General features: G+C 41.5%; 19 protein-coding genes, 5 long non-coding RNA genes and 1 other non-coding gene across 75 annotated transcripts in view; 12 read left to right on the top strand and 13 right to left on the bottom strand.

Annotated features, from left to right (window-relative positions):
- The window catches only part of LOC102656585 (CD151 antigen), a 67155-nt gene extending 52283 nt beyond the window's left edge, over positions 1-14872 (top strand). For all 3 annotated transcript variants that reach the window (XM_016918098.2, XM_016918099.2, XM_016918100.2), the window contains 4 exons: positions 1307-1498; positions 12219-12392; positions 13052-13213; positions 13344-14872. In XM_016918098.2, coding sequence (XP_016773587.1) covers positions 1307-1498; positions 12219-12392; positions 13052-13213; positions 13344-13490 — 675 coding nt within the window. In that variant the 3' untranslated portion in view covers positions 13491-14872. The remainder of the gene's footprint in view (positions 1-1306; positions 1499-12218; positions 12393-13051; positions 13214-13343) is intronic.
- LOC107966112 lies at positions 5748-12238 on the bottom strand. Its single transcript, XR_001706548.2, has 2 exons — positions 12118-12238; positions 5748-8831 (listed from the first exon to the last, which is right to left on the bottom strand). It is a non-coding gene; the product is annotated as an uncharacterized LOC107966112 (long non-coding RNA).
- Positions 14873-15716: 844 nt separating the features above from the next.
- On the bottom strand, positions 15717-18373 carry LOC100578170. Of its 2 annotated transcripts, none has more exons than XM_006568879.3 (5): positions 17647-18373; positions 17246-17580; positions 17059-17177; positions 16813-16993; positions 15717-16739 (listed from the first exon to the last, which is right to left on the bottom strand). In XM_006568879.3, the coding sequence occupies exons 1-5, from the start codon at positions 18128-18130 to the stop codon at positions 16560-16562; spliced, it is 1299 nt and encodes a 432-aa protein (XP_006568942.1). In that variant the 5' UTR covers positions 18131-18373; the 3' UTR covers positions 15717-16559. The 2 variants fall into 2 exon arrangements, with proteins under 2 accessions (XP_006568942.1, XP_003251286.1); XM_003251238.4 differs by having other exon boundaries at positions 17653-18371.
- A 136-nt stretch (positions 18374-18509) lies between these two features.
- On the bottom strand, positions 18510-21822 carry LOC410816 (zinc transporter 9). Of its 2 annotated transcripts, XM_394292.7 has the most exons (11): positions 21649-21822; positions 20961-21453; positions 20636-20822; positions 20460-20542; positions 20085-20208; positions 19845-19983; positions 19445-19768; positions 19150-19362; positions 18944-19078; positions 18770-18883; positions 18510-18681 (listed from the first exon to the last, which is right to left on the bottom strand). In XM_394292.7, exons 2-11 carry the CDS (start codon positions 21379-21381, stop codon positions 18637-18639), a joined length of 1785 nt encoding a protein of 594 aa, XP_394292.3. In that variant the 5' UTR covers positions 21382-21453; positions 21649-21822; the 3' UTR covers positions 18510-18636. The 2 variants fall into 2 exon arrangements, with proteins under 2 accessions (XP_394292.3, XP_026295073.1); XM_026439288.1 differs by lacking the exon at positions 21649-21822 and having other exon boundaries at positions 20935-21052.
- A 404-nt stretch (positions 21823-22226) lies between these two features.
- On the top strand, positions 22227-23870 carry LOC725358 (protein YIPF1). The gene is made up of 4 exons (XM_001121218.5): positions 22227-22598; positions 22750-23135; positions 23211-23391; positions 23461-23870. Exons 1-4 carry the CDS (start codon positions 22397-22399, stop codon positions 23631-23633), a joined length of 942 nt encoding a protein of 313 aa, XP_001121218.1. The 5' UTR covers positions 22227-22396; the 3' UTR covers positions 23634-23870.
- A 12879-nt stretch (positions 23871-36749) lies between these two features.
- LOC408664 (homeodomain-interacting protein kinase 2) lies at positions 36750-57479 on the bottom strand. Of its 17 annotated transcripts, none has more exons than XM_006568881.3 (19): positions 57110-57444; positions 50613-50707; positions 49744-50091; positions 47523-47867; positions 47298-47390; positions 46989-47207; positions 46533-46905; positions 46241-46458; positions 45775-46098; positions 45433-45612; positions 45200-45346; positions 44961-45125; positions 44455-44879; positions 43981-44070; positions 43329-43601; positions 43089-43254; positions 42627-42850; positions 41718-42038; positions 36750-40851 (listed from the first exon to the last, which is right to left on the bottom strand). In XM_006568881.3, exons 2-19 carry the CDS (start codon positions 50664-50666, stop codon positions 40653-40655), a joined length of 4164 nt encoding a protein of 1387 aa, XP_006568944.2. In that variant the 5' UTR covers positions 50667-50707; positions 57110-57444; the 3' UTR covers positions 36750-40652. The 17 variants fall into 17 exon arrangements, with proteins under 17 accessions (XP_006568944.2, XP_006568948.2, XP_006568952.2 ...); XM_006568885.3 differs by having other exon boundaries at positions 36750-40821; XM_006568889.3 differs by having other exon boundaries at positions 36750-40821; positions 41751-42038.
- Positions 57282-59076, top strand: LOC107966086. Its single transcript, XM_026439174.1, has 3 exons — positions 57282-57329; positions 57436-57663; positions 57750-59076. The coding sequence occupies exons 1-3, from the start codon at positions 57282-57284 to the stop codon at positions 58158-58160; spliced, it is 687 nt and encodes a 228-aa protein (XP_026294959.1). The 3' UTR covers positions 58161-59076.
- A 12790-nt stretch (positions 59077-71866) lies between these two features.
- Positions 71867-75965, top strand: LOC100578412. Its single transcript, XM_003251239.4, has 14 exons — positions 71867-72116; positions 72211-72377; positions 72446-72650; positions 72765-72944; positions 73033-73178; positions 73277-73481; positions 73563-73742; positions 73845-73963; positions 74047-74230; positions 74311-74478; positions 74599-74816; positions 74901-75135; positions 75226-75393; positions 75498-75965. Exons 1-14 carry the CDS (start codon positions 72065-72067, stop codon positions 75644-75646), a joined length of 2376 nt encoding a protein of 791 aa, XP_003251287.2. The 5' UTR covers positions 71867-72064; the 3' UTR covers positions 75647-75965.
- Positions 75966-83815: 7850 nt separating this feature from the next.
- LOC100578484 lies at positions 83816-88398 on the top strand. Its single transcript, XM_003251240.4, has 2 exons — positions 83816-84493; positions 87082-88398. The coding sequence occupies exons 1-2, from the start codon at positions 84208-84210 to the stop codon at positions 87219-87221; spliced, it is 426 nt and encodes a 141-aa protein (XP_003251288.1). The 5' UTR covers positions 83816-84207; the 3' UTR covers positions 87222-88398.
- A 4325-nt stretch (positions 88399-92723) lies between these two features.
- LOC725144 lies at positions 92724-101689 on the top strand. Of its 7 annotated transcripts, none has more exons than XM_001120073.5 (4): positions 98090-98297; positions 98915-98999; positions 101135-101318; positions 101410-101689. In XM_001120073.5, exons 2-4 carry the CDS (start codon positions 98929-98931, stop codon positions 101635-101637), a joined length of 483 nt encoding a protein of 160 aa, XP_001120073.2. In that variant the 5' UTR covers positions 98090-98297; positions 98915-98928; the 3' UTR covers positions 101638-101689. The 7 variants fall into 7 exon arrangements, with proteins under 7 accessions (XP_006568963.1, XP_026302213.1, XP_001120073.2 ...); XM_006568902.3 differs by lacking the exon at positions 98915-98999 and adding an exon at positions 99321-99602 and having other exon boundaries at positions 98094-98297; XM_006568900.3 differs by lacking the exons at positions 98090-98297; positions 98915-98999 and adding an exon at positions 92724-92828.
- On the bottom strand, positions 92838-105141 carry LOC102653975. Of its 3 annotated transcripts, XR_003306556.1 has the most exons (4): positions 105016-105141; positions 102464-103097; positions 102198-102377; positions 92838-95057 (listed from the first exon to the last, which is right to left on the bottom strand). It is a non-coding gene; the product is annotated as an uncharacterized LOC102653975 (long non-coding RNA). The 3 variants fall into 3 exon arrangements; XR_001702229.2 differs by lacking the exon at positions 105016-105141 and having other exon boundaries at positions 102464-103643; XR_001702228.2 differs by lacking the exons at positions 92838-95057; positions 105016-105141 and having other exon boundaries at positions 101909-102377; positions 102464-103643.
- A 166-nt stretch (positions 105142-105307) lies between these two features.
- On the top strand, positions 105308-113438 carry LOC102653940 (cyclin-dependent kinase inhibitor 1). The gene is made up of 2 exons (XM_006568899.3): positions 105308-107150; positions 110215-113438. The coding sequence occupies exons 1-2, from the start codon at positions 106577-106579 to the stop codon at positions 110313-110315; spliced, it is 675 nt and encodes a 224-aa protein (XP_006568962.1). The 5' UTR covers positions 105308-106576; the 3' UTR covers positions 110316-113438.
- A 112-nt stretch (positions 113439-113550) lies between these two features.
- LOC113219425 lies at positions 113551-118493 on the top strand. The gene is made up of 2 exons (XR_003306555.1): positions 113551-113956; positions 117687-118493. It is a non-coding gene; the product is annotated as an uncharacterized LOC113219425 (long non-coding RNA).
- Positions 115031-115700, bottom strand: LOC102654230. The gene is made up of 2 exons (XR_003306554.1): positions 115380-115700; positions 115031-115241 (listed from the first exon to the last, which is right to left on the bottom strand). It is a non-coding gene; the product is annotated as an uncharacterized LOC102654230 (long non-coding RNA).
- A 15087-nt stretch (positions 118494-133580) lies between the features above and the next one.
- Positions 133581-138390, top strand: LOC100578654. 3 transcript variants are annotated; one of them, XM_026446412.1, is made up of 5 exons: positions 133581-133755; positions 133973-134106; positions 136472-136720; positions 136804-137252; positions 137338-138390. In XM_026446412.1, the coding sequence occupies exons 3-5, from the start codon at positions 136485-136487 to the stop codon at positions 137868-137870; spliced, it is 1218 nt and encodes a 405-aa protein (XP_026302197.1). In that variant the 5' UTR covers positions 133581-133755; positions 133973-134106; positions 136472-136484; the 3' UTR covers positions 137871-138390. The 3 variants fall into 3 exon arrangements, with proteins under 3 accessions (XP_026302197.1, XP_006568967.1, XP_006568970.1); XM_006568904.3 differs by lacking the exon at positions 133973-134106; XM_006568907.3 differs by lacking the exon at positions 133581-133755 and having other exon boundaries at positions 133862-134106; positions 137398-138390.
- LOC408666 lies at positions 134702-141561 on the bottom strand. 2 transcript variants are annotated; one of them, XM_016910900.2, is made up of 6 exons: positions 141008-141561; positions 138495-138600; positions 136095-136300; positions 135897-136007; positions 135493-135674; positions 134702-135048 (listed from the first exon to the last, which is right to left on the bottom strand). In XM_016910900.2, the coding sequence occupies exons 1-6, from the start codon at positions 141200-141202 to the stop codon at positions 134892-134894; spliced, it is 957 nt and encodes a 318-aa protein (XP_016766389.1). In that variant the 5' UTR covers positions 141203-141561; the 3' UTR covers positions 134702-134891. The 2 variants fall into 2 exon arrangements, 1 of the variants encoding a protein (XP_016766389.1); XR_001702230.2 differs by having other exon boundaries at positions 134831-135048; positions 135411-135674.
- Positions 141562-144769: 3208 nt separating this feature from the next.
- Positions 144770-146407, bottom strand: LOC100576949. Its single transcript, XM_006568909.3, has one exon. The coding sequence runs from the start codon at positions 145226-145228 to the stop codon at positions 144956-144958; it is 273 nt and encodes a 90-aa protein (XP_006568972.2). The 5' UTR covers positions 145229-146407; the 3' UTR covers positions 144770-144955.
- An 11064-nt stretch (positions 146408-157471) lies between these two features.
- On the bottom strand, positions 157472-172555 carry Eyg (eyegone). Of its 3 annotated transcripts, NM_001114188.1 has the most exons (7): positions 170482-170962; positions 165401-165577; positions 161047-161187; positions 159646-160038; positions 159375-159559; positions 158984-159105; positions 158446-158896 (listed from the first exon to the last, which is right to left on the bottom strand). In NM_001114188.1, exons 1-7 carry the CDS (start codon positions 170960-170962, stop codon positions 158446-158448), a joined length of 1950 nt encoding a protein of 649 aa, NP_001107660.1. The 3 variants fall into 3 exon arrangements, with proteins under 3 accessions (XP_016773481.1, XP_006568755.1, NP_001107660.1); XM_016917992.2 differs by having other exon boundaries at positions 157472-159105; positions 161047-161202; positions 170482-172555; XM_006568692.3 differs by having other exon boundaries at positions 157472-159105; positions 170482-172548.
- A 14441-nt stretch (positions 172556-186996) lies between these two features.
- Positions 186997-190712, top strand: LOC107964038. Its single transcript, XR_001702095.2, has 3 exons — positions 186997-188332; positions 188605-188791; positions 190462-190712. It is a non-coding gene; the product is annotated as an uncharacterized LOC107964038 (long non-coding RNA).
- A 1106-nt stretch (positions 190713-191818) lies between these two features.
- Positions 191819-221357, bottom strand: LOC410819 (proton channel OtopLc). 12 transcript variants are annotated; one of them, XM_006568914.3, is made up of 10 exons: positions 221056-221357; positions 210393-210628; positions 209935-210077; positions 198943-199273; positions 198464-198572; positions 198238-198398; positions 198018-198174; positions 197448-197944; positions 197043-197379; positions 191819-196949 (listed from the first exon to the last, which is right to left on the bottom strand). In XM_006568914.3, exons 2-10 carry the CDS (start codon positions 210597-210599, stop codon positions 196255-196257), a joined length of 2637 nt encoding a protein of 878 aa, XP_006568977.1. In that variant the 5' UTR covers positions 210600-210628; positions 221056-221357; the 3' UTR covers positions 191819-196254. The 12 variants fall into 12 exon arrangements, with proteins under 12 accessions (XP_006568977.1, XP_006568978.1, XP_006568973.1 ...); XM_006568915.3 differs by lacking the exon at positions 221056-221357 and adding an exon at positions 219084-219386; XM_006568910.3 differs by lacking the exon at positions 221056-221357 and adding an exon at positions 217556-217817.
- Positions 221358-224734: 3377 nt separating this feature from the next.
- LOC410820 (proton channel OtopLc) lies at positions 224735-243639 on the bottom strand. 5 transcript variants are annotated; one of them, XM_016910704.2, is made up of 10 exons: positions 242799-243639; positions 241789-242079; positions 240349-240625; positions 239799-240064; positions 232588-232815; positions 231492-231694; positions 230644-230960; positions 229354-229519; positions 228978-229260; positions 224735-228889 (listed from the first exon to the last, which is right to left on the bottom strand). In XM_016910704.2, the coding sequence occupies exons 3-10, from the start codon at positions 240433-240435 to the stop codon at positions 228184-228186; spliced, it is 2256 nt and encodes a 751-aa protein (XP_016766193.1). In that variant the 5' UTR covers positions 240436-240625; positions 241789-242079; positions 242799-243639; the 3' UTR covers positions 224735-228183. The 5 variants fall into 5 exon arrangements, with proteins under 5 accessions (XP_016766193.1, XP_016766194.1, XP_016766195.1 ...); XM_016910705.2 differs by having other exon boundaries at positions 240349-240596; XM_016910706.2 differs by having other exon boundaries at positions 241789-242021.
- Positions 243640-244168: 529 nt separating this feature from the next.
- Positions 244169-246325, bottom strand: Vamp7 (vesicle-associated membrane protein 7). The gene is made up of 6 exons (NM_001242527.1): positions 246124-246325; positions 245410-245621; positions 245164-245301; positions 244874-245035; positions 244702-244794; positions 244169-244629 (listed from the first exon to the last, which is right to left on the bottom strand). The coding sequence occupies exons 2-6, from the start codon at positions 245611-245613 to the stop codon at positions 244561-244563; spliced, it is 666 nt and encodes a 221-aa protein (NP_001229456.1). The 5' UTR covers positions 245614-245621; positions 246124-246325; the 3' UTR covers positions 244169-244560.
- Positions 246326-246806: 481 nt separating this feature from the next.
- On the top strand, positions 246807-252009 carry LOC724919 (mitochondrial amidoxime reducing component 2). The gene is made up of 5 exons (XM_026438947.1): positions 246807-247220; positions 249034-249335; positions 250032-250310; positions 250393-250670; positions 250782-252009. The coding sequence occupies exons 1-5, from the start codon at positions 247211-247213 to the stop codon at positions 250942-250944; spliced, it is 1032 nt and encodes a 343-aa protein (XP_026294732.1). The 5' UTR covers positions 246807-247210; the 3' UTR covers positions 250945-252009.
- Positions 252010-252348: 339 nt separating this feature from the next.
- Positions 252349-252419, bottom strand: Mir6060 (microRNA 6060). The gene has a single exon (NR_127335.1). It is a non-coding gene; the product is annotated as a microRNA 6060 (primary transcript).
- Positions 252420-272225: 19806 nt separating this feature from the next.
- Positions 272226-283564, top strand: LOC100576986. Of its 3 annotated transcripts, none has more exons than XM_006568923.3 (10): positions 272226-277085; positions 277407-277463; positions 277550-277759; positions 277850-277918; positions 277992-278060; positions 278167-278283; positions 278348-278410; positions 278485-278556; positions 278802-278948; positions 283033-283564. In XM_006568923.3, exons 1-10 carry the CDS (start codon positions 275529-275531, stop codon positions 283039-283041), a joined length of 2370 nt encoding a protein of 789 aa, XP_006568986.2. In that variant the 5' UTR covers positions 272226-275528; the 3' UTR covers positions 283042-283564. The 3 variants fall into 3 exon arrangements, with proteins under 3 accessions (XP_006568986.2, XP_006568987.2, XP_003251314.2); XM_006568924.3 differs by lacking the exon at positions 283033-283564 and adding an exon at positions 279101-279208 and having other exon boundaries at positions 278802-278922; XM_003251266.4 differs by lacking the exon at positions 283033-283564 and adding an exon at positions 279101-280327 and having other exon boundaries at positions 272227-277085.
- Positions 283565-284431: the final 867 nt, after the last annotated feature.

Raw genomic sequence — 284431 nt, 5'->3', positions numbered from 1 at the left:
ACAAAGGGTTTTAGGAGAATTAATTAATTTGTTTTGAGTTGGAAAGGAATTCGAGGCGCGCGGGGTTTATCGCCCTAAATAATTATAACAGCGTTTCAAAACTTTCGAGCGATGTTTTTTTATCTTATCGTTGTCGTTGCGCTGGCCTCGTTGGAACGAGTTCAAATATACGTTGACATACTTTGAAAAACGAAAAAATATATATATATTCGATAGAATTTATTTTAAGAAGGGAATTATATATTTTAAGAGAAATATAAAAAAAGTTTCCTCGTTCATTAAGACCAATTTCGAATATTTCGACCTGAAAAAGTCTCGACAATTTTAACCGAGAGAGAGAGATAACGCTTTGATCTTTCCCTCGAGAGAATTTTTTTTCTACCCTCCCTCTATCGAAAAAAAATAATCGAACGAAAAAGAGCCGTGGCAATTAGTACCGATAACGTACGATATCACGGTCCCGCGTGTGCATCCTTGGGAGGACAGATAATGGAAGCCAGAAGCGTTTAACACGTTCGTCGAACTCGCGACTGCTCTAAAAACCGAATTATACGAAAGGCCACAGTTGCATTCCTCGATACCGTAAATATCGCTTGTCCACCGATATTTACGTGCACGTTGCTCGTATATTTCCCCAACGCTCTCTACTCCCGTGGGAGAGGGGGCATCGCGATGTCGAAAAATTCGAGGGAAATCAAGGCGATAGGAAAAAAAAAAAGAAGAAGAAGGGAAGAAAAATAGAGGCGAAAAAAAGATAAATAGATAAATCGCGTGCGAGGATAACGAAGGACGCGCGGTTATCGACTGTGTCCGTACAGCGCGTGCAGATGTTCGTGGGCGGATATCCAACACGTGGAATTCATCGAGCTTCCATATCGGTTGAATGAAATCTACCGCGTAGACTTTACGATCGTATCGCGTTGAAATGGACAGACTGTGTATTTAGAATGGAACGAATTAATCAGATGTCGCGATATGCGTTCAACTTTGCTGATATTTCGACGAGTATCTCGTGGGAAAGGTCGTAAACTTTTACTAAAATCGTGTAAACGAGTTTGTACAGAGGGCGCGGAAATGGGTTTAACGAGTTGGACGCACGGAGTGAAATACAATTAGGCGTAAAGTCAACCGTGAATCGCTTTATTCGCATTAGGAGGAACGATTAGACGAGAGGGAGGGAGAAAGAATGCGTTTAACGCCAATGTGCTTCGAGCCTTTGTGCTCTGGTTGGAATGCTGGCTGGGCGCATTAATTAGAGAGAGATTAAAAGCGTGCAATGTTTGAGAACGGTTTATTTTTGTTTCAGTTGTCTGGACTGGTGGTGGGCGGGATCGGTATCTGGACGGTGATTTCGAAGCACAGCTACGTGTCCCTGATGACGACCTCCACGTATCCGACGCTAGCCTACGCCTTGATCGTCGCAGGTGTTCTGGCCGTGGTCGGTAGCTGGCTCGGATGCGGCGGTGTAACTTCTGAAAATAGATGCGTACTTCTCATAGTAAGTAAATACTAATAATAGTAATTCCACGAAACATCACGAATAAACTCTACTCCAGATTCGCTCGACTTCTGCTCGCTTGCGCAACTTGAAAAATTAACCAATTAATTGATATACAAGTTCGAAACTCAAATCCTGTACATTTTTTCGATTCGGATTTGGTAAAAAAAAAATTAAAACGATCGAAATTGTAGAATCATCGCGATTACTACTTCTAATGGTTTCGATTAGATTTCTCGTTCGTAAGGAAATGTTGCATTCGAACTTATATACCGATCGATCGGAGCGGAAACACGGCTCGTGCATCATGGAAGAATTCATCGCTTAGCCGTGAACATATATTTACACCGTTGATGGGTAGCACGGTGTCTCTTATCGATCATGCGCTTCCGTGTCGGCCATTTATCAGGGTGCCACTATTGTCTGATTAATTAATTCTCCGCTCGGGCCAAATGCTCTGCGTTGGGGGGAGGAGAGACGGAGGCAAAGATAAAGCCGAGGATATAGGAGGTTGGAAACCAGCCGCACGAGTAACTCGAGCTATCGCTTTCAGAATTGCCTACAGCCTTGGTAGCGGATGCTCTTTCTCTCCTTGCCTAAAGGAGAGCAGGCGATCGTCCGCCAAAGTTTCGTGGATTCCATTCGACTAGGTGACGCGCATAATGGATTCGTTTCACGAATCGGCCAGAAACGTCCCTCTTTTCACCCCCCCAATCTTGCTTCCCAAACTTTTCCACCAAAATTTCCTTCCAAATCATCCCGTGAATTTCCATCAGCGGCGGAAGAAGAAAAAGAGAAAGAAGAAGAGAAGACAATAGTCGCGATGGTAATTAAAATGGCGCGCCAAAACTATCGAGAACAAACTTTCTCTCGTGCGTTTGAAAAAAGATTTCGCCAAGCTCCGTTTCCGGGATATGCTCGCATCCTTCTCGCTTCTTTCTGAACCCCATCTCCCTTTGCATTATTGCATTATTGCATTATTGCAGCGTAAGCTCGTTTACCTTGTTTTCATCGATCGTTTCTTCCAATCGCGGATTCCAGCCGATCGTTGTGCGGATCTCTGCTATTTTTTTTTTTTTTTTATTTCTACCACCTTCAAAGGTGGCTCAAAGCTGTTCTTTTTTTATTTCGCGTAAGATGCGCCTGGTAAGGCGTAATAAATACGCGGTTACAAGGTCGATTTCACCTTAAACATAGTCGATTAGCTCCCACTATTACCAACCCTCGACTCAAGTGGCCTCCCCCTGTTGATCCCCTTGTTGATCCTCGCGACAGGAAAGTCGAACATAAGATAAAGGAAAGGAGAGAAGCTGGTTTTCGAAAAATATACTTCGATTAGATTTTCGTTAAATAAAATTAATAAATTAAGATACATCTTCTAAGATGTACGATTTTATTTTAGAGGGAAAGTAAGAATAATTACAATGATGATGGAATATGATTTTCCTTGCTTCCTCGGTTGAGAGAAACGGACACAGACGCGTATATAATTGAGATATATATCTCTCGATATATAAAAGTCATTGTATTAGACTCGAGTGCTCATCATCTCTGATGTTGCATCGAATGAATAAGCGTTCAATACAACGTTCAATATAACGCGTCCATTATTGCAATATACAAATATACGTTGTTGGCAAATTATTACAAAATTATGTTACGTCGAGCGATGTTATATCAAAGAATATAATAAACGTGTATAATAAGAGATAGAAGCTTTCGTTATTATAATATTATAAGTAAAAAATGGAATGAAACGAATTCGAACGACGTTGATGAGAGAAGGTGATTTAACGCTCTTCAATTCACGAAATGGAATCTTGTCCGCATTTTTTAAGGAAAATTCCTCCTCATAGCTGGATAATGCTACTTTGTAAAACTTTATTCGATAAAAGATGCGATGAATTTTCGGTGGATGCGTCAAGAAGCCAAAGAATTACTTTGTTTCTCTCGAAAGTTTCGCCCTTCGAATCTCTATCTCCAGTTGTTTCCATCCGTCTGAAAACTGTTAGCATCCCCCTCCTCCTCCCTCTTCCTCCTGCTAAGCTATAAATTACGCTTAAACGAGAATTAGCACGAGGACCGGTATCTCGAGCCACCATTTCAGGCTGCAGCGCCACCTTGCTGAACTGGCTCACCCTTAATTCCGCATAAATGATAGTTTAATTCCGCAAACAACCCTTGCTAACCACTAAGATACGGGATTTTCTTTCTCAACATGGATGCATTTCCATTCATCGCCAGGATTTAATTGGACAAGATCAATGCAAAAAAAAAAAAATGAATCTTCTGGTCGCTGTAAATCGTAAAATCGTAGATTATTATTTCCATTCCCCGAAGCTGTTTGGCGGTGGGGAGAAGAGAAGGACAAATCGTCATCGTGGGAGCCGCTATTATCGCGACTATTATCGTGGATCAAATTTATCGGTGTTCGTTCGATGCTTTTACCGTGGCGCAGCAAGCATTTACGAGGTTACGTTTTTCCGTTGGGTAATAGCGGAGCAAACACCTTTCTTACTTTTCTGGAATTTTACTTTCACCCTTGCGATACGAGAGAGAATATTTCTCTATTTATTTCGATCGTATTTTGTTTGAAACACACGAAGTTTGAGTTTTGAAAAGTTCGATTCAACGAACGAGTTAGAAATCGCGTCGAGAATTGATTAGTAAATATTTATATAATTAGTAGATAAATAAAAGTGTATAAAAATAATCAATAACAAAATATCAATATCAAATAGCTAATTCAAAATTTGTATTATGTATATTTGAAAAATGAATTTTTAATATTCGATATAATGAAACTGAAAGAGAAATTGAACCATAAATTCTGTCGTTAAAGCAAAAGAATGAGTTTAGATATTCAATTGTTTGTAAAATAGTAAACTCCTAAAAACTCCTAAATTTTAAATTTATTAGAAATTAAGTAATAATAATCCTGAAGAAACTAAATAAATGAATTTAATAATGGAATTTCTATTGGATTAAAAAATATAATATTTTTTGGTGGTCATATTATATCAATTTCAATATTTGGAGAAATTGGTGAATGAAAAAAAGTTCAAGAAAAAGAAATGAAAATTATTATTCTGAAATAATTCTGAAATAATGAATAGAATTATTTTAAATTTTAAAAAATTAATAATAAAAAAAAGTATGTATTCCTTGAAATGTTCTCGAATAATATCTCGAAATTATAATATTATAATTAATTATTAATACAATTAATAATGTTTAAAATTATAAATAAAGAAATTGATCTATAAATTCAAATTGCTGTTCTAATTAAGAAATTTATTAATCTAAATGATAAGATGATTGGTCAAGGACTATTTGTCACTATGTGGAATGGAAAAATATATATATATACATGTTTCAATTTTCAATTGAAGAATTACATTATTGTAATCCATTCACGATTTTAATGTCTCCTGCCTATTCAATTTAGAAACCGCATTAGAAATCGTCGCATCGATTCAGCCTTGAATCAACCTCATCCACGATAATTTACCGTAATTCCGAACTCCTCCTGTCAAAATTATCGCCAATTACCCGTCGAACAGCTATCATAATCGCGGCGAAACTCGCATTTCGATTGGACGATCATATCGGATTCCACCATATATCCCTAACGATTAAGAATATCGTTATTTCTCCAATAATAAACAAACACTGACAGAAATGTATATATTATGATACAAGATAGGTTAAATTAATCCATAAATATGAAATTAATTTTGATACAATTTTTGCAAATCAAATATGGCGGTAAAAAAAAATAGAAACTTTTTTTCATTCACCAATTTCTCCAAATATTGAAATTGATATATGACTACCAAAAAATATTATATTTTTTAATCCAATAGAAATTCCATTATTAAGTTCTCATTTATTTAGTTTCTTCAGGATTATTATTACTTAATTTCTAATAATTTCTACTTTACTATTCGATTCTTATCGCGTGAAACGATGTGGAGATATATACATATATATATACATATATATACAATAAATTATCGTGTGAATTTCTAATATTGAAATTAATCACTCAACTTCAACTTTAATTTAAAAAAAAAAACAAAAGACTTATCGATAATTTATTACATGATTTAAATTACATGTATATATATTGAAATTCAAATGTTTCTTAAAAAAATTTCACAGAATATTTCTCGAAATGTTGAACGATCGTTTGCCTATATTTTGTTCAACAAACAAACATTTGAAACAATTATTTTTTTATTCACACATTCGAAAATTTTGAATTTTCTCCATTCTTTGATCCACATTGTTGTCGATCCACTCTCTTATCTCCGAGCGTGATATCTTTCTCGCAAGATATCGTGGAGACCGATAATTAGAAAGCGAGCGCTCGGCTTAATTAACGAGGAGCCGTGGCGCTCAATTAGCATCCGAGTGATTCCGATTTCTTTCTTTCGTGAATGACGTGTCGTGACCGGGGGGAGGGGGTGAGATCGGTCGGTCGAGCAGGCCGAGACAGGTCTCGACGCCTGCGGACTGGTTTCGAACCAGTTCCACGCCGATCGGAGCGCGCTCCAGGCGAGACCGCATTGCTTGCCGAGTATCCGGCCGGCCGATCGCGCCACTTACGCTCCAATTTATGCCCGGACCGAGGCCTCGCCAAGAAAATCGCTCTCCTCGAGGGGCGAAGCCGAACCGATCTCCACCCGATTTCCATCCATCTCCACCTCTCTCTCCGCCAGTTCCTATCCTTGCTTCTTCGAATCTTCTTTTGATCCAAGTCTTCTCCCGCGAAATTTTTCCGCCAGTTCCTATCCTTGCTTCTTCGAATCTTCTTTCGATCCAAGTCTTCTTCCGCGAAATTTTTCCATGCCTTTGTTAGTGATATGGAAGGGGCAAAGGGAAAGGGGAGAAGCGACAATGATGGATAGCGGATATGGAAACTACGTTGGAGAGGTTAAAGCGAGTTGATTATCCAGTTTGGAAGCACTGGTTTTTGGAAGGGTAGAGGAAAGAAACAAGGTTTATGAGATTAAGAAATTTAGGAGGGAGATTGGTTAGATCAATGCTTAGATGTTGCTCTCTTCAGAAGCATTTGTAATTACATCTTTCTCGCTTTCTTCTTTCGAGAGGAAGGATAGTGGAATTACATGCTCGAATATTAGATCTTCGTAGAAAAAAGGTTGGAAATCACGCTTCCTTTTTCTTCTTCTTTATAAGAAAGATTGAGTTCGCTAATTTACGATCAATATTGAAATGACGGGAAAAAGTTGGATTCGGAAGAAGGAATAGGAAAGGAGGAGGAGGAGGAGGAGGCTCGTTAAAGTCGTGCGCGGGGCGAACGTAAAAGGAGATTCTCCAAGGATCATCGACGATATCTCCTTGTTAAAACGTGTCCACGTTGCGGGGTAACGAGCCGTCTCCCGTTATCGAATCTAGGGATAGTTGCTCGCTCCATTTACCCTCCCTATATCTTTGATTACGGTATGCACCGTATACGGCTGGAAAATATATGTATATATATATATCGAAGGGGGGCCCTTATTCGGCCCTTTTATATTTGTTCGCATGAAATACGCTCACCAACCGGATAAACGGTTACGCCGGGTTAACCAAGTCCGGCTACGGTGGCAGCGTTAGGAGACAAAGGGTATCCTTTCTTAGAATCGGGATACCTCATTATCGAGACGCGTACCCATTTCTTCCGACCATACCTCGTTTAATAATGTAACGGTGAATGGTTCGAAAGTGGATGAAAAATGATAGATAGAGATACTCTGGAATTCTCAAATTTTCAATCGAAATCTTTAACTTTTTGGGATATTAAGATACTTTCGAGGATATTGTCAAAATTAGGATACGTACTTATTTTTGGGCATGGTGATGGTAAAGTCGAAAATGGAAAAATGTTAAATGTAGTGACAAGATATTCTTTTTTTCTCAGTCGAAATCTATACTTTTTGGAAATATTTCCGAGGATACTATTTGTTAAAATCAGGATATTTATTTTTGATCATAGTTCGTATGTATGGTAAATTATTCGAAAGCTCGATCGAAATTTTTACCTTTTTGGGAATACTTTCGAGGATATTGTCAAAATTAGAATACCTATTTCTGATCATAAAGTCGATGGAAAAATGTTAAATGCATTGACAAGATATTCTTTTTTTCTCAATCGAAATCTATAATTTTTGGAAATATTTCCAAAGATTGCTTATCAAAATCAAGATACCTATTTCTGATCATAGTTCGTAGTTACAATATGTATTGTAAATTGTTTAAATTGTTGTAAATTTGGAAAGCTCAATCGAAATCCTTACTTTTTGGAAATACGAGGATATTGTCAAAATTAGGATAAATTATTTGAAGATCGACAAAAAATTTTAGATACTTCGACAAGATACCCTTTTTTCGAATTTTCAATTGAAATTTTTACTTTTCAAAAATTCATTTCCGGAGGATATTACTTGTTAAAGTCAGGATTCTTCGTTATCGAGATACGTGTCTATTTTTGATCATAGTTCGTATAATAATCGAATTATCTTTTATAATTTTTGAGAATATTTTCGAGAATATTACTTGTAACGGTAAATTGTTCGAAAGTTGATGGAAAAATGTTAAATACACCAATAAGATATTCTTTTTTCGAATTCTCAATCAAAATCTTTACTTTTTGAGAAGATCTTCGAGGATATTACTTGTCAAAATCAGGATACCTCATTATCGAAGCAATTACCATTTCTTCTGATCATAGTTTGTATAATAATGTAATTATTATTTGTAAATTATTCGAAAATCTATGAAAAATTTTAGATACACCAACAAGATATCCTTTTTTTTTTCGAATTCTCAATCTTTACTATTCAAAAACACTTTCGAGGGTATTGAAAATTAGGATACTCGAGGCACGTACTTCTGTTAATCATAAATTGTATAATAATGCAACGGTAGATGATGATAATATCCATTTTTAGAATCATACTTTTAGATCATAATTCATATATGGTTCGACAAATAGTTCGAAACTTGATATTAGACACCAAGAAAAATTTTCAATTCTTTCAGATCTCCTTCTTTCTTTCTTTTTGTCGAATTCTCGAGGATTCGGCCATTTCAAATTTAACCTTGCCTTAATTGCGCGCCGCTCTAGCTGAAGAAGCCATCCGACCGCCGCTCGAAATCTTCTCCAACAACGTACGAGGATTATTTCGTACCTCTCCTGGAGGACACTTGGACACGTTCGGATCTCTGTTTCTACTCGAGGACTTGTAAATCTTCTCGTTAGATCGTGTCCCCGATGGAGGAGATCCTCGAGAGAACCTTGAAAGCAGTGTCTTCCGGGGCAAAACGTCTGAAAAAGAAAAAAAAAAAAAAAAGAAAAACGAACAAAGGAACGGAAACAAAAAGTTCCAATTTCTCGTTTCGCTAGACTGGCGACGAATTCTTCCGTTCGAGTCAAACCATCGTAAAAAAAAGAGAAAAAAAAGTGACGATATCGATGCTCGTTTCCTTTTTCCGGTTCTCATTTCTCGCGAATTATTTCCATGAATTTTTCCATTTTATCGTCCCGTTTTATCATCATTACCTCGCGATATTAACGCGAATCAAAGAGAGAAAGCTGTTACATCAATGGCGCGACTAAAATCGGATCGTCGATTCCGCTCCATTGGAAAAAAAAACCTCGATTTCCGATTCATTCACTCCATTTTTCCTCTCTATTTTCCCTGCTTCGCTTGGATTCGACACAGAGTTTAATCCAATCGCTCAACAAGCGTGGACGTGGTTTTGAATATCACCGGTAATCGAATTTTAGAATATTTTAGAATATTCTTTTTGTTCCTCTCCTTAGAAAATTAGAAAAAAAAAATTACTCTTCCCGAAATTTTTTTTTATTGTTATTCGACGAGAGATTTTCCTCGGAGAAGAGTCGAATCGAGGATCGATCACGCGAAAGGTTGTTTCGGCCAACCTTTTGCCTCTCCTTTCTCTCTCTCTCCCTCCTCCCTTTCACCACCTGCGCGCACGATGCCACGAGCGAATCGTCTCATTAGCCGAGCCCATATACGGCCGGTCAATTAAAATTTTTACCGGCTAGCTAAAATCCCGATAACGAACCGTGTTCTCTCCCTCCCGTATTTTTAAGGAGAGTAGCTGCGAGAAATTAGAAATAATCGAATTTTTATTCCAATCATTAAATTGTAAATTGTTCCTAAAATTATTTACAAAAAGATTGCTTCATCTTTCGATCTCGATCGAAGATGATTTTACTACTTGGTCATTTTTTTTCATTAAAAAGTTGTTAACTTGAAATAACTTTTCTTCAGGTTTCTAAAATTATCGATAGTTAAACATTGTTCACTATTTTTGTTTCAGAAATTGAGATCGAATTAATCGATTAAAAAAATTTAATCCAATTTCCAGTTTCACAATTTATGAATTCGAATTAGTCTCCATAGATAATAATTCCTCCCTTAAACATTTACCCTAAAATAATTGCGAGTGATCGACAGATACGTCTGATTGCGAAATTTTTCCCACCGAATCTCTCTCTCTCGAGAGAGTTTTTTTTTCGACGTTGTTTTCGTTTTCGTCGCTTTCATAGCGCGCGTCACTTTCAAATGGAATCGACGCGAGCACCTTTCCTGCCTCCCCTCCCCCGAGATCGATTTATTTGCATTGTCCCCGGATATCGGCGGTGATTGCCGCGACCGCGGTCACTGTTTCATGATCGACCGCTTCCATCCAATTCTAAACTGTCAATTGCCGTCCCGTGTTCCGATCCCGCGGCCACTGTAACGTACTTACACGTCCCACCCAATGTACATTGAATTTAAATCGAGCCACGTGCGCGTCAACGTGTAATCCCATCCGTTTAATCAGTTTCTTCGAATCCAATTCTCTTCCGCGAAATTTCATCGCTCTTTCTCCTTCTTTCCACGTCGATTTCTTTTCCTTCTTCCTTTAATCGAATATAGATATATATAGAAAAGGAGATATATGGTTGCGAAATTTTTGACGAAGTATTGTTCCTCGTTGTTCGACTTGGATGGAAACTTTTCGTCGATCGTCGACCGTGGCTAGTTCTGGTTTGAATATTCATGCGGATAGGTCGACGGCGCGACGAGGATTTATATTCATGAAAATTCTAAAACGCTTCGCGCAGCGTTTCGCGGCGTCCACGGCAGACGCTGTGAAGAAAAAGTTTTAGTTACGAAGATTTAGATTCCAAGATGGTATTCTATAGTGATTCCATTTCTCGATCTCTTTCGAGAAGGATTCGAATTTGATATCGAATTTGTTCGATAAGTCAAGGAGTTGATCGTACATTCGGAATTTTGAGGAAACTATTATCAGATACGAATTACGAATCCATTTTTTAACAAAGATTACCAAAGAATCGAATTTGACGATAATTCGAAAAATGGCAAATTGACTATATAATTCGAAAATTTGAGAAAATTACACCGAATAATCTATAATCGAAAATCCAAATAAGAAAGATAATAAAAATGAAATAATTTGAAAATTTGAAGGAACGATAAACAAATTATTACTCAGGTATCCCATGGGTTTATTTGTCTAAAAATTAGGGGAAGCTCGATTTATTGGTCGCGTGTTAGCAGGTTGTTGACAAGCTTGGCATAACTCATCGCGGCGGACGACGGAAAGAAAACAGGTTGGCGAACACGTTCTCAACTCGGAGCCCGGCTCGAATAATCGTGCACGATTATTAATCGACTTGTTCCAAGAACTAGACGCTTGAAAACTTCCTTTTTTTCTTATCTAATCCTTCCGCGACATCTTTCACCATTATTCCTCTACTTTTTCCCCCCGTAATTTAAAGAAAAATGCGGAGGAATCTCTTAAGAGCGAAAGAAAACGCATTTACGCAATTGAATCCAATTCTCCAGTTGATCATCCGGTAATTTTCTATTTCACGATCGAAATATTCTCGTTCCCATGACACGTGTCTTTTTATCACACGTGAACACGTACGAGCGAGCGGAGCATCGAAGAAGAAACGCCTCGATCGGTGTGAGTGATTCACGTTCGACGGGTATCGAGGGAACCGATCTGTAGGATGCAGGACAAAAGTCGAGACTACCGTGCGCAGGATTTACGCCTTTCCCTCGGCGAGCATTAACCGCGATTTTCCGCTTTTGGAGAGACGCGGAAGTCGTTAGGGGACGGACGGACGATCGTGGATATCGTAGGTGGAAAGAGGAGGACACGAATCTCAATGCCCGCTCTTCGATCCGTTTCGTTAATCAACCTGAAAATGGCCGCGTTCCGCGAAACGAATCCGAGAGAGAAAGTTGACAGTATTCGTTTAACATTCGTACGCATCGAACGAAACCTTATATTATCGTCGTTAAATCCATACGAATTCCAATGATTCAGACTTTTATTTTTAAACAAAAGAAAAGCGCGTGATATGTGAGAAGAAACCTTTTAATTTCGAAAGACATTTATAGGCAATCGATCGATTATTTATAATTCAAAATGTAATAATAATCGAAAACAATTGTGATCGCCAAACAAGCAAAGTTTACACGAAAAGCGGATCAATTATAACTAAACGAACTAAATGTTATTCGAGCGTTTTAATAAAGTAATTTGCTTAAAAGTAACTTTACTTTTCCATCGTATCTCGGAAACAGTTCATATATTCGTTTTCATTCTCGACGGATCGATCAATCAATTTCCTTCTAATCCACGTTTCTCCCCTTCTGCACAGTACGTGTTCGTGGTGATGCTGGTGTTCGTGCTGGAGGCGGGTGTCGGTGCCCTGGCGCGTCTCTACGAGGAACAAGTCGGTCCTGAATTGAAGATGAACCTTAATCGCACCTTCCTCGAGAACTACGCCGTGAGGCGCAGGGAAACTTCGGCGATCGACCAGATGCAGATAGAGGTGAGTAGCAGAGCTAGTCTACAGAAATCGAAACAATCGAAATCGTCCAATTTCTTAAATTCACATCTTCCCTTTATGTTTATCTTTATATTTATCCGCAAAACAAAAATTGCGAAACGTAATTCTTAAAGTTTCTTCTTCGTATTCCCTCGATATCCTTCTCTTTAGAAACGAAACGTTTCAGGATATATCACTGTTTACAAGTTCACCGGAGAGACCGTGTTTATGTTTTTTACGCCTCTTTCCTTCCTCTCTCTCTATCTTTCTCTTTCTATCTCTTAACCGCAACCGAGAACGTCGTTAAGTTCGGTCGTGCGCGGGTTTGGCCTTACATGGCCACGATATCGCCTAACCTATTTTTCTCTCTACGTAGGCCACCACTCCTGTTACTTGTCCGCTTTACAAAGGCAAATCATCGTTATCGCGGCGGAACGGTTCGTCCTTTGCGAATCGATCCGCGGACTGAAGAACCGTGGCTCCTTTCATCCGTCCATTTTTCTCCCCTCTTTTTCTCAACTCTCCTCCTCCTTCCTCCCTCTGTCCCTATCCCCTCCTTCCTGCGCGAGAAAGAATTCCTCGACGTTTCCTCTCTCTCTCTCTCGCAACGGTAGGAAAAACGGTAGGGCGTTATTTTATTCGGTGAATGTGTTTTTTCACAGTTCAAATGCTGCGGTGCCCTGAGATTCGAGGACTGGGTTGTGAGCGAGTGGCACAAGGACGAGAATGTGCTGAAGAACGGGAGCCTCGTGCCGGATAGCTGTTGCAAGACACCGACCCTACTCTGCGGAAGGAGGGATCATCCGTCTAACATCCATTACACGGTATCGATCGACTCTCAACCCGCCAATATCTTTGCCAATATTATCATTACGTTATTAGATTTGAAAAGCTCGTATAATGAAATCGATCCGCAATATATGAATAAAGTTTCAATTCGATCCATCGTTTCAGGGTTGTATCTACAAGTTTCTCGAGACGACCAAGGATCACTTGATCATCCTCGGGGCTGTTGGCCTGGGATTGTCGGTCCTCGAGCTGTTCGGCATCGTGCTCGGCTCGTGCCTCTACATAAAGCTGAGGCACGACTTCGACGACTGAGAATTGCTGCAAACACTGGAGAGCAACAATAACGGCCGTTCCTGGTGCAGATACATGCAGAACGGCGCGGGAGCCGTTTGATCGTTGGGCTGGAAGGAAAGGAAGAGGGGAGGGGAGGAGGGGAGATAGCCGTCGGGAAGGAGAGGGAGGAATCCTTCTTCGCCGTTTCTTCTTTTTTTTCACGTTGAATTTCCCTCCACCAGAGGGGCTCGTGGAATTTCTATCCTTTTCCTGGAGGACGACTGCAAAGAAAGAGGGAGGAGGAGAGTAGAAAAAGAGGGAAAATGAAGGGAAAACGGTGTGACATATGATATTCCTTAGATCCCACAGGAATCTTTAAAGTCAGACTCCTTTTCTCTTCTTTCTTTTTTTTTTATATATATATATATAATATAACGCGAGATTCGAGACAAAAAAAAGCGGATGCAAATCGCAGGATGAATTATATTCGATTTAACCCGGGTCACCGATTTCTCCTCCTCTGTCTGGATGATAAATCTACTGATGGTTAATTCTACTGCCCGGCATAACTATCCTCCTGCTCCCCCTCGTGCTCTTATCACACCCATGACAATTTTATAGAGAATATTTTAACGAAACATTTCCACCCTTCGAACTTGTTGTTATTCGTATTTTCGTAAAGGGGATCGCGCGCTCTAATCCAAAGTTTTTGTACGCCGTTCTCTGCTTTCTCTCGTGGGGAGGGAAACGGAGAGAGGGGCATTCCTGTTTTTATACACGGGACGACATCGATCACGATGCCAGCGGTTTATACTCGCGGCTAGTGATCTGTTCGATTACGAATCGAACGTATCGTCGATTCCATTGTCGGCAACGTTCTTCCGCTCGTACAAATCACGCTGTCTCGTCGAATACTGCCGTAACGAATCCGCACAAACGTTTCTAAAGGTATATATATATATAAATACACACAGATTACACGATTACACGAGGAGCGAGTTTAGCGTTCTTTAGCTAGTAAAAAAAAAAAAAAAAAGTCACGACGACGTGTTCCAATGGTCGCGATCGAAACTGTTCTTTGGGTCCAAACGGTCCCCATTTGTCGATCAAACGGACCATTTTATCGTCCTGCTTTTTAATCGAATAAAAAATAAATAAAAAAAAAATATCCGAGAAAAGAGAGATCCGATTGTTCGAGCGATAGCGAAACGATCGTCCTTCTATTCCGTTAAATAAAGTCGACCACCACTCGCGTTCTCGAAGTTTTCTTGTTCTCTGTAAAAAGAGAATTTTTTATTCGATCTATTGAAACGAATCTAACGGATTTAATATATTTATCGAAAAGAGTCGAGGACGTGTATCGATGTGTTTTTTAAATAAAAAGAAAAGAAAAAAAAAAAAAAGGGAACGACGATGGTTTTCATCAGAATCGAGACCTCGAATAGAACTGTAAACAGTGCCTTGACAAAGTTAGCGTTAAGTTGAGATAATATTTTAAATTATCGCCGATTGTAAATTCGTGCAGAGAAAATTGATAACGATGTAAATGTACGTACAGTATTTATTCGTATATGATATATATATTATATAATAATATAATATATATATAGTATATATATATTTATCTGTTGCTTCGCAGATCAATAAAAGCCTTCGCACATTATTTATAGCAAAGTTTGTCGTACAACGAGAGCACTTATTGCATCGACGATTACGCGCAAGAATGTTCTTTCCTTGTTTTAAGGAAACGCATTCGACGTATGTTATTAACGTTAATCTCCTTTTAATGGGACAATTTGATGCATCCTCTCGTTTCTTATTGTTATTTTATTTGAAAACCTTGAAAATTTCTTTACGTAATCGTCGACTCAACTTGGTGCCGCGCTCAAGACAAAGTCTAAGAAGATATTTTATTATTACAACACGATCGCGCCATATGTTATTTTATTTTTAATGTTATTTTATCCTTTATTGGTATTTTATTACATATATGTGTATCATCTGTTAGAATTTAGAACTTTATAAATATTGTACATATCAAACCCTATTCTGTTACGAATAAATATTGAAATTGTACGAATCGCATTTTCTTTAAAATATTTCTGATATATAGTTTAAAAAAAACATAACTTATTAAAGATGAAACTTTTACTTCAATATAAAAAGAAACACGCCTTCTCAAAAAAAAGTGCAATTTTTTAATCTTTATTTAATTGTGTGTTTTATAATCGTAAGATATAAATACATTATTCTTATTGTTATTATAATAAATAGAATGATAATATAGATGAGATACGAGGATATATCTAACAATAAATAGAATTTCATATCCTATGTTCTGAAATGCTGATCAAAACATTTTACATGTTAGAGAAGTTAAGAATTATATACAATTCTATCAGAAAAATGGTAAAGTAATGGTAAAGTATTCTATATATTTTAAAAATAATTTCTTTAACATCTTTTCATAAATATTTTTATACAATATATGGGATTGTATTCATTTTTTGTTATATGATAAACAGACAGTTGAATTATTCATGAATTTAAAATTACGCCAATTCGATTGTTAATCAGATATTGAAGAGATCTTTTGAACACATAAATGCGCAACAAATACGCAAATACAACAGCAAAAAAAAATAAAAATAAAAAAAAGATAGAAAATAAAAATATATAGGAATCAACGTCATTTTCAGAGTCCTGTAAATAAAACTAATTAATCAAGGATAGAAAATAGCAGAAGAAAAATAGAAATAGAGTAAGAATTATTCGTCATTTTTTAAATATTAAAAATATCTTTTCAAAAAATATTTCTAAAAATATTTCTAGAATTTCTAGAAGAGGCATCGATTTTCAACTTTGTACTATCTTATCCTCCTTTTGAAGAAATGTTTTTGATACTCAAAAGATGGCGTCGATGATCAATTCTTATTCTATATCTATCTTTTTATCATTGTTTGCTATTATTTATTATTTGCACTACTCTGATGATAATGCTGATTTCCATAGTTTTACTTTATCTCTATCTTTATTCTATTATTTGTTATCCTTATGCCATATGATGATAATATAAATTAAGTTATCTATTCTAAAGAAATTGATTTGTTATCCAGAGGTCTCAATATCATTTGCATATTTTTTCATTGATTGTAGATATATTAAAAATGAATCGTCCCTGGTACCAAGAGCAACAAATAACCATGCAAACATTGCAAGTACGTCTTTCGAGATGGATATCTTTTGCCAATTATTCAATTCGTCCAGAAGAGATTGAATATTAGTGACCTAAAATATATTTAATATAGAATATAGAAAAAAATATTTTGCTTTAAAATCAAATGCATTATTTTTTATTTACGTTTTGCATAGAAATGTTGTTGGAATTGTAATAATGGATTAAACTTAATTTATTGTCAATCTTTGCACAAACTTGATGAAGGCAAAAAATGGTCAGATACAAAGGAACTGCGATTATTGCTTTATTATAGTCGAAATAAAGCTCACGTAGATGCTCTATATCGAATCGTGCCAAATCAAATCTAAAAAATACAATCTTATTTAAAAATTTAAAGAGTAATTAGTTTTTTTAATAGATTAAATTTACTTATCAAATGTTGCCACAATGGATAAAGCGATAAGAATTGAGAAATTATTTGTGTAAATTTCGGAATATCTTGAATATTTTACAATAAATTCCATGGAATTACTAAAAACTGTGCATAACTGAAAAAAAATTAAAATAAAAGATTAAAACACAATTACAAGAATTTTTTTACATCAAGAAAACGTACCGTTATAAAATGCATTAATGCTGTACCAGCTAAAAGACCTTGACATAAAAGACCTGCTCTTTTCCAAAATTGTTGAACAGTAATAGCTATTTTTATAGGTGGAGAACTTTGATTATCAATAGTATCACTAGCATCTTTTTCGATATTTTTAATATTAGAAGAATTCTTGGAAAGATCTTTTGATGGATTCATTTTCATAGTAGTGAAACCACCTCTATACTGTACATAAACTTTATCTGTATTTAATACAGGAAATGACGCTTGCTCTTCATATGTATTTTGTGTATTTTCTTGCGATCTTCTTAAGATTTCTGTAATCGGCAATTCATTATCTCCTAAAATAAAACAAAAATAAATTTATATTCAATATTTTAATTTTTTATTAAAATCATTCAACTTACTTTTACCTGTAAAATTATGTTTTTTTCTTTTCGATTTCTCCAAATTACTTTCACTATAATTTTTATCCGAGGACTCCGAATCAAACTCCTTTTGTTCCTTTTCCCCAAAATCCTCAGAATATTCATGTTTTCGTTTATCACGTCGATTGTGTTCTTCTTTTTGCTTTTCAATAACTCTTTCATGGTTGTCCTGTTTTCTTCGACCAACATGTTTTCTATGTTTCTGAAATCTTTCTAATTTTTTTTTGTTAGAAGATGCTTTTTCGATATCTTCAAATTTTTCTTGTCCTCTTCGAGACTTTTTGTTTTCTTCTAAATTTTTCCATCTAGTTTTAAGGGGTGTGCTAGTATTTTGGAGATACGGTGAATACCGAGTGCTATCGGTAGGTGACGAAGACTCCTCCTCGGTACTGCTTGATTCGTTCCTGCGTGGAATTTCCGAGATATTCCATCGTTTTGGAATTCTTTCGGTTGATCGACTCATTCTACCGACTTTTCATTCGATTTGAATCTTATTATATCGTAATTAGAACACATATTTAAATATATTCGTCTCACTAGAAACAGTTTAATAACTAGCGTATTCCTTCGTAATTCCTCCAAAATAAGGAAAGTAACCATAGTAACGGTTTGTTGTCGATACGTTATAAGTGCTTGGAGAAAATCGATAATTAAGGACATTAATTTTTTTTTACAATAATTGTGACAAATCTAAAGATAAATTAAAATATGAAGTATATATTATAGTATATAATATATATATTATATAGCCTTGTACCGAATATATATATATATATATATATATAAGAAATTCAAATTTATTTAGCTTTTTTTTTTGTATATAAAGAAAAATAAGCATACTATCTATATAAATATTATGTAAATACAACAAAGTAAATACGATACATTGCGCAAATTTTATGAAACATTATTTACATTAAAGTTTACGTTTAATTTATTATATAATTCTGTTTTATTGTGTAGAAACATTTACAAAATTTCCAAGTCGCAATGTCGAATCTCTGGATGTTTTTTCTAGAAATAAAAAAAAATATATTAAAGAATAAGAATAAATTGTATATCAAGAAATTAAAAATTGATATATAAAATTTTCTTAAGATACCTTCAAATTCAATTCCATTCTATCTATTTCTCCACCAAGCATATCTACAATAGCTTCTCCATGTTTTAACATAAATGCTTCCAATTCTTTTATATCTGTCATACCTGTTACTTCCTAGAGGATAGAATAAAATTTTAAAATTAATATAATATTTCCTGAATGTAAAACTATTACCTTTAACATTACGACGAGATCATGTTTCTCTAAATAAGATCGTGTTAATTCTCTTCCATCAAAGTCTAATTCAGCCTTATATCGAACTAAATTATTACCCATATCGATACCCTTAACATCATAAATTGCTCGAACCTGATAAATAATTGATTTAAATAAAACTATTCAAAATTATAATTAATAAAATACAAAGATAAAAATATTACCATTATATCCGATTCCAATTCCGCGTTAATCTTGTCAAGATCTTCTTGAGATATACTTCTTCCAATTAAAGCAGCAGCATTTGTATGTATTATAAATCCAGCTACTGCACCAAGTAGACAACCAACCAAAAGAGATCCAATTGCGTCAAACATTGGATTTTCTAAAAAAGAAGTTAAACCCATGCAGGCAGCTGCGCATACAAGACCAACAACCTGTAAATTTTAAAAATATATTTTATGTTCAATTATATTTAATTCTATTCTCTCTCTTTTCTTTTTTTTTTATTTTAAATACCGCTGCTAAATCTTCCGTGAGAACAACATTCACAGATGGATCTTGTCCTGCTAATACATATTCTTTAAATGTTTGTCGTTTTTCTTCCGCTCCTCTTTTTATTGATTGTATTGCTACTAATAGAGTTGCTCCTTCTGATACTAAAGAACCAAATATTATAAAATATGCCCAATAAAAGGATTCTATTGCCGCAGGATAAAAGAGGCCATGGATTCCATGATAAATAGATAGACCAGTTCCAACACAAAAGATACCAACACCAGATATTAAAGAAGATACATATCTCATATTTGTATAACCATATGGATGATCAGGGTTAGGAGTCTAAAAAAAAAAATATTTCGAACGAATATAATTATTTATATATGTACATATTTAATTTCATATGATATGTACATACTTGTACTGATTTATGAATACCATATGCTAATATTAACTGATTACATGTATCTGCAGCAGAATGTACACATTCTGAAAACATACTGTGCGAACCAGTGTACAACCAAGCACACAGTTTAAATAAAAAATTACAACCATTTCTAAAAAAAAACGTATTAAGTATTATAAACGTAACGATTAATTTAGTAAGCTAACAGAAGAAAAGAAATATTTTCAAATACAAATGAAGAATAGTACTTACATGGCAATAGCAGTTAAAACCACTTTACCAGATCTTCCAAGAAGGCCTTCCTGTTCAAAAATTTGGGTTTTACTACCCATTTCTCGTCTATAATCTCTTAATCTTCGTTTGACAGTAAATATATCTATGAAATGATAAAATATTTAAATTAAAAGATCAGTTAATGCATGAAAAGAATGATGATAAAATAAATGAAAATAAATCTGTAAAAGGGATAAAGATTTATCAAAATGAAATAAAGCTTTAATTATTCAAATAACATATCAATCTATCTATTTATAAAGATTTAATCTTAAACATACATAGAAATATATATACAAAAATTTGAATTTTATTATATTATATAGTAAAAAAAAAAAAGAATTTTATACTTACTTTGCTGATAGGCTTTTCGTTCAAGTTCTTTTTTAAGAAGTTCTTTTTCTAAAATTTCTCGTGATCCCCAAACTTCTATTGCTCTGAAAGTAATTATAGAATCTTAAATGTTATTGTGTAATTTTTATTACAAGAATGATTATTTCATTATATTTCACTTAAAACATATATCTTACTTAGCTTCTACATCTTTTCTCCAATAGACAGTAATTGGAGGTTCAAATTCATAAGGTGATCTTCTTTTTGTCTTTGGTAGATTTTCAAGATCAGATGGTTTCAATAAAAAATCAGACATTGCTCTAACTGGTGTAATAAAATTACGTTCTAAAGATGATACTTTTTTATCCATCTTTTTCTTTTTACCTACAAATAAATATGTGATATTATACATATAAATATAAATAATAGCAAAAATAAAAACATATAATGATTTTTAAAAAAATTTAAAAATCAATAAAAAAAGTTTTTACTATACTTTTTTGACTATATTTCCTTCTGTACCTTCTATCTTCAAATTTTGTTGGCCTTCTTTAGCTTCATCAGGTTTTACATCTAATTTTCTTTCTTTCAATTGTCCCAAATTCTCTTCTTTTAATTCTATTATTGTTTGTTGTACATTATTTTCTGATTGTTTATTTATCTTTCCTATATCTTCTTTTTGTACTTTTGCTATGACAGATATTGGCTTGGACATTGTAAAAAAAATCCACCTCCATTTTTGTGAATGTTCTCTTCTTTTTATATTAAAAATCTTTTGAGGATTTGCAATTCTATGCAATTTACCTCCTATATTATAATTATATGTTATCAAAGTACTAGTATGTCTTTTTGCATATCCCACTTGAAACATATATAAATACTCTTTATTATAATAATTAATATGTTGAAGAAATTTCAAAAGATTAGGAGCTCGTTGTATCATGTTTTTAATACTTGATTGCTGCCAAATATTCCAGAAGAACACAATCTTATAAAAAAATATGAACTATCTAACCTATTCAAAAATGAATTATATTTAAATATATTTATTAGTAATTATTTTTTTTATTTAAATATTTTGTAAATATATATAATAAAATTCTTCTTTATTAATTATTAAAAAATAAAAATAAAATAATTAAAATTTAAATAATCTTAAAATAGTTAAAAATGATTAAAAAATAAAACATATTTTGAAATATTTCTTTACCTTCGTACATTATCTTATTTTATACAATAAAATACATTGTTGATAATGTTATTAAAAAAATACTGTTCAGTGTCAAATTGATATTAAAAAAAAACGGTTCGATAAAAATCCCTCAAACTGTCATAAAGCTAATCAGCTACTGTCCAATATATCAGCACCAATATGGATAAAGCATCGATTCAATTCAAAAAAATTTATTAACAAAAATTTATTTTTTACATACTTAATTATTATTATAATTATTATTAATTAATTTATTCGATTATTTTTATATATGATTGCATTAATTATATTAAAAATAAAATTTAATACGAAGTAGAAGAATATATCTTAAAATAAACATATCAAGGATATTAATCACTTTATTAATTTATTCACAATTGTTTTAATAATAGAAAGTTAATTTTATACTTTATCTTTATTTATATAGGATTGAAAAATATAACAAGATTTGTTTTGTATATATATTATCTATATATATATATATTGTCTATGCAAGACAACACAGTTCTAAATATATAAGTTTACTGATACGTATAATAAATGTATATATATGTATATATTTTTTTTATTTTTATATCCGTTAATTTATCAAAAATGAATATAAAAAAATATATCAATAAATATTAATTAATATTTAATTTCGATTGGTTGATTATATGTTGCGTATACGTATATATCTTTTTTACAATATGTATGCTGCGCCCTTGTCAAACGAATAGGAAAAAACAATACAAAATAAATAGCTATGGATGGAAATCAATCAAAAGCAAGTGATTCACAGTTTATTTCATTTCAAGACTTTCCTTCAATAAATCATGAAGGAAACATTACTCAAGCACAATTGGATATTAACACAACCACTCATCAAGGTTTTAATAACCTCTCAAGTGACACTTCAGGCATTGGTATTATCGAAGATCTTCAGGGAATGCCTGATAAAGATGAAGGTTTATGCTTTTAAAATCTTTCATTTAATTTTAGATAATTTTACGAATTTAATTCGTATTTCCATGATAGATATTTTATAATTTAAAATACTCTGTCGATATTAGATGTCTGATTAGACATATTTTTAAAATTTTATTTTTTCTTTTCTAGCCAACTCATCACGCAATTTTTGGACAATAGAGTATTATCAAAAGTTCTTTAATGTAAAGACAAATGATGTTGTAGAAAGAATTAAAAGATCTATGTTTCCACATGGTAGTGAAAATTATTTGATATCCCATATTAGACCAAATCCAGATCTTTATGGCCCCTTTTGGATTTGTGTTACATTAATATTTTCTATTGCCATTAGTGGAAATCTGGCTGATTATTTACAAACAGCTAATTCGAGTAAATATCATTGGAGGTATGAATTTCATATTGTATCTTATGCTGCAACCTGTATATTTTTATACGCATGGTTATTACCACTTACTTTGTGGGGAGCTCTAAAATGGACTACAAACACAAGAGATACAGAGGAGGAATTAATTGAGGTTTGATATTGTCTATTTATTTATTTTTTTTTTTAAGTATATAATAATTTTCAAAGAAATATTCTTTTATTTTAGTCTTATGCAACTCCTGGTCTTCTAGAACTTATATGCCTTTACGGTTATTCTTTGGCTATTTATATTCCTGTAGCTTTTTTTTGGACAATTCAAATTGAATGGTTGCAGTGGAGTTTAGTCGTAGTAGCAACTTTTTTATCTGGAGGGGTATTACTAAGGTCTTTGTTGCCTTTAATAACAGGTATTATATTATAAATACAACAATTCCTAAAACAATGAGAATAAATTGATAGAATACATTAATTTTCAGGCAGGTATAGGATAATGTATATTGTAATAATTCTTGGTATGCATCTTCTATTGGCAATAGGATTTATGCGATACTTTTTTCATATACCATCAAAGACTTTAATTATGGAACATATAACGCAAACGCAAACAGAAATTATAGGAAATCAAGGTGCAAATAATCATTCTGGCTAATTATATTTCAATTTATTATACGTCAACAATGGTGGATTTGAAAGCATCTATATTTTATAATAAGTTGCCGATATATTGGCAAGCACATTTATTCCAATAAATACCGACTGATAAAACCGAATGATAAAATCGCACATATTCGTTGAAAGTTAATTCCGTTTCGTGCAGATGTAGATGTAGTATTTATACTATACCTGTGAGCAAAAAAATAAATGAAAGTAACTAAAATTTGTCACATTTGAGGCACTAGTGTTTATTAAAAACATTTCAGTCAATTCATATCAAATATATGTATATATATACATACATATATATGTATATATATGTATATATAATATTCCTGTGTGTCAGGGCAATATAGAAGGCCAACAAAATGTCTGGTTGATTTATTTTCACAGCCCCTATTTTAATATAGGGACGCGTTACATATCAACGCAACACATATCATTTACAATCATACGAACCTCCATATTGTACATAATAATTGTTAGTACTCGTAATACAATAGATAGTATTTATAATTATTAGTCGTCATTAATACAATCGTACGTAATTCATTAAGATTTTCTTCTTTATTATGATTAATTAATGTGATAAAAGGCAACATTCACTTTGTAATAGTATCGTCACATTATTATCATCGGTCTATCAATATTATATCATGACAGTAGTAATTTGCCGTTTAACGTTATTACACAAACGATGCAACATTGATATATTGATAAATAACTTTCCAATTGTTTATCGTGATTTTTACTAGATTTAATTTTTTTTTTTTTATTTACCATACGAAAACGGTTTACGTGATCTTCGTTGGCGCTATTACCGAAAAGAAACGAGTGCCATGAAAAGCTATTTTTACTAATATAAGAATGTTCATTTTATCTACAAACGATTTCGCGTTTCGATTCTAATTGGAAGTTAAAAGTTATTTCTTTCTCTTTTTTCTTTTTTTTTTTTTTTTTAACTTTTTCAAAAAGTATCAACACGATAATCTTGTAAAAGTCCAAGCAATTCGCAAGAGATAATACGATAGTAAAATTTAGCAAATATTTTGAGTTCTACCAAGTCTTTCGTTTTGCAAGCCTTGTCGATGTGAGCGTCGCGTGTACAAAATAGAAAAAAGTTCGACCAGAACTTGACTCCTTTAAAGTAAGTAATAAAGCATCTCTCGTAGCCTGTATTTTCGTCCACACTCGTGCAATATTTTTTAGATTTTTTAGTTTGATTACTGAAAATTAAAATTACGATTCGATGGCCACTGATGAGAATAAAAATTGATCGATGTCGAATTATTCGGATATTTAAGCACAAATACTATCAAATGATAAATCAGTAAATATTTTTTAATCAATCGAGCTTGAATATCGAATTTTTCCAAAATTTTATCAAAAATTTTGTCAAATATTTATAAATCGATGCGTACTCTTGTACAGCTGTATATAAACGATACGTTTAAGGAAATATAATATTGGATAATGGTGAGATGGGCGCAAAAGTTATGGAATATGTTGTGCACACAATGACGTTTTTTAATACTGTAAAACAATAAACATTTTTTATTAGATCGGTATTTTCGCTTGGACATTGGTATCCTTGATACAAGCTACCAGAATTTCTGTTCGAGTTCGCGTTTAAACTCAGTAAAGCGTTTCGACGATCACGAAACCGCCGGAAACGATAATTCTATAATTTACGGCTAGTGCTCACAACGACTTGGTCCAACGTGTTTACAAGATAATTACAGTCAAAGTTTTGCGAATAGGCAGGAGCAATAATAACGAGTAATAAATCTACGACAGTCTACTTAGTTACTTGTTTTTTCTCTTCTCTCAATCTTTTCTGCATTCATTTTCACGCGAAACGATATTTTTTTCTGTTTCTCATCTCTCCTTTCCTTCCTCTTCTTCTTCTTCTTTTTTTTTTCTTTTTCTTTTTAAATATTAAATATTAAGATTCTCAACGCGTTTACACGGACACAAGGAGAGCGTGTTAAACGAATTGAGAGAAGGATTTGCAATTAGTTCTTATTACCGTTATTTACAATTATGTATGTGTCGCCGGGCATGTCTATCGTTATTATTATTATTGTTAATTAATATTAATATTATATAATATACATTTTCTTCTTCTATTTCGAAAATGCAAACACGCATAACTATTACAGAAACATACAGAGCAACTGTGCGCGAGTCGCACGCCAGGCGCCCTTTAAATATTACACATAGATAATAATGTTTACCCTGGTTTTATCAATTATTACAAGTATACGCATATATGTATATGTATGTACTTTTATATATATATATATATATATATATATATATATATATATATACATATACATACACACACACATACTTATACAACATTGCTCATAAATGTCATATTTTCTTTATACAATCGTTGACTATCATCTTCTACCATGTTACACAATATTGCGGTAATTTCAGTCGCATGCTTAAATAGTATGTAATCCATTTCCTTTTTCTTTCTTTCTTTCTTTTTTTTTGTTATCCTAAATTTCGAAATTTTTACTTACAATAAACAAACTTTAAACGATACTGTAAGTCGTAAGTTGAATTAATAACGAGATACTACTCTGCATTATTCTTGAAAAATTACTTTTTTCCTTCTTAAAGAAAAAAAAAAAAAATTTATTTATTCTTTTATGAAATGTTACATTAAGTTGAAAATAAACGATAATGTACGATACGAGAAAGACGCGTTAATACTTATATATACATATCTTTTTTTTTTCATGTTTTCATTTTTTCCTTTATCTTGCCAAAGTTGCAACTATTATATTGTTAATTATTATTGTTTATTTATCAAAGCTTTCTGCGTTTCTCAACATTTTTTTCGTGTGCGATTTATCATGACCAGGATACAATTACCAATTTCGAACCAATTTCAATCGTGATGAAAATGCATATATTTTTTTTTCTTTTTTTTTTTTTGGAAAGTGGTAACTACCGCACGGTCGGTTTTCAATTCGGTTTAATTACAATATCTAACAATTGTTTTGCAATTTGACTACTTCAGGTTAATCAGGATGCAAGTGATTAAAATCTTCCCTCGCTTCTTTGCACGTTTCGCGAGGAATTTCTACTCTTTATTGTACTATCTAGGTGAATGGTACGTTTTTTTTTTCTTGAGAAATTAAGGGCGAACAAAAAAAAGGAAAGGGATATAGGCGTTTAACTTTTCTGTCTTTTCTCTTTTTTTTTCCCTTTTTTTTCGTTTCTTCGTTTTTTCAATAGAAATCTTTAAGAGGAGAATGGATATCAAATTTTTTTGGTATTTTTTTTCGACGACCGTGACACGTTGATATGTTCTTTTCTAGACTGAAGCTACACAATTTTTCAATTTGGAAAAGTTTCATTTTTCATTTCTTTTTTCTTCTTTTTTTCTTTTTTTTTTTTTGTTAGAAATTAGTGAACGCAAAATCTGGATTCTATAAGAAAGATTCTTCGGAAAGACGAGATCTTTTGCTGCGAGTACTACTCGAGTACTTTCAAATATATATATATATATATGTGTGTATATATGTGTGTCGAATCGCTCAGTCGCTTTAACCGTAACTTTCTAAGAAGATAAAGTTAGTCCGTTTTGGTCAATTACTTAGGACAGATAGTTAACTTTAATAATAACTAACACGATTAAAAAACTACGAGAAACTTACACTCGAAGAGAATACACATTACTAACTGTACGTACGTGTATACAATGTGTCATTACTTTTTTTGCGCGCTATGAAATTCTTGTTGCTCTCTAAATTTTTCGTCGTTAGACGATTAGACTGTTTTTTAAATACGTGTTCTACGAGTAAGGTTCGAATAAAAATCCAATACGTTACACGTTTATTCGTGTGTGTGTGTGTGCATGTGTATGCGTGTATACGTGTGTCTGTGTACGTGTGTGTGTAAATGCATCACGTAAAAATATGTTCGAAACGTATCGCGCTAAAAGCACAGTTATAGAAACAGAGAAGAAACACGTAGCGAACAACAGACGCGGGCTAAAATTTTTTTTTTGTTCGTGCCCGTTCGAGGAGAAAGAATTCGCCAGCGTGGTTCGTTGAGTTCGATGCAAAGTTATAAAAAAGGGACGTTTCGTTTGCTCCTCTTCCACTTTATCTTAACGAGTTTTTCACCTACGGCTTATAAGAACGTGTGAGTTTTTTTTTTCTTTCCTTTTTTGTTTTGATCAAATGTTCCACGTTGATCGTTAATTTTTTCTTCTTCTTCTTTCCTTTCTTTTTTTTTTCTTCCTTTTTATTCCGATCGAACGGTTCGTTTGATTGCGTGCTTAAGTGATAACAGGTACATAAATTACACACGAAGTAGTGAACTATAATTTTTTTTTTTTTTCTTTTCTTTTCCCTCTTCTCCTTTCGAAAAGCTTCTTTCCGGAATTGCCTGGTGGTTGGGGAATGTTCGGCGATGCCATTTGTTCTTTCTCTTATCCCGCGAGTTTGCTCGGATCGATCGTCTCGAATCGTTCAACCAATCGACAATTCTTTTGCTCGATTATTTTTCAATCGACGGACTTAAGATTTAACTTCTCACAACGCGAGACGCGAGTAGTAACGAGAGTAACGAGAGAATTGCGAGAGAAACTGAAAGAAAAGAAAAAAAAAAAAAAAAAAACGCAGGAAGTGAAACCGGTAATAGCGATACCCGATATATACTTGTTTCCTTCTCCGATACGACTTCCTTTCGAAGCGTACGGAAGGTGTGAGAACGTGGACGATGCGGTTATCTCTGTTGTTTACGACGACGACGACGACGAGGACGAAAAAAGGATAAAAACAGACTCGTCGATCGGATGATATGATATTGGATAATAAGGATTCGCGGCCGTTAAGCATAAAAGAGAGAAAAAAGGGAGACAACGTTTGAAAAGAATAGAGCCGTAAAAAGACAGTTGAAAATTCAGTTGAAAAAGTGTCCGGGCGAATACACGGACATCTGCATTTATTATTAACTATTTAGAACATAGTGATGCTTGCGTGAACTTTTCTCTTTCTTTCTCTGTCGTTTATACTTTTTGCATTTTTATTGTTGTTGTTATTGTTATTATTATTATTATTATTTTAAATGTTTCTTTTCGTTTATTCATTCCTTCTTTTTTCTTTCTTGTTTTTTTCTTTTTTTTTTTTTTTTTTTTTGCTAATTATCAATCGTTCAAGTTGCATAGCTTATTTCCTCGATTACATTTTTTTTTTCTTTTTTTTCTTTTACGCGGCTTCAAAGAGCATCGAAGCTCTGATCGATCACCTTAAGCATTAGTCTTTAGTGTTTGATTATTATACTACAGTAATATACAGAAAATCGTGGTTCTTGTCCCGGTAGCCTGCTCGTCCATCCTTTTTTTTTTTTTTTTTTTTTTTTCTTTTATCTCCCGTTAGTTCGCAATCGCGTCGATTTTTAATTGAATGTCGGTGGACGAGCAGCCCCCCGGGGAACTTTTCAATTAATATTCAATAATTACAATACACTAAATATAATCGGCCCGTGTATATTAAAATATAAATATCAAATAGACTTTTTGCCCCCAGGATGTATGCACCTAAATGCCGATGCGCGACTTAAAAAATTGAGAAACGTTTTCGTTAAGTAAGTCGTCACCGATTAGTCAAAAATCCCTGTTGTCGAAAGTACGCGGACCTCGTCACCGCCAAAATTTCGATAAAAAAATCCAAAAAATGAATTTTATTATCATTATCATTATCATTATTATTATTAACGGAGAAAAATATTCACAGTCGATAATCGTTTTGTTTTGTTTTGTTTTTTTTTTTTCCTCTCTAATCGAGACGAGATTTTTCTACTGTGTGTGATTATCTAGATATAGTAGATTTCGGTGGTGACGAGCCACGAGCCTCGAGATGAGATTAATTAGAATTTTTCGGTTTATCTCTACTGGATGATATTATAAATGTCTCTTAACTCCATTACAGTATCGAAACAGTGTCGTGTCGGTCGACAGTGACGAAGAAGATTTCGAAGAATCGTTCGTTATACAATTTTAAAGCCTAAATAACTTTTTGATTTGTCTGCTTGATTGATTTATAATTGTCGTTCGTTTTCCATCGTTCCATCTCCAACGAAGCGTTTATTGTCAGACACACTAAAAGTGAACGCCAAAGAACAAGAAAGGAACTCGTCGCGGTCGGTCGACCCAACGCCGTGAACCGTAACGCAGCGGTTCTTTCGCAGTTTTTTTCTACCGTTTCTTCTCGATTTTCTTTCTTTCTTTCTTTCTCGTTCGTTCGCTAGTCTATGTAACAATTCCTTTCTCTCGAAACTTATTATTATTATTACCAATTATTTTCCAACAGTTTTTCTAATATTCGACGACGACGACGACATTCGGATTCGACTCGTATATAGTTCCGTATATTCGTGCACAAACTATTTCCGAGACCAAACTAAACCTATGCTTTGTACTCTGGTCGACCTCTGAAATAATTCATCGCACGCGCAAGCAGTGGATATCTCAATTTTTCTTTGCCTTCTATTATACAATTTTCGTATATATTCATGTATGTGTACGCGTGTGTGTATGTGTGTGTTCGTGTGTGTATGTATGCGTGTAAAAAGAGAAACGGCGTTCAACGAAATAACCGAGCATGAAAACGCGAGACGAATCGAATTCTAAGTTGTAACGAAAAATAATTAGCCCGGTGGAAAAAACGAGAATTCTACAAGATATTCTGCATGGATCGTCGATATATAAGGCACGCTCTACCGGTAAATAAATTTGACGAGTCGACGAATGCGAGCGCAAGCGCACTCGCTACTACTTTTCGACACACCGATACACTTTTACAGGCCATGCGTTTTTTCTTAAGCTGATTCGATCGTGTGTTCGTCGAGAGAACACGAGAAGAGAAAAACCGTCGATTTCTAAACCGTTCCTTCCCCTCTCTCTATTCGCGAACTTGCGCCTTCTACCGCGTTTTTCTAAAATTCTACGGCGGAATTGGCGCAAAGTGAAAAGCGCAAAGTGGACAGAGAAATGCCGTCTCTCTCGGATGCTCGGATATATCTGTTGCACACCATTCCCGTTCGACGACTCCGCGGCCGCCATTACGCACGCGGCAAAGACAATCGGCGCAGCCTGAGAGTTTTAATACTTTAAGAGACAGACTTTCCGCGAAAGCTTAAAAAAAACTTTTTCCTTCCCTTCTCCTTTCCTCCTCCTTGTGTACGCGTGTGTTTCGCTCGCTCGCTCGCTCGCTCACTCACTCTTTCCCCCTCTGCCTTCTCCTTTTTATCTCTCCGTTCGTTCTCCTAACGCTAGCTAAATACCGCCGTTTAGAAACTTCACTTTACACTCGCTACGACAGCGATCGATCGGGGTTTATGCTACGTTATGCTGGATCCACGAACGTACCGAATCCATCGAATTTAACGTTTTTTCGCTTCTTTTCGAATTTCTTTTTTTTTTTTTTTTTTGAAATTTTTACCCGACACCGCGAAGTATTTGATATTTTACACATGTTTCATATTCAAGAAGAGAACGATCGATAACTTGTTGGAAAACTTTCGATGAATTCGGTGATTCGACCGTGGTGTAACGATAATTTACACATTTATACACTTGTATATTCGTATTACGTATAGGATAAAGAAGTTTGGCAAACAATGTCAATATTAATCGACGGCACGAAGGACTTATCCTCTCAACATGTGTGTGTATGTGTGTATATGTGTGTGTATGTGTACGTGTAACTATTATACATGTATCGATGATAATGTTACCGCGATAAGGCAATGCTATGAAAATTCTTCGCGTAAAAAGGGTTAAACAAAGAAGAAAGGGAAAAGACGAGTGAAAAATCGAATTGAAATGTTCGAGAATTTTTTGGGGAGAGAAAAAAAAAAAAAAAAAAAGAAATATTTGTTTGTTTTTTTTGTCACCTTTCCGAACAAGCCCGGCTTCTTTCGAACAAGTGGAAGAGAAAATTACGATCAGAGAACGAAAAGATACCAAAACACACATGTCGTCGTGGAAGATGAAAATGATGAAATCTTATTTTTCCAAGATATCTTACGATCAATTTAGATTGACAGAAAAAACTAATTAAAAGATACAACAAGTTGTATCGGCCCATACGACACGGATGAAACAAATACAATACAATTTGTAATCACAACGATGTTAAATCCGTATTATCCAATAATAATAATAATAGTTACAAATAGAGCGCTACTGCTATCATAGTATAGTAATTAAAATACACAAAAGGCGAACATTCATATAGGCGGTACAAATATATATATATAATATAGCCATATATAGCGAATAGATTTATTTTTCTGTAACAGCGAATTCCTCTTATTCGTACGATTGTAATATTCTAAGTTTTAAAGAAGAGATTTTTTTTTAGATAGACCTGTTTTAACTTTCGTTACGAAACCGTTATTTTTTTTCCCCCTTTTTTCTTTCCTCGTCGAATCTCATCTTTCAACTTTCATGTTGTTTCGACGTTGAAATATAGAAATCTATGAAATAGAAATTAGATTTTTGGAAAAATCACGATTGGAAAAAAATCTCGTCGAAGGAATTCCGAAGTTGAGCGAATCGGAGGAGAATCCTTTGAAATCCTTCTTTCATTGGTGTGAAGAGTAAAAACAACCAATACCTTTGAAACAATCTACAGAAAAAAAAAAAAAAAAGAAAAGAAATTGTCCGTTCGCTCGAAAATGAATTCGCTTTTTTTTTTCTTCGTGAAAATACCGATCTGGTAAAATAAGTAGTCCAAAGCGGAACGTTTCGTCCGTCCACGAAACGAAAACAACATGGGAACGCGTTTGTTTTCCCGATTCTTCGAAAATCGAACGTTTCGAAAAGAGGGATAGAAAACGATTTATATTTCATGAAAAAGGGAAACTGGTAGTAGAAGTAGAAGAAAGAAAAATCCTACGTAAATCTAAATCGTACGAACATCATCGAAACACCGAAATTTCTACCTCTTTCTTCCACAGCGAATACTATTCAAAAAAAACTATAGCCAAGGCGTAAATCTCTAATTATCGATCATCTCTAATTCCGTCACCCATTAAAGACGAGAAAAATCGTACAATTATAACAATTATAACAATGTCTAAAGCAGCAGTGATGTGTTTTACACGAGTGTTCTTCCCCCTCCCCCCCCCTCTATTTTCGTTTAAAAACTATCAATAGATCAGCCCCTCCCCTCCCTCCCCCCCTTATTATTCGTATAACATTATGCAATTACAATTGTTGACAAACGTATGATACAAGTACTACTTAGTTAATATTATTTGCAATTATTACCATTAAGTATAATAATAGTGAACATTAAGAACATCGAAGAACAGTCAGATTGTGAATCGATTCGATTTTTTTTTTCTACCCTAATTTTATACCCGCACGGTTTCTATCATTTACTTCTTGCTTCTCTAATCGGACATCATTTACTCGTTACGATACGTCGAGTTACGATACGGAGCGGAAGAAAGGAAACGAGAAGAGAAATTTAAAAAAAAAAGAAGAAAAAGAAAGAAAAAGAGGAGGGGAAAAAAAACCAACGGAATATAGGACAATCGTCTTATCTTAAACGCGTCGCGGTTCTCCGTCACGAAAATTCAAAATTTCGTCAAAAATTTTGAATCTGGTTTTTTTCTCGAGGTACGAATTAATCAAAACTATTGTAAATTTCTCTTTGCACGGTATATAATATATATATATATGTATATGTATATGTATAATATATATATATATATATCTACGAGATCGCGCGCGCACGTGTAAACCGAAGAAAGAATTCGTGCGTATCGAGAGCAGATCGTGAGCAAAATTCTAGTTAGACGAGTCGAATGAAATTTAGGACGAAAATTGTATATACATACATGTTACACGCCGATAATGGTATACGCCGTTTATGGGTTTTTTTTCTTTCTTCTTCTTTTTTTCTTTTTCTTTTTTCATTATTCGTTTTTTTTCTAAATGTAAATGTGGTCCGATCGTGATGAGCAATCTCCGACGATTAAAGACCAAGAACGTAAGAAGACAGACGTTTAAGAATTCACAGAGCACGAATACAATATCAATCCTCTAGTAGTAGTAGTAGTAACTCCAAAAATATGTTATTCTCTCCTATATTTGTAATAACTACGCTATCTATTCCTCGCAAAAAATCAGTTACTTTGTTTTACAGTGATAATATATAATATATTATTATACGATATATATATACATATATAATGTATAATATGTATATATATATAATTTTATACGAACTATCCATACAACGCGATGAACATTAAATTCTAAGTCCACAAAAGAAAAACGTAATTTTTTATTTCCTGTGGATTTCCCTTCTTTCTTTTCGTTTCTTTCTCTTTTTTCTTCGTTTCTGGCCATTTCAACGAGAGTTATCATTATTTAACATTGTTGTTCCAACCTCGTTCGTTATTCTATACGACAAATACCGAATACTCGTGTACAGAAATTAATAGATCCATCCAGAAAAATGCTCTCTTCTCTTTTTTTTTTCTTTTCCCTATTGATCATTATTCCTCTTCCCTTTCGTCCATCTAGTCGAAGGGAAGAAATCTCGAACAAGTTCCGTGCACGAGCACTCGGGTCCGAGCATTAGAGATTCCACACACGCTAAATAAATTTTCTATTGGACACAATCTCATTTAACATTTTAGGCACTACACCTAGACACTAAGAAATCACTCCGCTCCCTTCTGCCCTGATGCGATAAGAAATGTATGTACAAATTTAAAAAAATGATTAAAATAATATTATATATATCTCTATAGCTTCGAGTGTATACGTGTATGTGCACGTGTCGTCACGCGCACGCTTATATAAACCGTGTATTATGTAGGTGTATTTTGTACATGTGTTCCTTGTTTTTCTTTCTTTTTTCCCCCTTTCTTTTTTTTTTTCCTTTTTTTCTTTTTTTTTTTCAATGTATCATCGCGTCACCCGAAACGAAGAGGCAAACCGTTTTACGCTTGCGCCCAAACAACAATGCGTGAAGTAAGCGTCACGATCTATCCTAGAAAATATACCTTACATACTCTTTTTCTCTTTCTTTAGCACAATTTTCCCTCTAAGGTGGCAAAAAAGTAAATGGAAGTAAAAATCTATCACAAACATTGTGTCTAATCTCACTCGAAGCAAAATATTCGCGAGAGGAGAGAAAAGAGGAGGAGAGAAAAAAAATAAAAATAAAAGTTGGAGAAGGAGAAACATAGAAAGAATTCGAATTAAATTGGACGATGAGCAGCTAAGGTAACATCAGTATCACCATCCTCTATCGAAAGTGACAATCGTATGATAACGTGTATAACCTTCCCTCGATCGTTAACGACAAACGCTATACTATTTTCTTTCCTTTTATATATGATTTATATATATATATATAACGCGTCATGCACGTTGGCCTATCTAAAAGCCCGATCAAAATAAACATCGTGCATCGAAAATGTGTTGGATCTTAATAATTAATAAAATATCACAACTAGAACCATCGTTATTAATATTACGGTACGTTTTCGGAAGAAAAATAAAAAAAAAAAAAAAAAAAAAAAAAAAAGAAAAAGAAAAAGAAATCGTTTTCTTTTATTTTTTTTTCTTTCTTTCTTTCTTTTTTCTTTTTCTCCGCATTAGTGGGTGAGCTACTGTTATTCAAATACGCGTGGACGCGACGCGTTTGGTTAACTAACTTATCTAACCGTAAACAGCGTAAAAAACGTTGTTATTATAAAGTAACAATGACTGCGCTAATATGACTATGAGCTTGTACTGACTGACGATCTACACCTAAAACAGTGATAAAAAAACTAAACATAGGATCATTGTATAGTTGCGTATACGTACTAAACCCAAAGCTTTGTTAATTAATTAATTAATTAATCAATAATTAATCATAAACATCGACGATAACATAATTCTATTTGTTAGAGTTATAATCCGATATCCGATACTCCACAAGCTGATCATCTAAAATCTATTTTACCCAAATACTTCTTTTTTTTTTTTTCCCCACACTCGACACGCTAATAACAACGCGAACTTAATAAAAATAAAAAATACTTATATACTTGTTATAGATATATATCAGATGTATCATAGTGATTAATCAGAATCGATCGATTCCCACGATCAGCAATACACAGTCTTATGCTAACGTTATACGAATATTATATATCGTCAGTCAAGACTTGCTCTTTGGATGAAGAGAGAGAGAGAGAGAGAGAGAGAAAGAGAGACAGAGAGAGAGAGAGACAGAGAGAAGGAAAAGAAAAGGAAAAGGAAAGGAAAAAGAAAGAAATCTGACTGAAATTCTATCGCCTATCTATCTAGTGACACGTAGTAATGTAAATATATACGTTCGAATGTACAGAGGAAAAAAAAAAAAAAAAAAAAAAAATGAAGCATGATGGTACATGACTATGACGCGTGAGACTGTCGTGTGAGACCTCGTCTTCTACGTGTGTGTTTGTGCATGCATCGATATTCACGCGACGACGACGACGAAGACGAAAACAAAAAACAAAAACAGAGAGGAGAGAGAGAAGAGAGAAAAAAAAAAAAAAAAAAGAAAACACGTTCCTATACAGATACACACCCGCAACGACAATTTCCTTATTTCCCTTTTCTACGTAGAATGCGAAAAAAAAAAAAAACAAAAAATATCTAAGGATATGACTTTTCGTTTCTCACGACTTACGAGAAGAAAAAAAAAAAATGTTTTCTTCTTTCTCTGTGATACAATTTCTATATCGATTTTTATATGGAAGCATACATATATACATGTAGGCGCGCAAACGTGCTCGTATAATATAATAATTATTATATAATTGTATAACTCGTACCATACGATCGATAGAATACAATACGTAACACTTACAAGCTGATTGATAACTTTTTGTTTTTTTTTTTTTTTTTTTTTTCTCTTTTTCCTTTTTTCCCCGTTTTCTTTTGTTTCGTACCGCAACTTTCAACTATAATACACGTTTCTGCGACTCTATATACTCTATACGCTCTCAATTTGCAGTTTAAATATAAATGTAAATTATGATTAATCGTTGAACAGGCACATCGACTTGGTTACATGACTTTTTTTTTTTTTTTCCCCTTTTCCTCTTTAATTTTATATCGATAATAATAACGCGCGTAAATAAACGGATAAAGCCAATTTCCATTCGTTATAACGCGCCGAATAATAAATTTGAAATTTACGTTTGAAAAATTAGATCGAACGGATTATTTCGAAATATTTCGCGAGAAATAAATATATCATTATTCCGAATCTTTGTAATAATGTGTCTTTTGACCACGTATTATAAAATTATATCCATCCTCTATCTATCGAATTGGAATTAATTAGCCAGTTTTTCCATTTTTGTGTTAATTTTTTTTTTTTTTTTTAGGAAATTGAAAAATTTCTTTATAGGTAACGTATCTCTAAAAGTGTCTATCACTCTCACACGCTCTCTCTCTCTCTCTCTCTCTCTCTCTCTAACACTTCTCTCTCGCTCTCTTCCCCTTTCTCTCTATCAATCACGCTGACCACGATTCGTTTATTCATATTCACTTGTTCATTCAACATTTTCGCTCTAAGTGTAAAATACTTCTAATTAAACTCTGGACATGGTTCACTCTACAATCAACATACCGCGGCTAATATTCCTGTACGTTATCATACAGCTATGTGTATAAAATAATTAGCAAAACAATGCCTAAGCGTCATTCCGTTAAAAACCACGAGATATATATATAATAATAATACGTCAGCACGCAGAAAAATCATTATCATATTATTATTATTTTTTTTTCCTTTCTTTCTTTCTTTTTTTTTTTTTTTTTTTCTTTTCTTTTCGTTAAAAGTATTTCGCGAGTTCGTAAAATGATGATCGGATGATGTGGCAAATCCATCCTCTTACAGGAGCTGTTCTCAAACATGTTAAAACGTAGGAAGAGAGCCACTCGCGATAATTATATGTACAAATCGATCATTTTGGGCATGCACATCATACATCGAATGCGGGAGAATTGCAATCAATATTTTTTTTTTTCCCCTTTTTTCCCGTTTTGTTTCCATTAAGAAGATAGAAATTGATTCCTTTATACTGACTGACGTGAAGAAGAAGTGCGAACAAGGAAGAACCATGATTCGATTCAAGGGGAGAGGAGAGAGAAAAAAAAAAAAGAAAAAGAAAAACGAAAGAATTGCTTAGGAAAAAAAAAAAAAAAGAAAAAGAAAAAGTTGCACCATCGACATGCTTGATCGCAATGGAAAGAATCGAGTGTACGTCGAAGAAAAAAAAAAAATGTGTGCAATCCGACAATTGTAAGCGAATACTTGCAACGAACAGTCGTCTTTTTTTCGACGACTTTTTTTTTTAAGTCTTGCAAAAGATTGAATATTCAATCCTCTTCCCTCCTTCCCTTTCAAAATTTTACAATTTCGCGATTATATTGTACACACACATCCCCTTTCCTGTTGTCCATCCTAATTATTGTGTACCGCATATTTGTGCAATGTACTCCGATAGGTACATTCTTCTAAATATATATATATATTATATATGTGTATATAACCCCTGGTTCGAAATGCAAAAACGTAAACAGGTGAAAACGAAGGTGTGTTTCGATGAAAAGAAAAGTGCGTGTGAAAATTCATTGTACGAGAAATATGTTTTCAACGTTGAAAAGGAAAAAAAAAAAAAAAAAAAAAAAATGTTGTAATAGCAAGAAATCTCAATTCAACGAATCTAATTCAATTCTATTGTAAACGGGGGATTATCTACGAAGAAAACTGCTAGCAGTGTAATTATCTTAAAATCAGTGATGCCTAATCGCAATAATAGTAGTAGTAGTAGTAGTAGTAGTAGTAGTAATAGTAGTAATAGTAATAGTAGTAGTAGTAATAGTAATAGTAATAATTATAATGAGGAGAATAAGAGAGTAATTACGTGGTAAAAATAAATAGTGAGGCTGCTGCGAGAAGGCACAGCTTTTGTCAAATACAAATTAATCGTGCGATTAAATATATATTCGTTAAACATTGTTCGAATCAAAAATAGAAGAATTCGATTCTAAACCCACAAAAGACACACGTGCTTTCACGTGGCAACATCCTCGGAAGGACGTGACGGGATGCGGAGATTGACCAACGGCACTCCTTACTCAAGACAACAAATAAAAACTTGGAACACATTTTGTTACAACGAATTCAATGTGTTGTGTAATGATGTGTGTATGCGTGTAAAAAATTGATCAACTCCCCTCTGTGACTGTGAAGAAACGGGATTTCTTCATTCGACGATCAAAAATAGAGCCCGTTTTCAATGAATTTACGAGAACGCTTCAAGTATTTTAACAGCGTTAAAGCGTTGTCGTGGTAATAAAGCGTCTCGGTAACAAAAAAAAAAAAAAAATCTGTTGTTGAAATTCTATTAACTAATTGCCGCGCTAAGATTATTTTCTTTTCTTTTCTCTTTTAACGAGCATCATTAAAAGTATATAATATGACGTGTATGATCGTACTTATCATACCATAAAAGAAAAATGCAAATTTATTTCCCGTTAACGCTGAACTTTGATTTAAAAGATAAACTTGCTAAATTGTTTCTCGACTAAAGTAGCCCAATTTTTTTTTTTTTTTTTTTTTTTTGGTTTTTTTCTTTTGTGTTTTTTTTTTCTTTTCTTTTCTTTTCTTTTTTTTCACCAAATCACCGATATCGATGGTTTATCCACTTAAACCGCGCATAATTTTTAAACAATACAAACTCGGATATCATTCTCGAAGAATCAAAATCGCTTGGTCTTTTTTTTCCCTCCGTTTATACATCATCTACGTGATTTTTTTCTTCTTTTTTTTGGCGCGGCAACATTTTTTTTTTTTTTCAAAAATATACAAAACACATCAAGTATATAATATATATATACTGCCAGGTATATAACATATGCGCCGTCTAAGCCGAACAAAAATTGTTATATCGATCATATATCACCAAATAATATTTGGAAAAAATAATACAAATAATAAATCACCAAAGCAATGGTTCACTGAGGAAACAATTGCGCAATGAGAAGAAGCATCAAAAAACCTTTTCTCTCATTTTTTTCTACCTTTCTCTTCCTTTTTTTTTTTTTTTTTTTTTTTTTTTTACTTTCATTTGCTTTTTCGTTCAATTATTTACGATTTACCGAACAAAAGGAAAAAGACAACACGTTTCATAATGGATACGCACGACAGAATAACGCTAATGAAAGCATTAGGACGCGACGCAAACGCGATCAGTCTATCTCGACTTTCGGACCATTCATATATATATATACATAAATATATATATTTCCTTTTTCGAAATCGAAATCGAATGGATAATTCTCCATTTTTTCTTCTTCTTCTTCTTCTCCTTCTTCTTCTTCTTTTTGTAATAGCACAGACAGGCAGTTTGAAGGGGGGGGAGGCGATCGCTGTTTAAGGACGGATTGTCTAAAAGTTAAGTTGAAGAGCAAACTTCAACGGTCTTGTCTCGAGACTCCGTCGCGAGTCTTTTTTTCAGTCATAAATTTCTTTTTTCGTGACGATACAAACAACAAGCTTAGCGTTTTATTTTCTGTTTTTTTTTTTTTTTTTTTTTTTTTTACAATAGTTGATAATAGTAATCGCGAAAAATCCCCTTCGTTTGCTAGTTGAAAAAAAAAAAAAAAAAAAAAAAAAAGAAAACACGTTTGCGAGGAATGAATGTGACAAATGTATAACGATGGAGTTTCTCTTTTTCCCTTTATTCGATCATCGTATCGTACGCGACCAGTCATAGAGTCATCTTTCGATCTTGTAAAATTTAATTTGTAAAAAGAAAAAGGGGGGGAGAGAGAGAAAAAAAAAAAAAAAAAAAAAAAAAAAAGAAAAAAAAAAAGCAAAGATGCGGCGAAAGCCAGTGCTCGCGCGCCGTTTTTGATTTTTTTTTTTTTTTTTTTTTTTCTTCTGAAACCAGACAGAGGAATAATTTACTCGGTGAACCACAAACTAGAAGGTTGATATTGATGTTTGGCCGGTGAAAGCGGGGCCAATCCGTAAACGGCTGTTGGCTGCATATGTGCAGGCAGTGGATGCGCTGCATGACTTGCCAGTAACGGTCTGGCCGAGCTGTGATGAGCTGGTGGTGGCAACGCTCGACTAGAATCATACAACGTTAATGGAGACGAGCTGTAAAAAACGGGATAATGAACGTTAGAAAGTCTCCGTAATGTTCTAAAAAGGGAAATGAAATTCATTTGTTTTAGAAAAAGATCATTTCTTCGTTCCACACGCATACGGTTTTATATATAAGGAGAGATAACATTATATATGTACGTATATCATTACATTGAAAGAGAATCGAGTAATCGACAAATTTCTTTTTTTTTTTCTTTCTTTCTTTCTTTCTTTCTTTTTTACTTTACATCAAATACAATCGATTTCGTTTGTATTTACGAAACGTTTTTTTTTCTTTCTCTCTTTTTCTTTTTTTCTTTTTTCTTTTTTTTTTTTTGTGCAATTATCTAAGCAGGCAATCAATGGTATATATATACTACCTTGTACGAAATATACATGTACATTCGAGCGTAAAATACATACTGTACATTCATCGTAATGCGAGATAAGATAATTTTTTTACACTTTGATGGAGAAGAGAAAAAAAAAAAAAAAAAAAAAAAGGAAAAGAAGAAGAAAAAAAAAATGATAATAACGGAAAGGAGAAAAAACGAGAAAAAAAAAAAAAAAAAAGAAACGAAAAAAACGTTATATCTCTAGAGAGAAAAAAAATATCGATTATCCGACTGAATATATAAATACATCACACGATTTTTTTTTTTTCTTTTTTTTTTACAACGTTACAATGTTACATGCTGCTTGAGAACAAGATAAAAACGGTTGCACGGGAACGCACTATATATATATGTATATATATATATGCATATATATATATATGTATATATATTGCAACAATTAACTACTGGTACGATCACAAGTATATAATAACAATACGATGAACTATTCACTAAAACGAAAATATAATAAATGGTACACACATGCATGCATCAACTAGGTGTCTAGGTACCCACCCGGGTGTGAATCCCTGATAGGTGGGCACTTGTTGCTGCTGGATAGCAGTGGGAGCCTGAGAAGGCGCGGCGGTAACGTATACAGGGGGTGGCACGGCATGGGCTCTTGAACGTACGTGAGCGTACTCCTGGTACAGGGGCTGACCCAGATGTTGGGCACTTCCTATTACAGGCCCCCCCGCAGGACTTCTACCCCCGCCACCGCCCCCAGGACTGAGGTGGGCCGGATGCCCATGATGACTGTGGGTATGACCCGGATGGGCTGCCGAACCCACCACCTGGCTCTGCCTACAAAAACCCAAAACAAAATCCAACCCTTCGTTATGCAATTCCCATGCGTTCTTTACTTACTTTAAGAAGTCTCTCTAAAAGGACAGTGACCAAACCACAGACAGAGAGAGAGAGAGAGAGAGAGAGAGAATCAACGATCGGCTCATCATCATCATCATCATCAGCTTTCAAAGAAGAGATTTTTCACTCTTTATTCACTCTCGGCTTCACTTTTACTTTGCGGAGAGAGGGGGTTGGGAGGGAAGAGGGGGAAAAAAGAATAACATAGAAATTCATGCTGTTTACTTGCCGGTCACAATACTCGGCCCGTCTGTTGTCTCACACAACGTATATACGCGAGCTGCCTGTCATCGGTTTGGTCGTTACACACATACAAAGTGAAAATTCACATCATGCGTTCGATAAACTACATGCGGGCAAATTTCACTTGACCATCTCTATGTGTTATTTTCTAAATTCGGTTTTTCTAAATTTCTTTCCTAAAATCTATCTATATATATATATATATATTTGTGTGTGTAATAACGTGTAATAACATGCTTCGAGTGTGATTCAAACACGATGCGTGGTATTGTCGATGCTCACCTGTACTGATGCACAGTATTCGCTACTGCCCATTTCTGATGGTCTCTGGAATGAGCGGCCGGTGGTTGAACGTACTCGTGCTTGTACTCAGCCCTCTTTCCAGGCCATGATACCCGCTTGTCCGTGCCGGTCGTGTACACAATATGCTGCTCTTGAAGGTGGGGATGCGCGCTACTCGTGGTCACATACTGCAAGAAGTAGTCATGCATGTCATAGGCATCATCCTAGAAAAACATTTTCAAAAGAAAGAATTACTAAAACAGGGGAAGGGAGTGTCCAATGAACGTCGGAATCGTCGTTATTGTTCCTCGTTACAAGCCCAGAGGAGACTCTCGGTTGGCGGTTAAAAAATAATCGTGAAAAAAAAAAGAAAAAGAAAAAGAAAAGAGAAACGAAAAAGGGGAAAAAAAAAAGGTAAGAAGTGAATGGAAAGAAATACGTTGATTCGAATTAAAATTTAACCTGATAGGTCGGTGGCTCTTTACAGGCTGGCGCGTGACACGGATGTGGTGCAAGGTACTCGACACCGGGCTCCGGTTTCGTCGCAACATTCACCATATTGCATTCGGATTGTACTTTGGCCAACAAACGTTTCTTCTGCGATTGGGAAGAATATCCAGAGCTACTACTGCAATTAACGATATATCGACGTCAGATATATGAGAAATTATTATAAAGTTTGTCGGTCGGTGTTCAATTTACCTGCTGACGTGATGTTGTTGTTGAGGCTCGTGTTTAATTAGCTGGGTAGTTTGCTGATGTTGAGGATGTTGCGGCAAATGTTGATACAGATGATTATGTGCTCGACCCGGACTAGCTTCGCCATCGCTATCACCAACGGTTACACAACTGATAATATTTTTTCGCTGCGACCTCTGTGACGTACTATGTGCCGTCGCGTGTCCATTAGTGTGCGATTGACTACTCGAATGAGTTTGTTGCATAGGCTGGACCACGCGTGGTGTTGACTGCGTGCTGAAATTATAAAAACATGTGCTTTCGATTGAACGAGAAACAAACGGACAACCCCAATAACAATCCAAAATACGTTATACACCGAGCATGAAAAAATGGCATTAAACGCTAGGGCTGTAAGTTAGAGTTACAGTTAGAGTTAGTTCTTAATCGACACTCCAAGCTACAAATATGTTTAAATTGTCTTGATCGTACGATTCAATTTTTAGGGCCTGCAACTTTTGTCACAGGATAAAATAAAATACATTAATAATATCAAAAATTAATTTCACAACATATTAGAAAAAAAGCAATGTGTTGTGTTCTTAGCGATTATTAACCATTAATCAATGCTATTGTGTGTGTGAGATTGCGTGATTACTACGTTACATTCATATACCTTCGAATGACTTCCTCGCGAACTGGACGTCCATCGCCAGACAGGCGAGTTGCCAAATTTTGACAGGCTCCGCATTGCCGATCTCCACAGCTGTCAATGATATTCATGCATGATTCCACTACTTTCTATTCTAATAAATTACTAATAAATATATTCCATGGTGGAAACATCTATGGACAGAATTTACAGATAAATCTCCGTAGAGAAAATAAAACAAATAAAAAAAAACGATAGATATTTAATAATAAAGGAGACTCCAGCAAATAGGCAATTTATCAAATTTATCGAACTACAAAAAAATGTTTTGTAAACGAAGCAAATTAATTATGAACAAAATTAAATATACCCGACTTGCTATAACACTTTACGTTACATTCTCGATAAATATAAAGCTTCTAAATTTTATGAAATATACGCACAAAAATTTCTAACTACTTTCCAATATTCCAATAAGAAATAAATAAATTAGCTCACCATTTGCCCGGCGTTTCGTCTTCGCTATCACTGATCGTGATAACAGAAACTGCTGGCGATGGGGTATCATGAATAGTAATAGTTTGCTGCCGACCAGATGTAACTTGATGGTGTTCCACATTATGACTACTGCTGTGTTTACTGCTGTGATGATGTTGTTGCATGGGTTGTTGCTGCCAATGACTGCTCGAAGGTGAATGCCGTCTCATGTTGCTCGGAGGTGTGCTTTCTTTCACCCTCTTTTTCACCGGGCTTAATTGCTGCGTTTCTTTCTTATGTTCATGCCTGTGCTGAGACTGTTGGGGTACTGTCACGTGATGCTGATGATGCTTCGTCACGCTACGTTTCGCCCAAGCTTGAGGAGGATGTTCAACAAGGGCGCTAGTATTGTAAACTTCTGTGACAGGAAATACTGGCCGCTGATCCTTCCCAAAACAAGGGAGGTTAGTTAAAAGTCCGTTCGATTCGTTTCGATCACAGCGATAAAAATAGGGCAATAAAATTACCTGCAGAATGGCAGAACTATCCACAATAAGAGGTCTTCCCCAATCCCCTGCATCGCTCAATAATGGTTGCTGTATCGCTGCGTGTTGCGGTGGCAATTGCTGCCAAGATGGTACGATAGCAGCCATTTGACGACTTCCACCAGGCCAAGAGGTTTGTACAGCATTCTACGAAAGATAAAATTAATATTTAATTACGCACTCTTTGAATATATTTGCTTTAACTTATTACTTATGCTTACAGTCAATAACATTTGTCGTCCAGTTTCTACCATAGATACGGGTACCGCGGCATACTGTTGTTGAGCAGCTGCAGCTGCAGCAGCAACAGCCTGTTGCGATATAATTGATGGTTGAATTTGTAGCGGAGCTTGTTGCGCTTGTGGAGGCTACGAAAAAATTAAGAGACACGATTAAACGATCGTGAATATTGAAGCTGATATTGAATTCAAATGAAAATCAGTATCTCGTTTACTTGAGCAACAACTACGTGTTTTGCAGGACTTGGCATCGTTTGATAACTGGGTGGGTGACAAAGTAGACCGGGTACCAATTGATGCGGAAAGTCATGTACTCCACTTCGTCCGCTATTTGATCCACTAGACGAGCTACTGTACTGAGTCGCACGACGACTACTGTTACTGTATATTTGATACTAAAAGAAGAAAAAAAAAATACATACCATGTAAAATATAAAATAAATTTTGTACACAAGTAAGTAAAGTAAAAATAATCCCAAGGCAAATGAGTGAAATTTAATTTTAATTTTATGCAAAAGTAAAGAAAAGAAAGAAAGAAAGAAAATATAGAAACGAACCAGATTGTCATATCCTGTTTGTGCAGTGCGATGTTCCCTAACCAATCGTTGTACTTGATTGGTCAACTGGTTATTGAAGGTGAAAGTTACGGCACTACCATTCGTCGTCGGCACGAAATTAGCTACCAATGACGTTGGTGGAGGTGGTTGAGGTGCTGGCGGAGCTTGGTGATGCGCTGGACTCGCAGTGAAATCACCGGCTCGTCGGCAAACCTCCATCATTTGGACGGAAGCCTTGACATTGTTACAATGCGCGTAATCGACTAAGTGAGCCAGCGTAACAAAGGCATGGTTCAGAGCCTCCCCGGGTGTTATACGGCGCTCCTACAAATGATGAAAACATGCTAGTGAATGAAAGAACGCAAGACAAGGGGAATAACTCTTTTTGTTTCTTTTTTTTTTAAACAATGATCAGATCAGATCATTTTTCGATTATCTTAGAATTAAAACATGAACTAGATATTACTACCTGGTCCATCGTGAGCATCCTCTTCAAGAGGTCTATGAACTCTCTTCTATCTGCTTTTTCTGCCAAAAGTTGACCACCCTCCAAATCAGTCGGAACATTAACTTGACCAATATCATCGAGACAATTAAAAATATACTTTCTTGCTTCTTTAGATTTGATACCAGTTTCAGCCTCGTGTTCTTCCGGTGTTTTCAATCGCCAAAATGGATACGTGCCTGTAATTAATATAAATTAATCCAAATAAAAATAATAGACGAAATAATAATCGAATTGGATATTATATACGTACTGTCCATGTCTCTATAAAAGAATTTTGTTGTTTTGCTGGCATTGTTTAACATGTGCTCCGTTGGTACACCTTGTGTCTGACTTATATATCGAATCTGATCGTATTCCGAGCTACCAGGGTACAAAGGCCACCCTAGAAATAATTCCGCAACCACACAGCCGAGCGACCACATATCTATCGCTTCACAATATGGAAGTCCAAGTATAATTTCAGGTGCACGGTAGTATCGCGATTGCAAATAAGTGTTGCAGACAGCTTTAGACACATGAGAGGCTGACCCAAAATCAATAACTTTAACACGATAAGGCTGACGTACTGGATCCACCAACATAATATTTTCTGGTTTAAGATCGGCGTGAATCAACCCCAATTGCTAAAAATATATATATATACACATTATACGTATACATCAAGATTATCCAATAAATAATAAAAACGTACGAAAACGAGGCTTACCTTAAGTTTTAAAAGAGCGGTGAGTACTTGTTGGAGAATCGGTCTGATGTATTTGAGCGGTAGAGGCGAAAATTTATTCTGTTTCAGGAAATCATACAGATTCTGTTCTAGCATCTCAAAGACCAAGCAGGTATGGGATTTGTGCTGGAAGCACTCATAAGCGCGCACAAAGTTGAACTCATCCGCATTTTCCTGACTAAGTCGAGACAGGATGGAGACCTGTTCAAGATCCGATTTTAATTATAAATCCGCTTAATAACATACGTTATTAACAACGTAAAAATTACTCTATTCTTCTTTTCGACTCACCTCAATTTGCCCTTGGCGCGCATATGATGGATGGTTCTTCAAAATTTTGATGGCCACTATTTCATTGGTTCCCTTTTTCCAGCATTTCACGACCTGGCAACGAAACAAGGAGGGGGGGAAAAAAAAAAGAAAAAAATGAAACGATCGTTCAGTTTGGTGCGTGCAGGTAGATTGGTAGAGAAAGATTGATTTCAACCACCGGATAGTCGAGCAAGAGAATTTTACCTGTCCAAAAGTACCTCTGCCCAAAAATTCGAGGACTTCATACTGATTAGTCATAGAATAGAGAACCTCGTGTTGTACCAACTGGTAATCTCCGTCTCCTTGGGGATTGCTGCCACCGCCCCCATTGGCAGCGTTGGTCACTTGCTTGCTATGTGCCGTCATGCCTGTCTGCTTGTGCTGTTGTTGCTGCTGCTGCTGCTGCTGCTGCTGCTGTTGTTGTTGCAGCTGCTGCTGTTGCTGTTGCGTGTGGTGCTGCGACACTACAGTACTGCCCACTGCGTTCGTCGCGTTGGCGGAGTGGACTGCCAGGCCGTCACCATTACCCTCCCTCGACCAAGTTTTTCTCTGTAGGAGGAATACACCTTATACAAAAATTTTTGGACGTTAAGAGATTGTAGGTAGCTTTCGATAGCTTTTTTTTTTTTTAGATTGGGTATAGTAGGGACGATAACGACCAACACACGGAGGAGGACGATGAATCCAATGTTGCGAGACAACAACACATAATCCAAGAAACACGAATCCGTCGGATGTGATCTCTGTTACATGAGCGCATACATACATACGTACATACACACGTACACACATAAGCAGCTGCATCGTTGAAAATTAATTTCAGCCATGTATGGAAACAGGTGTATCGGGGGAGGAACGTGGATTAAAACTCATTAACATTTTTTCTCTTTTTTTTACATATCGATCGTACACCTCGACGATCGAGAGATTTTCTTTTTTAAGCAAGCGTTAAGAAACACTTTGTTATTGGCGAAAAATACATCGCGATGACCGGTCACAATATGAAATATGAAATGAAAACCTTGAAGGCGATCGATAACGTAACTACGCCATACGGAAAAGTTACCTGAGAAACGACATATCCGTCGTTGCTCTTTGATAACTACGCGATAGACGGGGGCCAAAAATCAATCGATTCGTTACCCATTCCTTAATTAATTAATCCGTGGTATCGATTTGCGAAGATGTTATTGGAAATAGATAAAAGAAGCAAATTCTTTACGGATCGAGGCTACCTTTGTGAAAGTTACTTCCATCAGAATTATTTAGACGATATTAATCCGTGAACGATTATCATTTCGTAAATACCATGTTTTCTCTCTCTCTCTCTCTCTCTCTCTCTCAGCGATACGCTCTGCTTGAACTTGTTTTTCCTTTTGCCGGACGATTTTGAAATCGTGGAAAACGAAGCTTCTGCTTCTGCCCGGCATGGCCGGATACGACGGGGGTCGATTTTCGAGCGGTGGCAAAGTGACGAGCACGCGAAATGAGGGGGGAGAAAAGAAATCGGCGGCGGTATTTTTAGCGGCCTTGGCGTCGTGTCGCGAACGATTGCGGAAACGATGGAGGCAACGATGGAAAAATAAAGACAAATACCGCGGGAGCAGAGACGCAAGACTCTCTTATCTCGGGCAGATGGATGATGAAACGAAGAATACATCGGATCGAGAGAGGATTAAATTTGTCGTTAAGTCGGAGAGGTCGTTTTTTCCTTTCCGAATCGAATAACGAGAACGGGACGGCGTGTGAAGGGAAACGGGAGAGGAAGGTCGAGGGACACCTGGAAGGATAAGGTCCCTAAAATTTCGAAAGCGTCCCCGAGAGCTTAGGAATAAACTACCTATAGGCCTATTTCCTTTCAACATTCATAAATATGAGCGTTACGATACAACGCTCGTGTTACATTCCTCGTGCATCCTTATTTCTCCCGTGGAGAAATGTCGCATGACCACGGAATCGTCGTCGTGCGTGGAGAAAAAAGGGAAAAGGAAAAAAAGTGTTGTTTTTTAAGCGAGTCAGGAGAACGGGCTTCGCTTATTTATAGTCGTTTCGAGCGGTACGCGCCATCTCATCGAGCGTATCGATAGCAAAGAACGAGAAGGGAAGAGAGAGAGAGAGAGAGGGGAGGAGAGGGGAGGAGAGAAGCGCGAATACATTAGCCCCGATTATGAAGTTCTAATCTAAGCGTTTACGAACGTATCTCTAGCGTTCATCTCGCGAAGCATTAACGTCACAGTTGTAGAGAGAGAGAGAGAGAGAGAAGTAGAGTGGGGAGAGAGAGAGGACGCGATAGAGATAAAATGAAAAAATTGAGAATAAAAGTGAGAGAGGAAGAAGACGAGGATGAATCGACTTTCCTCGGCACGATCACGCGGGTCAGAAGAGAGTTTATCGGTAGGAGAAAATCGCAGGAAGTGGGACCAACCTTCTGGCCACAGCGTTGGTACGTGTCTAAGAGCTTGATCGTCGAGGCTCGTACCAGGGTCTGTTGGTTCGGGCTACTCTTCTGCAGCGCATTATTGTTGTGCAGCGAGCTAAATGCGGTATTAGCACCGTTCACGGAGTACCGTTGTTGCAGACCGGTATTGTCTAATTGGTAGTCGCCGGTCGATTGGACCAATGCGTGTTGGATCACCGGCTGACTCACGTTGTACTCCAACTTGCGTTTCTTGCTGTGGTGGTGAACGGTGTTGTTACTGCTGCTGCTGCTGCTGCTGCTGCTGCCGTTGACGCTACTCGTCTGCTGTGTTTGGATGAACATGTCACACATTCCCTGCAACGACAAACGGAGACACGCGCATTATTTCAACAACGTTCCAACGTTCCTTCATCTGGGGGGTCGGATGAATACAGCGCGCGTTTATACCTTCGAAAGTGGCCCCCCCTCCTCTCCCAGTCATCGAATCTACGCAACTGTCGGTAAGTCGTGTAACGAGCATGATAACGGTCGCAAGTTTCGACGGTAAACAACAACGGAAAAACGGAGGCTAACTAAAAATAGAGAAGGAGAAAATGGAAAGAGAGAGAGAGAGAGAAGGGAGTAAGGAGAAGAGGAGAGAAAATTTTTGGATATATAGGTGGATGGATTTGATCCCGGGGCGTCGTTGGGAGCAGCGGGGGATCGAGGCGGAAAAAAAGGGGGGACCCAACGCGCGCCGTTCTGATTTAGGCGGAGAGGAAGCCACCGCACGCACGGCTCGCCATTGCGACGAGGCGACGCGCGATATATAAAAACGTACGCAACTAACAGCCGACCACCACGACTATGAATATTTTAGAGTCTCCTTCACGTACATGTGCCTTTGTATGGTTCCACGCTGATTCGGGCCAGCGGCTCTCAAAAGGCATCTACCGAATATCAGGTTTCTGCGCGTTGACACTCCGAGTAGCTGGAACAGGGCAAACATATTGGCTTGGTCTCTCTACCTCTATGCACGATACATCCATTATTTCCCGCGCGGGGAAAACTGTTCCAATTTCCAACATTCCCTTAAATGCTCAAGGAAAACACCGAATTAATCTTTGGAACACTTTTATCGAGCGTGGATATATATATATACACATAATATACGTTATATGTTGCATTCACGAATTTAAGCTCTCGATAAGATAACGTTTGTTTCTTTCCCCCTTATCGATCGCGGAAAGAAAGAGGAAAAAACGAGGCGAGCGAGTGCGGCGCGCGTACTACGTGTTTGGAAAAGAAAAACGAAAACGCGGGCGTGTGATCGATCGAGGGGCGCGCGTGACGAATGTTTTGGAAACTTTCGATAGCTCCGATTCGCTTTTCGACACGCGCAACGACGAGACCACGCGTCCTCTCCCTCTCCCTCCCTCTCTCCCTCCTCTCTTCCGCCAATTCTCCTTCATCCTTTGTAACGCGACGTGCTCTAATTATAGTGGCGTTTGTCAGAAATAGTGTTGCTCCGTATTATGAACGGATCTACGGTACCGCGAGGTACAGTTACGTTTACGTTAACCGGCTCGTTACCCGTTCACAGGGAGAGTTGTGCGTTTAACCGTGTGTGCAGCACATGTATCGAGTGTTACATCGTATGGATCGCCAATTAACCGAACTTCGTCGTTACATCGATGCGTACACGCTGGCTAAAAATGAGAGAGAGGGAGAGAGAAAGGGAGGGAGAGGCGCGCGAATTTGGGAGCTAAACGAAACGCTTCGTCATCGTCGCAATCGTCGCGGTGCCAAATTATTCTCTCCTCTCGCCGGTAGGGAAAGGGGAGGGGTGGTTGGAAAGTATCTGGACAGGTAAGGAAGACAAATTGTGGATCGTGGAATAATTGGAGCGGTTGAGAAGAGAGGGGGCAGACGCGGGAGGGATCTCGGCGGCGCAGCTTGCATCGAAAAACGAGGAAAAAGCGTGTGTGTGTGTGTGTGTGTGTGAGCGCGGAAGAAGTCTCTGTGTCGCGTTTCAAGAGCGAAGCGTTATCCCGATCGGTACTTACGTACGTCGTAATAAAAGAAGCAATTTTACGTAATAGCACGTGGCAGATAACGGATCGAAGGAGTTTCGGCTTACTCGTAACCGTTCCGCCTTTATATATATTATCGTCGTGTGTCGTTCGATCATCGCGGGAAACGAGCAAGGTTCGGCAACGTGAGCGATGAAAGGCGGCTGAATAACGTATCGTGATGCGTTTGTGCGCTCGTGCCTCGACGACAAACGCGATACTACACCGCGATACTACAACGGGTAACCTTTGCAAACTTTCGTTCCGAGGCGGTTGATTTTTCAACTTATATCTTCGCCCGTCCGTATATACATTGTGGAAACACAATAACGAAAAACGGCGGTTGGACAACGCGCGTACGCCTAATCTATCGCGAGATTTTGCGGTCGAGGCATCGCGAAACCATCCATTCTGGCACAACCGTGACTTTCCAAACGCGGACAGCTATTGTTTCTATATCGCGATATAGAGCCGGCGATGAGTCACTCTTTCTCTTGTCTATCCGCACAACGACGAACAAACGAACGAACGAACGAACCGACCAAGAAACGAAATTCCAATTCTGGCGCGTTTGCGCTTGCTCGCGACGATATACGTCGCGCGCGTCGCGGTGCACGACGTACGCCCTCCTCGTGTACAATCGCGTGCATCGACTATACACACACACATCCCGATGAATCAACCTGATTGCTAGGTAAACGGGAAACCCGAAACTATTTCAAAATTCGATCCGTTCTTCGCGGAAATTTCTCCCGCAACCAGCAATCGATCGTCCCGTCCATGGATCTCCCCGCGAATCGCCAAGAAATTTCACCATTGCAACAACGTAAGAATCGATCAGTTCGTGGATGAACGTTGGAAAACGGTAGAAATCGATCCCATCAGCCGACAAATCGACCAATTCTTCGCCTCTGAATAACTAAAGTTTCCACGAGATTATTCTCGAAGCTACGACGACGAATGGAGAGAGAAAAAAAAAAAAAAAGAAACGATCGAAGACGCCATGCGCTAGATGCATGCTCGTCGTCTTTCGTCACTTTATATTCCGTCGTAGATCAATCGCAATGTGTGTCTAACCGATGATTGATAACGAAAGAAAAATAAGTCAGATACAACGAGTTGGACGAGTTGTTGTCGCGCTCTTCGTTCGCGATTCGGGAAAACTCGCGACGACTAATTGATCCGTTCATTCGTCCGCGGTAAATGCGGCGCGTAGAAAAGTGCGAATTAAGCAACTAACAAACTAACGCTCGAGGAGCTGCTGCAAACGTACCCGTTGTCGTAAATTAACCGTCTAGTATCGCGATCGTAAACGTCTGTTGTTACGTCCTGTATTTATAACCTGCAATCGCGAGAGCACAAAAGTTCGCCGACAAATTGGATGATCATGCGTTGGACTCGGTTTCCACTGTGCCGGCCTTTTCGCGCCGCTGCTAACGATCTCGGGACGATAGCGCAACGGGTCACGTTTGCGAAGAATCGTAATCGGCGTTTGAGAGGATCGAATACGAGACGTTTCGAAAAGAATTGCCGCGATTATTATCAAAACCGAGGTTCAAGATCAATTTTCACTCGGATCGAGGGTTATAACGTTTATTACGCGTTTTTTTAACCAACAATCTCTGTATCTATTCTTTGCGCAATCCCTCGAGCACGTTTCGCAAACTTCGAGATATATATGCTCGGATTCGAGGAAACAATTTTTAAGGAAAATCGATCTCTCTTCTCGAGCGGGAATATCTGTCGTAATTTTTCGTCGAGATCTAATTAATAATTTTTACGCGAATCGAGCCGAGACAATGGATCGTGCAAACGACAGAGAAGCAGTATTATCATTGTTATTACGTAAGAAATTGATTTTCTACGCGAAATCGTGGACACTTTGTTGATCGATTGTTAAGATTGCCGCAACAATAAATACGTTATGCGCTCCCTCCGTTTCCCTGTAAAATTCCACGCTTTCCTTGTCGATCCCAACAAGAACGAAAGATAACGTTCCATTGACGACGGAATTTTCCAATTTACACCGTTTCCATGTCGCGTTTACACCCCTTTTAGCTCTATCCTCTCCCCCCCCCCCTCCTCTCCTCTCCGAAACGCGCTCGCGTGTTCGTGATTTCGAACCCTATACTCACGGGTATAAATTGAGCCGTTCTTTGCCCACGATATTCCTTGCTTTGCGTCACACATCGAAGGTTAGCTTCTTATTCGTCTTTGAATTTACCGCTGACGACACCAGTTCTGGAATTCGCGATTTATGAAATACTTTTTTTAATTTATAAATTTCCATCGAGTTCGAATTAAAACAATTTCACACGATTCGAGCGTGTAATCGTTGTAATTTTTTCGAGGATACGAGAAGAGAATCGAAACAATTCTGAAATAATTTTTTACCGATCGGGGGAAAAAAACAAATCGTGAAAGATTATCGATCTGTATCTTCGTTCGAAGGGCACGAGTTCATTTGAGAGTAAAATTCTTGCGGATACTTCTCGACAGAACTATTTCTCGATTGGTGAATATATTGTAATTGTAACGACGATACAATTTTCGCTCTCAATTCCCAATTTGATGGAAATATTCTCGAAAATTTTACTCTCGAATGAATATTCAAAGAAATATCGTTAACGAGATCAAACGGAATAACGGAATAATTTGACGAATTTCGTTCTATTTGTATTTGATAAAAATACAAATTTAATCAAATCGATCGAATGCGTATGAGAAATGATTTCGAAATAGAATCGAATCTTACAAGCGACGAAATAAATCGGATCTAGTTTTGTTGTTTGAGGAAAAACGTATCACGCAGCGTTTCACAGTTGTTGAGAAGAATATTCGGACAAAATTTGGTCCTTGAACGAAAGATCGTGAAGAATGGAAAGTTCCGTGTACAATGAAAACAGAGCTCCGTTTTATTTCTTTGAATAACGAAATTTCTTTGCGGAATACTAACTACGATATGGACAAAAATTTTTGTCTTTAAAATTGGTATAATAGGACAAAGACAACTAACAGTTGAATATTATTTGAAGTACGATTTACGATGATTATTAATTTACGTGTAAAAATCATATTTCAAGATTTAGAAATAAATTTGATCTATTGTACAGCGCTACACGTAACTTATTCCTTTATTTAAGGTCAACTTAAGGTTAACTTAGTTCATCAAATGTCCCCGAGTGCTATAGCAAGTTACATTCGCTTAATGTAATCGATCGATATTCGGTTTACTCCGCGGCATTGCTCGTGATCGCCTTGAAATCACGAAATAACAATCTTCGATCAAACTTTGTCATTGCCACACAATTTCGCTAATATTACTCCATAGTAATGTCTTTCGAAACAATAACGATCGTTAGAAACAGCCTACGTAGGCGCCTCGCCCTTTATGCTATACACATGCTATCATAAAAACCGGTGTCGTGCTTTGTCATTCCCCTATTCCAAGATTAAAGACAAAACGTGGCAAAGCAAAAAAAAAAAAAAAGAAAAAAAAAGAAAAAAAAAAAAGAATAATCAAATGGAAGACGTACATTTACGCACGCATGATGAAGAGGAATAGAAATCTTAAAGTATGGCAATGTCCTTCTGAAATGCGTCCGCACGTGTCGAGTAGTCGAGAAGCGAGATTTTTCAGCCGAAAGGCCATTTCGAAGGCCACGTTTGAAACCTAGCAGAAACGAGATAAAATATGCTAACCGATCGCACAGTTGCCACTTCCGATTACTTCGTTTGCCGCACGAACTGCCAGACGCAGTCGATAATTAGAAAACGATAATCAAACGCGACAATATAGAGCACCGATCGATCTGCGGATGAACGTGCAGAGTTCGAAGTGGAGAAAGCGAGATACGAATGAAACTAATTGGATTTTCAGTCCAAGTTCCGCGGGAAAATGATTCGACTCAAACGCTTATCTTTTTCTACTTTAATGTTATTTTTCCTAATCGTTTCGATTCAGAAAACAATATTTAATGAAGCATCTTTTGAAAACCTAATCCGAACCGAAATAGTTCACAGCTTTCTAGATCCGTCGCTGAAAACGTGAATTCAATTGGGAAATAATCATTTCGATGTGCGGATATGATATTCATTCTTAGATCTCGTCGAGAAATATCTGAATAATATCGTTTTCGTTTCTCGCACAGTTTTTAACATGAAAAAAAGGAACGAATTTATAAATGATCAGATATAGCAAGAATATGATACGAAGTGAACAATGGTATACTACGGTATATGGAAAATTTCCAAACGAACTTAAATTTCCGACGACGCAACGAAAAGCAATAAAATTTTATTCGTAATGAGTAAAATATCGTGTGTACATATGTACGTATACCAACAACGTGCAATACGATGACACGTAGAAATCCCGATCCAATATATATTTTTGCAATGTAACTTTTAACATACGTGCACGCATTTGCTTGCAAAACAGATGTTCTTCATATAACAACGTCTTACGCTGAAATTTTTCCACTCCGTCGGCACGATTCCGCTGGCATTTCGTTCAATTCCGGGGATACGATGTTTCGCAGAGTTGCGTCCCACTGCGCAACATACTATTGAGATCCACGCTCGAAACGATCGTTAAGGTTGGAAAAGTTTGCAAAATATTTGCGACGAAAGTTGTTTATCGAGCACAAACGCACACGCAAACACCCACCAATAAGCTCGTTGAAAACACAAACCGAGGAAAAAGACGTGGACAATACGGACCGATCACGTATCTTCTACCTACCGACGCATGCAAACCGACATTTTGAGGTTATGTTCGCCTTTTCAAGCTTTCGGCAACAGATGTTCTCGATTCGGTTTCCCGTCTCACGATCTTCTAAATGACTGTCGCGTCGATGTCATACGAAACCTGGTGCGGAAAAAAAATTTAAACTGTCACGCCGCTTACGTGAAGTAAATTATAACGTACGAACGCGCGATCGGGCGACTAGCTTTCGCAAAAAAAAGTTTTATAGAATGAACACACGGCGATTGGCCGACGTTCACAAAGAGAAAACTTTAATTTGTTTATATTTTCCTCGTATCGAACGTATGTTCGTGAGATATACACGTATGTAAAACGATAGATGATGTTATAAATGTTTCGAACGAGAATGAAGCGAATACGATACACGAGTCATGATATCTTCGACAACCTGTCAACCACAAAATCGTCCGAAAAAATTTTGAAATGTGTCATTTTACAGATCGGAGCGAGAGAGATGGAAAGACACGAGATCGGCGTGTCAAAAAGAAAGAACGAAGGAAGGAAAACGAAGCGAGTCATCGACAATGTAATGTAATAGAAAAAGAAAACGTACCTCTCGCTTCTTGGCCAGTGTCTCTCTGTTCAGGGACGGGCCCGACGATCACGTAGCAGCATGTTCCGTTTATCCCCGGGTTGTCTTTTCCCCGTCTGGTTTGTCGGCCTCTCGTTAGCGACACACAGCCATCTTGCGTAGTGCCTGGCCTGGCTCGGTCGCTTTCGGTACGATGGCCTCCGTGAGGGCGACAAAGAGGATAGTCGCGGTGAATAGAGGGGTTCGAGAGAAAGAGGGAATGAGATGTAACAGGAGAGAGAGCGAGAACCACGGCCCCGCCGAAGTGCGTGTCCCACCAATACACGCGCGCATATACACCGAAGTAGCACCAGCAACGCCACACCGCCGCCACCACCACCGCCACGACCACCACACCACCAGCACCACTACTACCAACACCGCCACTGCCACCGACGTGGAGGCACTGCACCTCTCTCACAGTTTTCGCCACTTTTTCGCACGGCCCTCGCCCACCTCCGTCACATACATATTCCGTGGAGCAGCCAGCGTTTGCGCGCACCTTCGTTTCACTCAATGGACGTTTCCGGGACAGGGTAAATGCGATGTTATTTACCCGTTTTGCGATGTCTTCCGTCGATTCGAGCGATCATACCTCCTCTTCGTTTCGTTCTGTTGTTAGCGCTGCACCACCGCCGCCGCCGTGGACGCTGCTGCTGCTGCTCCCGTTGCCGCTAATCCACTACTGACTGCCCGTACCTGTCGTTCCAACACGCACGACCACGATCGGGGGATCGCTCGGGCTCGACTGCCGCACGACGGCCTTACTTCGGCCATCTTCGGATCGCTTCGGCGATTTACGCTCACTTTCCGCGCAGGGACGACGATATTGTGGGCGCATCGAGCGCCCCGTCCTCGTTTCCTCTCCAATGACTCATGTGCCACACTGACGTATACACATTTTAACAGTTGTTGCTTTAAGAAACCATCACGGCCTCTTTATCGCATGAATCTGCAGAACATATGGACATTGCCACATGAAAATGTTATAGGATTAAAACTTATTCGCAACAAGCTTCTCTCGTTTGAATAGCAAAACATTCGATTTCCCACAAACGTTTTATATCTTAATTTTCAAAAGCATATGCTTTTCGTTACTACTCTAATGTGTGAATCTTTTTCCGCATTTGAGCGGAATCATAATGACGTCGATGGATGACGCGAATCGCTTTTCCAACATGATCAATTTATGAAATTTTATTTTATTTTGCTTTACGAGCAATTTTATTTAGAATCATGGTATACATACAACGTACAATGAAAAATATACGCGTTCATTTTATCCGTTAATTTTATAACGCTAAATTACAACGAAATAAACGTTTGTTTCGTGCAATCGTTTTCTTCATCGATTTCTCGTTTTACCATGCGCCACGATATGCCGGTTTCCGACAAAAAAAAAAAAAGAAAAGACAACAGTATACGGGTAATCGAACCAGCGATTTGCAACCATGGTAGTGAGACAACGGAAATAAGTAAAATTCCGACCGATCTAAGCACTTTCACGGTCGTGCCACCGTCGTCGCCAATCGAAACATTCGCGCTCGTGTCTTGTGATTAATTCATAATCTCGTTAAACAATAATAAACGAGAGATCGAAAATTTCCTATTTTTTTCATCAACTTCATACGATCGTTTTTTTATGAAAATGTCGAAAGAAGAACGCATTAATAATTAATAATAAAGAAAACGAAATACTTCATCGATGATATTTTATTTGTCGTTTAGGATTTGTAGATTTTTATAGATTCTGAAAACAATTCACCATGCATACCATTGAAACCATTTAATGTGCAAAAAAACAAGAGAAACTTGAGGAATCGCGTTTACATTTAAGAATTTGATATCTTTATGACTACTTTATATAAATGACCAAGTATTAATAATGCGGTGACGGTCTTTTTGTAAATTACCAAAATAACCTTTCTAATATATTATAGATCCATTCATATCCGAAAGTTATTAAGCCCATTTCTTGAAACATTCTCATTATGGTATGAAAGAAATGGAAGAGATCGATATTCCGACGATCATTAACGGTATATTGAATATTTGCGAAAGTTGGGCGATAACATAATTAGAAATTTCGGCCTCTAGATTAGAAGATAATCTGTTTGCGTGCGAGCCAAGTGAAACCGGATCTTTTTGCGTCAATACCTTCCCTCTCCCCCTCCCCAGTCTAAAGATACAGTCGATCTTTTTCTTGCATAGTACGAAATGCGAGCCGAGAGAATCGCGTGAAAAACATGTAGCGATCGATAATTATTATCGGCGGAGCGAAGAGTTGTATCGCGAATCGGTCGCATCGTGAGAAAATTTCGAAAGCAAACGAGACGAATCATTCCGTCCGTGGTCGGAACGCGGCAATGTGAAACGTCACGATCCCATTAGAGGCCGGCCTGTTCTAATCGCGTATCTGGCGATGCGTGACGTCACCGGCCATTAAAGGACAGCGGTTCTCGGGCGGGACTCTGAATTTTCCAATCCGGACGTGAAAATCCGACGGGTCTACGATATATCCGCTGGAGGCGCAACGCTGTTCAGATCTGTGAGCGAATTGGGTCCACGGCACCGACCCAGAGAGGAGGGTGCAATAAAAGAGAGTCAGACCGTACGACGGTACGCCCCTCCCTCGATCCCACTTCGCCACACCGTGCTGCACCCCACTCCGCCAGTCGCGCTTCTGCACCCTACTTTAAAAATCCCTCAACGGTTTCACGGCAAGTGCCTTCGAAAATGGACAAAGAGAAAGAGAGGGAGCCTACGGGCACCCGTTTTTCGTACGAAAATTCACGCGCTCCTGTCTGACCTGGAAACGCAACAGCGTTCGGCCCGTTATTCTCCTTTCACGGCCAGATCTCCATCGTATCCATGCGTTTTCCGAATTATATATATATATATATCGTCCTTATCGCATTATTTTCGCGTGAAATAAATTACTTTCGAAATTTAAATTTTAAAATTATTCAATTCGAAGCGTATCACAGTTTTTTCTTTTATTTTTAACGGCGGTTCCGTTTTTCTTTGCAAAAATTTGTTCGACGCGTAACAGGATCGAGGTGAAAAGCGACGTCGGGGATACTCGATCGCGATTGAAAAGTCTCGAGGAAGAACTCGAGATCTTGCCGGGACTTTGTACGTCCTGGCAAATGGAAAATTAAAATCGTCGCTATTTGCGTAGCGATCGAGGCACCTTGAATCTGCGAGCAAGTCACGCGGATTTTTTTCCTTGCCAAAAAGCTAAGCTACGACATGCCACGACAGCGACTGTCATCATCGATATTAGACCCGTAGCAAACACTCACTTCGCGAGTTTTCGATACGATCCATCCGGATCCATCCATGCCGCGCACCGTGCACGAACGTGCCACCGACCAGATTTTCCACGTGTCACTGGGTCACTGCACTTGCTGTCCTGCGCGGGAATGTGAATACAGATCGCTCTCTAAATATCAGAGTACCGCGAACCATGTATTCGGTCTCTAAAGTTCAGCCAGGAGCACAGTAGTATGCTCGAAAAATACTTTCGATAGTGAGATTTCGTGGATAAAAAGAGGAAGAAGAAGAAGAAAAAATTTACGATTTTTAACGAACAAACGGTTTCTCTTCGCACTGTCAGACTCACCTAAATTATACGAATCGAGCGTGTTCTCGAGCACGCAGACACGGTAGGCGAACGCAATGCTCACGAAACCGATGAACGTCAACGGTGGGTTACCGTTCCACTCGAAACGAGGCGGGCAGCTAGCATTTTCGTGAGAAGCCTCGAGGCACCGTCGTCGTCGTCGTGGTGCATCGTTGCGAAAAATCATTCCCGTTGAAGGTGGTTTCTCTCCCTCTCCCTCTCTCTCTTTCTCCTCCATCCCTGTCCGCCTCCTATCGCTTCTCCGTCGCGCAATACGAAACGAGTTTCCAACACGATTCAATGCCTCGGTCTTGCAAATGTGAAAGTACATTACTGCGGGCTCTGAAAGTCGTTTTGCTCGAAGGTTTACCTCTCGAGCGGCCCTGGACCGTTCACCGAGAAAAAAAAAAAGAATAAAAAAATTGCGAGGACGAGGCGTGCACAAGGCGAAAAATCACCGGGAGACGAACACATAACCGAAAACCTTTAACTTAACGGTTAACCAGTTGGGGAAATTGTTTGTGTTTACGGTTAATAAAAGCGATGTTAAACAGAATAGGGTTCAATGGAAGAATACACTTTTTTTTTTTGCGCCGGAATTATCTACGGTTTACGTTTGATTCATCGTATAAATCCCTTCACGATCCCAGGTAAAAATTCTTTTGTTTCGAAAAGAATTTATTGGAAATTGTAAAATTCCAAAAGAAATATTGAAATAAAAGACTTTGGAAAACTTTTCCTTTCGGACTTCGAACCCTTCGCTACGATTTTCTTTGTTGTCCAACCTTTAACGCGCTCAACTTTGGCTATGGTAATAAATGACATTCGAATAATACGGTATCTTTTATGACTTGGACACTTGCTCCTTCTTAGTTTATGGATGGATCGACTGGACGATTATCGATTCGCCTCGATTTGAAAAATATCCCGTTTCTTTCTTTATAAAGTGGAGAAACATCGATTATGTTTTCTCTTCGCGGTCGCGTGTTTCGATTATGAAACGATGAAAAATACTTGAAATATCGAGAAATGACGAGCTCGGTGTTTTTAAAGGAAAGTCAATAGCAACGGGTATAGACGTAATCAAAAACTGATATCGACGAGTCTTATGTGTGTGCGTGATAGAGAGAGAGAGAGAGAATGGCGACAGAGGGATAGAAATCGTTTCGAGATGACGCGATTTAATTTCGATTAGCTTCGACCTCGGTGAATCTTTACGACGTCACAGCATGTCAACGTACGCGCGGAAAAATACTTGACTCTGTTGAAGATAGAAAGAGAAAAAAATATGAAGTTGCGTTTAAAAAAAAAAATATCGAGAGAAAATACTAGAACTACTGCACAGTTATTATCCGATCGAAAGATAAAAAAAGGTACGCATATTATAAATATATAATATAAAAAAATTCTATCGTATCGAGATTTAATCTTTTACTATGGGAATTAGGCGAGAATCATGAAATCCTCTTGTCGCGATTTCTCATCGACGAGACGGCCAAGTTCAAGACGCTTTTTTTTTTTCTTCTTCTTCTCGAGTATGATTGAAGATTCGATTAGAAAAGGATCGATCGATTTGCCGATAACGTTTCATAACATGGAACTCGAATTTCCAAACGTATGTTAAACATTGTCCGTCTTAAAAATCATACAGAATACTATACGTATACAATTTTTAGAATAAAAAGACGAGTGAATAAAACGAGTGAAATTTAATAAAATTGAAAATTTTCATCGTCGCGTTAAACAATTAAATTATCCTACGTGAATAAAATTTGAAAATTTTCTAGACTCGTTAGTTGAGTTTCCATCGAATCGCAAGAATTTCTGATTGCCGACTCGATGACTCGGTCGTTTCCGGTATATCGCGTTTTAATGGATCCTCCCTGGGTAACCGATTCGATGACGAACTCGTTGTAACGGCGAATTATCGCCACAATTGATAACAATTTGATTCCCTGTGTCCTCTATATTAGCGCAAGGGCCAGTGAACCAGCTCTTCTGTACGGTGAACTACGTTGAACCGACGACAAAAGCATGCCAATTTTTTCCATCGACGAAATTTTCCTTTTCGAAATATATCCGTTTTAACACTGTTTTAACACTTGGAATCAATATATATATGAATGTTGCTACGAAAAGATCTATTTTTCGTTCGGAACACGTAATTCGAGCGTATGATCGGATATACCGTTGAACGCCTGTTACTGCTCGATCGATAAGTAGTTAATCACGTTACCGAAGCGGCATATAATTTTATTACGGATAAAAAAAAATTCGCGACGCGAATTCTGTTGGCTCAATTCTTCCCGATCGTCCATCGAATTTACGAGACGTGGACTAATCTAGCAGAACGGAAACGAGTCTTATCGGTTTCCTCGAGGCGTTGATATTTTGCGCGTTAATTTTGTGTCGTTAAATATACGTAAAACCGGATACTTGCGAAACGGTTTAGAAATAAATACGCTTGTCGTATTGCGGAGAATGTCTCGTTGGGAACTTCATTCGATCGAATTGACTTCGGTGATCGTAACGTACGAACCGGAAGTAGGGATAAAGTAGGGATTCAAGACGGATCAATGATCAAATGTTTTCATGTATAAGTTTATGGTATTGTTCGGTGAATGTCACAAATATATATCTTTTAAAGTATATATTAAATACAGTTTAAATGTATTTTATTTTTCGAATACATTTATTCGTTCAAAGATATTTATCGAAAAAGAGAAAAGAAAATTTTAAATATCATTTTTTTAAGTATCATCACTTTCTATATTCATTCATATTGTCTGTTTACCAAATACGAATGTTCGTAAACAAATGTAAAAAAGAAATACTTTTCTAACTACTATATCGATATAAATATATCATCATTTATATTTGTTATTTAAATTATTTAAATGAATTAAAAAATATGAATATGAAAGAAAAAGGAAATGAAATAAAAGATCCAAGCGTAAACGGAAAAACGGTTCATCTAATATTGCACGTATACGTAAACTGAATTCGCAGATGATACATATGCAGGAACCAATGTACGATGTACATCGCTGGTATGGGACAGTCGCGGAAGCGGTGACCCTGCTTGACCGAGTCGACCGCGATCTCGAAGTCGGCCGCGTGTGCTTCACGTACCATTTATCTGTTCTTTTATAACCGGTCACGATAAGCTACCTCTGCCTACGAACGCGATACGATACCGAGCTTAGATATAGCCAGCTTAATTTTTTCAAACACGATGTATATATACATATACATATATATATATGTCTCTCTGTTTAGGAATCGTTTCACGATTCACACCTTGAGCTTATAAAATGTTTGTTATCTGTGTACGGTGTCGGTCTCAAATAAAAAAAGGGCTGCCGTAAAATGGTTGTAATCACTAATCATCGACGCAGTTGAGTCACGAATAACTATTGCTAATCGTAACTCGTTATCTGCGTGCTATAAACTATGTTTCAATGTCCAAGCAAGGAAGGAGGATCAATATGAGAATAAAAGAATAAATAGCGTTAAATGTTATGAACAATATCGATGGATAAAAATGATTGTAAAGTTCTATTAAAAAAGTATTGATACGAGTTGGCAAAATTTTTTTTAATCCTGCGAATAATTAGATTTAAGATATGTAAAATAAAAAAGAATGAAATTATGTTAAATTGCTTGAAAAAAAAAAAAAGTAAGTTGAAAATGATCACATAGAATAGAATTAACAAAGCAGGTAACTTCTCTGTTGCGAAGGAAAGAAAAAAGGCAACAAAATTTTTTGTGAGGTTAAAGAGAGTGCATAATAAAGAATGATAAATGACGTAGATGACGGCACTTGATAACTTCATAGTAATGACAAGTAGTAAGAACAATCGGAAAAACAGCCGAATTATTATTTTAAATTATTATCTTGAAATCAAATATTTTTTCTTATATTTCACGAATATGTTAATATTCAAGATTGAAGATCAATTCATATTATATATCGAGTTTTTAAAAAATATACATATATGTATATAAATTATAGTAATTAAACATAAAGTACGAATAAGCAACACGTTGTATATGTGTTTAATGTTAAATATGTGTACACGTATATGTATAAAAGGCGCACCCGTGGAATCGATTATCGATTTAGATGTAAATAGACGCAAATGATAAATTTATCGGCGGTAAGAACTACGAGCGCCGCCTTACCTTTAATCGGCTTCCTTTCTTCTTAATTTTCGCCGAATCGCTTTGCTTTGATTTCATCAAGCAAAGCTTTTGATGACGATCGGTTAGAATCCGCTTTACGTAAACGGACGTCGTTTAAACGCACAATCGATCGAACGTGACTGATACATGTTGAAAATTCCCGAATGTGATAAACGAATATACGTTATTTTTTTCATACGAGTGTTTCTTTATGTCGTGCCTTGAATCTTTTTATAAAGTAATCGATACTACGGTGAATCGTCGCAAATGTATTGCCAACCAAATCGAGAATCCTTGAAAGAAACTATAGCAAGTACGCTCTGTACATTTTCTCAGACAAAAATAAATTACAGTCGTATCGAATGTTTCTCATGACACATTCCACCATTGTACTTGTTGCTTTTTCAAGAAGATGCATTTTATTCGTTAACTCTTGCTTGTCTGTATAACATAATTATTTTTACGAAAAGTATTCTTATATCTTGTAATTAAAACTTATAATCGCAAGCGTTTACCTTCAAATTACGAGAGAAAGAATCACAGATGAAACAAGAATATCACTGAAAATTTCGTTTAATGGCGGCGTTGCGTCATTTGTTGTAAAAAAAATCTAATTGAACGCCATCTAGCAACTACAATTTCTATAACTCTAAAGGTAATTAATTGTAAAAATATAAATTTTACGTAATTTGCAAAAAGAAAAGAATAGTTTAATTATTTAAACTTTTGGAATTCTATATTATCAAAATAAATTTTCATATTTTTATTTTAATATCAAAATCAATTCGAAATAATTTTTTATATATGATATCAAAATGTATTCCATAATTACAATTTATTATAAATAATTGATAAATCTTATCAAAATTAACATTTAAGAAATATGAAAAAAATTTAGATTATATTTAAAATGTGGAAATGATAAACAAATTAAAAAAACTGTGAAATTGTCGATTGTGAAATATAAAAAGTTAGTGATTTAGTAATCTACCAGTCTGAAATAAATAACAATTACAATGACGTTAAAGATATTCCATTATGTTCGTAATCAATTTAAAAAATAAATCACTCAAAAAATATACGACTTACTGTTCGAAGATAACATTGTTACTAGTTTCTTGATTGTCCATCGTACAATGAAATGCGCACATTAAACAGTCTGATTAAATAAAATATTTGTTAGATAATAAAACATCCGTTAAAAAGTATTTTGATATTTATGAACGCACGTGGCTTCGATATTCTACTTTGTACGAAAGTCGAGTAATAATTGGACTCGATAGGTAAAGTCAAACGCTACAGCCATCATATCGATAACAATACAAGCAAAAAATATTTAATTATAATATTAATATTTTACTAACAATTTATTTTGATTATTTTTTTTATTAATTTAATATAATTACCTATAAATTTATTAATTTTTTATAAATAATTTATCACTCTTACCAACAGTTTTTATTATTAGATTTATCAATTTGTAAAATAATTTATTATTTTTTCAATATTATAAATATTTAAGAAAAAGGAATCAATTTTTTGAAACAAATCTACTTTATCATACGAATCGTACGAAGATGCAAACTTTATCGAGTGTCGATAATATAAGATTTTTGATACAAACATTTCTACGCATGATAAAATTATTAAAAAAATTCCCTTATTTATTTCTAACGAATAACATTTTTTTTACTTACTATATAATTATGAAAAATCTACAATTCTATAATTTCAAAATAACTATTTACATTTAAATTAATACTAATTACAACATAACGAATCGAGAATAACGTATAGAAAAAAAACAACGTATCTTTCTGATCTGATAATTTATTCGACTCGTGAAATGCTCTCCGAAACGAAAAAATATATCCTTTAAAGAAACGTATTTACATTTTTTATCATTTACATGACACACGCGTGAAAGTACAGAAAAGTACAGGTGAAACAGGTATACGGGGGAGTTCTTCCGTTTTTAGTAATCATAAAGCGCAGGTGTACGCCGTTGCACAATGAACAATGCTCTCTCGCACAAATACCATTCCTGTAACGGTCGAATGTAAACGAAACAAGATTTTTTCGCCAAAAAAAAAAGAAAAGAAAAGAAAGAAGAAAGAAGAGAAAAGGAGGAAAGGGGCAAAAAGCCTCTCTTCTTGGTGACATCGATAACGCGCAGGATACACGATCGACAAAAAAGTGAGTGCAATCTGATGCATATTTAGAGGCTACGGCTCGGCGAGCCCATTGCTAATTGTTCTGTGTCCACTTCTAGAATGTAACGTAACGCTGAATTGCGCGCAACAACGAACCAAACATTTAAATATCTAATCGTAATCGGCCGATCGGAAACGAGTGCGAAATGGCTGGGAGTGTTGTTCGAGCACGGGTGGTAACTTTGAGGGGGGAGAACGAAGGGGTGCAAGGAGAAAGAAGAAGAAGAAGAGAGGAAGAAGAAAAAAGAAATGCAGGGACAGGGAATGGCCAACGTTATTTCCCATGAAGCCAACGAAGCGCGGACGTGGAACTGATCGCGCGTGTAAAGTTTAAATTTCGTGAATTCGATAGCTCGATCGAGGATCGAGAACGCGTGCATCGATGATCACGTGAACCATATGGTTCACGTGCCCCCAGCATGGAAATAATGGGTCACGATTACACAAAGAAGACCCTGTCGGGAATTCGAGCGAATTCGAGGCCCGAGTTTTACGACATTCTGCCCTTATGCTACTTTACCTAACCTATCCATATGGATATTTACATTTCGAAATGAATTCAATATCTCTGATAATTAAAATTATTATTGTCGAATAATTCAATTCAAGATCCGAAAAATTTGTAAACTCGAGTCGCTACGATAATAATTATTATTATTTCATCGATCATCGATGGAAAAAAAAAAGTGACACTTAATGACACTTGGATCACGAAGAAAGTGGAAAACGACTTGACACATCCGCCTAGGGGGAAATGGATTTTGAATATCTCTGATAATTAAAATTATTATTGTCGAATAATTCAATTCAACGGAGATTTGTAAACTCGAGTCGCTACGATAATAATAATTATTATTTCATCGATCATCGATGGAAAAAAAAAGTGACACTTAATGACACTTGGATCACGAAGAAAATGGAAAACGACTTGACACATCCGCCTAGAAAGGGAAGAAAAAATGAAACCTTTTCGGTGACACGAGAGAGGACACGTGCCCATCGATCGTTCCTTAATCCGGAAGCACGTGAACGAACGGAAATATCCTCGAGGGATTCTCTCGGCCGTTTCCTCAACCGGACGTTGAAAAATTTCAAACGGCGCGAAATGTTGGAACACACGCGAATTCCTTTTTTTCAACTCGTGTCGAGAACGCAGGAGGAACGAAGATGAATCCGATCGGCCGTGTCTTTCGCACGGGAAGGGAAGGGCAAGGGTAGAGTTGCAAGGGTGGCTCGTTCACGGAACATAAAATTCACGCGTTTCGCGTAAATTCACGTCGTTCGTTTCGCGCGTCTTTCAGCTGTCGCGTGCAAACCGTTGAAAAGTTTCGCTCGTGTTCACTCGTTCTTTCCCTTTCCTACACTTTTACCACCACTTTTACCATTTTTCATAAAATTTCTCTAACTTGAATAAATTCAGGCCAGTTAAAACAACAATACGTAAATCTAAACTTATATCGTGGACTATCAAATTAATCGACAAGCATTTCTAATTAGATCTCTAAAAAGTCACCATATCGTTTAATTTTAACGATTCAATATTTAATAATTTGATATATTAATTATTTTTTTATAATAGGATATCTAATCCTAGTTTTTTAACGACAAAAGAAATTATTAATAATTATTATCAATTAATTCTAAATTTCACCTAAAATCAATAAATTTAATTATAAATATTACACAATTTAAATCTATATTAGAAAAAATTAATTTATAAATCAAGTTTATCAACCGCTATAGCTGGCACTCATATTTATCTTTATTAAAATTAAAATTTCCGAATAAAACTTTCATTTATCGTTTCAGAATTCTCTATTAATTATAATTTCACTTAAATTTTTAATAATTTTTATATTTTATATATAATTAATTAATACAATTAATTTAAAAACTACAATATAATTTATTTATAATCTTATAATAAAATAATAATAATATAATTATATTTATAATTATATTTATCAGTATAAAATTTTAACATAAATTCAATAAATAAATATTTGCGTAAATATCCTATCGATTTTTGGAAAGATCGATAAATCGAAAACTCTAGAAGTGAAGACTCGATCGTAGAAGAGGGATAGTATAACGCATATATCCGATTTATCGCGATTTTCGTCCCAGCAAATTTGAGCACGCCGCGTGCAGAGCAATACGCGGCCTGCAAAGCGTTATTACGAAATTTGCATATCCGAGATACGCTTCCCTCCTGCAACAAACTCCGCTCCGTACACCGAGCTTCACTCGTTAATTTAACTTCCTCTCGCGTCGCCGTGCGTGGACGAGCACGCGTATGGTGCACGTACATACGTGTGTGTGCGTGTGCGTAGATCCGAGTTAAACGTATTGCGACTCGGGGCAATCGTCGCGATTAAACGCGATACCGTCCTGTTCTTCCCCGAAACGGGGGGAAAGGGAGAGAATAGTTGCTCGTCTCGTTCGTTTCCAACGAAATTTTCCGATCGATTCGATAAAATATATTTATATTTGTACGCGCTGCGAATGCTGTTGGCCCGCTCGAAACGTTTCTCGAGGGATATACGAAATTCGTGTCACATTCGCGTTGAACAATCGGCATATCCGTTCATCCACCTTTGTTCGTGCACCTTTCACGAGTCGCGCATTGTGGGTAACCACCGGTCCGTAAAGGTCCAGCGGAGGAAGGGGTTGGTTGGTTTCGAAGCCCTTCGAAACCAGTGTTTCTTTTCACGGATTGATCGAGCGTTGGAAAAGCTTTCGATCGCTTTCTCGTACTCGAATACGGCGCCTGACGATTAACGGACAAGCCACGGCCTCGCCACGCAAAGATACATATCGTGTGTTGCCGTTTTATTTTACGCTCTCTGCCATTGGTCATTGGTCGGATGGAAAAAAGAGGAGAATCCATTTTGTCGAACTTTGACGCGCGTGCCTCGTTCCTCAACCTCGAGGAACCACGGCCACGGTTAATTAAACGACCGTTATTGGACGGTTTGTGTATCGTTTTTATTATCGCAGCGCGCAAAAAAGGAGAGGGGGGGGGAAAAAGGAAAAAAGAGAGAAAAACGCGCGGCGATCATTGAATGGCAGCGGTAAAGCCCCCCCGCAAAGGGCGGCGGTTTTTCGGCGAATTTTGGAAAATTGCCGTGAACGAAAATGGTGGACAATGGGGGCAGGGATCGAGATCATTCGTCGTCGGTGTTATTTAACGAACCGAGCGGAGACGTGTCGTTGGATAAACATCGAAAGAACGAGGGCGGGTTGCCTTCTTCTCTCAGGTACGAAAATCGGATCGTTACACTCAAAGGACCAACATCTGGATCGTTTCGTAGAATAGTATTCCACGAATTTCTCTGAATTTCTGAATCTCTTTTATCCGAATCTAGAAATTTTCAAAAATAAATAAAATAACCGCGAGATTATTCATTTTTCATCGTTTCAGCGGCTGATTCCTAATTTTACTGTTAATCGAGGGGGGAGAGACGCGATGGGATGTTCGATGATTTTTGCCGAGAAATCGGTGACCGGACGGAAAAGAGAAGGGAAAGAGAGGGAACGAGAGGGAGAAAGAGGGAGAGAGGAGAAAATCGGGCGAAACCGTGAATTAGGCAGCTGGCAGGAACAATAACGGGGAATGGAGATCGAAGGGTTGCGTTCGTTTAATACACGGTTAAATGCGGATTGTCGTGGGCGCGTGCAACCACATCCTGTGCAATTTTTGTCACGCTTGCTACGCTCTTTTTTTCAATTTCTCTTCCAACGCGAAATGAGAGGGGGCGTACGTACGAAATCGCAACCACCCACGAATTTCGAAACCAAGGATCAGAGGGTTGCGATCGAACGGATTACCGGTTCACCGAGTGCTCGAGTCGACCGCTGTACGAAACGATAATAACAGGAGGCCTTCTCTCTCTCTCTCTAGCGCGATGGAAACAGAGCGCGATGGAGGGGAAATATATTGATATCGAGATTAGAATCGATATTGTAGACGTAACGTAACGTTTACTTACATTATCGCCTAGTAATTGTTGTCGAGCGTATCTTGATTGGCTGGCTTGATTTTTAATTTATTAATCCGTATTTTTAATAATTAATAATAATTTTTTTGATTAATGGATCTTTATATATATATTTTTTTTTTCATAATAATAGTCGATCGCCTTATCGACTCGAATTTTATCGATATATATTATAATTTTTAATTTAATTATCCTGTATCGTCATATTTCGTTACATTACACAATGACTCTCGTTTGTTAATTTTTTATTAATTTTTTGAATATTGCCAGGGATCCTGTTTCATAATAGTAAATATTCAATTGATCGTTTTTCTTCAACATTATTGTAATTAGCATGGAAATACAAATCTTGCGTATATTAAATTTTTCTTCCCTCCCCGCAATAGATTTTTAATCCTCTTTTTCCTAGAACAGTAGCGAGATATAATATAAGTTTAATAATATCGAATCTCAATGTATCGACGATATCGAGACTATCGATCCAATTCTATGAAATTTCGAAATGGAAAGATTAATTAGATTAATCGAGAGAGTTAAAGTAAAGAGGAATTAATTCTCTGGATCGAATTATTTGGAAAAGATAGTATATTCACATCAGAATATGCTATATATATATATATATATATATATATATATATATATATATATATATATATCGATCGATTGAAATAACGTTTTTATCTAATTTCTATCTTGGGAACGAATGATAACGCTAAAAAATAAAGTATAAAGTGATTTCTATCGTCGCGTGTCACGCGTCATATGCATCGGTTTCATTTTCAAACCACCTTTTATCGAATATAAATTTTCAACGATTCGCGAGTGATTTCGAGTCGTATTTACACCTCGATTTGTACCTCGATAAAAGAGTGAAATAATTACAGAGTGAAGAAAATACATATATATATATAATATGAATCGTGGAAACGTACAATTTTTACTTTTACGCGTGTCGATCGTTATCGGTGAGTTGATTATATATATACATATCTATTGAAATTTATAAACAAAATTTATGATCAAATTCGGATCGTCTATTGAATCCACACGAAATTTCAGCGTTGTCCGTTTACGTTAACGGATCGAAAATGAAAGTACGGCCATCGTTAATGGTGGGCGAAGATGAAAGTAAACTGGACAATTTCTTGTACGTCGTTAACAACACGAGAGATCAACCGTGCATTTTGGCAAACGTGTCAATTAATTTCGCGATACCGTACGAGAAGGCAAGAATTAATAACACGAAAAGTATCGATCGGAAAAAAAAATTAACGCGAACAATTTCTATTCCCAGGAGAATAAAACTTTCAATGTTCCAAACGATGCTGCGGTACAAGGCCATTGTTCACCCGTAGCGTCTGAAATGGCATTGAGTTGGAAAGAAGGAAAAACTGATAAAAATAACACGATTAAATTTACGTTCGTCAATGATCACACCAATTTCACGGTTTTTTCAATCGAGCTTAACGTTTACAAGGACAAGGAAAAATTTCCGAATGGTGAACAGCGCAACGCACGTTTATGATCTCTTAAATAATTCTTCTTCTTCGTTATTTTCTTACGTTACTTTCCCTTTTTCTTTTCCTTTTTCACGAATACGATGAAATTTTTAGACGGGGATAAATGGTTCGTAGCAAGATCAGATTTGGACCTTCATCTGTTCCCCGCATTCTTGGAGAACGGAATTCACAAGTGTGAAAAAAAGGAAGTGAAGTTGAACGGCACCGAATTAATCCTGGCCAACGTTTCTTTGATCGCGTTCAATAACAAAAATGATATTTCCTCGCGTAAAGGTAAATCAAATGAATCAATAAATCATGGATATTATATCCGTGAATGAATAACTATGAAAGTCGTACGAAACGTTTAATGGGTTTGCAGAAGTGACGAAATGCGTGGATCCCGAAAAAGACGGGATCAATAGCAAAACTTTCCCTTACATTGCCAAATGGAAGAATAACACGATTTGTGGATTGTTAAGAGCCTCGTTTACCGTGCAGATGTCGTATACGTTAACGGATTCGAAGGTAAAAGAAATGGAAAAATATTGTTTCGAGTTGAAATTGAGCAGGGTATTTGGATCTATCCGAGGATTAGAAATTCCACGAGTTTCTTTCGTTTCCAGACGAAAGGTAAAAATATAACGGTTCCAACCACGGCTAATGCCGTAGAATCTTGCACAACTGACACGTTCGAAATAGAGATAGTTTGGGGCGAGGAGCAGCACAAAAATTCAATTTTACTTCATTTCTCCAAAATGGGGAAAAATTTGCTTCGCTACGTAATAATTAACGTTTTTATGGACAAAGAAAATTTTCCGGATGCCATAAGTATGCATATTTAAATTTTATAATTGTAAACGAAGGTTAAAATCTTCTTTTATCCTCCTTAACACGATATGAAAATATTAGACGCAGGTAAAAATGCATTAGCTACAAAATCTACCAATTTGTTCCCCACACCCGTAAATGGAATTTACAGTTGCACGGAAGAAATCGAAATAACGACGGGATACGACATTAACGTTACGATAAGCGATATTCTGTTGATCCCGTTCGATCCCGTGGAGAATAATTTGGCAACGAAAAAGGGTAAAACATTTCTATTATTATTATTATTATTATTATTATTGGTTAAATTATAAATATACGAGAATTGAAAAAGGAGAGAAAAAGAAAATTTTTGTTTCTCAGTGGCCGATTGTAAAAGCAATATTTCCGAGTATGACTTTCATTACATCGTGCGAAACGATAAAAAAATACCTTGCATTCTGGCGAACATGAACATATCAATCGATACGAATAATTCGCAAGTAAGATATAATTCGTGGAACCACGAATTGTAATATAAATTTGTCACGACGATATCAACTCTAATATCGTTTTTTTATCGTAGAATAAAGATGTGATAATTGTTCCATCCGAGGCTAACGCAACCGGCATTTGCGACACTAAGAGGTCTGAAATGAAACTGGCTTGGACAAAATCTGGGGAAAAGGAAGAGAATAATATTATATTTTATATAACTCGCAATAAAACTGATATCTTTATTTATCAAATAGAGGTCACTATTTCCGCGGGTACGTTTAAAAATTACTCTTAACATCGAGATTTTTTATAATTTGCGATAGATATATGATATGTTCAATCGTTAATTTAGACAAGATACACAAAATGTCAGATTTTGGTCTCGCTCTGTTTTCAACGCCCGGAATTTACAATTGCACTGATCAGAATTGGCAGATAAAGCTGGACGATGTAACGATTAACATAAACAACGTGCTGTTCACCGCGTTCAATACAGATGAAAATCTTGATTCGAAAACAGGTAACGCAATTAACATTGATTTCCCCGTATCGATCTTGTCTTTTCATCTGTCCGGCCGACATTTCTTATTTCTCAACAATTGGAAGAATAAAGAGAAATATACCGTTTAACTTGGAACAGTGACGGACTGTTCGAGAAATCAAGATTCCACCACATCGTCGAGCGCAACAACCGAAACAAAATCGACGACGACCGACCAATCATCGACCACGCCCGTACCTGATCCTTACGCGAACGAGTATAATTACGTGGTGATAAACGAGAAAACGCACGTGGCTTGTATCGCGGCGAACATGACAATTTCTATGAAAGTACCTTACGTGACGAAAGAGTCTAAAGTATGAACAAGTCTCTCTTCGCTTGACGCTGTGATGTCATGCAAATTATCATTGTTTATTTCCGTCCAATTGATCTTCTTTCAGACGAGCGAAGCGATTTTAACGATACCCGCGGATAGCGCGGTGAACGGGAATTGTGGGGCCAAAAATTCGATGATGGAGTTGACTTGGCTGGAAAAGTCGAAGGGATCGAATTCGTACAAGGACGAGAAAAATAACTCGTTTAAGATTAATTTTCAGAAAGGCGAGTCGAATTATTTACTCCATTCCATCGAGTTGAACATTTACATGGATGAAACGAATTTTCCCAATTCTAATGGTAACAGTTTCTTTTTTTTTCTTCCTTTGACAATTTAGGAAAATTTGTATTTTTTTGTAAGGGAAGTAATATATATATATTTTAATTTAGACGAAAGATACACAGCTGTGGAAAATATCGATATAATTTCCACACCTTTGAACAATCTCTACAAATGCGGTGACAATACATCTGTAAAAGTCAAAGACGTGGACGTGACCATCGCCAACGTTACTTTGATCGCGTTCAACACCGAGAAGAAGATCGCTACGAAGTCGGGTAAAGATCGTTTTAATTAAATTTCATTTCGTTACTATAGAAACTTTTCTAATTCAGATTTAACGATTACGTTTGATTCTTTTTTTTTCCTTTTTTTTTTTTAGTAATGTGCATTCAGGACACGAGTTCTAACGTTGGATTGATAATAGGATGTATCATCGGAGGTATTATGATCCTCGGTATATCTGCGCTGTTGATGTATCTATATTTCAGCGAATGTTTTTCATGTTCTATTTTTTCCAATTCACGATAATATAGGATAATATAATTTTTTTCCTTTTTTATTATTTTTTATTATTTTTTTGAAAGTGACACGAGTCCATTTTTGGAAAAAACGTTGAGTTGATTGGTTTACTTGTTTCAACGAGGTACAGATATCCTCTTGTTGCATTTATAATCGTACAATTGATAAAAAAAAAAATGTTATCGCAGTAAGTATTTTTGTTAAAAGTGGAATAAGTCCAGTTCGTAATATAACGATGAGATTGAGAAATAAGATTGAAATAAGTTTAAACAAATTCATTATAACTATATATAAATGAAATTATTTTTTAATAAACTTGATCAGTCGATCGTCGTTTTAAAATTAAAAAATCCCCACACATTTATACTTTTCACGATATGTTATTATCGAAAGTGGTATAAATCGTTAATTATTTTTCATCGCATACAATTTTCTCTACCGATTCAAACCTTTAAATGTAACTCAACGTACGAATAAATGAATATATACCACTTTCAAGAACAATTTATATGTTAAAATATATATATTTGAACGAAATGTTACACATGGCGCTGGGAAAGTGGCTGTATATTGGTTAATTATCCCATTTTAGGGAACAATTCGATGCTTCGACCACCCTTCGTGCTTCCGTCACGGTTACGCCCCCATTATTATTCTTTATCTCCCATATTCTAATATGCGTTACGTCGTGCGTGTGAACCCCGATGGTCGATGCAAAATCGCAAAAAATTGCTCCGTCGAATTTAACACAATTTGGGAACGGAATTAATTAAACATTTTATTATTTCATTATATGATGTATCGTCCCTCGATATCCTACGTAAAAAATGAGTATAGATATAAACGACGTATAAATTTCGTTGCTCGACGCAGAGAGAATTTATTAAACCGGAAAGAGATCGTATTTCATATTTATTCCACGTTGAAGTTAACATCAAATACCGGATACTATCCCCTTCGTTTGGATAGTTGGATATCGTATCGTGACAGATGCCGGAATAAAATCCACGATAATCGGTTAATTCCTCCAAGGGGATGGATGTTTACGGTTCAGAATCGGTCAAAACTTTGTAGTCACATCCGTGAGAATTGGAAAAATATTTATTTTTCTACGTTGAAAATATACCATTGCGATTCGAACAGTTTATCGAGCAAGTTAGTTTCGGGTCATTGGTTTCCAATAAAATCACGCTTCTCCTTTCAACGAATCAATAGAAAGAATTCTTATTGGATATATTTGTAAATATATCTCCCTTCTGATCATAAAATTTTATTCTCTTTTATTACTTGGATTATCGTAAAATTAATTTAACAAGAGGCTCGCTCTTTCAGTAGTAATCTTTTTTTAATCGAGAAAATCGAACCTTTCTCCAAATTTTTCGAAAAATTTCTCTACCTCCGCCGAGATATAAAAATACAATTTCCAAAGGTGTTCAGAATCCAGCGTACCTGCTCACCTTAAAACACGTCAGCTGTTCAAGGGTCTCTTTAAAGTTTAAAGGTCCTGGAAACCCTATTATACACCTCGTTCCTTGAGCCGGGTCGTCTTTTATGATGTCGCACGGATCGTAACCCATGGAAAAGCACCCACCTTTCGCCGGGACGGCAAGTTTCATGGGAAAAATGGGGAGGTGGTACGATTTTCCCCCATTTTTCTCTTCACCTTCCATCCATCCCGGCAAGTGTTCCTTTCACACTGTGTTACGCGTCATGCCTCGATTATCGTTTAATTCCATTATTTATAATTTACGTAAACACGTTGTGTCGTCGTTGGTTCCTCGAATCTCGATAAATCTGAAACTGATTACGAAATAATTTGCGCGATAGGCTTTAATTTACAGAAACACAGAGAAATGTGAACGTGCAAATTCGTATTCATACTCGTATTCGCAAGAGGATTAATCCGAGGAAGAAAATTTGGGTCATACGCGGCTCGATAATGGTCCAATTTGAATTTCTTATACTGGATGCCGGTGGACAGGATCCCAATATCGATAAATCTTGGAAGAAGGTCGAAAGGAGCGGGCACGCGTGCCGCAAGGATCGGCCACGTGGCTACATCTTCCTTCCGAGAAACGATTTGTGTTTTAACCGAAACTGCTCTTCGTCCACGGCTCCTCTTTCGCCACCAACCGTTTTTCCCGTCCGTGTCTGGACGGATCTTTCTTCCTCGTGTGAGAAAAAGAAAGAAAGACAGAAAGAGGAGGAGGAGAAAAAAAAGGTTCCAATTTAATCCGTGTCAAAGATGTCTTCTTCGAATCGAAAGTTTCGTAATCGATAAACTCTCGAGATATGTACGACGAATTTTGTTACGTAAAAGAGAAGAGGAAAAAGGAAACGACAGTTGAACCGACAACAGTTTTGAAAAACTTCCACAGGCTTCCTGGCTTTCTTCCTCTTCCTTTTTTCCTTTTTTTTTTTTTCTTCCCTTTTCGTCTGGAAGAGCAGCATCGGCCGCAAGACGTTTTGGAAGTATGAGGGCGCAGATGGGATTGTGTTTAATGAAGTTTGGCCCGAGTTGCACCTGCCACTTTCGAGGCATCTCGGACCGGCGGCCGTTACGTTGCCTCGAGCACAATTTAAGAAATTGGCGGGAACCCACCCCTCCTTCCTCCAGATTCGATCCTCCTCGATATATCTCCAATTCTACCGTGCTTTAAATCCCTTCCTCCCTCTCTCTTTCGTCTCTCGATCGATATTTTCGATCGATCCTCGAGATGTGTAATTGTACATATATATATATATATATATATATATATATATATATATATATACGTATATTATATAATCTTTATACGATCGATGGGATAACGGATTAAAATCCGATCGAGAAAAAAGAAAAGGACCGGTCAAACTCGTCGGGATTCGATTTCTTTGGACGTCAATGGACTACTCCTCCTCCCTTTCGTGTAGCCTTTTGGACGGATGTGTCCTTCCTGTTAAAGGAAACCTATCTTTTCGCGGAGATTCGGCGGAAGTTCGGCCGATGATTTAATCGCTGTCCAACATCTGTCCATCTGTTCTTCTCGACTCCACGTCCACGTTACGAAGTGTCGACGAGATTTGCAAAAAAAAAAGAAAAGAAGAAGAAAAATGAGTTTTCGAATCGAAGAATTGAACGTTCTCAACGCACGTTGGTTAATCGAGTTTCCTCTCTTCCCTTATTCGCGTGACGCCCAGGACGCTTGGTGCTCGAGGATTCCTCGAGGGCTGCCATCCGTCAAGCAAACGTGAAAGCTTGCGCTCCTGTTTGCGGCGATTTAATTACCCCCGGCATCTGGCGATCCTGCTCCCCTCCCTTCCAGCTTCCCTTCCTTCTCCTTCTTCCGCCTCCACGTCCACCCACGAGCCCCCAAACCGCTAACATAACCGCAGCCTTCAGAAAAAAACCTACCCTAACGGATACAAAAGGATGCCATGTTAACGAAGTAAGAAAAAAAAAAAAAACAGATAGGAAATCTGGAAGGAAAAAGAAAAAAGAGTAAAAGTTTCGATGTGTAAGCAACGAGTTTCCGGGGAAAAATTTGAGAATCATTGGATGAGAATGGTGGAGAAAGGAAGAAAGAAAAAAAATAGTATCACGATTCGTTCGTTCGTTCGGAGGAGGAAGGCTCTGTTTCTAAGCGGAACAGCTGTGTTCCACCCCCTCCTGGTCTCTTCTGGGAGATCTGCTTATATTCGGTCTATCTGAAGGAACTATCGTGCGGAGGTGGTTTTCGAGAGGGCAACGGCGAAGGAAGGTAGGTAGCTGGAGCAGCTGGATCGGTAAGGACTCGAAAAACTCTCGGTCACGCCTTCTCCCCCATTATTGTATTCGTATCTAACGCTGTTCTCTTTCTATGAGGAGGAGAAGGGAGAGAGAGAGAAAAGAAAAAGATAGGATAAATGTTTCGTTCCAGCGCATACGGAATAATTCGGAATATCTGGAACGCGAAATAACTGGATCCCCCGCTTGTCCCGCTTCTTCGTACGAGCTGTTACCGAATTCTTTTGGAACGAGTTCAAATTGTGCCACGTTTCCTGCATCTATCGCGGGGGGAAACTTGTACGTGGCTTGTTCACCTTGAATGTTAAAAGAGAAAAAAGAGAGAGAGGGAGAGGGAAAGAAGAAAAAGGAAGGGAAAAAAGTAGAACAGAAATTACTGTTGGCTTATCTGTGAAATTTCTTGCCCCGATCCGGCCCGTTTACAGCTCGTAAAATAAATAAAGCACGCACGAAATGTCACGAAACGTTGTTTGGAACGGACGCGAGCTGCAACCAGGCCGCGTGTTCCCCCTCTTCCTCCCTCTTTTTAATTCGATCGCACGGAAAGTTAATGCCGGGAAATGAATGAAACACGACGCACGTTGCACGCACGTTTACAAAGTGGAGAGGAACATCCTGTGTTAAACGCCCCGTCCTCCTCCTCCTCCTTCTTCTCCACGGTTCGGTTGCACGCACGGATAAACCGCTCGCAATTAACTCAATTATTCTCGTCCCCGCGCCTACTTATATAATACGATCGATACGTGTCGCCAGAGATATTTTACGATATACGTGGAAAAAGATATTACGTTTCTCTCGAAAGCGAAATAGAAAGGACTTCTCTTTCTCTCCTTCTCTTCGTACACTCTTCAGAGACTCGAGAGACGCCAGACCTTTTTCCCTCGGCCGATGATTGAATATTTTTCGTTGGCGTGTGCCGTTTACGCTTCATTCCCTTGAAATTCCAGAATTTCCAGAGCATCTGCATCCGAACAGCTGGCCGCGCCACCCCCTTCTGCTTATCCTTTCGTTCCGTGCGACACACGACGAGACGAGACGAGACGAGACGAGTTTCCATCTGGTTGTTATTTCAACAGATTTCACAGGATTTTCCTGCGAACCAAAGGAAAAATATTCCACGGAATGATCCGATACTGCACGAGTGGAGAGGACACGTGTATGGAAAAATAATATAGCATTATTTAAAGAGAGTAAACGATAGTTTGAATCGAGTTCGAAATCGAAGGGTAGGAAGTGCAGCCTCGTGGCGAAGACGACAGATGACCAAACACGTCGAAAACGTATCGAGTTCCCCGGTAAAAGCGCATTTGTATATCCGTGGCCACGCGAAGGATTTCTATTTGTTTTCGGCTCGCCTCTGATAAACGTGCACGTGGAAAGCCTGCATTGTTTTCTTTCCAAGCGCCCTCCGCGATACCTGAGTGCACAGGTGATTGCGAACACGTCCCCCTTTGTTCCCCCTCCTTGGCCTTCTTCCACCGGCCCCTTCCCTTCCACCACCGCTCTCTCTCCTCTCCTTTCCTCAATTTTCGACGAAAATTTCCACCAACGCACAGATTTTTCTCTTCTCTCTTCGAGGAAAACCCTCGTCTCGAATTATGCAGGTTTTTAGAGGGAAGCGGAAGAAGAGAGAGAGACGGATAATAATGGATCTGTTATCGTCGTTACACTTGGAAGCGCGATACGCTCGCGGCTTCTTTTCTTTTGATGTTCGAAAAGATAGCGATCGAGCGTACGTTAAATCGATGACGGTCGACGTGGGCCCGACCCGTGCTGCTCATGGTGGATAGAACTCCACGGGGAGAGAGAGAGAAGGGAAGAAGAAGAAAAAAAAGAAGAAAAAGCCGATCGCCGGTTCGTCCTCCGCGACGAGGTGACGTCTCTTTTCGTTCCTTTCTTTCTTCCGTTGGCGGAGCATATGCTGCCAGCTGCTCGGACCGCTGCCCAAAGGGTTGAGGCTCTCTGAATTTTCAAATTCCATTCTTCGCGATTTCTTTCCTTCGCCACGCACTTCCTTCTTTGTCCGCCTCTCTTTTTGCGATTCGAACGATATTCCAATCGCCCGCCAATATATTTACGAGATTTCGAGAATGCTCCCGAGTTGTCAGCAATTCGAAGGAGGAAGAATTTTGGAAAGTTTCCAAGTTTCGAAGAGGGGAATTGGTTTACGAACGTGGGTTTCGTATTTAGCCCATTAGAGCGTTCAGAGGCGCGTGGAAAATGATCGGTAATCGTCTTGCGTTTTTATTAAAGCCGGTGGTATTAACTACATCCTGGACGCAGAACCCCTGCGGATCGGTTTCTCTCTAATTTTCGACGATGCGCTGACGTCACACGACCATCGTCTGCCCCCCCCCGTGTGTTCCGCTCTGCGTACCCGGGACCGGAAGCAACGAACTCCGGTTGGGGGGAGGGGCGGGTTCAAACTAAAAAATCCCCCACGGATATCGATGTTCTCGCGTCTAAACGGGGGAGGAAGTCGATATTTCCCTTGAGAACTGGACGGTTGTCCGGTTCGGAAACCGGAGCTCGTTCTAAATATTATAATTGCCCTGGAAGAGAAAAAAAGAAAGAACGATCGATGCACGATGATTCGTGAATTTTCTTTTTTCCTTTCATACATTTCTCGAGGAAGGGAAAAAAAAGAGGTGGAAGAAGAAGAGGAGGAGGAGGAATGTTTTGGTCGACTTGGCCCCCGATAAAGGTTATCCTTAAGAACTTTCTAAAAAAGACTGATTGCTCGCAACGACTTTTGAGGAAAAGTAGACGAGGTAGATTTTCGAAAATCACGGGTTTATTGGAATATTATTGGAATATTTAGAATGTGGGAAAGAAATATCGGCGGAGCATCGTTTAAAACAATGAGAAACCTCGGCGAGTAATCGTCACGGCGACTGACCATCGTGGTCACGGTGTTCACCTGTCCATGCTTTGGTCACACTCGAAGCCATTTTACACGTACACGAGCTCACGTATACCCGCATGATCTGTGTACGGTGTACGGCTGTTTTTCAGCTCGTTTTCTGTAACGGTCGAATTTACCCCCATCACTTTGAAACCGTGATATATATTTAACAAACCAGCCACAGCTCACACTGTTGCTAATATCGTAATATCGTAAACTCGTCTTTTTCTTAATTGTGGATCACTGTTTTTTTTTTTTTTTTTCTGAGAGATAGAAAGGGTGTAGGCTCGATGACGAGAAGGAGGAAGAGGAGGAGGCTCCAGTCGCATCAAGGATAACAACACCTTGTACCAAAATGAAATTTCGACCTTGAGGAGATTGATGCTGGCCGACATTCACGATACGCAAAACCCTGTGTCGCGTGTATAGCAACACAATGTCAGCTCCGAAATTCTGGAACGGAACGGAACGATCGCCTCTAACAATACCGTATATTTTTCTTCGCCTTCGAACATTGTATTTAAAAATTCGGCGAGTTTTATCGTTACGAGCTTTATTGTTGTGCGAAAATATATCCGATTTTTGAAAGGGAGGGGAAAAAAAAAAAAAAAAAAAAGAAAAGAGAGGGAGAAAAAAAAAATCGCAATGAAACGATGGTCAATTTTCAACACGAAACTCGTTTCTACTCTCTGGCCTCTCCCTCTTTTTCTGCCTGGTCCACCTGCTTGGGAACGATCGTTCTTTTTTCCTTTCGTCGCAGAACGCCGAGCGAACTACCCGCGAAAATACGTAGGAAGCGCGGGTAGTGCTCTTCTCGCCGATCGAAACAACCCTCCGATATAACTCGTGAACAATCATGAAATAATATTAAAATCGATTTAACGAGATGTTACGAGGTTCGAATTATCGAGAATAATCCGACGAATTTAATATCTCTCGTACGTTGACACTATTATCGTAGACTATGATCGAATCGTTATCGTGGTGGAGCAACAACCGTATACACCAGATACTTATCTTGAGTGAAAAAGAGAAAGAGTAAAAAAAAAAAGAGTAAGAGATGCGAGAAACTTTGCGCGTTTCCACGTGCGAGGAATAGCGGTGATAAAAAGGGTATAAAACGATTTAGGAGGAAGGAGGAGGAGGAAGGCAACGTTATATAGGAGAGTAGTGGTCCGCGTGATCGCTCTATACGTCGTGCTACTTAGAAAAAAATAAAAGGTAGGCTTTATGGCGCGAGCCTCTTCCCTTCCCTGGCCGAAATCGCTTAGCATAATCCGTTGGACGGTTCGAAAGTGGGAGAAAGACGAAGGGATGCGAGGAGTAAGCGCGATTGCCAAGTTGGAAGAGGCGAGGATAGCAGCGGTGGAACGGGACAGAGCGATGGTGAATGCGCGCCATTTTTACTGCGCAGCCAGGTCGGCGCACCAATCAGATTTGAATCCTGGGGAGTCGGTGGAAGGGCACCGGACCTCGTGGCTTCGGTAAACGGCGGACTTGAAACAGGCTTCCTTGCCTCGAAGATCGGACGAACGAGCAGAACGAGTCTGGCCGTCGTACGGTGAAGACCAGAAGTTGCTTGTCTAGTTCGTAGTTCGTAGTAGCTGTGAGTTCGCGGCGTAGGTAGCCGGGCCGAATTTTCGAGAAATCTTGACAGAAAAGTCGGCGGAAATCGGGCGGGACGGCGGAGGATCGGCGGGGCGGGGAGCGGCGGACGTTCGGAAGCGAGGAAAACGGAGCGGGCACGCTTTCCAGCTCGGATGCCGGATTGGAAATTCGCGTGGGCGCCGCTCTCGAACGTTTTGAAAAGCGAGGAAAGATCGGGACGGAGATAAGGACGAAAGTGGTTACCCACCGAGTTGGTTGCTCGATTTTGTCGAAACAGAAGAAGTCTTCGAGATGCTGGCAGCTTCGTTCTGTCGCGAAGTTCACTTCACAGTGTTGTCCAGCACGACCATGGCCTCGCGCGTACCACGTTGCCTGTTCGGCAAACCGAATTCCAGGGAAACCGTGGAAATGCTCCACGAGGCGCTCGACGCCGAGAGAAGCAAATTCGCGAAGCGATGGGGCGTCGATCCGCGATCCGAAGACAAGGAGAACAACTATCAGAAGAAATATCACGACAAGTACGAGCAGTCGCCGAAAAAACGGAGCAATCCGTACTCCAGGCAGACCAGTATCCACGGTGAGCAGATTTTTCTTTCTTTCTCCCTCCTCTTTTTCCCCTTAATTTTTCTTCGTCCGAGCACACGATCGCAGTATACTCTCCGGCGTCGTTCACTTGGAAATATCCGATTTGTCGTGCAATTTTAATAAGTAAAAAATCGTCGATGAGAAATTTTCTCATTTCCTCGCTCGCCCTAGAAATCTTAATCTCTTCTCTTCTCTCGTATCGATACGACGCGACACGATTTTTTCCGGATCGATCGAATTTTTACTCGATCTTCGAAACGATGGTTTAAAATAACGTTTCCCTTACGCGAGCATGGATCGCGCGATATATTTGGAGCGATGCGCCCATCGGGTCGAATTAAATTTGATAAGCGTAGTAGGTAGGACGGTGAGAGCGTGGTAGGATTTTGGCGGGAAAGCGAGAGCGCTTGGCGAGGAAAGGGAAGGTAGAGGAAGGCGCAGGCGCAGGCCGGTCGCGTGGCTCCGGCTTCGACCTGTTTTCTTAGTCTAGCCTCGCTCCGCGTCTCTTCCGCCTTCTCTCTCTCCCCCTCCCTCCGTCTCCTTCTGGCCCAAGCTTCTGGTTTTACGCCGCTATCCACAAACTTTCGACCCTGTCTGACTTAACCACTATCGCTTTCCAAAATTACGAACCCACGACGAGCCACTCCTCGAGCTATTCCTTTTCTCTCTCTCTCTCTCTCTCGCGTCGTTATTACCTCATCCATGATCTTTATATATATACACACACATTGTATACGCTATATCGTCGGTATCGGTACGTTTAATTGGAGCACGGTTCCAGCGTGCATTGCCAACAATCGACGCACAAATTGGAATGACGAATCGTTAAAAATACGAGAGCGACGTGCAAAAAAAAAAAAATGTAGAAAGTGGTTTCTCATAGGTTGTCGAATGAATCACCGCCGATGAGTCATGCGTGTTTGAAGGAGGACGAAATACCTGAAGGGTTGTTGCCGTGACTCATCGGAAGGGCTCCAATTTTCGAGGAGTAAGACGGACTCGCGATCGAATTCCTCGAATTTTTTCCCCCCCTTAACCACACTGGCTAAAATAGTTTTACCATTATTCACACACGTACCGACCACGGTCGCTCGGATGCACGATGGATATTACGTTTTATTGGCCAAGTGCATATTTCGTGACCAATCGTCGTGTACTTTTACTTCATAGAGATTATTAGAATCCGCAACCAACCTCTCCGTAATTTTTCCTCGCCTTTTAGGGCACGATTTTATATTTTTCTCTACTTCGTATTTACGAACGAACCGATAACAAAACAGCCGTGTATATATTCCGATAATCAGAAGCGTATGGAGATACGCTTGGAAAAGTCAACAGAGCGAAACAGAAAGCCCCGAGCCCCTCTTTTCCACCAACACACCTGTTAATCTCCGCCGTGGTGTGACGAGTTCGGTGTCTTTTTTTTCCCACGATTAAATCAGGCCCGCGAACGCGCCAACAACGGGACCTTCCGAAGGTCGCGCACCACCTGTCGCATACCTTCTTACGATTGCATTTGCATTTCCTTTTCCCATCCATCCTTCCTTTCTCCTCGTTACAACGAGGTTAGAAAATTTCCCTTCTTCCTTCTTCCTACGCAACTGTAAATAATCGAGCTTGGAAAATCCTCGGTCCCTCTGCGAATCGTCCGACCAACCACTTTCGAATAGGAAAGAAAGGAGGAGGGAGACTTACTTTGGGTGAAGCGTTCTTTGGTGAAAAAAAAGGAGACTGACCTCCTTTTTAGACTCCTCGTGGTGGAAATTTTTGGCTCGATTGAAGAATCGGGGAAGGAGGAATCCACGGACAAAAGTGATCTCTCCGATCTTTGTTCGACCGAATCTTGGTAGGAAGCGTACAGGTAGACGGCATCGTACCTTGCGCGAGGAAAAAGAAAAGAAGAAAAATCTGGTTTTAGGTTATTCCTCGGCGGAGGAGACAGATGTTGACAATCGAAATTCTCGGATGGAATTCAAGCGGGAGGATGGAGGAAGCGGGGACGGAGCGGCGTCGGTCGAGGAAGCTCGGTTGTTTCGCGCCATATGGCAAACCAGTGCGAAAAGGGAGGATAAGAGAAAGGATCGTGTCGCGTCCTCGACATATGGCTCCGTTCCTCCGATTTTTCTTCCACCTTTCGCACTTGTCATTACGATAATCGAGTTTCGTTCGATTCCATCCCGCTACGATTCTCATCCTCCTTGCCTCTATCGTGGAGAAAGAAGAGATGGAACACGGGATGTAAACAAGAAATGTAATTGGATAGAGGCAAGGAATCAATGGGGTAGGAAGAATGGAAACGAGTATATCTGATCGAAAATAGAGTGTTAAAGACAGTTACAAGCTGCGATAAACCTTCTGTTTCCACTCTACTCTACTTTTGGAACAAGAGTTATCGAGACAGTTTTTCCTTTCCTTTTTTTAAATTTAAAATTTCCCTTCGATCATGGAAAGAAATCACGAGGACGAGTTAATCCCTTTTGTTTTATGCATCGAACGACGCGCGTATCGTATTTGAAATTTTAATTAACCGCAAAATGTGCATACTAATCTTTAACTTGGCCCGTTTCGTTTCTTTTACAGATTATTGGCGAGCCCGTAAGGTATGCGAGGTGAATAAGAAACCTCTTGCCTCATCGGTGGACGCGACGAAGCAACCGAACGAGCCGTCGAAAACGTCGAAGATGATGATGAAGTCGTCGAAAAAGGCGGCGCAGAATTGAGGGAGCGAAACGCGCTGCTTTTAATTAATCGCGTTTTAAACAGTTCCATCCTGGCAAGAGTATCTATCTCCTATCTATTTGCGTATTTATTCCTCGTCCCGCTCTTCCGTGACATCGTCGTCGTATTGTAAATTGAATAATCGTCGGCGTTGTCCATCCTTAGAATTAATTACTAATTGTTAACTATATATATTATTCTTGTAAATAATGCATATATATATATGTGATATATATATATATTGGTTTGGAGGTTTGGATGAGCTCACCGTCGCAAATCTGCGTTATCGACCGTACACGTGCGTATTATTTTTTCGTATCGTTTTCTTCTTTCATTCGCGACGAAAGATTCGAAAAAACGATGCGTTTTGACTCGACAAAAAAAGTTTCTTCTTTCGTCAAAAAAAAAAGAAAAACGCAAAGTATTAATTGTCTCGAGTTAACGGCATCTGTACCGACCGAACACTTTTTGAAGGATAAAATTAGCCGAGGAGTGAGTGAGCCGTCGAAAGCCTGATTCGGTCGTTTCCTCGACGAAACGACAATGCAGCGCCTCCAAAGAAATATAATCGAGTATATTGATTGAAAAAAGGAAAAAAAAAAGAAATCTCCACGCTGTTCAATCTCGAGATTTATCTATCTCGAGATGTTGGGGAGAAAGTCCTATCCGCGTATAACTATATATGTATATCAATTAGGATTATTAAAGATTCTAGTCATCTAGTCGTTTAAGCGATATCAAGTAAAGAAAAAAGAAAAAAAAAAATGATCGTGCTTTCATCATATGCGCTGTGTACATTCCTTCAATCCCTTCCCCCTTTTGTAATCATATATATATATAGTAAAAGTCTGTAAAAGTAAGACGCGCGTCGATAGAACGTTGATATCTGGCAGGCGTTCAAAAGTAGGCGCGAGAAATCGTATCGAAATCGTGGAAAATTACGGTATAGGTTCAGGAATATACGTTGTATTATTCCGTTATATTTTGTAATTATTATATATATATATTAATATTTGAATTTGACCATGGCGCATTTAAGTTGAATTATTGGATGGCTCGAGATGGCAATCGTGAATGTTGAACTGAATTGTTAATAATTTAAATAAAAATACTTTGTAATTTTTACACGAATAATCTCATCGATCCGACGTATAAAAATAAAAATTGAAGAGAAAAATGGTTAATGGCTCTCGATTTTTTTACAATATACCCTGTATACGTGGATTCATATTTGAGCATTTATCCTCGAAATGGTATGAATAAATGGGGGTGGCACAACACGCTATACACACACACACGCACACACACACACACACGCACACACACACACATACACAAACATATATATGGTTAATTATAATGCGTGATGCACCGCAGGGTCTTTCTGCCATGGGGGAACGCTTGCGAAGGGAAGCAGCTGGTTCATGCTTTTAATGGCTGTCATCCTAGCTGGTCATTTCGATAATGGTAACTAATACCGATTTCTCAGTTCTGTGCGATCGCGTTAAATCGAACGTCGATTAAAAAAAAGAATCTTGAACCGATTCGCGGGCGAAACGAAAACGACGATTCAACGTTAGACCGTGTATATATACACATAGTATACGTAATTGTATTAAATCGAAGAAAGAAGAAATATCTATTCCGTGAAGAAGAAAAAAAACGTTCAAATTCGTCGCATTCGAATATAATTGGACGCCTAAAACAGGACGTGACTTCATCGCGTTATTGTATCCAAGATCGTTAAGGACCGGGTCGTTGCGATATCCAATTACTCGGGAAAAGAGAGAAGAAGTTCTCCGCGAGTGAAGCGGAGGGGGAGGGAGAGAAAAGAAACGAAAAAAAGGGAAAAAGAAGAAGGGAAAAGAACGTTCGACGCCGACGTTCTTATTCGAGAGGCAAATTTGTGTGGGAGGGAAGGAAGAGGAGAGAGGACGACCATGCCGCCACGAGATCGTAGATCATATTTTCGCTTTGGAACGGAATATCCCCCCCCCCTCCCTCCCTCCTGCTGACACGGTTTATGAAAATCCAGGTGCGCCTCTTAACGAGCGTTTATCGCCGGGGGTACACGTGTAACGTGGAACCCCCACCGCAGCCTTAATTGATTGAATTAGCCGAGGAATGAGCTTACGTTGAAATTACACCTGACCCCCGGCGAACTTGTGATGGATCGATCTTGATGGATCGGCCGGCTGGATTCGTGCCCGATCGATCAAACCTCCTCCTTTCCTTCCTTCCACGGGGAACAGGGAGGGGCGGGAGGAGGGTTTAATCGATCACTTTTTACACGCCATCGGGTTCATTAACGGTCATTCGATGTGGGCCCGCTCTTCGTTTTTTCCCAAACTTTCATTCGGCCAACGCATGACCGAGCGTTTTCGCCGTCCGGCCGGGATCTAAAAATATTGTTCAACGTATTTTTCTTCGCAGGACCGTACGTTTTGGATTATTAGAGACGGATATTTAACGGAATCTTTTATATTTTAAATAACAGCTGTTCGTCCGGGGTTAAATGGGTTGATTTCTGCAAACTCGTCCGTCGTGATAAAAGTAAATAAATCAAACATCCGGTGACGAGTTTCAACCACTTTTTACTAGCTGCTGGCCAAAGTATGACCGTTGAATACGGAGAAAAAAAAAATATATAACGATGCGTTACGATAATTCTATGTCGATCTCGAGGAATGGTGAAGGAGAAGGGTGAATCGGATGGCCGAGATCGAAACGATGACCATAAATGACCGCCTAACGAACTTGTCCAGTTCCATTTCCCTTTCTAACGGTAGCACGCGCCTCTCTCTCCACGGACCCCAATTTGAATCGGGTATTTAACTAATATCCTGTAAACAGGCATATTCGAGAGGGGAGTAACCGACCGTTCTAATTAAAGGACATTCATACCAACCTTCGAACCCTTTCTACTCGTTCGTGGAAACTGGTCCGGATGACCGTTTGCCCCAATCAACCAACCATTTGCCATTTTCCTTCTTCTTTCTTTGATGATATTTCATTAATCATTTTAAAACGTCAGAGGATCGGATCAATCGACGCAATCATGCAAATTTCTCGTATAATTTAATATACGTATAAAGTGAAAGGGCAGAGAGAGAGAGAGGGAAAATGTGTTTTTCTTTCCAAGTTTTTCGAACGAGATTGCTTTCCTCTTTTCGTTCCCCTCCTCCCCTATTTTAAATCGAAAGCTGGAGGATATTCAACGTATATACAAGGGAACATACAACGCCCCACTGAAGACAAAACAAAAATTAAACCGAGTCGGGTGCGCATAAGAAAGTGCACGTGTCGATGGTGAGGAGAGGAAGTGGGAATTATAGGAAAAAAGGGGGAAAAGGCTAGGCCGTTTCTTCTGTATACGTGTCGATACTGGATCGTCTGTACGATCGCATATGGTACTTGCCGCGGGTGAATTGCGCGTCTTGAGCCAATCGACGCATGCATAAATGGACGCCATCATAAATCCGTCGATCGAAAGAGATCGGCACTCGAGGATTGTACAAGTACGAGACGAAAGAAATTAAATCGATTCGAGACAACACGGTCAGGAAACTTCGAATAATCTTCTACATATAAACGAACGAGAAAAGAAAGAACTGTGCATGTGTGCGTACGTCAGAGGGGAGGCAGAAAAATCCTTGGAAGAGGCAGTTTCTGGTCCCGATGAAATTTCAACCGGGCCACTTTCCCCCCCACCCACGAAGCTTCGAATCGTGGAAGGATCGATTCGCTCGGTAAGTTATATAGTTGCAAGTACGTTTGCAAGCGTGTGGCTCGACGACAGATGTCCCACGAGCACCTCGCCGCCACCTCCACGCCCGCGATGGACCAGGACGCACCGCAAAAACTGATGGACCGTGGTGAGAAGGGTTACGTGCAACGATCCCACCATCCTCTCCTATCTCTCACGCTGGAGAGGAGAGAGATTCTTCTTCTTGGGAAGAGAATCGGCGTTGCGAATTGCCGATCGGTGAGCATCGACGACCGCAGAATCGATAATCCTTATTTTCTTCTCGTCGTCTTCAATGCCACGTCGATAAGAGGTCGAGGTAAGATCCGTGGTGCATCCGTCGGTTTTACGAGCGGTGGAATTACCGAGGAAGAAGGTGGAGAGAGAGAGAGAGAGGATAGATGAACTGGGGCTGGGAATAGAGAGAAATAGACGACATCGGTGTGGTTAACGGCTTGCTAGGTTTTTGAGCAAGGGAGCATCGTTGGCAGGATGCCTCGCCTAGATCCTGTCTGGAGGCCGGAGAGAGGTCCTTCGAAGCGTGAAATCACTTCCAGTCTGAATATAAAGAGCGAAAAAGCGACGTGTCCGTTTGTGTTTCGCTCGTTCCGTACCACCGCCTTCGGAACTGCCTTGGAAATCGTTGCAAGCGCCTGCTACGCTTCTTCCCTCCTTGCGCGGAAGCCTTTTGCGCCGGTGCTCAAGTCGTCCCGCGTTTCGATAATGATTCGAATCGTCCTCCACGCTTAAATCTTCGCTATTAATAATGCTAAAAACATGTTAAAAAATACTTGAATATTGCTTATGAATATTGCTTTGAAATTTTCAGAAAAATTGGTAGATTTTTTTTTTTGAAAATTTTCCCCCTCGAGTGACGAGATTTCATTTATAATCTCGTTGGATCAAAGTATACGTACAGGAGAGTGGCTATATAATGTTTCATCGAAGATCGTACGAAAGGAAATTCGGGGAAATTATACTTAAAATTCCAACGTTCTAGCAATTCTGTATTCTGGCCGAGGTCCATTATCAAAGAGAGAAGCTCTTCTCGGTCTTGGTTTCTCGATCGTTCGGTCGAAAGTGCATCATCCACTCACAGATAAGTGGTAGCGGAACGTCGCGATGACTGCGCGATCCCGGCGTTTTAAATTTATCGCGAAACGGGCAGACAGTTCTTCCGCCACCAGTCCCTCTAATGTATCCCTCGCGGGGCTCTTAACGCGAGATACGCGTCTCGCATCCTCCCTTGCTTCGGTGCGCTACACCAGGACAATTTCAATTAAAAGGCACGAAATCGTTGGCCGCTTCCCTTTTATCGAAAGGGGACCGGGCCAAAAATATTTCTCCGAACACCGGCCGCAGTCTGCGTCTGCGACTCGATTATTTTTAACTTCACTCTGCGTCGTGTCGCCTAGAACGAACGATTTTTTCGGTCGGCCAATGGTACTGGGAGGCCGGCTGCCTCTCCTTCGCACTTCGAGGTACTGCCTTTTTTCCGGAAATAGACTTCCTTTCTCCAAGTTGAACGCGCACACCACGGCACACGTATGTATTACGCGTGTGTACGTGTGCGTATATATGGGCCACGATCCAATGGTCTACACATGGTTGTGGTGAGTGTATTTCAGAGCCATGCCGCCTCTTATAAATAGACATACGTAGATGGATTAAGCGTATGGAATGCAGTTCGATGCACGAGGGGTTTTAAAACGTGGAAGCGCTGCAAGCGTTCTGCACCTCATAAAGAAAGCGAAAGCTTCAGTTACCGCGTGAAACGTTGCGCGGAACGTTTGCCGTTCCCGTTCGCGAAATTCATTTTCCAGAATTCGTAACGTTCGTTCGACATGCTGGCTGCGAGACACAGGTGAGATCACAATGGTACACGAACGCTCGTAACCGTTTGCTCGTAACGTAGAGAAAAGTATCGTATTTCCTTATCGATTTTATTAATCGGGAAAATAAGGAAGGAATTTGGAATAATTGGATGAAACGCGTGTTATTAATAAAAGTGAAACTTTGACACTGCGTGCTTTCCCTCGAGATAAGGCACATCCCTTCGGACACCATAGATCCTGTCGTGTTGCGGTCGTTCCTGCATCCGGTAACTCACGAGAGAGGAGAGAGAGAGAGAGAGAGAGAGAGAGAGTACTGGTGACTAACGTTTCATACGGGATTTAACAGTGTAACGTTACATCGTTGGTTTGGTCTTTCCTGTGCTCCTCGAGTTCACAAGCCGAGTCTTGGATTTCTCCGCGTACGAAAGAAGAGGTTATCGTGCGAGGGTTTTAAATTCCGGACAGGTTGAATGCACCCACAGCAAATGGGAGACACCTTTCTTTTCACTCTAACGATCTCGTTGAAAAACAGTATCCAATGGATTTTGTCATTGTTGGTGGGACAATGGTAGAACGAGATATATATTTCGGTGTCGAATTGCTCGATCGATACGGATTGAATCGACGATAAAATTTCGAGCTCGACGGATAGCGGAACAACGCGAGAGTAAAAAGAATAGAAAGTTTTATAAATATCGGATCGAAACTGGTAGATACAGTAACTATTAGAAAGTCTGGTAGGTCAGGAGGCGCTTTGTACGTTGGTGTTTTCACTTTCTTATCGTTTGGCGCCACTGTCGCATTTGCGAATCGCGCAGCACAATAGACGGAAAGAAATTCGAACGCGAAACTCTTTTCATCGATTACGTATTGTATCTTGGTAGACGAAATATAGTGGAATATTATTGTTCTTTTATCGGCGAAACGGAATAAACGTTTGGAAATCTATAGGCATAATGATAAAAAAGTGGCGAGATTCGTGACGGAGGGAAGTCGTAAAATTCATCGAGTCCACGTGACGCATCGCTTTGTTTCGATGCTTGTATATTTCTGCAATGGAAAGTCTGAGAAGAGTGTCGTTTGTTAGACGATACGTGGGCCGGGTAACGTCACTGACCTGCCGCAAATGGGTGAACGGTGCGCGAACACGAAATAAACGTTAGATAGAAATCCACAGCTGCGTCCGCGACCTACGTGAATCTATTTTAGTCCGAACGGAATCGAACGGAAAAGTCGAACGGCCATTTAGATTCGGTGGGTGGACTTAACCTATTTTTAGCGGCGCGTACCCATTGTCTCGAATTTATTATCGAAAATATCGAGAATGATCGAAACGGATAGCACTCATGTTCGGAGCGGAGTGTTCGAGCCAATGCAACGCGAGAAAGGAACAGGAAGTGTGCCAATTTTCGAGCAATAATTTAGCGAAGCGTCATGTTATAACGCGACGGCCATAATGCGATTGCGCGTCGTAACTCGTTTGCTCCGAGTGGAATTTCTAACGAATTGTCAAAACCTTTTGATAAATTTTTCACCGTGCATTTTATTTTCTTTTAAAACGGTTAAACTATCATTGTATGTAAATGAAATACTAAATATAGGTAGATGTCAAAAATTGTTATTTAAATGCTCGTTAATATGCAATTTTTCATAAATTATTCCGAATATACAATGTGACCGGATACTCTCAAGACCAACGGTATACGATGATTTCTCGATTATTATCGTGGAATGTCAGGTTAACGAACTTTTAATAATTCTTGTTTACGGAATATGCCGACTGATTTTCCCATACCGTTATGAAAATTCTTCCGCCAACGAGCATAAATAATTACACGAGTTACAGCCGATCGATAATCCTGCGCCATTCGTTTGCAAAGCGTAATGCATAAATTAATCGTGGCTAATATTATATACGCTCGACATATCAACGCGTCATTCAATAACATTTACCGCAATGCACATATTTAAATTACATTACAGTTCGATCGACTCGGACGGTAAAAAAGGTGCGAATATAATAAATCGCTCTTCACAAACGATTTCAACCATCGTTCTAATTAACTTCGAATTACTCGTTTACCTTGATTCGCCCTTTCACACGAGCGCTCTTTTTTTTTTTTTCTCCTTTTTTTATTTCATTCTCGCCAAATCACGTCATCGCACGTCCCTCGTTTCTATAAATGTCTCGGAACGGCGGAGAGACAGATCGCTCGCACGTGACTCGCCGTCCTCGTTTCCATCGAAACTTTCCAACCCTGGAAACAAACACGTCCGCTCCTGGATGAAAACGTCCGACAGGAAACATACTCGAGGGCGCGGCGTTTCGAATCGGTACGGTAACGTTTCGGGCGACGTTTAAACAGGATAGGGAGAATAATTTTAAGGGTGTCGCCAACTCGTACACTTCTAATGAATTAGGGCTTGGTTTACTTTCTTCTTTCTTCTCTCTCTCTCTCTTTCTCTCTCTCTGGGAGGCTGTTACTGGATCGTTATTTAACTCGAATACGGACTGTTACAAAGGAGAGCAAACATGTTTTGGCTAAGATTAGGGTATTATTCGCGGGAATATTTATTATTGGGGATCCGGATCGAGTGGAAATGGGACGAAATCGGGAATACAGGTCCGGCTTCCTCTCCGCATCGCTTTCTTTTTTGCACGTTTTCACGGTGGAGCGAGAAGCGTGACCGAGGTGATTCCTTTCGGTGGGAATACATTTCAAGGTCCGTGGAATACGCGCAGGAAACGACAGTTGGGGCAAAAGATTTTAGCATATGTCGAAATTGAAGCGACACGTGCATCAAGAAAAGATATCGCCAAGGAAGGAAGGAAGGAAGGAAGGAAGGAAGGAAGGAAGGAACGAATGAATGAATATGCATTCCATTCACGGGGAATGGAATTCGTTGTTACGTTGGCCGTTTCGAGAAAGGCGCGCGTTTCGCCGCGAGAAGCGTGCGCAATTTCCAGCAGGGCCGATTAAAATGCCGCGTCGAGGAAGGTATGTGGAAAATGCGTTTCGCCGGAACGGAGTGTTTGCGCAGAAATTACAGGCTTTCGATGTTAAATTGCCTTTATCGTCCAATCTATCTCGATTCGTGTAAGACAAATTTAAGACTGTTGCACGATTAACTAAACGGTGACGCGATTTGATCGACCGATTCTCGAGGAAATCCCCCGCAACGATTCGCGAAAGATGCGACTCGTTTTATCATCGATTGAAAAGCCAGAGCATCGATTTGCTTCAATAAATTCGATCGAAATGAAATCACGAGCGAGTGGTTAGTTAAAAAAAATTATTCGATTTTCGCTGATAAAATTCATCGTTTATTCTCGAAACTTCAATTTCACGGAACAGGAAAACGATAATACAAAAGGAACTCGATTGGAATTTAATCCGAACGGAAGTTTTAGTTTTGAAGCTGGATAAAAAGGAAAAGAAAAGAAATGCGTTTACAGTTGTGCTTCTTTTTTTGGTATGTAACGGTTCGATTCTCCCTAGCGTTAATATTAATCAGATACGGTCATCAACTGAGACGTGTTCATTCTGGTCACACGCGCGAACGTTTAAACGCACTGCAAACTTTAACCTGGATGCTTTCCAGTGGTCAATTTCCTCCGTCGACCGGCCATCGAGAATATTTCTATCAAACGCTCGACGATTGTTTTGACTGGAATTTGGACGCGTGCGATTCATTTACGGCAATTCGTTCGAGAAAGAAGAATTTCAATTATTCGCGTCTTTAATAAAGATTTCTAAAGCGAAGCGAGCAAGAAATCGTCCATTCGTCAAGATAGTTCGAGCGGAATAATTACTGGTCAGCTCGATTCCTCCTTCGATGCTATTTCGTTCGGGAATAAGGGGTTAAACGAGCACAAGTTGAGAAAAAAGAAAAAAAAAGTAACAAAAATCCGAGTTGCTCGCACAGATGTTACGCGCAGTTGCATGCGATATATTAAAGGAATCTCGTGATTTCCACCATAGCGACTCGAGTCATTAATCTCATGACTTATTCAACGCGTTGATCACCCGATATGTTGAATACAATTTAAAAATGAATTAAACGCACGAGACGTATAAAGTGAAAAGAGGGGGCGTGCATCTGACAGGAATTTTTTTCTTTTCTTCGTCGAGCGTTGAAACTCGAGAGATCGGATGGGAAAATCGTTGAAATGTCAGCTGTCGTTTGTACATATATATATATACACGCGAAATATCGATGGCACCGTTTAACAGCTTCTGCTCGAAGCCTTTCGAAAGGCGTGCTCGTCCCCGATGATCGACAGCTGCGTGGGTTGCTAGGGAAGAGAACGAGGCGCGAAAAGGAAACGGAAAAAGGAAAGAAAAATAAAGGAAGCGCAAAAAGGGGACGCAATTATGCAAGATCTAGTCGCGGCGATTTCCTCGGAAGTTGGAACGCGGAACACCGATACGTGGAACAGGCAAGAAGGCTCGAACCTAGTGTAAAAGATAGAGGAGGAGAAGAACGATGCTTGTTTTCAACCGTCGTTTCTTTCTTTTTTTTCCTCCTTTACAACGTTCGAAGAACGTCCTCCTCGAGAGTATACGCGGAGAGGAATATCTATCTGTATGTGAGAATTTCCTATCGTTCCACTTCTCGCCGTTCTCGGCTGGTAACGCCGACTAACCAACTAGCCGCACTCTCACGGAAACGTTACGGTTTTTCTCCATGGTAACGCAAAATACGAAACCTAATAAAACCCGTTTCTCCGCTCTTCGGTTCGCGCGATCTTATTCACCTCGCAAATATGTATCGATCGATCGGTTTATCGCCGCGCGATAAACAATTCGATGATAACTCGGTGACATCGAATATAATATTGGATCGAAAATTAATATTGGCCATCGAACGATCATCATCGTTCCCTGCGACGTAACGATATGTTGTCCCGTTATCTCTACCCCGGGGGATTAGATTATTATTATTATTATTAAGAGAGAACAAAGCTGAAAGTGTTGTCGATTATCGATAATTCACCGGCACCACCGAGCCAATAAGTATATATATATTTCCTTTTAAATAAGCGCGATCTTTCTTCGTACGTACCGCGAAGAGGCGGCCGATACGCGGAAGAACGGTTGTTTTTCTACGTACAGTTGTCGTCCGACGTCGTATCGTAACGATCGTCGGCCGGAACGATGATAAATTTGCGTCCTAGGATGAACGACTACTTCACAATGAACCATTCTGTTAATGGGTATTCGCGCATGCGTCTGTGTTCCAGTGTTGCTCGCAAGTAATGGCCTGCAAGCAGAATCTAGGCTAGTGAGCTGCACCAGGGATGCAAGTAACTATTCCGACTTTCCGCCAGTCGCACTTTAAGCGTTGCATCAGCTGCAGCGTTTCACCGTTTCTCCCGTGAAATCGCAATCGTTCTCGTACGCGGACAATTCTCCATCGCGGCGAACTTGTTGTGCCGGTGTTAAAAGTTAAAAACTTTTCGAAAACAATTCGGAACAATTCTCCGCGTAAGCAAGGTAGCGTGTTTTTCCTCCCAACCGATCGTCTCGAATTCACCTCGGCGAGGCGAGGGAACGGAATGTGTAACTGGGGAAAAGTGGGACAAATAGCAGTAGTACGTCGAGTAGCGGTGCGCCGCCGGTCAAATGGACGCGATCCCTACGAAGGGATGCCGCGACGGAGACACAAACAGAGAGAGAGCGAGAGAGAGAAAGAGAGAGAGGAATACAACGGATCATGCGATAAAGAAAATTTTACTTCGTATTCTCGTTTCGTGAAAATAATACAGCTAATATTATTTGATCAAATCGTTGTTGAGATTTAAGATTAAAGATTCGATTAAAATTTCTAATCCAAACGCGACGCGCATTCGACGTACTGCTCTTTCTTTACTCACACTTTCTCTCTAATTTTATATATATATATATATATGTGTGTATGTATATATATATATATAATATATATATATTCTCTTTCCTTATCTGCCGTTGAGGATCGAAACGATCGCTGTTGGACGGTGGGAGAGGAGTGGGGATCGATTGTTTAAAATTTAATTTCATTCATTCGAATTTATAACCAATATCGAGCTTTTGCCGGTGTGGACGTGGGTTCAATGTCAGTGATATTTTCCAAGGTTCGGGACGACGAATGCCGGTGAATTCGGATACGCGACCGATTCGTACCTCCGGGGACCGACAAGTAACGAGCGAACGACCTAGGTTAGTTCAAGGCCATCACGTATAATTATCGCTTTTTCATAATCGTTCGTGTATTTTTCTAACCTGACCACGCATCTCGGGCACCATGTATATTGACGTGTTTTCAATGGAAACGGCCAATATCGTGGAAAAAAAAAAGAAGATCGGCGGTCACGATCGAACGATCGCCATGTAACGACGAGCGAGCGAGAGAGAGAGAGACGAGAGTAGAATGCGCATTGAAAGTGTCAAATATCGATATCCGTGCGAATGCGCACTGACCGAGTATCTCTCTCGTTGCAATGTGCGCGCGCACTAAAATACCCCCTCGTCGTGCCTTAGCACCAGTCCACACCCCCGACGAAAACGATGGAATTATCGATCGCGTTGCTATTCGAGCCGACAACTTTTCGCTAGGCTGACGGCAAAACCGTGGGGGACGCCACCGTTCCTCTTTTCTACCGGAGGAAAGGAAAACGTTCGCGTCTCGTTTCGATGTTGCGAAAATGAGTCCGGGACCGTCGAAACGTTGTGCTCCGCTACGTGTCGTTGAACTGTGCCTGTGATCTGTGCGATAAAAAATATTTCGCGAATTAATCCCCGCCGATTCTCTGCCACACGACAGTGAGTAAATAAAAATCACGCCACCAGAGGATATTAATCAATTAATCAGTTTTATCGGTGCACGAGACTTTCGATCGTCCTGCATGGATTCGATATTATTATTATTATTAGCGTGAACCCTTTACCCTTCCAGAAACTGTGCCGGATCGTTCTTTTTTTTTTTTCAAACATGGTACAACGATATTATACGACTCGTATCTTCCGACCTTGCGAGCAAAATTTTATCATCGCTACAATTATCGATGTTTAAACCGCCTTGGAATAAAATTTTCTCGTTCACAGAGATAAACGAACATTTATAACGATAACGGAAAAGCGTAACGACCGTAATCGGCGGATATAAAGATGACAGGTGCACGCGTTTCTCTGCAAGAATTCTTTATTCCATGCAACTGTTTTTTTTATATCGTATTCGCTCTCGCTATAGATTCACACGCTATTCTAAACGCATATTATTCACACTATTATTCGGATAATTTCATAATAATTGAGAACGAGATGTACGGATAACTCGAAACATTTAAAAAGAAACTTAAAAAAGTTGGTAGCAAAAAATTAAGTGTAATATGTCGCACGCATTTTATTTTTCCTTTTGCATAAGTTTATAAAAAAAAAGAAAAGAAAAAGGAATTTATAAATTTTCGTATCTTTCGCGTATATATTAGCTTGGAACATTCGATCAAATCGAGTCGAATTTACTTCACTTCACGTTCGAGTAGCAAAAGCTTACTTAGCCTAGTGAAAGCGGCGACAAAACCAGTTTAGAACGAAATGTCAATATTGTTATGCTCGGTAAATGAAATCGAGAATCGTCTAGTCTCGATAGCCAACGACTTTGACGATTCTTTGTTCGAAAAAGAAAGAATTGTTGCGCGAAAAGATGGATACGTATTTATCGAGCATTGATCGCAGAATTTACACGATCGAAGATTAGAGACGTGAAAGTTTATCTCGTCTATGTGTCGAATAACAACTACTACTATTATCCGGTATGCGGTGGTACGTTCGTGCAGGAAGTGATATGCATTCCAATACATTTGTTCAACGGCACATTGACCGAGAGTGCTATAGATTTCTCTTCTGTTCTTTCTTTCTCGTTGGCCAACACACGTTCGCAGGCATGCATACTCTTGCAACGCGGCAACTCGCTCGAAGCATATCACATTGTTTACAAACCACAAAGAGCTATTATCTATGCTAAATCGTGCGTAGCATTGGTAACTAAACCTGTCATACACACTTGCGAATCCTTTTTCTTGTTTTTTCCTACAGCATGTCACCTTCGAGCGTATGTTTATCTATATATTTTACTCTCCTATCGTATTTGTCATAGCTCTATTTTATTACATTACGGGTAGTAGCTCTCCGCTCGAGGCGATAATCTTCGTGAAAGGAACGTTTCTTTCTCTTCTCTTTTCTTCTCTTTTTTTTTTCTTTTCACTTTTCTTTTCTCCTCCATTTTTCCTTCCGCCTCTTCTTCTTCTTCTTCTTCTTCTTTTCTTCGTACAAATAATCAATCCGAATCTGTGAAGGGCTCGACTCATGATGCAATATCCAAACATCGATATACAAGAGGGGAGAAGGATTCGTAGCGTGCGAAGAAGACTTTTTCAAGACGACGATGACGATAATGAAACGGAATCGGGGCGAAATTCCCGTATCGAGGACAATGTTGCCAATTGTTTTTTCGAAGAGGCTCGAAAATACCGAGAGAACGTACGTAAAATGCTAGTTAAGTAATTCTACTACTAGGAACTGTTTATCATCGACTGTTATTGAAACTGTACGACTCGTACTTTGTACGTAGGCTAAGGAGAGATGGAACTTCGACTTCGAGAAGGAGGAACCTCTACCCGGTCGTTACGTATGGGTGAAGCTTGATCAACACGGAAATGAAATTCGTAATCCGCTGGAGGCGAACAGCCGAGTAGAAAATATACAAACGATGCAGGAAGAAGACGCACAAGACGATGACGTTACGATGCAAGATCATGCGGAGGATAAGGATGACGATAAAATGACTGATAGTACGTGAACGGAGAGAGAGAGAGAGAGAGAGAGAGAGAGAAAACAATAACAAAATAAAACGTAGTAACAAAAATAAAAATTTGCTCATCATGAATTTTGAGTAAGAAAAGGAAGGTAGTTCCTTTTTTCAAGCTACAATTTATAAGTAAAAGTTAAAAAGAAAAAAATCGATCAAATTGAAAATTGTGAGGATGTTGATTACGGAAAAAGGTATTAATTTGACTTCTAGTCAGAATAGACGCTCTTTTAGTCCAAAGAGTATCTAGAGTAAACCAAAGTTTTTTTTTTTTTTTTTTTTTTATTTAAATTACAAAAAATTTTGACTCGTAAATGACAACTCGAAAAATCGGATGTCGATTGTCGTGATATTTGTTATTGTATTATTTATCTTAATTTTATACCATTTTACATAATTATTTAATATTTATTATTATTATATTACCTGCGTGCAATACGCGTGATTAGCGAACGAATGATATTATAATGTGAATATAAATTATACGTATATTAAAGTGACTTTATACTTTTTATAGACAGACAAAATAATATATATATATATTTCTTTACCTTGTAATTCTGCGTCCGACTTTTCAAATATTTTCCTCTTCCTCCTTCCACTTCCACTCTGATAAAACGGAATAACTAAAACACAAGAGATTCGTATCGAGACGGATTAGATGCTCTCAAACATATGGTGCATGACTTATGCGTGACCTGGATTCGAGGGACGAGAATAAGATGACACATCTGTTGTAAGAAACGTAAACATTTCAATTATAATTAATCGTAGCGTAATAGAAATAAAATTACAAAAATTATATCATAATTGTTACCGTTAACTTCTTAATTCCTCGAGCGCGCCAACACTTGTTAAAAATTTCTCAAAAATTAATCTCGAGTTCTCGTGAGAAGGAAGCGTGTTGTGCACCTGGCATCATTTCTTAAGAATCGTTTTTTTCACGTTGCTCGCGCTATGCTGAAGCTGGCCACGATGATGGTGGTGTACCCATTGCCAGAAATTGCACTTCCGTTCCGCGAATTCCCACGGAAGTGGGTACAATCGCGACTACGACAAAAGATATTTTCGTATAACGTGCACCACCTTCATTGTTCTCCGCAACCATTCAATACTTCCACGCCGAACAATTAATAAACGACCACCGCTAATGAACGATCAATTGGAAGGATCTTTGCAAAGAATATTTTTAACGTCGTTTTCTTTTTTTCCTTTTTCTCCTTTTTTCATATCAAGAGAAGCAATGGTTGGTGATGAATGAAAATGCATTTGTTCACGCCTTAACGGATCCTAGTATATCCTTGTTTCCAACCTCGATCTCGATCCACCACCTTGATCTCGATAAAGATTTGATTTATCACACAGTTACGTTTTCATTCTATGGCGGCGTGCACGCGACGAGATAACATATACCAACGGTAAACTCGGATTTGATAGTGAAATTCTTCTACCTAGATGAAACAGGTGACTCTTTAGGTGGTAAATAGACCTGATGCAGACGCAGCCACGCGTCCTCCGGCCGTCTTTTCAAGACATAATATAAACACATGTTTCCTTGAGAAATAATCTAAAACGGCTCATCGTTCGGAAGATAGTGGCGGTAAACGTTATAAAAGGAAACGGTATTTGTTTTCTAACCTTCGTCTACAACGAACCATGAGAGAACACCTGTGTATGCAACGAAATACCTTGCTAAACGGGTACCCCACCTGACCGCAGATGAAAGAGAGACGGTAAGTCTTTGCGAAACGCAAAAAGGATTGTTTTACGCGACTCATTCGCTCGTTCTCCCCTCATTGAGATGCATCCGGTGCCACCCTCACCACTTCCTGGATGTTGCGTGGGATTTTCATTTTCAACAACACGCTTTGCAATCCTCTCATGAGAATTTGTCCTGCTACCGAATACATCTCTCGAGTCCTTTTATGTTCTTTTATTTATTTATTTATTTATTTAATTTTTTTTTCTTTTGATAAAATGTTTATTCATAAAATAATGAATACTTATTATTAGAAGAAAGAATTGAATGATCATACGTATAAAGATAATAATCTCGTGATAAATAAGAGATTTTTTTATAGCAAATAAGTATATGTATTGAATAATATATGTAATACAAAAAATAATATATAAAAAGTCATTATTTGAATTTTCTTAGATTTGAACGTTTAAAATCTTCCCGCTAGCGTACAGTGACGCCATCTGGTTAGCCATACTTTTATCAGTGGGATATACACCAATACTATTTAACGTTAATACAATCAGGCTCTCTGATTGGTTGTGACGATCCACGTACGGTTCGCTCGACGCGAGTTACTTCATACGCGACAGAAAACTATTTCCCATTGCCTTCTACACGAGACACGTACGATTCGGGCCACGAGAACAACAATGAGGTAAATTGACAATTATCATTGAAAAGTGTCGATTCACCTCGTTTATTTCGTATCTTTCTTTAGTAGGTTGTCGCAATAAACATTTTAACAATCACAAATTGTTACAAACGTAAAGTTCAAAAAATATTCGTACGAATTCATCTTTTTATTTTTATATAATAAATCAAAATTTAAGTTCATTTACATATAAAAACATAATTTTTTACATTTATTATTAATATCTTTCAATTCATCATTAAAATATTTATATTTATCGCTATTGTTCATTTATAAATAATTAAAAATATAATTAAAATTTCATCAATTAAATCAAAATATTCAAATGTGTAAAAATCAAGGCATAATAGGTATGAATAAAAATTGATCTGTTTACTTTATTTTTTGCTTTACCAAAAACAGTTACAGATGGATAAAATCTTATTTTTAAATTTTACAAAATATAACGCGTTCTGGTTTTCATCGTGGTGTCTAAGGACAATAGTTTATAAAGTTGAAATAAAATAATGATGATAATCTGAACAATATGCAAATAAATTCACTGTGCGTAATGTATTGCCATGCAAACATGGAAATCCGCCGAATAAACGTACGCACGAGTGTCCGTGATAAGATTACAGTCGTTGTTTTGAAAGCTGGACTTGTTTATTTTTCGTTTCTTTGTCAACATATAATGCGCTTCATTTTTTTTTTTTTTTTAATCAATTATAAATTACTTATCATAAATTTATCAGATAAATATTGAAAAATATATTATTAAGTTGAAACATCTTGCAAGAAGGCTCTATTCATGAAATACAAAGATTACCTTTTGCAATTTCTTACTTTTAAAAGCGTTCTCAAACGCAGATTTAATTGTGCGTTAAACATAATCGTACGTTTAGTGAAAATGGAAGTCAACTACGATCAATCGTTTTTTCCAATCTTCCTTATAGTCCTCCTTTAACGCAAAAAAATAAAGTTGTATAGTATTTACCATAAACTTGGCATACTGGGACGCATCCGATGGTTACAATCAGCATTCTGCTCGTTTGTGTTGTCATGGAAGGGGCCAATAACTGTACAACCTTCTCGTACGTGTTTTCAAAGGCTCGAAATGCTGCGCTCAGGTCGAAGGAACTATACTCTGCAAATGGCGGTTATTTCGTTTCTTCCCTGACATGTGGAGAGGGTAAAGGGGTGATACCGAATGAGCCGAAGATAGCCGAAAATAGCCGATGTATTTAGAGGCTTGGTTACTTGCAATGAGAAGCGCACACTTCAGTCGCTAGAGAGCGCTTTACACGTGTGGAACGTGTCTTCGCGCAACTCTGTGCGTTACAGAGCACGCACGCACCTCGTCAGCGTCAACATAACTGCGCAATCGTGTACGACCTTCTGCCGAACTTGGAACCACGCGCGTGTCTGACAGACGTGTATTTGGCGGGAAGCGTGGTACTCTTTTCATTTGGATTTTATGTGGTATCGAAGTCGATTCAGTGGCTCCCCACCGTGTCAGCGAACAGCATATTGGTGCTTTCGGGCCGTGTGCAATAACGTTTTCAGCAAAATTGTCTTGTGTCGAACGAGAAATCTTGAGTGATATATTTATGTATTCCGGATTTCACGCATGGACGGGATAATTATAAACTCAAAAAACTGATATATAATCAGTTTTTAATTTCAACAATAACGTGGTAACCTTCGCGGGAACACGTCGAAACACGCTCGCCGTTTCTTGAAGCCTCACGCGCAAGTGCGTGCGACGTTGCCGGCTTTTTCTTCCCGCGGGCTATATTGACGAATTTGTGAGAAAAAGACAAAAAACTTAAAATCGTGATCAATTATCGGCATCAATTTTAGTTATTATGACCGTGGAAATATATACCGATATTTGAGAAAATATGAGATAGTTGTTGCTGTTTTCCTATCTTACCTCTCACTCTCATCGTGGTACGCAATAGTGTGTTTACCGTGTTGCCAAACTTTCTAGTTTATCGTACACGCTTCAATTGTGGATGATATATTCCGAATTAAGATATATCTTCCGATTCACGGATGTATACCGCAAAAAATCAGTATTGCGAAGTGTTTGGTGGATCCATGATCGAGTCAACAGTGAGCGTAATCGTGAGACGACGCTGAGCACGGCCATTATTCGAAATTCGGTGGGTCGCGCCACGACAACGTTGCCACGTCTTCGCAAGCCGCGAGTATTTCAACGTTCTGTGAACGATTCCTGGAAGAATCATCTCCGTAAACGGGACGTATATAATATACGTGTTGAAATTCATAAGAAAAAAAGATTGTTTTCTAACATCGCGCTGTGCGCGTATCGAAATCGTTCGAGTGTGTAAGTTAGTAGTGGCGTATCGCGATTTGGAACACAGACGCTGGGAGAAAGACAGAAAGAGACAAAGTGAGAGAAGGAGTATAAAAGAGAGAAAAAGTAGACACTAAGTGAAGAGAAACGGAAGCTGTTTGTTCGTGAAAACACTTGGTTATTGGTAACTGCGACGGAGAACAGCGACGTTGCCGGCGTGAAAGACTAACAAAATATGAGCGCTCGAGTGTTGAATCCGGTGATGATGACGGAAATGAGCAGGAATTTGGGTGGAGGACGAACGGTGCCGAGCAGAGCAGCCCTTGCTCGTGTTCGAAGGGACCTATTCGGACCCGTCGATCACGCCGCGGCTCGTGCATTGGCGGAACGAGAGCTTCGCGCTCAATCCATACTCGATGCCGAGAGATGGGGATTTGACTTTCACTTGGAAATACCAAGAGCTAATTCAAGGTACGAGTGGGAGTTGGTTACACCACAGGATGTGGTACCCGAACCCTATGCCCTACGAGGTATGCCCTACTTAAGGAAACACGCGCCTAGTACACCACGAAAAGTACGGGATTCATCGCCCACCACAAGATTTCTCCGTAAAGATCTTTCGTCGCCAGTAACTCCAATTCTCTCGAAATCTGAAAGAACGCCGCCGCAAGAGCCGAGAGTACCGCAAATCGGTGAAATCACAACCAACGATCTGTTCGATTTTGACTCGGATAAGAAAACGTATATCGTCGAACCTACTACCCCCGTTTTACCAACCTCCGCAACGAGGAAACAGTCCTCTATAACCGGTAAGCGATAACATATTTTTTCTATCTCATAATTGCTATTGTACGGAGTGAAGTAGGGCGGCAACGTGCCATAAGCACGTGCGCTTCTCGCGGTACCATTAGAAATTGACCGACGCGCCAGTTGCTATGTTCCGCTATACACCAACTTTTTCGCTTATTTTTAAAAGCATCTCTATTAAAGAACTAACTCATCTTTAAACGAACGAATCACTTATATTCATCTCATACAGTTACATTCAATAATTCTCAATCGCTTGCATATTAAAATATCGCAAATACTAATTTTCCACTTTTTTTTCATTTTCTGTTTTTTTATTCTCTTTCTTTTTCTATTTTTATCAGATAACAATAATTCATATTTAGCACTATAAATTGTGTATATTTTACGCGAGTAAACAAAAAAATAAGATATTTTTTTGGATTATCATTGCATTCGTCAAAAAATATAATTTCCTTTTTCGTTTCAATCTTTTCAATAAATCACGCGAAAAGTTATGTAATTACCTGGGAATACAAGATTTCTTGAATTGTTTCATTCGATCGTTACGCATTATCAAATTTAATTAGCTGGCATTATTTATACGGGAAGTAGTTTATCCTAGGTCAACCTAATTCGTCGATTGACAAGGTCGCTGCAATTTACGTAAATTACGTAAGCATTTGATAAAGAGAAATGAAAAAAACGGCTTGAAAAAAGGATTCAAAATCCCTTCTTATCTTCTAACGTATCATATTTACAACCGCCAATAGTTTTAGGTACGTTAAGAGATTGTCATGCATCGACTTTATATGAAACACGTTAAAAGATAGATAAAACTATTCTATTATCGTGGTTGCGATAAAATTGACGGCAGAAAAAAAAAAATCTATCGTAAATACTTTTTTTTTTCTCTCGGATAATTATTGGTCTGATAATTCGGTATATGTTAACGTAAACAAGGATGACATAACGATAAATATTATTCGTAATTTTTCTATTAATCGTTCAAACAACGGAACACGCCATCTAATTACATCTCACCATTTACGAATCGAAAGTAGACGAATCACTCGATCGTCTCCTTCTCTCATTTTCGGCGGCACAAGATTTTCCGCGTTGCGTCCGCCCGTGTGTTGTTACACGGCCATTTTGTTTTGGACCCATACTTTACAGTCTAGTTCCCCCTTTTTTTTCGCCTATTTATTATTCGGGCGTGCACACCACCCACGCGACGCAACTATTTCTGGACGTGACTCGTCATATGTCTCGCACGCACGCATCTTACACACGCGTGTAAACATATTTTGCGTCGTACCAGTTTACACACTTTTGTTTATGTATATAATTCGCTCCGTGTCGCGGAGTCTGAGAATTATCAATTCGATAAAACTCGTTCGCAAAAAAAAAAAAAAAAACACGATCCGAAGACGAGATGAGATCACCTTGATCGTTCACAATTTTTCCAATATCTCAGCATACACATCGGTTAATTGTAATCGAGCGTAATTTAGATTTACGTGTGTAATGATTTTTCGATTGATCTAAACTGGTCGTAGTCGCGTGCTGCGCGTGACGGTGACCGTTATTATTTAGTTGACGATAAAATCGTGCGATACGCTCGCCGTTCGATTAACCGGATCGATACACAACGCTCGTTTCGATCTTTCGACGAGATCCGAGTAACGAATGTGGAACCCCTCCAACGCTTTTTCGAGTATACGGGAGCAAAAGTGCGTGCACGAGTCGTAACGTACGCAAGCTCGTTCTTGGCTGCGAATGGGGGTGCGGGGAATGATTTTCCTAACGTACGTTATTAACGAGCCGCGCGCGGTCAGCTGTGCAGTCCATATGGGGGGTTGCGCACCCCCGTCCCATTCTGTTCCGCGCAGCCCCCTCGGTCATCAGCTTTTGTTCGCGCGCGCGAGCATCGTGCGAGTAGCCTGCACGTAGCGCGCATGGGGGTATCAGCTGTGCTCACAATCGTGCATCACTGACAAACAACCCTCTGGATGGCTCGCTACGTGGGGCGGGTCGATCGGTATTTAAAATCAGGATTAGCTGGCACGATGCTCGCAACCCGCATGCGAACGAACGGGCTATTTAAATTGCACGCGACGATTTCGTTTCGATATTGCAACGAAGCTCTACGTTTCAAAGGGTTGTGTTAGAATGGCTCGTTAAAAAAAGAATACTCGGTTTTTTTTTCCGATTCTATACGAGATACGAGGAGGAGATGATACGGAGAGGGGTAAATGGCATCGCAGCTGCCTCTCGAGTGTCCATAATTCGTGTCGCGTGGCAATGCGATCGAATTTAGACGGTTAGAGGGTTAGTCGGAGAAATTGAACAGATGCGCAGAATTTTCCCGTGGAAATTCGCCAAATGTCCCTCGAAAAGGGAATCAAACGGTGGTTCGGTGGGGACTGAATGCGCGACGTTATATGAGTCACGATCACGAAGTATTAGACTAGGTTGGATCGTGTTTTTCTGCAGGCTTCTTATACCGAATGACTCAGAAGAGAAGTTCGCAAACAGAAAACGCATATGGGAGAAATGAAATTGCACGTATTCTTATTTCCAACCTATTTGTCCGCGTTTATCTCTCTCTGTAACCGTTGTTGTCCTCTATACACCGTACACTTGAATGCTTTAATATTGCCAAGATTTGCGTGTATCTTATCAAACGCCGATATATAATTAACAAGCATGTGCGTCGATACTGTATTTGTAAAATTATCTCGAATGCGATTTGACGTACGTGCATTGGTTAAGCTGACATCGTGCGCGAGGTCAAATTTTATATTGCACGCGATTAGAATCGTTACGACTTATAATGTGTTGAATTATATTTGTGAATGCGAATTTCATTATTTCCTTCGTTGCGTCGTATTTCGAGAAAAAAAAAAGTAATCTTCCATAATTATTATTTAAATATTAAAATTATTGTTTTCAACAATTATTATCGTTTCGATTGATCGCCGAAAATCTCTTATCAAAGAGAAGATGCATGTAGGAGTTGACGAAAGCGAAAACGAAGTGGTGTATTTATCTATATATACATGTTTGCTTGTTGTGTGTTTTCAGACTATATGAAGAGTCGTAAACGTAGCCTAAACGGTAGCGCGAAGAGCATGATAGAGCCGCCGGAGAAGATCGCTCGCAACGCGGGTCAGATACGCAGCTAAAAGCCTTCCAGCTTCCTCCTTCAGCCTCGCTGTCTTCTTCCATCTCTTTGGAGCGCGAGTGGGACCGGAAACACGAAGCATCACTGCCAGGAGGAACGAGAAAGGCAGAAGCTTTGGCAAGGAGGCGCGAGGTCCGTTGGCTGTGCCATTCACGTAGATTTATCCGCCATGAATATATAGGCGAAAACGGTGGGGAAAAAAGAAACGAAATGAATAGTGCCGTTTTTTTTTCATCGCGTATACTTTCGTGGCCAAGCCACGGAAAATACAAAGTGCATAGTAACAACAGCGATATATAATTATAAAAATAACGAACAGAGGATGCACGATATTCCACGGTTGTTGCTGTCATCTTTATATTTCTTTTTTCTTCTTTTTTCTTTTTATATGTCATTTGCGTCGTATGTTCTTTTTTGCATTAAGCTAAACACAGAGTAACGATAAGAATATATATAAATATATATATAAATATATATATATATATTTATATATATATATATATATACAGCGCGACAGGGAAAGAAAGAAAGAGAGTGTGTGCGTGCGTGAATGGGTGTGTGCGTTTTTTTTCACGAAATTAATTAATGTAATATATTGTCCGTTTAATTCTAAAATTGAAGCGAGAATGGATGAGCGATGATAATGGAATTGTTGCATACATATACTTTAAATACGAGCGTAAGGAGACAAAAAAATATATATATAAATATTTTTTAGGACACAACGTAGATTTTAAGATATTAGGTATTAAGTGAAAGTGCATTGCGTTTCTATCAAAAAAAAGAAAAAGAAAAAAAAATTCGCGCAGTAAAGGCCACTTGAGCCTGGTCTACGAATACACTTGGGAAATCAGAGGCTGTTTCGACTTAAACTCCGTGAGTTTTCATCGACCTTTCAATTCGATGGAGGCTCCCAGAGTTTTAATACGTTCAATAAAAAATGACGCTAGATAGATCGAGCGAATTTCGCGATAATTTCGACTAGTAATTCTTGAAACGATCGCGAAATTATCAGTGTTTTTGTTTTTTTTTGTTTTTTTTTTTTCTCCTTTTTTTTCCTTTATATATTTTTTTCAAGAGACAAAATTCAAAGCATAATTTTTATACATTTGAGAATATATAAAAAAGGAACGCAATCGTATATATTTTTTTTTTTTTAGCCGAAAAGAGACCAGTCTCAAGGACAATAAACGGGGAGAAAGATATGATTTAGATATAGTTTGTTACCCATGTTTAAGCATTGATCTCCTGTACGACTTTAAGAAAGTACAGCCGATGCCAAATCAGCCCCGCGATTTGTTTCTTACCTTATACTACTTTCGAAGAAGGAACCATTATCCGTATTTGGCTTTCTCTTCATCCCTTTCACTTCATCACCTTGAATCCGGTTAAGTGTTAGTATGATTAGAGATCTAAAGCTTCGTGAAGATTGCAATATCTGAAAAAAAAGAAAAAAAAAAAATATTCTTTTTTCCACAAAGAAAATCATTGGATGAATTGCATCGCGAGTTTCATGGAATAAATGGCGATCAAAGGCTACGATTGATTTTATCTTATATTAATTGTAGGATGCAATCTTCGTTTAGCTTTTTTTTTTTTTTTTTTTTTTTTTATACAAAGTTTTTTGTATTTTCCTATCATAATTCATCTGTTTGTACAAATCATCACGAATAATTCTCACATTTTAAATATTTTACAATCAGACTTTAGATATTGGTGGTGTGGCGTGATCAAAGCCGTTAAAAGACGTACTCCGAGTTTATAATATAGAAATATATTAAAAGTTATTATATTCATTTTCTGAAATTTCATCATATATATAAATATATATATATACATATATCGAATAAAATATATATTCGAAATTATTATATTTTGACGAGTACAAATCGTAATTTCTGGATGGAGGTCTTTAAACGGTTGTTGAAAAATTATGCAACTTGTATTCGAATCGTCTTATACCGTGTTAACGAAAGTACGAGGTTTTGACGTACAATATGATTTACGAACCAAAACTTTTCTACGTTACTTTCTTCATCGCGGATGAATTTACGCAAAACGTAATATTAATGTAAATGTAATTTGTATATCTTAAATGGTATATTGATTTTATAATGGTAGCTGTTTATTACAAGTTTCTTTTTGTTTATGATAATTTGGTTTAAACGCCATCCTATGAAGTAATCTCCCTCAATCGTATCTCTCCCATTCCCGGTACACTTTGTTTTCCGTTCACTCTTTTTCTCCCACTTTGAGATTATAATTCAAAAATACGACTGGTGGTTACAAGCTATTTTTTTCGTAGTTCACTCGCGAAGTGCGCTATGAGTGGTGAAGAATTGATTCTTTGTGGAATTCTAATGGTCGTTTTTCATACCGGTTACTCTGTATTCGATGTTTCAATGGCGCTTTCATGGCATACGATACTCGTACACTATGAGAGCTTCGCGGTAAGAAATCAAATTGACGTAAAACATTTTCATGCGAAAACGCGTTTAAATATTGTTTCTTGTCGATAAAAAGCTTTTAATATGCTGACTACTCATACGGATAAGCACGTGAAGATCGTGACGAATTATCGAAACAAAACGATGATTAACGGCAGACTATGTGCACGAAAAATTATGTTCTTTTTCTATCGATGTGAAAAAAAAAGAAGCGACGAACGACTATGGAATCTCGTCAGATCTGAGAGAGAGAGAGAGAGAGAGAGAGAGAGAGAGGAGGAGGGTCACGATGCAAGGAGAAGAAAGTAGTCTGCCGTAGAGAAAGAAACGAAAAAAAATAGTAAAAGAGAATAAATCTTATGTCTATGTAACCCTGTGATGTATTAGTATGATCTCAGTAAACATAACTTAGCGTGTACTTCTTATTTGTAATAAGTATAGATGTATTATGCGTTTCACACATGACGTAACGTCCCAGTAAAAAAAAAGTGTGAAAGGTTGCATATGTTTGAGCACGTGTGTACAATGTTTGTTTGCGTGGGTGAATGTTAGAATAAAAAGGGTGAGCAGAAATACCCAGTGCCTCACTTTCAGTTGGTATTCATGTAAGAATTCTATGTGTAACGACAATATTATATAAACTATAATCATAAGAGAGTCTAAAAAAAAAAAAAAAACTAACCTACATAAGTGAATGCCTATGTTTATTAAAAAAAGATTTATCTGAAAAACTTTATAGTATCTTTTTTTTTACAAGCCTAATATCCATACCTTATTTTATACATATATATATATATATATATATATTTTTTTTTACTGGGTAGTCGTTACTCGAAAATGATGATGCATGAAATAATTGCACTCGAATTTTTGTTCTCTGTATCCCACCCATTTCATTCACCCACGTTATATTACAAAATATCTTTTTGTAGTCTCTCTTTATATTACTTAACCTAACATTTTCATATTCCTTCTCAAATGTATCATCTTGTTACAGCAGAGCGCAACGCATCCTAGAAAAAACCTCTTGAAATCTCCCACTCCAATCTCCCTACGCTGCATAGAAACATAGAAAATTAGTTCGTTGTGAAAAATTGAGACAGGTGCAGGTGCAACGGAAGCTGTATGCAACAGAGTACACGAAGCTGACTAAGCAGGTGCTTCTGGGCCCGCGTATGCGATACTTGCCTTTTGGGTAAGTGATATTTGACATTTTGACTTTATTTCAATTTCATTTTTAAAACGGTAACAAATATATATTGCGAAAGATTTAAATTTTGATAAACGGAAATTCGATTCACATCGAGGATAAGAAAGAAAAATAATTTGCCACATAAATTTCAAATTGATGGTTATGAACGTGAAATGCAAACAGCGCGGTCGCCTCGCGTGGTCAAATTTGCAAGTAAATTAACACCGAACAGAGGATGTTGATACAAAGTCTGCTCATATTGAATACAAAGTGCATACAGCACTTTCGGCTTGTATTTTCTAATTGAACATCTTAATTCACATGCGACACTCTATGATTTCTTGGCGCGATTTTTAATTACGTTTCCGATGATAAATATATCGGATGGGAACAATGCATCGAACGATGGCCGGAATAGAACATTTGATTTCAATTTGAGTTATTGGATCGTCGCGTGAATATGAAATCGAGGTCAGAGGATTATGCAAGAATTTCTTCAGTGAATCAGAATTTTTCTTTGGTTGGATACAAATAATCAATGAAAAATTGAAGATTCAAAAAAAAGATTCAAACAGCGTTGACGTTTTCTTAAATTTTTACAAACATGTGAGAACAATTTTTTATAAAATTTTTTTTTATTCAAAGAATATATCTTTTTTAAAATTTTCTTTTTAAATCTTTTTAAAAAAAGAAGCTTTAAAGAATGATATCCGAATTTTTCTACAATCCATACTCTCTCGATGTTTGAATATATGTATAATATTCGTTTTATATTTTGAACAGGTATATATAATGTCTTGCTCTTTATTGTAATATTTTTTTTTCTACATAAGAAATAAATTTATCTTTAACAATATGTTCGATTAATTTTTTATATTTAATTTTTAATAAAATTTCTACTGAATTAAATTATTAAATCGCTCATCTCTATATATTTAATTTTAATTCGACGAGTGAAATAACGACTGTTGTACGAACGTATATACGTGCATTTGACCCAATATGCATCGCTGAAATTTCGAAAATCGTTTAATAGAAACGAACAGGTTTGTTTGTCTGGCTCCTTTTTTCCGTAACTCATGTCCTCGTTGTGCCTCGACGTATAAACACGCACGTTCACTATAGTTATGCTTCTATGCAATCTCTGTTGCTAGGCGCACCTCGGCCCACCAACAGTATTTTTAGACGATACGCTCACATTTCGACGTTCATTCTTGAATGAGAGTACCCTGTTCGTAAACCCGTCCAATACAATCCGAAGAATTTCTTAAATTCCAATATCGATTTTCTATAAAAGAAAGAGCACAAATGCATTATTGAAATAACAAATAAAATACTTTTGATACTTTATTGAAAAATACTTTGTGGAATACATTAATTTTTATATAGTTTTTAAAACATTATTGCTGTCTTTAATAATACATACCGCAATGTTGCTTATGTTGCACATCTCATCACTTGATGCAATAATTGCAAAAGTATAGCTTCGTTTGCGGAATTGTTCAATTATACAGAAAATATTTCACACGTATGTTAATAATTATGCTCGTTTCGATTTTAATATGGAAACGTATTAATTATCGTCATATAAATAATTAAAATGACGGTATTAAAAACATTGATTGTTCAATTTTTTATTAGAATTACGTTTTACGTTTAAAAGGTCTCGGGGATGAAAGCCGGAAGTGACCTCGATTTTATTATCGACTTACTACCGTGAGAATTTATATACGTAATAACAGACAACGTTCCTGCAAATATTGATAATTTTATTTCTATCATAAATTTCATTTAATGTAGAATAATTTAAATTTTTTAAATTATCCTTACAATACATATGATATATACATATATGTATATATATATTTATTAAATAGGTTGTATCAATAAGCTGTCTATAAATTGTTTGATTATGGTTAAAAAAAAATGCATAATTCTTTTGAATAGTTGAATTGATTTTGAAAAATAATAGATCGAGCGTGATTATAATGACAAATAAAAAAAAAATTGTTATAATAAATAGAAATACTGCTTTGGAATTTTGCGATAGTAGCGACAAGTAGTGGTCGAAGAAGGAACTGAAAATGTCGGTAACTAGGCCCATTGGCGGAGATACCGATTCACAACAAACCCAGATTCAAATTTACATATAATTCCGTAAAATGACGTTGATTTTTTTTTTTAGATTAGATTTCAAAACGTTATATTTAAATACCATTTTAAAAGTTTTAATATTTTAATTCTATATATTATTATTATAATATTATAATAAATCAAAGGACAAATTTCATTATCTCTATTTTTCAAAGATATATAAATAAGATCATAGTTATATTTTTAGATTTAAGTTTTTGATCTAGCAATATGAATTATAAATATGAAATTTATCTTTATATTTTTCAATCAATTTTTAATCGTGTGATATAAATTTCGTTCGAAAATTACAAGTCGTATAAAAATTTATCGGAAGATTAAAAATCTTACAATTAGATATTGACAAAAAAAAAATAAAAAAAGAACACTCTTTGTTTTGTTACATAAATAACGGGAAATATTACGACATCTCGGAAAAAACATTGCGATTCAATCATGAAACTCCAGCTGCTTTCTAAACCGGAAGTGGACAGTGCTGTGCCATCCTGATATCATTTGCCTGCGATTAGAAACGATAGTCCACTTCCTTGTTAGAGGATTTTAAACACACGCTGCAAAAACGGGAAACTATAACAACGTTCGTTGATTATACATATTTCGAAATATGTCGCTTGACACACCATGGAGATTCCTTCTTCCGTATCTCGACGAATGTTATCGTTGAAATATAAAAATTTTTACGACACAAATTTTTCGTGACAACTGCGCCCCTCTTCCATCTCGTTTATTGCTCATTTTGAAAGATAATCTCGAGATTTCCTCGATTTCTGAAAGAAGAGAGGGAGCAGGGAGCACGGTAGTAGGGGTGGTGGCCGTTATTTAAAGTAGTGTTCGGCATTATTTTCGGACATCGACTTCCCGAAGAAGAATCTTCTTTGGATTTGCCTCTTACAAATTGCGCCACGGGTGCAACGTACCTGTTGTTTACCACATAGCGGGTTCAAAGCCCGGTCAGTGCAACGGTCCTCCACCTTCCCTGCCTTCCTACCCTGCTCATCTTTCTTGCCCCACCATCGATGAAGATCCCATCCCCTACCGTCGGCCTCTTCAAGTAAGGACAAAGCGGTAGTTGCCTGTAGTTCAAAGTCTTGGAGGATGCGCAAGACGAGGAGCTCGCTTGTGCCTGTTTGTAAGGTATACATACACGCGCCGCTTGTGCTTCGATTCTTCCGCTTCTGTGATTGGTCTCCTCCTACAGATCATTTCTTTCTTTCTTTTTTTTTTCTTTTTTTTCAGCGAATTTTTTATCTACTAATTGTTGCGGTAGATGGAGCTTGATCGCATCGTGCCTCGCATCGCGTATACTTCCTCAATGAAACGTTCATACAGATTTACCGTTAGTTAGTCGACGATAGATATCTAAGACTGGTTGCTTGTTGGCTTACCCACTGTTTGTAAACATTTTCAGTGATTCGCGGAAGACACATGACAAAGTTGGTCACGTAGAACCTTGTAACACGATTATATATATATATATATATATGTATATCCTTTAGATTAGATACATGTAGTATATTACATATACGGAAGCTCAGGAGAGTTCGCAGAGTGTCGAAAGAAGGTTGTTGTTTCGTTGCAGTACGAAAGGGTGAAGGAGAAGAAGAAGCGGGGTTGATAGTGTGGTAAACCAAGAGGAAAGGACAAACCAATCCAGAGGGAGGCCGTACTACGACGTAGTACTCCAGTGGGATCAGGGTTCAAAGCCCGGTCAACACCATGTCTATGGTTCTTTCTCCTACTACCTTTCTCTTTCTCTCCATCGCGCTTTCCCCCTCTCTTCCCAAGCTTCCCCCACCCCGATCTCTCGTTGTACCTCGGTTATTTCATGACCACTACACACACGTGCTAAGCATCACCATGGACCTCTCTCTCTTCCTCCTCTTCCGACTGTCTCTTTCTCCGAGCATCGTGTTGGCCGCGGTGATTCACCATCGGTCGGAGATAAGGGGCCAATGAAAGGAAACCGTAGAGGGCAGCACCGGCGAATACGTGCCGCTCCACTTGCCAGAGGAAAGGTGATATCGGGTAACGAAGATGAAAAATCACGAATCAGTTCCTGGGCTCCTGTTTGTCCCGTTCCTCGGTAGTTTACGATCATCATTTCACCTCGGGTAGAAAGCGAAAAGTAACATTGTCGAGAATTTTGCCTCGAATCGAGAACTTCATCGTCGGAGAGATCATTGCTACCAGTTTACGAGCTGACATGTGGATTCCGGTTAGTTAAGCTTGGAACGGCATACTTTCAGCGCGGTGTATACAGGCCATCCTTAAAATATTGGTATATGATTCAGATACGTGTCCGTAATAACGCGTCAGGATATGCATGAAAAAGTTAGTAAACAGAGAATGAAAGTCAATCGTAAAATAAATTTACGCTCTTAGACTGCTTCTTCTGTATTAAATATAACCTCAAAGTTTTACAAGTTAGTAGTTTCGATTTTCCCGCAATATCGGTATAGAAATGTACGAATTGTCGAAAATTTATACGGCCAATTTAAATATATCCCTGCCCATTTGGTGTAGCACAGCACATGTGGATTTTATGTGCGAAACTGATCAAGGAACCGGTTACACAAACATTCATTAAGCGATCAAAATTCTGGCCCCGAAATTACATAGTTATTGACAAACCTGACATTACTTTGCTTCTGTAAAGCACCCTTAATGATACTACTATATCCCCGTAACAAAGTATCAAAATATTTATAACCTTCCCTCGCCATCCCTGCCCTACTACTAGTAGAGAGGTGCTGATATAATTTGATTGTTCCCAGAATTACGCGTTATTAATAATATTTTTACGTAGTATTTGCGTTTAAAGAAATGATAAAAGCGCCGTGTCGCCATGAAGATTCAAGTTATTAAAGAAGCACCGTGATCACCGCACAGTAGCATAATTGCTACCGTACCTCCATCTTTCGACGATCCTCGGATAATGGAGTAATAACGGTCATTAACACATTTCGCGAATCAAGTTCGCCATAAAAATCTTTGTCATTCATAAAATTCGGAATCGATGCAGATTTTAGCGCATCGTTATATCTTACCTCTCCTTCTTTAATCTCTCCTTCGAGATTAACTCGAACGAATTAAAACTCATAAAACTCGACTTTTTCAACCGTTGACAAATTTTTCTTTTTTTTTCTTTTCAGTTATTAGAGGTTGGAACGACATAAAACGAACGTTTTTTTTTTTTATAGGTTACATCGTACTTTGATCGTCGTTTTTAATTTAAACTCCTCTGAAATCAATTGATGTTAATTTGCGATGCTGCTTACAGGAATATTAGAACAGTTGACTGCAACGGATAATCATATGCGCGTACAATGCGTACTATACTAACGTCCTTGAGCGTAAGCGATCTGTTTACGAAAGGGACGTCGACCCCTTCGGTACTCGTACCCATTATGGTGCTAGTCGAAGGGGGGAAAGGATCTAAACGATATTGCGCGATATGTCAATTATGCGTACATTCATCATTTTCTTCGTTCGACTTTGTATTTACAATTTATTCGACTTAATTTACGAAAGCCAGCGTATTCTTCCGCGCTCTTTTTTCCTTTATTCCTTCGTTTTTACGACACAAATCTTAAAAAAGAAAAAAAAATATCAATTCTTTGAAAACGTTGGAGGTCTCTGTGTAAAAATCTTACCTAAAATTGTCTGTTAAGAAGGCGGAAGAAGAGGAGGATAAACGCAGGAAGTGTAAAATGGCGTTGGGAAAAGGGATGATTCCCTTTTCTTCGAAAACGTTTACGTTTTATCGATACAGAAACCTCTGCGCGAAACTGATTGCAGCGTTGTTACTCGAGCAATTGTAAATTTTTTTTCCCACCGTTGGATCTGTATTCCGGGAAGCAATTTTCGCCTTCAAGTCAGTCGGATAGTTTTCTTCGATTCGATTCACTTCCCGGATCTTCGAACCTTTAACACCACCCGTAATATCTACAATTGTAAAACAGAGGAAGAAAATTATAGGACAGATCGGTGTTCAAAGAATACGATTACCGTTAGATTCTTTCCTCTAAAAACAGATTCTCTTCGGTTAAAAGTTATTCCTTTAACAACGCTTTCCATTTCTTCAGATATATAGAGAAAGAAATTTAAAACATTGTTGATCTCGTGCTGGCCACTAACGCGCGCACACATACACACACACACACACACACACAATCTTGTCAATTCGAATCAATTTCGAAGGACGGGTACCCTTATATTCTACTATGTTGGGTTCCACGCAACAACCCACGTCCATCTTCATTTTCGTCAACGGCTCGAAATCGTTTCTTCCCCCGTATCCTTAGCAACACGGTTTAGGCTGAAAACCGGATTGGACGAATAACAATACGGAAATTCTTGGGTATAAGAATTTCCAATGAAGCATACCTCCGAGAGATCGTATATCTATCCGACTCAACCTACTAAAACGCGTTGCTCACGTTTTTCCTATTTTAACTCCTCTTCCGCTTCCTGGTTTAACGCTCTTGCTCGTTTTGCTCTAAAAACGACGTCCAGTTGTTATCCTGTTTTTTCCAATTTTTTTTTCTCTCTCTCTCTGAAAATTAATTTCGGAAAATTTTTACAAGATTTTCTTACAATTTTTCTCCCCTCGCTCGAGAGAGCGGGATTCCATTTTTATCCCCGACAACTTAAACCCCATAAAGTTTCAACAAAACATTAAATTTGTCACGTCCCCGTGCTACTTCATGCTTCTTTTAAATCGTTCACCGGACTAAACTTTATCCGGTTGGGTAGACTTTGTCGCTCTCTCGGTTACATCCAGCAGTGAGAAAAGTTTTTGTTGCCTGCAACCCTGCGAGCTGGGTCAATGTCCGAAAAATGACCTGCATCGGTCTGGTAGACACTGTAAGCCACTCACGTATTTTGAACCGATGTGGTTGATAAACCAATGAATAAAGAAAAAAGGAAGAAGGACGAAAGAGTTAAAAAAAAAATTTCTTTTCTTTCAAGAATTGAATAACAAGTTTAGAAAAAAAGAAGAGAAGAGAGAAAAAAACGTATCGCAATAAAATTAAATAAAAGGAAATTTACTCATACACGTTGTATAATAACGTGAGCGGAGAAAATACGCACGTTGAATAATGTAACGCGTGTAATGTGTATATTCTCGTAAAGGTTAGCGGATAGTGTGGAGGAAAACGCAATTCGCGGTCGAGCTTCCGGAGGCAGAAACTTCTCTTCGCTCGCATGGGATCATCAGGGAAGGATACGAAGGAAAGAAAGGAGAGCCGTGAGCGGTACACGGTGCCTCGGGTAAGAAACCGTAATTGCCAGTCAGTGACTTTTGTAGCAGAAATTGCTCGTCCCGCGATGTTGTAGGAAAGCTAAGTTTAAGGGGGCGAACATCTTCCACGTGCGAAGATCCAGGCAGCGATTCAAAGGGCGAAGAACCGTCGCGTTTTCGTGTACGAGGGATTGGAATTTCGTACAAGAAGTTATGGAACTGACCTTTGTAGCTGTCTATACACGATCAGGAGATAAATTCTTCGATATCCGATTATTCTTTCAACGCGAGAATTGGCGAGGATGGAGTTGGAAATTAAGATTGGAATTATCGGAAGTGAAATAACGTTTTTTTTTAGAATTTATCGGGGCAATTGGGAAGTTTACAGTTTATCCCGTTGATTGAAAATTATAACGCTCGAGTAGTAATATGCACGTATAATTAAGGAAGTCTGGTATCTTTTACTCGTATCTGTTACCCGTAACGAGATGATATTAGTTACATATCTATTCCATATAAAGCACTTGGAACGTTCAAGAAATTATTCTCTTGTTACAGTATTTCTTTCTCTTCCTTTTCTTTTTTCAACGAGGTTTGTTAAAACTTTTATCGTAATTTAAGGATTTACCTCAGTGGATAGAAGTATGTTGGTGATGGTATATGTTCGGATCGGATTATGGTCGTTCATAACGCTCTAAAGAAACATCCATAATTTCGAGAAGAGATTACGTTGCATTTTTGCACCGATCGTTAAGCTGTTTGAAACGCGTTTGCAAAAATGGCCTCGACCTTCGCATCTGGGCTGGGATATATATTACACATATGCACGTATATCTGTATACCCGGTTCATCTCTTCCATTGTCTTTCAGCCTAAAGTGAAAAATGTTTTTCATGGGAAAAAATTAATAACGCGAATCGACCTCCTCTGCTGCACCTGTGTACACCTTGACTCTGTATTTATACTCGCGGCCTGCATTAAACGTACGTCAACCTCGGCCAATCTCTCGTTCGATTATGATTTGACCTTTTCTAGGTCAGATTGACGAAAAATTAATTTGCATAAAATCATGGGATCGAGTGGATTCATTACGATATACCAATAATCTATACACCCACAATGCTCGTATTAGTCAGATTTATCCGAACGACCGTGAAAAGAGATGATCGTCTTTTGAACTCCCGATCCGTCCTCCACCGAAGTTTCGACCTAAAGCATCGCCATTTTTAGCCACGTTCTCGGTCCAATGGATCTACTCACCGAGCAGAAGGCCATTTTAATAGCTGGAACATTTATCGTATCACGTCAAAATCGGGGAAGAAAATCGCATTGGACGAATACGTCGACGAAGATCCTCCGTTATCTCTAGAATTGTTGAAAAAACAAGCTGGTTTTAAGGAGAAAGATCTGTCTTTCCTGTGTGAAAAAATAAATAACGAAGAAAATTCGCTAACGAATAATTTTCCACGAAATTCTCTCTCTCTCTTATCGCAACTGTACAATTTACAAGTGGCTCGTTGATCTCCTTCTTTCTTGTTGCACTTAATTGCTGCAAAAACCCGCGTCTCTTCCTCTCGCAAAGAGTTTAATCGCAGAGTCTTCCTGTACGATCACCTCGTTCGAAGACCACGCCGTTTCCTTTTGCAGAAATAGCGAGACAAGATGGTAGCCACCTAACAACACCGACTACTAGATTAATTTTTTCGACGTGCGAATATAAATTTGGAAAACGCACAAAGCGTATAAATGCACAACGTTTATTCAAGTAGAGTAGGAAAATATATACGAGAGAGTAAAAAAGAAAGAAAGAAAGAAAGAAAGAAAGGAAAAAAATAATGAAAGTTTTTAATCGAGTGATAACAAGAGGGACAACGTTCAATTTGCATCGTGACGCGGCAAGAGATTGTTATCGCCATCGTCTTGTCATTCGACACCTTCCGTGCACCAGGCAACAAACTTCTAGATTTACCTTCGGTGACACTGTTGTTGCTAAGGGAATTCTATAACGTTTCTTTTTTTTTCCTTTCTTTCTTTCTTTCTTCCTTCCTTTCCTTTCTTTCCTTTCCTTTTTTTTTTCTTGTCATAATCGTAATCAATCCACCGGTCCGAGCTAAACCGCAAATCGGTGTCTCGTTATTTCTGTATCCCTGTCGAGAGATACACGGTGCACCATTCTCGCGAGAGTTTCTCTCGATTTCAGAGAGAAGTATAATATATATATATATATATATATACAGTTAAACCTGTGCGCGGTTTCTCTCTCGCGCGCAAATGTGGCATGAATACAATCGAATCGCGTCTACCCTGGCGAAACCGTGGCGAAAAAAGCTCGCTCGATCGCGTCGAGGTACCGTTTCCCGTCGCCGTTCCGCAACGAGTGAGAAACACGGGCAATCGTGAACACGCGGCGCGCGAATAAATTGGCAGCGATGGCGTCCGAGCCGAATCGATTTTCCATCGGCCCGTTAAAAACGAGGAAAGAAATTCGAGATTCGTCTCGTATTTTCGTTTCGAGATTGCGCTTTGATAAAGCCGAGAAAAAGGAATCGAGGAGGCGAGGGGAGGCGATTCGACGACGGAAGAAAAACGGGAGGGGTGCGAAATAAGGGAAGGGGAAGAGAGAGAGAGAGAGAGAAAAAAAGGAAAGGAAAGGAAAGAGAGAGAGAAAAAGAGGGGAATGGGAGCAACGCCATTAAAATATCAGGGCAAATTCCTTGGACCGGCGAGTTCTGTTACGCTATATTTTTATTCTTCCTCACAATTTGTTCCGTTCTTATTCCGCGCCACCGTTTCATCCGTCATTTTCCTTACGAGATTTAATTTTTCTTGTATGTCATCATCTTCTCTCTCTCTCTCTTTCTCTCTCTCCTTCTTATTATTACGAACCTGTCGTTTTTATTTATTTTTCACAATTATTCGAGAAGTTTCGAATAGCGAAAGATCGAGGCATTCTCTTCTGTCTTCCGTACGAGACATCTGTTCCTTCTTTGACTCGCCGTATTTCTCTTGTCGCGCGAGAAATGTTTTTTTTTTTTCTTTTCTTTTTCCTTTCTTTTTTTTTTTCACGGATGTTGAATCGCTGCCAACAGCATTAATGAATCTTAACTGCCTGTCAGCTGTCGGCGAGATTACTAGCCTGTGATAAAAACCCGTTCGAACCTTTCATAAAAATAGACGCGAATTCGCCTTTGAACCAGTTACCCTTTTGCGATCATCATCCATCAAAAAAAGTAGAGAAAAGGAAAAAAAAAAAAACTTGGACCTCGATAACAGATTAATAAAAGTACGTTATCCTCAACGTTGTTGAGGAAAAAAAAAATTATCGATTAAAAAAAAAAAAGAAAAGAAAAGGAAAAATAGGAGAAAAATCGAATTCCAGAAAATTCGTTAACCCGTACTTGTACGGTAAAAGGGTTTAAACCGTACAGTTCTCGAACAAATTTCTCCCCCCCCCTCCTTCGTGACCTTTCCGCAAGGGCACGCACCAATGACATCATCGCGCGCCCTTGCACTCGACGAGTAAAACGCGAACAGGTCGAACAGCATCGACGAGATACGGTTGTGCACCGTGAGCACACAATCAGCCGCGTTAAATCTGGTCGCAAGGGGGCACGTAGCGTGTACGCTTGGGCAAACCGCATCTCGCATCGTAGCCTTTACGACGTGTAAATCACAAATGTGAGACGCGAAGGATCCCTTCTACTCTCTTCCTTCTCGTACACGGTCGCGCTATTAAAGTGTCTCCGAAGGGTTTTACGACGGGCAAAGAATTCTTTTCGGTACATCGCGTAAAAGTGATTTCGCGAGCCAGTTTACAACCCGCGAAATTTCTATAATACGTCGAATTCGAATTGGACGGAGAGGATCGATAACTCGTCGGCGCTCGTCGAATTATCTCGACAAAGTTGCACGTATAGCGAAAAGGAAGAGATAGGTAAATCTATGAATAGGATAGATATAGGACAAAAAGAATCTTCTTACGAATCCTTTAAGTAAAATTGGCGTTTAAAAATTCGTTTCTCCCCGTCGATCTTTGACGCTACGTGTTCTTTCGCGAATTCGGAAAGAGAGATGGTCAAAGTTTATAATTCGAAATAAGTGGTGCGATAATGATAACACGCTAAGATATTCGAGGATCCGGTTCATTCGATTCTTACAGTTTATGCAAGAGCGTCTCGTTGGTGTTAAGAAAAAAGATAGGAAGGAGAAAATGGAGATCAAGGTAGTCGGTAAGGTGGTTGCAATTCCGTTGGGCGAGGCCATAAATGGAGGAAGATTCGACGATTTTAATCTGTTCTGATGTATACCTCTTGTAAGCCTCTCGTCCTCCTCTCCGATATATCGTTGATCTCTTTTTTTCTCCCCTCCCCTCCTTCCTTTCTTTCTCTCCCTTTCCCTTTTCTCCTCTCCCTTTTTCTCGCTTCGTTTTGCTCCTCTCTTCCTACCGAATGCTATTACGCGCAACGGCTACCGCGGGGAACGCAACCGTCCATCGATTCCTCGACCCAAGATGAGAGAGGATGACGAACGCGGGGAACTTACAATTAGGCAATTTAAATCAACCCGTTTTGATCCCTCGCTCCCTCGATCCCCCGATCGACGTGCACCGACGTATTAATAAACGCGGATAACGTAACGAATTGATTTTGCTTCGAGGAAACCTCTTTCCTTTCCCTTTTTTCCCTCTTCTCCTTTTCTACTAGAACCTCTCTCCATCTCTCTCCCTCTCTCGTGTCCGAGGGAAATTTGTCACTCGTGCTCTGCCGATAATCGGTGGATCTGCAATTAAGCGGCACGGCTCGTAGCAGGTTTGGAAAAAATAAGCTCGAGTTAAACCGCGGGTGGCGGCGACGAACGTTCGATTAACACGAACGTTGGACGAAGGGAAAGACAGGGCGCGGGTTTGTAATTGGCGCGGATACGGACGGATACGTTTGGGGGATACGTTTCTCGACTCGGTCGGCGAAGAAGTTTCGGCTACCGGGAACCGGAGGAGGACCTTGACATCGGCCGATTATCGGGGCGAGCGAAGGCGCGTGGTGTGCGGCTGGTTGAACAGGAACAGGACGATGCCAAAGTGGTACACGTGCAGGTACATACTCGCACACGGGAAGAGCCGGTGCGCGTTATGCTTCTCGTCGAGCACACGTGCACGCTGAAAAGTCGAATGCGCACGTTGTAGTACTATGTCTTGCCGTACTGTACCTTACTACACGCCTCTACACGGCGGAGCGAGCGAGTGGAGGAAAGGAGAGAGGAGTGCGCCGGAGTGCGCGCGTGGTTTTGCCCCTTTTGCCAGCTCTGCCTTTTTTCTTCCTCTCTTCTTTCCACTTTCACCTCCTTTATCTCTTTTGCCATGGCCCAGGGACGTAGCGACCGAATATCGAGACGATTGTTTCGGTTCATCGACTCCTCGTGCTTCCAACCACCGCTTCCAACCATCGAGAACGTGTACGTGTACGCTTTGCACGCTTCCTCGCGCGTTTCTTTTCTTTTTTTTTTTTCTCTCCCCTCAATCTTTTCTTTCAATCGAATCTTTCTTTTTTCTTTCTTTCTTTCTTTTTTCTTTTTGACGATCTTACACTCGTCTACGTACAGAGTCTACGTGGAGCGACTTTAAGACTGGGTTAATTGGTCGGAGTAACTGAGTTTTCTTCGGGAGAAAGGTCAACCTTGAACACCGTCCGCCAGCTGATCGATCGTGTTACTAGGAAGACTTTCAAGGCGTTGCGGTTATACGGTTGGCCGTAGACGTGAAACGAGATACGCGGCTTATCTATTTTTCTGCCTAAGAAATATATAAATGGCTCGCCTTGTTGCGCAATCTTGATATTTTTTCCGATGAATTTGATCTTACGTTCTTCGGCAAGTGCAAGAATAGATGCATGCATCGTACCGATAATTATTAATTAATCCTATATTTTCTTTCCCTATTTTTTTTTCTTCTTTTCCACGAGAAAGATCTAAAGATTCAAATTTCGTGATCTATTATAAATATACATTGTCAATTTTTCTTTAAATATCATCGATGGCGATTGAATAATCGCTTAAACTATTTCGAATTCATCCAAGTGAATCGAATTCATTCGTCTAATAGTATGAGGCACGAAAGTTTCCACCTTACATCCCTGAGGTCCCCTCTTTCGGCCTCTTCTTCTTCTTCTTCTTCTCCTCCTCCTCCTCCTCCTCCTCCTTCTTCTCCTTTCTTCCTTCCCCCTTCGTTCCGCGTTGCCGCGAAGGGCCCCTCTTTTCATCTTTTTCCTCCACGGTTATCCGTTCAGTTTGCTCGCTTTGCACGGCGTCACGGCTACTTTTGTTGCGCTTCTCTTTCCTCCTTCTTTTTCTCTCGTTCTCTCCTTCTCCGTTCCACCCTCTATCCCGCTATCCACGCTCGCTCGGACGTCTTCGTCCCTTTCTTGAACCGCTGACGAACGATTCCCCTCCACCGGGGGAGGGAGGGGGACAGAGGAGGCAGAGAGGGGAGGGGGGAAGAAGAAGGGGCCTTTCCTTCTTTTTTTTTCCCTCCGCTCCTTCCATCCTTTCGCTTCTGCTCGCGCTCTCCCCCTTCTCGCTCTTTTTCTCTCTCGTTTTCTGCCCACACCAGTTGCTCCTTTTGTTTCCACCGAGTAAGTGAGTCAGTGAGCGAGCGAGAGGGAGGAAGGGAGCGAGCGAAAAAAGAGAGGGAGGAGGAGGAGGAGATCTAGAGATGCGAGAGAGGAGAGACAGCGAAGCGTGTCTCGACACGCGAGATGCAGGATCGAATTCGACCCTCGGATTCACAAAACTCTCCATCTTTCGGATCATTCTCGGAGAGAACGTTATTTCTTCTCCTCCTTTTCTCGAGTTAGATTCGAAAGATTTCGTCTCGGCCCATCCTCCCAACGTGTGTGTACGCGCGTCGATTCAAGTAAACACTTTCAGGGATTTTAACGAGAAACCAAGTTTAAATAGAAGGGATAAATTGATCGAACGATCTGCTTTTATCCCATCGTATACGATAGTAAGAAGCGTATAGAATTCGTATACCGAACCGAATGTTATTCGAAACGTTATAATTTGCATTTTCTCTAACACTGCTGTCGTCCCTCGATCGTGATACGCACTACGTACTATAAATATTTAATGGATCGATTTTCAAGTGTATATCGATCGCGTATGAGATCGTCGTTACCAGGTACGTGAGCAATTCGTCGAAGATTCAATTATAAAAATGTTTTCGAATCGCGAACCTCTGACAATCGCACAAAGAAACGTATCGTATTTCATAAATACAAATGAAAATTTTATTTTTCGCGCGTGATACGAATAATATAAATTCGATAATTTGTATTTCCTCGAACGCCTTTCTTTTTTCATCGTCAACATTTTATTTTCACCGTGAAACGGTGGTATATAAAATAATTGAACTCGACGAAAAACTCGCTTGAAAATCGATGAGATAAAAAATTAAATTATTCACACTGTTCTTTAATACAAACTCGGTTCTTTAATACAAACTCGGTTCAATGAAGTCGTAAGATGGTGGATAGACTCGTAGATAGCGTCGCGAAAGAGCACCGCCATGGAAAAAGGAAGAATGTCGAGGGACCCATTTGTCGGACGTGTCGCGTACTTTCTATCGATACTTCAACTATACGCGAATCGAGAGCGCACTAATTCTCCATCGAATGTCGTCCGTGATTGGCAAGTAAGCCAAGAAGCGGCCGATCTTCCGCTATTGCCAAGGAAACTTCCAATAAACGATAACTTTCCGGCTGAAGGCTCTTCGAGCGGAACCATTCATTACCCGGATCCAGAGAATGGCTATATTATAGCATGGTCTTTAATGATAACTACTATTCTTGCATAGATCGTATAAAATATATATAAACGCAGTTTAGAAAATTTGAAATTCGAATAAAATGAATTAAATCTTTTATTAGAAATATTATATTCTGATGCGTGTTGTGAATTTTCGCATAACCGAAGAGGTTATATTTCTTGCCTCTTTTTCGTATTAACCTTCTGGGGATTTCGCGTACGAAGAAAGAGAACGTAAACGAAATATTAGCTAGTCGACTTTATTGTATCGTAAGATAAATACTCAGTTCTCGAAAGCAATATCGATTGTTATTTTGTATGTAAGCAAGGAAATGCAAATATATGAATAATTCAATCATCAGTCCTCTATTAAATATTATATAAAAGATCAATATTATTCAAAAGATATTATTCAAAAGATGGTTAGATTTTTATTTTTTTAAACTTATATCTTGGTGATAGTTTGTTTTCGATCAAATTTTGTAAGCAAGGAAATGCAAATATATGAATAATTCACGTCCTCTATTAGATATTGTACAAAAGATCAATATTATTCAAAAGATCATGGTTAAATTTTTATTTTTTTAAACTTATACCTTATAGCGATAGTTTATTTTCGATCGAATAGATTCAAACATTTGTTTCTGCATGATTCACGTTTGAAGATTCGCGTAATAATAGCAAATACAAGAATGTCGATCAATTCTCGTTCTTTTATCCCACTTTCAATCCCATATAAGTATACTTGCGCATCGCGTGTAAATAAAAAATTGTTGGAAGGTAAATTACATTACCAATTTCGTACTCAATTTATTCTCCGAACTCGATATTTGCCACTTGATTACTGTGCGTAAATAACACGCAGGTGGACAATGATGAATGAAATTTTCAATAAAAATTAAAGAAACAACGCGATGGAGGACGAAAGTCTGTTGACCGTCCCTGCGGATCGAAGAAAAGTGGATCGTGTTAGGTTAGAAGCCATCACGCGTGGTCATCTTCGCACGCACGCATTAACCACCGCTCGGAGAAGCGTGCAGTCGCGTGACTAAAAATACGATGCTGTACGCAGAAGCGGTTATCTATCGTTGGTATTGTTCAACGAATAATCATTTTCAGCCTCGACCCGTATCAAAACGATCCGTTTCTTTCTTGCGTTGCGAACAGTAATCACTTGTTTCATTTCTCCTCTGTTTTCGTTCTTTCTTTCGTTCTCGAGGAAAAGATTGTCGAGGAAAAATATTATTCGAAAAAATAATCGCTTGTACGCGCGTTGTAAACCGTGGCACGAACTTAGACACGCTCGAAATTCGTTTTCTGTCGCTGATTGCGTATCGTTCCGAACAAACTGCAGCATGCGAGCGTGACGCAGCGGGGTCAACACTCAATCGGTACAACGGGAGCTGAACGTGCATCAGGGAACACAAAAGAGATACAAAAAGCAGCGAGAAAGAGATGCGATACAATATTGCTACTGGTGCCCCGGCAGGCAACAGAAGAGGAGAGAAAAGGAGAGATAGAGAAGGCGGTGGCAAAGTGGAATATTTCTGCGGCGTGAGGGGAAATTGATGGCACATTCGTATGGTCCTGTGGCTTTGATCAAGTAAAAGCTACCCTGACGAATCCATGCGTTTTTTCAACTGCCGATTTCGTATATGTATTTTCCTCAAATCGCGTGATTATTATACGTGTCACGATTTCGATAATCGCGTATAAGTAAGAAAAATGTGTAATTTGTGTCACAATTGATATGAAATATTATTAATAGGAAAGCGAACCGTGTATTCTTTCATCTTCGTTACGAGTCACGAACCGAATCCCGAAAGGGAACTAATCACAATGGCTCGTCACGAATGCTCGCCCAATCTCGCGTCACCTACTTACGAACGCCTAGGTTTTCAATAGATCTATTCACGCTCGTAGACGCAATAAAATCGTGACCCGTGTATTGGATGCGGGTCTTAAAACCCAGCTGATAATTTCCAAGGACAACCTTCTTCGGAACCTCTCTGTCGCAATTTATTACTATTCCAACTATTGTTTATCTCTAAGAAATTGATCATTGATTCAATTTCCAAAAAGAATTCTATCCATTCGATCCTTTTATCCTCGAGATGTTAAGAAATTAAACTCGTCGTGTGATGTCAATCTATGCCAATGGTTTTGGCCATTGGTCATTTCGTGTCTGGCATAAGTATATCTTCCTGCCGAGCTTCGGTAATGTCTTATCAGGTCGTATCTTGTATAAACACGTTCCACCTGGTCTCAGACCGTCACGACCCACGCCATTTTCTACTGTCGCTGCCCACGTTGTTTCGTAACTTTCCACGAGAACACTTTATCATCCGCCATTCGTATTGTTCTGCTCTGTTGATACAGATAGAAAGATCGCACTATTGATTACACGAATATTTCTCGTTAATAGAGATGAGTTCTATTAACGGTGTTGATGATCGTAAATCAAAAAAAGTGGATGATAAAAACGTTGTTGAACAAAATTTAAACGAAAAGATATTATATTTTTATTTCCTTACACGATACGTAAAAAGTTATATGGAATATTAGGCGAATATTTTTAATGTAGTTGGAAGGAAAAAAAAAAGGAGAACGATCTAGAATTAGGTAGAAGGCAGGTAGTATATGATTAGACTGGACCTTTGAAAAGCGATCGAATTACTTGGCGGCGCGGAATTCCCCGTACGGGACGATTTGTAGCAGTAATCCAGGCTTACGGTTCCCGGTGCTTGGATGCGCTTTAATATGATTTAAACCTACCACCGTGTTGGCTACCGTGTTACGATCGTGAAGCTCTTACTGGCTACATGGGCCTTCCCAAGAGTCCTTGAGGAGAACTCGAGAGAGCGCGATGAAGCGAGACAGTGATACACGCGTGCGTACACGCAAGAAAGTGGCGTAAAATACGTAGGCGAGGTACCGGTTTTTTCCGGACCCACTACTGTTCCTCTTTGAATTTTAAATCCTTCTTGCTACCGAATGCAATTAAGCCGCATTCAACGGCGAACAAAAAATTGAATTCGTGCATCGCGTATACGATTAAATTGCATCGAACAACATGTAGATGTCCTTCAACACTTAGCTATATAATTATATATCGGAAGATACTTTTGTTACTAATTTAAAATCAATACGATATTATTTCGCATTATTTCATTTTCTTTTATTACAGATGATTTTATCGTCTATTTTTTTTGCGATCGTAATTTCCTTTATTCGTTCAATTTCAATTTTTGTTTCTTCGAAGCTACTCTTGACGAGAGTGATGAAAAACGCGCGCGTTATTTACACGCGCTTTGCAAATTCACGTGCTGAAACAATTTCGTGACGCGAGTCACCCACCCGTACAACGACTTGGAGGTTGGCCGTTGCCTTTGTTTTCTGTCTTTGATCTTTCATCTTTTTCTTCTTCTTTTACTCTTGCACTTCCTTTGCTTGCTCGTTGAGTAAGCGAAGCGATTGCTTTGAGGTAGCCGCCAACCTTGCAGGTCGGCCATGCTACGGGGCGACGCACGAACCAGATACTTCACTGCGGTCCGCGCCTCGGCAAAAGTGACAAGGCCCCAGTAATTATAACGGGTGGCGCAAAAAAAAACGGCGCCTCGTCTACTCGGCTCAGTTCTTTCTCCTTTCGTCCAATATATATACGCGTGAACGAGTAACTCGACGTGCAACATTACCCGTGGAGCTTTTCTCCATGGCGCTCTTTCTGATTAAATTGTTCGCGCGATCTCCACGATTTTGATAAAATATTATTCTCACTATCCGTTGATCGATCTATTTATTTTCGTACTATGTAAATCGTTTAATTTATTCGGATTATCGAAATATATACACAATTTCCATGAAATTAATGAATATATTTTAATAAACATTGTATATTGAATTTTTTTTCTTAGCATAATCAATCATAAATGGTAAATAAATTATATACGATAAAAAAATAGATAAAAAAAAAATAAAATAAAAATAAAATTTGTATATACAATATAATTTTAAAAATTTTAATCACAAAATTGTCTTACTGATTATTTGGTAAAGTTTATTAATTCGATTCCCAATTGGAAAAACGTAAATTAGAGATTTGTAATGAAATATTACAACTGAAAATTCAGAATAATTCTTGTTAATTGTGTACGTAATATCAAATATTAAAACGAAATAAATCGAGAGATTTACCGTTAGTATTTAGATTATAAATGTAAATATAAATAGACGTATGCGATACGTCATTAATAGTTATTGATATTTAACTTATTAATAATTCATTTTTGTAAAAAAAATTTGATTATTTTAGTTATATCGTGTATGTGGCGTCATCTATAGTGCATGATTGAAAGTACAATGTTTCAATTTTATCGAACAGATGGCAGTTAAATATAGTATACAGTAGCGTCAGTTCAATTGTTGATAACATTTTTTGTATACAAAAAATAATATTGACATGAAAGTAAATATTTTACAAAAATCTTTCAAGAAATCCGTTAAATGTCACATTCAGTACAAAGATTGTCTCGAGATCTTTAAGATATAAGACAATAAAGAAAAATTTTATATTTATAATTTATTGTACAAGGATAATCAAACAGGTAATATTTTTTATTGCAAATTTTATTGTGAAATGAATTATAATAGTATTTTATGTTTCTTGTCACACCCATAAATGAATTTTAAATTCAAATAACATTTAAATATTTCATATGTTTTGCGTGTACATATTGCAGTAGATATGATCGACCGATTTAGTATTCTTCGCGCCATTTAGCTATAAACATTCCTGAAAAAGAATTTTTGTTTGTTGTATAGCACCTAACTTTAACTGTAATTATAAAAAAAAAGTAACAAAATAAATTGTAATTACATTACAACAATGGAACAATTAATAAAACGTCAAAAAGTTACAAAAGAATCAACTATAACAGATATTACATCTTGTATTAGTAAGTAAATGTTTTTTACAAGTAAAATTATTTATTTGCTAATATTTTTAATATATTATTAAATATTTTTTTTAAACAAATTTTTTTTAAACAAATTTTACAAACTTTTTATCTTTATTAAATTTTTTAAATTGATTATGTATCAGATAAAAGTGAGGTTATGTATATAATTTTTGTAAATAATTATTGTATTTATTCGTATAATAATAACTTATATAACTTATTGTACAATATTTTAGGGGAAATATCTGATTCGATCTCGTCTATAAGTGAAAGATACAGAGCTGTTTTGAGAGTTAATAAAGCAGTGGTTTTATATTCCCGAAATGCTAAAAAAAGGCAGGATTCAACCTTAAATGAAATACAAAATAATCTAAAACAAACAAATATAGAATAAAATTAATAATAAGACCAATCATTGTATATTTAATGTATTTATATTTTTTTATACATTATATTAACAAAAAGGTACAAAATAATTTAAAAAAACATAGAATAAGATTAAGAATTGTACATGTTTTTTAAATGAAAAGAAAATTAATAAAATATTTTTTATAAATGAAGATTAAAAAATGATATACAAATAATTTATATTAAATAATTGTATTTCTTTATATTACAATATTTTTTGATATATAAAAATACATTCATTTATTTTTTGCAATAACTAATATTAATATTAATATTAATACATAAATAATATCAATACTTTTATGTATAACAAAATGGCACAAAGATAAGAAATTAAATTGTTTTAAAATTTAGCCTATAAATGACCAATCTGATTATTCTGGATCTGGTTTAGGTTTTCTTCTAGGATCATCTGAATCTAGGGCAATTATTACCGGTGGTACATTATCTGGTCTTTGTGTTTGTCCGAATCTATAATCAGAACCTTTTGTGGATGTAAACCATGTTCTAGATAGCGGTACTTGCAGGCATCTAAAATATTTTTAAATACTCAGAGTTTAAGATAATATGTTATTCTCATAATGGAAAATTTATATTTTGTTAATAAACACACAGTGTGCATTCATGAATTCATGTATGAGAAAGTAGTATCATTATTTTAACTGTTTTAATTATATCAGTCGAATAAAATATAAAAGTAAGTAAAGCATTTAAGAAAAAATGTTAATGAAGAAAATTTGATTTAATGCAATAATGAATATAAAGCAAATAAGCTATGTTAATTTATGCGATATAAGCGGAAAAATAAAATATTAAGAAAAAAGAAAAAAAAAAGGTAAAATATTAAAATAAAAAACAAAAAAAAAAGATTGGATGCATCATGCACAGCTTACAAGATATACAAGATAATAGAAATGCAGCAAAGAAGGAAAGATGTTATTCCCGTATTACAAATCCTTGTTGTTCCGTTCACACCTGCATGAATTTTGGTCGAAATAAAAACCAGTTGAACATTCCTGTGTTTCTCTGCAAAAACAGCTACAAAGATCTGGGTGCCACATTTTTATGTTGCTTTCATTACACTTTTTCTGTTCATCGACGTTGTTGCACGCACATGTACATTCCTCTGGTACATAAGACTGTTTCTTGTTACAGTCCTGAAAAAATATCACACGTTACATTATTTAAAAATTTAATCATTTTGAAAATTGAAAATTCAAATCTTCCGATTTAAACTAATTAAATTATCGAAATAAAAATTCATTGCAGCTAATTCATCGCAAATTATACATTAAGATTTGCAGATTGCGAACCGACTTATACTTATACTTATATAGTTTAAAAAGGAAGATCTCAATTATCGACTGTTCTCAAATTACCGTCTCCTTTATTTTGCAGTCACACGTGCATTGCGTGTGCTCCTCTATCGGTACGATACGTTTGCCTTGATATTTTAATTTACCACTGGATTCAAGAATTGTCACAAGAATCTTTAAATATTAATTAATAACGTGATTAATTGGAATAACATACATATATATATATTTATCGATAACATTCAATCAAATGTGACTTACCTCGAAATTTCGAATTTCCGTAGCCGTTGGTTGACAAGAGAGGAGTGAGTGTGTACAACAACCTCCGCATCTTTTGATCCGTGTGCAAGTTGGATAATAAATAACAGATGGCTCATTTTCTAATAGAGGAACTGTTTGCAATTCAGGCATACACAAAGCTTGATTTGGTCGCTCGGCATTCGAACGTTCAGTTTCTCCCATTCTACCTGAAAGAAGAACCCGTTCAGTGACAATTTGAATTACTCAGAGGATTTCCCTTTTCTTTACCTCGAATTCCCATGTCTAGTTATGTCTAGTTCAATGTGGTTTTTGTGGTTTGACGTAAGAAACATCATTTCTTGGAAACATTTTGCCATAAATTTATCCTACTTTTTCAGATAATTAAGAACAATGGAAAATTTTGTACAAGCAATTTCAGTTGCGAATAGTTACTTCGCTTTGGCCGATGGTCTCGCCGACGGTATACACAATTATCTTTCGGAGGATGTGATTCTCGATTGGTTTGGATGGATAGTCGAAGGTAGGAAAAACGTGTCTGCCTTTATGGAATCTCACGATTCGAGGCATATATTCTCCTACATCGTGCCGACAACTAACATCAATTACAAAAAGAAAAAATTGAAACGGTAAGGTATATAATATAAAATGAGGTTATAGAATAATTTCGTGGAGGAAAAAGAATGTTAACCTTACATTTTTCACGTTCAAGACTTTTCAAGTTTCGATCGTATTGTCGTCAAAATCATCAGGAATTTGTAAAAAAAGATTTCGTCGATAATAATAAGGAGGCGAGGGACGACGAGTCGTTACATCGAGAAGTGGAAACTCGGTCATCGAATTGTGACTTCGTAACCAATGTTAATCAAAATGAAATCGATGCAAAGGAAATCAGCGCGATGAATGACGCGTCTTTCGATGACGATTTGAGCGAGGGTGATCTTTTCAATCTTTTTAAGCTTGAGATCTCGACGTCCAGCACAGAAGAGATCGAGGAGAGCATTAATAGGATAAAATTGGAAGAGGAAATGGCACCAACCATCAAAGCTATCAAGAGACAGAATGGTCCAGGAGATGAAAACGTTGTCGTTGGATTGAGCACACCTAAATACATAGAGACTTACGGCGAAATGGAATTCTCGCGGAGATATTGGAAACGAGGCAAGAAATACACTTCTTTCAATCTTTTTTTTTTTTCAAATCTTCGGAATCTTTTGTATGATTCGAATTTTAATTTTTTCATTAGGAATAACTAGATTGAACAGCACAATGAACATAACAGATATTTTGTTTAATCGTACCATAGATATTTGCAATGCGTATTCCGTGCCTATGTCTAGTGTGCACACTTGGAGACGGCCGTGTAAGTTACAAATCGCGTACAGCACCGAACATCCAACTCTGAAATTATCATCGAATAAAAAAAATACGGAAAAAGATAAGGTGCGATTTGGACACTCCACGATCAGATTGCCCACCTTGGAGGAAATCAATCAAATTAGCGATAGGCTAGTGCCGAATACGGACAATTTCGGTGGTTTTTTGAAGAACACCGATTTCTTCCAAGATCTCAAAGATTTCATAAAAAGTTTGGAAAAAGAACCCTGTAAGTTATTCGATCCTTATTACGTGGAGAAAAAACTGATGTTTGACAAACCAGAGGTCAACGCGAGTCATTGTAACGATAAGAAAAAGAAAATGTTTCTATATAATTATCAGATTCATCTGATAATATACGAGGATAGCGAGAACGAGCTTTGCAAGAATTTAAAAAAGTAAAATTTTTGAAAAAGTAATAATAGAGAAATTCTAAGCGAGAAGAAAATTATCATATCATTTTTCTAGAAAATTCATGCGAAAATCGTGTTCTTTTTTTTCTTTTTTCAATTTCTTTTTTACTAAAAAACTTTTTTCGAGTTAAATTTTTGCAATTTACAAGTTATTCGCAGATTTTAAATTTGAATGAAATACTTATATTAAGTATATCTTTTTATGCTGCGATCAATTGAATGATCTCACGTTCACTGATAATCAAGTTTGAACGATAAAATTGGTAGAAGATATTACAAACTTTAAGATGTTTATCTAACCGAACAATATTTGCATCTATTACAATTGATTTAATAGTCGTAATAATTTGTTCTTCAAATATTCAAAGATTTACGAAGTCAACTGTACTTATTTACCGTGATGCTTCACGGCGTTTCTTTTTCGTTTTTTTTTTCAAACGCAATTTTGTAATTTTTGTTTTCTTTTAATAATCCGAATAAAGTGCAATTTACAAGGTCGTGTAACAATATATTTGTTTTTCGCAATGTCACGAGTCAACCGGTTTTTCTTACGTACTATTCCTTTCTATAGATCCATAATTCCTGTTAACAAGTTATTTAAGATCATACTTACTGCTCGAGGAGAAGAAAGATATATCCTTCGGCACATCTTTGACTAATTTAAGAAAATCGTCTCTCGAATTAATGGAACTGATTTTCTTGGCTAATTGTATCGATTTCTGAAAATAACACGAATTTTGGATAATAAAGGATGGAATCGGATGGAAAATTTTTTTTCGATTTTTTCCTCCGTGTCGCAAAATTATCTGGTTTTCATCGTTATCTCGATTAATCGATAGTTCGATTGATAATAAATCCAATAATAAAATGATCGATAATAAAAATGTTTCCATAAAAGAAAAAAAGAAAAAAATTATCATTTCTGCAGGTATGGTATTTGTTATTGTATATCTACGTGATTGTTAAACGGAAACAACTTTAAAAAAAAAAAACATATTAACCGGTTCTTGTTTCATTTCTTTTTTTTTTCGGAGTTGGAATTTCCAACTCAATTGTCATGCATATCAAGGGATGCGAAATGAAAGAAAAAAACTAATTGAATAATAACACGACGCATTATTCTAGAAGAAATATACGTCAAGATCTTTTTATTTATGACGTTATCAATCGCTTTATCAATCGAATTAATTAGTAAGAAAACACGATAATTTGAAACGAAAAAAAAAAAAAATTGAATAGAATAATTTTAGATGTAATTATCGGGATATTTCCGATACAATATCTTATCAATGAATCATCGATCGCGGACACTCTCGTGAATGAGGCAATAATCGCAGGATCTTAACTCGTCGAAAAAATCGATATCTTCACGAGTGTATTAAAATATCGTTTAAAAAATATTTTTAAAGCCGAAACGTTGAGCACGAAGGTGTATAACTCGATGCGTTCTTCGACCTCGCGCGCGTCCACCATTCCAATCTGGAACAGGTTTTAAACAAGCCGGTATCGCGTGCACGTTGAAAAAAAATCAGCAAACGCCGAATCGATTAGGAGAAGCATCCTCGGTGTTAACGCGAGCTGTTCTCGATCGAGGCGTTTTCCCTTTCGAACGGTTGTTCCGAGCGGCGGTGACGTGGCCAGACGCGATAGATTTCATCGATGATAATCTCGAGCGATATTTATCCGTTCCGTATCGACCATGAGTTCTTCATCATTTTTGCCAGTCGAAATACTTGCGAGAACGAGCGCTGACTCGGATCGATAACGGTACGGCGAGCATTTTAATAAACGTATTACGCACGTTGCACAATTTGCATAAATGAGAAACGCGATGTCCCGAGACATTGTACTTTCCAAGAACGTCCTCTCGACGCTTCCCAAGAATTTAATCGCCGGCATTGTAAGGTCGTCCGTCTTGCGCTGCCTTCGCGCTCCAACCGTATAACCCTATTGCGACAATGAAATATTGCGCGCACACAATGATCGTGACCAAACAAATATTATCTTCGCGAAAAAATAATGTTTATCCATCCTCGATCGCGCCGAAAGGATGGTTCTCGCCTTGCAAACGATAACGCTGCGCGCGCGCGCCGCATTATTTCCTAATCGTTTTCCTAACCTGAATTTCTCTTTTCTTCTTCTCGTCGAGTAGAACGTATAAATAAATAAATAAATACCTATCGTTCAATTCGTATCTATAAACACGAGTTGATAGAAATCGATAAATCGTTTCGATAAAATTACGAAAAAAAGAGAAAAATTCGCGAACTAATCGAGTAGGTATTCGCACGGACGGTTGTTGGTAATCAATTATCTACATAACGAATCACAAGGTATTGCGACAAGAATTCTAAGTGTGTCGTGCACGGCGAGGTTTTCACTTTTCTGTCTCGATCTCTCCTGCCGCTTCCAATACATCCTTGACATTAGTGGTATATACACGACCTTCGTATCTTTTGCGGGGAAAAAACGATCTCGATACTCCCGTTCTCGCGCAGGATTTCGTAATAACAATCGTCATCTGTCGTCGACAAAAGGAATCGCCGCCACGTTTCCACGTTTATCGCTTACGTTAACACCGACGATGATAATAGAAAAAAAAAAAGGGGGCCACCGCTATTACGGTGACAACAAAATCGAGAAGGATTTCCGCACAATTTATCGCGTAATTCGCCGCTATTTTTTCTTTTTTTATTCGCGACAAAATATTCGTGGAAATCGTTATCGCCAGAATTTTAAATTTTACACGAAACGAGCGAGCGAAATAATAATCGTTGAATAACGGTATGTTGTAAAAAAAAAAAAAAAATGGAAAGAAAAAAAATAAAGATAAAAATAAAAATAAAAAATACAAACACGCGATGCCAAAGTTATAAAGATATCTTTTTCTTCCTTTTTTTCAGAGACTATCGGATCAATTTTTCCTTCCTCAAATTTTTACCGCTGCCGCGTCCGTCACGTACGCTCTCCTTAACAATGCTACGCGGGATAACATAATTGCGCTATTTATCAGAGTGAAAACGTGGGAGTGTTGCAACGCTGTTCCTCGACTGTGTACCACGACTGTTCCCGCTCCGTTCGCGAAATAATACGCGCGTTCGGATGAAAATGATGCGATCGATTTACCGCCAATTCGCCAATTCCTCCTCCACTCGGCCCGCCCTCCAACGCAGGATTCGCCGTTTCTCTCCCCCGATCGGGGAACACTATCCTTTGGTCGGGGTATCTGGTATCCTCGAGTTGAGCCATCACCAGTCCACAAGTCGAGAACGAACAAATCGCGAAGAAACGGAGAAACGTTCTACACTTAGAGTACGGCATGTCTGGCTGTCCACCCGTGCTCGAAAAAAAGAAAAGGGAATCGAGTTCTATCCTATCCTATCCTCCGGTCATAAAATATTCACCGTGTTGCCACTCTTCTCTGAAAACACGGTAACACGTGGCCCAGATGATCGGCCAGCAACTCGTGGCGATCCAATATTGCGGCGGTAAATTCGGGGAAACGGTGATCGTGTTTGCAACACGATCGTGTTTATCCACCCGACGTGTTTCGCGTGTTTCGCACTCGATGCACGAGGAAAACGGAAGGAAAGTCGCACCTGACCAGGTTCGACTGCGCTCGCGCCGCGATCGACTGCCGAAGCGAATACGTCTCGGCGCGTATTTCTCGGCTGCACACATACACGAACGCGCGCAAGCGCACGTACACGGATCATGAATCGCGCGTACGGCTCGTGGTTGCAATACACCGATAATAGTGTCATTTTCATTTTCTCTTCTCCACCGATCGATTATCGTTCGACGATAAGTGTTTGTCAATAAATTGTCGTAGCATTATCTTCTTCGGGAAAAATTATGTTTTTATTTTTTTTTTTTATATGTTTTTTTATTTCTCGCTTACATATTCGCCCGTATCGTTACGATCGATGATAAGAGAGTTTATTGTGCAACGGTACGTTGCGCGCTACGATTCTGATATGAACGGTGAATCCGTTGGTCGGTATTCGGGTTACTAGCTCAAATTTTGATTGCCGTGATTACCGGGGCTGATTACTGGAAGAAGAAGCGTGGGTGTATAAATTTGCATGCCGGATCGAACTATTCACGGATTGCCCTCCATAACGTAACTATCCTTCAAGGTGTTGCGTTAAACTCGTTTCGCGAGGATAACGCAATGTGCTGTGGTAAGATGGATAAACTTTTTCGTCGAATCTTTTTTTTCTTTTCAAATTCCAACTTTATTTTTATCCCTCTCTCGAAATGCAACTCTTTTTTGTATTTTTTTTTTTTGGTTTAGACTTTGAACGAAAATTCTTCTATCTTTTTATACTCGTATTCGTTGAGCATCGTTTGTTCAAGACGAAAGATAGGTTATCTTACGATATATATTCTCGCAATCGAATTGTAATAAATTTTCATTTTTTTCATTCTAAAATCGTGATTAGATTGTTCCAATTTTGACGTGTTTTTCACGCGTGATCAATTCTTTCGCGAAGGAAAATTTGTTTTTTTCCCTATCGGACGATCGGAACGAAAGAAGCAGCCATTTTCTCACGCGAACCAAGATGAATCGCGATACATCGATACTCGCGCGCCTCTCATCTCGAATTTGGCGGGAAGTTTGAACGTAAATTCGATTAGCGTAGCATTATTTTCTACAATTAACGATCGTTGAAAGACAAAAAAATAAGAAAAAAAACAGGCAAAACTTTTTATCGATAAATTGTTATTTATTTCATTGTCACTGTTAAATTATAAATTAGATATCCGAATATATACGATATAAAGAATAGATGTTTTGATTAGTTTCTGTTTAGTGCAATTCAGTCACTTTCAGAAAACTTTGCAAAAGTTTCTTATTATCCGGATTTTACTGAAACAGAATGAAAATAATGCAAAAAATTTGAAGAAAGTTTTTTTTTCTCTCTCTCTCTTTTTCTTTAAAAAATATTTTACCGTTTTACGTTTGAGCGAATATGAGCCTCCTGCATCCCACGTTGCGAATGTATCTGTATCCTGGCGGGCATTTCTTCGCGGTTGTGTTCTTCCTTTGTGGAAATGTCAGAGGTCTGGATTCGTGCATGGTGACGAAAATGCACAAAAACAAGACGAATAAAATGAGACGTAACGGCGCCATCCCGTCACACGTAAATTACGAACGATTTTGATGGATTGTTGCTCGTTAAATTTTATCGTTTTACACCAAGTTATCGCGGAGGAAAGAGTTGAAGACTGATGCAGAAGAGATGAGAAATGCGCGCAATATATTACTTTTACCGCGATTCCCCCTTCCTTTTTTTTTTCTTTTTACGCATTATTCGCACTAATTTGCGGTTACAATTCGTATCCTGATCGCTCATAATGCGGTTTGTATTTGATAATTACGTACGATATTTTCGAGATATCGTAAATTAATCATTAGCAAGTAATGAACATTTTTTGTAGGTAATATATTCATTAATGTATTTATTTGCCTTTGATAATTTGATTAGCAAATGGAATCGTCAAATGAAAACACATGATGATAAGTTTTATATGTATATTAGATTATAATTTATTGATAAATTTTTTAGAAAATTATAGTAATATTACATTTAATATTATAAAACTATTCGTGATTATAACGATTTATAAAAGTATAAGTTTTTAGTAACAGAAAATGGCGATTCATTTATCTAATGCAACTCATTTATTACTTTTATACGTTAAGCCACTGAAAAAAGTGAAAACATTTTATTAGTTAAAGTTATATTCAAGTTGGAAATGTTTCTTATCTTTATTATTATTATTTTTTTTTTTTACAATTGTTAGATATTTGGAATCGTTTCTTGAGCGCATCAATTAAATTTTGTAGAGCAAATATAAACAAAGAAAGCAAATAATAGAAGAAAGATAGAGATAGAATGAAAATGGTGGAATCAGCGCCATCTTCAGAGTGCCGCAAATGAAACGTAGAAAGAAAGGACAGAAAATGGTAGGAAGAGGATAAAGATAGAACAAGAATTGATCATCAGCGCCATCTCTTGAACGCCAAAGACATTAACCCTAAGTAGGATATAGAGAAGAATCGAATAATAGCGCCATCCATTAGATATTAAACACATCTAATTGAAAATGATCAGAAGATGGCGCTAGTTCTTAATTCTTACTCTATCTCTATCCTTCCCCTACTATTTACTTTCTTTATTTACGTTTCATTCGCGACACTCTAGAGATGGCGCTGATTCCCATATTTTTATCCTATCTCTGTCCTCCTCCCATTGTTTGCTCTCCTTCTCTAGACTCGCTCTTGCCGCGTGATCAGAGACGAGATGCACAGTACGTAGTTTCATAATTTTTCTTTCGAAATTACGATGCGTCTTAATCTTTGATTAAAAAAAAAAATGTAAGTATTTGGAGAATAAAAGAAAAATATATCAAACGTTAAATCCACTCTCGTCCAACATTTTTTTGATCTTCTTCATTACTCGATCTTCGATTTATCTCTTCGTTTCGTTCAAAATTGTTTCGAATCTTTCATTCATTCGGTATCGCTACACATTACTCGATTTAGATAACGCTCTCGCATTCTCGTTCATTATCATCGACTTCACGCTCAAGAAAGAAGAAGAATCCTGTTGAAACAGAAGGGTAATAGTTAGACGATGATCTATCGTCGGGTTGCGTAAAATTTATCACAAGTCTCGACATTGAATGGCGGCTATGATTATTGTTATTATTACTATTACGAACGACGCATTTGTAATCGACAATTCGAACAGAGATTAAAAAATTACGGTATCATTTATCATTGCCTCGTTAATTCGCGAACGATTTCCATCTCTTTCAAAAAACAATCGTAGTCGTTTATCATGACAATTCTATCGGTCCTCTCATTTTTATTTTCTATTTTCTCTCTCTCTCTCTCTCTCTCTGTCTCTCCGTTACAATAACAAAAGAACGAAAAAGGAAGGAATATCAAACGAATATCCTCGACGATACACTCCGATTACAATTACCTAATCGTGAACGATCTCTCTTTCCGTTTTCTTTCTCAGACGCGTGTATTTGAGATGAGATAGAATTTCAACTTACTTAAAAGAAAGCCCTGCAGCGATTCCCGACCTTCACTTTGTCCGGTGGACAATTGACCGGCACATTGATGAAGGCCCCTTGCCGAAGGTTCTTTGTGTTGTTGTTGGTGTTGTTGTTCTTCGCGTTGAACGGCACGAATTTCTTCTCGAATTCGTCCGACGAAACGTCCGACGAAGCAGCCTCTGCGACGGTTCTTGACGGCAAAGCAACGACATGGATCGCGCACAAGAACAGAAACGATACTGCCATCGACACGATCCACCACAATTTCATGATCAGGACGATTTTGAAATTTGTCTCTCTACGATGAATCAAGTCTTTTGATTCCACACGGTAAATGTGACTACTAAGAGTTTCCAATTGCAATCCGATCTTTGGATCGCCGCGCAACGTTATCTTGCAAAATTTTATTAATCGCAACGACCGAGAATTTTTTCGTAATTCTTCAATTCGATTATATCATCGTTTCGCTAGCTTCGCGTATTTATTTTCATGAATTGACGAAAAGATTGTTTCAACTCGATCCTCGATGATGGAATTTTGCTTGCACACTGACGTGGAAAAAGCATGATGTATCTTATCAGTATCGTTGATAATAAAAACTGTTATCCTGCGATATTCTTTCTATTATCTACGTTACTATTATCGATGAACAAATTTAATATTTTCCGTTTTATAAATTATTCATGATTTTTTTACACTTCTCAAGATAATCCAATTTTTCTGTTCGGTTGCACGGATCTCCTTCTATTTTCAATATTTTGACAATGGATAACAAAAAATGCAGGTTTGCATTAGAATTCTTATTAACACTGTGTTTAATGATTTGAATCGTGGAGTTCGAGTTGTTTGTTATAATGTGAGTATCATTCGAGTAGATGGTCTGAAAACCGCAGACGAAAATCAGATAGATCGAAAGCACCACGAACACTGTATTCCAATAGCTCATCGTTTTGGGATCACGCGAATCGAATCACGCGTAATCTTGATCTTCAACGGTTTTATCACGGTTTTATCACGGAGAAAAGATAGAAACGAAACGGCGACCGAACGACAATTTTCACGCCAACGAGTTTCGATTCCCTATTTATCACACACTTGTTTTCATTTTCATTTCGATAACCTTTGCCGATAACTTTTTCGCGATTAACGAAACGTCAACAGAGAGCCTGTATATTTTCCAGATCGAAACTTGTTATTAAAAGTTAAAATTGAATAAAAAACAAAAAGAAAGTAATCATAGTTCAAGAAAGATTAAACGATAGTTTTTATCGACGGTGTAAAATATCGATTTAAATTTTCCATTCACGCAGTTGCGTCGAACTGTAATATCATCCCGGACGTTTAAATCATCGAAAAATGATATTTAATATACATTCACGTTTTCGATATATCCAACGTTTGTCTCTCAATGTGAAAAGTCGCGTTGCTTCGTCCTCGGTATTCCTCGACTGATTTTCTTAAACAATTGGAACGGTCCGTGGCGCCATCCCGTGTTCGCAGCAAAAGTAATAAAATGGTCGTCGCGTCGCGCGATAAGAGAGGCTGCCTCGTGGAGACGTTAAACCGTGACAAATGGTTAGTCGAGCGGAGCGTTGTGTCGCGCTAGAAATTTTTCTCCTTATCACGAATACCGGACTGTTTCGATCTTTCACCTATTCCAACCAACGACGTTTCTGCCCGCCGATTAATTAACCGGAGAAATTTCTTCGCACGGCGATCTTCACGGCGTGTCTCGTTAGAATCGCGAACCTTTCCTCTTCGTGAGCTGCTCCTCGCGATCCTTTCCATTCTCGTTGCTCATTGAGGAGAATAATCGTAACACGTAATGATTAATAAGATAGATAGATTCTCCAAGATAGATTCGTTTTTGATGATTATTTTTTAAACATTAAATATACACGTATATATATAGAAAATAGCTGAAAAATGTTTATATCGTTATAAACATAACCTAATATCGTAGTCGAATCTTGCTATACAGTCTTTTATACAACACTTTGTGCTACATAACCTTGCGCGATAAACTTGGAGGATTTTTACGCGAATAGAGGATAGACATGTGTTTGATCATTTTTTAAACATTAAATACACACATATAAAATAGCTGAAAAATTTTTATATCGTTGTAGACATAACCTAATATCGTAGTCAAACCTTTTAGTCTTTTACATAACACTTTGTGCTACATAACCCTATGCGATAAACTTGGAGGATTTTTACGCGAATAAATCGCGTTATCTTTTCCCTCTATAATTCATTTCGTTTTAACGAATTGATTTCGATCGGGATACGGAACGAGTCAATCGCAAATCGCAATTATCTTCGATTTATCTATAAAGTTTTCGAGAAAATAAAGAATCGCGAAGGGGGGATTGAAGGAAAGGGGAAGGAAGGAAAGTCAGATCAGTCAGTGCCTTCGCTTCGGGAAAAACGATTTCGATTATCGCTGGAACCCGATCTCCACCGTTTCCTCGCCCCTTCGATTTCGTATTCAACCAAGGGGTTGAATTTTCCCCACGAGGGGAATATTATATATATATAGACCCGCGCACGTCAACGATGCTTCACATGTCCCGTCGATTTCTCAAGGAAAAACGGGTAGAAAACGGTCAGATTTTATCCGCGATTCCGCACGAGCGAGGAATATTTTTCACCGATGATCGATTCCGGATCGTTCAGAAGAAACCTCGCCATCCTCGATGATACGATAGCGCCATCAGAAATCTCGACTAAGGTAATGGGAGGAAGGCAATTGGAAAATTTCCACGCGTTCGACGAGACGTTCCCACGAGGAGAGGGGAGGGGGGAGCTAGAAACGCGAAATAACGAGGGACGATTAAGACACGACTCGACGAGACTCGCGTTGCTCGTGTCGCTTCCCCGTTCCTGGACGTGAGACTGGCCGTCCGTCGTGTCGTGCACGAACCTGAACGTAACGATTACTCGAAACGTAACCGTTCGATTCCCTGGTATAATTGTTGACCGGTTTATAAATAATACAACGCTTCCTCCCGAGGGGGGAAGGAAAGCAGGAGTGATGCATGGAGAAATCGTTTCCGGGCGCGTGTCGCGTACGAAAATTAATAACGCGTAATTGATCTGGAGGGGGGGAGGGCAAAGAGGCGGCGAGGGAAGCGCGGCGAGAGAACAAGTCCCTCTCTCGAGAGGGTTTGGAACCGGTATTATTCGGGGTCGTTCGAATAATTTTCGGCCGAGAGGAGACGCGAAACTGTCTCTCGTGAAACAGAAGATGCTTATCGCGGATCCACTCTCTCGGATCCGTTGGGAAATTCTGCGTGGCATCAAACTGCGTGCGTGTATATACATATACGTGTATCGAGGAGCGGTTACGTGGTGTGTCGGAGAGGCCGGCAGTCCGTCAACCGGGCAGCCAGCCAGTCAGCCAGCCAGTCAGCCGGGCAGGTAGAGGTAGGTAGGTAGGCAGGTAGGCAGGCAGGCAGGCAGGCAGGCTCGATTTAAAAAGTAAATGACTGACGGACTGAGGTCGCCTACCAGGCAATTCCAGTAGCGGGCAATTGCGTGCAAGAAATTACTTGGCAATGGTGACTGGCACGCAAACTCGAGGCGAACGCGAACGGCGAAGGTTGAAGGGGGGGAGAGAGGTGGAATGCCTCTTCTCTCCGGCCGATCCGACGTCACCGTGCATGCGAGCATCATCCGCCCGAATTTCGTCTAAAAAAATCGATTCGCCTCGTAAACTCGGGCGCGCGCTTCGTCCTCCTCTCGCAGCGATCGCGTGATCGTGATCGTATTATTCCTACTTACTTTCCTCGTTTCTCGTCCGTGTTTCGCGTTCTCGAGGAGGGAATTTTTGGAAAATGGAGAGAAAATTTCGGTTGAAGGGAAGGGAAGATTGGGCGCGGAAAACGTGGTTGGCGTGCGCGGAGACAGAGTCGGTTCAGATCCGACCTGGGATAAGACGCGATCGAGACGACGGTAGAAGAAGCAGAAACGTCTTATCGCATCTCGAGCGGCCGATCCCGGCCTACGCCCCTTGTCGGCATTATACGGGGCACGCACACCGATTATCAAAACTGTCGCTTCCTTCGTTACCTTTTCACGGACATCTGCGTCCCTCCTTCCGCGCTCCGATGGACCCGTCGCGTCTCTCGCCGCTCCAACCGTGAAATATGATTCGTTTTCTGGCAGGCTACCTCTATGATGCCGGATTCCGGGTGGAACTCGACCACGTTTAAATGTCATTCCGTTCATTTCAAGCCGGGGGCCCTTTAAGCTCGCCAAACGATTTGCTCCCGCGATCAAAGATTCGATTAACCTTTCCTCCCTTCTTCTTCTTCTTTTTCTCTTCGACCACCGTTTCGGAATTTCTGTTCCAGAGAATTTATATTCTCTCTCTCTCTCTCTTCTAAAACAGACTCGACGACGCACACAATCGGCCGAGAGGAATTATCCGCGGCGGTTAATTTCAACAACGTTTGCTCGACCGCCTAATTTCAACCTTTTAACGCGATCTCCCTTTTCAACGGGATCATAGCGTTAAAAGTTTGCGTGCCTTTTGCCATGAGACGAATTCGTGCGACTGATCTCCGGTCTCGAGAAGGATCAAGGCGGCCGGCGACCTCGAGTTAATTCGAAAATTGAACGCGTGTTCCCTTCGAATTGACGTTTTCATCGCTGCCACCGAGAGCTGTTCCTTCCAGCAGAGAGTAAAAAAATGGAAAAGAAAGGAAGGAAAACGCGAGGAAAAGAGAGAGGAATATATATACACGTTAAGGGATATAGAATGGAAAGACAACGGCGGAAAGAAAGGTGGTGAATGGGAACATCTGCTCGCAACAATTACATCCGCATAACACGGCCGGCTCGTCCCTCGTCCCGCAGTTAAACGGCCCCGCGAAAATTCACGGGGCCGAGGTAGCCTGGAAGAATTATGCCGTTGCACCGACACCGACTGATTTTACGATGCGCCGTTCGCCTCGTATCTAGCACGTCGCCGCCTTATTTTACGAGGCTGCCCCTCTTAACGCCTCCTTAGCCCCGGAGATCGGCCAACACGCGCCCGTAAACGTAAACGGCTCGTACGTTCTCGCGCTGTGAATTTCCAGCCTTGCTCGCCTCGATGATTTCCCCCCTCCTTAGCCAACCTCCTTGATTAAACCCATCTCTTCAGCCTTTTCGTCCCTTTTCGCCGAAAATTTTCCAACAGAAGAGAGAGACTCGGTTCATTGTAATTTTCGATCGAGAAAATTGTTAACGGAGATGATTTTACATTGAATGGAAAAATGGATGAGGAGAAATTTTTCTTTTTATCGTCTTGCGTGTGCGCGGCCAACTCGCGACATTTAACGTGGCTAATCTCGTTCTCGGTATTAGCGTCGTTGAGGTCTTCGTTATTGCGAGATACGTTTCACCTCGGTCACGCAGCAGAGAGAGAGGGAGAGGGAGAGAGCAGGGAAAAGACGGCGCAACGCGTGAAGAGGAATAAACGGGGCGTCTAGTGGAAGAAGAAGCGTGGATCGACTACCCCGTCGAATTTTACGAGCCGGCTCGTTCCTTCTCATCTCGGACGGACTCACCTTGCGCCACGCGTAACCGATGTTATCCTTAAAATACGGATTCGAAGACATCGAACGATCTTCGACGCACACACACATATGTATATATATATATATATATATGTATAGAAAATCGATGTGAGACGAGAGGGATGATGGGATATCTCGCGCTTCGATCCGACACGCATAGACACGGACGGGTGTTAAAAAGTGCGGGCTAGTCACCGTGCGCTACCGTGGTGGAGCCACGGTATCCGTATCAGAGATCGGAGAAGAGATCGGTGGCGCGGATCGGTCGGCGAAAAGTAATTAAAGAATTAATTAAACGGAGGCTTACTCAGCTAAGTTTATCCATCGATCAAGGCTAACCATGGCAGCCTCTTGTTTGCCGCTGACAAAAAACACCGCTACCGAAATCATAGGGAGTCCATTGTAGTCCTCCTCCCTCTCTGGCCGGGGGGGGGGGGGCCCGACGAACCGAACGCAACGCGGCCAACAGCCGTATAACCGACCAACGCCGCTCGGAATAGCATAGGCAGAGAGGAGAGATTGTTCTCGAACCCGATGCTCTCGATCCACCGGTGGAGAAAAGGCGAGAAGAGGAGGAGGAGGAGAAGAAGAAGAAGAAGAAGGGGGAGGAGGAGGATCGACAAAGTAGGAATGCAGCTCGCGTGCTCCGTTCCTGTCGTTACAAATTAGAGTAAAAATCACGAGGAGGAGAATCGTGGCAAATAAGTTGCACAGCGGGAAGGTTGGACCCTGGCTCCGACCCACCGAACAATGCCTTCTCCGCCGTTTCTTTCAGGCCCTGTTTCAGCCTCCTCGCCTCCCCGACCCACCCCGATCGCGTCTCCGTTTCCCTATTCCTTTTTTCCCCCCCTTTCTCTCTCCCCTTTCTTTCTCTCCACCACCTTCTCTCCCGCCTCCCTTTCTCCGCTTTCTTATTCCCCATCCGTGCTTTACGGGGGCTTTAAGGGAGAGAAGGATTAACAACGACGGAAAAAGTCGGGCTCCCTTCGCTATCGTTCACCGATTTTTCCGCGTCGACACGCGTACATCGTTACCTGTCGATAACTCTCCCTCGAGGAAAGAGAAATGTTGCGAGACCACCACCTTCATCGTTCGAAGGAATCTCTCCTTTATTCCTCTTATCTCCGAATATTCGTCTGCTCTCCCGTGGAATCTCTACGAGTATCGATGCGATTCCACTTGCGATTTTTCCGATCTCCTTCTGCGAGAGATCTCGAGCGGAAGAAAAGGGAATCCGGCGTGGAATCCGGGCGCGTAAAGCGAGGAGGTTGTTGGAGGGTGGAATATAGAGCCGGCAGTGAATCGCGAAAGGCTTTAAAGGCCGAGCGAGTAGGCCGGCGAACAAATTGGCCGAGGCGTCTAGGCTGACCGGTAGCAGCCGACAGCTTCTCACTTCGCCCGATCTCTGCCCTCTCTCTCTCCGAGAGAGAGAGAGAGAGAAGCCGACGAGAACCGAGGCGAAAGCCCGTCGGCCATTAATAATTGTTCGTAATAATGGGCGAGGTGAGGCGAGGGGCGGCCGTTCGACGGGGGAGGTTGGATAGAAAAAACGAGGAGGAGGCCGGTAACGAGGCTGACCGATTCACCGTGTTGCCGCGTTGTCGTTGTTCCCGTTCCCGATCTGCCCGTGCGCTCGTGGTGGTGATGACGGTAATGGTGGTGTCGGTGCTACCCGGAGGCCACCCCCGCTGCGTTCCTAATAAACCCACTTGCTGGCGAGATAATGGCTCCACGGTGACTACACAACTCCTCGAGAGAGAAGAGGGAGAGAGAGGGAGAGAGAGAGAGAGGGAGAGAGAGAGGTAGCTACGACTACCGAGAGTATACCCATTACCGGCAAAAAGCAATCGAGTTTTAACGTCGAGCAACGAACGAGATTCGATCTTTGTCACGCTTTTCTTTCCCATTCCACGGGGATACGAATGGAATTCGTCGATACGCGACTCCAAATTATCCCCGCGAGTTCGATCACGATTTTCGTTCCGACCGATCGTAACCAACGATCCGCTTTGCCTAGATCGATTTGGCTATCCAATTTTCGATGACTCGACGAATTCGAGCTATTATCCCTAACAGCTACTGCCTCTGTGTAATATATTCCCCTTCCTTTCCCTAAAGGAAAGCTTTAATTTCCTCTCACTTTCTCGCCTCTAACCCCGAGATTCAACGGTTGGAGATCGTTGCCTCGATCGATACGTTCGGGAAAAGAGAGGATACTCGATCGATTCCTTCTTTCCTAGATACGATCTCGATCTCGATCTCGATCTCGTTAACTTAAATACTATTTAGAAGCTGGGTTTCTAATCAGGGAAAGGAAGAGGAGCACGAGGGAATAAATTCCAGTCTCTTCTCGCCGAACGAATTTGCAGGGGAAGAGGAGATTTTCGATTTCGCGTCACGCGAAGTAATACGTATGACAGCAATCAGTCAGCCGGCGCAAGGGTGTGCCGTAGATCGGAACGGTGGCGCGATCGCGACACCCTGTGTGAGGGATAGCCGCGATTTGCATCGGCCGTGCGCCGAATAATGCATACGCGAGCTCGCTTCGGATCCGATCGAACCTACGTTGTCCAACTAATTACCACCACCACCACCATCGATCGATGTGGTGGATGGAATACATGCGTACCAATAACCTTCTTCTTCGAAAGCGTGCATACGTTTAACAATTCGATTCAAGCACGGAGAAAAGGAATTGCAAATTCTGATCGATTGGGAAAATACGGGAGGGAGAAGGAAACGCAGGATCTAATTCTTTCTTCTTTGTTATTCGAGAGGGAGAGGATCGATGAAAAGGCGCGAGCAATTAACTCCAATGGATTTTTCTTCTTTTATCGTTGTTCCGAGGCGGATGCCTCGAAAGTCACGGTTGATCGCGAAAATCGTCACGATGCAAATGATCCGTTTGGAACTCCGTTCTAGGAATTCTGAGGACAAATTCGTTAACGAGAAGAAGAAGAGAGAGAGAGAGGGTCGACGCGGTTAAGTCGACGTGACGAGACTCGTGATCGCGTGGAAACGTGGCACGGATAGGAGGAAGGTGGAATTCTATCCGGGAATCCGGTGGTATCGCGGTCATTAGGCGCTCGACCGCTATCTTTGTCGCCTCTTCTTCTCCTTCTTCGAAAGAACGCCAAAGATGCTTATCGCTCGCTCGATACGAAATTATGTGCTTCGATACGAGTGGAACGATTCGTTTCGATACGAATAGTTTAGAAATCGAACGGATTCGAGTAAAGATTCGATCCAACTTACTTAAACACACACACGCGTATATATACGCTATCGTTTTTCATTCGAGATACTGCTCGACGCGGTTACGAGTACACAATGTTCCCGTAGAGATCGTACGTTCGAGGGCGAATTCGATTATCGGATTGGCACATAAGAAAGTGCGTTGAAAAGAGCTGGGGGGAGGGGGAAGGAGCGTTGTTAGGCGGCGCGATCCATAGCGATCGATCGGCCAATAAACTCGACCTACTCCATTGTGCGCGAGCTTTCGCGCAGAAATAGGCTGTCCCGTTGCGATCGGGCGTGGATATCGGTCGTCGATGTCGCCGATTTCACCTATTCGAGCCGATAAACGAGCCGAGCGCCCGTTCGGGGTTATAATCGGTCGCAGATATCGGTGGCGAGGCAAGCCTTCGTCGAAACGAACGGGGAGACATTCCACGGCTAGGCGTATCCCGAGAAGGTGTTCCAGGTTGCGCGCCGTCTAATTGATCGGAAATACAAAAGAATCGGGTCGGCACGCCACGACACGGCCTCGTGCGTGTCCACGGCTCGCTTCTATAAACATGCTAATGGCGGTTCCCGATAATAAGTTAGTGGTCCCGATAGTCTCGCGACTTCTCTGCTATATATACATATATATATATATATATATATATATACGTACACGCACGCACACGTAAACGACGACACGGTCGCGCGAGATGCGGAGGAGAGGCGCGCGGATCGAGCGAGAGGGTGCGAGTTTGGAGAGACGGAGAGGAGAGTGGGAGAGACGAACGGATGAAGGAGAAAGATGAAAGGGGGAGAAAGAGAGAGAGAGATGGAGAGGGAAGGGGGATCCGAGGTCTGACCACGAGAGCGTGCTTTACACGCTGATGCGTCCGAACACGTCGAGGCGGAGAAGCAGAAAGAAGCGAAAGTGGCGAAGGAGAAGGTGGTGGAAGAGATGGAGGAGGAGGCGGTGGTTGCGACGAAGGGAAGGTGGCGAAGTAAAGGGACGGGGGGGAGCGAGAGAAGGGGAGGGGGAAGGGTTAGTAGCTCTTGTAACGCTATCAACCCTGTCGCTGTACATCACGTCGACACCATCCTAGTCGACTCATTTCAGCCCGCAAGAGTAGTAGGAGTTGGCTTCTGCGCCATTACTTCGCTCGGTCCTACGTTGCACACGCAAACACGGCCGCGATCGAGCCACGTAGCGAGTAGCGAGCAAGCGAGTAAGTGAGTGAGTAAGTACACGCAGGTTGCACGCGAGGCCTTTGCAGCGAGAGAAAAAGAGGGAAGGAGAAGCTTCGCTTGGAAGCTACGCGCGCCACTGCCGACCGCTACGTACGTACGTGGGAGAAAGCGACCGATTACGCGAAAAAATAACGATCGAACGAATCCGCTGGTCGTAATTCGTTTAGTCCTCGAGGAACGGGAGTAATCGCGCTAGTTTAGCGGGCCAACGATTTTCGAGCGAAGGATTTTTTCTCGCGTGGAAAGTGGAATGTGTATATCTGTATATATATATATATGTATATGGTAGGTATAGGACGAGGGCGTCGTCCTGGGCTGGAAGATCGGGAACCGGTGAAACGGTTTCGGGGCGAATCTCGAGACGTGCGAGAACGTCTGTTTCTCGTGGGATATCTCCCGGCCATTTCCGTTTAATTGATCGTCCTGAAACGTTGCCACGTATACGTGGTCCGTGGATCGAAGACGATACCGGGACGGCGGATTCAATGGTCAGTGGACGAGCCAATTAGCTCCGTCCCAATGCTCAGGTACGCTCTTCTCCCTCGGTCTTCTCCCCCCTCGCGCCCTCCCCACTTTCCTTGTCTCGCACGGGCGAGGGCGCCCTCTCTCCTTTTCCCACCCGAGCACGGATTCCCGGTCTATATGCGACCTGGAAGGCTTCCGGGCTGAAGCGGGACATTACGGGCCCCCCTTCTGCCCGGCCACGGAACACAGAAAACCCGAGGTCCTATCTTATCCGCGGAGAAGTTTATAGCCCGGTCGACTCTAATTGGGCGAGAAATCATCGGCCACTCCTTTCCTCTGTCCGCTCGGTCAAAAAGACGCTCACTAATTCACGATTTCTCGCGTATTATTGCCGGCCCATGCCTGGCCACCCTCCCTCTCCCTTCACCCCCTCCCCCTCCTCTCACTCTCTGCTACAACCGTTTCGGATTTCGGCCACCTCGTCACTCCAAAACTTTTCACCAGGAATCGCGCTCCTCCTTTCGCCGCGATTTTCACCATCCTCCTTATCCGCTGTCAGTCCCTCTCTCCTCTCGAAGAGCAATCCTCTCTCGATCCTAGACACTAGAGTTGTCTAGAGGATCGATTCCGTCCTCCTCTCACCCCCTCGCCTCCTCCCCCCGCGAGGGAAGGGAAGAAGCGTCCACGGTGGCGCGTGGACGAGGGCGAAAACAGGGGGAGAGGAGAGAGGAAGCGCGCGAGAAGTATACGCGATACATCCGCGGCAGGCAATATCTCATTGAGCAAAGGAGGAGGCGACGCCTTTAACCTCCCTCCTTCCCCTCGCTCTTCCCATGAGCAATCGCGGCCGAGACGGGGCCCCGACGTGCCCGTTGCCGGTAAGATCGTTAATCTTACCGCACCGATCGGTCTCAGATAGTAATTGTTACGTTCTCTCGTTTCCCCTCCTCCTCCTCCCGACTCTGTCCGAATGTGTTCAACCCTTCTCCTCTCCTCTCCTCCCCCCTTCTTTTCTCTCGAGCGCAACCGACCCATCACCGTCAGGCTCGGACTTAACGCCTTTGGCAACTTTGTTCGCGTAACAATAACCTCGAAAGAGTCTCGTCCCTCTGTTGTCGTCTCGCGAGGCATCGATTTCAACGATCCCCTCGGGATCTCGCGCGATTTCCTTCTCTCGATCCGAAGAGGGAAAGGGGGAGGTAATAATGGTGCGAAAAACGTTAGTAATAAGAGGGAGGAGACGACATTCGTGGAATGATCCACGAATATTTGGCAAGTTTGTTTCAATTATCCGAGATCCTTTCTCCCGAGACCCTGTCTCGACGATGCGCGCGATGCCGTTCGATGTCTCAATTTCTCTCACGAGGCCTCCTCTCTCCGTCTCTCTCTCTCTCTCTTTCTCTCTCTTTCTCCTTCCGCTCCTCTTCGATCGTTCGCTCTACCGTGCGCGCACATCGCTTGGGCCACGGGCGTGGTTATAAATTTGGTAGTCGCGTTAACAGCTGACGGGGACCACGATATCCGAAATGTTGGCGGATCCGGTGTTTTCGTGCTCTCTCCTCTCCGCCAACAACCACCGATTCCACCCGTGGCCGAGAAGTGTCGCCCGAGAAACCAGTTTCACACGCAGATTCCTTATTTGCGAACCCGACGAAACCGTAGATTCGAGTTAATCGTCGATGAGCTGTTCTTTCTCCCATTATACCCTTCTCTCTCTCTCTCTCTTCGTATCTCTTTCTCTCTCCCCTTTCCGTCCTCTCGACTCGAGACTCTGCTCGAATCTGAGCAATCTCCCTCTCCCTCTCCCTTCCCCCGCCCCATCTCCCGATGATTAATTTTTCGGTGAAAACGCGTACGATAAGTGTATAAAAGAGGATTGGAAAAAGAAGAAGAAGAAGAAGCGGAGGAAGAAGAAGAAAAAAGAGGAAACTGAAAACTGGATGGACTCTTTGGACGAGGGGACGCGCACGTTTGCTCGTTTGTGATTTCGAGTGTAGTGAAAGGCGATTGGTAGATATTTACAAACGATATTTTCATTTAAATAAAAGTCGTTTTTTAACAGAGTGTTCGTTACAGTATTACCATCTGTTCGACTATTCTATCTACGTAGTGGTAGCAGTAGTAGTAGTAGTAGTAGTAGTAATAGTAATAGTAATAGTAGTAGTAGTAGTAATAGTACCTAGGCAATCTGCATTATCTTCGGACGTATAACGGATTCTCACTAGGACTAGTGTTGCGGATAAGTGTCCGGACACGTGTCCGTGTCCGCCGCTGCTCCTCGCTTTCCAGACAGCGGAGGAACGTATCGTCCTGTGCCGCGCCGCTCTAAATTGTATATAATATACGTGGCGCAATTACAGACACGTATCGACCAACCAACCTATCTAAAATCCGTCGGTAATTTGAAAATTTTCGATCACGACGACGCGCCACGATGACGCGCCACGCATTTTGCACGCGGAATTTCGGCTTCTCAACTTTGCTACGCACAACCATCTTCGCAAATCTTCGCGTTTATCGTAAACTTAATCGTGATAAATGGGAGCGAGTAGGTTCTGTAAGACGCTGGGGATCGATCGGGATCGATCGAAATAATCGGGAAGCGGGGACGCGCGAATCACAAGTTTCGACGATCCACCACCACGATCCGTTCGTGATTGGATTTCACCGAGGTTGAAAAGGGTCCGTTCAAGGGGATCCGGATAAAAGTTTTTCCACCGATCGGACGAGATTAGTCACGCACTTTTTTTTTTTTTGTTTTTTACGCACTTTTTCTCCACGGATATAATGTCACTCTCCGAGTGTACGCGCGTATATACACACACACACACACGCACACACAGACTCACATGCGCGCAGAGGCATACACGCACGCAATTACGTTAAATCACAACGTTTCGTGGTAAGGAAAAAGAAAAGGAAGAGGATCGATCGGACGCGTGTTTAATGCAACGATCGAAAAGGAGAAAGAAAGGGGCGATCGTTTCAACGATCGTGTTTCGTCAATTCCAAAGGTTGCTGCTCCGTCCAATGATCCCGCCAGGCCCCGACCGTGGGCGAGGAGGGAACATCTTGGTCCGAGTCTTGAACGTCTATCTCCTCGTCCTCTTCCTCGTCCTCCACGCGCTCCAATTCCTCTTTGCCCCTCGACTCGGCCCCGATCCCTGATCCGACGTTCGACGCCTCGTGCCTCTCCCGTTGCTCGTAGCTCGCGGGGCTCGACGACTTGTTCGATATACTCGGCGAGTCTTCCCCGACGAGTTGGCTGATCATCCTGAAAGCGCTCGGCTTCCGTTCCGGCTGCCTCGCGATCGACTCCGCCACCTTCTTCTCCATCCTCTCGCTCAGCTCCCTCGACGACGACGAACACGACGACGAGTTGGTCACCACCACCCGGAACGCGCTACTCTCTCCTCCCATTCCGCCGATCGAGCAGCTCGACGCACGGTTTACCTCTATACCGGATGCGGAATGCGGTTGCGGCGGCTGCTGCTGTTGCTGCTGCTGCTGTTGCTGCTGCTGCTGCTGCTGCTGCTGCTGCTGCAGCGGAGGTGGCGGCGGAGGCGGAGGTGGCGGCGGCGAACGCTTTAAGAGGTTCATTCGCTGATGACGACGCCACTTTGCCCGTCTGTTGGAAAACCAAACCTAAGAGTCACGAGTTAGGTCTCGTTAGATGGCTCGTGAACAAATTTGTCTAAGCTTGTCTAAACGCGGGGGGCTAAGCGCGCCGCCAACTCTGCAGGGCGTGTCCTTTTTCTCTTCCCCACTTTTCGAGGATAGACGCGCGAGGAAGAGAGAGAGAGAGAGAGAGAGAGGAAGAAGGAAGGGAGAGAAGAGATCGAGAGCAAGCCCTGCGAAACGAAAGCGCTCTAGCTCCCCGGACAAAGATATCTTGGATGGAATCGATCCCTCACCTGCACACGAGCCTCCGAAAGAGACGTCTTCGACGCCAGCCGCTCCCGCGTCGACACGCAAGGATAGTGAGATCGTTCGAATTCCTTCTCGAGCTCCTCCAGCTGTTCCGGGCTGAACGTCGTACGATTCCGCCGGAATTTCGGCTGCTCCGACCCGTCCAGGCTTCCTTCGTCCCCGTCGCCGTCTGCGCAGAAAAACCACCATTCTTCCACTCTCTCTCTCTCTCTCTCTCTCTCTCTCCCTCCCCCTCATCATCGAAACGACAGTCACCTTGCAAGTAGCCCCGGGCGATGGCGTCCGCGTGCAGCGAGTGGTCAGGCGCGCCGGCGGCGGAGGCGGAGGCGGCCGCAGCGGCCGCGGCTGCCGCGCCTGGGCTCAAGGACGGCGGAAGGAGCAGGGCGGAAGCGGCGCCCGAGATGCCGGTAGCCAACGGTGGCAGCATCCAGGGGTGGGCAGCCGCCCCCGGCGCCGGCCAACCGGCGGGCAAGTGGTGGCTGGTCGTTGGGTGCTGGTGGCCGCTGTTGAAGTACGGGTGAGGGCCCGCCGCGTACAACCCGTAGCCGGCCGCCCTCGCGAACTCGGCGGCCGCCCGTTCGGCCGCGCGGTTCCGTAGGATTCGGTTGATGCTGCTCACCGATGGGGCCGTCGCGTTGCTGCACACGCCTGAAACACCCAAACACCCGGACAATTCTTTCCTGCCCTCCTCGCTGCCATGTCTCTTCCTTCCTCACACCGAATGTTTTCTCCTTTCGAAAGAGAAATAACAACGCGATAATTGTGAGAGAGAGAGTGAGAGAGAGAGAGAGCTAGAATGGGAGAAGCGTAGAGCCAGGTTAAAACTTTCGTTCTACGATGAGCTTCGATTCTAGCTAGATTGGAAAATAATGGAACGACGTTCGTTCGTTTCAAAGGATCCGTCAGGCTCTTTCGAAATCGATGACGCATCCGTTTTTTGCAAATGATTTTCGCGCGAAATGACGCTTCGAAGGAGAAAGTTTCGAGAACGTTAATATAAATTCGATGGTTGAAGTAGTTGAAGAGGAAGGGGGATGGGAGGAGGAGTCGTCGAGCAGCGTCAAGAGAACGCTTCAAGGTGAGATACTTGGCTGGTTTTGAAAAGAATAGAGCGTGTTGGTTGACAAGGACGTGGAAGAGTTTTTTCTTGATTCTTGAGCCGCAATTACGCGTTTGCACGTACATCTATTATTACGAGCGATTTGCAGCGATGCACGAAATACATTCGAGGCTCGAGCATCGTTGAATAATGATATTAGTTATTTATAATTGCTGTCGTTATTTCTCCCTTTTGAGCGAATAATTTCTCGAAACGAACTTTGACACTTTGACACGGTATTATAGCTATTTCCTTCTTTCTTTTCGTCATAATGAAACGAATGCTATCGATGAATTTTATTCTCATTCATTTAAATGTGCTCTTAAACTCTTTGAAATAAATTCTCTTTCTCCGTTTAAATATCTTTCGAAATGAATTTTATTCGACGATATTGGAGAAAATTCCTTATCGATAAGAATCCATCGATTCTCAGTCGATCGTCAAAATTAAACCTCATCTCGTCGATCGATGATTATCCTTGTTCCAAAGTTTTATCATTACTTAAATGATGATTCAAAGACTAGTAACAAAGGTGTATCGAAAAGATATTCGCTTACCTTCGGAGATGAGCCTCTCCCGAATCTCCCATGCGAAAATGGTCGGGTTCTCCCTCTTGTACTGCTCGATCTTGGCGACGACGGCCGGCGTCGCGACTTTCGGCTTGCTACCACCGATTAAACCCGGCGGGCGCAGCGTACCTGGAACAGAACGAGCTTCAAGGACGCGTTGTCTTCGCTAATACTTCTGGCCCGCGATAAAATCGGTCGTAAACGGCGATGCCCGGCCACGTTTATGCGCCTCGTGCCTCGCCTCGCCTCGTATCGGCCAGAGCCCAAGTGAACCCGCATAATTTCACAAAATCACGCAAACATCGGCCATCCTCCCCGTCGTAATAACAACGTCCACGCTCGAGTGTTAAAACTGTCACCCGGTCCTTATAAGTGTGCACTAGCTTCCTCCTCGCGCCAACTCGCCTTCCAATAGATACAAAGTTACCGTCGTCGAAAGGAAAGGAAAAAATATTCCTCTCTCCTTCGAATTCTATTTCGTATTCGAACTTCCCCTTTGTTAAAAATTATACGGCGTTGGCGTATAAAGAAAATCTTTGCGAACACGCGTAAAGATCTGCGAGACAAGATTGGAGAATTTCGAGTAAAGTTTTTACAACAATACTTGTCAAAATGCTCGAATAATTTATTCGTAGCGTTGAGTTTTCATTTACAATTATTTATCGAGCTTTAGAAATTTTCGATGGTTAAATTTTCGCTGGACACGGAGGAGCAGGGAAGATCGCAAGTTCATCCACACCGAAGCACCCGACATCGGATATCAATCGTATCGTGTGTGAGCAGATCCACGAGGTAGTCATTAGAAGCTTAGCTTAGCGAAACGATACCGGTATGCGATAGCCTGCGATAATCAGAGATATCTAATACGAGCCGATCACGGGAATAGACGCCCGTGTAACGTTTCCAAGACGTGTTCCAAGCCTGCCATACCGCTCCTGCGCGTCTCACCAGCTTTTGCTTCGTGAAAAAAGTAGCGGCTTCGACTCGCTCGGATTAGCGATATAATCGTTCCACGCCAGCCATTGAGAATTCCATTTTCCATATCAAAATCGTTTCATTGGAAAATTCAATTTCGAATTTTCTTTGTTTATCTTAATTTCATATATATATTGAGATATACGTTTTTACTCCTTCTTTCAGAAATTATTAGATCGAGATTGTACAACGTAAAATCATTCATCGTTTCTCGCGTAAATATTATTCGATTTTTATTCTTCGGAGAAAGTTGGACGAAACTGGGCGCACAACGCATGGCAGAGCTGCAGAATAATTATAGAACGAATATGTTTCGAATGAGATAATAAAGAGGCAAAACTGACAAGTTGCGCGTTTAGGTGCACAGGTGTTGGCATAGGAACTAAAAAAAAAAAAAAAGAAGAAGAAAAAGATAATGCTCGATGTTCAGAACGTTCGAGCAAATAAAAATCAGCGAATTCTATTATATTATTTATCGCGTTGGAAGAATTATTCATCGATCGAGACAAAGCTCTCTCGATTTCTAAATACGTTTCATTTCGAGGTACGAGGTTTGAAGGAAGGAATAAACTTGTCACTTCCCAATTATTATATATATACATATCCTTGAAGAAAACTATCTACAACTTGTCGTATATATTCTTTCGAAAAGAAGAAACGACTAACCATCGGCAAGTTTTCAAAAGTTTGTCGTCGCGGAAGATACCCGAAGAAATCATATCGTGACTTAGATAACCAACTTAACCAACTATTGGAAAGCAGCTCGTGACTTGGATAACTAACTAACTAACTAACTATTGGAAAGCAGCTCATGTTGCTCCAAGTGGACGAAGGCCTTCGCTCATCCTACGGTTGCTCGATCTGCACGCGATTGCGGGAAAAAACGATCGGTTTCGTGGAAATGGACAACACGTGAGGAAAAATCTGCGAGCCATAGGGAGGACGATTTGAAGCACGCACGTGTATACATATATATACATATATACACACACACCTCGTTCGAGTGTTCTCGAAACGTTGGCGAAGGTAATGGAAAACGGAGGCGCAGGCAGACTTGAGCAATTATCGGTGGTTACGTCTTATTATTAATAACAATAATGACGGTTAAAGTCGGTAAGGATATCGCGTGCGCTCCCACGGGTGAACTGCGTGCCTGGATATAAACGATGTATCCGCCTAATAGGTATCCATGCCTCGAGCAAATTCTTTGCCTCTCCAATATACATATATATATACATCTCTCGTCCGTTTCCAAACTCTCTTCTCTCTTCCTCCTTTCAACTTTGTTCACGCGCGTGTACGCGTATAAAATATTTCTCGAAACCGTTCTCAATGAAAGAAACCGCACGAAAACTCTTCAAACATCGAAGAGGAGAGCCGACGACCATGGATGTGCTTGCTCGTCTCGATGGCATCGCGATGGCTACCAGCGTCCTTCCATCCCCCCACGATCGTGCCCGCCATTCCGGTTGAAGGGAAATAGATAGCGGGGGGAGGTCGTCGTTGTTGTTATCTGGACGAAGGCGCGGATCGCGGGTCTCTGTTTCTGGGAGCGTTTCCACCGATCGCGCCACGATCGATCTTGTTAAGCGAATGATAAGCGGGGGCCGGTTGAATTAATCGTTGGGGAGAAATTGGACGATAGTTGGAGCCGCACATGTACATTCCTCTCGAGAAATTTATCGTCGCTCCGTATCGGGACGCGAACACGAGCGATCCATCTCGGCGAATTCGTCGATGCAAGGATAGATCCGTCGAGCTCCGAGAGAAATCGTGAATGGAAATATAGATCGTAAGATTCGAAACGGGAGGAGGGGGGAGGGGATTAATTGTTTGCCGCTGTTAAGTAATTGGCCGGCCGATTATGGTACATTATATTCACCTCGAGGACGGCTAAGGAGTCCGTATCCAGTGGAGATGAAGACATTACGGGCGAGCCGAGAGAGCAGCCCGAACGGTATTTTTACGAGCGGCTCGTAAAGTTAACGAGGACCAAGGTAGCAGCGAGTCGAAGGAAAGGGAGAGAAATCAACGTTCCACCGATGCTCGGTGGCTCGCCTCCATTTTTTCCTTTCTTTTTCTTTTTTTTTTTTTTCCTTTCCGCGCTCCTCCAACCTTCAAACCATCCTCATCCGGCTCGCGCCACTTTGCACCTCCAATTTTCCAATTTTCGCGGATCGCAAATCGATCCGCTTACCAGATTCAATTCGCATTCTGTTCTAGTCGAGTTTTCGAGAGAGTTTCTCGTCTTCTTCTCGAGATTTTTTTCTTTCTCATCACACGGATAATTGTATCAGCTTCTTATTTTATCCATCTTCTAACTACTTTTATATTTCCCTTCCTATGGAATCGGCCGGGATGTCTATCGATTCGATTCAATTTACACCAAGCAAACGGAGGATCGAATCGTTATCGATGCACGAAACTTGCCATGATCAACGATGAATTATGGAAAATGGATATCGGCTCCTGACTGCTTTTATATACACAGCAACCGGAAACGGGGTTTTACGATATCGAAAGAGAGAAAATTGGCAATCTGGAAGGAAGGTGGAAACGTTTCTCCTCGACAGGGTAGAATTTACGAATATTCGCGGAGAAATTTGCAGGCTATTAGCGACGATTGCGCAAGTATCCCAAGATTCGGTCGGGCAGGGAAACGAACATGAACGCAATCGTCGAGGAATAATGGATCAACGTTTCTCCTCCACGCTCTCGGTTTCGTGGATTTTTCTCTCTTTTTTTCTATTTTTCTCTCGTAGCAGATAGTCTCGGTCGGTTGATCGGGCGGATTTTCGTAGCAGCGCGCGCGTGTCGGTCCGTCGGTGGATCTCCACGCGATTTTATCGGGAGGGAGGCGAGCATCTCGCGGGGAACGGAGGATCGTCACGCATCGGTGAACGGGCCGCGCGTTGATATCTCGCGCGATGATACCTGCTGGCCGAGGAGAGGAATGCCGTTGTCCAGGATCCAGCAACGATCCGTGGAATTCTTACGTTACGCCAAACTGCTCTATTAAAGCTCCACCGTGTCTGACTCGAAGGATTTTCAGAACTCGTGGATCGAGCTCGTGTATCACTTGGAAAATTAATAGACAATCCATCTTATTTTTCTCATCGCGTGATTTTCAACGGAATCATTTTCTTCTCTTTTCTCGAAACGAATAAACGTTTCGACGGAAGATAACAAGTTTGAGAAAATTGACAATGGATGTTGTATCAATTTGCTCACTCGAATTTGTCGCAAAATATATTATTCCTTTCTTCCACCGCGTCATTGGATAAGGAATATTATTATTCTCCTCGAGAATTGAAAACTTCCTCTCGCGAGACTCATCTTATCCTCTCTGGCAAGGAAAGATTCTTACCCAGAAGCTTGGTGACGACCGCCCCCTGTTGATTCAACGAGAGCACGTGATTGGCCAGGTCGTTGTAGTGTCTCAATGCCCCCAATCCATGGGACAGCTCGAGCAAACGTTGACGGCTGCTTCCACCGCCGTTCCCGCTCGCGAATGGGCCCGCGGTACAGTTCTGCAGGCTCACCCCTGCAAAATATCGACCGATCGATTATTAATTCCTCCCTCGTCGTCGAACGAGAGAGATCGTCTCCTATTTGATAAGATGAAGGAAGATGAAGCGCTCGTCTTCCGTTTCTCTCCCTCTCTCGAGAACGTTTATAACGAAAAGTAAATCGGTCGTTTAACCGGGCAAAAAGCAATGACAAATACGAGTTCATTAAGAATAAAGGTGTAACGAGGTTGTGGAACGGCGATCCCGAGGCCTGTAATCGGGCGAATTAATTTAAATTACTCGACTCGGTTACTCGCTCGATCTCATCGATGCGATCTCCTCCTCCTCCTCCTCCTCTCCCCGTTCCTCCAGAAGGTGGCGAGTGGGGAAGGGAGATGGCCGGGGTCGGGCGGAGAAGCATCTGCCTGCCGGTCGAAATCGCGCCGATTAATCACCCGAGGTGCGAATACCCTCGTAATTCCTCGAAGGACACGGCGGGGACCGGTGGTTCGCGACTTCCTCGTGATTTTATAGCCGGCTAATCTCGACGAGGCGTCGTCGTTCCGTTTCGTGCCACTCTCGGTGTGTGCCGCTCACCGGTCGAACAAGCGACGATTTACGATCGAAACGGGGCCCACGGTATTGAGACCGATCCATTTTTCGCCTCACCTTAAACCGAGCCGAGATCCTATCTCTTTGTCTCTCTCTCTCTCTCTTCGAAGGGGTGGGGTTCGTCCACGAGGGGGAAGGGAAGGAGACAGAGGAAGGAGGAAGGGATGATGGCCGACCAATCGATTTTTCGCAGCCAAACAGCTTCGATTTCCAAACCGATCCTTCGATTTATCCGATTGTCGATCGTTTTCCAAGAGCAATCGTTTCCTATTCGAAACGATCGCGAGCGAAACGATAATAAAATTTCCCTCCTCTTAATAATTAATTTTCGAATCACGGCGGGGAAGAATAATCGTAATTAGGTTGCGCGGCGATTTTACCGGCGGATAATCTTAACGACGTTTCGCGTACGATCCGCGACGATAATTTACGATCGGGCGACGATATTAAAGAACCGTTCCCCCGTGGCGGACGCGTGAAACGATCGATGAAACTCGGAGAGAAGAGAAAGAGACGAAAATATCCCCCCCCCCCCGGGTATATAGATGGAAACGGGCTCCGAGCTCATTTGTAACGCGTTGTTTCGACTGGCCGACGACCAGGCGTCCACGCGTTAGTTAATTAATTAGTCTTTTACGCGCCGCTCGGATCGCCGATCGCCGATCCAGATGGATTTTAACCGGAATTCCCGCGACCACCTTATCGTATATATGTATATATATATATCCATACCTACGCTCGTTTCGCATCTCGACAGAGTAACTGGTATTCATGTATATATTTATATATATATATATACGTATATATCTGCCGGTATTTATCTGTGGTGTTTGCTTTTGTCGTCACGGATACACGGTGATTCGAGGAGAGGTTATTAATACCGGTGACTCGTACCATGTATCGAAGCTATAAAGATACCCGTCCAATATATTATCGAAGCTTGTTACAAAGTCGTGCACCGCGTTCCTAAAGGCGTCACCACCGTTTTTCGGTTTCGCGGGTAAGAAAGAAATTCGGTCGCGGAAGCGTTCGCTCGTTTCTCTTGCGAAAAACCTACGCCCTTCGTAGTTTTTCTTAAATTAAAAACCGCGCTCGTCGAGGAACGCTTCTCGTATCGAGAAATACCGGCGTGAAAACGAAAGTGAAAAAAGGAAGAAGCGCGTCGTCGTGTCCACGTCGTCGTCTACGTCGCCGTCGCGTTGCATCGACGCGACCGCGCTAGAAAACCGGTTCTGAAATCGAGTTCTGCCATCGAGACCTCTATATTCTTTCGTGTATACGAAATTGCCCCCGTGTGGAAAAGACCGATCGTTTCGCGCGAGGCGATAGATAAAAATGGCCGGTAAAGGAGGGGGGGGGGGGGAGCGCGCCGCGATTCTCCCCTCGATCGGGTCGGGCGAATGGGATGGAGACGAGATCGATGAACCGGTGGATCGTCGATCGTTCGAATCGGAATCACGATTTCGTCGTCCACCACGAAAATCCACAGAAAACCGGGCTCCTGATCGAGCTACCTGTCTCTCTCTCTCCATCTCTCGACGCGTGGAGAGCGATGGCTATAAATTTAGCCGGATTGGAAACGAGATACTTGAGTTATCCACTCCGGAGTAACGGAGAATAAATCGCCATGGGGACGCCGAAGGGACGGACACGAGATCCAATTAGCTGCGCATACTTCGATTCAATATTGTCCCCTCCTCCCCCTCCCCCTTCTTCGTTTAATTAGTCTAAACGTTTCGCGGGGCGGTGTCGCGCGATTCGATTTACGCGTTCCCCGTTTAACAGGGAAATTGACCGATCGTCCTAAGTCTAGCCTAACCTAACCTAGCCTAGTTCCCAAGATTCTAATTAACGAATCCCTTCTCTGTTGCCAACAAGAAGAAAAAGAAGAAGCGATCCGAGTTACGAGGGAAAGCGACGATTCCACACCCGTGGTGCGGAGACAAAGTGTTGGTCGTCGACACCACGAACGGACGGATGAGAGAGAAGAGATACCTGCCTACCTAACTACCGAGGGGAGGCGAGGAGGAGGGGCAGGGGAAGGACCCGTCTCTCCTCGAAAATACCTGCTGGGTGTGGCAGTAAAATCCGTGCGGACGGTGGATAAGGGGAGGGAGGAAGGGTATGGAATATCGGGAACGGCGCGCGATATCGGGGGCAGCACAGAAGTCAAGAGCGTAGAGGGTACCGATCACCACGGGGACAGGATATCGAAGGTTCAACGAGAGCAGCAGCGGCGTTGGAAAGACGTACTGTTGGCACAACGCATTGAAACCGGTTCTGAACGAGTATGGCTGGTAGCGAAGCGTCGTTCCATCCGGCAAGTGTAAACCACGGAAAGGATCTCTCTCTCGCTTTTTCTCTCTCTCTTCTCTCTCTCTCTCTCTCTCTGGGTGGATATATACCCAGTAGTAGCGAGTTGGAGAGATGGAGCCAGATGGGACACCTACTCGATGCCCATTCTTTTGCATCCCGTCGATCGCCACCACGCCACTGATCCGAGCCTTATCAATCGGGATTCTTGAGAGGGCAGGCCTTGGGAGGAGGAGGAGGGAAGTAAGGTCGACGGTCCGTTTAGACGGCCGAGCGCGGATCTCTCCCGTCCCCCGATGGATCTTTCGATCCCTCGGTATCGAAAGGGAAGGGAAAGAAAAAAATCCGTGGGCGTTTCGCGGACGCGTTTACACGCGGTGAAACGACGGCGTGCAACGACGATTCCCTTGCCCTTAGCCGGGGATCGGTCAATTAGCATTCGTCGGGTAAAAACAAGCTCGTCGCGAATCGATGATAACGCACCGTAAGCATCGTGATCCGATCCGTATTGCGTGCAACTTTAGCACCGCGTTCAATCGTTTCTTCGTTTCTTCCAGATTATATATACGTGTATATATATATATATGTATATATACGTATGTATTCCCGATCGGCCGTCGTCGTGCGCGTCCTCCCATTATGGAAATAAGAAATATACCTGACCGGGATAATTTGCGTCACCTCTCGTCGTTCCGCGACGCGATTATTTAACCGCCTCTCCGATAAACGTCACGGGACGTTTCTTGCGCGATGTTTATCCACGGGAGGATCGTCCGGTCCCCTGTCCCATTATCTCGTTTCTTTACAGTGAACGGGGAACGCGCCCTCCGGATATATATATATATACATATATATTTTTTTATTAACGCGAATCATCGAATCGATTTTCGATTCCTCCTCGCGTGTTAACCCAGTGGCGAGCGAGCGAGAGAGCGAGCGAGCGAGCGAGCGGTGTCTCGAATGAAGATACGATCGTCGTGGACGGAGGGAAGATCGTATCATCCCTTACGAATCGGTCGGGCTGCCCGCCTGCCTGCCCGCAGACCCTGATTTCGACACCTGGAGCACCATGAAACGACGTTGTTACGCTCGTTTAACGCGATTTAACGTCGACCCTTTTTTCCCTTTTTCCCTCTCTTTCCTCTTTTTCCCCCGCTCGCGTCGCACGCGGGCAGAGAACGATTACGAGAAAAAGGTGATTCAACGTTGAATCAACGCGTTCTCTCGCGTTAACGCGTAATGAATGGAGGAGGGGCGGAGGGAGAAAAAGGAAAAAAAAGGAACGGACAACAAGGCGTAATCGGTATGTCGAGTTTTTGCCCATCCTCGGCAAAGGTAACGTTTACGACGCGCCGCGGAGCATGCCGGTTTAAATAGAAGGAAAAAAGAGAGAAAAAGGAGATAATAATCGCCTTTAAAGATTTTGGATCGTAGCGCAGATACGTTGGATCGTCCAATTAAATTTAATTGTCGCGGTTTTGTTCGACGCGAGAAACTATTAGCTCGCTCGATCCAAAGTGGTCTCGGTTTGTTTGCGTTCCATGGAAATTTTCAGACCGAGACGAAGCGAGGCGTAACGCGAATGTTTTCATCGATTACCCGGCCGCGTCTCGATTATCGCGAGACAACGTGTATTCAAGTGTTCGGTACACGAGTCGATCGGACCCGCGGATTCGGTTCGGGCAACGTGGCGCCCGACCCGTCCCCTCCTCCTTATCGCCCCGAACGAGCCAAATTAATTATCCCCCCTGCCTTTGTTCCCAACGTATCCACGTTTCCGCGAGATTTCCTCGAAACGCTCATCGTTACACCCGCTCCCAGGTTTCGCGTGCCCGAGATATTCTCGTCGCCGAGACAGAACGAATACGACGAGTTTCTAGACATTTCCCGCGAAAAAGAAACGATGAATCTAGCGTTTCGAAGAAGATGGAAAGAAAGAGAGAGAAAAGAAAGAAAGAAGGAATGAATGAAAGAAAGAAAGAAAGAAAGAAGGACGTCGAATGAGCGAACTGACCGTCGATCAACGACACCGGAGGCACGGTCATCTGTTGATGGTGGTGCGCGGCTGGATGCTGATGATGGTGCGGTGGATGGACCTGAAACAGATGCGACCTCGTCTGCGAGAAGGTCGGCGAGGGTGGTTCCCAAGGTCGGGCGACGCCGGTGCTCACGGGGGCATCGTCGTCGTGACAGCAAAACTTGTCGGTCAACGGGGCGCCTGGCCCGCTCCCGCAATTCACCACCGCGTGTCCCTCGTTGTTGTTGTTGTTGTTGTTCGCAACGTCGCCGTTATTATTATTGTTATTATTGTTGCCGCCAACGTTATTGGAATTGGCGATACGCGTAGTAGTCGCGCCTGTCGCGGGACTACCACTACCACTAGCACTGCCACTGACACTACCACTGCCAATGCCGTCGACCTGCACCATTTCGCTGTCGATCGCAGCCACCGACTTGGCAGTACCAGGAGGGGTCGCGACGCCGCCACCGATCATCATCACCAGACGATCACCTCCACCCCCTCCACACCCAGCACCAGCTCCTCCTCCTCCTCCTCCACTTCCCTACCTTCCAAACCCGTCCTCCCTACGACTACGCGATCGTTTCTCTTCCTGTCCTTCCGCGTCCGACGGATGCTCTCTCTCCGCTTCTTCTCCCTCGGTCCACCCCCTCCGCCCCTCCCTTCCTTCCTTCCTCTCTCCTTCTTCGCCCTCTTCTCGAGCGACTCGTCCGTCGCGCTCGATCTCCTCACCAATTTCCACGAGTTTTCACGGGGCGACGAGTCCTGGAGGGCGCGATCGGGACAGGATCGAAGAGGAGCGGTCGTCGCACGCACGCACTTTGGCCCGCACTCGCGAGAGGTGTCAGAAAACGATGCGATCGGTGTGCGCGTCGCGCTGGCGCAGGGGCGCGCGAGCGCAATCGACGCCAGGACCCGGCGTGGCTTCCCGCGTGCGATCAACGGAGCGGAGTGACATCCTGTCCTTGGATCCGTCGGCGAGCGCGCCTCATCGCAGCGCGAGCTTTCACGTCGGCTGTCGCGTCTACGTGGACGAGCGTAGTCGATGCGAGGAGGTAACGGCGAGGAGTGCTCGCGAGCGCAGGCGCTTCGTCGAAGCTCGTGACTACCTATAGACGTGTGTGCCCTTCTCTACCCTCCCCCCCTTTCTCTCTCTCTCTGTCTCTCCGCCGCTCTATCTCCCTCTCTCCCTCCCTCTTTCCACCACCGCGCTCCTCTTTCACTTCGATCCTCGATTTCTTTCTCTCGGCCTCCTACCGTCTCTGTTCCACCGCCCGTCCCGTCCCTCCTCCCTTCCCCAATAACGGGCGACGAGGTATACAGGCAACCACGGGATAACCTGCTCGCGCTCCGCCGGATTCGAGCAGATTGCCTTCCGTTCGGGCTTTCGAAGCGCGCCAACGGCCAGCCTCACCCCCACTCGCTCCTCGCGCCTCTCGCGGGAGCAGCTGACATCCAGATTTCAGGTAACCCACGCTCTTTATACTTGCCCTTCTTTCAATCTCTCTCTCTGCTCGACCTTGTTCCAGTCTTTCACCTTCCCGATACTCCGCTTCTTTTTCGATTCCTCTTCTCCCGTGTAATAACTTTGCTTCCCGATCCTTCTCGCGAAAACACGCTCTCTACCACCTCTCAAACTCACCTACCATCCGCAACGTATATATATATGTATGTATATATATTTAACGAATTTATCTCGCGCACTCGTTTGACAGCTCAGAAGGAACACGTGACTCTTCTCAACACCGGTCGTCGCTTCGTCCACCCTTCGCGGTATCCATAACTCGAGGAGCAGGGAAAAAACACAAGAAGCGGAGGAGAAGCAAAGAAGAAGCAGAAGAAGAAGAAGAAACAGAAGAAGGGGAGGAAGAAGAAGAAGAAGAAATAGAAGGAGAATGTAACACGAGTACACGGGGTAACCTGTTCGCGGTCCGCCGGATTCGAGCAGATTGCCTTCCGTTCGGTGGCTCGAAGCGCGCCCAGACTAGCCTTACCCCCACCCCTCCGCTCAGGTGAGATCAAGATTTAAGGCGCCGCGGCGCGCGGCGGCGGTGGCCGCGGCCGCGGTAGCGCTCGCGAACACGAGCAGGAGGAGGACGAGTGGACGTCCACAAGGAGGAGGAGGAGGAGGAGGACGAGAAATACGAGTTCACGGAGCAGAGGAGGAGAGAAAGAGAGAGAGAGAAGACTCGCACGATTACGATCGCGAGGCGGAGGAGAGGAGAGGAGAGGAGCGCGGCTTAGCCGAAACGGGGCGGCGGGGGGAGAAGCGAGGATGCATGAAACGAGCGTTCGGGTAAAGGCAGCCAAGTGCGCACTCGACGCCGCGCATCTGAGCTTACCCACCGCCCACCGACCATTACCGGCCCGATCGACCAATTGGGCGAACCGGTGGACGCCCACCGATCTCTTCGACCCGGCGCTCGTCGTCGCCCACGCCACTCGAGCTCACCCTTTCTTCCGCCCTCCGCCCCCCGCCCTCCTCCCCGCGGACCGGCATCGATTAATTCCCGAATCGGATGTCGATGTCGGATGCCGGCTACGCTCCGGAATCGCCGATTCCGACGATTAACCTGCCTCGCGATACTCGCGATGCGGCAACATCGTCGATTAACCTTCCTCCCGAACACCTCGGGGGATGGAAATTTTCTCCTCCCCCCAGGGTTAGATTCGAATTTCCACGCGCCTTCTTCCCGCGAGATATCGAGGGATGTTGATGAAGTTTAAGTCAAGTCGGGTAAATTTGTCCTCTCGATTTTCGAAAATCACAGGAGTTTCGTCGAACGGTCGACCCGGTTTGCTTCTCTCCGCTTTTTCATCCGTTTCCAGACGATTGGAAGTCATGGGAAAATCGGAGCGCAGTTATCCGTGTGCCGGATGAAACGATGGAGAGACTCGTTTGCGTGGCGAACGCGCGTGTTTCCTGTTCCCTGGGCCTTTTCGTTTCATTTTTTTCCCCTAGATTCGATATGAAAAGAAAAAGACCAGGTATCATTTAACCAATTTTTCCTTCTCGCTCAGTTAATGGAACTTGTTTGAACGAGGTGTCCGTAATGTGTCCGAGAGAATAACAGTTCAATAACACGGATGAAACGGAAGGAGGACAAGGATCGTTTCAAGGATCGCAGATTTACTCGAAGATAAATATTACACGTAAAGATCGGGAAGAAACAATTTGCCAGCCAATTTCTCCTTCGCTTCCGAGGATACACGCAAAGTTTCTTTCCAACTTGTGTGTCCTTGCCGTTAATTTCATTTGGTTGCGTGCGCGATTCTTAAATTCTTTTCGAGTAAACGAAAACAATCCGTGTAACAAAACTCTCGAAAACTTCTCTTTACGTATATCGAAACGATCGGCCAGCTACGGTTTTCGATACGGTTCGATCGGTTAAGAGAAAATTGGTGGGTGCTCGCGAGCAATGGCGTGGTTTGCTCGTATTTTTAGCGCGATACAGGAAGAGGTTTACCTTCGAAGTCTGTTCACGAGCGCGAGTCACGCGCGCAAATCGAGGCGAGGAAAGGAAGAAGGAAGGCAACCGATTCGATGCAAATTCTTTCTCCTCGCGTGCTGCTCTCCCGCTGCTACATAAAAGCAGATCGATCCTTCCTACCCCTTTCGAACAAGTTCCAAAGTATCGATCTCGAAAATATTCCTCTCTTTCTCTCTCTACTTTGATCCTGCCACGTTTGTAAATAATAACCACGCTTGCGCTTACAGCCAACGCGTATATACATATTTTATTTTACTTTGTTAAACGTTCCTTACGTAGCGAATTTTCTTTGAAAAAGCTAACTAACGATAAGTTAAAACGGTTAATAGCCGCTTCGCGATAGCTGTATTTGTGTAATCGTAGTCCTTTATTTATTCAATATCTAACCGATTTACTTTGCTATGAAAATTTCTCCTTTTATCGCGAGAAATTATTGGATCGAGAATACTTTCGATCGATCTACGTATTTCGTGTAAAAAAAAAAAAAAAAGAAAGGCAGTCGGATAATATTTGTCATATTAAAAGTTGAAACAGAGTGTAATTTTTCAGGAATTCAATTCTCTGGACGCAGGGAAGAATGCGCGGACAATAGCTGCGTGACTTGTTCGTTTTCTGTCGGAGAGAAATCACGTTTGGACGACTCGGTTCTCGTGGCCCGGTCGGTCCCCTCCGTTCCGCATCTCCCCAAATCTGCTAAACGATGCGGTCACAGTAATTTAGCCATTGACCGCTAAACTGCCTCTTCGCTTCCCTCGAGGGTTTAAAGTCGAACGACCCCTCAAAACTATGCGGAAGAGAGCAACGCCTCTTTCAAACACCTGACGAATCCTTTCACGAAACGTGGAACGAGATCGAGATCTAAACTTGGAAATTGCTTCGAGATCGAATTCGAAACGTTCGTTTGTAATAACCACGTTGCTCAACGTTTTCCTCCAATTTCGTAGACCTGGAATGCATGGATGGATCGCCATCTCGAGTTAACCAGATTAGTTCTCCACTCGAGAGACGATTTCCGTATCCGAGGATGAAGCCATTCACCCCCGTGAATAACTCTCGATATCCTCTACGAAATGATCGTATGACCCAAAAAAAAAAAAAAGAAAAAAAAAAAGGAAATACAGCAAGATGACCCGAGACCACTCGTCGAGAGCTCGTTACTAATTGAATCAAGAACGCGTACCTTTTTCACGCAATGCGCCACGCGACTTGCGCGGCTGTGCTCTTTCTTCGGGTTCAACGCGAGCAGAGGGATTGTCTGTGCTTGGGGGAGAGAGAGAGAGAGAAAAAAAATATATATATATCGGGACGATTACCGGGGGAGGCGGGCAGTGGCACACGTAGCACGAAGTAAGATTTATCGCGAACACTTTGCATGGTCGTCCGAGTTTGACTCGGAGAGAAACTTCGCCCATCGCGAGACACCACCACTACTATTACCGACTGCTACTATTACTGCTAGGCGGGAGATATAAGAGGGTTGGGAGACGGTGATAAATCATGCGACAGGAATGATTCGGCTAAATTGCTGCTCGCACGTATCCGCGCTCGAAACTGCCCCTCGTTCGTCGTCCGCCTCGCGCGCTGTCGATCGCGCCCTCGCGCCGGAAGGCGGAGGGGCCGAGGGGTGAGCGCCACGCAAATCCTTCGTGCCCACCCCCACTCCTCCCCCTCGTGGAGGCAAGAGGCAATGTCCGTCACCCGCGTTAAACCACGCACGCGTCCGAGTGCCTGGCCATTGGTCTATTGATTTTGCCCGCGGGGGGGCTGTCACCCTGTTCGCTCGGGCGCTTTCCGGAGGAGGGGCGTGTCCACGCGGGAGGCGGAGACCGGCGCCGGCGGCCGGGGTGGGGCGAGCGCGGCCGCGATTGGCCCGCGCGGTGGCCGGCCGCGGCGACCACGCTATCGGCCGAAGGGAGCCGCGAGTCCGCGGCCTCGCTTCCCAGCCTCCTCGCGATCTCTCTCTCCTCTCCCTCGTTCGCACCGCGATCTCCACGTCCGGATCGGTAACGTCGATTCTCCCGTCGATCGACACCCTGTCGATTTCCTTCGTCGTTTCGTCTCCTCTTCCTTTTCGAACGACAGCTTTCGATCGGTGACGTTTCTTTTCCGAGGAAACGTCGCGCGACGCGGTTCCGTTCAAACACCGCGACGAATCCGCCGCCATTGAAAGAACGCCTCCTCTCCCGCGTTCATTTCTTTCGCGCAGACGGACGAGGTTTTCGTCGAAAAACATACACTCGAATCGTACGATCTCCGAATAATATTTATTTATTTATTTAACGTAAATTTTATTTAGGTAAATAGTTGGGATCCAATTGTCGCTTTCTTCTTCCTCTGTAAGTTGTTATTTCAACGCGAGTAATTAGAATATTAAACGAAATTTAATTAAAAAAACGATTTCTCCGCGTGCAAGAACAAGGGGAATCGTTGTCAGAGTACATCTGGAGTCTAAAATTATGCGATCAACGGATTGATAGTTCTACTTACGGCCGTTGTATCGCAAGTAATTTAGGGACGGGCGAGGGGGAGGGTGAAGCTAATTGCGATCCTCGCATAAGTTAACCCTGCGACGCGTTGCGAGTACGTGCGTTACGGGAGCGTGAACCTCGCGTATTTGCATGGAACGCACGATATTCGGCGCTTAATTGTTCTGTCGCGGCGGTTCTTCGCCCTTTGTTTCCTACTCGCGAGTAAAAAGAACATTATGATCGGGGCAAGGAGCGTGTAACCGGTGTGCCAGCTCGTTTACGCCTTTCCCAGGAAGTGCGCGAAACTTTTATCGCCCTCCACTTTCTCTCCTCCAATATCTATTCTCCTCGTACTCTTCCAAGCGAAAAAGTTACCACGATTTTAACGAACGTATACGATCACCTTTTCGATATTTCTCTTCCATCTCGCGTTCTCTTTTTTCTTTTTCCGACGAACGTTTCAATTCTCGTTCGCGTGAGACGATATTTCCCTCGATCCCACGAAATTTTTGGAAGGAGAAAATGGCAAAGGAGTTGTTCTTCGCGAACCCGGTTTTCACGAACCATCTGGACACTGCGCGCGTTGGACAAAAGGCAGGAGGATGAACGTTTGTCCGTTATTCCGTTCTTTTTTTTTTCTTTTTTTTTTCGGAGGACGTGAACTTCCCAGGGCCACGAAGAGTGGCCCGACCCTGAGCGGCCGACACGCGAAGATCGAGGGGAGGGGAACAAAAGGGGACATCGAGGACGCATTCATTTGGTATTGCGAGGACGTGAGGGCGCACAAAAAGACGGGGGCCCGCCCTTCCGCTGCGAGTCCGCTTTCCCTCGGCCATCCGCGGCCATGGAAACGGACTCGGCTCGGCTCGAAAGTCGCGGCTGCGGCCGGATGCCGATTTCTCAATCCGGCGAACGAAACCTGCTAATCGCGGGTTTCTCTTTCCGCGTTTCTCGTCCCCTCGACAAATTTCGAGCAACCGGTCATGGAACGATGTATCTCTCAGGATTTTTTAGAAGAATCTTGGAACAATATATGGAACGAAAGGCGAAGTATTCGATTGAAATTTCCATTATTCTTCGAATTAATGATAATAATATTCCTCTTCTTTTCTTTTTTAAATAGAGACGCCTCTCGATTAAATTGTAATAGTCGGTTGATTTGAATTTTAAAGCAGCAGCCTTCCAAACAACGCTCTCCTTAATTTCTAATTTGGCCGCAGACGGACAGACGGACAGAGAGGGAGACGGACAGGCGGACGGATGGACGGACAGACGTCTGGAATTCGATCAACAACGGCTGCTCGTAATCCTTTCGAACGATACGCGGCTATTGTGACGCGCGCCTAAATAATTCGAAGGCAACAGCTTTGGCTAATAATGACGCACGAGCGCTCGATCCACAGAAGCGGAAGAGGTAGCAGAAGCAGAAGCAGAAACAGAAGAAGCAGCAGCAGCAGCAGCTTCGTATACTTAGGTGTTATATGTTAAACGAGAAGGCCGTATCCTAGCTAGCCGAGGCAACCACCTGTGCGCATATCTAATACCATATAATAAGGGCTCATGCATATGAATTTCGATGGGCCAGCCGAGGCGACTCTTATCGCGAGGAATCTATCGGGCCTTGGAGCCGCGACCGTGCAACCCTTTCTTTCTCGATACATCTATGCGGAACATCGCGATAATGTCTCTCACCGGCCCCTCATCCTTTCTTTTACTCCTGCACCTACGTAAACTGTCCTCTGGAAGGGGTTGAACCGTCCAGGACGGTTCGTCAAACGCCCTCTGGAAAAAAAGGAATCGTTCGATCCGTCGTTGCCGTACGCGAGAGAACGTTGCGCTCATCAAGATACCGCGGAAAGGAAAAAAGAGAAGAAATTGTTTGAGAAATCGTGGAATTGAAATACGAGGTAAGTTCGATCGAATTTATGATCGAAAAAAGAATCGTTTAATTCGTTTAATGCTTATCAAGATACTGTAGAAAGAAATTGCTCGATGAAGAAATCATGGAATTAAAATTAAAATTCGATCGAATTGATTATGATTGAAAAAAAAATCGTTTAATTCATTTATTAAGATATTGCAGAAAAAATTGCTCAATGAAGAAATCATAGATTTAAAATTAAAATTCGATCGAATTTATAATTGAAAAAAGAATCATTTAATTCGTGCTTATTAAGATATTAAAAAAAAATTGTTCGATGAAGAAATCATGGAATTAAAATTAAAATTCGATCGAATTTATGATTGAAAAAAGAATCCTTTAATTCGTGCTTAAGATATTGCAAAAAAAATCAATGACGAAATCATACAATTAAAATTAAAATTCGATCGAATTTATTTGAAAAAAGAATAGTTAATTCGTGTTTATTAAGATATTGCAAAAAAAATTGTTCGATGAAGAAATCATAGAATTAAAATTAAAATTCGATCGAATTTATAATTGAAAAAAGAATCGTTTAATTCGCTGATATCCATAAGAAAATGTGTTTATGAAGATATCAGAAAAAAAAAATAATTCAATGAAGAAATCATAGAAAAAAAACACGAAAATTCGATCAGATTGATTGAAAAAAGAATGGTTAATTCGTACTTATTAAGATACTGTAAGAAAAATTGTTCGATGAAAAAATCATAGAAATAAAATACACGAAAGTTCGATCGAATTGATTGAAAAATGAAATTTGATTCTTTTCAAGATATTGCAAAAAAAAAAAATAGTTCGATGAAGAAGTCATAGAAATAAAATACACAAAAATTCGATCGAATTGATTGAAAAAAGAATCGTTTGATTCGTGCTTATCAGATTAAAGTACGTCAAGATAAATTCGATCAAGCTTGAACGATTGAATTTGGACACGAGTCCGTCTATAAATATAATTATATCAGATCTGCGATAAGGTACGAGCAAAGACTAAGCTTTTCACGACTAGGATCTTTTACTCCTTTTTACGTAACAACTTGTCTACAACTTGCCCATCGACGGTTACACACCACGATCGACGTTCTTTTGCCGTGCGTATGCGTATCGCGAGGAAGAGATACGCGGCCGAGGAGTAATATCCGTGGAGAGACTTCTTATGTTCTTACGACGTAATAAAGACCGGCTGAAGAGGGGGACAGATGCGCTCTCTCCCTGCCAGACGCCGCGATAAATCCTTCCAACGGTCGATTCTTCTTTCGATCGAGCGCAAACACGGCCTCGGCCGGTGATTTCAAAGAAATCAATTTCCTCGAGCTTGATGCCAAAGCGCATCAGGATTAGCGAAACATTCCTCTCCGAAGTATCCTTCTCCGATGTCTTACCTCGTCGCGCACCTTTCATCGTAAAGGAGGAGAAAAAAGAAAAAAAAAGCCGCCGTGGAAAGAAAGACGTCCGCTGGAAGAAATTACTCGAAGCAACGTGCCGGCCCATCCGGTCCGTATTATTAATTAATAAACGTCTCTCCGCGCGTCTGCCCGATACATCGTCTCTGCGCGTACGCTCGACACGTCCGGACAGATGCTTGCTCGCAGGCGGTCTCTTTATTCGCGAGTCGCGTCCATCTGTTTCGAGGCCGTCTCCAAGACGCCAACGTGAAAAACGATGTCCGTTTCCCGATCAATTCCACCCGTTTGCATATATATATATATATATATCTATGCGTGCCGCTCGATTTCTAAAATAAATTAGGACTGAAACCTATATACTTGGCGATTAATTCGAACGATAATCAGAGGGGATAACGAATTTCTTCTTCCCGTTCGATGTTTCGTATTTCGTTTGTTTCACGCACACATCTATCCGGATCCTTGGCATCGCACGCACGCGTCCACGAGGGGAGAATCGTCGCCTGGAGCAACGTCCATGTAACGCCGATCGGTCCGTAGTGGCCGGTTGTCGCTTCCCAACTTCTCGTCGATCTATCATTTTCGCCCTCGTTCTCGCCCTCTCTCTCTCTCTCTTTCGGTCCCGGTGATGAACGCGAGGGAGGGAGAGGGAAGGGTTGAAAGAGAAGGAAGAGAGCGAGACAGGCAGGGAGCGGAGGCGAGTCGAAGGAACACCTGTGCCAACTGGGGCGCAACCGGGCCACAGACGGATGGGCAAAACAGGTGGGCCGTCACGCCGGGATTCTTCGCTTCGTCCTCTCGTGGGCCCGAAGGCGCTCCTCTTTAATTCATCGATCAGGCGCCACAATTTCTTTTCTCCTCCGCTCTCTCTCGTATTATTCTCGCGTATACCACGAACAGAATTTCCTTTCGTATTTTTTCCTTTGGAAATTATTTTTCCTTACCAACTTCGCGTCCGGGTATCGCGACGAGAAAAATCGATTATTAATATTTTTTCGTCGCGTGGAAGATTCAATCCTTTTTTTCTTCCCTCTCTCAACGTCCTAAGTTAAAGCAGAAACGCAATAGAAACTGTTTCTCGTGCCGTAAACGGTGGAGGCAACGTTTCCACTTATCACGCGTGCAAAGTCTCTTTAACATCGGAGATTAAAAACAGTTTAATAATATAATACGATATATAGGCGCGACTCGAAGATGACTCGTCGTGGTATAATTAACCGATTGCTTCGCTTTATATATCTGGTTTCTGCACTTTGCTTATCTCCGTTTAAGAGCCCCGTTAACGAGCGCGCCTCGATTCCTCACCTTGAAAATCGAGACCGGGGCGGACGAAACCTGTAGTCGATTCTCTCCGGATACAGAGGGAATCGATTTTCTCCCCCCCCCCCTCCCCTCCCTCCGTATTTTAATTTCGTCCCTGACTTTTCCCAACCAATTTTAATTTTCGCGTGCACGATCCTCGTTATTTATGCAATTGTGCAGCTCGCATGCGGCGAATGGTAAACAGGGTAATCAGTTCATGCGGAGAGAGAGAGAGAGAGAGAGAGGAAAAAAAAACTCGCAGGCGCGGTAAACGCGAATAAAAATTTAATCGGGTGAATTGCAACTTGCAACTAATGCGTGTCTAACCGAGCGCGTGCGCCACGTAACGCTGTAAGGAACGAGAAACGTCCAAGGAGAAGCGAGGAAAAACTCTCGATCAGAGCGGAGGATAGAATGTACGTATGTGTGCGCGCTACGTTAATTCGTAGGATCGATAACCTATTTATTCTTTTCCTAGCCTCTCTTTTCGAAAAAATCCTACAACGCGTGATAGAATATTAGAGATCAATAGCATATACAATTTTTCGATAGAAAGAGACTAACTGTACGTTGAATAATTTCCAATCGGCTTATGGCGGAGATAATCCCAGGAAACGGTATTCCCTCCAATTAATCCGATCGACTTCCTTCTCATCGGTTAATTAACGAGGGCGCGTGCATCTTTCGCGGTAAATCTTCCGGAACTGCCTCCATTATCCTTTCTCCTTTCTTTCTTTTAAACCGCAACCCTCGAAGAAGAGGCGAAAAAGAGGAGGCGAGAAAGAGAGAAGCGGATCGAAGGGGTTCTCTCGAGGGGAGAACCCGATAAATCATAACATCGATGATGTATCGTCCGCAATCTCTCTCTCTCCCTCGTTCGTTTCCGGGCCGCGGGCGGGGAGGCGATATCACCTGCCGATTCGGCGGCCTACTGGTCTCGCACGCGGCACGCCGATACTTGCGGTCGTCGGTCGGTAAGCGTCGAAACCGCGGCCAGATGTTCACCTCGAGCAGGTACGGACAGAGAGAGAGAGAAGGTGGCGAAGATCGCGATCTCGTACATTACGAGAGTCCCCTTATCGGGTATATATATAAAAGAGGCGGTGGATGACCAGCTGCGTATTCACGGCTATTTATCGTTCCTCATCTCCTCTCCGTATATAATAACCTAATCGTACGTTGTATCGTTGTTGCCAACTTTTTTTCGCGGCACCATCTCTCCTTCCTTCCTTCCTTCCTTCCTTCCTTCCCTCCTGGTAACGCTTGTCACGCCACAAGATTTCGGGAACTAGTGAAAAACTGTTGAACGCTCTTTTTCCTCCTTCGTTTCCGCGGAACGAATTAACGTTCAGATCTGATCGGTTCGATTAGACGAACTCCTCTCTCTCTCTCTCTCCGAGCTAAAGTCTCGAGTTTTTATCGAAGGAAGGAATTGTGTTGTTGGCAGCCTCCTGGTGGCGGCCGGTCGAGCGAAAGAAACGTTTCGTCGAACTATCTATTAACGGCGACGCTTTCCGTCTCCGCTAAATGGTATCTCTAATCTTTTGCCTACACGGAACGGCGGCGGCGGCGGCAGGATATCAAGCACGGCTGTGGTGAGCCAGCGTACCGGCAAAAATCGCGTAAAATAATCGCGCGTACTCGGCCCAGATCCGGCGCGTCGAATTTATCGATCTGTCGATCTCCGCATAATGAGCTAATCGGATGTTATATTGTTCGCCGGCGGCGGCGGCTCCTACGTCCCCCCGCGCACGGTTCACCGGCGCGGGGAGCGGGCGTACGCGGCGGCCGAGACACGAGGGAGAAAGAGGCGAGAATTAAATCGAGCCGAGAAAGCTCGGGGGAGGGGCGCTTAACAGAAACCAGCAGAACGAGCGGAAAGAAGGATCGGAGCTGTCTGAACGGGAAGGGTGAGAAGGGTGGAACAATGAGAGGAAGTGAAGGTCCAACGAGTGCGGCTTCTTTCCATTCCCGATTGCCGTGCAACTTAAACCGAGGAGATATCATCCGTCCCTCCATTCTCTCATCAACGTGGCCGTTAGGCGTACGTCCAACCCGAGATATATCTTGCACCGCCTATTATCTCGATCGGCTTCACCTATGCATCGCGATGCTATTCTAAGTTACGGCCTCTCTCTTTCTCTTGATTTCTCCATTTCTTCCTCCCCGGGAGAAGAGATCGATTTCCACGATAGACTCAACTTTCCCGGATACGAGACGTATCAACAACAACGCGGTTTCGATCCTTGGAATACGTTTACTTTTATTCGATCGAACAAATCGAAATCAAAATTGATTTCTTTTCTCCCCATCGGCTTTTCAAGATATGCGAATATTGCTCGAACATCGTGCAACAGCTATTCTAACCGGTGAAGGAAAAAAGCTGTTGTTAACCCACGGTTATGTATATATATATATACATTCTCTCGACGAAATTACCCATCGTAACGGTAATCTCGTTGATAAGCTAAGCGATGCTAATTCGTATAATTTGGCGGGAGATGTATACGCTTTCGTCGAGCTGTTTCTACGAGCTACGCTATTTACACACGCCAATTTGTATCAATTTCATTTCTGATTCGATCAATCTTGGAAATCGCTTTGGATACCACCTGCCACCTCCAAAGTCAAATGCCTCTCGTTGCATGTCTCTCTCGGTGACTGAATCACCGCGGAGGAATGCAACGGGAGGAGGGTCGTCAATTATGACGATGCGAATAATTTTCCAGAAAAGTCATTCTTCGTTCCGCAAGACGAATGGTCACGAATCGCGCATCCGGTTCGGACTGGACTCGAATCGGTGGTATTCGCGCTTCCAATCCACGTTTATCCGCCGCGTACGTAAAGGGTATAATCAATTTTTCGAAGAAGAAACCTCTCGACTTTCCCTCGCCACAATGGGCTCGCGTGAAATCAACCGAAGGTTTTCGCGGAAAACATATGGACGGGCAATTAGCGCGCACGGATCCGCGGCGTACAACAACACCGTGCATCCTGTACCGTCGTAATAGCCGGCTAACTCGTCCAGCTCACGCACCTATGCGTGCGGTTGCGTGATGCTCGCGTCCAAGGGTGTCAATAGCGCGGATACCTTCGAGTAGAAGAAGTTATCTAAGCGTGTTTCTTCTATGGACGCAGAGAAAAAGAGAGAGGGAGTAAAAAATGTATCGCTCGCTCGTCCTTTTTTCGAGGCTGCGCTCGAAGGATGGGAAATGCGCGTATATACGTATTGCACGAGACGGGTGATCGGGCGAGAGGATGGAAACAATTGGCAAGGCGATGCGGAGAGCAACATATGTAAGTAGAGAGAGCGGGAAACAAAGCGATCGGAGGCGAGTCGGGGCGAATCGAGGCGAGTTGAAGCGGCGGTGCGCCGCGCGTAAGTGTGCGTAAACGCTTGTAATAGGCGGGGAGGGGCATGCAGCAGCTGGCGTCAGAGTGACAAGATCTAAAATTAGAGTGGTTGTGTTGCGTGTCGATCGTCGCATGCGCTTATCATACGCCCCCTTCCGGCTTCGCCTTATTTTCATAACTTCTTTCAATTCTTCGCTCTGCCTCCTGTCGTGCTTCTCTCTCTCTCTCTCGCACGTTCCTCCTCGCCTTTCGCCTCTTTCTCTTTCTATCCTTCTCCCCTTAAGTATCATCGTTTCTCTTCGTCCGATCCTCCGCTCCGGTTCGTTCTCCTTTCTGGCCTTTTCCGTTCGAGGGGTCTGGAAAAAAAGAGAAACCGTGAGAAGGAGATCGATGATCGAAGGAGCTCGAGGGGATAGACCGCGAACCCGTCCATGTCATTGTTCGCGGTGAAACCGAAAAATTTCGACGAGTTGAAAAGGACGCGGGCGGCCGAAGGTGTTACGAGATGAGCAATTGCGGTGCACGGTACTTTGCACGTGCGTTATTCGAAAGTTCGTTTCGAATCTCTCGTTTTTTTCGAATATTCGTCACGCACACTCTCGTCCTGTTCGCCGAAGAAATTTGTTGCTCGAACGTAACTCGTCCTTCGCCACGAGCACGGGTAGCACGTTCGATCAATTGGAACGATTTGAAAAGTTACTCGACTCTATTTACTATCGGCGGCTAGAACATTTTCCTTCTTTCATACGTACGGGTCTACTTATATACGAATCGATGAAACATCTGTGGTGAACGAAGCTAGGCCGGCAGAAACTGCATGAGCGCGTGCATAGGAGAGAAAACTAATGGCCGTGGCGCGCGTATGTCCACCTGTAATTTAACATAAGTACGAGACCGTAGGTCGTTGCAACCGCGGCCGTTTGTGCGCGCCATGTAGATAAGTGCAGCCTGCCTACTTTATGCAACCGCCCACGTCGTTTCGTGTGCCCGGTAAAAAAGTGCCCGGAGGATTTAGGAGCGTCGCGGCGTGGACGTTGCGAAACCGTTCTCCCCTCCCCCCCCTCCACCGCAAGGACGTGAAAACGCCGTGGAAATTCCTTCTCGTTGTTGCTCGCACAATTCCATTCAGTCGGTACTCGCGTACATGCCTCGCACGTAATTTTTCCGATGAAATAACCATTGCGTTACCTCGGTGAATTTTAATCTTTCTATATATATATACATGTATACGTATGTATAATAAAATATATTTGACGAAGGTTCGAAAAAAGAGGTAGTTGCTCGACTCGTACTTTTTTTCTTCGAGGGGGGGAGAGCGGTTTGTTCGGGTAAGTGCGCAATTTAGAGATGTCTCGATAGAGGGTAATTGCTGTTCCGTGGGAGCCGAAGAAACGATGAAATTATAGGCCGTGTCTAGCGCGATTCGGTTCGAGCGTGTGTGTGTATCGCCGGTGACTGTATATCTTCACGCGTCGATGAGATCCGACGCTAACGACTTCGCCGCGGAAGAAAAACTTTCCTCCGAGGAAAGAATCGACCGACCGGGCGAAATGGAGGAACAGATGCACTCCGTCTCCGCCTATTATCCTTTTATCGGCCAGATCCGCGGCTTAATTAAGGATGCGCTCGTTCCGCGTTGGCGGAACCTCTCTTCCCACTTTCGAAAGCAGCGTAAACAAGAGCGTACAAGTTGTTTATCGCGACCCGATCGCGTGCCACCACGCTCCGTATCCGTTTTATATTCGATCGCTGCCGGCTCCCTTGTCTCATTGTTTCGTCCGCTTTCCGCGTTTAAGGGCGGAAGAAAGAGCGGAGGCGATCGAAGACGAACGGCCGCCTCTGTCCCCGTTATGCAGAAAGTTGGTCCGGTGCGCGCGAGCCTTCGATGTCTCGTTTCCTGGCCGGTGCAGCTGCCGTGAAATCGCGGATCACGGCCGCGGTGTGAAATCGCGGCTGTCCTCCAACCTGCTGCTCTCGTTTCATGCGAATTTCAGCCGGTGTTCAGCTCGATCCGCGCGATCCACGTGCCTCCTCCTTCTTCTTTTTTTTTTTATGCGTGCGCCGATTTCTTTTCTCGCCTCAGCTTTCTCGAATCGGATATAAAGGAAGCCACCTGATCACGAACAAAGGAAACGATATCGATTTTGCTTCTCACATTTGCTCGAACGTTTTTTTTTTTTTTTCTCCTTCGTCGCGAGATTTATCGAGCAATCAATCATGTGGACATCCATATTTCAAGGAGTCATGCTCCTTTGTTTATTTTTTCAATTTTTACGCGTACCGTTCATCGATGCATTTCTTTGGTATTTGTTATCTCTATGTATCATTGAGAAGCAATTCTTCATTTCAAAACGCAAATGTGTCGTCTAATTATAGATATTATTGAAATTTTTAATTCACTTACGTATTCGCCGTTTCAAAAGAATCGGAACACAATTACCGTGAGTAATGAAATTCTTATTCTTACATGATGTTCTCGTGTATCTTCGTTATAGAGATTTCAAATCAATAAATCTGAAAAAAAAAGAAAAAAAGTAAAAAAAAAGATACGAGTCGAACAAGATTTATTCGCGATACGTACCGTAAGCGAGAACACGTGAAGCGGGGAATCGTGTGTCCTTTTTGCGGACGGCGCAATCTCTCTGAGAATAAGCGGGGATCGCTTACGCCGAGGAATGCGAGGCAAGCAGTGCAAAAGGGCGGTACATCTGCGCCGGCCAGCGAAAAGACGAGCGCGTGTATTTGGCGGTGTGCAGGTTGGTCGTGCACCGGGTTAAAAGGAGGGTGCATATCGCGAGATAGGATCGGCCGCGGTAGCCGCGTACGACCGGCTGGCCGAGATAAGCATCGAGCCAAACGAACCTGGCCAACCCCTTTCGGCTGACTTTTCAACCACCTTGCAACGATTCGTATATCGCCACTGATCTACCTCTCCCTCGCATTTCGGCCCACTTTATATTGTATACACACTATGTATGCGAACGGGGTCCAACGATATATCGCCATCTGTGGCTCATTAGCTTAAGCGGTACAAAGCGAGTAACGTGGTCTCTCGCCTTGCTTCGCTGCGCCTTACCACGTGGGCTCTCGAGAGTTCGCTCGAGCCCGCTCCTCGCCTCGCCTCGCCTCGCCTATCACCGACCGCTTAACGGCCATTATACGGATTATTACCTTACTTCTCGAGTGGAAAACAGCCAACTGACGCCGTCTTGACTCCCGAAACGAACGAGGAAGACACTTTTCCATAATATTTCCACTTCTTGCTCTTGATCATTCTCCGCTAGGCATTTTGTGGTTAAGGTATTGTCTTGTATTCATTCCCTTGGATGAATCCATTTGTCTTTCTTATCTTTCTTCTCCTATCGCGTAAAAATGCAATTGAATGTGATGTCGAACACACTTTTTAAGATTTTAATTTTATTGCTCGTTCGTAAAAATCGATATAATTGTTGCAATCGATACTATTTCCAGTCGAACGAGGTTATGACGTTATCGAATAATTATACGTACGAGTATATTTTAATTCGCACTGGTATTTATTAGTCGGATTGGAATCAAATAACGAAGCATTGACGCAAATGATAATTATATGATACGTGTACGAGGAATAACAAAAATTCCAATATCCTGGTAACTTGATGACTATGTATTTACATGTATACGTGTATACATGTATATATGTATACATAATGCGTGAACGAGATGCGCTGTTTCACGAAACTTATTAGCGATGCGCGCGCATCTTAATTAGTTTCGGAATCCTGTGACGTGAACACTCGTTTCTGTTAAAATTCGTGTGATATTTGTTGTTCTTTGAAAATTCTGGGAATCTTTCGAATGTGACTAACCGTTCCAGTTACTTACGGAGTACAAAAGGAAATGCCTGGAAATTGAATAAACACGGTAAGATTTTTTACGAAAATGTTTCTTTACTAAGCTTGCTTACGACGAAGTGACGCTTACCATGAAACATGGTGACAAGCGTTCAAATTACTTGTTGTGACTACAAACGTTAGAGAACGCTCAGGATATTTCTTTAATATATATATATATACTTGTAATTCTTTTTAACTTTTTATCTTTGAATAATCATAATTAGAAAAATTGATAGTTGAGTAATTTTTTTTTCGCTTGAAATGCGCGTAATTTTGAATAACGATTTCCTTTTCTCCTAGATGGCGTTGTCATTCGTGAGAGAATGGACGAGTCCATTCGAGAAGAAGAGACGCGAGTATGGTGATAATTTTTTTGAAATCAGTGGAAATTATGTGTGTCAGTTTAAAATACGATTCGTAAAGAGGACGATTTTGAATGACGATTGGAGTGCACGGCCGCCACCCACGCTGGTAAGAACACGAACAGGTAGGTAATACATGGTATACGGTGGCACAACAATAGTAGCGTCGTTGTCACAATGACAAGGGAACTGGTATTGAAAGGCAAATGAGAGGCAGCGTTGCTCTTCCTCGCCTTTTAGTTCATCTCCTTTCTGTCGCGTACCCACATCCGTTGCTTTTCAAGTAGCACCCCAAAACACCTTACGCAAATTAATGTCGCATGCTAACAGGGTCTCGGTTCGAATGACCGGGACAACGAAGTGCCTAAGGACAGTTGGCTCGTCATCGTCTTTAATAATGATTCATCGCCATACGGCGCGACTAATTGTTTACCGGTCGTTCACAAGCAGCTTCTTCGCCGTGAATGTTTCTTCTGTTGTCGATACGGCTATGCATATGTATTTTCATGTAGCTTTCTCTTTTGTTTTCATTCTCTTCGACTGCTATTTCATGGCTCGTTTTTTTGTTCCATTCGATTCCCTGGTTTCCTGTTTGCCATTTATTTTCTTTCTGGTTATAATATCTTTTATTTTCTGGTCTGATTCTTAATGTTATAGCAATGCTGTAATATTGCATATTCTAAATTAGATTTTAGATAATTATAAAATAGAAGGCATTTAACTTTTATTTTTATGTTAATTTTTGCAGTAATCATTAATGTTTTTTTTTTAAATATCTCTCTTTTTCTTATTATGTAGTATTCCTACTATAAATTCTGTGCAGAGTAACTGCATTGCCAACACTAGTAGTCTTGTCTCGCCATCTATCGTTAAATACAAGATTTACTTTTATTTGTTTCATTTATCCAAGCACTTTATAAATAGTTTGTATCGATATTTTTCCAAATATATAGAATAATATCATATACGTTTTATGTTTAAACAATTTTTTAATATATTTGACTTTATTTATTTTTTGACAGATGATTTTTATCATATATAGGAATCTACATTTTTTTCTATCTCTTGATAGAGTTTATCCACTGTAGTTACGTTGATTATTCTAAATTGACCACTGTCGGTCAATTCAATTTATGATTCCTTATAAAATATTTCGAATAATGTAACAAAATTATAAATAAAAAATTGATATACCATAAAACCGTGAATCACAAATTATTGATTGCTGTAAATCCATTTATAACTACTTTTTCGCAATTAATAATTAATGAAAATAATAAAATAGCAATTATAATATTTAAACAGCTATAAATCGAAAATTAATAATATATAGCAATAAATATAATAGCAATTAATAGAATAGTATTTAAATTTAATTTTATTTTATAAAAATAAACTGTTTACTTTCTAATAGTTTTTTTGAATCCTTCAATGGATAATGTAAAATTAGAATCAGTATTTATTTGTCGATTGTAACGGTCGCTTTAATAATTTATTTATTAATTCTTTTTATATTTGTTTCATGTACATGATAGAATCAGTATTTCTCTCAAAAGGATAAGATGATTATCCATCATACGAAGAAATAATTATCTTTTCTTATTTCATTTAAATTTTTATTCTTTTAGTACAGAATCGTTAGATTTTTAAATTTCAAATCTTTATATTAAAATTTTAATTTTTATCGTTATTATATTATACTATTATATTAATAGAGTTTCATCTTTTCTTTTTTTAATTTTTTCAAACACTCTGGATTTTATTTTAAATTGTATTATTTTGCTTTTTATTATAGATGTTTTACGACTTCCATGGTCCTTTTACATGATGATGGCTTTTATAATGGCTTCTTAAAGCCATAGCAGCATCAATGGTCAATAATCTTCGCATCTAATGGTGAGTTGTATGCATCTTTGTTCCTTCAATCATTTAATCATGTCGTAAGACGAAAAGTTCAAATGAATACGATTGTTATATACGTAAATTTTTATACACATAGTGATACAGATATTTTTCTTTTTGTTATAAATAAATTTCTTATTTAACTTTTGCTTTGCCTAATAGATATTAAAATTTTATTTCATTAAATAAAGTTTGAAATAAAATTAAATGATAAATCAAAGAATATAAGTCTGTTAAAAAAAAAAAATAAATATTATTTTTAATATTTTTTTAACAATCTCAGGATTTTCAAAATTTTTTTCTCTTTCTAAGCTCGGATGTCGAAATCATCCCAAGAAACTTTTTCTAAAAAATTTGTTTGAGTAAATATTTTTTAAGAATCAATAATAATGATTATTCGTCATTAAAATTATAATTATTTTTATGCATGTATATATAATATTCTTGATTTTTTAATTATAAAATAATTCTATAAATATTATTGTACAAAATATCAAAATTAAATTTGAAAAAAATTTAATCAATATTTATGAATTAAATTTTTTTCTGTACTTCAGATTTTTCCAATATTTAATATTTGTCTTACGTTTCTTTTTTAATATTTTTAATTTTTAAAATTCATAACTTTACTGGATATTATTAATTTGGTTAATAATTATATTAAATTTTTTATTTATGTTTCTTTTTTTTCTCATTTTTAAATTCTTATTTCATTTTTTTCTTACATTTTAAACTGTTCTTGTCACTTTACTTTTTAAATTAATTTTTTTTTCTCTCACTTCCTTGTACCTTTTATCATATTTTTCATAGGCAGGTCTCGACGTTGGTTAGATCTGATAATTGGCATCGTTTTTCAAAATGCTTTTTTTGTAAATTTTTTTCTTAAAAATTCATCCTATCAAAATAATGTAGACAGTAATTAAAAGTATCTCGTTAATGTAATAGTTTCTGAAAAACAATACCAAGCTAAGAACTGCGCACATTTGCAGTTCAGTTTAAATCTTGCACGATTTCTTTTGATTATCCGTTTCACTTATTGTTAAACTGGATTGGTATCATATTATGTTATTCACTTATTGTTAGACCGGACTGCAAGTGCCATATTACGCGTATGCTCTCATCGTTCGACATTATTATGGGATTATTATCGTAGGACAATGCATCGTGGGATGCACGCGCAATTAAATAAGATAAATAAGATTAATTATTCATATTCAGAGACAGACATACTTAAAAACTCGAGAGCGATGTTACATCTAGATAACTTTTATTAACCAATATAATCGTATATTGTTACAAATGACGGCGACACGATGTGATCGTGCCGCCTCAACGGATTACAATGAGAAACGGCGTGTCAACGTTATACAATCAAAATGGGAATTGATGAATGAGCGAATTTTTTACGAATGGTTTACGGTGGTATTCGTCGCTACTCGACTTCAAGAAACTGCATACACGACAACATGTAATTTGTAGAAGTATTTTTTTTTCTCTTTCTCTCTCTCTCTCTTTCTCCTTTGTGTCTTGCGTGTTGAAACATTACTTCTAATCCCATTGTCCGCGTGAAATCTTCCATTTGCCACCTCCCTCCCTATTATCGTATCTATCTGATAGAGTGATGAGTATGTCGGTTGTGCGCGCGTATTGTGTATGTGTACAAACTGTAATTATGCTCGAAGACATCGAAAACTCACTACGTAATGTTAAATGACGAGGCGTCGCGGATTTGCCTTTGCATCAAGCCCCTCGCGATTTTCTTTCTTTCCTTTCTCTCTTTTTCTTTCCCCTTCGTCATCGAAATAATTAAACAGAAGCGTGAATTCCTCGCTCTAATTATCCTCTCACTGGAATTCCATACAATTCCATACGATTCTGGCCCTCGAAATCGAGGATTCGTCTCATTCGACCGAAGTTGAATCGATTTTCCTCGGCAAATCCGCGACTCATTGATTAGGCTTACGGCTACTATCGAGATACTGATGTACATACACAAGAACCATGATCCTCCTGTCCTTCTCTAGAACACGGGCAGAGTATACAAAGACGTTGTTTGCCGAATAATAATAAAAACGTGTCGCACGTGCACCGTTGCTCCCAATCACTCGCGCATACGTATTTCCTCACACGCTCCGACTACCACGCATTCTCGATAAACGTTGGAAGGGTATTGGCTTCGTATATGTATTTATATATCATATTTTTTCGCTTGTTCTCCATTTCTGCTCGAAAATCCCCGTTTTTTCATTATCATTATTATTATTAATATTAGTATTATTATTATTATTATTATAATTATCATTTTCTTTTTTTTGGTTCCATCTATTCGCGTTCCATGCTTCGTCCCCTCTCCTCGCGTTTTTCCTCCTGCCTTCTCTCGCTCTCCTCTCTCACCCACATTCTTCTCTATCATCTCACTTTCTCGACTTTTCTTTGTTGGTCCTGTGTGTGGCAGTGCCTTGTTAACTATGATTTTTTTTTTTTTTTTGTTTTTGTTTGTGTAAACGTTCTAGCGAATATTCTTGTTATATATTGTCGTTCCTATGGACTCGCATCCCCTTTCTTCCTTTCGATCTTTCGATACACGCTGTGATTCTCGCGCAGAGCGTTGGTGAAAAGATTTCGGGATTCGAGCGGAGGAAAGATCAAACGAACGCTTGTTCTTTTTTTTTTTTTTCCTTTCTTTTTTCTTCTTTTTCTTTTTTTTTTCCTTTTTTTTTTCCTTTTTCTTTTTTCCTTTTTGATTCTTAATGAAATCAATGGGCAAATATGAATTTTTTTTCGCGATTGAGACGAGGGAATCGAGGGGTAAGAGGGTGCGGACATTTTCGTCAATTTTGACAAATCGATCGATCGATCGATCGGTCGTAAAATATTCGTCGACGGGAAGAGTAACGTCGATGAAGTTTTTTTTTTTCTTTCTTTGAACTTTCAAGAAGAGATTTGATGAGGGCTCGATCACAATGATTAAGGGGAATGATAAACGCACCCTCTTTCCGTCGAAAACACGCCTCGAGAATAAAACTCGCAAAACATAATTGCTCTTCGTTTTACAGACACTCTGCTGAACGATACGTTCATCAAACTCTGCATTAGTTATTTACATATTCGCATCACTTCATTCGCAATTGCGCACATCGAAGTCAATAAAAGATCTCCATAGATGTATTTATATTTATATATATATATATCTATCTATCTATCTATATATATATATATATAATATATTTTTAAATTTTTTTTTTCCATATTTATATCGTGTTATCGTTTTTAATAATAATAATGTGTCGTCTCGGATTACAATTATGTATAATATTAGTGTCACAACTTCGTCCCTCTTCCGTTTCCACACTCGTTTCCCGTTTCCTCTCATTTAACTCTCTTTCACCTACATACACACGTCTAAGAATTAAAATATTTATTATAGACTCGAGTAGAGCTAGGTACATACTTCGACCAGGTTATTTATTTTTTCTTCTTCTTTTTTTTTTTTTTTTTTTTTCCTGTTAGGAAATAAATAAAGGGTTGGATTCTTTTTCTTTTTCTTCTCCGAGTTTCGCGGGATCCGTGGAGGGATTTTTTTTCTTTTTTTTCAACGTATAATAACGACTATTTAAATAACGCGTGTGTATTTCTCCCCGTGGTATGTGTGTGTATGTGTGTGTGTGTGTATTTTTGAACGATCTACGATATTCATAGCGAATATAAATGTGAAAGTTCCACTTATCTCGTTCGATCTCTCCCGAGAGATGGCATTAAAAGCTAATCGACCATGGTAATTATTAATAAACTTCCGTGAATGGTGGCTGTGTGTACGCGTATGTGTAAGATTCGCTACCGGTGTACCGACTATAATAATTTTTTTTTTCTTTTTTTTTTTTTTCTTTTTTTTTCTTTAATCCTCTCGTCAATAATAATCTTCCTTTACACGTTCATCTTAAAACCTCCGCCTATGATATTTTCGTTACTTTTTTTAATCTCTTAATCTCGCGATAAAATCTACATTCGTGGTTCAAGTGTCATTGTCCCCTCCCTATCGTGATTCGAACATCTTCGAGTACATCTCGAGTATGTTTCGAATTTTAAAAAAAAGAAAAAAATACGCTTTACCCTTTATACAAGATTCTTTTTTTCCCCCGCGCGCATCGTCGTCGCTTCTCTCGTCCCTTTTCCCTCCTCTTCTTCCTCTTCTCTCACTTTCGTTCGTTTGCGACTCGAATCACACCTCTCGTATTCATCGCATATACACGCTCTTTTCGGAGCATGATCGTCGAAAGGATCGTGTCGATAAAAGATTCTAAAAGTTAGAAACAATTTTGTACTTTGCAGCACGCAACGAGAAAGAACGTCGGAATTGTTTTCCTTTCTTTCTTCTTCTTCTTTTTTTGGCGCGTCTTCTCTCTCTTTCTCTCTTTGATTTTCTTTCGTCGGAAATCGGTCGACAAAGCGGACAAGCAGCTTCGTCCAAAATCTTCGTTCGAACAAAAGAATGCGTATCCATCCGCGATATAAAAGCGTCGTGTCAATTCGCTCGACTTGCGGCGCAACGAAATTTTACCCTGTTCCTGCATCGAGTCTCTTCTCTCTCTCTCTCTCTCTCTCTCTTCGATCGTTCGTCTCTCCATCCTTTTTTTTCTCGCGAGAAAGAGATCGCACTGCGGCTATTCACCTAAAACTATCTCCATGGGCCATGCTAACGAACAATGTAATCTCGATCGCTAATATGAGGTGATATCGGCTTCAAGAAGACGATTCCACTCTTCGCGTATACCTCTCCGTATGATTAATTGCCACGATGTTTTGTTGAAAAAATCCTCTCTTCTCTCGGCTTTCTCTTTCGAAAAACGATCGAGGGTTAAAAACGAAGAGTGAAAATCGAACTCTTAAACGTTCTCGATGCACGATGGGGGGGGGGGGGGGGCGAAGATACATATATAATATATAAAAGTAGAAAATTTGACGGCAGTATATAATAGAGATCGTAAAAGGTGTGAAACACGGTGAAAGGAAATGGGCCCTATTTCGTGATTGTGGCGTTGCACGTACACTGTGTATATGTGCGCGTGTGTGTTCTTTCAGATCTTGCTTTTCTCGTTATTATTTTTTTGTGCTTTTTAACGAATAACACGATCCGTTCAAAGTTATCCGGTTTCCTAGAATTTCATTTCTTCTTCTTCTTCTTCGATCGACCTGTTTCCTCCTGATCCGTGCTCTCCCGCCCGACATTACCGATCAAGGAAGCAACCTGTTTCAAGCAAAGAGAACCGAGGCTAACGAATGCATGCAAACGCGCGTAAAAAAATAAAACGACGCTTCGCGATCGATTTTTTTGCGGTTCCTCTGCGCGCGAAGCCTCGACACACACCTGGCGCCTTTCCCTACTCCCACCCACCCTCCCTATCCAATCCGATGATGAAGCAAGCGTGCTCGTTGTCGCACCTCCTCAATCCTCGCCGATCATTCTCGAGATTTCGAGAGAGGCAAGCCGCAAGCCGCCCCCAAAAAATAACATTTCTCCAAGATATGTCCGATTGATCGACCAGCCTGGTCATCCCTTCCTCCCTCCAGTCTCTTGGAAAGAGACGATCGAAAAGCTCTCCTCTTACTCTCTCTCTCTCGATTCTCGATTCGCGAACGACGATCACTCCGGGCTCCGTACGATCGATCCAACGAACGACCCCCTCGTCTAATCGAGGCGCGCCTTGTAGCTCGTCTTCCATATCTCCGCGAACGTGACCGCGCTGTGGAACCTGTGGAAGATGCAGAGGGGGAGCGTGACTCTCTGCACGATGGCCCACGCGAGGAACCCGTAGAAATCGAGCTGGACCGGGTTCGCCATCACTTTCTGCGACTCGAACGTGTAGATCACCCACATGGTCAGGTTGCAGATGAGCAAGAACGTGACCACCTGCCTGCCGGGCTTGCTACGGTCGTGCTCCGGCAGGTGGACCCTTCTTCGGGACACGTCCGCGATGAACAGCATCTGGAGGATGACCTGCGCCACGGAGAGGAGGCCGGTGAGCATGACGAGGAGGTTGGGCTCGTGGGTGAACGCGGCCAACGAGCCGGCGATCACGCTGAACACGGCGTAGACGAAGAGGCCGAAGCCCGACACGCGGAGGAGGATGTCGTTCAGGTCGCTCTGCTCCTCGGCCTTGAACTTCAAGCTCTGCACCCGTATGAATCCCACGATGATGGCAACGATCGAGAGGACCATCAGCACGCAGTGGGAAACGTCCGCGAGGTAAATGGCGACCAGGCCGAAGTCAGGGTGGTGGATCAGCACGAAGAACAGGATCAGGCAGATCAGCGAGCCGACCAGCAGCAACAGGCCGAAGAACAATCCTTTGCTCGCTCCTACGCAGTCCACCCTCGTGTGACCTATTTTTTTTTTCATCGAGAGATCCGATTTTTAGTTTTTCGAGTCGAGGCCATCGAAAGACGAGAGAAAGGATAGAGAATCGCATTGATTACCCGCGTGAGCCAAAGCGACCGCTCTTCGAGACAGCATGGCCTCGAGGCGCCGCTCGAGGTCGGCCTCCACCTGATGCGGCCAACGTGGGTGCCGCCCGATGTGTTTCCACATCACGTAGATCACCGCAGCCCCGATCAAACTGTACTCGATTATGAACGGGAAGAGATACGGTTCCGCGTCCTGCACGATCGTCCCCATTATGTTCACCCGGCCGCACGAATTCGACGCGATCTCCTCGTCCGTCAACGCCTCCGCGTAAGCGCCGAAATTCGGGCTCCAATATTCGCTGCTGTTCGTTTGATTGTTCAGGTCGAAGATCTGATGTATCTGATTGATCTGCCGTGGAGAGAGAAAGCCAAACAACATTATTCCACGATCGAATATCTCGAAAAGATTTTCTTTACCTCTTCTTTGTTGTCCGCCTGAGGCGCGTCGAACAGTTGGACGAAGTACGACAAGGTGGTGGAAGGTATGCTGGTTGTGGAGGTGGTTGTGGTGGTGGTGGCGGCGGTGGAGGAGGTGGTAGTCGTGGCGGGGGTGGTCGGGGTGGTCCTTTCCTCGGTGGTGGTTCTCGGCGTGAGGGCGGTTAGAAAAGTGGTCAGAGTGCTGGCAGTGGTCGTGGTCAAACTGGGCTGAGGGGTCGAGGTGGAGGTGGTCATGGAGGTCGGCGGGTTCCAGCCCGTGGTGGTGGTCGAGGTCGGTGTCGTCACGGCCCTCGCGATCGCCCTAGCCGTAGTTTTCACCATTCGGCCGAACGACGCGGCTATGGTACTCGCGACCGACGTTGGGACCGTGGACGACCTCGTCGCTGTTAATGGGGCCTCGCGCAGAAGCGCCACGTCTCTGGGCGCAGTTCCCAATATGGCACCGGCGTTCCTCATCGAGTGCTGTTTGATACTCTCTAAACGGTTTTTTATTGAGATTAGCGAGATTCTTCTCTCTTTTTGGAGAAATGGTTATCGAGATTGATTTACCAAGAATGCCAGCCTCGAATTGGCCCATTTTCTGGTGATGCTTCGTGATCTCCTTGATGCTTTCCAACACGAGGGTACGGATCCAGACGCAGAGATTGGTGGCCACCACGTGCATCAGGCCGAAGCGAGCGATCACTTTGAAGCGATGAATGTTGAGCTAAGGAGGAGGGAGGGGCGATCAATGTTCGAGAGAATAATCAAGGAAGAATGTTTTACGTACCCTCGAGTTCATGAAGATGAAGTACATCTGCATGAAGGTGAAAATCATTTGGAGAACTGGATTCACGCCTTGGAGGATCTGGTAGCAGGGCGACGTGGGCGGCACCTCGAAGAAGGTGCCGAATTCCAAACCGTTGTAGACCATTGTACCGAGGCCGAAAGCTGCGAAGGAAGGATTCGTTCTTTCTCTTCCTATTTTAAGATAATTTCGATTTCGATTCCCTCACCAATGGCTCCGATTCTCAGGAAAAAGCTTCCATGGCTCTGGTCGTTCTGCGAAGTTTTCCGCTTCCTCAGTGCCCGAGTGGCCACCCCAGCCTCGACGTCAGCCGCGTCCTGAAATCATCGGTCATCGTTAATAACCGAGCCGTTCTCTCTCTTTGCCTCGAGCTAATTTTAAGACAATTTCCTCGCCTCGACCCCGAAAAGAGCAAGAGTAAATTTCAACGAGGACAAAATTGCCGAGTTTCAGTTTCAGAAGTGGATTCACGTGATAATGAACGAGGAGGAGGAGATGTAACACGCGCATTCTAGTCGATAGACGACGGATAACCCACTTACGTCAATGCCTTTTAAAATTGTCGGCTCGACAACTTCAGTTTCACCGAAATGCACGGCGTGTCTTTCTTCCGAACCACGAATACGTATATATATATATATATTTTACATACATTTTTATCAAAATATCATCCAGAAAGATCCTGACCTGATACTCCTTCTTGCTTTTCGACGACTTCTGCTCCTTGTCCTTCTTGTCCTTCTTCTTGTTCTTCTCCTTGGGCTCCTTGGGCGGTTTGGGCGGCCTCGGAGGCGGGGGTGGCGTGTCGCTGCCCCTCGAGCAGCAAGCGCTTTCTTGGAGCAGGAAGCAGAACACGTAGAGCAGGAATAAGATGCTGACACCGTACAGGTACGTGAAGAATCCCTCGTAGTAGTAGAGGGGCAGCTTGTGCGTGACCACCTCGCTTATCACGTAAGCGATGCACACAACCACCAGCAGTTTCGCGTAGATGAAACTCATGATAATGAACAGCGACGTCCTGCAAGAAGAAAGAAAAGAAAGAGGCGGGACTCGTGCGTGTCGTATAGGCGCGTCGCCAACGGGTCGTCACGATCGCGCGCGATCGTTGCATCTCTTTAACTTTAACGTTGCGTCAAAAAGAAGAAAAGAAAAAGAAAGAAAGAAAAACACCGCCGCTCCTCCCCAGTCTCACCGTGTTTTTCGTACTATTTGCACTCTGCTGTCGTGGGTCGGGACGCCACCCCCCGATCTGTTCACATTGTTGCTCTCCGCACAAGCCACGATCTCCACTTCCATCTCTCTCTCTCTCTCTCTCTCTCTAGCTTCTCGTAGAACACGAACGTTAACGCTTATCCAACGCTCATCGCCACGAAACATCTACGAGTCAACGTTCACACGCGCGCATCGTTTATTTACATTGATCCTCCAATCTTGCTCCACCTTATTATTATTCTCAAACATCCAACGCGTTTGATCCACGGAATCCGTCGATTTCTGTCAACAACCTTTCTCGATCCTTAACTCCGTCCCCTTTAATTCGCTTTTAATTTCTCTTAACTCGGCTTCGAACAGGTTCCGCCCTCGAACTAGACTTCGATCATCCTCGACTCGAGAAAGATGATCGAGGAAGCGGGTAACTCGTGCTTCTTCCGCGGCTCGAAACTCTCGCGCTTCTGCCGAGAGTTCGCCCGCCACGGCCGTTCTTTTCTCTCCCGTTAAAAAGGTTGGGTCGCGAGATCGATAATTTGCGTACGCGAAGGGGGAGAGAGAGAGAGAGAGAGAGAGAGAAAGTCTCGTTAGAGATCAATCGCGCGAACGATGTTTCTCTTCCTTCTTTCCTTTCTTTCTTCCTTCGACCTCCTGGGGAGGAGAGGAGTGGAGGATCGGGATGTAGGAACGAAAGGAAGCGCGTAACGAACGGAGGGAAGGAAAGGGGAGGGAGGGGAGAGGGACGATATTTGAAAATCGGCGCGATTGCACAGCGACGTCGCGACGTCTGCACGGGAATATCAGGGGCTCGCCACGGTGCATCTTCGTCAAGAAGGGCTTAACCACCCTTTGTCACGCTGGCATTTCAGGGGTTGGGGCGCAGACTTTATTGTGTTCCGCACGAGCCTGTACACTCGTGTCAGGCATTTTTTTTTTTTCTTTTTTTTTTGCCCTTCGATGATTACCGTGGGATAAAGGATCGTGATATTTAGCGATACCAGATTCCGCATTCCGCCTTTCTGTCTCCTCTTTCCTTCGACCCTAACCCGTTGATATTTTCTCGATTGTTCTACCCACGTCATCCTTTTCTTTTTTTTTCAATCAACTTCACAAATCGCTGTTATTTGATATAAGAAGAGGGAGAAATGGGAATTATTAATACACATTTGAACTTTTTACACATTGATTTCTCCGATCAAAAAGAAAAAGAAGAAAGAAAGAAAGAAACATCCTGTTGAATAAATATATATGTTCGATCCCTATATTTTAATTCCCTCGCGAGAAACTTTCACTCGAACTTTGCTCGCGGAAAAAAATCATCTCTTGACACTGGCGAGAGGATGCCAAGGCGAAGGGGGATTGGGGCGAGGGCCTCGAGAGATGAAAGTTTTTCAAAGTTTTCGCGGTGATAAGGGGCAAAGGAAAGGAAAGAAGGAGGAAGAGAAAAGAGCGTGCCGCCGTATCCCACGGTGTGGCCTTTTTCATCATCCTCGGGAAGAAGAAAAGCGGCGAGAAGTGGTAACGGGAAACGTATACAGCGCGTATACACAGGCTCCGAGGCGAACTCCGAGGCTGTGGCACACGGTCGATATTTCGAAGTACCTACTTTCAGCCGCTGGTCTCTCTCTCTCTCTCTCTCTCACCCTCTCGACTCACCCTCGCTCGTCCTCTCCACGAATTTCTCTTCTCCCCTCCTTCGCGTTAATCACGCCCGTATTCTTTCTATCCCCCGTTTAATATTCACGCAGGAAACGTTCTCGCGTCTCCACTTTTTTTCGGGTCAAACCCGAATCCGTCGCGATCTCTCGCCTCCTTTTCCATTTGCAATTTCAACTCGCGGATTTTTCAAACTCCGGCTCCTATTTTAACCACGGACAATTTTAGCCCGCACTGTCGTCGATCCGACCGAGAACTGTTCAACCTGTTATTTTCGGTGGCGGATCGCCTCGTTCCTTTTTTCCTTTTTTTTTGCCGGCACGGCGGTATGCGCAGTCACGTTCACGGAGCTCGTCTTAATACTGTCTCGTCTAGACCGGCCGAGCTTCGTTTTCAGCCTGCGTTAATTCAATTGCGACTAGTGGTAATTCGAGAAGGTATCGCGACGGTGTTCCGTGCGTATGTCGTATCGCTGTCATACACCTCGCCGATCGATATTAATAAATTATAAATCGCGGCTCTAGAAACTAGTTCGCGCCATTATCCTGCTCGATCGATGCTCGCACTTTTCCCTCTCTCTCTTGTCTTTCTCTCGAGATGCGAGGGAGGAAAATTAATTTATCGAGTTATCCTCTTTACGCTTTATACTCTTCTCTCGTATCTCGTTCTCATTGTCCTCTCCTCGATTCTCCCTTTTCGCTCAGGATTGTTGCGAGCCAAAGCCGTTCCCTTTTTTTAGCTTTAGCTCGACGTCCATTTCCCAAAAGAGAGAGAGAGAGAAAAGGAAGGTGTTGCAGGGTTAATGCACGGCCTGTCTCGCATCCCCGATATATCGCGCCAAGATAAACCGCACGCCGTAAACCGTCCCTTCTCGAAATACGTTCGCGCTCCACTTCCTCGATTCTTTTCCCGAGAATGATTTCCATTCGTCGGTCGGCCGCAACCTCGGTCGGTTAGTTACTTGCTTACAGCACGGGGGGTAGTAGGTGGTGTACGTGCGCGAGTGCATAACTCGGTGCCGCGTATAATGCACACGCTAGACGCGCAAGACGCTTCACAGGCAGCCACCGCGACAGCTAACGAAGTGCGTCGTAAATAGACACGCAGACACCAAAGCTTCCATCTCTTGCCGCCATTTCGAGTCGAACGAGCAGAGAGAAAGGGAGAGAGAGAGAGAGAAAGGCTTCGTAATGAATGGCACCACGGCCGAGGAGAACGTGATTTCACGCGCGATCATACGTGCGTATGCGCCAAGGATATTGAAATAATTTTTTCCACCGTTTTCGTCGAAATTATCCTCGCCAACGCGCGTTTCTCGAATCGCGACTCCTTCGAGCGATCGATGATCGTTGGAACGAATCGATGGAAATTTCGTTGGACGGTAGAAATCGTCAACTAAAAATAATTCCGGCATCGGCCAGCCGGAAAATCCTTTGTCATCTCCTCTTTTAAAGTTGCCACGACCCACGGATTGGGAAGCATCGATGCATACCTTTCTAAAAGTGTATATATATACATACATCTAACTAAAATTTCTAACGGAAATTGATCAACGCGCAATGATCATTCTCGATCGCTCTCGGCTATTCTTCTCTCGCTGCGCCCATTCAAGCGGCCGTATTCCACTTTCGTTCCACCGTAATCGTGGGCGTCGCAAATCCGTGGGACGAATGCAAATCCGGCAGAGGAGGAGGAGAGAAAGGAGCGATCGAAAATCGTTACGTCCCCGGCAGGAATCCGATAAACGGAGGAGGAGGAGGAGGATTCGATGCACGCGAAACGTTTCCGGACGTTGCTTTTCCCCACGGAGAAAGACGCACTCCACGCTCGACCCAGTATTCGATATCGAAATTCCTACGGGATGGATAGCCGACTGGACCGATATTTTGCCACGCATCCCCGATCCAGTATCCGTAGTATCGGGGAAGAGTTTGCGTTCGTGGAATTTTTAATAACGTCGACCCAGTTACGCCAGAGGTATCCGATATTTATTCTTTCCAATTTCCCCTTGTTTTCTCGTCCTTTTTTTCCCTCCCCCACTCTTTCTCTTTTCCTATCTTTCCTATCGGCGACAGTGGCAAGCAAAACAAGCGCGTAGAACGCGAAGAAACGTGGACGAGTCGGAGTTTTTCAGGGAGGTTGAAAACGGTGCTCCTAAATAATTACCATTCGTTAGCGTGTAGATTACGGTAGTTTCTTTTCAAGTGGACGCTTGACCTAGTCTCGTTTCAACTCGGTGTAATTGCAGCGCGAAGGAAAACGTAACGTGACGGGTATAAATCCCTCGTTAAAACGGGCGACGGATTATTATCCCCCTGGCGGAGCGAATCTCCCCCTGGGATTGAACGGGGAGAAAAAGAGGAAGAGGAGGACGAGAAAAGAGAAAGCGTTGTAAAAAAGGATCGCGGTTGTCACTACGGATACGTGTGATAACGAGGAGGTGGGAAAGAAAGGTAAAGAAAAAAAAGAAGAGGAAAGAAAGTCGTTCCCTCCTCCCCCCTCCATTCTCCCACCCGTCGGTCGTGGATGATTTTTCTCTACGTCTACAGCCGGGATCTTACTTTTTCGCTGGGGTCGAGCGCACGTTCTTCAGCTCCATCTCTTTGTTCGCCGCGTTGTTCTTCTCGGCGTTGTCCTGCGCGTTTGGCGACGAGTTGTTTTGCGGATTCAGGGGTCTGGTCACGGGCAGCGTCGCCGTGTTGTCCGCAGCGGCTGCTTCCACCTCCACGGTGGCGACCTTGCAATCACCACCACCCACCATCGCGGATCACTTCTCCTCCCGAAATGGACCCTAACGATCGGCAAAACACACGACTGGATCTCACCGGGAAAAGTATCACCGTTTCTTTTTTTCTTTCTTTTCTTTTCTTTTTTTCCCTCCTAACCGGAGATCCAACACCGCGCCAATTTTATTCCCCGCACACCGCCGGCAGACCGATCACGCCGCCGCACCCGCCATTTTGGCGAACGTCTCGATACGTGCACCGCGCGGAAATATCCCGAGTGGTAATAATCCCGCGAGATTGCGCGCGGCCGAGCGATCGATTCCGTCCCGAGATTTATCGTTTTCGAAATACCGCACGAAGATGGCAGAAGAGCTAAGGGAGGAATCGAGTCGGGTTGGTCGATCGGAGGGCGCGTCGCGCCACAGAGTCGACTCGGATGCGAGGCTCGGAGGCACCATTTCCGAAAATGAGGGCAGCGGGCGCGAGTCAAAAACTCTTTCTCTCTCTCTCTATCCGTATATCTATCTATCTATCTATCTATCTCTCTCTCTCTCCCCAAATTGTTGCCGTCCGTTCATTCGATTCCGCGGATCACGCCTGCGCGTTTCGTCCCTTCGACTCCTAACTCGGCAAAGATCGCTCTTGAAACGCGCTACCTCCTGCGCCTTGCCTCGCGTCCCTTCGAAGGACGACCGTCTCGAACGAATTTTAACCACGGCATTTTCTCAGTCGTCTGAACGAAATGCGCGAAGCTAGCAACCTCCACGGAACGGAGGTTATTTCATTGTTCCGGATATCGAGAGGGGATCTCTTCGTTCCACCGAAGAAAGTTATCGACCTACGGGTCGACAGGAGACGAAGAAGGGGTCGCGCTGGATTTTGGGGCTGGAAAAATCGAGAGGGGTGGAGGGAGTCGTGGCCACGATCGAACGCTAGGGAACAAAGGGAAGAGAGGAGAAAGAAGAGAGAAAGGAAGGAAGGGAGGGAGGGAAGAAGGAAGGACGTGGGCCACTCCAAAGGTTTTTCCCTCTCTCTGATCCCGCGCACTTGGTCGAACGAGCTAATGGAAAATGCCGTGCACACGAGCGGCAGCTGAGGAGGATCCGAGCACTCTCGGTCCGGATGACTGACCGATGACGAGCACGACGACGACGACGACGACGACGGCGACGACGGCGACGCGCGGCTACCAACCGAGTGCGATGCACACACCTCGACGAACGCAGACGACGCGGCGACCAACGAAACCAACCAACTGTCCAGTCACCGAGCGGCCACGGCCAAGAAAGCTCACCTGCTGGAGAGGTGGTTGGCTGAAGGTTCTCGCGGTGACTGCACCCAAGCTTCGGCGGAAAAGGGTGTGAAGCGGAGACGCGGAGAAGGGATGGAGGATGGAAGGTCGGCGAGAGAAAGAGGAAGTTGATGGCGTTTCCAACGGGAGAGGGGATCGAGAGGACTGGAGATACGAACGACGGGGGATACGGAGAGAGAGAAAGAGAGGGAGAGGGAGGGAGGGAGGGAGAGAGGGAGGGAGAGAGGAGAGAGAGAGAGGAAGAGAGAAAGAGAGGGAGTTAGGCTCTAGCTTACGATATAGCGGACGTAAACAGAAGCGTCGAGGGTTAATCCGAGAGGAACGGGAGAGACGGACGGACGGACGGACAGCAGCCGAGCGAGATGGACTGCGTTATCGGAGCACGGTGAAATGGGGGTAGAATCACGATCGCCGCCCCCAGCATCCCGGAGACTGAGGCTGGCCGGGAGGTCTCTTCCCGGGCAGCGGCAGCTTCTTGCACAAGCGCACTGGGAACCGCGGCTTTCGCTCTGTACCGCTCTCTCGCGTCCGAACCCTCTTTTTCTCCCCGATATCTTTCATCTCCTTTCCCCGATCTTTCCCCACGCTGCGCCTCCCCCCCGCCTTTTTCACCCCTTTCGCTCCTTCCGTCTCCTTCCCTCCCGCCCTCCTCGTCCCCTACCGCGCCGAGATCCAACGAGAAGATTCTCCTCCACCAGGGTTCCTCTTCCCTTTGCACGGGCTCCCTTTTCTTCCCTTCCAATCTCGCGTCGCGTCGCGAATCTCTTCGTGTCCTCCTTTCCCTTCTCTCCTTTTTACATTCTCTCTCTCTCTGTTCCTCTTTTCGTCCATTTTCCACTCCACTCGGTAATCGCTACGGAATACTCGATCGAGAATCGTTGTTCCTCTCGTCGATTCGACCTCCTCCCCTCCACCCGCGTTTTCCTTTTCAACTTTTCCATCAATTCTCGCCTCTCCGCCGTTCCTCCAACCCAGTAATCGCGGTCACTGGGTTTTCGGAGTAGCGAACCTCTCCGAAGCGACCGGGCATCGCTTTTTCGAGGCGAGTTTCGGACTCGAAAGAAGAAGAAGAAGAAGAAAATGGATTTTTCAATTCTTCCCGATTCGTAAAGCGGGAGCCGCGACGCGACGAACAAAAATTGCTTTTTCCCTTCTCGCTCTCCCTTCCAGTTTTTTTTTGCGCGAGCGTTTCATTCAGACTCAGCTCCGCCAATGATAAACCGTGAATAAACATTCAGGCAACGTCCTCTTTTTCCATTTTTATCCCCACGATCTTGGGTTATTTAAATATCCTTTCAGATCTATTCTCAGCCTCCCGGACATAGCGGATGCTGAAGACGCGGCATCGATGCATTTACGAGCCGCCTTTGTACTCTCTTTCTCTCTCCCTCTCTCTCTCTCTCGCATTCAATGTTCGAGCACAATCGCAGTCCACAGTTGGCGAGAATCGGTGAAGCACCCTTTGCCGCGATAACTCGTCCTGCATCGTCTTTTGTCTACGCGAATTTCAGTATGGAGAACGCTGTGCGCTGTCGCGAAACTCTCCCGAGCCTCGTTTTCTCGATCAATCCCTCCGAAAATTCAACCCTGCTCTCCCAATCTATACGAATTTTCATTGGAAAAATTCTTGTCGATTGAACGAGCATCGAGTTTCAGCTTCCATCTCGAGGAGAGCGCGATGTTTCACCATCACTTTCAAAACCCGTTCCTCTTCCACGCGACCGCAAGATCGCCTCTCTGTCTCTGCCGATAAGTTTTTAATTCCGTCGAAAGAGGTAGAGAGAGAGAGAGAGAGTGGTTTTTCTCTCGTTGCCCGAAAGTTGGAAGAGACTCGCGCGCGCACATTCGGCTGCGTTCCCACGGGAGTAGGATCCGGAACGGCGAGAGGTAGGAGACCTGGACGGGTGGAACGTCCAGGAGGGGTGGGGAGTGATATGCTCTGTGGTTCTGCGACCCACTGACCCGCTCGATAACGCTAGCACCGAGGTCAGTAACCTTACCCTACCACAAAATCCTATCTTTTCCACCCTTTTCGTCCGCCGATCCTTCGCTCCGATTCTTCGATCGCCGGGATTATCCTTCCTCCCTCCCCAGATTTTCATTTCTCTCGAAACGTATCCGTCGTCGATTCCGTTCGAAGGGGAAAAAAATTACAAACTCTCAAGATTTTTATCCTAATCGACAATGTTTCGCAATAATATTAAGATCGAAATTTCACACATGTGAGGTAGTAGATAGGGTTGTTTTCCAATTGCGAAGGTCGGTGACCGGTTGGCCGCTCGATGATCGAAATACTTGGCAGCCATCCATCGAATCCATGCCAACCTCGATCACAGTTTTCCTACTTTTTCCCTCCCCCCTCCCCAAGTGGGACAAGTTTTTCACCCGTAATCCATGCGCTCGTACTACGATCGACGCGGAGAAGAATCCCGAGCGCGCGATCAACAACCTCCGTTATTGCGGTAATCCGGTAGAAACGGTCGCGTGAGAATTAACGTGATGCATCGTGTCACGCGATAAAGGAGATCCTCTCTCTCTCTCGAAAGAGAGAGAGAAAGAGAGAGAGAGAGTTTCGGTTAAGGGTGGAAGACCGCAGAAGATCGGCGGCGCACGGTTGGCGATCTCGTTCCCAGCGATGATTCGAATCGGGTCACAGATACGGCGCAATACCGGTGTCCCCCTGCCATTTTTTTTCTGCGTGTTGTAATATCGCGTTGCAAGGATTGCGACAGGCCAGACTCACGCACACCGAGTATTGATTTCGAGTCTCGGTGGCGGTGCTGCCACGATTCCGCGCCTCTAGAACTAAAGCCTGGATGATGAGAGTGGTCGGAGAGAGGATCGCTAAATACGCGATTCTCTTTCTTCTCGATTCTTCCTCCCAACATTTCCCACCTTTTCCTTCGCAAAAACCTAATTTTCGAGAATATCTTTCGAATTTCTGCTCGTCGAAAACGATACTTTCACGACGAACGCGAATTTAAATGCGAACATGGACGTTTCAAAGAGATTTTTCAGTGAGTTCGATTGGTTTTTTTTTGGATCGGCCTCGAGTTGCATCTCGAGGTCGATCGCCGAAGGGCTGATTCAAAATGGCGTTCCTCTTTAACCGCGCATATTAACGATAAATCTTCATCCGGAGCGTGTGTTCCCTCGTGTAACGACACGAGATAACTTTGGAAACTTCCTATCCTCTCGTATGTTCTTCGATGTACTTTTCAAAAATTCGATCGCTCGTTAATCACTCGAGAGCGAGTCGAAGCCGAAGATCGATTCCTTATTCGCTGGCTAATTTAAAATTCCCCCCTTTCCAAATTCTAACCAAATATTATAGTTGGATTTCGTTTATTCGAGACGAGTTTTCGGGTGTTTAGCGTTTAGTTTAATCGAACTCGAAGATCGGTTCCTTATTCGCTGGCTAATTAAAAATTCGAGCCAAAATTCCCCCCTTTCGAAATTCTAACCAAATATTATCGTTGAATTTCGTTTATTCGGAACAGATTTTAATGTTTACTTTAGTCGAGAACGAATCGAAGCCGAAGATAATCGATTCGATTCTTTTTATTCGCTGGTTAATTAAAAATTCGAGATAATAAAATTTCAAATTTTATCAAACATCATCGTTTATTTGGAACAGGTTTTCAAGTATTTAGCGTTTAGTTTAGTTTAATTTAGTCGAGAGCGAATCGAAGCTGAAGATCGATTCCTTATTCCCTGGCTAATTAAAAATTCGAATTAAAATTCCCCCCCTTTCGAAATTCTGTCAAACATCATCGTTGGAATTCGTTTATTTGAAACAGGTTTTCAGGTGTTCAACGTTTAGTTTAGTTTAGTTTACTCAAGAACGAATCGAAGCTGAAGATCGATTCCTTATTCTGACTGGCCAATTAAAAATTCGAGCTAAAATTCCCCCTTTTCGAAATTCTAACATCAATAACTTCAAACATTATCGTTAGAATTCATTTATTTGGAACAGGTTTTCAGGTGTTCAACGTTTAGTTTAGTTTAGAGCGAATCGAGGCCAAAGATCGATTCCTTATTCGCTAATTAAAAATTCGAGTTAAAATTCCCCCCCTTTCGAAATTCTGTCAAACATCATCGTTGGAATTCGTTTATTTGAAACAGGTTTTCAGGTGTTTAACGTTTAGTTTAGTTTAGTTTAGTCGAGAGCGAAGCCGAAGATCGGTTCCTTAATTAAAAATTCGAGCTAAAATTCGCCCCTTTCGAAATTCCAACCAAATATTATCGTTGAATTTCGTTTATTTAAGACGGGTTTTCGGGTGTTTAACGCACCGTTTCCCTCCGCCCGATACGTGAACACGATCTCTCCAAAAATAAACGATTACTCGCGTAGCAAACGTACCCATGCTCCATCGATGTCTGTTACGCGACGAGGTCGTAAAAACCCGTGTTATTTCGGTCCGAGTGGAAAGGATTTTTCGCTATCCAGCCTGCTCGCTTCGAATTATCACTCGAGTCGCGTGCAAATTATATTCAACCTTGGCGGGAAACCTATCGACATTTAATTTTTCCGCCAACGCGCGTTTCCGTAATACCCTATTTTTATCGACGATGCGAAGAAAACAAAGAGGAGGAGGAGGTGAAGGAGGAGGAGGAGGCGAGCGGACAACGCAACTTTGCGACGACTCGTTGCGGGCGTGTAAACGCAATTAGAGGAGATGCAGAGAAGAGCGAATTACGAAATCGCGAGGGCACCACCTTTCGTCACCTTTCGGAGGATCTTAACAACTCGCACTCGTAAGAATATGTACTCACTTTGCGTTCTTTGGCAGCGTGCCAGTCGCCGGGCCGGAGTGCGTAGGGGTGAGGCAGAGGGGTGGGTTGTTGGCGTTTTGAGGCACTAAAGGCTGCCTCGCGTGCGCCGGCGACGTATGCGAGCCGTAACCATCCGAATTCAGCTGGAAACAACGAATTCCGACACTTGAGATCTGTTGCTTCATCTTTCCTATATACAATATGTACTCTGTGATATTTTCCGTAATGCGATCCCTTTGTCAAGGATTTCAACGGAATAGGAATCGAAACGTTACACTGGTTTACCAAGAAGAAATAAACAGTTTCCTATTTAAAAATCGCGATAAGAGATTATTAGATTATCGTTGCAATTTACATTAATTATAACTCGTTGGTAAAATCGATGAAACAGGAGTCAGAGAAGGAAAGGCATGGAAAAGCGAAAGTGAGATGGACAACGGTGGCCCAAGTTGGCGTACCTTGACGACCGTGCCGATGAGCGAGTCGGGCGGCATTTCCGGGGGATCCGGTATCACCCCAGGGTTGGTGTGGGCAGGATAATCGGTGTGCAGGTTGGGCTCCTTGACGGGAGTGCCGTCGAGTCGTTCCATGTCCAGGCTGTCTGTCGGTGTCGGCTGGGAGAGCAGGCGCTCCTTCATCTCGTGGAGATACGGACACCGCTGCATCTCTTGTTCAGAGTTGTTCCTCGGTCGATCTGCAAAGGTATCGGTCCGATTAAACGAGACCAGTCTCACTCTCTCTCTCTCTCTCTCTCTCTCGGTTCGTCAATGTCCTCGTCGATAGTCGATCCACGCGTCGCGTCTTTCTTTCGTAACCGATATATCTTTAATTACACGTCTCGTGAATAATTCATCGGAACCATTAGGTTATCGGTCGTCCTCGTTTCGAGAACTCTCCGCATGTATTCGAGCGGAGCAGCTCTCGGAGATGGATCGAAATATTTCCGCCACTCGCTCGCTACAATTCGGGACGATCGAATCGTAGCGAAGATCTCGTCGTATCCGGGATCGAAGCGTTTTCACCTCCGCTCGAGTTAAATTCCATTCCTCGAGCGCGTTCACCTATATCACGCGGAAACACAACAGTGGCGCTTAATCCTAGAGAATAATCCTCCATCTCCTTCGCGCCTTCTATCTACCTTTTCTCCCTCTTCTCTCCGCTCCCTCGACAATTAGTCGTCCCAAGGCGAATATCGAGCACATGTCCGCGTCCTCGTCGACGAGCTCCTCGAGCAGCCGATCGATACGAGATAAGGAGAGCTTGAGAGAGAGAGAGATAGCTCGCCTAATCTCGGGCCGGCGTGACGTTAGCCTTGAACGTTGAACTTACTCGGCACGGTTGCCGTATCCATCGCGTGCCAACCGAGAAAAACGCGAAGAGGAGGAAATTCGGGAAACGAAGAACGAAATCGATCGATCGCCGCGATCCGATCGACACTGGTTCTCAAGGGGAAGCCTCCATCCCCGCCGAGTTCGCTCGCTCGATCGCTCTCTCTCTCTCTCTCTGTCTCTCTGCCCGCGGCAGAGGATCGCCAAACATGGCACTGGTGATCGAGGCGAGCCGTTGGTCACGTGCGTTGTTCATCTTTTCCGCGCGGCCCCGCTTCGAGGAACTCGAGACGAGCACGAGACGGGAAAGCGAATGAGAACCGTCGAGCGAGAACGCGAGCTATAGAACCTGCTCGAGTTCTTTCTTTTTTTTTTTCTTTGTTTTCCTTTTTTTTTGTTGCGTCCTCATCGTCGTGCGGGACTTTGCGTCAATTGCGTTACGGTGATTGCCGTCGTTTCTATCCTTTTTCGTTTCTTCTTTCTTTCTTTCTTTCTTTCTTTCTTTTTTTTCTGCAAATTTCCAGCTAGAACTAGTTTCAAGTTTCTGTGTAGTGTATACGCGGCGGTATAGAGGCTACAGTCGGTCGCAAAAGTTTACTTTCTTCGATTCTATTAATACTTTGTCCGTTATCCTGGTCGCTTTGGCCGAACTCGTTGCTAACTTTTAGCTATTTCTTTCTTTTCTTTTCAAACTAGGCCTCAAAATAACTCGAACAAACCGCGAAAGTTATAATTATCGGACGGAGAGAAGAAGAAAATGCTTTAGATCTCGAGCTTAGATCTTGGATCGAAGGAAATTATAATTTAAAACCATTTCTTAGATTTTTTTTTTTCAAGATCGGTAAATATTTATTTGGCCAATTATTATTAGGCTGAGAGCCGAATTAGCGTGGAGCAAACAGAAGAGAGTGGATATCGGTCGGCCGATGAATTTTTAATATTTGCTCGCCGTTCGAATTATCGGTTCTCCGGATGGAAATGGCACGGTTTTCCCTCCGGTGAAAAGCTATCGATTCTCGAACGCGGCGTTAAATGGGTCATTGGACGCAGCGCGGATAATTAGCTGGAGTGGCGAGTTTATGTAAGAGCGGGTTTGTTTTGCGTTTCGTAGATAGATTCACCAGCCCATTCGAATCAGATTTTTCAACTTACGTATATATATATATATGTACATCATTTTCGTATCGATGGATATCACGCGATTAAAAGTGGGTCACTTGTTGTTGGAGAATCGTTCTTCCATTCTCGATCCTACCCTAATATATCCCCAACAGATCTAAATTTGGAATTCTCCTCTCGCAAGCAAAAAAAAAAAAAAAGAGGAGGAGAGCGAAATTAAATAGTTGAAAGTCATCTCGCCTACGAATTCTCCGTATTTCTTCTATATTTACACCATCATCGCTGCTCTTCAAAGGGATAAATTATCGATTATCGAACGTTGTTGCGCGACTAGTTAACGGAAGCTGTTATTTATATCGGGTAGGGTATCGATGACACCGACACGAATAACAAATAAGCTCGTCGAATAAAGCGGCCTCTTGCAATTATTGCTCCAAGAGCTACATGTTAATAATAACGAAAAAAGAAGAAGAAGAAAAAGTTCGAAACTCGAGTTCGACTTTTTCTTCGACGTGACGTAATTTCTTTCTTCTTTCCCCATCTCAAGAGAGCGGTTCGAACGGAACGTGACGCCACTCTCTTATTTTTAGTACGAAACTTACGCACGTTACCAACGGTTCCATTTGCGAGCACGAAGGAATTAGGCGAAGCGATCGAAAGGAAAGCGATCGCGTCGCTTGGTTCATTGACAACGGCCACGTGCGAATGTTTGCCCGCTGTCGCAAACTCGGAATAAATTACAGCCGCGAGCGTGCCCTCGCGCTCGTTCCACGCATACTAAACTATTTTCGCGGCACGATTCGCCCGTTTCCCGCCGCGGCAACGGAATTTATTACTCGCCCCCTTCCCAGAAAGACCGCGTCACGATTATTTTCGACCTCCCCCGTAATAAACGTCCAGTTTACACGCTCCCGGAATCTGTGACGGCCGTAATTCGGATCGTAACGAACGGAGAGAATAGAAACTAGATGGGGTGAGTATTGTGGGCCGATGACGAAATTGCGACGAGAGAGAAAGAGAGAGAGAGAGAGGGAAATGGGTGAATGAAACGGGACGGAAGAACGCGCGGATGGATGGCGGAGGGTGGAAGGATACAGTTACTGACCTACCTCGAGTCACGATATTCCGAGTGCATCTCGAGGAGAAGGAGGAGGAGGCGAGAAGAAGAAGAAGAAAATGGGAGAGAGGGGTGGCAACGACCGACCGCAACGTAAATACACGGCAGCGTCTCGACGAAAAAGGAACAAAGGGAAATTCGTCTAAGGGGACGAGGAAGAAGAAGAAAAAGAAGAAAGATCTCGAGCCGGAGACGAGAGACACTTCATCCTGTCGCGTTTTATTTCCTCTTAGTTCCTCTTCTTTTCCTCGCGTCCACGTACAATTGAACGCGTAAGAAATTGTTGGAGAGGGCGAGGAGGATTCGCGAGTGGACGAAATCCGTTCGAAGGATCGATTCACGGGGAAGAGGGAGGGAAAGAGGCAAGGAGGGAGGAGGAACGGCGAAAGGGGTAGCGTATACGACAAACCGGTACACGCTTTACGGTGTAGTAGTCGTAGATAAAACGGGGAATTCAACAAGTGCAGGGGAGGATATAAACGTATAATCGGTTGGAAGGAAACGGATACATCGAGCGCAGGATGAATTACGTTAAATTTTCACAGAGAAGATACACACACATATATATATGTATTTACACATGTGAAGAAAATGGAAAGTGGAAAGAAAGAAAGTATAGAGAAGAAGCAAAGTAAAATGGGAAAAATGGTTGGTTACCTGTGTGCGAGAAAGGCTGATACAGGATTCTAACGCGGACCCGCCGGCAGCTAGTTTGTTCCGCGATAACTGACCTATCGGAACGCGCGTCCGGATGACGCCGCGGCGTCGCGGTGCCCACTGCGAGCTCACGTTCCATTCGTTCTCTCGAGAGACGCGATCGCGAGTCGTGCTGCTTCTTCCCTCCTATTCTTGCACATCGCCGGCTATTATATATTTAGAAATCCGCGGTCCGTCGCCGTCACAAGCTTTAATCCCACGATCCTCGGGGGCTATCACTCCTCCTTCCCACATGTACGTATCTGTATATATATATATATGTATATATTTTATATATATATATATATATACTTTCCACCCCTTTCTATTTTCGCCGCGCACTATCCTCGTCCCTCTTTCTTTCCTTTCCTTTCCTTTCCTTTCCTTTTCTCCACGTTTCGGTAGTCCGTTTCGTGAGCGCGGCTGTTCTCCGTCTACTATCTATCTCGCGTGTCCCGTGAACGGAACGGGAGAGGGACACGTGTGCGCACGTGTGCGGGCCTGAGGCGTGTGACACGTGCGAGCCAGCTCGGCAAATGTGAAATTATTTCTGCCTTTTGCCACGTACCCCCTACCTGCCCTCTTCCCACGCTACCTTCTTTCCCCCTTCCTTCGTACCTGCCTTCGAACCACGCTTGCTCGCTCGTGAACCCGACCACGGCGTCGACGCCGATAACCAACGCTCGCCGGCCATTCCACCATTCCGCGCGATTCACCGATCGCCTCTTGCAGATCTCCTCTCGTCACCCGACGCTCCCTTGTCCTCCCTCCCTTCCTATCCATCCACCGCTAATGGAACACATCGGAGGAGACTTAATTTATGCTCCTTCTCTCCTCCTTCCTTTTTTTCTTCGCACGATTCGCCCCTCCCTTCTCGGGTTAAATCGTCGACAATCCTCCTCCTCCTCCTCCCGGTTCCTTCCGAATATCCGATTCCGCCCGCGTTTTCGACCCAGCCCGACGGATTAACGCACACATCGCGCACTCTTTCCGTGAGATGACGCGAGGAGTATTCTCGAGGATTTCTCGAGGAGTCCCCGCGGGCCACGAGAAACGCGTTCAAATTGCGGCGGATCGAAGCCTCTTTTCTTCGGACGCTGAACTCTTCCCTTCTTCCTCGGGATCTATCTGTTGGAAAGGGAGAGAGAGAGTCGTGATATCGATCGAGGCTAATAGATTGTCGATTGCTAGGCAGCCATTGCGAGACCGTTATTGTACTCCCGCTGGAATTCTAGAAACGTCGCCAATTATCCTATTGTCGATCGGCCGAAGAATGGAAATTGCTAATACAGCCGGCCGATGCCTAATTAATTCCTTCCTCCCCTTCCGCGATACGAATTACCATTCGTCTCCTTCTTTCCTTCTCGTTTATTAATATTCTCCCTTTCTTGCTTTGAAAGCGGACCGTTTGTCTCGCGGTTGGAAAACCGAGCTTTATTTTCGATTCTTTCCCTCCTTTTCCGTTAATCGTTTTTACGAAACTCGGAATAAATTCTCTTTCTCTCTCCTTCACGCGCTCGAGCTTTCCCGAGCGAACACCTTCTCCCAGGATTCTAGAATCTCGAGAGCTGCCCCTTCCCTCGCGTGCTTGCACGGTGACACACTTTGGCGAGGTAACTTTAACACGCGCGGTTGACGAAGGTTGGGGAGGGAACGATCTCGAGGGGAAACAAATCGAAAATCGGAGTCGTTAAAAATTTAGTTTCCTCGCGCGAGGCTTCCCTCTCCTTCGTTTCGCTCGCGCGATAAAAAGGCCGGGCGTGCAAACGGCGGCTCGCGGTTTAGAAGCGGGTGGAGGGGAACTCGATTCCAGCGAGCGGGAGTAACCCAGTTTCTGCGGCGCGTTTAATTTAAACTCGGGAGGAGGATGGGTGGCGGGGCGGGGCGGGGCAGGGCGTGTGCGTGTGCGTGTGGATCCGTGCCTTTTCCCCCCTTTATTTTTTAATCCCCACGCGGAGGAACGAGCGCGGTGAATCTCGAGTGAAAGTTGTTCCGTTCTTCTTCACCCTCTTTCTCTCTCTCTCTCTCTCTTTCTCTCCGTCTAGCAATTGCACAAGTTGCGAGATGGGGCAAAGTGGGCGTGTAATTAAAAACGAAGCGGGGCCGAGATGATCGTGTCGAGATCGTTTCAGCAAAAAACTCGTCGTCGTGGAAATTATCGAGGAGAGAAGCGAGGAGAAATTTGGAAGGATTTTTCGAGAGGGGGGGGTTGAGAAAAGGTAGGCGCGTTATTAGGAGGAATAATAAAGTAGGGAAGCCAGATGCGTGTTCACTCGTGTACGGATTCAGCGAGCGGAGCAACACGTATCGGGTTGGAAAGTAGCGTGAGGGCCTGAATGAGCAGGGAAGAACGTACGTACGGTGGTGGTTGGATAGTGGGATAGTAGTAGTCTCGTAGAGAAACAAAAACATCGCGAGGTTATCGCGCCGGCTCCGCCCGCCCTCCAACCTGATCGATATATATATATATATATATTCTCCCCCTCGTTCTCGGAAAATATCGACCGAGCCTCCCGGTTACTTTGAATCCATCGGATGCTGTTTCGAATATTTTTCCACCCCTCGCCCGAAATTTTGTTGTATTATGGAAACGGAAGAAGTTTTGAAAGGGAACTTTTTGCGCGTCGTTCAATCCGTGCGTTTTAACGAGGGATGAAACGATAAGAGTTTTATATATATGTGTATATTTTTGGTGTATTTTTTTAAGAGGAAAATTGTTTTCGAGGGGAAATATTTCGCTCGAATCGAAACGAATCGTGGTACAGGTTAGGTCGCGCCACCCTTCGCAGCATCCTCGCCCGCGGCGCATCCGCAGCACCCTGCCGTACCGTTCGAGAAACATCCACATCGCGAAAAGGTCTCTCGTGGAAAAACCGATATCTTATTAAATTGAATTATGTCAGATCTAATCTCCAGATGATTTCCTATCCAATTCCTCCCTTCCTTAATCGAACTTCTCCACTTCTCTTTCCTCTTTCACTTGTCGTTCGAATTTGTTGAAAAGGAACGGACAATGGAAGAATCGTGGTCTAAAAATCGAGCACGGAGACGAAAATCGTACACGTCGCCGCGGAGACCTCTGCTCGTAGAAAGGTTAGGAGAAAGGCGAAACTTGGAACAAGGCTCACCTCGCCAGTTTAAGGTGGAACGCACGAAGAAGAAGATTTACAGTCTTCGTCCACAGTCGAAGAGAACGAAGAACGACCTGGAATCTGGTCGCCGTGCAAAGCGAAGAAAATCGAACGCAAAGCTTCCTCGTCGAGAAGATCTTGTCAAGAGAGGTTAGGAAGAAGCGGTGAAATCGAAAGCTTAGGACGATTTCGGAGAGATTAGGAGAAAGGTTAGGAGATGTAAGGCTTACGGTGGCGATCCTGCTGGAGGCGGCCTGGAACGGCGTGGCACGCGGCGTCACAACAATCGGAAGCGGCGGCGGCGGCGGCGGATCGATTCGGGCGGCCGGTCGTGGACCTCGAAAAAGCGTCACGGCGAGCTGCTGCCGCGGCATCCGACACGAAACACGGCCAGACTGCATGGCGACCACCTGTGAGCTTCGTGCCGGCGCCGGCGTCGCGACGCCCACGTAACGTCCATCGACCCAACCGCGCCATCGGCCAGATTCCGCTCCGCGCCCAACCAACCGATCGCCGCCGATCCGCGCACTCTCCTCGATCCGACGACCCCCTTTCCGAACCAAACTTTTTCCCTCGAAACGTCGTTTCAACCAGTCGCTTAATTTCTCTTCCAACCTTTTTTCCCTTTTTTCCTTTCCTTTCGATTTCAATTCACACAGGATTCGAATACGCTGGAAAAGCGAAAGATTGTCCGAGGAATGCGAAGAAGCGCGCGTCGAATCGTTGGAAACATCTATTGTTCCGCGACACGAAAACATTCCATTCGGATTCATTGATTCCATATCCGTACGATCCAAGTCACGCTTTTCCTCGCGTCTTATTCGAGCGATTCTTTCTGGCATCGTCGTAAAATTTCAGAGAGTCGACCGAGATATCGTAACATCGCTCGCGAGATAATAATCGTAGTAATTACGATGATTACAACCGCCATTGTTCTTCCTGTCCGATATTATCCGCTTTCCGCGCTTCTCTCTACTTTTTTGCAGCAGTTGAAAAAACGAAAGAAAGAAAGAAAGAAAGAAAGAAAGAAAGGTGACGAGGAGAGGGAAAAGGGAAAAGTGGGTCGACGTCGTCGACGGGACGAAAGGTGGAATAAAAATTGGAAACGACGCTCTCTCTCGTGTTCCTCTTGCCAGCTTGGCTGGTCGTTCGCTCGATATTCCAAACGAATGTTCGGACGGGAAACTCTTAGCGGAGAACCGACGAGGCCTGTGAAATGGGATACGACATTCGATCATATCTCGCGTAGAAAAAAAATTCTATTACCACGGATCTGTTACGAGTCGGTTTACCCGGAGACCGGCTGTTCGAGCTTTCACAAACCGCGGAAACACGGGGAATAATAAAGCGGAGATGTTGGAATTTTATGATAAAAATGGCGGTGCATCGTCGGATAGAGAGAGAAAAATTGCTTTTAAATTTCACGCCCGATAAAAGAAATCACGCATTAAAGTTATCTTTAAATTATACGTACGAAGAATGCGCGTGTATATGTAAGGTGTTAATATATTCATCGTTAGAGGATCGATTCTAATGGTTAAAGCAAACGGAAAAATATCGAGTTTATCGAGTATTGTAGGCAATTGAAATTAGATGAAACGATCTCGCTTCGTCTTAGAACGAACTCGATAGAGTCTTCGCTTGTTTTTGTACGCCAATTTTCTCACTTATTTCGATTTCTTCGAACGTATCCCAAATATACGTATCAACACGTCCTGTACACGTGTTTGACAAAATCGTAATATCTCTTTATCTTACCTCCATAATGAATTGTTTATCTTGCACGAGATGACCTTGATACATCGACACTGATCGAAAAACTTATATATTTGTTCCTTCGACGACGAGGGATCCAACTTTTTCGTATCACCGAAAAAAAAAAAAAAAAAGAAAAAAGGAAAAAACCGATGATAAAGATCTCGTGACAGAGATCTCGAGATATCACCTGGCTGTCGCGCGTCGACGAAAAAAAACTGTCTGTCTGGTTTCACCAGTCACGTCGACGCGAGCCCTCTCGAAACGCGAAAATCTCGATAATTGCGAACCGCGTGGCGAGGGACTGGCGTCGCGATTGCCGGCTCGCACACGAATAATCGTGGTTTTATGATGGGCGCCCGATACTTCGCTCCTTTCTCTTCGCGAATCGCTTCCCCTCGACTCTCTCTCTCTCTCTCTCTCTCGTCCCACTCTCTCGTCTCGCTTCACGGTTTCCGCGCGTTTCACGCGAAATTTCGCACACCACGCGCTTGCGAATCGAGAGATTACGATTTACGATTACGACTCGACGATCGTAATCGCTCGTTTGCTCGTGTTTATCAATTTTATAGATAGGAGAAAGGGGATTCGAGATTCTTTCTCGTGACACGAGACGTATTCTATTTTCTTTATTCTCATTTCGATATTCGAAGATCACAGAGGGATTTCCAGTCTGGCAATTCGCGTTGTCGTTGTTCACAGGTTCCCAGGAGGCGACCCAGAAATTTTCTCCTTTACTTTAATCTCGAAGCGAAACGTTCCTTTTATGGAAAAGAGAAGATTTTCTTTCCCTCTCGAAAGAAGAAGAAAGAAGAAGTTTTTGTTATGAAATTCGAAATAAATTCTAAATTCTCGAAGTCCTAATTATTTTCTCGAAGCAGCTATCCATCAAAGAATCTAACGTTCGAATAATTAATTCTCGATTAAAAAAATAACGATCTTTTTTCGAACTCTCGATTTATGTCCCCGCACGAGGATATTTCACGATCAGTTCGAAAGGAAGAGAAGTGCTCCGTCCCTTTCCATTCCCAACTTCCCCTCGTCCAACCGACCTCCAGTTCTATGGTTCAATGCCACGGCCCACGGTGAACCCAGACACCCGGTATACACGCGCGCGCGCACCACTTTTCGTCTACGTGTTCCCACGAGACCGTGATTTTTATAAAATCGACTCGATTTTTGCCCGTGTCAATCGTTCAAATTTGAACGTACATTTGTATTTCGTTACTCGAAATGTATAAGTAGAGGGGAAGCGTAAGGGGATCGAAACGAAGACGAAGTTTGAGAGGCGGTTAATTAACGCCGATCCGCCTGTCATATTCGCTTATCGATTAGCGCCACGTTATCCCGCAATTGGACAGTACTGTTGCGCAAGTAAATAGCGTCGACTTCCGACGCTATTATCCCGGCTGTTACGTTACCTGATGCGTTCGTTACACGCGACCAGCTTGGAAATCGATAAAGCTCGCGTGGAAATTGTTTTGCCGTGGAAAGTCGTTGACCGCGAAACCTATCGAAAATTCGCCTGCCTCGTTTTCGCGCCTTCCGCCAAAATCGATATATGACCAAACCATAAATTCTCCAATTGGCCATAATCTCGACCAATCGTTACCCCCGTTATCCACCTCCTCCGTTTCTTAAAATTTTCTCCGTTCCGATTTCGAAAAACAAAATTATTCTTCGAATTCGAAAAGTAAGGGGAAGCGTCGACTTTCGTTTTCCGTTTCACCTGGCAGGCCGCGTCATTAGAGCGCGGGAAAAATTTCAACGGGCCGATTCTCTTCGATCGAAGAACGTTCGAATCCTCGTTTTTTCGTATTACTCCCCAATTTATATAAATTTCGAAAATTTGAACGTCGTTTGTCGAGCAGAAACTATTCGAGGTGCGCGTACGGTCGAGACACGCGCGCGAGTACGTTGTAAACAAAAGAGAGAGAGAGAGTCATCGCACAAGTCGCTTACGCTTACTACTCACCCGTCCATTAAGCGACGACGATGCGCCCGCGGAACGCCATGAATCGCGTTCGAACGCTCCCCAGCTTCCTCCAATCCTCGAATTCTCCCGATTTCGTCGAAAGCGCGGCGCACTTATTGTCCGGCACGCCGCCGACACGTTTCCCACAACTACTCCCTTATTTTCCTCGTTCGAGCAACGTGCTTCCTCTCCTCGGTGTTGGTCGAATGTAAACAAGGTGTTCGGAGCTTGCGCCGTGGCCGGAAGCTTCGCCGCGAACCACACAGGCCTTTCTGCACACGCCACTTCTATTCCCTAACGCGAATACACAATCTCCCTTTTTCCTTCCCTCTTCCCCTTACCTTTTTCGTCCTCCCTCGCCCGTCCCACCCCCGGGACTCCAGATGCCGTCCACCTCGCGCTCGGCCTTGTGCACGCGCACGTCTCGCACCCCACGCTCGCCTTTTTTTCTTCCTTCGTCGAAAGGAAAAACGCAGCTCCCCACGCAAGCAGCGACGCACCCCGCCGTGTTACGGTTCGAGAAGTTGGGCCGCTTTTACGCGCTACGTCCCCGCGCGATCCATGCCGCTGTAATGGCGACGCAACGGTTATGGGGGTCGCCGCGCGCGAAGCCACCCCCATGCACGATGGGGAAGCACGATCAATACCTTAACCCCCCGCGATACGCTTTTCCACTCCGTGACGCTTGCCTGTCCCTCGACGATCTACTCTCTCTCTCTTTTCTTCTCTCCGTCTTTCGGCCTGTCTATACTCGGTTCCGTGTATCGAGTCGAATCGACGACCATTCGTCCCTTTCTCCCTTCCTGTTCTTTCTTTCGTTCTCTTGGAAATAGAAACTCGTTCGTTCTCGCGGCAAGAGGAGCACGATGCCTCTTTATCTTCTTCTTCGTCCTCTTCTTCGATATAACCGGAGGGTGGCCTCGAGTGGCCTCGGCTTAATCGGAGCACCCGACCAACTTCGAGGACGCTTGCCGATTCGTTCCTCGTCGCGATAGGGTGAGATCGTTCGAATCTTGTTTACGATTAGAGATTCTATTCGTAGAGTGAGATTTTTAAAGGAATGCCTTCTTTTTTTCCCCGTTTTCGAGCGTTTCGTACTTTTATTTCCGCGGGGTGGAAACGATTTTTACGAGATTTATTATAACGAATAACGTTGAAACTATTTTTCTTCTTCTTCTTCTTCTTTCGATTGTTCGAGCAACGGTTCTTACACCGGCGCGTGCACGAACGAATCTGTGAAACGTGGTAATCTGGAAGTGTTGTACAGCGTTGAAGGCGGCACGATCGTGAATAAATAATGCTTCGCCTATAAGAGAATATAGATTCCCCTAACGATTTCACATTATTTCCAAGAATAAATCTTCCGCGGTTATTGATTTTTTTTTTCCATTACGATTTAAGCGTAACGATGGATACGAGGGCGTATTACGAGAGAGTTTGACGGTTAAAATACACCCTCGTCGGGAGCAACCGACAACGCCCACGAGGGTTGAATTTTAGCCCTTAATTACCAGGGCTAAAACCCCGAACGATCAGAACGTTTGGATCGTCGTCGAGAGTTTCCACTATCACGCTCCGCCAGATACTTCGCACCCTTCCCAAAAGAGAAGAAATTATTCTTCCTTCTCTTCACGCATTTTTCCTTTTTCTTTTTTGTTTCGAAAAGGAAGAAATCCGTGTCTCTCCTCGAAACGGATTATCGTCGTCATTGTTCGTCGTTATCCGTTACAACTGTGGTGCATGAACTCGCGTTGGAAATTCATGGAACAATGACAAGCGTCGTATATATATACAAGATAGCGAAAGCCTCGAGTTTTTGAAACGCGCTTTATTGTACCGCGAGTGGAAACAGCGAGGTCGGGGAGAGAAGGGGGAAAGAGAGCGTATATATTACACGCCCACACCCGATTCACCTGCCGGTGAACATTATTACGAGGCGTGTAAAGGGTCGTTTCGTTCGCACGCTCTCTTGTGCAACGCTCCTCTTATCCCCCCCTCGCTCATCGCCAGCGATAAAAAAGAAACGCGCTGATCCCTCCCGATTTTTTTCATTCAACGCTCGGCCGCCTTCCCTTCGGATTCTCACCCGATCGCCCGTCTCTCCTCCCCTCCTCTGTATCTGCGAATTCGCTTGATCATTTGGGTTAAACCGGCCGGGGAATCGATTAGACGAGCGATCGAATCGAGAAGTGACGAGTCACGAGAAAAGGTATCCGATATATTTTACCAAGACTTGCTTTGAATTATATAAACTATTAACGATCATTCGACACGTGAAAGGGATTATATAGAAAGAGAAAGTGGAAGTGAGATTTTTAAGAGGTAAGAAATAGTTCTAAAGTTCTATTCTATTCTAGTTCTAGTTCTATTCTAACGCAAAGTGAGCAAAATTAAAAAGATAAATTAAATAGATGTTTAATTATTAAGGTTGTTACATGTTAATTCGCGTATTTATGATTATTTCAATTTTTCAAGAGTCTCCTCCCTTCCCCTTTCCCGCTTACGCGTATTGAAAAGGTGGAACAAAGTGATACAACGCGTTCCCGATTACGCGGCAAGGCCGTACGATACTTGGCGTTACGAGACTTCGATGCGAGTATGCACGTGATTCCAGACGCGGTGCTGATATCGATGAAACTGTGGGAGGGGAGGGAAAAATTGGAACGTTTGAGGGGAAAAATTGGAACGTTTTCTGCTCGAGACGAGTCTTTTGGCCGAGAGAAAATTTTGACACGGGAAGACGGGGAAACGATGGTGACGGCGAAGCTACTCACCTTACGGAGAATTAAGGCGACTTCCCGATTAAGAGGCGGCACACGTAATACACGGAAACCAGTTGCATCCAGCGCGCACGAAGGATGCGTCGTATTCGCTAATGGATCGACCTTGCCGATTTTAATATGTGTGAACACGTTGGACGCATTTATTAGCGAGGAATCAATTAAAGCGTTTCTCGTGTTACGCAACGTATTCGACGTGTGTCACGCTTATTTTCGCACGAAGATTAACGCAGGAAGAACGATTTCTTTTTTTTTTTTTCTTCAAGTTTTGCGAGACAGAAGTTTATTATTTCAGCCTTCGTTCAAAAAAAAAAAGCCTCATTTCTCTTAACGCGATACTTTCAAAAATTCTCGAGAGGAAATTACGCCAAAGATAATTTTTCTTTTGAAAATTGAAATCTCGGCCGAGAGAGATCGATCTAACGACGCAGTTTTGTCGTGAGAGAAAGTTGCATCGCGGTTCGGTTATCTTCTCCTTTGACTCGGTTCGGCCCGATCTCGGGTCGAGTGACCGTGGCGGAGATTCGAGTCGAGATTATCTCGACATCGCGAGAAGAGACTCGAGAGGTATTTGGGTCGACGTTCGGCCTCGTGACTCCCCGTATCCGCCCGTGCCTATGTGCGCTCTGTTGACAAACTTCTAGAGATGGAACTTGTCTTTCTATCGGGGGAAAGGAAGCTTCCGTCGAAAGGAAGTGATATGGATATTGCATATTCCGAGTAATTTTTCTTATTGCTCCTTACAGATGCATGCGGGGAAATAGGTTTTCCGGATTCATTATTCGGAGTGGGTGGATATTTGGGAAACGGGGACGGATAGTTTTTTCTTTTTTTTTTTTTTCGTTTTTTTTTCGTAGCCCGCTACGACAAATGCTCGGTTTGCAAAGAACGAAACCAGGTTATTATTGCGGACGAGTGTATTGCAATTCGTAAGGTACAAATAGTACAAAGGGTATAAGAGTACAAACATTGCGTAGGAACTAGAGTATGCGGACATAGAAAAAGTACAGTTTAGAGACGTGACATAGAAGGGTATATTCGTCGTTTACCCCGTTCACCCTTGCTCGAATTGCGCACATCGTGACTTATCTCCGTTTTCTTTCTTTTTTTCTTCTTTTTTTTTCCCTTTTTTTCTTCTTTTCTCTTTTTTTTCTTTTTTCTTTTTTTCCGTTTCGTGTTTCGCCTCGATTTCGGTTAAAACTCGTGCCGAGATCGCCGTTTAATCGCGGTGTCAAAACGAGGGAAATTGCGAGCAGGGAAATCGAAAAACGGATCGAAAGCTATATTTTTTTAATTCGTTCGATTAAATGGCAACTTGAAGAGGAAGAAGAAGAAGAAGTAAGAAAAGAGAAAGTACAGCGTTTGAAAAGGGAGAAAAACGCGGTGGAATGATGAATCTCGACACGAGCCCCGATCAATAAACGTAACGTGTCGCGCGTAAATCCTATATCTGATAATACAATAAATATTATAATAGAACAACGCAATAATAAATATATTTATATTTGTATATATATGTGTATATATTATATATAATATAGGAAGAAACATGTCGACACAACTAGCTCTAAACATCGAGAGGATCCATTTTCTTTTTTTTTTTTTTCTTTTTTCCCTTTTTTTCCCTTCTTACACTTATTCCCTTCTTACGGTTTCCCTCCTTAACCCAGCCTATGTACAACCCGCCTCACATCAGTAGAATTTACAAAAGAATCAACCGGTTCAACTATGCAAAACTTTGGATTTCCGTTGATAATATCGGTCGCGATAACGCGATCGTTATCGACGAGGAAAAAATAAAAAGCGCCTATCGCGAGAAACACGCGCGTTTAACTAGAAACTAAAAAAAAAAATGTCGCTACCGAACCTTTTACGCCATCGACGCTCTTCCGTTTCCCTTTTTCCTCTCTCTCTCTCTCTCTTTCTCTCTTTCTCTCTCTCTTTCTCTCTCGACCATTCTTCACCGAGTTGTTCCCAAGAGGACGCATATTCGCCGCACGCAACACGCACAACAGAAAAACAATCGTACACGCATACTCGCATACTCGTACACTCGCAGAACAATAGTATTGCCGATCGATTAGACGCGATTCGATTCGATTTCACGCTCTCCACGGATCGTTTAGATCCTCGTTCGATGTCTTCCACATGCTTAAACGACTGTCCGTTGTCGAACGGATTCGATTGATCGAACACGCTCGGCTTATTACTCTCTCGAGAATATTATCGGCGTCGATCTCTCTTTCATCTCCCTTCGTATTCCTTTTTCCCCCCTCTCTTCTTCTCTCGTTCTTCCTCTTTAATCGTATTCGAAGTTTGGACAGCACACTCGACGGATTAAGGCTTAATGATATGATATCGCCATTGTACTCTGTTCCTTGCTCGAGTCGAACGTTCATCTTTCTACATTGTTTTTGTTTTCAGTTTTGTTTTCGTATTTATATCATATCTCCTCGATTATATTTTTGGAATTTCTACAGAACGACGCTATTGCGTTATCTCCATTTCCGTTTACAAATGTTCCAACGAATCTAAATCTATTATTTATCTTTGGTTCTTTTTTTTCTTTTTTTATTAAGAAAAAGAAACGATTGGAAACAACGCACGAAGCATCGACTCGGTTCCATCTTTTAAAATCCGATCTCTCCCTCCCTCCCTTCTTTCTCTCATCGCCGACTACGATCGATATTTCGAATTCAGATTCGTGACCAACGTGCAACGTCTGGCGAGCGCCAAAACCTTCTTGTAATTTCTATGTAAACTCGGATGTGGATTTGGTAGATATATAGGATAACCGTTAGTAGGCGGTTGCACGCTCGACTCGCAGTATTAGTAGAGGCTTCCTTTTCCTCGAAACGATCGATCGATCGAGCGAGACGTTGCCACGCTGAAAATCGCGAGAAGCAGACGTTGCACGTTTGCAACACGGTTATTGGACTTTCTCGCGAGGATTATCTCCGTTTCTTCCAATCCGCTCTCTTTCCTCCCTCTCCAAGTAATTCATTAAGAGATTTTTTTAACGACGTCGAGAGAACGTCCACGTAATAAAACGATAATAAAAATTTTATCCGAGGCGACGAATAAGTATCTTTACGTTAATCTGTTTCTCTCGATTTCTCTTTTCTCTCTTTTTTGAAATTATTTACTTTTGGACAACGAGAGACGTTATTATTATTATTATTATTATTATTATTATTATTAATATTATTATTATTATCATTATTATTTTTTTCTTTACTCGTTAAGTTGTACAACTTTGTACTACGTGGAAGACGGATGAGTCCGTGAGAGTATATCCGAGTAAACTAATCGAAGGACAGATCGATCAGGGGTTTCTCTCTCTCTCTCTCTCTCTCTCTCTCTCTGCTGGATTCTTACGCATCAGAAACGGAATCGTTCTTCTATCATCGTCATTCTTAAGGTTCAATCTTCATCGTCCTTAAGGTTGCTTAAGATTTCAGTCTTACAAACTTTTACGATCAACGAAAGAAAGAAGGAAAGAAAGAAAGAAAGAAAAGACACGTCTTTCTCTTCACACTCTTTCTTTACGTACACGCATACTTTTTCACTCTCTCTCGCTCTCTCTTTCTCTCTTTCTCTTTCTCTTTCTCTCTCTCACTCACTCGCTCGCTATTTTCGATCAGATATAGAAAATCGTCTTAACGCTTACGTATCGAACAGAAATTATCATTGTTCCCGAGGATATCGAAGGAACAAGAACCGTTGCTTCGACGATTCGAACTACTCGTCTACGTTATCTAAATCCCGGTAAAAATTGTGCGTCGTTAATCGTGCCACCTTCCTCTAACCTCTTATTCGCTCCTCTTAAAACATTTCTTCGAAGAGTTTTTTCCACGCTTCGTTGCGGTATCGCGTGTGTGTGTGTGTGTGTGTGTGTGTGTGTATGTATATACATCGCGCATTGGGATCTTTTCTTCTCTCCATAGACGCGAGGACGACTATAAAACCTTGTACAATCATTTATTATCTAAATAATATAAATAAACGCAACTTCTCGAGAAAAAAGAATAATAATAAACAAACCGCCATTCCTTCTCAAACTCGAGGCTCGTCCATCGCTCGTCGCACGAATCAATATCTATAGAACAACGCCTGGTGAACGATATATTCGATATATATATATATATATATATATTCGCAGTTTCGCAGAGCTTGAAGAACCTCGAGCGACGAAGAGAGGCGAAAGAGAATCTCGCATCTCTCTCTCTCCCTCTTACATAAAGTAAATCGGATCGTTTTCCGCGATGGCGTCCAGCCTGGCCGGCAGGGTTTTCGGTCGTTGAGGAGCAGCCGCCGTCTTGCACACGACCTCACGCGACCCCTTACGTCACATGTATGTAGGCTTCACCTTGTACGCTCTTTTCCAGACCTCGCACAAGCAAACGGTGCTGTGGAACCTGTAGAATATCGCCAACGGCATCGAGACGTGGGTGATGATGGTCCACGCCCAGAGGCCGTAGAAGTGCAGCTGGACCGGATGCGACTCCGCCCTCGACTTCTCCAGGGTGTTGATCGCCCACATGGCCAGATTCGTGACGAGGAGGAACGTGACGATCTCCCGCCCGGGCTTCCTTCGGATCTGCTTCGCCGTTGCCACGGACCGCCTGGACGCGTCCAGGATGAAGATTGTCTGGAACGTTGTCTGCACCACGCTCGCGAGGGCCGTCACCAGCACGAGCACCGTGTGCTTGGCGAGGGTGAATTGGGCGCCGATTATCGTGAACGTCGAGTAGATGAACATCCCCGTCTGGGCAGCGACCAACAGAATATTGTCCAACTCCAGGTTCCTGTTCCCGTCGTAGCGGAGCTTCCTCATCTGGAACATCCCTATCAGCGTCGCCATCGTCGACATCCCGTACAGGGTCAACTCGCACACGTTCACCTCGGTCACGGCGAAGCTGACCAGTTCCGGCCGCGATATCAGCACGAAGAACAGGATCAGGGAGATGATCGTCAGCACCAGGATCAGGATGCCGACGAACAGGCCCTTGTGGGCGCGGGCGCAGTCCACGCTGTAGTGGTGGGGCGATTTCCTGAAAGAGGAGAAGGAAGGAAGTTAAGATCCTTGGAAGGAGAACGTTTCTTTTCTGTTTTTAATTTTTCATAAATTCGACGAATTACCTGTAAGCGTGCGCGTGATGGCGGGATCCGGGTGGAGTCTTGGGCTGGGAGAAGGCGGCCTTGGATATGTTCTTCCACATGACGTAGAGGATCGCGGCGCAGATCAAGCTGTACTCGATCGTGCAAGGAAAGAGGAACGGGCTGGCGTCCTGGACTAACGACCCCATTATGTTCGTTCTTCGACACTCGAACATGTGATGGGGCCCTTTGAGCCCCCTTGGAAGCCTCAGGTGTTGTTCCCCGTGGTGGTAGTGGTTGTGCACAGCGAGATTGCTCTTCGCGCCTTTGATGACAACAATTTCAATAGTCGAAGCTTTCAACTTTCAACTCCTTTTTCTTTTCTTCGACAAATTGTAGATTATATATTCTCTCTTACCTAATCTGTGGGAGATCCTTAACGAGTTGTTCTCCGGATTGTAGAACGTCAAAATCTCGTGTTTCGTTTCCTGTACAAGGACGCTCAACCAGACCGACAGATTCGTCCCGATCATGTGCATCAGTCCAAAGCGCGCGACCACCCGATGACGATAAACTTTCATTTGCTGTTGGCGAAAGGAGAGAACGAGATTGAGGCGAGTGGAAAACGGGGCCAAAAGAATCGCGACGATCCTCTTCAGAGAGGTATTAATAATAATAATAATAATACGAATCGTAATCGAGAGGTTGAGGAGGATGTGAAACGGGCACGGGCAGGTAACGATGGAAATTCTCGATCGAGGATCCTCTCGACGAGAGGAAAGTTTTAATCAAAAGCGGTCGAGTGGAGGCAGAGATATTCATCTGTCGCGGGGCAAAGAGCAAAGCTGGCAAGGGTTGGTCCGTCGTCGGACGACTCGTGTTCCAGTATTAGTTTCAGGGTTGTTCACCCTTCCGTTTCATTAACCTTTCTAGCCTTTCTGCCTCTCTCGTTTTGCATCGACGCTCTCTTTCATTACGTGCCACGTTTCAGATCTCCGCATCATCGATGCCGCTACGTTATTTTTAGCCCCTTCACCTACAGACCGATCTCAACCTCTCGCGGCTTTCGCTTAATCGTCCCCCATTTCTTTTTTTTTTTTTCTCCATGAAAATCGTCGCGATTCCCTTCTCGAGAAATTGAAACGTTTTCGAGAACGTGGCAGAATATCGTGTCCCTTCTTCGCAATGTTTTCCGAAATTTTGAAACATCTATTGATGTGATGGGACGGAAATATCACTTCAGACTCGCTTTGTTCATGATCCTGAGAATTATAATTCGAATCGTAAAAATTATTCTCATGGATAATCGTTTAAGAATGAAATATTTTTCCAAACTATTTCGATATAATATTAACGTATGTATCTAGCTTGTTTTTAACTACATCTCGAATAGAAAATTACATTTATAAATTAAACCATCGTTACAAATCGTGTTTAGTCTAATATTACGAGAAATGACAAAATCTTTATATTGCATCGACACGTTAGAATTCTCTGGATTCTATGTTAATCCATCGATGTTTTATATATGCGATGAGACATTTTTTCCACTGTCGGTGAACAAATCGAGCAAATCATAATCGTACGACGAAGGAAACGTTTTAATTGATATCGAATCTCGTAAACTGATTTTATAGCGCTCATAATTTATATTTTTCCTCTGCCACTTCCTCGTTACGGACGTAGAGAACAGATCATTGGAACGAACCTCGTTGTTGAGAAATATAAAATACATCTGTATGAAGATGAACGCCATCCTGGTGGCCGGCGTGAGGGCGAGCATGATGTTGTGGCACTTGGTGTTCTGCTCGAGCTCGAAGTATTGGCCGAACTCGAGGCCCGAGTAGATCATGGAGCCGATCCCGAACGCGACAGCGCCCATCCTCAGATAAAAACTGCCGTAGTGTTGGGCCGGTCTGACGGTAGTCACGTGGGGGCACGTGGTGTCCGCGGCGTCGCTGTCGCCGCCGGCGCCGCTCGACGAACGCGACGAGTCCAGGTCGCAAACGTCCTTTCGTTTCTCTTCTCGTATGCAAATTTATCACAATCGGTTAAGATTAATGGGATTTTAATTCGCCGAGCTTCCCGTCCTCGCCTCTCCATGCTTCGAATGATTCTATTCTCTCTATTCGTAACCGTTTTTTTTCTTTTTTCAATAAAGGTGTTAAAGTTCGAGCAGAAAAGTGGAATAGAGGTGGAACGAGGATTCTCGTAGATTGGAATATTATAGACGTTTGGATCAGCGTGACCTATATTTCATTTCATCTATCGATATAGACAATCAAAATTTTATTTTTTTAAAATTACTTATTTGCTTGCCAATACGATTAAAATATTCGTTTCGTCGAAATCGTGATTAGATGTTAAATACCTTCAGTTTCCAAAACGATAAAATTGTTTCATCGTCTTTATGAAATAGTATTAAAAGAAAATTGCAAAGTTCTTTTTTTTTTCTTTTAACAAAACTCGAATTATATAAAGAGTAGGGATATTTCGGGGATGTATCGCGTGCAAAAGGAAGCAAAGATAATAAAAATTGGTGGCGATCGTACTTACTTGACTTCGGTTTGCCATCGCGGAGCAACGTGGCGTACATGTAGACGAGGAAGATCATGCTGCCGAAGTAGAGGTAAAGGTAGAACCCCTCGTAGAACGACGGCGGTATGTAGGTGGATATTACTTCGGCCATGGGAAAAGCGATTCCCATTACGACCAACAGCTTCCCGTAGAGAGCGCTAAAAGTCGACGCAAGGGCGTCGCTGTGCAACAAACGGAACAATCGTTGTGTCAACTGTTGAACGAGAGAGATGGACAGATAAAGAGAAAGAGTGGTGGTCGCCATTTTTCACTCGTTCGATCTCTCTCCAATTCGTGGGAAATTAAATGCTAATATTTCCTGTCATTCCTACTGTTCTCACACGTGTATCTTCCACGACGTTCATTTTTCCCCTTCTTTTCTCGAAAGACGCTCGCGTTCGATTGGAAAAAAATGATGAGAAAAAAAAAAGAAAAAAAAAGGAACGTGGAGGCCCCCGGAACGAAGCGTGAGTGGAGATACCATTGGCCGCAAATACACCCACCCCCGTAAGAATTGGCTCAATTACGGGTAATCGTGTGCTCGACCGTGTGCGTGTGCGTGTGCGCGTTTGATTCATAAAGTACCGGTAATTGCGGTACAGACATTGGTCAGGATAACCCGGAGGATCACGTGAAATTTCCGTGGCGGCCTGCATATATTCTCCCCCTTCGCGTTAATTCGCTTCGAATGGGAATAATAATCGGCCAAGATGAAATCTTTCAGCCGATCGCGGTGCACGCGCGCCAATGCTGCTCGTATTCAACCAAGTGAACATCATGACCCGATTCGATCTCTCTCTCGCGCGCGTTTAACTTTTCCGTCCAACGACGCATCGCGTCATCGACGACACCTCGTGTAGCTTCTCCTCGCGATTCGATTCGATTCGATTCGACTCGATTCGACTCGATTCGGTGAAGAGAAAGAAAAAAAGGAAGAGCGAAAGGAAGAGCAAAAGGAAGAGCGAAAGAGAGAGAAAGAGAGAGAGAAAAAGGAAGAGCGAAAGGAAGAGCGAAAGAGAAAGAAAGAGAGAGAAAGAGAAAAAGGAAGAGAGAAAGAAAAAGAGAAAACACTTACCATCCGAGTTTCTTCCACTTGCGGTCCTCGGAGACGTCGAGGAAGGTGGGTGCCGGGTAGCAGACGGCCGAGATCGGTTGCGAGGAGCATGGTAGAGCCAAGGCGAACTGGGGTGGCCGGTGAGCGCGGGAGGGTGAGCTGCTGCTGTGTCTAGACAGCGTTTCCGGTGAAACGATTACCGCAGACGGTGAAGCCGGTGACGGGAGCGCAACCGGCAATCCTGGCCAGCTGAACAGACCGTGCTTCCTCATTATTCCTATCCTGTCCTTGTATACCGATCGATCGATCGGTATATCGGGTATCGGGCGGCTCAATTACGTGGATAATTACGGGTAGGCTCTGGTTAGCCCGCCATCCTCGATAAAACGATTTTTCTAATTTCATCCCCCCGTCATTTCATCCCTCGAGGGTGCTTAAATTTCGAATTACTTCTCTCGATTGCGAATCAACTCTCCGATATAACAATAGAGAAGTTGTTAAATTCGTCACACGAACGAATTCCATTCATCTCTCCCCGAATATACGAAGGAATCGATCTCTTCTCTCCCCGGTTTTCAGTTTACCCATCCAACCGACATCCATTCATCCATCCATCCATCCATCCATCCACCTACGATTCTCATTTCATTGCCCCAACCGAATTTGCCCAAGTCGAGAGCAATTTATCCCGAGAGACGGCCGTTTGCCTCTTAGAGCTTATCGCTTTCGAGCGGGCTGTCCCCGTAATTCGTTTAAGCGAGTTTCCCGAGCGGCAGCACCGGCAGGTCGTCGTCTGAAAGGCGGGCGGCGCGCTGGCCCCGAACTTCGCCGCGCCGCGAAACTGGCTCGTCGCTTTACTCGCCGCCGTCAATCGGAACTCGTTAAACCGCGCCGACAAATGGGCAAGAAAAGTTTTCAGAAGGGGGGAGGGAGGGGAGTAAGAGGAGGGAAACGTGTCACGCCGCCAGTTTTGCGCGACAATTTCTCACTCGAGGCTACTATTGTGAGACCACGCGACACGGGAGACGAGGGAGAGAGAGAGAGAGAGTATCGTTACTCGAGGCTCAAAGACCCCCGCGGACACGGGGAACGAGTAATTAAGCGCGTTGCCGGGGAAAAATATTTTCCGACCCGTTTTCGCCCCGCTCTTAATGAAATCGAGGATCCGACCTCGCGTTGCACCACTCCACCTTTCTCTAGCTTTATTTTATTTTTATTTTTTTATTTTTTTTTTTTTCCCCCTCTTTCTTTTCCTCCTTTCCACCGCTTTTCCTCCTTTCTCGCGCCGCGAGCTCCAGTAATTAAAGGGGGCGTGACTTTTCGCGTTCGCTCGATTGCACACCCCTCCCGAGTCGAGATTTTTCATTTTTCTTTCACGATTCGTTAAAATACCGAGAGAAAAAAACGGGACGGAAGGAAACCGGAAGAACAATTAAACAATAGTGGTCGCTGGTTCAATAGAATCATCGTTGAGTTGTATATTTAAAGAAATCCCGATTCTTCCCACCTGGAGTCTAAGTCTCTGAGGATAAAGTGAGTCTGGATTGAAATACACTGGTGAACCACCGATTAAAGAAATTTCGTTCGTTCGCAAGCGGACACGGTTAAAAGTTTCGAGGAATCGAAAGGGGAACTCGCAAATGGCTCTCGCGCGGCTAATTTAAGGTCAACCCGGTGCGGTAACGTTTGACACACACGTCGCATTGACACTGGCTGCAGGAAGAACGAGAGAGAGAGAGATCCATGGAGCGTGTGTAGACGCGGCGATTAACGCGACGACGACTTTCGAACCAGTGGCCGTTTATCTAATGAACAATCCCCTCCTCCCGTAACACGGCCGAGCCCGTTTCTCACACACGTGCCCGTGCCTCGAGATTCGGCCTCCCCTCCCCTCCCTCCCTCTCTCCTTCCTCCTTCCTCCTTCCCTCCTCCCCCCTTCGGTTACCATGGAATTCGCGCCGACTTATCCGCGGCGTGGTCGAGCCGAGGCGTGGAACGTAAATTATTTTCACCGTCGCGGCATCGTCGCAACGATATTTGCTCCGTCCTCCTCCCGTATCGCGGGGCGAAATTTCAATTTAAACCAGCGAGCTTGATTTACCGCCTCGTCTCCGACCACCAAGGCCTTCCAGCCTCGCCAGAAAGAATTTCTCCGAGACGCGGTGGAAGGAGGAGATCGGAATATTTCGTTTAGGAGGAAAAGGAGGGAGGAGGGAACGATATTTGCACGAAGATGGACGGATTCGGATTTGATGATCGATAGAAATGGGGTAATTCGATTATCCCGTGCGAACGGTCGTGGAAACGGGTCAAATTCTCTATTCTCGTGTTCAAATTGCGTTTCCAATTATATCCAATTTCGTATCCCAGATCGATTTCGATTTGTTTGTAGACTCCGATCGCATCGAACGCGCGATAGAAAGATGAATAACTTGGGAAGAAGGGTTTTGTTTAAATATACTCGAAGAAAAAACGATCGTTTAAGAAGGTAAAAACGAGGTTGCACGCAAAGCGACCTACCCCTACGAGGCCGATAGTAGGTAGCGATAGGTTTTCGTCCCTTTCGCTTGGAGAGAAGCGCGCGCCCTTCTACGCATCGCGGGGGGGGGAAGGGAAAGAGAGGGGAATGCGGGAAAGAGAAGAAGAGGAAGAAGAAAGGGAGACGGATGACGGCTCGTCCTCTCTTGGCTTCGAGCTTTTTGAAATAATCACGTAGTGTTGAAGAAGCGGAAGGGTGTTGGCGGGCGAGGGGGTGGGGCAAGAGGGCACCGAGGGGTTGATTCAGTGGCTGAGTACCTTTCCCTCATTGTGGCACGAGTGTATCCGTGGCTCGAGGACTCGGGGACCGGCTCACCCTTGTTTCGGTGGCCGTCGTCGCTCCGCCACCCCTTTGGGATATCCCTCAGGAATCTACTCCGCGTCTTCCTTCGTTAGTTGGCCCATCCGTTTGTTCGTTCGTTCGTTCCCTTCACGCGCTCCGACTCGTGCCACCAACGCTTCCTTTCAATCGTTTCTCCGCCAAACTTCCGCCACGTAAACGCTGGCCGAACCGTTTCTCATCCCCTTTCCCTCCTCTTTTCGAGGAAACCCTCGATTAATTTTCTCGATTAACGCATTCAAGATTATATTTCTCGCGTCTCTGAATTGGAAAAACAAAAAAAAGAAAAAGAGAGAGAAAACGAACTGATTCGATACACCAGGAAATTATTCGTTTTCTTTTCTCTCGACGAAATTTCCCTACTTTGTCCATGATCCCGTTTATAAGGAAGGCCGCAAAACAAGTTCCAAGTGGAAAACATTTCGGTCTCGACGATCGATCGAAATCCATCCCCCTCCTCTTCCCCCCAGAAAAGCATGCGAAACGCACGAGGACGTGCCATCGGAAATCGTAGACGAAGTCGCGCGTCTGTGTGCGTGCGCGATTTCAGGATTCCGGACGAGTCGTCTGAAGCGAGAAACGCAGGGAGACAGAGAGAGGGAGAGAGGAAACGGATCGATTCGTAGCCTCGAGGGGGTGGTACTAGTATCGCGGTACCTGAGGGAGGTCTCCTTGATGAGCATGTTCGCGACCTTGGGTGGCGGTTTCCTCGGCCGTCCCGACGGAATGTTGGCTGGTGAACTCGTCGCTCGGCACACCGGATCACGCACAGTCACGGCCCTCCGGCTCGTGTCACGCCACTCTCGGACCCCGCATCACAAACTGAAAGCCCTCCACTTGGTCGCGCGAGTCAACCACGGACTCTCTCTCTTCTCGTCGTCTCCCTCTTTTTCTCTCCCCATCCCACTCGTGTCCATCGTCTCTGGATACGTTTGATAGCGAGCTCGTTACTCGAATCAGACTCGCAGTGGCGTAACCCTCGCCACGGAAGGAGCGCACGATTTTATATAACGCTCGACAAAGTTCTCGGCAAGGGAAGGGAGCGGGGAAACGTTCGAAAGAAACGCGTTGATCGAGGAAAATCTCGGATCTCGCTTATCCGTGGATTCTCTTCGTAACAATTTCGATTGACCGTGTCAAGAGGATCCTCCTTGGACTCCTCCCAACTTCCGCCGATAATAATCCTCGCGGAAAGAAACGGAAAGGGGAAGGAGACGCTCCACGCTCCTCCTCCCTCTCCACCTTCTCCTCCCCCTCCCTCGACCGAGTCCGCGCTTCAAAGGACTCGGGCGCGCTGAGTGCGCGTGTACCCTGATCAAATCTGCATGTAAATCGACGGAATAGGCCAGTCTTCCTGCTCTCGTTCGGATCGAAGGAGAGGACGGTTCGCCGGGGGTTCCGGTGAAACGGGAAAGAAGGAGAGAGAGGAGCGTGATGAGGAGGAGGAGAGAGGGAGAGAGGATGGAAACGAAGGTCGTCCGTTGGTCATAACGAAGTGACAGGTCAATATTAACTCGGGCGCCGCTCGTGCGTTCACGAATTCGCGTTCGATATCCGGCGGAAGTAATCGAGTTGGGCGCGAGATGGAGGTCGCCCACCCACTCATCGGATCACGCGGGTCGATGGGAATTGCCGCCCGTGTCGGTAATTAATCGGAACGAGTGTAAATAATTGATCGACGCTGAATCGTCGGAAAGCGGAAATCGGCGCATATAATTTGCAACGCGATCATTAACTAACCTTCGTCGTTTCCCTGGTCGGAGCCGAGATACGCCTTTGAGGTTTGGGCTGTTCTCTCCGCGCGACGAGAATTAAATCCGTCGGTGAGCGGCAATTTCGCGGATTGGGGTCAGTGTTTCGCTTTGATCAAAGGCTCGCTCGGTTTCGTTTCGAAGTCGAGCACCGCTCGTCGAACGACTTTGGCCACCGAAGCGCACGGATACAGTAGCGTCGTCCCAGCGTGGCCGATCATCGTTCTCTCGGGTTGGGAACGTGTAGTTCGTAATTGCGCTTCCGGCCGCCCGCCCGCCCGCCTCGAGTAGAAATTGATGGGGCAAAATGGAGACGCTCGCGACGCGATTTTTCACGATCAAGTTCAATCGGTGGACGTACGTGTGTACAACAACCGCCCGTCACCCGCTTCCCCATTCGATGCACGAGGGATGCGCGCGTTAATCGTGGACAGTGACTAATGTTCCGTGGCTGTGGAACGGTGGTGCTCGTTCGAACGAAGGGGCGAGGAGAAACGTGGCCGTTTAGGGGGAACGGTAATTCGCTACCGTCACGTTACATTACGAACATTACTGCAAAGCGAGAAATAATGGGCCGACCGTATCTGTAAAAGTTTCAAAAGTTTCTTCGTCGATATGAAGATTCGATTTCATTATCGAATAATAGGAAAAATATTCGTAAAATCGTCGATTTCGAGCAATCAAATTTGTTGAAGAGAAAGAATCGTCGTTTTTTACGAGTTCTGCAGTTATAATTATCATCCGGAGAACAACGATCCGAGAAATATTTTCTTCCTCCGTTATTTTCTTTCGTCCGACGAGTCGAGATTTCGTTTACTCAACCGACCATTTTTTTCTCTCTCTCTCTCCTTTCGAGATTCTTATGAAATCCGTAGGAAACTGCTCCGTGCGAGACGCGTAACGCGGAATCACGTTAATGACAGAGAATACGGCGGAAAGCCCGAAGAGAATGGAAGACATTTAAGAGAAGAGATCGACGTTAATCGTCGCTCGGTCATTCCTCACGGATCTTTCGAGTGAAGATGTTTTCACAGCGCGTTTTAACGATGTTCCTCTCTCGTCTGAATGCTGCGCAAGGCACAACAAGTACGTACGTACGTTCTTTTCGTTTCGCACAAGTACCAACGTCGTTTGTGCGACGAAAAGAAAGAAGAAGAAGAAGAAGAAGAAAAAAATAAATTCAACAATTCGTTTCGTTTGAATCTTCTCTCCCTCTTTCACCGGATGTACGTGTATCACGCAACGTGTCTTAACTTGAACAAAGCGAATATCGATGTTCAATTAGGAGGAAAAAAGTGACCTTAAAATGACCTTTATACCTCTGCCCCCTCGAAAATGTTACTTTCACTCGAGGAAACACCTGCTTACGAGCCGTGTACTAATATTTACCAGAACGGTTCGCTCTTCTTTACCTTTTTTTTTTTTTTTTTTTTGGGTTACGAAAAACTAATTTAATTAAAAAAATAATTTAATTAAAAAACTAATTTAATTAAAAAACTAATTTAATTAAAAAATTAATTTAATTAAAAAACTAATTTAATTAAAAAACAAAATAAATTCTTAAAATAAATCAATTAACAAAATTTAAATAAAAAACTTATCAAATAAAAAATAAATTTAAATTAATTTTAATCTAATAAATAAAAAAATATAATTTTTAAAATAAAATTATATAAAAAAAAGAAATATTAACAAAATAAAGCTTCTAACTTTAACTTTAGATTTAAAAATCTATATTTCTTTTTAATTTTTTATTATTTATATAGTTTAAAAAAAAACATTATATTTTCAATATAAAAATAATTAATTTAATTTATAAATAAAACAAAAAAAAACAATTTTTAATTTATAAAACAAAAATTTATATAATAAGCTAAATAAAGCTAACAGGTTCATACTCTGTTGATAAATTAATAATTTTTATATAATTTTATTATAAATTTATTAAATTTTATAAATTTATTTTAGTGTTCAAGCACATAAAATTTTGAATTTTATAGTATTAATTAAATTAATAAATTTGGATATTAGTTAATAAATAAATAACATTTAAATTGCATTTAAAAATTAATATAAAATATATTATATCTAAAAATATAGTAATATGTCTGATAAAAGAAATATTTTGATAAAATATTCATGTATAATTAATTTTATACTATTACTTATTTTTTTTATGAATTTTAAATACCATTGATTTATCTATCTACTAATTACCATTTTTATCTTAATAATAAATTCTAATAATATCTTTATTCAATGAATACTAATAGAATTTGGAACTATTATTAGAATTAGATTAATTAATATTAAATCTACTAATAAAATTCTAAGCCAATTCCACACCCTCCTCGATTCGCAACCGCGAACGGCAACCTCGAGCGCCGAAGGTAGGGGGAAGGAGGATTCCCTTTAGTGGACAAGTCGGGATCTCGCCTAACGAGTGAAAAGAGGGATTTCGAAAGGATCGAAAAGAGAGGGAAAAAAAAAAAGAAAAAAGAAAGAAAAAACACGGAATCGCAATTAAAACGGAAGTTGGAGATTTCATCCACGGGTGAAATTATATATCGCGGATGGAGAGAGAGAGAAATGTTCATACTCACTCTTGGGGGGCGAGCGTGGAGAGTTGGGGCGGGGGTGGTTTCTCCGCTTCCGTGTTAATTATTGGGCCCTCGGGTGTTCGCAACGCGGCCTCCATCGCCGCGGCTTCCTCCTCCTCGCGCAACTCCTCCGAGGCTTCCTCCGGGATCGTGGTAATGTCCTCTATAGGCGGCAGCTCGTTCCCGTTCTCCTCTCCCAAATGGTTCTCCATCATCGGGTCCGAGTTGTCCCCTGGACGGGCCACCTCCTCGATGTCCGAGTCGATGCCCTGTCCGTGTCAATCGTTGCATCATTATTTTTGTTCGTCTCCTCTCCTCTCTTTTTTTTCGAAATGTAATTATAAAACGTGTTCTTTCACGAAATAGTCTGCATAGATTTCGCTACTTTGCCAGAGTCGTGTGCACAAAGCGCACAATCTCTGCCTTTCCTCGATCGCTCGAAAAGATCGGGAAAGGAGAAAAAAAAAGGCGCGTTATAAATTTTTCCTTTTCCTACGCCTATCTTCTGTCTAGGATTATCTATCGAGCGAGGCTATCTGGATATCGATGATACCTGAGCAAAATCCATGTAGAAGGAATCCCTGGAGTCGGAGCTGCCCCGCCGGAGCCGGAGGCTGAGATCCGGCGAGCTCTCTCCCATCTTTCTTATTTCCTTTCCTTCCTCGCCTCTTCCTGCCTCCCTTCCTCCGTTCCTCCCCTAGGCCTCGGCGCCTTCTCTCCACCCTGGTGCGCTACCACCAACCCCCTTTGTCTTTTACGAGCTTCTTGCTCCACGGACGGGGAATTCTAAAGAGGGTGGCCCTGCACACACAATCCACCGAGTTTGCAGCCTGAAAGAATCGTCCTTGAATGACGGATCGTCGTCTCTCGTTCCATCAACTCTCGCCCTTCCCGCGCTTTTTCCTCCGTCTCTATCTCTCCCTCGCTTCCCACCGTTCTCCGTCGCTCGCGCGGAGCGGCCACGCGAGAGAACAAGAGTTTGTTCGTCGTTGGCGCGAAACAAAAAATGCGAGAGAGAAGAAGGGCCACGGCGTGAGTGGTCGTACGTGAGTCCGTGAATACGGAGCCCGGATCTCTGAATATCAAACGTCCGCGCGAATTAAAATTTCACCCCGTCATCCCCTACTTTTGCTACTTTCGCCCGCGCGATTCGGGGACATGCAACGAAGCATCGCTCGCCCAATGAAAAGAGAATCGTCCCCTGTTGTTCGACGAGCGGAGAGATAGAGAGATATTTGGAGTTTTCGCGTGCCCTTTCCAAATCGAATCCAAACTTCTCTCCTCCTTTCGATCGATTCTTGGTGGCCTTGGAAATCTCGATCGTCGATACGGAGGAGGGTGGTGGTGGGATAGGCGTGATTACCGGCCGCCCCGATAACTGGATTCAGTTACGTCGAAACTAATTACGAGAGCTAGGAAATTCAATGGGGGCCTCCTCCGTTTGTCTTCGACTTAATTGCCTTAGCCGCGACTCCGACTGGCTGACTTTAATTAAAACTAGAAGTCGGTCTCGCGGTAACGTCGTCGTTCGAACGGCCAGTGGAAAAATCTCGTTCTCGCCAACGAGCTTTCTTCCCCCTCCCCTCTTCTAATTAAGTTCCACTCGATCGAGAGACCAGCCTCGAAAAATAGAGCGACTCGTGTATGTATATATATACACGTATTTCTAAGGGCTTGCTTCGCCTCGAGAGAGACGTAAAGGGAGAGCGGTTCGACTACTGCGAGCAGAGTTGACGTAGTAGTAAGAGATATTGGCCAGAGAAACTCCACGATACTTTTTATTCTTGGACCCACGTCTAATCCTCTGACACGCAATCTCCAGAGAGACTCTCTGTTGCGATTAGCCACGTGTACTCGTCGCAATTGTACAATTTTCCTATTTATTGATATACGAGGCGACAATAAAAGCGAGAGTTTTCCATTCGTTGTCTGTGGAAGCGGATTGAAGTCTACAAAGGGAGTCGAAAAGGGGAGGATCGAAAGTTGAGCGTACCTTGAGGGAACATTTGTATTTCCGTGCGCGATCGAGTCGCGGGCCAGTGAGACGCCACTTCGCCGCCGGGATCCCGTGTGCCTGAACGTCAATGAACATTCTTCCTGTTCAGGATCGGGCTTGGAACGCCATGCCTCGCAGGACCCTCTCGTATCTTGGAACGTTTTATGGCCACAGCGCGTGGCGTCCAATATTTCTCCATCAAACGGCTCCCCATGCGCGTCACGGCGTTACTACGGGCCATGGGAGAAGATAACGGTGGGGTAAGACGATGCTGCACGCAGTATTTTTCTGCAATATTGGGGGAGCTCGGGAAATAGCTCGTAGGAAACTCGTGCTTTCTTTCTCTCCTTTTTTCCTCTCTCTTCCTTAATTCCTCTCTCTTCTTGCGAATCGCGCGGGAAAAATTCCTCTTTCGTTCGAGCGCGGAATGATAAACGAGTGGAGAAATTTGGAAAAAGATCGGACGAGGTAAGTGGCGCGTTTCCCAGTGATCGTTTCGCAGCAACGATTTTCCGTCACTTGTATCGCGTGCCGGGAAAGGCAGGTATTTCCATCCGCGTTCATGCTCGGCGGCAGTTCATTGGCTTTTTGCGTCGATAGCTGCCCGTTTCGTTGCTTTATCTAACGCGTGCCACGAAAACGGGGGATGCACGCAACCGATTCGCCACTTTCAGCCTGCCTTTCCGCCCTACCGAACACGGAAAACTGCTGCTCTCGAAATAAATTTAATTAGGTCGTGCGTGCCGATCCAATCAATCTGACGCGAAAACGCAACTGTTCCGATCTATTTATCCGATTCGATTATTCCAACAACTTTACGAATCTCCATTCCGTTTATATTTTCCTTATTATTCCCGAGTATTACACAACTCGTTTACTTGGAAAAGAGAAGAATCGTATCACGTCACCTCATTGAACGTGAAATAAAAACAGAAGAGAGAGAGAGAAAGATAGATAGAGAGAGAGAGAGGGAGTGTGTGTGTACACACGAGAGAAAATCCACTTACGGGCTCTGTGTCTGACACGATCGGACGTTCTCCACGTTCGTTCATCCCCCCGTGTCGCGGTCCGTTTCGTTTTCACTTTCATCCACCGGCTTGCACTGCCTCCTCCTATCCTCCCGCGCGGACATCCGATCGGCGTCAATCCGGACCCGTCAGCTAGCCTCCGCTATCCGGAACCTCCGCGGTTCCATGGCCGGCCGCGAGAACTATTTCGAACCGCACGAAACCACCCACACCACTGTCACCAAACCGAACGGCGATCGAAAGGGAAATGGATGGCCGGGAATCGAGGAAACCGGCGTGACACGCGATTCACCACGCGTCCGCTTTTCGTCGCGCGTGCTTTCGAACCCGTTTGTTTCCCTTCTAACTTGAATTATATGTATATATATATATATGTATTCGTAATCTCGTACTCGAAGGGAAGAGAGAAACGACCGGCCTAGAGAAATCAACAAAAACGGAATGGAACTTGTTGATGCGACCTTGCGATCGAAAGTGTTTTCGAAGCGCGGGTTCAGGGGCGAAGCGTTGCTGCGATCAATCGTTGCGCCGAGACCAGCAACCGAGACGACACTCTTTGGCACCCCCCGAAGGGCGCGCCACGCGAGCCATCGACATCCTGCTGCCAGAGCTGCCGGGCTGCTGCGATGGCCCGGGCGTCGCGATCACAGCGCCTGCGACGCCGCCACCCGTCCCACGCCGCCGACATCCTTCCAGCTACGCTCCCAGTACCGTATCTACTCCGAGGGAGTCGCTCGACGATGGATCGAATCTAGCGTGATAACCTTCAGGAATTTTATCTGTACTCTTGGATTTGTTTGTTGCTTGCCTTCGATATTCACGTTTAAATAGGACGTCGATACGATTGCGGGTAAAGATTTTATTGCATGTTTCTATCGATAAAGCGTGTATTTTTAGGAACGCGCAACTTTTTGGGATTTTTTTTTTTTTTGTTAGTTTGTAATTCGAAAGTGTTCAAAACGATTTTAAATGGAAATTTTAAGGGTCGAGAGATTGAATCGAATATGCGCAGGGGTTTGTTCGCGCTAGTCACATTGGAGAAATAAATATGTATTGGAGCATGCGCTAGAACTCGACAGTGGAAAAACAGTACACCGAGTGCGCTGTTTCCCGACTCCCGCGTGGAAAAAACGTAATGCGTTCAATGGTGTGAAACAGACTGAATATTCGATAAATTTTCGTGTAATTTCGTTGGGAGTAAAAATGAAATATTCCCCACATTCGATGATTTAATCTCAAGTTGAACGTAATAAGCTTATATAATGGTAGAAATACGAGTGATGCGCGTGACCTTCACTTGTTGCACCATCGAGTATAACTTCGGAAAAACGCAATAAATACTAGTATTGTTTTATTTATTTCTTTTTCCAGTTATTTATTTTTATTTATTTTTTTTTTTTATTTTTTTTTTACAGAGTTTATTCGTAGATGTGATGTTAAAATTACATTTGTCATTCGAGAAATATCGACGGTGTTTATACTTTTTCGGTAAGATAATAAAAATATTAGAAGGATTACATATTTATATTTATACATTTTCTAATATTATTTTTTTTACATAACTTTTATCTTGTTGTAAAGCCGTAGAATTAAACGATATTTGTTTAGTTTCTTTTCAACTTAGTATAAATTAGAAAGTAAAATATACATTGTACGTGTATTTTTTCGCAAATTGGCTTCGATTAAATTCTTATCACAATTTAAAGACACAATTTTTGTGTTTGAATATTACAAAAATAAATTAATTTCCAACGCATTTTGGCCATGCCAAACCTCCACAAGATATTGATACAATAACGTATACGACAACCTACGGGATTTATAAAATTATTTGCATTTGAAAAAATATATTACATTCGGTTGATTTGCATTTACTACTCACAATTAAAATGGCAGCAACTATAACGTAGATTTTAACATTTTTCCAAAATAAGGAGCGTGCCAAATTCCTACTTGTTTTCCTAAAGGTAACCGACTAAAAATACGCGAAATGATTATTTATTCGCATTCGTGAGAATTATAAGTTTTACAACTTTTAAATTTTAACAACTTACGTTGGCAGTTAAATTTTCAGTCTTGTTTACAAGTAATTCTAACCGTTCTCCTCGCATCGCAACATTATCAATATTTTTGCTCATTATGTCCTTTAATTCGTCCAGATCGCCGAGAGCATTAGCTAATACATCGATTTCTTGATTGGATTCGTTGTAATGTTTCTAAATAAAAAGAAAAATATATATATATATATATATATATATATATATATATATATATATAGCAAAATATATTTTATTGTAATTTAAAAATGTATAAATGTAATTTAAAATGTATTTATTTTTCTTACCATCGTACTGGCTAAAGTTCTGGCAAAATCTGTATTCATTGCATACGGAACTGCAGTTTGCGCATCTTGACCATAAGCAGCTAAAAATCTTCCTTTCATTTCTGCAAGATACAAAAATGCTCTGGATCTTTGGAAATCCTATGAAATAAAAGCAGTAACCGATGAATTATATGATAAATATCTTTTTAATGGGCATATATATGTATATATATATATATATATATATATATATCTTTGATTACTTACAGCATCTGTGGTACACATATAAATAATGTTATTTTCACAGATATAATGAAATAAATACTGTCCTTGTGAATACGTAAGTTTGTCATTTTGAGGTGGAATTTTTGTTAGAATGTTCTCTGTTACTTCATCAAAGTTTCCAGTACACGAAGCATATTTTGCTAATATTGTTGTTCCTCGAGCCACCACGCTATATAAAATTGGCATGATGAATACTGAAACGAGAAATAAATATTAATCTTAATTTATAATCTCTTTACTTTTAAACATTAATGAATATTAAGTCTTTTATCCACAAAAATTTCACGAAAAAATGATAAATTTGCTTTTGTTTTTTTAAGAACAGACTTTTCTTATCTGTTATCATGCTGAGTAATACTGAAAACATTACAGTTTACAGAAGACTTTGCTATATCGATTTATACAAGATATGTATAATATATAAAAAAAAAGTATTAAAATTTTCAGAAAATCAAAAATTATGAAATTTTCAAAAAGAAAACAATAAAAAATATCAATTCTATGTTTCCAAAATAAGACGTCATAATTTCTAACCTATAAAAAAAGTTCCTTCTTTGTAAAAGTTCTTTATAAATTTTTTATAAACAACATTTATATTCAAAAGATGCCATTGGGATGCATTAAAAATAAGATAACTTTACAATGACCAACATTTGAAATTGACAAAATCAACAATTGTTTATTTTCGTGACCTACCTCGATCACTTGGATAGCGCGAACAGAAATACGATCGTGCACTTTTTCAATATTAGCCTTGAAGTAACTATTGTTCTCACTTTTAAACTAGTATTTATGAGCAACAGCAATTGATGAACGAACAATTAACTCATATGAACTGTTCTATGATGCATCAACAACGTCAAAGTCTATCTGTGACACATGACAGTTGATTACTACTAAAAATGTATTGGTCTGCTAGCATGCGCGCTACTTGTGGCGGGTATTTTAAAAAACTTCATTGATTTTTTTATCTGTTTATAAATTATTAGTTTAAATAATTTAATATTATGCTTAAAAATGTTTAAGAAAATTAGAAATGCTTTTAAATTTAGAAATTTAACAGTATATTTTAAAACATTTACTTTTTTAAAATATGTTTTCTAATTAATTTGTTAAAAAAGCGCTTAAAAAAATGAAAGAAATCTCTTATATTATTCATATTATTTACATTATTCTACATACGTTTTAGAAACTTAACTTTTCTCTTATTTATAATTCATAATTCGCACTTTCGTATAAATTTTTATTTCTACGAACAATTACAACCAATAAAAAGATTTATATAAAGAAATTACTTCAAAACATAGTTATCTCATTATAAATTTGATTAGGATTTCCCTAATATTTTTTATTATTTTTTTTATCTTTTTTACATCTAGTTTGAATTTCGCTCCAAAATATGGTGGAGTGCAAATGTTCAGAAGGCTTGAAAACGGCGCGTGATTGGTCCAAGAGGCGCATGTCAATAATAAATGTGCTAGTTTTCTAATTTTCTCAACTGCGCACAGTCACACGTGGTCGCGTGGTGATCAGTGCACCGATGTTCTTACTACAATGAGGAAGAGAGGAAGCAAAGGAGTAAGCGTGGATATATAACGGCATAACGGTGTTTTTGATGCGAGAAAGAGACACAAGTGCGTGCATACTGAAATCTAGTCAGTTTCAGTACTTTCAGTACCAGTACGTCGTCGACTGGTAGAGACCATCTTTGGATCTCTCGTGATTGTTATCAACGATTGTCGCCTGTCTACCCTTCCTTCTGTGAACTCCTGCAATATTGGCAATGATAATGGGTAAATATATTATTCATAAGTAAATTGTTTTATGTCATAATTTTTAATATGTTTTTAGTCATAATTTATTATGCACTAATAATTTAATTCTGACGAGCCTTAGAATCTTTCACAGATATTGATTTTATTATGCCAAAAATGTATTGAGATAAATTCAATTTGTTACATTTTTTTTTAATTTATTTAAATTTAATTAGCTAAAATTGTGGATATTTAATTATAGTATATTTATAATTGTAGACTATATATCAAAAAGAATAAAAGCCACGATATATACGACATAAAGGGAAAAATTTTTTTACATTGTTATTTTGTTATTTTGTGATCGAAATTTTTTTATGATTTATTATTCTGTTTTGGTTTCTTAATGCAGACTATCTAAGTATAGTTCTCATATCTACGATAGATAAGCTTATATCTTCATCGTGCAAATATTTGCACGAATTGAATGATGTAATTTCTTTCAGAAAGCGTTAATAACATTCAATCTTCAAAACTTAAAATCGCCGTTATATATTTCTATATTCAGTTGTACGTTGGGAAGCAACGCCCTTGGTATTGATTTCAGGGTCCGTTGTCTCCCTGCACGATTTTCATGCCTCGTACGAAATACTTGAAAACAGCAAATCGATACGAAATATATCCACGATATATATAGATTCCATAAATTATATAACAATTGCATAAAAGATGATCCGATCGAGTTAAAGAAGATTTAATCGTTAAATGTGTATCATTATATGTGTATAAGATATACAGATAAACGAGAGTATATGTTATTTAATACACTTCACATTATTATCACAAATCAAAAGTAATCTCGATATATTGTATACTCTTCGTGTTATTCTTAAATTAATATTCGACGCGAAATATTGATCCTTTAATTTTATTTCTCGATGATCAAGAATAAGAAGAAAAATAGAAGCACATTCTTCGTGTATTCATTTTCAAAAGACCTTTGTAAGATTTTTTTTTTTTTTTCAATATTGTAGACAAATTATACAACACGTACTCCTGGTCAATCGTGATATTCCGTTACGTTCCGTTCCAATTTTCTCACGGACGAATGGATGTCACCTCGAATTTCAATCTATATTTCATTTATTTCCTGCTGGCATTCTATTCGTTCGAATACCGTTAATCGCGTCATGCGCATCGTTGTTCAATTTGTATCGCCAATTTTTTTAAATCTAATATAAGATGCAAGTATAGAACGTGATTGAAGATTCCATTGAAAAAAAGATACCTTCACGTGAATTAATTGAATTAATCTCAAACGATTTGCAATTCGATCCAATCGGATTCCATATATCGCTTGAAAAAAGTCTGACAGCACTTATTATCGACGCCTATTTATTGGATGGATTTTACATAGCTGCAAAAAGATCTCACGTTCCGATACAAATTTAGCAATCAAAGATACTACATCAGAAATGAGAATATCCTCGGGATAATATTATTCCTGATATTTGTTTTTCCCCGCAAATAACTTGCTGCATTCCCCACACATTCTCCGGAACATTCTCTTAGAATTAATAAGATGTAACATTAATAATACATAAGATCCTATGAAGAGAAATAGAGAAAAATCTAGAAATCGTCTAATTTGATATTGCAACAATTTCAGATGGTAAGGAACAAAATCTATCTAGCTTTAAATTCAAATCCGTGCCGGCAACGCTGCTTTATCAACGTTGTTATCCGAACGTTGGATCGTGGCCAAGGAGGCACGAGAACAATTTCACAACGGAATCGTTTTGCATGGTCACTTGACCGTAGATAATTAATCGGTGAACGTTTCGTGGAACAGACAGAACGCGGCTCACGTACGTGTCTGCGGCCGTGGTCGGCGCCGGAACCGTGGTCGTCTTCCTTTGGTGGTGGTGGTGGTCGAAGAGGCAGAAGGAGAAGCCACCCTCGCGATGGCGGAAGGTCGGCGAGTTGAGCGACCTGGTCGTGTATCCGGTCAAATCGCTTGGCCCGGTTCGAATGAACACGATGGAGTGCACGAAGCTCGGCCTGAAATCTGGCTGGCTGAGGGATCGCACGCTGATGGTGATCGACTTGAACGGGCACTTCGTCACTGGCAGGCAGAATCCAAAAATGGTGCAGGTAAGAGAAAGAGCAATTCTTTGGGGGAAAAGTATCGAGTTTCCCTTCGAAAGGATAGTTTGATAGAAGAAAGAGAGAAAGATTAAATGGATTTTTAGAGAACGAATGATTGTTATCTAGCACGCGATGAAAACGATGCAATTATTTTTAACCATCGTAGCAAATGATAACGTGAGTTATCATAGATTATAATCTGACTATCGCTCGCGAATAGAAGCAGAATCTTTTTATAGAAGAAAGAGGAAAAGAATTGCGTTGCGAAAGCCGGTGAATGGATTATAAAGATGGATCGATAATCACGCACCATATTTTTCTATCTCGAACTCGCGTATTCTTCACGAATCGTTAACCCTCCTCGTTTACACAATCTTGAACACCATCAATTTGGTTTGAGCTTCCTTTACTGCTCGGACAATCGATTTAGGAAGCACGGAACTTTTGTAATCGGGATTAACGAGCTGTTTTATCGTCGTGAAAATTGGAGGAAAAATTAATCGTCGAAGGAATTGGACGCGAGTAATTAATTTGAGTATCGCCTTTCTTTTCCAGCCTTTTCTCTCCGCTCTGATTCTAACGCCGTTTTTCAAAATATTGAATATATTCGAAACTTTTGGCATTTCTGTTTTGCGAATCATTCTCGTTCTTAAATTCAAAGCAGGAATCAAATGAAAAAGTGAAATTTACTATGATTCGAAGGTGATACCTAAAGTTTCCGGAACGATTCTCACGCTCTCGGCGCCTGGAATGATATCCTTGTCCATCGATTTGTCTCGAATCCAAGGGAAAGGGTTTCGCGTAGCAGTTTGGGGCCAACCGGTGTTCACCCGTGATTGCGGCGAGGAGGCCGCCAGATGGTTGTCCCGATTTCTTCTCCAGGAAGATACCGGATTCAGATTGGTGTATTATCCATTGGATTATCCAACGAGAGAGATCAGGAAGAGCAACAGGCAGTGGTTGCTGACGCCGGACGACACTGTAAGTTTCGTCGATCGAATATTATAATTAATTGAACTGACAATTGAATTGAAAATACATCATAATCTAAACAATGATACAGGGCGCGTATCCAGATGCTACCAGCTACTGCTTGATAAACGAAGCGTCGGTGACCGACCTGAACACCCGATTGGAGAAGCCAGTCAACCCTGAACAATTTCGTCCCAATTTCGTGATCAAAGGTGCGTCCGCTTACGAAGAGGATACCTGGGGCTGGGTGAAGATCGGCGACGTGATCTTCAAAACCGTCATGCCATGCACCAGATGTATCTTTACCACTGTGGATCCGGAGACGGGAACGAAGAATCCAAAAGCGGAGCCGTTGAAAACTCTGAAAAGGTTCACCGATCTTTCAATGATATCCTAACTTTGTTTTCATTTGTCACGAAATTCTTAACATTATTGCAAGTATTGTACTTACAACGTTTCAATCACAACGATTTTCCACAGTTACAGACAAATAATGGATCCAATTATCCGCCCGTTGGTCGGCGAGAGTCCCGTACTGGGAATTCACCTTGGACTGAGGAATTCTGATGGCATCGTGCGAGTAGGGGATCCAGTTTACGTCGGTTTGCCCGAGGAGCAACCGCTGTTGATATCGCCACCCTAGCTACACCGGTGGGCTTCCTGCGAGGACGAAATTTTCGTCCTCGAGGAAGCCACAGAATCTACGAAGGAGGATACTTTGTCGACCGAATTGACGAGCAGCGAGGATTCGTAGCGTTGTGAAAAGAAAAAATGAAAAAAAAGGAAAAAAGAGAGGAAGAGGATTATTAAAGTGGGCCTACGAGGACAATCGTTCGTGAGAAGGAAAATTTTGATTGAAGAATAATATAAACGCGATAATGGCGTGGTATTCAATGATACTACGATATTTTCAGGATAGTTATATTTGCCAAATATTCCGCTTTGATGAAGCGTTTATCAAAGACGCATAAAGACGTTTGATAAAGTTTTCGAATATTTTTGCTAAGTTTTACTTTTAACCAATCGAATCGTGAATCAAATACCGATGAAATATAATGGTGTCGATATTCATTTATATTTGTATTCGATTATATAATAGGAATAAGGAGGAAAAAAAATGGCAGGAGAATTCTGAAATTGAATGTAGGAAAGGAGGAAAGAATATTTGAATTTTACGACAATTTGTATTTATTTATTTACACTACAAAATAACAGAGACGATTTACAATAAAAGGAATAGCACGTTCAATTTCGAGGATAGACACACATTTTATGCATCGTTCGAGGATGACCATTTTTTCTTTTGTCTCGCCTAATATTCTCCAAGATGAAAGATATCTATATATCGTTCTATCTCGTGCGCGACAATTAAACGGTCGAACGAATTTCAAGCTAATAATAATTCTGTACAACAGCGAGAATCTGTTTAGTTTAGTTTAGAGATGGTAACCGCAATCACCGCAGCGGGTTGGCAGCCCTTATTATTATACGTGTACATCGATATCGGGAGGAAAGAAACAATGATTGGCACAGTTGTAAGAATACCAAGAACAGCTATATACATTTCAATACCAACGCGAGACTTTTACCTCGAATTTGCGTCGATTCTTTTTCGAATATTATCGATCGATCTTCAGATTTCAGAAGTATTGCGCCAAAAAAATTACAAAAATCGTATTGAATTTTATTTGAATTTAAAGAGAAAAAAGAACAGAAAAGAAAAGGAGAACACCATTTTCGACGAAAGTTCGAGCGAAACGAATCTCGCGAGGTGTAAACTTCCTAACCGCTACGTAAGTAACCACAAACTAAGTAAGAAAGGTCTATGTAACTACGCATAAAACAAAAAAAAAAAGAAGAAAGTATCAAAAAAGAGAGAGAGAGAAAGAGAGACAGAAATATTGGAGAGGACGAGAAGTAGGAAACGAAGCACGGGGGTCGAAGAACAAAAGATATGGATGGCCGCCGCGTGGACGTGAAGTGGAGGACGCGAGGTTAAATTATTTTAACGGGACAAAGAGAATCCGATAGCAGCATCGACGAGGCGGGTTTGGATCTCGGGGACAAGGGGGCAACGCGGTTGTTCACGTTGCCAACGTCGTACCCGTGCTCCTTACTCGACAATCACGGCCCGGGAACGGTGGTTCCCGAAAGCGATTCTTCGATTCATCGTCGGGCAGTTTTTTTTTTTTTTTTCTTCCCTTACGCTTTGATATCCTATCGCGCGTTTATCCCCTAAATGATGGAAGTGATCAGTCTCGCCTTGAAGTTGACGATGCGTTCGCTCGTCGCCGCCAGGCGCTGAAAACAAACACAATTTTGTATTATCGTATCGTATCTCTCTTCGAACGAATTTCGAAGATTTGAAACTTGGACGGGGAAATGGATCTCTCTCTTTTCGTTTCTTAAAAATCTTTAAAATCTCCTCTTCGAATGATCGAAATGATTCCTCGAGGAATATCAATCGATCGATTTGGTTCCATGTTTCTATGAATTATTCCCCTGTCAGAGAGATCGATTTCCGCGCTTGGCCCAAGGACAGGAACGTTCGCAACGCTTTCGAGGAGACGCTTTCGACACTTTTTATTAGACGGTTTCACCGTGGCAAGAAACAGATTATCGATTATCGGTTTAGGGCCGGCTCGATCATTGGGATCCCAACTCGCGCCAAGAGTTGGCTGCTCGAAGTTTTACGGAAAGCAGACAGATTCCACGCGTTGCGCGAAGCGTGAACGCTTTCGAACGAATGTTTCTCGCCGGCGAGCGCATTCGACGAAGATGCCGTATAACAAGCGCGATTAACTTTAACAACTTAACGTACGAGCTCCATCGTGATAAATTCATCTCTCTCTCTCTCTCTCCATACTGCGTTGCTTTCTCTGGTTTTCTCGCGAGCCTGAATGAAATAAAAGAGACGTGGAGAGCGAGTTAATTGCGAGTAGGAGAAAAACAATAAAACGCGGAATAACATCGTAACCGGATAGCACGCTCGTTTTTCGGCTTCCACTTTCTTCCCCAGCTCGGATTCCAAACGAAACAACTCGTGGAAAAAAGAATATGACGCACCGAGTTTCTCCTTATTCTCAATGAGAGTAACACGACCGATCGATTAATTGGACCTAATACATATGAATGAATCGATTCTCCGCTGCAATTCTCCAAGAGAATTAGACGAGATCGCGATCAATGGCCTGTATCGAATAGTTGCCGTTCGTTGCTTCTCTAGTCGATCGGTTTCGCTTTCGTTCAGAATTCACGTTCGTTCAGCGCTCGAGAGTGAAACGTGATTCGCGAGCGGAACGTTTGATCGGTCTATTTATATATATATATATATAAATATATATACACGTACGTGGCATGTCAACGCGTTATGATATCTGGAGCAAGACGAACGATTGTTGTATAATTCATGAGTTTGAAAATTTTCCCAAACGGTGTTGCCTCTGTGTTTCGAAATTCTATCGATCGATAGATATACGTTAGCCCATGCAGGAATTAGAAATAGTTTCGAAAAGTTTCGATGGGATCGAAAGCTATGTATATATAACGAGGCAATTGTTTCGAGGTCGAATCATTCGTTAAAGATCGAGGATGGCAGGAAGCGATCGTGTCTGGTCGTATCGCGTGTCAGCGTGCTATGGCAGCTTGCATAAGTTAGGCCGGCAAATGGACGAGCTGTTCCATAGAGAAAGTCGCTTACATTTTTGCTTTCCATCGATTCTGACTGGGGTTCCTTACGTAATCGGCCGGTTTTGTATCTAGAACGACAACACGCCACGCTTTTTTTGCGCGACTTTCGGCTCTTTTTCCACGCGAAAAATTTGGTCCACGCGAAATTTAAAATATCCGGGAAAATTCGACGATTCTTTCGATTTACGATTATTAATTATTGAGATTACAAACAGGCGAGGATATCAATTTCATATCAAACTATCGTTGCGAATCATCGAGATGGAATTGATTAATTTTCTTTTTTTTTCTTTCGATCATCATTACGATATTTATATTATTACGGTATCTAAAAAATCAGGATGCGTCAATCTTCTTACGTGCATCATTACATTTGGAATGATGATTCTAATCGCTCGTCTCTATTTCTACGTTCATTTATTCATAGAAAATTGCGAACGTCCTGTTTATGTAAACGAAAGGAAAAAAAAAATAATTCTTTTTTTAATATCAACGCGGTTTCACTTTCGAAAAAATCGATTACGTAAAAGCGGACTAAGAAAAAGAAAAAAAAAGAAAAGAGTTAAAAACAGATTTCTTTCTTTTTAAAAATAGAATTCAAGAAGCGAATCTGAACGAGCATCGTCACCGGCCAAAAAAAATCTTACGGAAAATCGTGCATATCCGTTTCGCCGATCTACAATCGACTCTTTTTCGCGCAAAAAAATTTCCCTCCTCGCGCTTCGTTGAGCATAATCGATTTCGCCGCGATATCTAATCGTCGAGTTATCACTCATTCTTCCCATGAATAGATATATATAGCAACAAAAAGAAATCTCCATCATTTATCTTTATTATCCGATCAGCTTCAACGATAACTGATTTATTAAATCAATATTCAGAGAGAGAGAAGAAAAAGACAGATTTAAATCCAAATTATTAATTATCGCGATAATAAGAATCTCTCATTCGAATTATCCTATCATTTATCTTCATTAACGCTTCATCGATTAAATCAACATTTCACGTGGAAAAAAAGATCGTCCTTATTCGATCAATTATATCATATATAATAAATCATAAGAGGAAGATTACTCACGAGAATGAGATCCTGTATAAGATTGGCAATTCCTCTGTTGGCGATGACGAAGAGCCTGGTGACCGGCCCCGGGACCGCCTCGTGAATCCCATCGGGTTCCCCTCCCTCGCCACCCGACGAAGAATCCAGGCGACTTCCGCTTCCGGCTACCACCTGCAAATAGCCGAGCCACCCAATTTAATCGAACCAATTCTAAATGAGCGAGATCGTTCTCGCGGAGAGTGAGAGAGAAAGAAAGAGAAAGAGAGAGGAATGACAGACGAGATCGCGTGAATCGAGTTGAAGAAAGAAGAGAGAGAAAAAAAAAATTGGAAATTGGCGTGTAGTGGCAGCAACAACAACGGCTCCAGCATGTCTCCAGTTTCTCAGCGCTATTCGACACTACGGTGCTCGTAATAATCATCAATCTCTGACCTTCCTACTTGCTCGTTACGTTATCCATTTTTTTTACTGCTACTGATCCTTGCGTGCGCTCCTTCTTCGTTGCTTCGTGACGTTATTTATTCGTGGCATTTTCCGACTTCTTTATCGATAGGATGCCCATACGCTCGTAGTTGAAACATGATGTTTTCGTCTTCGATTCCGTTGTAATTTCGAGATCGTATGGACAGCCTACACGTGCACCGAATACAATATAATGTACAATAGAGGATGGTTTCACCCAGGGCCCAGAAAGAGATAGATAGATAGATAGATAGAGATAGAGAGAGAGAGACAATAAAGATTACGGTGATAATTTACAGACAGCGTGACGCACGCCCGATCGAAATTATTTACTTACCCTTAACTCAAGCGGTGACTTGGATCGATCGAGGAAAGTCGCGCGTCACGCACCGTGCGTCATCAATTTGCTACCAAGAATTACTCGTGTGGTGGAGACGAGCGAGCCGGCCAGACGACTCGGCCGAGGTGCGAGAATCTCGTGTCGGGGGAAAAACGCATCCTCACGGCAACGGGGAAATGGAAGAAGAAAACTCGCGGTGGGCGGACTCGTCTGGCCGAGGCTCTTTTCCCTCTTTGCTCTTTTACGACCTTAATTAACGGAGGTTTATATGTATGTACAATACATACGTATGTACAACGTGATGTGCAATGATGGAGAGTACGAGAGTACGAGATCAACAACAACAACAACAACAACAGTAAATAAAAACAACAACAACGAGAGAATCGATGAATGGCTGGCCTGAAACTCCTGAGGCGGGGAGTCGTCCATGGTTGCTTCGCCGAAACGTCTTTGAGTCTTTAGCTGTGGTTTGTCGGTGTCGCGTCGGGACCGTTGGCCGGGTGGAGGGAAGGAAGGAAGGAAGGAAGGGAGGGAGAAAGCCGCGAAAGGAACGAAAGATCGATAGGAGTCGCTTATTCGGGGATTGCTAGAGTGTTAGAGGGAAAACATATATATTCGAACGATTGAAGGTATCTTTTTTTTTGAATCTATTTTCATTGGAATTCTCTGTAAACGTTCTTTCAATCGTTCGAAATACAGGAATAACAGGGATGAAACACAGGGATTGGTTAGTGACAACGATGATGCATCGCATCTAACAAGATCCAGTCTACTACAGAAATCGACGAACCGTGCACCAGCCTCCTTCTATATTCATATATAACAACTTAATAAGATCGATTAAATGGTGGCGCACAATTCATGCACGATCGCAAGGTAAGCGGGATAAGTGGCAGAGAGACGGAGAAGAGAAGCCGGTAGGGAGAGAAAGAGAGAGAGAGAGAGAGAAGTTACACGTTCAAGAGGTTAGGTAAACGGAAGACGGAGAGCGAGCAAAGTAAACGAGATGACGTGGAACGAGCAACAGGTAATCGTTAGTCACGTGCAAAGAATACATGGCATGCCGATATAGGATTGTGGTTACATTCGTTATTTACAGACGTGCAAAGTATTTCCTCCCACGTTATATATATATATATAATATAATACAATACTCGAAAATATAAATCTTGTTTCCGAGAAAAAGTAGTCTTAGAAAATCGGATGCATATCTCCCCGAAAGATAAAGATCCCCGAACCGAGAGGATTATCGGAAAAGGAAAGCGAAGAGAATTCGAACAGACGTTAAATCTAAAAGCAACCGAGCCATGCCTCCGTTCGAAAACATTGGTAAGTAGAAGAAAATCCCTTCACCGAGTGGACAAGCGAGTGTGAGTGAGAGAATATACACGTAGAGTAGAAAGAGACGCCGAGAGTAGACAAATAGAGAGTAAGAGAGAGAGAGAGAGAGAGAGAGAGAGTAGTCTCGGCAGTGTCCGTTCGGTTCTGCTCGGAAGGATTGGCGTACCGGTGGTAGGTTGCCGGCTCCTGACGCGGCCGGTGCGCTGGTCGAGGATCCCGCCGTGGTCGAGGAACCAGCGGCAGCAGGGGCGGCACCTTGGGGAACCGGGCCCAAGTCCCGTGAAGCGCTTAAACCGAGCCCTAGGCTCTGCGTACCTGCCACCACGCGGTACACCGTGCCCGCCGCTCTTGCCGCCCCGTCGGCCGCTTGCTAAACGGAAGAGAACAGACACACTTTCGTTTACTGATCCGTTCCTTGGGAGAGCAGCCTGTTTAGTTCGTTCTTTTCTTTTCTTTTCGTTCGTTCGTTCGTTCGTTCGTTCGTTCGCGCGTTTTTGCCCCTTCCGCTTCCGCATCATACTCTCGATCGTTGGACAAACAACGGGGATCCTGTAAAGCGGCTGAAATTGTTTCTTTAGCGACCTCTTTAGGACCAGCCGACCGTTTTCTCTTTCTTGTATCAATTGTTTTTTATTTTTATCGAATGTGTATTTATATTTATATATATTTGGATCGGTATTAGATATTTTTTTCTCTTTTTTTTTTGGTGAGATCTAGGGGAAGGATCTAGAACAGAGGTTGCGTTGGAAACGTTTCAATCTTTCGTGGCTAGGATTTTAAGGAAACGAACGGCAACGTTTTACGACACCGTAAAAGGAGGTCGATCTATCGACTAGTTACGAGCGTGTTATTCACGATCGACGTGGGTTTTCCTACGTGGACAATGATAATCGGCTAGGGGACACGCGATAAGATGAGAATTCTCGATTTTTCCTCCGATCAATTGGGGGGGGGGGGGAGAAATCTCGTTTAACTGGAATTCAAAGAGAGAATAAAAAAAATTAATAACCGTTTACGCGATTCCGATCAACGAATTAATTTCGCAATTGAATTCTCGAACTCGGCACAGAAAATAAAGTCACGGATTTTTTTCTCTCACCGCGCGCATCCTGAGACGATGCATCGATTTCTCGTTTTTTCTTTCACTTCCCCCCTCTCTTTTTTTTTCCCCTTCATCTATCGAGGACGTCACGATCTTGTCGCTCATCCACGAGGCCGGGTTGTGCCTAGGTCAGGAACCTTGGAATAGTAACCAGCCACGATACAAGCAGGCAATTCGGTCGGTAGACTTTCACCTCTAGTATGCGCTAGATAGAGCAGACGCCCTTGCCGGTGTCCCCCTATTCGCCTCTTACTTGAATATTAAACTATCCGATTCGTATCTCGCCATTATCGATTATTTATTCCAACGTACAATCTTTTTTTTTATATCGGTTATTTTTATCAATCGCCATTTTCCCCTCCCTTGTATGCATTTGTATATATATATATAAAAAGCGAAAGAAAACCGATTTTTTCTTTTTTTCTTCTTGCAATATTCAATTGCAAAAATGGATCGCATTCTACATCCACGTCGCAAAGCGTCGAATGACTCATGCTGAATCTGAATTCGTTTTATATCTGTCATCGATTAAAAAGAAGTAGGAAAAATGGATAACACACACACAGGCGAGGATGATCCAACTCGATCAAACTTACCCTGAGTATGTCGAAGAGGAAGTTGCCGGATCCCGAGCCGCTCGATCCGGAACCGCTCAACCCGCCGAGACTGGAAAGGAACCTTTTGTTCCTGTTCTCGTCGTCCTCGTTCTCCACCTCTTCGAGAGGCGTCAAAGGCGCGACCGCGTCCGCCCCACCCTCCTCGTCCGCGAACTGCACTTTGACCTCGTTCTTCTGCGACTCGGCCACCTGTTGCACCTCGTTCGCCCTGTCCTCCGTTTCCGGGTTCACGTCCTGCAGAAGAAACAGAGGAACGGAGAAGCTTTCAAAGATTTCGTTTCTCTCTCTCGAGAGAGAGAGTGAGCGGATCATCCCTCGAAAGTAACGATGATCGTCATCGAATCACCCTGTCTTCCCTCGTCGAAAACACGCTATAACTGTGTTCGAACGACAGGTTATTTACAACGTGGATGTCATGGAAGAACATCGTTTGGATCGATTCGGAGTATCGGGCTCGATGACGATCGAGCAAAAAAAAAAATATTGCGTTCTTTTTTTTTTCTCTTTTTCTACTCGTGGCGACGAAGCATGAGACGCGCGTACTCGCGATGTCTCGTGATCGGGACGCGCATCGACATTTAATTTCAAGTTTTCACGCTTTTCACTACGTACTCGGCAAGAGGCGAGAGGGAAAGAGAAAAAAGAAGAAGAAGAAGAAGAAGAAAAAGAGGAGAACGTAAGAGAAGAGGCTTAGTAGAGAGCAGCTCGAGACGAGAATGGCTTTGATATATGGAATCGTGAATGACGAATTAAACAAATTCTATGTAAGTTTTCTTCTCCTTTCTCTTCTCTTCTCGATTCCTGTGAAAGATTGGAAGAGAGATTGATGGAGAGGGGGAGAGCGAGGGAGGGAGAGACGCAACGAAAGAAGGCGAACGATCGTGCGTCTCGAGAAGAATTTGATTGACGAGTCGTATGCATTGCGTCGATGGAAAAAGTGAACCGATTTCGATGATCGATCGAGAAGAAAAAAAAAATAATAATAATAATAATAATAAGGAGGCGAGAGAATTGATTAATTTCGAAGAATGAAGAAGAGAGCGCACGAGAAAAAGAGGGGGAGAGAGAGAGAGAGGAAGAGAGAAAGACAAAAAAAATCGAGAGCGAGGAAGAGAATATGATGACAAACTGGTGACGTTTTTTGAGATATCGTGCTAAACACATAGAGATGGCGAAGCTAGGTATAATAGAAAACGGTATATACTAATGATATTCACAAACGTGAAACGCACACAGAGAGAAACGCACACGGTTAGAGCAAACATAGCGGAGCAAACGTGGTGATAGTGATAGTGGTGGTGGTTGTGGTGGTTGAACGAGATAATAAGACAGATTTTGCCCGCAGCAGTCCTGATTGCGCGGTGATCGTCCTTGCCGGGATATTCTTATTCTTCGCTCTGCCAGGTTTCATTGACCTCGAATTGCGTTACCGATCTGTCCGCCGCAAGTTGATCACACGACCGTGTTGGCCGCATCCTGGCCTCTATTGATCGTGGTTGATTCGCTCGTGGTGCCGCTCGCCGCCCCTTCGTCCTCGTCAGGCGGAAACGTCGGCAACGATATCGACACTTTCGAGCCGTCATTGCTGGTCGAAACGAAGTTATTCTCGTCGTCTTTGAACGGCGATTCCGTCGAGCTCGCCGTCAAACTCTGGCTCGGCGAGCCCCCTCCTGTCTTCGGTCTATTCCCGAGAGCGCTTTGGAGAAGGGTCGGCCCGAATATTCGGATGAATTCCGCGACAATCGAGTTCACCTTTTGTTCGATCATCTAGAAAACAATACCTCTTAGCTCGTGGCCCGTCTCGTCGGCCCTTCCTCTCCTTTATATAACAACTCGTCGTTTCGTTTCTCATTTCGTTATCGATTTTTCTTTTTTTTCTTTTTTTTTTTTTTTTTGATCGTTAATCGTCGTCGAGTTACGTCGTCCGTTAAAGATCGTTTTCCAAGATTTTCGTTCGATGATCGATGACAGGATGGATGATGCGACGCGTCGAAGGCAACGTTGTCTCTTTTTTTCTTTTTCGAAAATCGACTATGAGAGATTTCAGGCGAGAATCGTAATTTCTCCTCCGTTCTTTTTTTTGTCCGGATGGAAATTGGGAAATACGCGGCTCGTTATCGGTTATCGGAGAAAAACTTTTCCCAAGCGATCGATCTTAATCTTAATTCGCGGACGGGGAGGGGGAGGGGAGGGTTAATTGATTAATAAATAAATAAATGAACGCGTTGGTTGCGCAATCGGCAGAAAACGAGGAGACGCACGGGAAACGAGGAAACTCTCATCGTGAATCGTGAATCAAACGTGCTGCGACTAACTTTCTTGGGAGGAATGCCGATTCACTCGCGAACAATTTCTCCTCGGCTTTAAACCGACACGAGGAGTTGACTAATGAAACGTTTTCGTCCGGCGATATAATCTCTCAATTCGCCCGTTTTAATGCGGGAAAGCGGCGAACCGTGCGTTCAAGGTCCGCTTTGTCTCCTGCCTCTCGATCGACGCCTCTCGAACGACAATCGACGTCGCAAGCGTGATAATATACAATCGTCGATCGGAAAATAAACGGCGGCCCTCGTCTACCTGGGGCGGGGGGGCGAGGTAGAACGGCGGGGGACGGAGACGAAGGAGGGGCGGGGAGGGTGGGAAGTGAATTTTGCCTCATCATCGATAACGTGTCCTGGCCGTCTGCAGGATTTCTTTTCTTTTTTCGCGTTTTTCGGCAGCGGCTCACCTGAGAAATTTCGGGGAACACTTCACGCAGGATACCGATCGTCCGTTTGCTCCTTAGGGCGTCCTTGTTGTCGGCTTCGATCAGCATCAATCGATTGAGTGCCTGAAAAAAGTGTTTTTTCCCTTCTTTGCTGCAAACCGTTCTCGCGCAATTATTCGTACAACGGTCGTATTTCGGCCGATCGATCTCTTCGCTCTCTTCCATCCGCGAGAAAAGTGGTGGAGTATCGTTGGGAAAAAAGACAGGTGGAAGAGACAGGTTGGGACAACGCAAAGGCTGGGGGATTGCGCAATGACGCATGGAGAGACGCATAAACTTAGTTTCTGCAGTTTCCTAGTTCTTCTTGCACGCCAATTTTCGTCATCGAAAATCGCGCGAAATCAAACGCGTGCCGCTCCGCTTTTTGCGGAGCGAAGTTAGTAGAAAATTGGATGGAAACTTGCGAGTGAAACGAAAATTGCGAAAACCGTTTAACGAGCAGATTATTACACATCTGCTTCCATATCTCTTACAATTTTTCCAATTAATGTATAATATAAGCGATTATACGTTGCATCGTGGTTACGTGTTACGTTTGTTTACGATTACGCGCTGTATGAATTCGAGTTATATTATAGGAAATGGTCGCGTGGTAATTCTTTTCTCTTCTCGTACACTTTCATGTATATAATTTTATATATAGGAGGGAAAGGATCCTCAATGCTCGACCAAAACGGTCGTTACAACTCTCTCAAATCAGGCGTCGGATCTCTTATACCGTTTATTATTTATCATTATATTATAAGAATTCGCGTCACGCTGCGTTCATTCCGTTTATTCTTTCTCGTCTATGCGTCTCACGGAGTGAACTTGCCGATGCGTTTTGCAATAAAATCCATGCGCAAATTTATTATTCGTCAAATTAATTAAGCTATTCCGCCACTAGGACGGTCATCGTACTCAAAAGTTGCTCAACCTGGTTACCGTGGTTCACTTTCCCCTATATACAACGCTCACGTCCGAGCTGTTACGATATTTGTCCCCGGCTGTTATCTACATTCGCAACTAGTTTTTTACGCTCGTCGTAATCTCCTCTCGCAAGGTAAATCATCTTGAACCTATTTTTTATTTCTTTTTCTTTTTTCCTTCTCGAGTTGGAAACAACGAGGTCTCCAGAAGAAACGAAACAGAGTTGGAGTTGCACGACGCGATAGGATCGCGTCCGCGCCGGCATCGAAATCTCCGAAATTCGCCGCTAGATCTTCGAAAACGCGACTCCATTTACGATTCTCCCTTTTTTACATATTTTATATTATACATTCGAACGAATTTGATTCCGCGGATGGGATGGAAGATATTGATAGAAATGGAAGTTTGGGAACCACTGGAGGAGACGGAGGAGGCAGGAACACGCGCGTGCACGTGAGCGCGTGCACATACGCACGCGCTTTCCATTGGGCATCGATCGAGCGAAGAAAGTGTCCGGTGTAACCCTGTAAGTGTTCGCGGCCAGTGAAAGTGTCGAGCGGCTCGAAGAAGAGGAGAGCTCCGACTTTTCGTCGTTCTACGCTTCGCCGTTCCTAGAACCGAATGGCTTCGGTTCCTCCCACTAGCGTTTGCCTAACCTTTCCCATTTAAAAAAAGTAAAAAAAAAAAAGAAGAATCGTTCCATGCGAGAATCGCGAAATCGCTTTCGCGTGTATGACGTATATGTATATACATATACACGGCATATTTGAAAAAAAATAAAATAAAACGATCCTTCCAAGAATCCATCGAAAAGTTAAAAATTATTTTCGCGTTATTTTCCCGCTCGCTTGAGAGAGAGAGAGAAAAAAAAACGATTAGCATCGCTGTTGTTTAAGCGACGATAAACGAAGGAAATTCCCTGTTTTGTCAATATTAGTTCTCTGGACAATGTCACGATCAGATTAATTAAAACGTTTGCACATGCATCTTACGATGCTCCATCCGAAGGTCGTTCAAACCCAGTGGCGATAAAACTTCCATCGCCGGCGCGAACGAGTCATCGTCGTCGGCGATCTTGTAAATGAAAATCAAACATATCGTGTGGGTGTGTGCGTGTGTACGTACGGGGATTACACGTGACGTGGATGCGCCGATGAGAGGATCGAGGATCTTAGAAGCGCCGGATCGAGGTCGTAGCACTCCGCTACGATCCGAGTGAAAGAGGCTCCATCGAAAGTGAAACATCGATCCTTCCAAGAATCGACGATCTTACGAACGCCCGGAAATCCAGGATTTTCGAGAAGATCGAGAAATGCCCCATCGTCTCGCAGATTTTTCGCGAGAAAACACGTTTCTTTCCACTTGTTTTTCGAAAAACATTTTCTTCTCCTTGAGAAAATATTCTTCGCGTGTATCGAATGTAAATATTTTGTATCGAATATTTGATGTAAATAAACGAAGGGATAAATAATAAGCAAATGGGGAGAATTGGCCCAGTGACACAGAGAAAGCCGAAGTCGTAACGATTGTTTTTGTCGATCACGATTTACGTCACCTTTCGGCGTGGAGAGGTTGGTTGAATTCCGCTCCGAGACGAAGAGGAATTCTTTTCTCGAAACGGGAGGAGGATCGAATCGAACACATCGGAGTGGAGTGGAATTTTTTTTCTTTTTTTTTTATCGACGGAATTATTATCGATCGATGCCGCCAAGTTCAAGAGATTGCAACATTGTGAAGAATATTCAGCTATGCGGGGATCGCAATGTCAAGATTATACATCGCCCACGGCGGGGAGACGTACAAATTCCAAAGTTTCCAAGATGGACAGGTGTTGGTCACACCGGCCGACTTACCTCGGATTTAATCTGCTGATCCTCGGAATGTGGATACGCGATGACCGAACCCATGCACATGGCTGTTGCCAAAATTACGATGATCTTCATCTTCGTTGCTCTCTATTTTTCTTCCTCTTCTTCCTCCTCCTCTTCTTCTTCTTCTTCTTTTTTTCGTTTCGTTCTTTTGCGTGAATCTGCGAAAAGAAACGAAGTTTAGTTTAGAAAGAACGCTATACCCTCTTCAAATTGATTCGAACGGGTTGTAAATAATCATGGATCGAAAATGCGGAAACGCTTGCGAAAGGATCGCGAAGAAATATGACGAGAAGGTGAAGGAGTATATCTATATCGTGGAGGAGGGAGCGATAGCTCTCCTTTCTCGTATCCAGCCTCGAAACTATCACTTTCGACCGAATGAAAGTCGTGGAACGCCGCTGGCGATCTCAGATTCTCGTCGAAAGATGCGATCCGAGTCTCGTCACGAATTCGAGATCGATCGAGGAAATGATCCAACCCACGCGTCTCTGTTCTCTTTTTCCCTCAACTTTGACGATCGTTTAAGAAGGGACGAACGATAATTTATTTTTACAGGAAATATCTTTTTCTTTATTATTTACTTATCGTTATTACACCCGTAATAATTTCTCTATCGACTGGTTGCGCAATAAATCGAAAATTATAATGCAAGTGTCGCTCGATTCAATTTATAATTGCAACGGCGAACTACGAGGCGGAATACAATGGTGGCCACACATCGAGATAATATAGATTCATGCCGTGTCGCACTCGATGGTGTAACTCGATGCTCACTCGAGGTCGGACGAAATTGGCGAATTTCGTTAATTAATTTGGTCGACGAAACTTTTGTCGATCGATTACTTCTATTCGAACGAAATGTACGAATAATAAATAAGCAGGAAAGCTGGGATGACGAGGCAGAACGCGGAGAGGCAGAGACACGTGCGTTTCGCGAGATTGTCACGGTTCAATGGAAATATTTTCCTCAATCTGGAAAGTCGAGTTTCGATTATCTCTCTCTCTCTCCCTCTCTCTCTCTGTCTCTATGCATATGCATATTGTTGCTATCACTTCACTTCAATATTTTCACTCCGGCAAAATGTTTTCTTTTTCCTGCACCTGAGAAATTATCGAGCGTTTCGACTTGGAATTGCTTCGATTAATTTTTTCATCGACGAAGATATTTCAATTCGAATCCGATTTTTCTTTTCTTTTTCTTTTTCTTTTCTTTTTTTAATCTTCAAACCGTTGAAACTCCAAACTGCTCGATAATTTTCTCGTTGAGGAACACGTCAGGTCGTCACGTGGGGCGATATTTCGCGCGAGTGAACATCGAAATGAAGACAGAGAGAGAGAGAGAGGGAAGAAAAAAGGAGGAGAGAAAAGAGAGAGAAAAAAAAAGAGTTCACGACATCATCGACGAATCTGTCACGTTTCGAATGGAAAAAACTCACCACACCACCGATTCGCAAACGACACGATACAACTTTTGAAACTTCGTAAAGGAAAATGGAAAAGGAGCTCTCCGCGGCTCCTGCTCTCCTCGACTTTTCTGTGACTGTCTGTGTAACGGAGCTTAGTGAGCGGCTTTTATTAGAAGGAGGGGACTGGCGCTACCACCACGCTACACTTCGCTCTCCGACCTCTCCGTTTCTCTTTCTTTACGCGCCGCGATCCTTAAGAAGGGGTCGTCCCCAGACGCTGGCCGAGGATCGGTGCAAGATCCTCCGCACGACCGTGAACATCCACGAGTCGGAAGTGTTCATCCGTCTCGTGTCTTTCCTCTCTTTTCTTTCGTCCGCGCGAATGAATTCGATGAATAATCATCAAGTCCACGTACTCAATTGCCGTCGATACGATTATATTTTTCGAAATTTTTTTCGTCAGAGATGAGAATCTATCCTCGATGTTCCAGGACCGATGAATATTTACGCGAATTGTGTCATTGCGAAAAAACTCGGCACGTGTCGTTATCTCCAATGTAAATATCGGATATTTCGCGCCGTTCAAAACGAATCGTTTTCGTTCTCTCTCTCTCTCTCTTGTTGATTGATTAAAAAGAAAAAAATACTAGTTTTCTTTCGCTTTCTGCATCTTATTATATACGACAACCTGTGTTGAAATTTTTTTTTTACATTTTACAAGATACAAGATACCATACAACGTCCCGATTTTTGTCCACGAATAATTTAATCTCCCTTTAATCGCGCTTTTGCAAAGCGTGGCACGAATGAAGGAGTAGGAAGAACAAGGTTCGATCGAGAGGCGTTGGAAAGATTCTCTCAGTAGATTCCTCCCGTGCGCGGTCAGACGTGCTCCAGGTTCATCGCGGCCCATGAATACCAACAACAGTTCGCACTTAATCAGACAGTTGCAGAAAGAAAGTTTCCAGCAATTACTCGATAATCCTAATAGGTATAATAGATCGGATTTATCTCGATAATCTCCCGCCATCTTTTTTTTCCCCTCTTCTCTTCACGTTTATAAATCTCGGTATCGCGGTGAAAATCTTATTACGATCTCGTGGAAAAGATCGATCCGCGTCCCGTCTCGATCCTACAACCGCAAAACTATCCGTTCCAAGTTATTGCCCGATTGTTTGTTCAACTAGAAACTTGCTTGAAATTTATAAAATTCCGCCGTTTTATTTCATCGCCGTTTACCACGCAAATTATTACCACTGCCTCGTGCAATAACCGATATCTTTTACACGAGTTTGTCCAATTATTTCGAATCTTAGAAATTGACCTCGTATTCGGTTCATTCATCATCAAATCGAACGAAGAGAGAGAAAGAGAGAGAGAGAGATAAAGAAAAGGAGGCGAGACACGCATCGATAATTCTCGGCAAAGAAATCGGTCACGATCGATCGATCTCGGGGAACGAGATATTTTTCTCTCTCTCTCCGCGTGTTCGTCACTCGATTTTGTCAAAAATTTGGTAACCGATGTCGAAAGTCGCTCTTGCGCCAAGTTTCTTCACGTTTTCTCTCTAATATTCTCTCGGATGGAATAATTTAATTCACCGTTGTTCGCATCACGTTAGATGACAGAAATATATATATATATATATATATATATACACATCACGAAATTTGTTTTACTCTTTTCAGAAAAGAGAGACGATTTTTCTATATTATTCTCTTCATACCCGGTTTATCACGTTTCTGACGTGAGATTTCCTTGTAATTTTTTTTATTATTTGTACTAGCGCTACAAAAAAAAGAAGAGGAAAAGAAAAGAAGAAGAAGAAATAAAACGAGTATTGAAGAACGTTCGTTAAACGCAAGGTCGATACAGCAAGTTTGAGGAATTCTGGTTGAACTCGCTCGAAATTACGTAGGAGCCCTTCGTGTCCCCCTGAACCTTGTTCGTGACCTTGAATTTTATTATAATCGCGTAGGCAATCTGAAAAGAGATATCAAAACTCGGAACAAACGCTTTACCCAAACGCTTTTTTTTTTTTTTCCTTCTTTTTTTTCCACGACAAAAGTTTCGCATTTTTACGAAGACACGCGAATAATTTGCAGTTCGTTTGGCATTATAAACGTCGTAAGTGAATTTATGCGTATTTTGTTATGCGTTTCCGCTTATTTACCAGCAATTCAAACGATAAAAAAAAAAAAAAAAACGAGGAAAAAACAATCATCATTTTTATGGCTGAAACTGAGAATCTTTCAATCGTGCTTAATTAATCAATTATGAGAATTAGAGTTAAAAAAAAGAAAAAACGCAGACGCATACAATTATAATTATTTCTCTTATAATAACAATTCGAGGTCGGATCGAATTTGAAGGAAAAAAAAGAAAAATCTTCACACGACTTTACACTTCTATCCTGTTTCTTCGTGTTGTAAACAAGAAAAAAATTTGCCGAAACTATTATCCGTCATATGATTGATATAAATTCCAATATAAATGTCTTCTCAACGACGGCTCGTTAATAACTCATTCAACGGCATTTATCTCAAAAAATTTATCTTGGAACGTACTTTCGACGTTATGCAACGTTTCACTTTCATATACGATTTGATTCCGCTTTCGTAGATGTTCTTCTAGAATGATAATCGATCTTTTCATCTCCTAGATTGTTCCTTCCTTCGAGGAAAATATCCTCCTTTGAGATTCGATTTTCGTTCGTCTTTGCCACGAGAAGGAAGAAACGATCGAAGGATTATTCTCTTCGATCAAATTTATATAATATCTCGGCGAGAAAATGGATCGTCTATTTTCGTGTCTGCATAAACGATGGATAAAACGGTACAAATTCACGCAACGATATTTTCAAGATCCGAAATCAATATAAACTTGTCTTGTTCCTTCGAACAGAGTTTCCGGTTCTCGCTCGAGGAAACCACGATTGAAAATAAAACGAGCTCGATATTATTTTTGCATCCGGATATCGGGTTGGCCGAGCGCGGTGTAGTAAAACGTGGTAAAATTAATTTTATTACTTAGTTTTCCCTGAAAAATCCACACGGGTTACGATATAATATTCCACGTGTTTCGTATTTCGAAGCCGTTCTTTGTCTTGCCCAGTTCCGATTACTCGTTATTCCCGTCACGACGATTCCACCAGTCTCATCGATTTAGAGATACGCTGGAACGTTTGCCAAGCGAATTGGCCACGATTTCGTTTCTAATGAATTCCTCGCGCGTTTTTCCTTGCCCTCGGGAAACTTGTCGTCGAAGAAACTTCGGCGTGTCTCGTCCGCTTCGAGATCGCTTTTCACTCGGCTACGAAACGGTAACGAAACTGAGATCCGCTCCGTTCCGATAAATTATTATCGTATAAGCGAATACGATAATGTTGCCAGTTCGAGAGATCGAATTATTCTCCGTTTCGATATTCTTATGCATTCGGGTCGCTTTCGACGATGACGACAGACGTCCACGACATTAAATTAATTTTAATTTGCTCCCGATTGTACGGTAATTTTTTTCCCGACTCGTTATTGTTATAATTATGTTACGAAGCAGAAGAAATATTACACGCGCGTGTAATTTTTCTTTATTCACAAATTGATCGCAATCTCGTTGCTGGCAACTTGGCAAGAAATTTGTTCATTCGTTATTAATTCCATTATCGGATAAAAGTTTCGAAGGTATATAAAATGGAGGTTATTGAATATTAATGACAATACCTATTATTCTTCTCTTTTATATAAATATAAATATCAGGGGAAATCGACGAAAAATTAGTCGCCATTAGTTTATCTGAAGTATTTAATGATTCATAAAAATGTGTATTCATAAATATTCATAAATATTCATATAAAAAAAGTATTCATGTAATCGTTGATTAATAATATATTTATAATCGCTAACGGAACATTAACGATATTCTCAGTTAATTGCTTCGTTTTCAAGAAGCTTGAAAATAACTTGTAATGGTGTTATATAAAGATAACATTTATATATATACATATTTTTTTATGTATTATTATTATTATTATTATGTTGCAGTTAGGTTAAGATTTTTCTATTTTATTTATTTTTTTTTTTCCTCCACAGTATTCGTTTCATCACATATACAAAGTTAAGATTCCGTGTAAAATCGCGAATCTCATTTCTCGATAATAATTTATCGAGGTTGAATCGTCGCATTGACGTTCAACTATGCAATTGATTTATTCTAGATGAAAATATTTGTCTCGTTAAATGCAAATTTATTAAAAACTCGCGAGATTGAAAGAGATGAATATTTATTGCAAAAAAAAAAAAAGAAAAAAAATGAGAAGAAGAAGAAGAAAAAAAATTTTTTTCGCTCGTTCGACCATTATAACCAATGAAAACTTGTTTATTAAACCTATTCGTTCTATGAGTTTGAAACAAAAAAAAAAAAATTACAACTTATCGATCGTCAATAATTGCGAATATAATACGAACAACGTGGATTCGTTTCTTCTCTTACTCTCTTCTTCTTCACTTATTAACTCCTTCCAATAATGATTTAACAGGGCCATCCTTTTAAAATGACGTATGTATCAGATATGCACGATGGTGAAAGTGACATGTGACACGATTCTATCACTGCAACTCGAAGAAAAAAAAAGAAAAAAAAGAAGCGACACCGTCCGTGGATGATTCATGTTTCGCGACTTTCGAACCGGATCGACGAATTCTCCAAATACGCTCGTATGTAATCCGATTACTTATCGTCGAGCCGAAACGTTAATAATAATCTGTTACGTAAAATTGGGAATTTGCATTCGATCCGATTGGCGAGGAAATTATCGATCGGCCAAACGAATCTGTATTAGTTTTCCGCGACGATCTTTTCCCCGTTCCGTGTATATAAATGTAAAATTATTTCGAAATCGATCGATTCGCTGAGTTGTTCGCGCAATTCTTTCCGATCGAAAATCAATTCGTCGTATTTCTGAAAATGTAAATGCGATGTATAATTCCTCGTAATGGGAATTTAATTGAGAATCGATGACGGTAATCAATGAGCGACGAGATACATTGTGATGAAAGAAAATGGATGATATTTCGTAAGATCGATTTGGATGGTAATTCGATTTTTAGATTAGTTTTCTACGCAGGACAAACAGTTTCCTCACTCTTATTATTTATGCGAATAACTCGTCGCTTCTTCGACCAGAATTCCCTTATGTCACTTAATATATATCACGCGGTAACGCGTGATATAATTAGTTACGAAGGCTTTCCTTCCCGAACAAAGGCTCGAACGAGGGAAAAATGATTTAAAACCCGTAGCATCCTTGTTAACTTCAACGCCATGCTTTCACGTGGCACAAATAACGAACGTAATAATGGTTTTTTTTTTTTTCAAGGACAATGCATATCGGCATAATTTCGAAAAGCGTAATGCTTTAAGTTTCGAATTAATGATAAAATTTTTTTTTCCCCCCCGCGAGAATCTTGGCGCGAAAATAGCACGCATAAAAGCTTGAAAAATTCTCTCCAGTTGCGCTAATAATAATCCTGTTAATCGCCGGCTAACGCAATTATCCGACGGAAAGAAAAAAGAGAAAAAGAGAACTGAGACATGTGGAAATAAAAATAAACTTGGCTCAACTTCGCCGAGTTCAACGACAATTAACGGCAATGTTTCGCAACATGGCGCGCTGGACGCCATCAAACAGCCGGAATCATAGTAATCGTGGATCATTCGAGAAATGATCGTGTCGCGAATGTTGTTAACCTTGTGATTCGCGCCGTTTGCACGAAACCGATCGTTTGCTAAACCAGGAACCGATCTGGAATAGGAATAAGCAATTTTTGTAAGCGATAGTTTTGCTCCAAACGAAAGAAAAAGTACGAAAAAACGTACGATCCGCGTTTGTTAATTGTTACGGTTTAATTTCTCTCTTTCTTTCTTTCTTTGAACGAGAGAAAAAGTTTCTTCCGATTTTCTAGAGAAAAAAGTAGAGCGAGAACGGTATATCGGATGGGTTAGGTTAAGTTCGCTCGATCGCCGATGATCGATCGTGATTTTACCGACTGTCATAGAAACCTGTGAATCGATAGTCAAGAGTCTTCGATTATTATTGCTTCCATCCACGATCGCTAGACGGAGGCACCTTTGTTACCCTTTTGCTAACCCTTCCTCTTCTCGTTTCTTCCTCTTCGATTTTTTCCAGCCCCAAGTGGAGACTGATCGTGCTGTAATATACCGATCCTATCAGATAATCATTCTACACTGAAAAAAAAAAAAAAAAAAAAAAAAAAAGAAAATTTCGCAAGCTATTTTAAGAATTAATTTCGAATTTTCCAATTTCGAAACTACGATTTTACGAGGTTTTTTAATTCGAATTTTTCTAGAATATTTATATATATTTATATTTATTTGTATAATATTTAAAATATCGCAGATGCAATAGCTATTGATGACCCATAAAGCAACAGGTAACCGATCGAACCAAGAACGAAAGTTGAAATAGTGTTAAATGTGAACCGTGCAACATTACATTGATAAAATTGTATGGCGGCAACCAGTTTTTCCCATAATCCTCTCACTTTTTTTTTTTTCCGCTGCAATTTTGTACGGTTATATTTCATAGCGTTTACGACCCGAGTCGTAACGATCAAGCAGTTCACTTTATACTATCCTGCTACCAGACAATTCTTTTTATCTCTCTTAATAAGATAAATTAACCGATATTCGAAGATAAATCTCGTTCGATCGAATTTTTTCCTCTCTTTCTTTCCAACAAAAAAAAATAGGATTATCGATACGAAATGGAGCCCGTTTTCTTTTCCCGTGGATCTCGTTAATTCGAACGATTTGAAAAAAGAACTAACAGGAAATAATAATAATAATTATAATAATAATAATTAAAAAAACAGCACAGACGAATGTGTCCCTACCTAACCAGGAGACCAGATGGATCTAGAGCGATAGAAAGTGGCTTCGTTCCAATTTTTTTTTTTTTTTCCCCTCCCCTCTGTGACCCGTACCACGATTGCCCAAGCGTGTCCGTTATTAAAAAAGATTATTAAATTATTAAACCGTTTATAATAGATATATCTTTAATAGGATGATTCACGTGAAAGCCGCCTAACCATGTTGTGTTGTTATGTCGTTTGCCCGTATACAATCATTAATATATCTATCATTATTATCTAGAAGGGAAAACAACGGTATCGTTCTTATTATTCGTTCTCTCGAATTCTTTATTCGCGTTTTTGTTTTTCGCGTTTTCGCGATTCGTGTTGTAATCGTGTGAATTTTTATGCAACTAATAAAAAAAAAATAGGAATTATTAATTATCGTTTCGTAATAATCGCAGAATAGAATATAAAGTGAAAGGTATTTGGTTTTATTCCCGTACTTTGACCGTACGACATGGCGAAAGAGGTCGAAAACGCGAAATTTTTTGCAAATCTATTTTAAAAACGTCACGATTTACCATTGTCAATGTATGTACAAATTTTTCTTTTAGGATCCTTGCTGGAACTTTGTGTCGAATCGATCGGGATTTAAAAAAAAAAAAAATTGTTAAAACCAGGAGAAATTTCTGTACGTAGAGAAAGAAAAAAAAGAATAATCGGTCAACCGTGTTACGTTTGCATAGAATGAATAAAATACGTAGAGAAAAATACATTTTGCAAATTAATCGCGTGGTAATTGATCCGGAACAGAAAAAAGAAATAATTTGTCTCAACTTTATTAATAAATAATCCTGCTTGGAAGGAAATGTATCTGCAATATATAAAAAAAAAAAGAAGAAGAAAAAAAATATAATAAAAATACTGCGTACAAGATAAACAAAAATTAGAATTTCAACGAAGAATTCAAATGCACGAAACGTTGTTGTTGTTGAAAAACACGCGAACGTCGCATAAAAAATTACAAACGACGAATATAGACACGGATTATTCCATTATTAAACGATTTTGCTTAAATATTCATCGTTCCATCTTTTTTTCGTATCCACGTATTTGTAAAATCCACAGAGAGAAAGGAAGAATGATTGATTGGAAGAAAAAAAAAAAAAGAAAAAGGAAAAATCGATTTACGCGACTCGATGTTGTTGCACGAAACAAGAATGGATTCTTTTCTTGATTCGCTCTTCTTTCTAATCAAGGGAGAAGTAAGAAATGGAATCGGCGATCGTCGAGGTAATTGTGATTCTATCGAGCAACGACCTTGAAAGGATCTGCACCATAAAAGGTGTTCGCTCGACATCTGGTGCTACGGTATGGCGCGATAAAACCGCTTAAGGCCGGTCAGTAAACCGATTTAACGGTGCTTCGCGATACGTTACGAAATTTACGAATGTATATATGTAATCCGATCGAGTATCTCTCTTTTTCTCCTTCTGTTTAGAAAATTAATTAGTTTTCAACGGTTCGTTTGTAATCGTTTATAACTTATTTGTAAATTATTTTCTTTTCTTTTTTTTTTTTTGAGCAGAACGAATATAATAACTCTGTTTGGATTATTTGGATTATTTTTAATTTCTGTGACGATAAAAACGATGATTTTATAGATCGAATCTTTACGTTATCGAACGTTGATACGTCGATGTATTAATGGCAACAATAATCTTGCTCTTACGAGTTTATTCCATAGTTCGAGCATTGAAAATTTAACGATTACTTTTATTACAAAAGATACGATTAATCGGCGGTTGGATATGGATGTGTTACAATCGCGAAATAGTAGGTCAATGCGAGCCTAGTAAAATTTTAAAACAACTTTTGTGCCGATTACATAGACGAGCATAGGTAGGAACTAGAATGGTAACTTTCTCAGCAGTGTGGGAGCGCGTCGAACTTGTCCTTGCTTTGTTTCTTCTATTGCGAACTTAATAAACCGAGTCCAGAGTTTATTCACCTGAACAAACTCGTCGCTTCCTCTCTCTCTCTCTCTCTCGATCACGAATTCTCAAATAATTCGAATCCCTCGAAACAAAGAAATCGTTTCATTTCTTCCACGATCTTCTTCGATGAACAGAGAATCCGTCGAGAGAAGAGGTAAAAGATACGCTCTTTCTTTGGATCGAAAGCTGACCGATCGGTCTTGGAAAAACCGATTAAGTAAATCCGTTTCGTCCCGATTTCCACTTAAGACGACCCCTCGAGTTGCGAAAGCTTGTCGTCGGCTGCGTTTCGCATGCGCCGCGCCTCCTATTAGAAATCGCACCCCCATAATTGCGAGTGCAACGGCGGAAGTGAGCGTGCTCGGTGCACTGTCATTAGGCGCTGCCAATATCCCGATCGGCGCACGGGAAAAATACACGGTTCGTCCGCGATCGCGGGAAAGGGGGAGGAAAAAGAGAAAAAGAGGAAGAGAAAAGAAGGAAGAGGAAAAATAATAAAAAAGGAGGGGGGGACGATCGATCGAATATAAAGCAACCATTTTTTCGATACGAACGATCAGTTTTTCACGCGTCGCGATTCCACGTTTCTCAATTTCTCTTTTTTTCTTCATGTCGCTTCCAATATACGTACGTCGATCGACTTTTTCATAGATAGATCCCGATAGAGGGATCTATTTGGAAATGACGCGATTCGACGAGTTTCGTCGCAAGAATTCGCGCGGATTCGAATTCAGCATCGAGTGTGGTCGTTGAGCAGAAGATACATCATATCGAGTAATTCGAGCCAGAATGTCGAGAAGATTGTCGAAGATCTATCCGTTGCTCCTGTTCTTCATATGGACGAACCTGGTGATTTCGATGCCCGCTCCTCCGCCCTCGAGGCGATCGTTCGAGGCAGCCTCGGGCGACGTGGCTGGGTTCTCCAACGTGCCGAAAATTCTTGAGATTCAATTACCCCTGAGGATCGCGACGAAGGAGGATCTGGTCGCTTGGGCCAGGTACGTGATGGGTTTGATGGCGTCCCGTATAAACATCACTCTGACCACGGTGAAGGAGTCGCCCTCGAGGGTTGTGGGGGGTGGAACGGAGAAGATGGCGAAGCAGGCACGCCAGTATCCGGTTAGAAATAATCCGGCGTATCGTTATTTCGAGGCCGATGGATCCACGGCGATGGACGACGACGGTTTACGACACCTCGTAAAGAGTTTCGAGAACGCGAGATACGCGGAGAACGCGAGGAGCCTTGGACGCGCGACCAGCATCGACAAGATACCTGCGCCTGTCAGGATCGTGGGGGACGTCGAAAACTCGGCGCGAAACGGAGACGTCCAGTCGTACTCCACTTCCCGGTTGCCGACGATAGCCATGGTCGACGGAGCGATCGGCAAGAGTTCGTTCAACGATCGGCGACCGATTTTCCAGCCGATTTTCGCCATCTCGGACAGCACGATTCCAAGCCCTCTCGATGTAAATATCCCGGGAGCCAGCAAGCATCCGATCGACGACTCGTTCGACTCGGCGAATTCGTTGAAAACGGGGGATCGGCAATTGTTCGTCCCCCAATTTCCCAACTTTGGGCCGGCCATCGAGCTCAAGCCCAACGACATCTTTCCGACGAGCGCCGTCTCGCCCCCGACCAGAGCTTACCTACCCGTGGCCACGACCACCGTCGCCGCCCACGACAACGTCGAGTTCCCCAACGACCCGTTCGTGGCCAGATACCTGCTCTACGGAAGGAACGTTTCGAGCAACCTCCTTCCGGACACCGTCGCTCCGCTCCTCGAGATTGCCTCGTCCCCGCCAACGGGAAGAAACGTCTCGCCATCTCGAAACGACATCGGGAACACGACGACGGCAACGCCTCTGTTCAACGTTCCTTTCGAGGCGGTGATCACGTTCACGCGCGACCATATCCGGCCAACCGCGGACTCCGGGGACGAGGGTGGCGAGTACTCCGCTCTCGAGGATCGATTTCCACCCTACTTCGAGTACACCTCGAATCGCACGTTGACCAACGAGTCGGGCCAGATCAACGTGGTGCTGGACGACGAGGGGCGCACGATCGAGGCAGGGGTGAAGGAGGAGAGGAGGAAGGAGGAGAGGAAGAAGGACGAGGGCTCGAAGGGGGAGAAGTCGAAGAAACGGAAACCAGAGAAGAAGACGTCGCCCCTCGGCCAGTTGATCAAGTCGTTCGCGGCGCTCAGGAGGAATTCCACCCTTGCGACCAATCTTGCACCCCCTCTTCCGTCCAAGCAGCAAACTTCGTCGACCACGCAGAGGATTCCCTCGCGCCAGGAAATACCACCACCGACGAGGACGCAGCTCTACTCTACGACGGAGAAAACTGTAAGTAAGGGAGGATGAGAAATGGATATCTAAATTCTCGATTTCTATCGCGCATACGCGATTCGCAATTAATCGTTTCTTCTACGAGAGAAGGATCGATCGAATGAATATCGAAAGTGAAGAAACGGTGATCGCCGGCAAAATTTGTTGGTTTCTGTGTCTGAGCCGCTGTCTCGTTCGAAACCAAAGATTGCATTGGATCGCGCGAGTGAACGACGCGAGTGGAGGGAGTCGAACGGGGGGGAAAAGGAAAAGAAAAGAAAAACGATTAGTAAAAAAGAGAGAAAAAGTGAAACCTTACCGAAGATTCGTTTATTTCAGTCTGCGCTCAGACAAGGAAGACGTAATGCGACGTCTCTGGCGCAACAACAAATCGAGGTACGTCCCGATTTCACCTCGCATATGCATATTCTTGCCGATTTATCGCGTGTAATGATTTATCGAGTCGAAACTTGGATCGACAGGGAACAAGACGGGAGAAGGAAAGGGGAGGAGGAGTTGGCGCGAGGGAGGAGGACGAGAGCAAAGAGGGCGACAACGGGGATCGAGAGGGAATCGAGAACGAGGCTTCCAGCGAGGAGGAAAATTCCAGCGAAGAGGGAGGAGGCGGTCCTATCAAAGCCATCATCGATCTTCTTCAACTCGCTGCGCCAATTCTGGAAGATCTGAGCGACGTAAGAAGAAGAAAAGAGGAGAAATTTCACAATTTCTAATATCAAGCCGTCACGTTGAACTCTTATCGCCGTTATCTTGAACTCTTTCAGCCTGAATCCGAAACCGACATTGCCGACGTGCTCGAAGTAGGGATCCCGTTGCTCCAAGACTTGTCGCAAGTGAGATCAGTAATAATCTCCAAGTATTCCAGCTCCGAGTCTTGATTTAAAAGAGTTATAAATGCCGTTTCAGGGAGACGACGAAACGCCAGGTGTCGACTTTCCAGGATTATTGGTCCCGATTTTGTTGCAAATTAGCGGAGTGAGTTGCCAACATTTTTTTTCTTTTTCTTCAAAGCAACTTTTCGAAGCGGAGAAATGGAGAAATTCGCGCAGGTAAGCGGTATATCTGATAAGATTATTTTCAGGAGGACGGGCAGAGGGATTCAGGCGCCATTTTGACACCGTTGCTTCAACTAAGCGCGCCGCTCATAGGACCCCTGGTCGGCCCGTTGGTCGGCCCGTTGAGTCGCCAGAGCAGCCAGGTAAACAACTCTAAGATTCGTAAAAGAAAGATTGTTATTTTTACATCAGAATTGAATTTTTTAGCCTGCAGGTCAAGGATCGTCGATCAGCAACCTGATCAAAGGTCTCCTGGCTCCGTTGCTCGAGGTAATCATCATTTACATTCTTGAAACAACGATGAAAAAACGGTGCATAATTTAAGACAAATCGTTCCTTTTCAGCCAATCGGCCCGTATGGAAAGATGACGCAACTTTCGAACCTGATCGCCGGAATCGTCTCTAGTCTTAGCAAAGTACGCATCGATCCATTTGTCGAACAACTGTTTGTTCTTTTCCTTCTCTGAATAAATTCTCTGTAAATAAAAAACTGCTAAATCGTGTATATGTCATCATGTGTATCACAACCTCTTCACAATCGATGAATAAAAATATTTGAATTGCAAAAATTCGAAATTCAATATTTATATACATATATTTTCGTTTCACGAAGATATCTTGGAATATCGATATCCAATATTCGTTTTTTCGGTTTTTACAGAATTCAGGGGCTGGTGGCGCGTCCGATTTGACGAGCCTCGTGAAAGCCGTGGTCGCCGGATCGGTGGCAGGAACGAGCGCAGGCTCGAGCGGGAACAAAGACTCTTACGGAGCTGCATATGGTACAGACAATTCTTATAACGGTTATGTAAGTTTCTCTCAACGCTTCGTTTTCACTCGCTACTTTGCCCGTCGCCTAGCGCGGATTTTGCCACGCAAATTTAAATCGAAGCCTTTTTTTTTTTTTCTTTTTCTCATCACCTATCACACCACGCCTCACTCAGCTTCTCAACTTTTCAGCTTAATGCACCGTCGAAGAACACCTCGCTCGGCTCTTCCATCAATGACATCCTTAACGCGATATTAAAAGTGGTCGCCTCGTTGGTGAACGCCATTTCCGCAATTTTGGCCGCCTCGTCGAACAGCTCCAACGAACCTCAACCCTATCCCTCGCCGCCCAAACCCTACGCCAAACCCTATAAAATGATCCGCCCAGCCGATTATGTTAGCATAACAACCGGAAAACCGGAACGTGTAAGAATATAAACGATCAATTCTTAGAAAATTATTTTTCTTTTTTTTTTAAATAGCGTTAGAAGAGATAAGCGAATTATCGACGTTGTATTTCGACGATGATTCTTGACAAGTCGTTTGCTCGTTTAACATCGAGATTTTTAAACAAATTTTACGTCGAAGGAATCAACGAAATATATTTAGAAATATAAATATATAAGGGTTTTTAGAATATATTTTTTAGAGGAACAAACTTACGTCTTTCGATTTGTACAATCAATATAGAAATATTGATCTTTAGATTTGTCGTTTTTTTTTGTATAGTAATGAGAAAGAAAAAAAGTATTCCACTTTTTGATTGAAATTCAATTGAATCGAATTTATCGATTCGATCGTTGTGAATCAAGAATATGATATATTCATATATTCGAGAGAATATTAATGAGATACATTACACGACACGTAATAAAAGATAAGTAATTTTTAAAAATATTTTTAAAAATATTCTTTGTGATCGGAATATGATAACATTATAAGAGCCGATTTGCAATCTGTAATTAATGATATACAATAATTAAAAATCATAAGCGTGCCCGATAATCCAAGGATGCGGAATACGTCACTAAATATATAAACGGACACTTTCGATTCGACCTGATTCGTTCTCCACTTTGATCAAACATATATATTAACTATTACTTTTTACTATTATATATCCATTTATATCCAGAGAAGGCAACGTTAAGAAACCTCGTTCCAATTTTAAAATGAATACCTTGCAAATTTTTCTTACGACGAAATCGTTAAAGATCGTTAAAGATAAAAATATTTGAAAAAAATAGATCGATCATATGTGAAATATAATTTCATCGAATTTCGAAATGCACGTTTAAGGTTCTTTAAAATATTACACGCTTCGTCTAAATTCAATTGCTTATAACTCGTCAATAAATATTCATCGATTAATGATATCGATTAATAATCATTTACTTTAATAAACGAGTCTCGACATTGGCATTTCTCGTTTTTGTTTTCACTTCTAATCGCCCCTTCCGAAAGTATACAAACATCCACGAGATCCGAAGTTCAAATGGCCGCCACGTGTTGAAGCGTGACGGGTAATGAGTTAGTTACGTGATTTGGAAAGGGGATCGAGCGTATATATGGGCATTTCAATTTTGAAACGAGACACGTGACGTAACGATTTGTCTCTTTAATCTCGAAAAAGGGTCGTCTATCGATTCTTATCTACGTATCTAAATCAATCGTTTCGTTTCGATCTTGTATCGAAAAATAAAATAAAATAAAATAAAATAATAAAAACAAAAATAAAAGAAATATCGTAAAACGTATTTTGAAACGTAACGTCGTCATGTATACACGAGTCGAGTGAAAATTTATGGCACGTATCAAAGCAAAAGCGATAAAATTCTTCGATTAAATTTTGAATTTCGTACGAGATTGTAATTTCGTAATTTAATATTCAAATTAAAAAAAAAAAAAAAAGAATTCGCTTCGCAAGACCGTTCCACGATTGCGACACACCGCGAGTAATTATTTAATAGATGCACCATATTCGATTTCACCGGGATTACGTCAAATCTAGCAGGTGAATTAATAAAATAACGGCGGTTAAAACGGCCGTTGGTTTTCTTGATTTTTCTTATCTTCCATATATAACGCGTTCGAAAGTTGATATAATAAAAAAAAAAAAATTAGCAAATTGAATAAACGGTCTACCACTGTTTAGACGGAGAGTACGACGATGGGTCGGTTCATAATAAGGCGGCACGGGAGCATAACGAAAAAGGAAACGAGCGATATATATATATATTTATTTTTTTTTTCCCTTCTTCTTCTCCATCCGCGCAACGTGTTTGTTCGACACGCATCGCCAGTTACTTGAAAATTGTCTCGTAATTTTTATGCGCGGAAAACGCAATAATGTCGCCGATCGTATCTCTCTTCGAATTGCGAATCATCCACAGTTCAACGCGTCTCGCCGGGTTGCACGGGTCGTTGTACCTGGGAGAGAGGGGAGGGGAGAGGGGAAAAAAAAGTAACTGCTAGAAAATCTTTGACCCAGCTTATTAGTTAAACCGGCTACCTGCGTGAAACTACGTTCGTCCATGTCTTCGATAACCCGTTGGAACAAGCGTCCAATCAACGATTTGTAATACGATTTGTGATACGTACGGAGAACGGAAGTTACACTTTAACGAAGAATTAATATCGAATTTTCATTCACGCTCGAGTTACAGCCCGTAGTGAAAGTCGTTCGATGATGATATCCAAAGATATCCAGATTTCATCCTTCCTCGTTCGATTTACTTTAACCATATATCCATAATGATAGAAGAAAAATCTTATTAAATTTGTATATTATACATAAATTTATCATGTTTATTATTCGTCTCGTTTCGATCGAAGAAAGAAGATATGAGAGAATTCGAATTCGAGTCTGTTTACGATTCGATTTAATGAAAAGAAAAAGAATCAAATCGCTCGTAAATAAACGAGATACACGAATAAAGTATTCCGCGTACGAACTACATAACCGGCTAGACGTTTTTCTTGTTTTTTCCCCCTCCCCCCTCCTTTTTTTTTTCTTCATTTTTACATAATAATGTAAAACGCGGAGATCGGTCGCCGACTCCGCGAAGGCCATTTACTTTCCATTCTGGAAAGAAAGCTGGAGTTTTGCCATCGATAGGACGGCTCGGTTGACCCTTGGACCCTATTTTGCGAAATTACCTATTGCTACCTTCGACTGCTCGCTATCAGTTTCGATCAACGGTATTCATAAAACTTGAGAGAAACTTTTCTATTCGCTTGCATTCTATTCTGTTCTGTCTCTTTTCTCTCTTCGCTTCGATTCGAGAAAGAAAGAAAAAGAAGAGGAGGAGGAGAAGGAAAGACAAATTTGCGTAGCGAGAAGCTTAGCGGCCTCGATAAATATTTACAGCCAGATGTTTCACAGTAATTTTCGTTACGTTACGAACACGTTGAGAAGAAATATTTATATTTCGATGATGAATCGTGAAAAGCCAGAATAACAACAACAACAACAACAATAAGAATAATAAAGATGAATAGATTCGTTGGGAAACGAAGGTACGATACGACAATCGTATCTTGCGCTGCATCAAAAATGAAAAAAACATTTGGCTTTTTACCGAAAAAAAAAAATAGAATAATAATAATAAATATTCTTATCCAACGCATATTCTCACGAACGCGTCTCCTCCTCGCTATTCGATCGTGTTTAATTATGATTTTACGACGTTTCAAAAAAAGAGAAAATTTTTTTTTTTTTTTTTATTTGCCTAAAGAAATCGAACATAATAACATGGTTACGCAAATTTGTTAGATAAAACTGCAAGATTGACTGTTTTAAACGAAGATCAATTAGGTCGATAATAGGTAAGTATCATAACATCGTAAACGGCTTTTGCAACGAATCGTCACGCTACGTAAGCCAAGCTTGGTATCGATAATCACTTTGATAAATGCGTTAAATTTGTTAAATTTCGAGTTTGGTTGGAAAAAAAAAAAAAAAGAAAAGAAACAAAATTACTCCGATAGAATTATTCGTTAAATTTGTTCACGATACGAATTTTATCTTCGAAAATGTGAAAATGAAATAATGTATCTCTTGATCGAACCGAATCGATTCTAAATTCTTCTCTCAGCAGTAAACGAAGAAATTTCTTTTCCAGGCCAATTGACAACGACCAGGCGCGGAGGGTAAAGTGGTTGTAAAGAATTTCTTTACAACAGAGTCAATGCGATCGAGGATCGGTTCATAAATCATTAATCTTTGTCCCTATTTTGCGAGAATCTAGTTCACAGCCTTCGTGTCATGGAAAACGAAATAAAAGTCGAGCGATGATGAATCCTTGTCACGATGGTCCAGTATGCGCACGCGTGAAAATTTCGCAACTCTTTATCTTTAAATTATACGAGATTTCTCTGCCCGACGCGATTATTTGCATTTAATTAGATCCGTTATTATATCGATTTTTACAAGATCGTTATATCGATTTCCTTTTTAATGATTTTTAATTATCGATGTACGATATTCCGCTCGATAATTTAGAGAACGTGTTCCAATGTGTTTGAACATTATGTTCGATTCATAAATTCTTTGAGAAGAGAATGACTCTTGTATGAGACGGTGTTACAACAGAGACATAAAAATTCAAATTGTCGGAATGATGAAATCCGCATTATAAATATTATTGTTAATAAAATTATTTTCATTTGCTTTGCTAAAAAAATTCTTTCAGAGCTTGCGGTATCATTGTATTATATATATATATATATATATGTATGTGTATATATATATATATTTTCTTTATGATAGGTCAGGTTTATTAATTATTACCATAAATTGCAACAATATAAATGCAAATCAATAGAAGAAATGAAACGAAAATTAATTATTACAAGGATTATTAATTAGATAAAATAAGCGATAGATATTATTAATTAGTATGTAATGCGGATTTGTTCTTCTTTTTTTTTCTTCTTCTTATTTTTTATTATTTTTTTTTTTTATTTTTAAATTGCGCAAGAGACCATCAATCGGCAATTGAATTACGCGAGAAATTTTTCTTTCAAATGCTAATTAAACATGAAAATTAATATTCTATAAATATTCTTTCTTCCTTTTTTTTTTCTATTTTACTTTTTTTTTTCTTTTTTTATTATCACGTAATTGTGCGGCCACGCGTTTTAAAAAAAATATCTAATTAAATATTTCTCGTCTCAGAAATCATCTTAGAGTTTAGCTTTATTTGTTATTTAATTTCAAAAAAATATTTTACGTTATTCTCTCCAATTGTTCTTTTTTTTTTTCTTTTTTTGAATCTGAAATTTTTTTTTACACCCGTTCTGACGATCCTCCTTTCCGAAACGCGTAAGCCAACTGCAAAGTTTAAGGTCTAGGACTGTGTACCCTTTCATCAAGGAAATTTCGCAAGTTTGTTACGCAACAATACCGATTCGAAAGACTTTTACTCTCGACGGCGATCTCACGGTTCGTTCGATGGAGCTTTCTATTTCATTCTTACGTGTCTTATAATTCATCTACTGTTATCTACGTTTATTAACAGC

The sequence above is a fragment of the Apis mellifera genome, linkage group LG2 (assembly GCF_003254395.2).
Source record: "Apis mellifera strain DH4 linkage group LG2, Amel_HAv3.1, whole genome shotgun sequence".
Lineage (NCBI taxonomy): Eukaryota > Metazoa > Arthropoda > Insecta > Hymenoptera > Apidae > Apis > Apis mellifera.
The sequence above is the reverse complement of the archived record's forward strand: the minus strand, read 5'-3'. Positions and strand labels throughout refer to the sequence as shown.

Coding starts and splice junctions, on each gene's coding strand:
- LOC100578170 (XM_006568879.3), bottom strand. CDS start 18,130: ATGAGTCGATCAACCGAAAGAATTCCAAAACGATGGAATATCTCGGAA. Junction 17,178..17,245: donor CATTAATGCATTTTATAACG/GTACGTTTTCTT, acceptor ATTTTTTTTCAG/TTATGCACAGTTTTTAGTAA. Junction 16,740..16,812: donor ACAACATTTCTATGCAAAAC/GTAAATAAAAAA, acceptor AATATATTTTAG/GTCACTAATATTCAATCTCT.
- LOC410816 (XM_394292.7), bottom strand. CDS start 21,381: ATGATACAACGAGCTCCTAATCTTTTGAAATTTCTTCAACATATTAAT. Junction 20,823..20,960: donor ACAAAATTTGAAGATAGAAG/GTACAGAAGGAA, acceptor ATTTATTTGTAG/GTAAAAAGAAAAAGATGGAT. Junction 19,363..19,444: donor TCACGGAAGATTTAGCAGCG/GTATTTAAAATA, acceptor TAAAATTTACAG/GTTGTTGGTCTTGTATGCGC.
- LOC725358 (XM_001121218.5), top strand. CDS start 22,397: ATGGATGGAAATCAATCAAAAGCAAGTGATTCACAGTTTATTTCATTT. Junction 22,599..22,749: donor AATGCCTGATAAAGATGAAG/GTTTATGCTTTT, acceptor TTTCTTTTCTAG/CCAACTCATCACGCAATTTT. Junction 23,392..23,460: donor TTTGTTGCCTTTAATAACAG/GTATTATATTAT, acceptor ATTAATTTTCAG/GCAGGTATAGGATAATGTAT.
- LOC408664 (XM_006568881.3), bottom strand. CDS start 50,666: ATGCCTTTTGAGAGCCGCTGGCCCGAATCAGCGTGGAACCATACAAAG. Junction 45,347..45,432: donor AACACGTAGTTGTTGCTCAA/GTAAACGAGATA, acceptor ATTTTTTCGTAG/CCTCCACAAGCGCAACAAGC. Junction 40,852..41,717: donor CACCTAGTTGATGCATGCAT/GTGTGTACCATT, acceptor CGTTTTTTACAG/CTCGTCTCCATTAACGTTGT.
- LOC107966086 (XM_026439174.1), top strand. CDS start 57,282: ATGGCCTCCGTGAGGGCGACAAAGAGGATAGTCGCGGTGAATAGAGGG. Junction 57,330..57,435: donor TAGTCGCGGTGAATAGAGGG/GTTCGAGAGAAA, acceptor ACACCGAAGTAG/CACCAGCAACGCCACACCGC. Junction 57,664..57,749: donor ATGGACGTTTCCGGGACAGG/GTAAATGCGATG, acceptor TTCTGTTGTTAG/CGCTGCACCACCGCCGCCGC.
- LOC100578412 (XM_003251239.4), top strand. CDS start 72,065: ATGAATCGTGGAAACGTACAATTTTTACTTTTACGCGTGTCGATCGTT. Junction 72,117..72,210: donor ACGCGTGTCGATCGTTATCG/GTGAGTTGATTA, acceptor ACGAAATTTCAG/CGTTGTCCGTTTACGTTAAC. Junction 73,743..73,844: donor TAATTTGGCAACGAAAAAGG/GTAAAACATTTC, acceptor TTTGTTTCTCAG/TGGCCGATTGTAAAAGCAAT.
- LOC100578484 (XM_003251240.4), top strand. CDS start 84,208: ATGCTGGCAGCTTCGTTCTGTCGCGAAGTTCACTTCACAGTGTTGTCC. Junction 84,494..87,081: donor CAGGCAGACCAGTATCCACG/GTGAGCAGATTT, acceptor TTTCTTTTACAG/ATTATTGGCGAGCCCGTAAG.
- LOC725144 (XM_001120073.5), top strand. CDS start 98,929: ATGCCGGTGAATTCGGATACGCGACCGATTCGTACCTCCGGGGACCGA. Junction 99,000..101,134: donor GTAACGAGCGAACGACCTAG/GTTAGTTCAAGG, acceptor GAATCTGTGAAG/GGCTCGACTCATGATGCAAT. Junction 101,319..101,409: donor CTCGAAAATACCGAGAGAAC/GTACGTAAAATG, acceptor CTTTGTACGTAG/GCTAAGGAGAGATGGAACTT.
- LOC102653940 (XM_006568899.3), top strand. CDS start 106,577: ATGAGCGCTCGAGTGTTGAATCCGGTGATGATGACGGAAATGAGCAGG. Junction 107,151..110,214: donor GAAACAGTCCTCTATAACCG/GTAAGCGATAAC, acceptor GTGTGTTTTCAG/ACTATATGAAGAGTCGTAAA.
- LOC100578654 (XM_006568904.3), top strand. CDS start 136,485: ATGGAAAATTTTGTACAAGCAATTTCAGTTGCGAATAGTTACTTCGCT. Junction 136,721..136,803: donor AAAAAGAAAAAATTGAAACG/GTAAGGTATATA, acceptor TTCACGTTCAAG/ACTTTTCAAGTTTCGATCGT. Junction 137,253..137,337: donor GCGGAGATATTGGAAACGAG/GCAAGAAATACA, acceptor TTTTTTCATTAG/GAATAACTAGATTGAACAGC.
- LOC408666 (XM_016910900.2), bottom strand. CDS start 141,202: ATGCCGTACTCTAAGTGTAGAACGTTTCTCCGTTTCTTCGCGATTTGT. Junction 136,301..138,494: donor ATCTTTCTTCTCCTCGAGCA/GTAAGTATGATC, acceptor TTCTTCTTTCAG/GTAGAATGGGAGAAACTGAA. Junction 136,008..136,094: donor CGGAAATTCGAAATTTCGAG/GTAAGTCACATT, acceptor TAATATTTAAAG/ATTCTTGTGACAATTCTTGA.
- LOC100576949 (XM_006568909.3), bottom strand. CDS start 145,228: ATGAAATTGTGGTGGATCGTGTCGATGGCAGTATCGTTTCTGTTCTTG.
- Eyg (XM_016917992.2), bottom strand. CDS start 170,965: ATGATGATCGGTGGCGGCGTCGCGACCCCTCCTGGTACTGCCAAGTCG. Junction 161,203..165,400: donor GGTCGTCACCAAGCTTCTGG/GTAAGAATCTTT, acceptor GCGTCCTTGAAG/CTCGTTCTGTTCCAGGTACG. Junction 160,039..161,046: donor GGAGAGGCTCATCTCCGAAG/GTAAGCGAATAT, acceptor TGGGTGTTTCAG/GCGTGTGCAGCAACGCGACG.
- LOC410819 (XM_006568910.3), bottom strand. CDS start 217,802: ATGGCGCGGTTGGGTCGATGGACGTTACGTGGGCGTCGCGACGCCGGC. Junction 198,175..198,237: donor TCATCTTCATGAACTCGAGG/GTACGTAAAACA, acceptor CCTCCTCCTTAG/CTCAACATTCATCGCTTCAA. Junction 197,380..197,447: donor AGGCGGACAACAAAGAAGAG/GTAAAGAAAATC, acceptor TCTCCACGGCAG/ATCAATCAGATACATCAGAT.
- LOC410820 (XM_016910704.2), bottom strand. CDS start 240,435: ATGGGAGAGAGCTCGCCGGATCTCAGCCTCCGGCTCCGGCGGGGCAGC. Junction 229,520..230,643: donor TTATATTTCTCAACAACGAG/GTTCGTTCCAAT, acceptor TTTCGCCAACAG/CAAATGAAAGTTTATCGTCA. Junction 228,890..228,977: donor CATCACGCGCACGCTTACAG/GTAATTCGTCGA, acceptor CTCCTCTTTCAG/GAAATCGCCCCACCACTACA.
- Vamp7 (NM_001242527.1), bottom strand. CDS start 245,613: ATGCCAATTTTATATAGCGTGGTGGCTCGAGGAACAACAATATTAGCA. Junction 245,036..245,163: donor GAACTTTAGCCAGTACGATG/GTAAGAAAAATA, acceptor CTTTTTATTTAG/AAACATTACAACGAATCCAA. Junction 244,795..244,873: donor CTGAAAATTTAACTGCCAAC/GTAAGTTGTTAA, acceptor GCGTATTTTTAG/TCGGTTACCTTTAGGAAAAC.
- LOC724919 (XM_026438947.1), top strand. Junction 250,311..250,392: donor TGCTGACGCCGGACGACACT/GTAAGTTTCGTC, acceptor ACAATGATACAG/GGCGCGTATCCAGATGCTAC. Junction 250,671..250,781: donor CCGTTGAAAACTCTGAAAAG/GTTCACCGATCT, acceptor GATTTTCCACAG/TTACAGACAAATAATGGATC.
- LOC100576986 (XM_003251266.4), top strand. CDS start 275,529: ATGTCGAGAAGATTGTCGAAGATCTATCCGTTGCTCCTGTTCTTCATA. Junction 277,086..277,406: donor ACTCTACGACGGAGAAAACT/GTAAGTAAGGGA, acceptor CGTTTATTTCAG/TCTGCGCTCAGACAAGGAAG. Junction 278,557..278,801: donor TCGTCTCTAGTCTTAGCAAA/GTACGCATCGAT, acceptor CGGTTTTTACAG/AATTCAGGGGCTGGTGGCGC.